This window comes from Mustelus asterias, chromosome 8 (genome assembly GCF_964213995.1).
Source record: "Mustelus asterias chromosome 8, sMusAst1.hap1.1, whole genome shotgun sequence".
In the NCBI taxonomy this organism is placed as follows: domain Eukaryota; kingdom Metazoa; phylum Chordata; class Chondrichthyes; order Carcharhiniformes; family Triakidae; genus Mustelus; species Mustelus asterias.
In genome coordinates, this window is record NC_135808.1 from 127318104 (window position 1) to 127606461 (window position 288358).

The 288358-nt window shown below is 47.5% G+C and overlaps 3 protein-coding genes across 5 annotated transcripts in view; 1 reads left to right on the forward strand and 2 right to left on the reverse strand.

Moving 5' to 3' along the window:
* Positions 1–9847: 9847 nt before the first annotated feature.
* Positions 9848–175332, reverse strand: pigk (phosphatidylinositol glycan anchor biosynthesis, class K). Of its 2 annotated transcripts, none has more exons than XM_078218940.1 (11): positions 175195–175332; positions 158636–158689; positions 154747–154838; positions 150428–150563; positions 145355–145466; positions 143904–144000; positions 139933–140050; positions 136772–136882; positions 118751–118923; positions 87329–87404; positions 9848–12036 (listed from the first exon to the last, which is right to left on the reverse strand). In XM_078218940.1, exons 1-11 carry the CDS (start codon positions 175300–175302, stop codon positions 11920–11922), a joined length of 1194 nt encoding a protein of 397 aa, XP_078075066.1. In that variant the 5' UTR covers positions 175303–175332; the 3' UTR covers positions 9848–11919. The 2 variants fall into 2 exon arrangements, with proteins under 2 accessions (XP_078075066.1, XP_078075067.1); XM_078218941.1 differs by lacking the exon at positions 9848–12036 and adding an exon at positions 51273–51392 and having other exon boundaries at positions 175195–175325.
* A 31250-nt stretch (positions 175333–206582) lies between these two features.
* On the forward strand, positions 206583–267892 carry ak5 (adenylate kinase 5). Its single transcript, XM_078219446.1, has 14 exons — positions 206583–206625; positions 215603–215803; positions 217033–217200; positions 218653–218825; positions 220560–220673; positions 225833–226024; positions 228516–228606; positions 238106–238182; positions 250688–250730; positions 253340–253375; positions 256027–256190; positions 257190–257288; positions 265818–266009; positions 267776–267892. Exons 1-14 carry the CDS (start codon positions 206583–206585, stop codon positions 267890–267892), a joined length of 1710 nt encoding a protein of 569 aa, XP_078075572.1.
* Positions 267893–281918: 14026 nt separating this feature from the next.
* The window catches only part of zzz3 (zinc finger, ZZ-type containing 3), a 132171-nt gene continuing 125731 nt past the window's right edge, over positions 281919–288358 (reverse strand). For both annotated transcript variants that reach the window (XM_078218944.1, XM_078218945.1), the window contains 3 exons: positions 286867–287001; positions 285395–285495; positions 281919–282209 (listed from right to left, as the gene is read on the reverse strand). In XM_078218944.1, the coding sequence (XP_078075070.1) occupies positions 282065–282209; positions 285395–285495; positions 286867–287001 (381 nt within the window). In that variant the 3' untranslated portion in view covers positions 281919–282064. The remainder of the gene's footprint in view (positions 282210–285394; positions 285496–286866; positions 287002–288358) is intronic.

Here is a 288358-nt window from a genome sequence, read left to right on the forward strand (position 1 = left end):
ACAGCAAACTCGAGACAGGATGAACTAAAAGGATTAATTTATTTACACACTTAAACATGGGAGAAGGGGCACAAAATAGTCTCCTTTCATTCATACAATAAAGGTCGAATAGAGAACAGGATAAGTACTGGGCAAAGACCACGGACTAAAGAAAAATTATTGTTTCACGTGAGACCCGAATTAAAGTTGACTGGTGTATTCTTTCAGAGTCGGCAGGTTGAAGACTGATGTTGGATAATCCGCTTTCCAGCAGAGATGGCTTCCATGATGAGATGGGCCCTAGGGATGAATTGTTTTGGAAGCACTGGTACAGACATTCAGTGTTACAATGTAGGTGGGGAGCCAGGTATTCAAACACTTGGACTTGTCTGTAGCTGTCTGCTAGACATTATTTTAATGAGTCTGCCTTTTTTCAGCTCCACAAGGCAATATTACAGATTCTAGCCACTTAGGATGGGGGTGTCACATGACATGAATCCCATTTCTCCACCTTGATTTGGACAAAGGATGTCAATTCCTGGCCTGGATTCTTGGGATTGTCAATGTTTCATCCATTATTAAATTCAACAAATGTATGTGGGTGGCACAGTGGCTAGCTCTGTTGCCTCACAGCGCCAGGGACCTGGCGTCAATTCCGGAGTTTGCACGTTCCCCCCATGTCTACAGTCCAAAGATGTGCAGATTAGGTAGATTGGTCAATCTAAATTACCCCTTAGTGTCAGGGGGACTAGCTAGGGTAAATACATGGGGTTATGGGGAATAGGGCCTGGGTGGGATTGCAGTCAATGCAGACTCGATGGGCCAAATGGCCTCCTTCTGCACTTTCGGATTCTATGAAATGTTTCTGGGTCCTTTTGTCCTCGCAGAGTGATCCTCCCCATTTGCCAGAGGTCTAGTCTTAGAAATGTAAAGTGCCTTTGTCCAAGTCCTAGGGATTTGGGTGGCACAGTGGTTAGCATTGCTGCCTCAGTGTGCCAGGGACCCGGGTTCACTTACAGCCTCAAGCCACTGTCTGTGCGGAGTTTGCGCATTCTCCCCATGTCTGTGTGCATTTCGTCCAGGTGCTCCGGTTTCCTCCCACACTCCAAAGATGTGCGGGTTATGTTGATTGGCCATGCTAAATTGCCCCTTAGGTTAGCAGAGTTACAGGGTGAGCCTGTGTAATAGTTAGCACAGACTCAATGAGCCGAATGGCCTCCGTCTCCACTGTAGGGATTTTATTCTATTCTATTTGATCTCTAATGTCACAGGGGCAATAGCGCATCCTCAGAGATAATGAGATTGCTGCTGTTCTGAAAACCAAAAATTCATTTTGTGAGAGTCATAACCAGTCATGGCTTCAATCAGTTTAAAGCCTTTGTCCCATTTTAAGGAGAATAATTTTATAGATTCACCAGTTTGTATGTGACGGGTGATGTCTGAGCCCCTGACATTCTTCACTTTCCCCCCTTTCCTAAAGATCCTGCTCAAAATGCACCCCATTCACCAGCCTTTTGGTTCCTGATCTCACCATCTCTGGCTCTGAACCATTAGCTTTTCTGTTTGTTTTATTACCTCTCTGAGAAGCACCTCAGGATATTATTCTACGTTACAACAAAAATTACTGCATAAAAATATAAACATATAAATATAAATAGTGTTCCGGTTTCCTCCCACAGTCCAAAGATGTGCGGGTTAGGTTGATGGGCCATGCTAAAATTGCCCCTTAGTGTCCTGAGATGAGTAGGTTAGAGGGATTAGTGGGTAAATGTGTAGGGATATGGGGGTAGGGCCTGGGTGGGATTGTGGTCGGTGCAGACTCGATGGGCCAGATGGCCTGTTTCTGCACTGTAGGGTTTCTATGATTCTATAAAATGGGAGCTGCAAAGTTAGAACCCACACTGGGGTTTCCAGACAAGGGGGGCAGCAACATTGCAAATGCATCTTAACATCTTAACCACCGCGGGCAGCACGGTGGCACAGTGGTTAGCACTGCTGCTTCACAGCTCCAGGGTCCCGGGTTCGATTCCCGGCTCGGATCACTGTCTGTGTGGAGTTTGCACATTCTCCTCGTGTCTGCGTGGGTTTCCTCCGGGTGCTCCGGTTTCCTCCCACAGTCCAAAGATGTGCGGGTTAGGTTGATTGGCTAGGTTAAAAATTGTCCCTGAGATGCGTAGTTAGAGGGATTAGCGGGTAAATATGTGGGGGTAGGGCCTGGGTGGGATTGTGGTCGGTGCAGACTCGATGGGCCGAATGGCCTCCTTCTGCACTGTAGGGTTTCTATGATTCTTAAATATCGCTAACGTATCTGCCTCAACCACCTCACTTGGCAGTGCATTCCAGGCCCCCACCACCCTCTGTGTAAAAAAACTTCCCCCGCACATCTCTACTGAACCTTCCCCCCGCTTACCTTGAACTTGTGCCCCCTTGTAATTGTCATTTCTGCCCTGGGAAAAAGCTTCCAATTGTTCGCCTTATCCATATCTCTCATAATTTTATAAACTTCTATCAGGTTGCCCCTCAGCCTCCATCTTTCCAGGGAGAACAATCCCAGTTTACTCAATCTCTCTTCATAGCTAATACCCTAAAGACAACAACAATTTATGTGGCGCCTTCAATTTCGCAAAGTGTGCTTCACGGGTGTGTAATCAAACATTTCTGACACTGAACTCGAAAAGGGGATATTACGACAAGCGGCTAAATGTTTGGTCAGAAAGGTAGTTCTTAAGGAGTATTGAGGAGAGGAATAGATAGTTAATATTAACCAATATCACTGCCATGTCATTAGGCTGAGATTCAACATGGCTGCCATCTAACCACAGTGAACCAAGGGGATGATTGGACCCAGCTGACAGCAATCTCATGTTTCAGACCAGGCATTTGAGCCTCTTCCCTGGACCTTGCAGTCCAGCACTGAGGGAGTGCAGCATTGTTAAAGGCCAGTCAATAATCGCTGGATCCTTTCAAATTCCACAGCGCCACGGGAGCTCTGTTGGCAGCTTGGCTAACATTCCACCTCTAATGGACGTGAAATTAACTGCTCATTGCAGTGTTGGCTCAGAGTGCCTGCGAGGTTTGCCCGCCAGGCTCAATGGCAGCTTGTTTTGCTGTGAACATTAATCTGCAGCAAGTAAGAAGATTTGACAACATCATCTTGCGAGATTAAACAAATAAATCATTTGTACAAATATGATGGGTTAATTAAGGTGTCTCTTGTTAAATAAATTAATCTAATAACAATTTGCATAGCTGCAACTGCTTTTATTATTGACAAGATATGGTTTTATCTGCAAGTAAACATGTTTGAGAACTCAGGAGGTGGTGTTTGTGTGTGTGTGCGTGTGCGTGTGTGTGTGTGTGGGCGGGGGATCAGCAAGCACCATGACAGGATCACAAAGTGTTCCATTGTCATGTCTGCCCCGAGGGGGTCGGGGGGGGGGGGGGGGGAACTATACACTAATGGTTCAAAGGTCAAGGATGATAGTGTTACAAACCAGTTACCTCTTAAGAACAGGAAGACATTTAGCCCCTTGAGTCTGTTTGACCGTTCTGTAAGGTCAGGGCTGGTCTGCACCTCAAATCCATTCATCCACCCAAGTTCCATCACCCTTGATATCTGCAGCGAACAAGAATCTCTTGATACCTTTATCTTGCAAGATGGGTTGGAGGAAGAAAGCTCTTCAACCTCTCTAGCTGCTCCTCATTGTTCCAGAGGAGCCGCTGGAGAGGTGATTCAAGTGAGGAAAGCCAGGAGGAAAGAGGGATTTACAACTTAATTTTTTTTCTTTTTTCGGAGTTATTGTAAGGCAGCCGTAAGTCTAAAACTGGAAGTAGGTCCCAGTGAGACCTGGGAAGTTTTTTTTTCTCTGACGTCAGCCAGTAGCGCGCGGGAGGTTTAAAAAGCAGGCCGCTCTATCCAGCGGGCAGTGTGGTGAGCGGGCGGCGAGTGAGAGGGGGCAGAGTGGGATGGCATTGGCTCAAATAGGCTTCAGCGTGAACAGGCAGAGGCGAGGGTAGGTTCCGGTAAGTTGTTATTGTTTCTTCAGAGTAGAAAGAATGCCAGGCAGGATGTTGGAATGCTTCTCTTGCATGATGTGGGAAATCAGGGAGACGTCCGGTGTCCCTGACAACGACATCTGCAGGAGGTGCATCCAGCTGCAGCTCCTAACAAACCGTGTTAGGGAACTGGAGCGGGAGCTGGATGACCTCCGGATCATTCGGGAGAATGAGGAGTTTATAGATGGTAGCTTCAGGGAGGCAGTTACGCCAAAGGCACAGAGCACAGGTAATTGGGTTACCGTCAAGCAAGGGAAAGGGAAAGGGCAGGCAGAGCAGGGTTCCCCTGCAGCCATTCCCCTCCACAACAGGTATACCGATTTGGATACTGTTGTGGGGGATGCCTTACCTGGGACAAGCTGCGGCAGCCGGATCTCTGGCACTGAGTCTGGTTCTGCAGCACAGAAGGGAGGGTGGAAGAAGAGGAGAGCGGTAGTGATAGGGGACTCGATAGTCAGAGGTACGGACAGGAGGTTCTGTGGTCGGGACAGAGACTCCTGGATGGTTTGTTGCCTCCCGGGTGCCAGGGTCAGGGATGTCTCTGATCGCGTGCACAGCATTCTGAAGTGGGTGATCAGCCAGATGTCATGGTACACATCGGTACCAATGATGTAGGAAGGAAGAGTGAGGAGGTCCTGAAGTCTGAGTATTGAGAGCTTGGTAGGAAGTTAAAAAGCAGGACCCCGAGGGTAGTAATCTCAGGATTACTACCTGTGCCACGTACCAGTGAGGGTAAGAGTAGGATGCTCGGGCGGATGAACACGTGGCTGAGGAACTGGTGTAGGGGGCAGGATTTCAGATTTCTAGGTCATTGGGACCTCTTCTGGGGCAGGTGGGACCTGTACAAGAGAGACGGGTTACACCTGAACTACAAGGGGACCAATATACTTGCAGGGAGGTTTGCTAGTGTTATTGGGGAGGGTTTAAACTAGATTTGCAGGGGGATGGGAACCAGAGTGCCAGAGCAGATAGTGGAGCGGGGGTGAAAACAAATGATAATAGTTCATGCAAAATCACAAATAGAAGGGTTGTGTGTGGTGGTAATAATCTTCTGAGGTGTGTCTATTTCAATGTCAGGAGTATTGTGGGGAAGGCAGACGAGCTGAGGGCGTGGATCGACACATGGAATTATGACATTATAGCCATTAGTGAAACTTGGCTACAGGAGGGGCAGGACTGGTAGCTCAATGTTCCGGGGTTCCGATGTTTCAGACGTGATAGAGGCAGAGGGATGAAGGGTGGGGGGGGGTGGCATTGCTAGTCAGGGAATTTGTTACAGCGGTACTCAGGCAGGACAGATTAGAGAGCTTGTCTACCGAGGCCATATGGGTGGAGCTGGGAAACAGGAAAGGGATGACTACATTAATGGGGGTGTATTATAGACCACCCAATAGTCAGCGAGAATTGGAGGAGCAAATCTGCAGAGGGATAGCAGACAACTGCAGGAAACATAAAGTTGTGATAGTAGGGGATTTTAATTTTCCACATATAGATTGGGACTCCCATATTGTTAAAGGTCTAGACGGGTTAGAGTTTGTAAAATATGTTCAGGAAAATTTTCTAAATCAATATATAGAGGTACCAACTAGAGAGGATGCAATATTAGATCTCCTATTAGGAAATGAGTTAGGACGGAAGTGTGTGTAGGGGAACACTTTGGTTCCAGTGATCATAACGCCATTAGTTTCAACTTGATCATGGATAAAGATAGATCTGGTCCTCGGGTTGAGGTTCCAAACTGGAAAAAGGCCAAATTTGAAGAAATGAGAAAGGATCTAAAAAGCGTGGATTGGGACAGGCTGTTCTCTGGCAAGGATGTGATTGGTAAGTGGGAGGCCTTCAAAGGAGAAATTTTGAGAGTGCAGAGTTTGTATGTTCCTGTCAGGATTAAAGGCAAAGTGAATAAGAATAAGGAACCTTGGTTCTCGAGGGATATTGGAACTCTGATAAAGAAGAAGAGAGAGATGTATGACATGTATAGGCAACAGGGAGCAAATAAGATGCTTGAGGAGTATAAAAAGTGCAAGAAAGAAATCAGGAGGGCTAAAAGAAGACATGAGGTTGCTTTGGCAGACAAGGTGAAGGATAATCCTAAGAGCTTCTACAGGTATATTAAGAGCAAAAGGATAGTAAGGGATAAAATCGGTCCTCTTAAAGATCAGAGTGGTCGGCTATGTTTGGAACCAAATGAAATGGGGGAGATATTAAATGGGTTTTTTGCATCGGTATTTACTAAGGAAACTGGCATGGAGTCTATGGAAATAAGGCAAACAAGTAGGGAGGTCATGGAACCTATACAGATTAAAGGGGAGGAGGTGCTTGCTGTCTGAGGCAAATCAGAGTGGATAAATCCCCAGGACCGGACAGGGTATTCCCACGGACCTTGAAGGAAGCTAGTGTTGAAATTACAGGGGCCCTGGCAGATATATTTAAAATGTCGGTATCCACGGGTGAGGTGCCGGATGATTGGAGGATAGCTCATGTTGTTCCGTTGTTTAAAAAAGGCTCAAAAAGTAATGCGGGAAATTATAGGCCGGTAAGTTTGACGTCAGTAGTAGGTAAATTATTGGAAGGAGTATTAAGAGATAGGATCTACAAATATTTGGATGGACAGGGACTTATTAGGGAGAGTCAACATGGCTTTGTGCGTGGTAGGTCATGTTTGACCAATCTATTAGAGTTTTTCGAAGAGGTTACCAAGAAAGTGGATGAAGGGAAGGCAGTGGATGTTGTCTACATGGACTTCAGTAAGGCCTTTGACAAGGTCCTGCATGGGAGGTTAGTCAGGAAGGTTCAGTTGCTAGGTATACATGGAGATGTAGTAAATTGGATTAGACATTGGCTCAATGGAAGAAGCCAGAGTGGTAGTGGAGGATTGCTTCTCTGAGTGGAGGCCTGTGACTAGTGGTGTGCCACAGGGATCAGTGCTGGGTCCATTGTTGTTTGTCATCTATATCAATGATCTGGATGATAATGTGGTAAATTGGATCAGCAAGTTTGCTGATGATACAAAGATTGGAGGTGTAGTGGACAGTGAGGAAGGTTTTCAAAGCTTGCAGAGGGATTTGGACCAGCTAGAAAAATGGGCTGAAAAATGGCAGATGGAGTTTAATGCAGACAAGTGTGAGGTATTGCACTTTGGAAGGACAAACCAAGGTAGAACATACAAGGTAAATGGTAGGACACTGAAGAGTGCAGTAGAACAGAGAGATCTGGGAATACAGATACATAATTCCCTAAAAGTGGCGTCATAGGTAGGTAGGGTCGGAAAGAGTGCTTTTGGTACATTGGCCTTTATAAATCAAAGTATTGAGTATAGGAGTTGGAATGTTATGGTGAGGTTGTATAAGACATTGGTGAGGCCGAATTTAGAGTATTCTGTGCAGTTTTGGTCACCTAGTTACAGGAAGGATATTAATAAGGTTGAAAGAGTGCAGAGAAGGTTTACAAGGATGTTGCCAGGACTTGAGAAACTGAGTTACAGAGAATGGTTGAATAGGTTAGGACTTTATTCCCTGGAGCGTAGAAGATTGAGGGGAGATTTGATAGAGGTGTATAAAATTATGATGGGTATAGATAGAGTGAATGCAAGTAGGCTTTTTCCACTGAGGCTGGGGGAGAAAATAACTAGAGGACATGGGTTAAGGGTGAAAGGAGAAAAGTTTAAAGGGAATATTAGGGGGGGGCTTCTTCACACAGAGAGTGGTGGGAGTGTGGAATGAGCTGCCAGATGAGGTGGTGAATGCACTTTTAACATTTAAGAAAAACTTGGACAGGTACATGGATGAGAGGGGCGTGGAGGGATATGGTCCAGGTGCAGGTCAGTGGGACTAGGCAGAAAAATGGTTCGGCACAGACAAGAAGGGCCAAAAGGCCTGTTTCTGTGCTGTAATGTTCTATGGTTCTATGGTTCTAATTGATCTCACCCACTCCGAATATCTGTTACACCTCTCTCCCTGCTACAACATCCAGGATCAATCTCTCATAAGCACAAATCCACCCCCCCCCCCCCCACTTAACCCTCAAAACATTCATCTTAGAAAAGAGAATTTAAACCTCCCCAGTGCTCAAAATGTCAGTGACCAAGTAATTCCCTCAAGGTAAAGTAACAACAAATTGGTCCAACTAAATTTTTCTTCACTCAGTAGCTGCTAAAAAATATTTCCCTTTTAAATCTGATTAAATTGACTGTAATGTGGCTGATTTTGAGATTGTGCATATTGTGCAAATTAAAAGTAATTTTTTTTAAAAATGAGCTGGACACGCAGCTATTCCCAACAAGAGAGAAAAGCAAACTTTACCTTTGCTATTTTTGAACAGTTAAAGTTACAAGTTTATTTATTAGTCACATGTAGGCTCACATTAACACTGCAATGAAGTTACACATTCCAGTGCCTGTTCGGGTACACTGAGGGAGAATTTAGCATGGCCAATGCACCCTAACCAACACGTCTTTCGGACTGTGGGCGGAAACTGGAGCACCCAGAGGAAACTCACGCAGACACGGGGAGAATATGCAGACTCCACACAGTGACCCAAGCAGCAGTGCTAATCACTGTGCCACCATATATATTGATCGGGATGAGGAGATAGGGATTAGGAGAAATGGCTTGATTCAGAGAGTTGAAGCATTGAATGCTTTGCTACAGGAACATTCAAACCACCAAGCATCGCATCTTTTCAGCAAAGGTGAATAATAGTGGAGGCTGGTTAGGTTGGGATCTTTTTCTTGGAGCAGAGAAGGCTGAGGGGGACCTGATCGAGGTGTATAAAATTACGAGAGCATAGATAGGGTAGATAGGAAGAGCCTTTTGCCCTTTGTAGAGGGGTCAATAACCAAGGGGCATAAGGTCAGGGGCAGGAGATTAGAGGGAATTTGAGGAAAGCTTCTTCACCCAGAGGCTGGTGGGAATCTGGAACTCACTGCCTGAAAGAGTGGTAGAGGTGGGAACCCTCACAACATTTCAGAATTATTTAGATGCGCATTTGAAACATCAGAGCACACAAGGTACGGTCCAAGCACCAGAAAATGGGATTCGGAGGTGCTTGATGGCCAGCACAGACATGATGGACCGAAGGGTCTCTTTCTGTGCTGTAAAACTTTATGACTGAATAATTTACAGAGCAATGGGAATAGTTCAGTGGAATTAACTTGATTTAGAATCATAGAATCCCTACAGTGCAAAAGAAGGCCATTCGGCCCATCGAGTCTGCACTGACTGCAATCCCACCCAGGCCCTATCCCCATAGCCCCATGTATTTACCCTGCTAATCCCCCTGACACTAGGGTCAGTTTAGCATGGCCAATTAATCTAAGCAGTACATCTTTGGACTGTGGGAGGAAACCGGAGCACCCGGAGGAAACCCACGCAGACATGGGGAGAATGTGCAAACTCCACACAGACAGTGACCAGAGGCCGGAATTGAACCCGGGTCTCTGGCGCTGAGGCAGCAATGCTAACCACTGTTCCAGCAAGGGGACACAGACTTAAGGTCATCGGCAAAAGAATTGGAAGGGAGGCGAGGAGATCGGGTCTTTTTTTTTCAAACTCAGTGAGTTGTTATCTAAAATGCTGTTTGACGGGCAGTGGAGGCAGCTTCAATGGTACCTGTCAAAATTGGATGTAAATGTGGAAAGTGGAGAAAGAACAGGGAGAGGTGGGAATAATTTGAGAGCTCTTTCAAAGAGCTCGCACAGACATGTAGGGCTGAATGGCCTCCTTTTGTTGTCTGCTTCCACAATTCTAAATCATACTGTTAGCGAGGTTCAAACAAATTTTACGCAGAGCCTGAGAAAGGTTGAACATTCATATAAAGTCAGGTCGCATTTAATAAAAAATTACTTTCAAAATGCAGCAACTGTTATGTGGGTAAACAGCTAATCTTCATGTGGCAAGGTACGGTAGCACAGTGGTTAGCACTGCTGCTTCACAGCTCCAGGGACCTGGGTTCGATTCCCAGCTTGGGTCACTGTCTGTGTGGAGTTTGCACATTCTCCTCGTGTCTGCGTGGGTTTCCTCCGGGTGCTCCGGTTTCCTCCCACAGTCCAAAGATGTGCAGGTTAGGTTGATTGGCCAAGCTAAAATTGCCCTTAGTGTCCTGGGATGCATAGGTTAGAGGGATTAGTGGGTAGATATGTAGGGATATGAGGGTAGGGCCTGGGTGGGGTTGTGGTTGGTGCAGCCTCGATGGGCCGAATGGCCTCTTTCTGTGCTGTAGGGTTTCTAAGATTTCTAAGATTCTAAGGTCCCAGGAAAAGCAAGCGAGTCAGATAAACAATCTGTTAGTGAGTGTGCGTTGGTGGCATTTGTTTAAGGGATAAATATTGACCAGAACATTGAAATTCTCTCTGAAATGGTGGTAGGAAAATTTGCACTGTTGCCTCAGCGCCAGGGTCTCGGGTTTGATTCCTGCCTTGGGTCACTGTCTGTGTGGAGTTAGCACATTCTCCCCGTGTCTGCGTGGGTTTCCTTCGGGTGCTCCAGTTTCCTCCCACACTCCAGAGACCTGCATGCTAGGTGGAATGGCCATGCTGAATTGGTGTCCAAAGATGTGTCGGCTGCAGGGATTAGCAGGGTAGGTGTGTGGGGTTATGGGGATAGGGTACGGGGTGGGCCTGGGTGAGATGCTCTGTCGGAGTGCCGGTGCAGACGCGATGGTCCAAATGGCCGCTTTCTGCACTGGAGGGTTTCTATGATTCTGGGATTCTATGAAAAAAAAATCTGTTCTGAAAGCCAGCTCTGCTGGCAGTCCAGCACTCCTGCAGCAATGTACACCTGATTCACAGACCAGAGGGTCGCCAACTGAACCAAGTAAAAGTTAAAGTTTATTTATTATTGTCACAAGTAGGCTTACATTAAACACTGCAATGAAGTTACTGTGAAAATCCCCTAGTCACCACACTCTGGCGCCTGTTCGGGTACACTGAGGGAGAACTTAGCATGGCCAATGCACCTAACCAGCAGGTCTTTCAGTCCATTGAGTCTGCACCAGCACCCCAACAGAGCATCGCACCCAGGCTCACCCTGCACCCTATCCCCGTGTGGGAGGAAACCGCAGCACCTGGAGGAAACCCACGCAGACACAGGGAGAACATGCAGACTCCACACAGACAGTGGCCCAAGTTGGGAATCGAACCCGGGTCCCTGGCGCTGTGAGGCAGCAGCGCTAACCATCGTGCCACCCACTAACAGCTGCCCACCTGACGTGACTGCGGAGTTAGGAAACTTTGTCCACAAATAAGGCCTGATTCACCTCATGAACAAAGAAAAACAAAACAAAGAAAATGAATGCAAACTCTGAACAGAGGTTTGATTCTTAATCATGATATTTGTCTACTGTGAGAGGTTAAGACAGAATAATGCAACTTTGTAGGTAATATTGTCAGACTGTGTCAGGCGTTTCAGGATATATTTTATTTTTATGACCACTTATGATCAGTCAAAGCATCTTTTTCAGTCATTTTTACTGGAACAAAGGTAGTTTTCAAGCGTTGGCTTGTTTCCCTTCGCACCAACGCTGGTGTTTATGGTGTAAATTCAGCCCGAGTCCAGAGTCATGGTCTGACTGAACATCAGAGATGAGTAGAACAAGTGCCCCTTACCGAGGGGGCTTCACTCTGCTTCGCCCCGCAGCCAGTTCTGGATATTCCAGCCAATTTACACACAAGTGTAGCTTCACCTCAACTCTAAACCCCTAAACGCACCCTCAAGCTCACCCCTTCCCCATTATTTCACCTTCAAGCCACACTCCCCAAAAAATAAAAACCTCAAAAAGAACAAACAAAAATAATTTACAGCAGTGCATTCCGCCGACAGGAAAATCCTTCTCAGAGGGCCGGGGATTGAGGAATGGGCCCTCCCATTGCCAGCTCAGCAACATCCATCAGAAAATGTGCTTGAGGTGCTTCAGTCCGTAGCTTTTGAAGAATACCAAGAGGATTAGTGTCCAGAGGCCGAGGATAAAGCCGTCTGGGGGATGCCAGTCTTTTTGCTTTGGTTTCTGAAAGACAAGAAAAGAGAAATGATCAGCCGGCTGTGTTGGCATTTAAAAACCACGCCTGCCGAATGGACTTTCAGAGTCAGCTTACGGACATATGATTTAGAAGGAGTAGGCCATTCGGCCCCTCGAGCCTGCTCTGCCATTCTGTAACACCATGGCTGACTGTGGCCTCAACTCCCCATTCTCTGTCTACCTCTGACTGCCTTGTTAGTCAAAATCTATCTAACTTTACCTTAAAAATAAACATTGAGCTTGCCTTCCCCGCTCTCTGGGGAAGATTCATGACGCTCAGAGAAAGAATTTCTTCTCATCTCCAGTTAAAAACTCTTTATTTTTAAACTGTCATAGAATCCCTACAGTGCGGAAGGAGGCCCATCGAGTCTGCACCAACTCTCCGTCAGAGCATCTCACCCAGGCCCTATCCCCGTAACCCCGCATATTTACCCTGCTAATTCTCCTGGCCTTAACATTTGGGGTGGCACGGTGGCACAGTGGTTAGCACTGCTGCCTCACAGCGTCAGGGACCCGGGTTCGACTCCCGGCTTGGATCACTGTCTGTGTGGAGTTTGCACATTCTCCCCATGCCTGCGTGGGTTTCCTCCGGGTGCTCCGGTTTCCTTCCACAGCCTAAGTATGTGCGGGTTAGGTGGATTGGCCATGCTAAATTGCCCTTAATTCCAGAGGGAATAGGAGGTAAATAAGTGGGGTTACGGGGATAGGACATGACTTGGGCAGGATTGTTGTCAGTGCAGACTCAATGGGCCAAAGTGGCCTCCTTCTGTAGATTCTAATATTCTATGATTTTGGGACACTAAGGAGCAATTTAGCATGGCCAATCCACCTAACCCACACATCTTCAGACTGTGGGAGGAAACCGGAGCACCCAGAGGAAACCCACGCAGACAGGGGGAGAATGTGCAAACTCCACGCAGACAGTGACCCAAGCTGGGAATTGAACCCAGGTCCCTGGCTCTGTGAGGTAGCAGTGCTAACCACTGCGCCACCGTGCCACCACTTAGCTCTAGTCTCTCCCACAAGGGGAAACAACCATTCAGCATCCATCTTGTCAAGTTTCCTCAACATCTTATATGTTTCAACAAGATCACCACCCATGCTTCTGAAATTCAATGGACACAGACCCAGTCTGTGCAACCTTTCCTCTTAAAGTAACTCTGCCCCCCTCAAGGTATCAGTCGAAGGAATTTTTTCTGAACTCCTTTCTAACACCTTCTATCCTTTCTTAAATAAGGAGACCAAAACTGTACACTGCACTCTGATCATTCTGTACACTGCACTATACTATGATCTCACCATCAGTACAACTGCAGCAAAACATCCCAACTGTTATATTCCATTCCCCTAGCAATAAATGGCCACATTCCACTTGTCTTCCTAATCCCGTGTTGTACCTGCTTGCTAACTTTTCCTGATTCATGTACCCAGCTTTTTGAAAGGATGGGACGGGAAGTTCTGGATTACTTGCTAAAAGAGCACTGCTTGGTTAGAGGTATTAGCAAAAAGGATTTGAACACAGGAGTGGTAGACTGGACTAAAATCAGGGAAGCTTTGCCTGGTTCGAAAAGGTATCACAGTTATTGATTCAGACTGCCAGAGAGAACTATCTGTTGTTGCAAGGCTGACATGGAGATCAAACCTCTCTATCCCTCCTTTTTAAAAAGATTCTTCCATGGTGTGTGGGTGTCGCTCGCTCGGCCAGCATTTATTGCCCATCCCTCATTGCCCTTGAGAAGGTGGTGGTGAGTTTCCTTCTTAATACAAAAGGGTCCAGAGGGGCAATGTTTTCACACAGAGGGTGGTGAGTGTCTGGAACAAGCTGCCAGAGGTAGTAGTAGAGGCGGGTGCAATTTTATCTATTAAGCATTTAGATAGTTACATGGGTAAGATGGGTATAGAGGGATATGGGCCAAACACGGGCAATTGGAACTAGCTTCGGGGTTTAAAAAAAAGGGTGGCATGGACAAGTTGGGCCGAAGGGCCTGTTTCCATGCTGTAAACCTCTATGAATCTAACCGCTGCAGTCCATGAGCTGTAGGTACACCCACACTGCTGTTAGGGAGGGAGTTCCAGGATTTTGACCAAGTGACAGTGAAGGAACAGCCAATATATTTTCAAGTCAGGATGGTGAGTGACTGGGAGGGGAATTTGCAGGTAGTTCTTTAAGACGCTCCTTAAAAACCACTTCTTTGAACAAGCTTCATTTCAGCTTGTTCAAGGCAGAATTTAAATGTTTTATTGTTGTTGTTATGTTCTTTCAGCCCTAAACAATAAGAACTAGGAGCAGGAGTGGGCACTTCAGCTCCTCAAGCCTGCTCCGCCATTCAATATCATCATGGTTGATCTCATCTCAGCCTCAACTCCACTTTCCTGCCCGTTCTCCATTACCCTTCAACCCATTACTAATTACAAATCTGTCTATCTCCTCCTCAAATTTACCCAAAGTTCCAGCATCCACCGCACTCTGGGGTAGTGAATTCCACAGATTCATAAGACCATAAGATATAGGAGCAGAATGAGACCATTCTGTCCATCCAGTCTGCTCCGCCATTCAATCATGGCCGATACGTTTCTCAACTCCCTTCTCCCTGTAACCTTTGATCCTCTTACCAATCAAGACCCTGTCTATCTCAGTCTTAAATACACTCAATGACCCGGCCTCCACAGCCCTCTGTGGCAATGAATTCCACAGTTCGCCACTCTCTGGCTGAAGAAATTCCTCATCTCGGTTCTAAAAGGTTGTCCCTTTACTCTGAGGCTGTGCCCTCGGATCCGAGTCTCTCCGACTAATGGAAACATCTTCCCCACGTCCACTCTATCCAGGCCTTTCAGTATCCTGTAAGCTTCAATGAGATCCCCCCCTCATACTTCTAAACTCCATCGAGTGGAGATCCAGAGTCCTCAGATGCTCCTCATACGTCAAGGCTTTCATTCCTGGAATCATTTTCGTGAACCTCCTCTGGACCCTCTCCAAGGCCAGAATATCCTTCCTTAGACATGGATTCACCACCCTTGGAGAGAGGCAGTTTCTCCTCATCTCCATTTTATCTTTATTTGTATAGCTGCCAGACCATATTGTTATAGAATCATAGAATTCTACAGTGCAGAAGGAGGCCATTCAGCCCATCGAGTATGCACTGACCACAATCCCACCCAGGCCCTATCCTTATAACCCCATGCATTTACCCTAGTTCGTCCCCCTGGCACTGAGGGTCAATTTAGCACGGCCAATCCACCTAACCCACACATCGTTCAGACTGTGAGACGAAACCGGAGCACCCGGAGGAAACCCACGCAGGCACGGGGAGCCAAAAGCGAAAATGCTGGAAAATCTCAGCAGGTCTGGCAGCATCTGTTTTTCTCTCCTTACAGCTGCTGCCAGACCTGAGATTTTCCAGCATTTTCGCTTTTGGTTTCAGATTCCAGCAGCCGCAGTAATTTGCTTTTATCCAGACACGGGGAGAATGTGCTGACTCCACACAGACAATGGCCCAAGCCGGGAATCGAACCCGGGTCCCTGGCGCTGTGAGGCAGCAGGTGCTAACCACTGTGCCACCGTGCCGCCCATAGATCTCTGAAGAGGGCAGGACAGGTAGATAAGGTAGTTAAACATAGAAACATAGGAGCAGAAGGAGGCCATTCGGCCCTTCGAGCCTGCTCCGCCATTCATTACGATCATGGCTGATCATCCAACTCAATAGCCTAATCCTGCTCTCTCCCCATAACCTTTGATCCCATTCGCCCCAAGTGCTATATGAAAGGAGGCTAGTCTGACTCGATTCTTGCCTCTGAAGAGTTAAAATATTAAGTACAAAAAAAGCTACATAAAGAGCTCAGGCAGAGAAATAATGATGAGAAGGGATTGTTTTATGCAGGCGGTGTTCCGTTAGTTCAGCTAGGAATCCAGCAAGTCAGTGTTTGCCATTTAAACCGATTGCATCTAAACTCATTGGAGTTCAATCTAGCCTGTGTACAGCCGGCTGCAACACACAATTTGACCACATTCGATGCGAGATTGCTCCTTCAAATATCATGTGAGCTCGGTGAGGTGCACAGATTATTTTTTTTTGCCAAGCACATTTTAAATCCTGTTGTGGGATTAAATTGAACTTCTGCTCCAATTATGCAGCAGCCGCCACCTGCTTTCACTGCAATGCTTCACACTTCGAGTACTTTTGAAAATGGTGCATATACATACATGGGAGGCAGGGGGTGGAGGGGGAAGAAAAGAAATTGGAAGCCACAGCCCATTAACATTCTGTTGGGCTAGCCGGTCTCAAACAGTAATCTATAATACGCGGCTGGTGTTTAAAATCGTCCAATTAACATGCAAGTCCATTGTGTGGGTTGCTTTGCACTTTTCATCATCCAGTTAGTCCCATCAATCATTCCATTTATTAACATCAGATGTGCATTCCCCCAGAAGTGGCAGCTGACCTCACTGACAAATTACCTCTGCCCTTGGCCGTTTTGCTGTGAAGCATTCTCACACAGCGCAGCCTAAACAATCTCATCAACAACCTTATCTCCAATACCGTTCTCCTGGCCCTTCCCCCTGCAAGAAATCAAACATTTTCGTTTCGATTCACCAGCCGCACATCAATGAACTCACTCACTTCAGGCACCGCAGCTGACGCAGAGTTGACTTTTGATTAAAGACAGAGAAACCCGTGTGTAAGCTCTGCCTCACGACGCCAGGGACCCGGGTTCGGTTCCCGGCTCAGGTCACTGTCTGCGTGGAGTTTGCACGTTCTCCCTCGTGTCTGCGTGGGTTTCCTCCGGGTGCTCCAGTTTCCTCCCACACTCCAAAGATGTGCGGGTTAGGTGGATTGGCCATGCTAAATTGACCCTTAATGTCAGGGGGTTTAGGTAGGGTAAATGTGTGGGGTTACGGGGATAGGGCCTGGGTGGGATTGTGTTCGGTGCCGACTCGATGGGCCGAATGGCCTCTTTCTGCACTATAGGATTCTATGATTCTATAAACAATGCTGTTTAAGGATTCAGGTGTCCCAACGTGCTTTGCGGCCGGTGAAGTATTCTTGAAGCGTAGCTGCTGTTGGAATGTAAGGAAGCGTGGCAGTGACTTGCACACAGTGACACAGCGACACACACACAGCGACGTGCGCACAGCGACTTGCGCACAGCGACTTGCGCAGAGCAAGCTCCCACAAAGAGCAATACCAGAGTGACCAGCTAATCTGCCTTATATTAGAAGAATTCCCTGCTCTCCACTCGAAAGGCTGGACAGGGCCTCAGTTTAACATCTCAGCCAAAGGACAGCACCTCAGACAATGTAGCACTCCCTCCACAGAGCACTGGGATTGTCAGCTTAGATTATTTTTCTGTTCAAGTCTCTGAAGAGGGACGTGACTCGGAAGCGAAAATACGGTCCAGTGAACACCACAGCTGACAGATTTAGCGAGGGGGCAAGGCCACAAACCAAGTGAGAATTTATCAGCCTGGGAGGGGAGGGGAGGGGTGGGGGAGGGGGTGTGGGAGGGGAGGGGAGAGGTGGGGGGGGGGGAGGGGAGGGGAGGTAATGCAATCCCAGATGCCAGGGCTGTGGATGCCCTGAAGATTACAGAGGGCAGCTGATGGGTGGCCAGCCAGGAGCACATTGGAGCAAAGAGGAGTGAAAATCTCGAACTCCAGCCACCCCCCCCCCCCCCCCCCGCCCGCCCCCCCACACACACACACACACACACAGACACGCACAAACAAATTGGTCCTACCCTGCCAGCAAGGTCCTGCTCCCCCGCTCTCCTCACATCCGTTCCCCTGCCCCCCTCGCACTCCTGCCTCCCTCGCACCCCCGCTCCCTTTGCGCCCCAAAACTCAGGAAATTAGGAGGGAAGAAGTGTGTAAAGCTAAGATACCATGCTGTCCTGCGATCGAGGAGGGTGCAGCGCGTATATGAGGAATTGTGAGGGTTGAGAAGGTGGGAGCACCATTTGCAGTAAGAGGACATTCTGAGGCTGAGGGTACTGTTGAGTGAGGGGGGGGTGAGAGATCCTATGTAAGCTTAGCCCTGGTTGCTTCAGTCTAGATGTGGAGATGATGCTTCAGTCTATGCAAAGATATTTCTGCCTATGCAACTAACTCTGCTAAGCTGACCAACTGTAGCTGGCTTGACTACATTAGAATCAGAAGGCATGATGGGTTAGCGAAAAATTGTCTGCATTCCTGAAGGGTACGCAATGCAGGCAAACAACAACAGCTGCAAGGATTGTTTTTCTAGACGGAGAAAGCCTGCCAAGGACTTGGCCAATAATGAGATAAGGGTTGAAATATATTTTGGAACGGTGTTCAAGTTCAGTACAGAGCCTGGCTGAGAAGCCAGTCTCTAAGTTCGCTTTTTCTTCTGTCATGTTAAATTTTTAAAGTTCTGTTCAATAAAAGAAAACCATTTTAAACTCACACCAAATGCCATCCCCCCGTCTGTTTAAAGGAATGACTGGATCCAACAGGGAGATTCGAGCTTTGAGCTATAGGTTAGTCTTCGGAGAAATGTGAAAACTGCATCCTTGGGGAACTGGAAGGAATTTTTTATTCCCTGCAGGACACAGGGGAGGCTCAAGATGTTTCAGCCATTTTACCGAGGAGAACGCGGCAGGGTTCCTTCAATACAGGGTGGGAAATCTGAAGCTATGAATGCAGAGCACAATCACCAGGGCGTGGACGGACTTGCATAACGAGAAACAGAATTGGAGCCTTGGGAGGCTGCTGAGTTAATTGGAAAGAAAGTCAGAAAATGAAGCATCAGCCTCAGCACAGACAGTGTCAACTGAAATGTAACTGGATAGGCAGCAAGACAGTTTTCGTGCAAGGCTGTGTGATGTTAACACGTTGATACTGAATGGTTTCAGAACCAGTCAAAGGCTTATTGGCAGCCAAGGTACGCAACTCAGACGCGCGTATGTTTCATTAACAACTGCCTATTTCAATCAAGGAGAATTAAACCTAATTAGGGGTCAGCCGTGACTCAGAGGGTAGCACTCGTACCTCTGGAATCCCCTCCAGAGATGCCAGTGTTGGACTGGGGTGCACAAGCTGAGAGGTCACACGACACCAGGTTATCGTCCAGCAGGTTTATTTGAAATCACCAGCTTTCGGAGCGCTGCTCCTTCATCAGGTTTAAGGGGAGAGGAGAGAGAGACAAAAGGGTCCAAAGGGGCCGTTTTTTCACACAGAGGGTGGTGACTGTGTGGACGAGCTGCTAAAGGTAGTAGTCGAGGTGGGTACAATTTTATCTTTTAAAAAGCATTTAGACAGTTACATGAGTAAGATGGGTATAGAGGGATATGGGTCAAATGCGGGCAATTGGGACTAGCTTAGTGGTTAAAAACTGGGTGGCATGGAGAAGTTGGGCCAAAGGGCTGTAAACCTCTATGACTCCATGATCTTGTCCCCTACAGAGGTGTGAGCGCAGAGTCCAGGCTGAAACTCCATGGTGCAGCACTGAGGGAGTGCTGCAGTACTGAGGGAGTACTGCAGTACTGAGGGAGTGCCGCAGCACTGAGGGAGTGCCGCGGTACTGAGGGAGTGCCGCAGCACTGAGGGAGTGCCGCAGTACTGAGGGAGTGCCGCAGTACTGAGGGAGTGCCGCAGTACTGAGGGAGTGCCGCAGTACTGAGGGAGTGCTGCAGCGCTGAGGGAGTGCCGCGGTACTGAGGGAGTGCCGCAGCACTGAGGGAGTGCCGCAGCACTGAGGGAGTGCCGCGGCACTGAGGGAGTGCCGCGGTACTGAGGGAGTGCCGCGGTACTGAGGGAGTGCCGCGGCACTGAGGGAGTGCCGCGGCACTGAGGGAGTGCCGCGGCACTGAGGGAGTGCCGCAGTACTGAGGGAGTGCCGCGGCACTGAGGGAGTGCCGCAGTACTGAGGGAGTGCCGCAGTACTGAGGGAGTGCTGCAGCGCTGAGGGAGTGCCGCGGTACTGAGGGAGTGCCGCAGCACTGAGGGAGTGCCGCAGCACTGAGGGAGTGCCGCAGCACTGAGGGAGTGCCGCGGTACTGAGGGAGTGCCGCGGTACTGAGGGAGTGCCGCGGTACTGAGGGAGTGCCGCGGCACTGAGGGAGTGCCGCGGCACTGAGGGAGTGCCGCGGTACTGAGGGAGTGCCGCGGTACTGAGGGAGTGCCGCGGTACTGAGGGAGTGCCGCAGTACTGAGGGAGTGCCGCGGTACTGAGGGAGTGCCGCAGTACTGAGGGAATGCCGCAGTACTGAGGGAGTGCTGCAGTATTGAGGGAGTGCTGTAGTACTGAGGGAGTGCCGCAGCACTGAGGGAGTGCCGCGGTACTGAGGGAGTGCCGCGGCACTGAGGGAGTGCCGCGGTACTGAGGGAGTGCTGCAGTATTGAGGGAGTGCTGCAGTACTGAGGGAGTGCTGCAGCACTGAGGGAGTGCTGCAGCGCTGAGGGAGTGCTGCAGTGCTGAGGAAGTGCCACAGTACTGAGGGAATGCCGCCGTACTGAGGGAGTGCCGCAGTACTGAGGGAATGCTGCAGTGCTGAGGGAATGCTGAGGGAGTGCCACAGTACTGAGGGAGTGCCGCAGTACTGAGGGAATGCTGCAGTGCTGAGGGAGTGCCACAGTACTGAGGGTGTGCCGCAGTACTGAGGGAATGCTGAGGGAGTGCCACAGTACTGAGGGAGTGCCGCAGTACTGAGGGAATGCTGCAGTGCTGAGGGAGTGCCACAGTACTGAGGGTGTGCCGCAGTACTGAGGGAATGCTGAGGGTGTGCCGCAGTACTGAGGGAATGCTGCAGTACTGAGGGAGTGCCGCAGTACTGAGGGAATGCTGCAGTACTGAGGGAGTGCCGCAGTACTGAGGGAATGCTGCAGTGCTGAGGGAGTGCCGCAGTACTGAGGGAATGCTGCAGTACTGAGGGAGTGCCGCAGTACTGAGGGAATGCTGCAGTACTGAGGGAGTGCCGCAGTACTGAGGGAATGCTGCAGTACTGAGGGAGTGCCGCAGTACTGAGGGAATGCTGCAGTACTGAGGGAGTGCCGCAGTACTGAGGGAATGCTGCAGTACTGAGGGAGTGCCGCAGTACTGAGGGAATGCTGCAGTGCTGAGGGAGTGCCACAGTACTGAGGGAGTGCCGCAGTACTGAGGGAGTGCCGCAGTACTGAGGGAATGCTGCAGTGCTGAGGGAGTGCCACGGTACTGAGGGTGTGCCGCAGTACTGAGGGAGTGCCACGGTACTGAGGGTGTGCCGCAGTACTGAGGGAGTGCCGCAGTACTGAGGGAATGCTGCAGTACTGAGGGAGTGCTGCAGTACTGAGGGAGCGCTGTAGTACTGAGGGAGCGCTGTAGTACTGAGGGAGCGCTGTAGTACTGAGGGAGCGCTGCAGTGCTGAGGGAGCGCTGCACTGCTGGAGTTGCTGCCTTGCAGACAAATGTTAAGCAAAGGCTGTATCTGTTCTCACAGGGGGGCTAACAAAGGCTACACCGCAGCAATGGAGTTCCCCAGTGTCTTGGCCAACATTCATTCCTCAACCAAACATCACCACAATCATACCGGGTTATTCAGGTCATTGCTGTTTGTGTGACCAGCTTGTGTGCAAACTGGCTGCCACTCACCCCTGCATCACGAGATTTGGCCATAAAGCACTTGGGGAGTGTCCTGAGAATGTGAAAGGTGCTAGATAAATGCAAGTCTTTCTATCTTTTGAAATCACAAACCAAAAGACAGTCCCATCCAGTAGCTTCTGACAAGCTCACATTTGTTGTTCGAAATTGCACATTCCTTATCTAGATTAGGAACCACAAACCAAACTCAGTGATTGCAAATATTAGCACAACAATAACTTGTATTCCTGACCACTGGTGCTTCAGTCACATGAAGATTCCAGGGCGTGTGTTTTGTTTTGCTTTAATCTTATATCTTGGGGGTTATGAGGTTTTATGCATCTAAATATCACTGAGGTACATCTGTTCTTGAGCTGGATTCTGCAAGATCAATTGAGTTCTGCTCATTCCTGAGTTAGTCATTGGCAATCTGCCTCCAGTATTCTATACTCCATTTGCCTCTGTAATTGTAGACTTGCAAACATAAAGTAAAGTTTATTTATTAGTCACAAGGTTTACACTCATACTGCATGAAGTCACTGTGAAAATCCCCTAGTCGCCACACTCCGGCGCCTGTTCGGGTACACTGAGGGAGAATTTAGCATGGCCAAGGCACCTAACCAGCATGTCTTTCGGACTGAGGGAGGAAACCGGAACACCCGGAGGAAACCCACACAGACACAAAGAGAATGTGCAGACTCCACACAGACAGTGACCCAAGCTGGGAATTGAACCTAGGTCCCTGGCGCTGTGAAACAGCAGTGCTAACCACTGTACCACCGTGCTGCCCACCATATATTGCTTCTGTCACCATATCCAGAATTTGGTCACCTCCAGAGTTGGCACCCATTTTCTGGGTGAAGAAATTTCTGTCCTCAGTGGTCTATCCGTATCCTCAGACTGTGGACCCCTGGTTCTGGATGCCCCCACCATCGGGAACATCATTCTTACATTTATCCCGTCTAGTCCTGTTAGAATTTTATTGGTTTCTATAAGATGCCCCTCATTCTTCTGAACTCCAGCGAATATAATCCTAACCAATGCAATTTCTCCTCATACATCAGTCCCACCATCCCAGGAATCAGCCTGGTAAACCTTCCCTGCCCTCCCTCTAGAGCAAGAAAATCCTTCCTCAGGTCAGGAAACCAAAACTGCAGATACTATTCCAGGTGTGGCCTCACTAAGGCCCTGTATAATTGCAGCAATTCTTCCCAGTGTCACACATGTAATCCCTACAGTGCAGAAGGAGACCATTCGGCCCATCGAGTCCGCACCGACTCTCTGACAAAGCTTTTCACCCAGACTGCATCCTCGTAGTTACCCTGCTAATCCCCCTAAGCTACACATCCTGGGACACTGAGGGTCAATTTAGCACAGCCAATTTACCTAATCCGCACACCTTTGGTCTGTGGTAGGAAACCGGTACACCCGGAGGAAACCCACTCAGACACGGGAAGAACGTGCACACTCCGCACAGTCACCCGAGGCCGGAATCGAAGCTGGGTCCCTGGTGCTGTGAGGCAGCAGTGCCAACCACTGTGCCATCATGTCCTGGCCAACACATATTCCTCAATTATTATTTTAACTGCCACAAGGTCACGAAGGACACTAAATAAGTTCATAAGATATAGGAATAGAATTAGGCCGTTTGGCCCATCGGCTCTGCTCTACCATTGGATCATGGCTGATATGCTCCTCATCCCCATTTTCCTGCCTTCTCCCCATAACCCTTCAACCCAATTAAAAATCTGTCTAACTCCTCCTTAAATTTACTCACTGTCCCACCGAACACCGCACTTTGGGGTAGTGAATTCCACAGATTCACAATCCTTTGGGAGAAGTAGTTTCTCCTCAACTCTGTTTTAAATTTGCTACCCCTTATCCTAAGACTACGACCTCTTGTCCTAGAATGTCCCACAAGAGGAAGCATCCGCTCCACGTCTACTTTATCCATCTTGCATGTCTCAATTTGATCTCCCCTCATTCTTCTACATTCCAGAGAGTATAGGCCTAAAATAAATGCAAGTTCTTTCTCTCCTTCAAGTCGATAATCCTCACCTCAAACATTTTGGCCAAACAGCTTGAGTCTATGCCGCATTCTACGTAATTCTGCTTGGCGGAACAAACTTTAACTAGCTTGGGAGAATATCACTGATTACTGTTCTCTTGAATTGTGCATCCCATCAATTCCTCACAGCGTGTCCCACACTACATTGGCAGTAAAGAGCAAAGTGTCTGATTTGTTTGCTCAGCAGGTTTTTATTCTTACCGTTTCCAAGAAATAAATCAAAAGTGGCTCGAAAACAGCAGGAATACAGCCCAGTTTTCCAATCAATTGTCCTCATCGGGTACATCCAAGGATTAACAAAATTATATATAGAAAAGTGGCTAATGTACAAGCCCTCAGCTATCGGGGGTATGTTTTCTTTTTAAATTAAGTTTCAGCATGCAGTCATTTATTTCCTAGGTGCCTTGAGAATATGATGTACAACTGAGAGCCACATCAAAGGACAGTGTGGTGTGGGTGGGTCAGGTAAAGGCCAGAACAGTGGCACAGTGGTTAGCACTGCTGCCTCACAGCGCCAGGGTCCCAGGTTCAATTCCAGACTCGGGTCACTGTCTGTGTGGAGTTTGCACGTTCTCCCCATGTCTGCGTGGGTTTCCTCCGGGTGCTCCGGTTTTCCTCCCACAGTCCAAAGATGTGCGGGTTAGGTTGATTGGCCATGATAAATTAACCCTTAGTGTCAGGAAGATTAGCTAGGGTGAATGCGTGGGGTTACGGGAATAGGGGTTGGGTGGGATTGTGGTCGGTACAGACTCGATGGGCCAAATGACCTCCTTCTGTACTGTAGGGATTCTATGAACAGGTAAGGAAAACAGGACTTCAGTGAAGCAGCACGTGGGTTTGTGTGTGACAGACCAATAGTTTCACAGTCACGTGGACACTCCAGCGCAGCACTGAATAATGGCTGTCCAGGCGGCGATGCTAATTTTTGGATTAATCATTGAAATAAGACCTTGCCTGCTCGCTCAGAAGAATGTACAAATTCTAAAAACAGCAGGGGAAATATCATAGAAATAGCAGAAACCCTACAGTAAAGGGGCCTTGATATCCGGGCCAATATTTATCCTTCAATCAATATCGCTACAAAAAAAATTAAATCATTATTTGCCTGCGTGGGTTTCCTCCGGGTGCTCTGGTTTCTTCCCACAGTCCAAAGATGTGCGGGTTAGGTTGATTGGCTGTGCTAAATTGCCCCTAGTGTCAGGGTAAAGCAGGGTAATTACGTGGGGTTACTGAAATAGAGCCTGGGTGGGATTGTGGTGGGTGCGGACTCGATGGGCCGAATGGCCTCCTTCTGCACTGTAGGGATTCTATGATTATCGCGTTACTGTCCGTGGGAGCTTGTGTATAAATCGGTTGCCACATCTCTTACGTCACAGCATTGATCACACTCCAAATGTACTTTAAGGAGAGATTCTGAAATGGTTAAACATGCTACACAGATCTTTTTCACTGCCAGGTTTTATGCTTTAATTAAGTTCGAAATCTCAAATGGCCACGGCGGAATTTGAGCTTTATTGTCGGGATTACTAACTCAGTCGCACAGTCATTACTCTGCCGCACCCTGACGCCACTACTGAACTTTTTGGCTCCTTCATTTTTCATTAGGTCGGCGCTGTGGGAAAAATCTATTGCGGGATTACAATACTGCACCTTGGATTAATAGCCACTGTTTGGCCTCTATCCTCTGTCTAATTATACGTTCCCGCATTAAACTTCTCGAAGCCGCCCCCCCCCAGCAATAACAATTCAGCTGCAGCTCGTGGGCGCGGTGATATTCTCAGGGTAGCTGACGCGGTTTGTTAAAATAGACTTCACAAAATTCCACACACTCTGTCAGTTCCTTCCGGTTGGAACCCAATCTTTATCTACAAGATCGCACGGGTGGCACAGTGGTTAGCGCTGCTGCCTCACAGCGCCAGGGACACGGGTTCAATTCTAGCCTCGGGTCACTGTCTGTGCGGAGTTTGCACGTTCTCCCCGTGTTTGCGTGGGTTTCCTCCGGGTGCTGCGGTTTCCTCCCACAGCCCGAAAGACGTGCTGTTTAGGTGCATTGGCCGTGCTAAATTCTCCATCACTGTACCCCAACAGACACCAGAGTGTGGCGACGAGGGCATTTTCACAGTAACTTCATTGCAATGTTAATGTAGCCATGTTATGGAGATGCTCGTGATTCCCAAATAAACCTGTTGGACTTTTAACCTGGTGTGGTGAGACTTCTTACAGTGGTAATGTCAGCCTACTTAAGACACTAATAAATAAACATGAACTTACAAACTTTATGAAGGATGCTGTCATTCCCTCATCTAGCCTATGTGACTCCACACCCACAGCAGCCCCCTAAAATGGCCTAACAAGCCACTGAAGCTGTCAAGAATGTAGCTCACTACCACCTTCTCAAGGGCAACTTGTAATAAATGTTGGCCAGCCAGTGACTTCCACAAACTGAGAATGAACAGAACAAAAAAAAAGAAATCTTTTTCTCATCTGGAACAGACCATCCCAGCAACATTCCAAACTTAAGGGAATACAAGATCACAGTTTGCCACTTTACCTCAGAATTTATCCCTTGTATAATTTTGGTTTGTCTAAGCCATGCCTCCTCCAAGGTCGGTATATCCTTCCTGGAGGCTTGGTGTCTGGAACGGAAAGTACTACTCAAAATGGAGTCTGCGCAAAACCACCCCTTCCGCACTTTTACATCCCAACCATCTTCGGATAAAGGTCAACATTCCATTCGCCATTTTTAAAAAATTTCATGGGATGAGGGCGTCACTGGCAAGACTGGCATGTCCTGCCCATCCCTAACTGCCCTTGAATGGAGTGGCCTGCTGAGCCATTTCAGAAAGCAGATAGGAGCCAACTGCATTGCTGTGGGTCTCAAGTTATGTGTAGGCCAGACCAGGTAAGGACGGCAGATTTCCTTCCCTAAAGGACATTAGTGAACCAGATGGGTTTTTCCGACAATCAACAATGTTTTCGTGGTCACCATTACTGAGACTAGCTTTTCAATCCCAGATTATAAGGGCAGGGAGATTATGTTGGAGCTGTACAAAACTTTGGTTAGGCCACAGCTGGAGTATTGTGAGCAGTTCTGGTTGCCTCTCTATGGAAAGGATGTGATTGCACTGGAGAGGGTGCAGAGGAGATTCACCAGGATGTTGCCTGGGATGGAGCATTTATAAGGAGAGACTAGATAGGCTTGGGTTGTTTTCTCTCCACCGGCTACCGGCACGGTAGCACAGTGGTTAGCACTGCTGCTTCACAGCTCCAGGGTCCCGGGTTCGATTCCCGGCTCGGGTCACTGTCTGTGTGGAGTTTGCACATTCTCCTCGTGTCTGCGTGGGTTTCCTCCGGGTGCTCCGGTTTCCTCCCACAGTCCAAAGATGTGCGGGTTAGGTTGATTGGCCAGGTTAAAAATTGCCCCTTAGAGTCCTGGGATGTGTAGGTTAGAGGGATTAGCGGGTAAATATGTGAGGGTAGGGCCTGGGTGGGATTGTGGTCGGTGCAGACTCGATGGGCCGAATGGCCTCCTTCTGCACTGTAGGGTTTCTATTCTATTCTATTCTCATTGTTTGTATCTTAAAGACTTGATTAGCTGTAAGTATTCACATTCCAACCATTATTCTGTAAATTGAGTTTGTGTCTTTATATGCCCTGTTTATGAACAGAATACCCATTCACCTGAGGAAGGGGGTTAAGGCTCCAAAAGCTTGTGGCTTTTGCTACCAAATAAACCTGTTGGACTTTAACCTGGTGTTGTTAAACATTTTACTGTGTTTACCCCAGTCCAACGCCGGCATCTCCACATCTTGTTTTCTCTGGAGCAGAGAAGGCTGGGGTTGGGGGGGGGGGGGCACCTGATCGGGGTGGATAAGGAGTATGGACAGGATGCACAGGAAGCCGCTGTTCCCCTTGGTTGAAGCGTCAATAACGAGGGGCATAATTTTAAGGTGAGTGGCAGGAGGTTTAGAGGGGATCTGAAGAAATTATTTTTTACCCAGAGGGTTGTGGAAGTGTGGAATGCACTGCCTGGGAGGGTAGTAGAGGCGGGTAACCTTACAATCTTTAAAATGTACGTGAACACTTGAAATGTCACAGCATTCAAGGCTATGGACTGGAAAATGGGATGAGTGTAGATTTAGTGTAGTTTTGTTGGTACAAACACGATGGGCCAAAGGGCCTGTTTTATCTGTTTGACTCTATGACTATCTCTCTATGACCTTTATTAATTGAATTCAAATTCCACTCGCTGGGATTGCGGGATTTAAACCATCGCCTCCAAAGTATTAGCTTGGTCCTCTGGATTACTGATCCAGTGATATTCCAAATGTAATTCATGTAGAGACGATGGTATTTGTGCACCAGTTTTTAGTGATTTATGGACATGGATACCTGAATCCTTTTACTGTTCCGGAGCTCTTAGTCTCTCACCATGAAGAAAATATTCCAATTTGTCTTCATCAGAGCTGAAATGGATGACTTTACAGTTCCGCACATTTAACATTCATAGTCTGCCCATGTCTCTTTGTAACTTCCTGCTCCTATCTACACAACTTGCTGTGTCTCCTAACTTACTGTGATCTGCAGGCCTGGACAGGCAACAACCTATTCCCTCATTCAAGTCTATTAACAGGGAGAGATTCTGGCAACTCCCTGGGTAACACATTTGCCACATCATACCAAACAGAGAATATCTAGAATAGTGTGTGCAGTTTTGGACGCCTTTTCTGAGGAAGGATGTTCTTATTCTTGAGGGAGTGCAGCGAAGGTTTACCAGGCAGATTCCGGGGTTGGCAGGACTGATGTATGAGGAGAGATTGAGTAGGTTAGGATTGTATTCACTGGAGTTCAGACGGATGAGGGGGGATCTCATAGAGACTTATAAAATTCTAACCTGACTAGACAGGGTAGATGCAGGGAGGATGTTCCCAATGGTGGGGGAGTCCAGAACCAGAGGTCACAGTCTGAGAATTCGGGGTAGACCATTTAGGATAGAGATGAGGAGACATTTCTTCACCCAAAGAGTAGTGAGCCTGTGGAATGCATTACCAGAGGAAGTAGTTGATGCCAAAGCATTGAATTATCAAGAGGCAACGGGATATAGCACTTGGGGCGTATGAGATCAAAGGTTATGGGGAGAAAGCAGGATCAGGCTATTGAGTTGGACGATCAGCCATGATCATAATGAATGGTGGAGCAGGCTCGAAGGGCTAAATGGCCTCCTCCTGCTTCTATCTTCTATGTTTCTATGCTTCTATCCTCGTAACTAATTGCCAGATCATATCACAAGGTTATCTCCAATTCTGTGGACTCTTGTTTTTGGTGCTGAATTATATCAAATACGTTTTTTGAGTTCAAAGCACTACATCCACAGAGGCTGTGTTACCTGCCTTGCTAAGTGACATGGAAAAATTAAACTAGATCAGTCTGACATCCATTGCTTATTTTGCAAACCTCAAACACCATCAGACGATGAGTAAACTTCCATGTTTACTCCATGAGAAAATCAGATTCCCTCAGAGACACAGCAGCAATTCTTTTCCCTCTCCCACTGTCAAAAGTTAGTACTATTCTTGTGGGAAAGACAAAACAAAATTCGTCAATTGCAAGGATGTAGATGTGTCAAAGTAGGACAGTGGTCTTGACATGGTCATCCCATGTTACAAAGTCTGGAGCAGCAAGTGCGATTTACCATTCAACAAGATGGGTCATTCTTCAATAGTGAATTAGGAATTTCACCCAAATTGGGAAGACCAAAAGCCATTGGCTGGGATTTTCCAGTCCCTCCATGGCTGGACCCACTGCAGAGAATGCGGTAGGCCGGGCCAGCCAAAAGACTTTTGACTTTCGGCGGGACTGGAAGTTTCCAGCACCGGGCGAGGCCGGAAAACCCCGGCCATTGCCATCGGAAACATTACAAACCCCATTCCCTAACCACTGACTCCAGCCCCGTCAGCTGACCACTGTCTTGAGGCTGAATCAGACCTCACCCAACCCGATAGATGGTGTTGGAGATGGAGATGCTATGTCTGCCTCCAAACATCTCCCAGCTCTGCCCCTAACACAACTCATCTTCTGATGAAACCATCATCTCTGGCTTTGTCAGTCCTAGACTTGACCATCCAATGATCTCCTCACAAGCATCCCATCTTCCAGCCACCATAAATGTGAGCACATACAAAAAACTATGCTGTCCTTATTCTAGAAGGGGAGGCGATGGCCCAGTGGTATTATCGCTAGACTATTAATCCAGAAACCCAGCTAATGTTCTGGGGACCCAGGTTCAAATCCCACCACGGCAGATGGTGGAATTTGAATTCAATAAAAAGATACCTGGAAATAAGAATCTACTGACGACCACGAAATCATTGTCGATTGTTGGAAAAACTCATATAGTTCACTAATGTCCTTTAGGAAAGGAAATCTGCCGTCTTTACCTGGTCTGGTCTACGTATGACTCCAGAGCCACAGCAATGCGGTTGACTCTAAACTGCCCTCGGCCAACTAAAGATGGACAATAAATGCTGGCCAACCAGCAAAGCCCATGTCCACGAATGAATAAAAAAAACTCATCAAGTTTTGCTCACCGACCTGCATTAACTCAGGAACAGCTTCTTCCCTGCTGCCATCAAACTTCTGAATGGACCTACCTCGCACTAAGTTGATCTTTCTCTACACCCTGGCTATGACTGTAACACCGGACTGTGGTGACTAGGGGAATTTCACAGTAACTTCATTGCAGTGTTAATGTAAGCCTTACTTGTGACAAATAAAAAATCTTTACTTTACTGCATAGCGCGCAAGAAACAATACTTTTCACCGTATGTGAATACATGTGATAATAATAAATCAAATCAAATCAAAGCAGTTGCCCCTTGTCTGACACACTATAAAAATTCTCATCCTGATCTTCAAACCTTTCTGTGGAGACCCCTCCCAGTCTCTGCAGCCTCCTCCAGCCCCTCACCCTCTGAAAGCATTGCGCTCCGCCAATTCTGATCTTCTGCACAGCGCCCATTTCCATTGCTCCCCCTCCTTCCCCCCGTCCACTTGTAACTGTGCCATCAGTTGTCCAGGTCCTATCCTCTGAAATTCTAATGAAACAGGCTTTCACACTGCTGTGTGAGAGAGCCTGCTGTGTGCACACTGGTCGCCACTTTCCCCACAATACAAGTGAGCAGGCTTGGAAAATAATTCACTGTCGGAAAAGCTGTGTGTGACAGATGGAGATTGTGAAAGGCACAATGTAATCATCGAATCCCTCCAGTGCAGAAGGAGGCCATTCGGCCCATCGAGTCTGCACCGACCACAATCCCACCCAGATCCTATTCCCGTAACCTCATATATTTACCCTTCTATTCCCCCTGACACTAGGGTCAATTTTAGAATGGCCAATCAACCTAACCTGCACAGCTTTGAACTGTGGGAGGAAACCGGAGCACCCGGAGGAAACCCACACAGACACGGGGAGAACATGCAGACTCCGCACAGACAGTGACCCGAGGCTGGAATCGAACCCGAGTCCCTGGTACTGTGAGGCAGTAGTGCTAACCACTGTGCCACCGTGCTGCCCCAATCAAAGTGGAGAATGTGTACAGCACGGTGGCGCAGTGGTTAGCACCGCTGCCTCACAGCGACAGGGACCCGGGTTCGATTCCAGCCTCGGGTCACTGGCTGTGCGGAGTCTGCACGTTCTCCCAGTGTCTGTGTGGGTTTCCTCCGGGTGCTCCAGTTTCCTCCCACAGTCCAAAGATGAGTGGGTTAGATGGATTGGCCATGCTAAATTGCCCCTTCGTATCAGGGGAACTAGCTAGGGTAAATGCATGGGGCTGAGGGGATAGGGCTTGGGTGGGATTGTGGTCGGTGCAGACTCGATGGGCTGAATGGCTCCTTCTGCACTGTAGGATTCTATGATTCTATGATTCTAAATGCAAGTCTCTTTTCCCCCCCCAAAGAGATTTCGAGAATTGAAGAGGAGATAACGGGAGGATGAGAAGAATGCGATTATAGTAGACAGCTGGGTGTGGGAGCCCTCAACAAATCCCAGCTATAAATTTAATTTAATATTTTATGCCTTTTTTTCTGCTTTGCTTTCATTTTTCTTTAATATGTATAGAATTCAAAAGCAGAGAGATTATGTTAAGATTGGTTAGGCCACACTTGGAGTACTGTGCAGTGTTGTGGCCTCGACTTTACGATAAAGGATATAAAAGCAGTGTCGAGAGCTCAAGAAGGATTTGCATGAATGATACCAAACCTAATAGGATAGAGCTTTCAGAACAAGTTAGGGTGTTTTCTTCAGAAAAAAGGCCGAGAGGCGACCCAATAAATGTCTTTAAAATTATGCTCACAATGTTCAGCGCCATTCGTAATTCCTCTGAAGAAATCCATGTCTAGACGCAGCAACAATATTCAGGCTTAAGCTGCTAAGTTAAAAGTTAATTTATTAGTCACGAGTAAGGCTTACATTAACACTGAAATGAAGTTACTGTGAAATTCCCCTAGTCGCCACAGTCCGGCGCCTGTTCGGGTCAATGCACCCTAACCAGCACGTCTTTCAGAATGTGGGAGGAAGCCGGAGCACCCGGAGGAAACCCACGCAGACACAGGGAGAATGTGCAAACTCCACACAGACAGTGACCCAAGCCGGGAATCGAACCCGGGTCTCTGGCGCTGTGAAGCAGCAGTGCTAACCACTGTGCTACCATGCCGTCCCAAGTGGCATACAAACAGGAGCCAGGAGCAGGGGTAGGCCATTCGGCCCCTCGACCCTGCTCCGCCATTCAATTAAGTCATGGCTGATCTGATTGTAACCGTAACCCCACATTCCTGCCTACTCTCCAATAACCCTTCACCCCCTTGTTAATCAAGAATCTATCCAGCGCTGCCTTAAAATTATTCAAAGACTCTGCTTTTGAGGAAGTGAGTTCCAGAGACTCACGGCCCTCTGAGAAAAAGAACTAGTTTTGCACCACCCAAGTGCCAGGCGATGACCATCTCCAACAGGAGAGAATCTAACAATCTCCCCCTCATAGTCAAGTGTATTACTGTCCCCGAATCCCCGCTACCTGGGGTCACCATTGACCGGAAACTGAACGAGCACAGTCAGATAAATACTGTGGCTACGAGAACTGCAGATGCATGGGAACACCACCTCCTGGAATTCTCCTCCAAACCAATCATCATCCTGACTTGGCGACCCTTCACTGTCACTGGGTCAAAATCCTGGGACTTCCTCCCTAACAGCACTATGAGTGTACCTGCACCACGTGGGCTGCAGCGGTTCAAGGAAGCAGCTCACTGCCACCTTCTTGAGGGCAATTATGTGTCCAGATCACCAACAACTTGCCCTGGTCCCCCTATGTAGACACTGTAGTCGTTATGAAAGCCCACCAATGCCTCTACTTTCTCAGAAGACTAAGGAAATTTGGCATGTCAGCTACAACTCTCACCAACTTTTACAGATGCACCATAGAAAGCATTCTTTCTCATTGTATCACAGCTTGGTATGGATTGTGCTCCGCCCAAGACCGCAAGGAACTACAAAAGGTCATGAATGTAGCTCAATCCATCACACAAACCAGCCTCCCATTCATTGACTCTGTCCACTTCCCGCTGCCTCAGCAATGCAGCCAGCATAATTAAGGACGTCACGCACCCCAGACATTCTCTCTTCCACCTTCTTCCATCGGGAGAAAGATACAAAAGTCTGAGGTCACGTACCAACCGACTCAAGAACAGCTTCTTCCCTGCTGCTGTCAGACTTTTGGATGGACCTACCTTGCATTAAGTTGATCTTTCCCTACACCCTAGCTATGACTGTAACACCACATACTGCACTCTCTCGTTTTCTTCTCTATGAACGGTATGCTTTGTCTGTATAGCGCGCAAGAAACAATACTTTTCACTGTATGTTAATACATGTGACAATAATAAATAAATCAAATCAAATCAATTAGGGATGGGCAATAAAATGCTGGTCTAGCCAACGACACACCCCATGAAAGATTTTTTTTAAATTATGGAGGGGTAGACAGAGAGAAACTGTTCCCATTTGTGGGGGTTCTGAAATCTATAGTCTGAATTTGCTTTTATTCATTCGTGGGACATGGGCATCGCTGGCTGGCCAGCATTTATTGCCCATCTCCAGTTGCCTTTGGAGGGCAATTGAGAGTCAAACACATTGGTGTAGATCTGGAGTCACATGTAGGCCAGACCGGGTAAGGACGGCAGATTTCCTTCCCTAAAAGGGCGTCAGTGAACCAGATGGGTTTTTCCGACAATCGACTATGGTTTCATCGTCATCAGTAGATTCTTAATTCCAGATAATACAGATTTTTTCAAATTTAATTCAAATTTCACCATCTGCCGTGGTGAACCCAGGTCCCCAGAACATTAGTTGAGTTTCTGGATTAATAGTCTGGGGATAACACCACTAGGCCATCGTCTCCCCAATATAAGATAGCAACTAATAAATCTAAAAACAAACTCAGAAGAAACTTCATTAGTTAGAGAGTGACTATAATTTGGAAGTTATGATGGCAAGGAGCAGCTGAGGCAAATGGCACAACTTAATCTAGATAAATACGTGGGAAAGTGAAGAATGGGCAATGCTGATAGATAGGGTTAAAGGGAGTGGGATCATGGGCGGCAAGGTGGCACAGTAGTTGGCACTGCTGCCTCACAGCGCCAGGGACCTGGGTTCAATTCCCGGCTTGGGTCACTGTCTGTGTGGAGTTTGCACATTCTCCCCGTGTCTGCGTGGGTTTCCTCTGGGTGCTCCGGTTTCCTCCCACAGTCTGAAAGACATGCTGGGTAGGTGCATTGACCCAAACAGGCGCTGGAGTGTGGCGACTAGGGGAATTTCACAGTAACTTCATTGCAGTGTTAATGTAAGCCTTACTTGTGAGTAATAAATAAACTTTAACTTTAATTTACATCATGTAGACCACAGGCTGGTGTACATCAGCCGAGCTGAATGGTCACTGTGCAGTAATTCTTTACCAATTTGCAGTTACAAGCATTATCTGGTGGCACCAGGGTGAGCAGTTTGTCTGAGTACTTCCAGAGAATGAAAGAACAGATGGGATTATCTCCCCCTCCATAGATAGCTTTTGCTCCCAAGCCATTCTTCAAAGTCATCGCGCCAAAGATTGTAAACAGCCTGGTCTGACCTCAGTAGCAGACAGCACTGTCATGGAGCTGTCTTCTCAGTTCCAGTGCTACTTTGAATGTCCCCTGGCTGTGATGGCAGTGAAGGATACTGTTAATCATCCCTCCACGTTATGCATTCCACTCCCTCTCAAAATCCTCCAGCACCAAATTGAATAGATTCCCCAATGGTTCCAAGCGGAGCGTCGCATCATTCCGATTGTTAATAGTCTCTAAGCCAAGCGATCTCAATCAAATTATGTGTCCCACTGTCTGCTAACTAACCGAATCCTTTCAAAGCAAATCCGGCAAAGTCAGGCACAAGCTTTGTAACTGCAGCACATCTCTCTTATTCTCTCTCATGTAGATCCTCATTGACTTTCAAGATTGTAAAGAAACCTCAGGGGCCCTTATTCTGAAGCAGATTAGTGATCAGTGCAGCCCCTGTGATTCTCAAAGGAAAGTAATAGCGTGCAAGTTGAGCAATGTATACTGCCACCGCTGCTTTATACCTACAATCATTCCACAATCGCACATGTTTGATATTTTCAGAACAAAGGGGGTGGGTGTGATTTCAGAATTCGACCTAAGCCAGCTAGGAGAGAATACCAGATAAACTCCTCTGTGCAAAGGGTTGGGAAAAAGTTAGGGACTTACTCAAGAAAAGAGGCGGCTGAAAGATCTGGTGAGTAAGCTACTCTTGCAACTCGGCCAACGTTGTCTACCTGATACGCTGCAGGAAAGGATGTCCCGAGGCATGGTACATTGGTGAGACCACGCAGACGCTACAACAACGGATGAATGAACACCGCTCGACAATCACCAGGCAAGACTGTTCTCTTCCTGTTGGGGAACACTTCAGCGGTCACGGGCATTCAGCCTCTGATCTTCGGGTAAGCGTTCTCCAAGGCGGCCTTCACGACATACGACAGCGCAGAGTCGCTGAGCAGAAATTGATAGCCAAGTTCCGCACACATGAGGACGGCCTAAACCGGGATGTTGGGTTTATGTCACACTATCAGTAACCCCCACAGCTTGCCTGCTGGACTTGCAGAGTCTCACTGGCTGTCCTGTCGGGAGACAATACACATCTCTTTAACCTGTGCTTAATGCTCCCTCCACTCACATTGTCTGTACCTTTAAGACTGGTTGGCTGCAGAGATTTGCATTCTAATCAGTATTCTGTAACTTGATTTTGTGTCTCTGTGTGCCTTGTTTGTGAGCAGATATCCACTCCATCTGACGAAGGAGCAGCGCTCCGAAAGCTAATGGCATTTGCTACCAAATAAACCTGTTGGACTTTAACCTGGTGTTGTTAGACTCCTTACTGTGTTTACCCCAGTCCAACGCCGGCATTTCTACATCGTAAGCTGGAAAGGCAGGGCTGATAAAAACCAAAGCAGGGTGAGTATGATGGGCTTAAGGAGCCTGAGTTTGCCGTGCTGTCTTTATTCATCTTCTTTAGCCAAGTCAACATTGCTGGGTGCGACTCTGAAACCTCTCAAGCAGGACGTGGGTTGCCACTCATTATCACATCCAATAATGCGGCAATATCAATCTCTGTTTTAATAATGGCGGGTAGTTATTAAGTGCTTTTTGTCTTTTTTTATTCATTCGTAGGACATGGGCTTCACTGGCTAGGCCAGCATTTATTGGGCATCCCTTGTTGCCCTTGAGAAGGTGGTGGTGAGCTCCTTCTTGAATCGCTGCAGTCCATGTGCTATGGGTTGGCCCACAATGCCGTTAGGGAGGGAGTTCCAGGATTTTGACCCAGCGACTGCGAAGGAACGGCCGATATATTTCCAAGTCTGGATGGTGAGTGGCTTGGAGGGAAACTTGCTGGTGGTGGTGTTCCCATGTATCTGCTGCCCTTGTCCTTCGAGAGTGGTCTAGAGTGGAAGCGGACGTGGGTTTGGAAGGTGCTGTCTAAGGGTCTTTGGTGAATTGCTGCAGTGTATCTTGTAGATAGTACACACTGCTGCTACTGAGTGTCAGTGGTGGAGGGAGTGGATATTTGTGGATGTGGTGCCAATCAAGTGGGCTGCTTTGTCCTGGATGGCGTCAAGCTTCTCGACTGCTGTTGGAGCTGCACCCATCCAGGCAAGTGGGGAGTATTCCATCACACTCCTGTCCTGTGCCTTGTAGATGGTGGATAGTATTCTGCTCTTGCCATTACAGAGAGTGCCAATAGTACTGTCAAGTCTGACTTTGCCTTCTGTTCAACTTTGATTGTGGAACAGTACTGCATGCAAATTGGCTCCCCCACACCCCCCCTTCATTTCCTACATTAGTGACTATGCTTTGGAAGTGCTTATTGGCTGTAAAGTGCTCAGTGACATCCTGAGACCTTGAGAAGTGCTTTGTAAATGTGAGCATAGGAATAGGGATGTTTTACTGCAATTGTACAGGGCATTGGTGAGGACACATCTGGAATATTGTGTGCAATTTTGGTGTCCTTATCTGAGGAAGGATGTCTTTGCTATAGCGGGAGTACAACAAAGGTTTACCAGGCTGATTCCTGGGATGGCAGATCTGTCATATGAGGGGAGACTAAGTCGGCGAGGATTATATTCACTGAAGTTTAGAAGAGTGAGAGGGGATCTCATAGAAACTTATAAAATTCTAACAGGATTAGCCAGAGAGGTTCAGAAAGAATGTTCCCGAGGGTGGGGGAGTCCAGAACTAGGGGTCATAGTTCGAGGATAAGGGGTAAACCTTTTAGGACTGAGGGGAGGAGAAATTTCTTCACCCAAAGAGTGGTGAATGTGAGGAATTCACTCCCACAGAATGTAGTTGAGGCCAAAACATTGTGTGATTTCAAGAGGAAATTAGATATAGCTCTTGGGTCTAGATCGATCAAGAGATGTGGGGGCGGAAGGGGAGATCAGGATATTAAATTTGATGGTCGCCCATGATCAAAATGAATGGCGGAGCAGGCTTGAAGGGCCGAATGGCCTCCTCCTGCTTCTAGTTTCTATGTTTCTTTCTTTCATTCTGGGATAAGAAGGATACAGATGAGGAGCCGGCTCGCTGACGGACCGGCATTATCTCTCCCTCTGCTACACAAGGCAAATGTTAGAAACGATAAAGCCCAAATCCAGCTGTGACGCTCCCCGTTGGCTCCTCTTCCACCTCCGCCCTCAATTTCTCTCTTTATTAATCCAGTTATCCGACTCGGTGACACACCCGCGCTGAGAAAAAAGCGTCAGGGGCTCGGAGTCTGAAAAACATTCAGGTGCCCTTGTGCATGTTGCAGATTGGATAAGTTGACCTTGCACTGAACTGAGATCAATAGTGAGCGAGGAGGAGGTGGGGAGGGGGGAGGGGGGAGGGGGGGGGGGGAGATAGAGAACAGAAAAACCTACATCATCCATCCTAGCCTTCCTGGGGCAACAATCACCCGTCAACGTTCTGACAACAAGCCTGCCCAGAACGTTTACACAACTGTGGCAGCTGGCCATCAAATCCCAGATATTTACACAGTTATCCTTTCAAATGTCAAAAGGCTTACATTATCAAGGAGCCCGATAACCTGCCCGGAGCTTTCTGCTCTCCAGTACGATTGCTTTTATGGATATGCTGGAAACTCTGCCTTTGATAGGTCCCAGCCAGGGCTCTGGATTTATAAATCAGAGAAATGATCGGCTGATACGTGGCTCGCACGTGCCTGTCTCTGAATCTCCGGCAGAATTTCCACTTCTACTTGCTGGACTGATTACCGTCCAGATACATCTATTCAAAACGGCGACAGCCCTGGACACTCCAGGGATTTTCCGCAGCCTGTCCGGTCCCAACAGACGTGACAGTCACCCCCACGGAGGGTTCCTGACACTGAATGGATATATTCCAGAAGGGATCAGCATACCACACTGGTCGGCCGACAGAGCCGTACAAGAGGCAAACCATAAGGGCATGAGATATAGGGCGGAATTCTCCCAAAACAATTCAAAGTGCTGGGTTCGCGGGAAACCTGGAGTGATTCACGCTGTTTTTTTCAGTGGGAGTTCAGACCAGAATCTCCCGCACTCTGTGCACTGCAGAGGCCACCAGCGTGAATATTATTCGATTTCAGGGGACGGGACCTATCCCCGCCCGACAGGCTGAAACCAGCGGGGCCTCTGTGCATGCGCAGTGGCCCCGAACTGTCGGCCTCCTGTTTGCAGGACTGTTCGATCGCTGGCCAGCTCGGGACCCCCACAATGGTGCCTTTCCAGCCCCCCCACACTGCCGATTGTGATCCTTTCTCCCCCGTCCCGATCCCCAGCCCCCCACGCCTGTAGTGCCAATCCCGTCCAACCCCCCGCGGTGCAGACACCCCCCCGCGGTGCAGACACACCCCCGCGGTGCAGACACACCCCCGCGGTGCAGACACACCCCCGCGGTGCAGACACCCAGCCTGCCCTGATTGCTGGCCTCCCTCCTGCCCCCATTGATCCCAATGCAGAGTGGCAGCAGGACCCCCATCCCCACCGATCGCCTGTAGGCCCTGCCCCATATGCCCTGCCCCCTTGGCACTGCCTGATGCCCTGACAGGCAGCGCCAAGGTGCCGCCAAGGGCATGGGCAATTTGCCCCATGGGCAGTGCTAGGGGGCTCAAGCTGGCACTGCCAGGGTGCCCATGCCCAGGGAGCACCGCCCCCGCGCCGCCTGACCCCAGGGGGCCCCGATTGACCCCCTTCACTCCAGTGGGGTCTCCCGCTAGTTCCCCGAAAGTGGAGAGCTACTCTAAACCCCGCTGGAATGAAACACTCTGGCAGGATGGGAGAGGCTAGTGGGCGCGGAGAATTCAGTCCAGGGCCCGCAAGTAATATTTAAGTGATATTTAAAATATCATTTAAATGCTAGCCCCGTCTCCCCGCCAATTTCCAGCACCGAGCAGACCACACCGGAAATCCCGCGCTGGGAGACGCCAGCGGGGCGCGAACGCTCGCGGGAACCCTGTGAATCACCCGTGTGATTCTCCCGGCCCACTGAGCTAAAAGATTCGCACAGTGGGATGGGAGAATCACTCCCATCGGAGCAGAATTAGGCCATTCAGCCCATTAGGTCAACTCCACTGTTCAATCATGGCTGATATGTTTCTCAACACCATTCCCCCGCCTTTTCCCCGTAACCTTTGATCCCCTTACCAATCAAGAACCTATCTGTTTCTGTCTTAAATACACTCAATGACCTGGCCTCCACAGCCTTCTGTGACAGTGAATTCCACAGATTCACCACCCTCTGGCTGAAGCAATTCCTCATCTCGGTTCCAAAGCCCCTTTACTCTGAGGCTGTGTCCTCGGATCCGCGTCTCTCCTACTAATGGGAACATCTTCCCCACGTCCACTCTATCCAAGCCTTTCTGTATTCTGTAAGTTTCAAGGAGGTCCCCCCTCATCCTTCTCAACTCCATTGAGTTCAGACCCAGAGTCCTGAAGCGCTCCTCAGACATCAAGCCTTCAATTCACGGGATCATTCTCGTGAACCTCCTCTGGACTCTCTCCAAGGCCAGTGCATCCTTCCTTAGATAGAGGGCCTACAATTGCTCACAATATTCCAAATATATCCCACACAGACCAATTGGAAAGCAAAGAGACTCTTCAGCGAGGTTGGATGACATCTTCAGCACCTCGGAGCTTAGGGAGCATCTGAGGAGCATGTCAGAGAGCCCTAGCCCAGCGCTGACAACTGTTGAAGTGAATGTTTCACCCACACCCTCGTCACTACAATACCACAATGCTTTGTTTTTTTCTTGCTAGCACAAAATAAGGAACTTGCATTCATATAGTGCCTTTCAAGACCTCAGAGCACCCAGAAATGTTTTTCATAGAATCCCTACAGTGCAGAAGGAGGCCATTCGGCCCATTGAGCCTTTGTACTGACAACGATCCCACCCAGACCCTATACCATTAACCCACGTATTTTTATTTACATTTTATCTTTCGTGGGATGTGGGTATCACTGGCGAGACCAGCATCTGTTGCCCATCCCTTGTTGCCCTTGAACTGACTGACTTGCCCCGCCATGTCAGAGGGGCAATTAAGTGCGAAACACATTGCTGTGGGTCTGGAGTCACATGTAGGCCAAACCAGGTGACATTTCCATCCCTAAAGGGCATTAGTGAAGCAGGTGGATTTTCACAACAAATCGACAATAGTTTAGTGGTCACCATTACCGAGATAGAATCCCTACAGTGCAGAAGGAGGCCATTCACCCATTGAGTTTGCACTGACCACAATCCCACCCAGGCCCTATCCCTATAACCCCATGCATTTACTTAGCTAGTTCCCTAAGGGGCAATTTTGCATGGCCAATCCACCTAACCTGCACTATCTTTGGAGTGTGGGAGGAAACTGGAGCACCCGGAGGAAACCCACGCAGACACGGGGAAAATGTGCAGACTCCACACAGACAGTGACCCACGCCGAGAATCGAACCCGGGTCCCTGGCGCTGTGAGGCAGCAGCACTAACCACTGTGCCACCATGCCGCCCCTTTTCAATTTCATATTATTCATCGAATTTAAATTCCACCAGCTGCCGTGCTGGGATTTGAACCTGTATCTCCAGACCATTAGCCTGGGCATTACAAATCCAGTGACGTTGCCACTACACTACCATCTCCTCTATAACAGCCAATGAAACAAAACTGAAGTGTAGTCATGGCTGTGATATAGAAATCGCAATGGCTAGTGTGTGCGCATGGTAAACTTCCACAAACACAAGGTAACGAGCTGATAATCTGTTTTGAGTGAAGCCAGTTCAGGGATAAATACTGGCCAGGACAATGCACACTACTTCCCTTTGCTTCTTCACAGTAATCTCCCAAATCCACTTGAGCAGGCAGACAGGGACTCATTTTAGCCATCTCCATCAAAATAAAAACAGCAGTTCTGCATGAGTGTGTCAGCCTAGATGTTATACTCAAATCTCAGGAGTGGGATTTGAACCCATAACCTTTTGACTTGGAGGCAGGAGTGCTACTCATTGAGCCACAGCTGTCACAAGGATTTACAGCTCAGCAAAGTACATTTATTTTTATGTAGCTCACATGATATTGGAGCCATCTCCCAAAATGGCAACACTGATTTTCCTTTGACGGCAATAGCTTCAAACTGTTAAATCAGACCTTGCTAACCTGCCCATGTAACTACCAAGCATGAAATTGGTTACAACTAGATGAGACTCAAGATGTCTGCTAGTAGGTTCTTTGATCTCCTACTCTATCTCCAAACCACACAAATTAAATTTTATGCATGGCAATCCGCCAGGGTTGCAAAGTCTCAACAGAAATGTGTTTTTGTGCTCACTGAAGCAAAAATTGTTAGTTCTGGGGAATGGAACGCTTTCCATTTCAGGCATCTGTTGCTGACATCAAACGCTGTCAGGGCAGGGACTATACAGTTGGACTATACAGTGATGCTGTCTGTACTATTGTTGGAGAGGACAGTGTATCGGAGGATGATGACAGCAGTAGCCAAGATAGAAGTCTACAAGATTATGAGAGGCATGGACAGAGTGGATTGTCAGAAGCTTTTTCCCAGGGTGGAAGAGTCAATTACTAGGTTTAAGGTGCGAGGGGCAAGGTTTAAAGGAGTTGTACGAGGCAGTTTTTTTTTACACAGAGGGTGGTGGGTGCCTGGAACTTGCTGCCGGGGGAGGTAGCGGAAGCAGATACGATAGTGAGTTTTAAGGAGCGTCTTGACAAATACATGAATAGGATGGGAAGAGAGGGATATGGTCCCTGGAAGAGTAGGGGGCTTTAGTTCAATTGGGCAGCATGGTCGGTACAGGCTTGGAGGGCCGAAGGGCCTGTTCCTGTGCTGTAATTTTCTTTGTTCTTTATACATCTATAACCAGCTAACCGATAATTGACAGTAGCATCACTGTGGGCTCTGCTGTACAGCAGGGAGGGTCATCTTTGGACTGAGAGGGGAAACTGGAGCGTCCGGAGGAAACCCACGCAGACACGGGGAGAACGTGCAAACGAAGATAGATGGGTGATAGTCACAAACAGTAGGCAGTCAGTGCAGGAGCCCCCTGAGGCTGTCCCCCTCCCTCTCTCAAACAGATACATCGTTTTAGATGCTGATGGAAGGACAGTGTATTAGGAAGTGATGACGGCAATGGGCCAGGCCAGTGGCACCACTGCTGACTGCTGTACAGCAGGGAGGGTCAAAGTGCAGGCATGCAGTGGTGGTCGGGGATTCAATAGTAAGGGGCACAGTCAGGCACTTCTGTGACCACGATCAAAACTCCAGGATGGTCTGTTGCCTCCCTGGTGCCTGGGTCAAGGACATATCTCAGCGGGCACAGGGCATTCTGAAGTGGGAGGACTAACAGCCAGTGGTCATGGTCCATGTTGGAACTAACGACATAGACAGGAAGGAAAATGCGGTCCTGCAAAATGAGTTCGGGGAGTTGGGAAGGCAGCTGAAATGCAGGACCTCCAGGGTTGTATTCTCAGGAATACTCCCTGTGCCAGTGAGGCAGGAAATAGGAAGATAGTGCAGCTTAATAAGTGAATCATAGAATCCTACAGTGCAGAAGGAGGCCATTTGGCCCATCAAGTCTGCACCGATCATAATCCCACCCAGGCCCTACCCCCATAACCCCTTGCATTTGCGCTCGCTGGTCCCTCAACACTAAGGGGCAATTTAGCACATTCAACCCACCTAATCCGCACATCTTTGGAGCGTGGGAGGAAACCGGAGCACACGAGGAAACCCAGACAGACTCAGGGAGAATGTGCAGACCCCACACCGACAATGACCCAAGCCAGGAATCGAACCCGGGTCCCTGGCGCTGGGAGGCATTGGCGAGTGGCTTGAGAGTTGGTGCAGAAGGGAGTGCTTCAGGTTCTTAGACCACTGGCATCTCTTCCACGGCAGATGGGATCTGTACAAAAAGGACGGGTTGCATCTTAACTGGAAGGGCATTAACATCCCAGCAGGGAGATTTGATCGTGCAGTTCAGATGGATTTGAACTAATAAGGTGGGGGGGGGGGGGGGGGGGGGGGGGGGGTGGGATCCGCAGCAGCAGGTCAGAGAGTACAGAGACTGTGGAGAACTCAGCTAAGAGAAATAAAACACATGGAAAGTGTAGAAGATAGGAGCAGGAGGCCATTTGGCCCTTCGAGCCTGCTCCACTATTCATAATAATCATGGCTAATCGTCCAACTCAATAGCCTAATCCTGCTTTCTCCCCATAACCTTTGATCCCATTCGCCCCAAGTGCTATATCCAGCCGCCAAAGTTTTGGCATCAACTACTTCCTGTGGTAATGAATTCCACAGGCTCACCACTCTTTGGGTGAAGAAATATCTCCTCATCTCCATCCTAAATGGTCTACCCCGAATCCTCAGACTGTGACCCCTGGTTCTGGACTCCCCCGCCATCAGGAACATCCTCCCTGCATCTACCCTGTGGAGTTCAAAACATAACAGGACAGATGGTCTGAAGTGTGTTTGCTTTAATGCAAGGAGCATGACAGGTAAGGCGGATGAACTTAAAGCTTGGATTATTACATGGAACTATGATGTTGTGGCAATTACGAAAACTTGGATGAAAGAAGGGCAGGATTGGCAATTTAGCATTCCAGGACTTAGATGCTTCAGGTGAAATAGAGAGGGTGACAAAAGAGGTGGGGGTGTCGCTTTATTGATCAAGGAGAATGTCACATCTTTACAGAGGGGAGGGGACCTTGTTGGGATCATGCAGTGAGGCCATATGGGTAGAACTCAGGAACAGGAGCAGTGCAATCACACTGTTGGGGTTGCACTACAGACCTCCCAACAGCCAGCGTCAAGTGGAGGAACTGATATGTCAGCAGATTGTGGGGTGATGTAAAAACAACAGGGTTTTTGTGATGGGCGATTTTAATTTCCCCAACATAGACTGGCATTCCTTTAGTGCCAGAGACGAGGGAAGAAATTACTGAGGCCTTGGCCAAAATCTTTGTATCCCCTAGCCGCAGGCGAGGTACCAAAGGGATTGGAGAGTAAGTACCATTGTTCCTCTGTTTAAGGGCAGAAGAGACAATCTTGGAAATTACAGGCCTGTGAGCCTTACATCAGTGGTGGGGAAACTATTGGAGAAGATTCTTAGGGACAGGATGTGCTCACATCTGGAAGAGAATAGGCTTATTAGCGATAGGCAGCATGGATTTGTCAAGGGGAGGTTTCACAAACTTATAGAATCCCTTCAGTGCAGAAGGAGGCCATTGGGCCCATTGAGTCTGTACCAACCACAATCCCACCCACGCCCTATTCCCGTAACCCCTCATATTTACGCTGCTAATCCACCGGCACTCGGGTCAATTTAGCACAGCCAACCAAGCTAATCCGTTTTAGACTGTCTTTAAACTGTAGGAGGAAATCAGAACACCCAGAGGAAACCCACGTAGACATGGGGAGTTTCTCCACACAGACAGTGACCTGAGGCCAGAACTGAACCCAGGACCCTGGCACTGTGAGGCAGCAGTGCTAACCACTGTGCCACCGTAAACTTGATTGAGTTCTCTGAGGAAGTAACAAAAAAAATTGACCAGGGCAGTGGATGTTGTGTACATGGACTTTAGTAAAGCCTTCGATAAGGTTCCTCATGGCAGGCTGATACAGAAGGTGAAGTCATATGGGATCCGAGGTGAGCCGATAAGATGGATACAAAACTGGCTTGGGCATAAAAAGCAGAGAGTAGCAGTGGAAGGGTGCTTTTCTAACTGGAGGTCTGTGACAAGCGGTGTTCCACAAGGATCAGTGCTGGGGCCTCTGGTGTTTGTAATATATATAAATGATTTGGGGGAAAATGTAGGTGGTCTGATTAGTAAATTTGCAGATGTTACAAAAATTGGAGGAGTAGCGGATTGTGAGGAGGATTGTCAGAGGATACAGCAGGATATAAATCAGCTGAAGACCTGGGCTGAAAGATGGCAGATGGAATTTAACCCGGGCAAATGTGAGGTGGTGCGATATGGAAGGTCTACTGCAGAAGGAAAGTATACAGTAAATAGTAGAGCCCTTAGAAACATTAGCATACAGAGGGATCTAGGTGTGCAGATCCACAGTTCCCTGAAGGTGGCAACTCAGGTGGACAAGGTGGTCAAGAAGGCATATGGCATGCTGGCCTTCATCGGTTGGGGCATTGAGTATAGGAATTGGAAAATCATGTTGCAGCTGTATTAGACTTTGGTTAGGCCGCATTTGGAATATTGTGTACAATTCTAGTCACCACACTATCGGAAGGATGTTGATGCATTGGAAAGGGTGCAGAAGAGATTTGCCAGGATGTTGCCTGGTTTGGAGGATATGGACTGTGAAGAAAGGTTGACCAAACTTGGATTGTTTTCATTGGTGAGTCGGAGGATGAGGGGGGACCTGATAGAGGTTTACAAGATTATGACAAGCTTGGGTAGAGTGGATAGTTAGAGTCTTTTTCCCAGGGTCAAAGAGTCAACTTCTCGGGGGCATAGGTTGAAAGTGAGAGGGGGAAAGTTTAAAAGAGATGTAAGGGCAAGTTTTTCACACAGAGGGTGGTGAATGCCTGGAACGTGCTGCCGGAGGAGGTGGTGGAAGCAGATTCTATTACAACGTTCAAGAGGCATTTGGATAGATACATGAATAGGCAGGGAATAGAGGGATATGGACCATAGAGGCAAGAAAATATTAGAGAGGCATCTGTGTCGGCACAGACTCGGTGGGCCGAAGGGCCTGTTCTTGTGCTGTACTGTTCTTTGTTCTCATCCCCATAATGCGCCTCAGGTTCACCTCAGCTTCAGAGGGGTCTTTTTCCATTCCCCATGGCCTTTTGGCGCAAGTTTGTCTGTTTAGTTCAGTGTGAGGGACAGGTTTGTGCTGTATTCCCATTTCTACAAGAACTGGATCGAGACCTGCCTAGCAGCACCCACACAACAAACAGACACAGGGGATGGAATTTTCCAGTCACACCGATGGTGATTCCCCCCATCCCCGACACGGGTTTCTGACAGCGGAGGGTGCGACCTACGGCAGCCGCCATTGACAGTGGTGGGACTGGAGGATCCTGCCATTGGCCAATGGTGGACTGTCTCTGGTGCCGCAGAACATTAAGAAGTCTCACAACACCAGGTTAAAGTCCAACAGGTTTATTTGGTAGCAAATACCATAAGCTTTCGGAGCGCTGTCCCTTCGTCAGATGGAGTGGATATCTGTTCTCCAACAGTGCACAGACACACAGAAATCAAGTTACAGAATACTAATTAGAATGCAAATCTCTACAGCCAGCCAGGTCTTAAAGGTACAGATAATGTGGGTGGAGGGAACATTAAACACAGGTTAAAGAAGATGTGTATTGTCTCAAAGAACTAAGAACAGTACAGCACAGGAAACAGGCCCTTCGGCCCTCCAAGCCTGTGCCGCTCCTTGGTCCAACTAGACCAATCGTCTGTATCCCTCCATTCCCAGGCTGCTCATGTGACTATCCAGGTAAGTCTTAAACGATGTCAGCGTGCCTGCCTCCACCACCCTACTTGGCAGCGCATTCCAGGCCCCCACCACCCTCTGTGTAAAAAACGTCCCTCTGATATCTGAGTTATACTTCGCCCCTCTCACCTGGAGCCCGTGACCTCTCGTGATCGTCACCTCCGACCTGGGAAAAAGCTTCCCACTGTTCACCCTATCTATACCCTTCATAATCTTGTACACCTCTATTAGATCTCCCCTCATTCTCCGTCTTTCCAAGGAGAACAACCCCAGTCTACCCAATCTCTCCTCATAGCTAAGACCCTCCATACCAGGCAACATCCTGGTAAACCTTCTCTGCACTCTCTCTAACGCCTCCACGTCCTCCTGGTAGTGCGGCGACCAGAACTGGACGCAGTACTCCAAATGTGGCCTAACCAGCGTTCTATACAGCTGCATCATCAGACTCCAGCTTTTATACTCTATACCCTGTCCTATAAAGGCAAGCATACCATATGCCTTCTTCACCACCTTCTCCACCTGTGTTGCCACCTTCAAGGATTTGTGGACTTGCACACCTAGGTCCCTCTGTGTTTCTATACTCCTGATGACTCTGCCATTTATTGTATAACTCCTCCCTACATTATTTCTTCCAAAATGCATCACTTCGCATTTATCCGGATTAAACTCCATCTGCCACCTCTCCGCCCAATTTTCCAGCGTATCTATATCCTGCTGTATTGCCCGACAATGCTCTTCGCTATCCGCAAGTCCAGCCATCTTCGTGTCATCCGCAAACTTGCTGATTACACCAGTTACACCTTCTTCCAAATCATTTATATATATCACAAATAGCAGAGGTCCCAGTACAGAGCCCTGCGGAACACCACTGGTCACAGACCTCCAGCTGGAAAAAGACCCTTCGACCACTACCCTCTGTCTCCTATGGCCAAGCCAGTTCTCCACCCATCGAGCCACTTCTCCTTGTATCCCATGAGCCTTAACCTTCTTAACCAACCTGCCATGTGGGACTTTGTCAAATGCCTTACTGAAATCCATATAGACGACATCCACGGCCCTTCCTTCATCAACCGTTTTTGTCACTTCCTCAAAAAACTCCACCAAATTTGTAAGGCACGACCTCCCTCTTACAAAACCATGCTGTCTGTCACTAATGAGATTGTTCCGTTCTAAATGCACATACATCCTGTCTCTAAGAATCCTCTCCAACAACTTCCCTACCACGGACGTCAAGCTCACCGGCCTATAATTTCCTGGGTTATCCCTGCTACCCTTCTTAAACAACGGGACCACATTCGCTATCCTCCAATCCTCAGGGACCTCACCCGTGTCCAAAGAAGCGACAAAGATTTCCGTCAGAGGCCCAGCAATTTCATCTCTCGTCTCCCTGAGCAGTCGAGGATAGATGCCATCAGGCCCTGGGGCTTGTCAGTTTTAATGGTCCCTAAAAAACCTCTCACTTCCTCTCACTTCATCTAACATGTGAGATGATGGCATCCGTGTCGATGATCCGGCACGTCTTGCAGAGGTTGCTGTGGCAGGGTTGTGTGGTGTCATGGTCACTGTTCTCCTGAAGGCTGGGTAGTTTGCTGCGGACAATGGTCTGTTTGAGGTTGCGTGGTTGTTTGAAGGCGAGAAGTGGGGGTGTGGGGATGGCCTTGGCGAGATGTTTGTCTTCATCAATGACATGTTGAAGGCTCCGGAGGAGATGCCGTAGCTTCTCCGCTCCGGGGAAGTACTGGACAACGAAGGGTACTCTGTCCACCGTGTCCCGTGTTTGTCTTCTGAGGAGGTCGGTGCGGTTTTTCGCTGTGGCGCGTCGGATCATCGACACGGATGCCATCATCTCACGTGAGAACACCATCTACCAGGTACACGGTACATGCTCTTGCAACTCGGCCAACGTTGTCTACCTGATACGCTGCAGGAAAGGATGTCCCGAGGCATGGTACATTGGGGAAACCATGCAGACGCTACGACAACGGATGAATGAACACCGCTCGACAATCACCAGGCAAGACTGTTCTCTTCCTGTGGGGGAGCACTTCAGCAGTCACGGGCATTCAGCCTTGGATCTTCAGGTAAGCGTTCTCCAAGGCGGCCTTCACGACACACGACAGCGCAGAGTCGCTGAGCAGAAACTGATAGCCAAGTTCCGCACACATGAGGACGGCCTAAACCGGGATGTTGGATTTGTCATATTATCAGTAACCCCCACAGCTTTCCCCCTGATCTTGCAGAATCTTACTAGCTGTTCTGTCTGGAGACAATACACATCTCTTTAACCTGTGTTTAATGTTCCCTCCACCCACATTATCTGTACCTTTAAGACCTGGCTGGCTGTAGAGATTTGCATTCTAATCAGTATTCTGTAACTTGATTTCTGTGTCTGTGCACTGTTGGAGAACAGATATCCACTCCATCTGACGAAGGGGCAGTGCTCCGAAAGCTTATGGTATTTGCTGCCAAATAAACCTGTTGGACTTTAACCTGGTGTTGTGAGACTTCTTACTGTGCTTACCCCAGTCCAACGCCGGCATCTCCACATCATGGCCGCAGAACATGCCAGGGGATGGACAGAAAATCCAGCCTGATGGGGGTTTTTCAGCCCATCAGAATTGGAAAGAAACTAAGAAGCATTTTCATTTATGCAGCGCCTATAATAGCCTCAGGAAGTCCCAAGGTGCAACACAGAAATCAAAGCACATATAAAGTGCAATCAACATTGCAGGGAAAGTGAAGGGTAATTTGCACAACTTCAGACTTTTAACCTGTTCGCTCTGTAACTTCAGACTTTTAAGGAAGTCTGAAACTTTTAAAGTATAAAAAAATGCAACCCAACAGGGTTGATAGGCAATCTTTTTTTTTGAGCAATGATGTAGCACAGTTCTCACCATTCAAATATCCTCCCAGAAGCGGCACAGTGGTCAACACTGCTGCTTCACAGTGCCAGGGACCCAGGTTCGATTCCCGCCTTGGGTCACTGTCTGTGCGGAGTCTGCACGTTCTCCCCGTGTCTGCGTGGGTTTCCTCCGGGTGCTCCGGTTTCCTCCCACAGTGCGAAAGACGTGCTGGTTAGGGTGCATTGGCCATGTTAAATTCTCCCTCAGTGTATCCGAAGAGACGCCAGAGTGTGGCAACTCGGGGATTTTCACAGTAACTTCATTGCAGTGTTAACGTAAGCCTTACTTGGGAAACTAATAAATAAACTTAGAACTTAAAAGCTAAGGCACAACCTCTCTACCTATTCCAAACAGATACCCATTACAATAATAGGCTCTGTCACAGTGACTTATGCAGCGATCCAGTTCTCTCCCTCCTTCCCCCATCATCTCCCCACCATTTCCAATATCCACACACACTTCTCTCAAGCTCTTTCAAATAATAAATTGAGTTTGGATCCAATCAATATTTCTTTGAACAACTACAAACAAATATCTACTAGAATTTACAGCTCTGGTCAATAGAGGAATTGAGTGGGAGGAGATACGTCAGTCTGGTGCAGCCTGTATCCCTGAGTAATAAAACTAAAAACAATTTAAAACTTTGTATAGAACTCCATCAACCCATTAGTCGCCTCACTTGTTAGGGACCAAGCCATTCTTTCTAGGAGTGTCCAGTCCTTTGAGGACGATCAGATTTTATTGGGTATGGTTATCAAGGGATAGGGATCAGAAGCAGGGAAACGGAATCAAGGTGCAGAGATTAGCCAGGATCGAATTGAATTATGGAGCAGTCTCCAGTGGCTGAATGTTGCTGTCAGCCTCCTAGATTGAATCCATTACTAAGACCCATCGGGACACAAGAGATTGCCAACTTCTTGATTTACTGTATGGCGGGCAGTACGTACAGAACCTGCTGAGTGAAGACTCGCTTAGAACGCCACTGAGCCAGCCCATCAACAACAATTTGCAATTATATAGCGCCATCCACATCATAAATTGTTCCAAAGGTTCCTCACAGGAGAAATATCAAAACCGTACCGAACCACATACTGGGACAAGTTGACCAAAAGGTTGGTCAAAGAGATGGTTCAAAGTGAGGATACAAGTAGGTTGGGCTGGTTTGTGGGTAGAAAAGTGGAAAATGGAATCCATTCAGGAGAAGCGAGAGGTTCTGCAGAGGACAAACGAGGTAAAGGATTACGCAATAAATGGCAAGTAATGAACACACAAGAAATAGGAGCAGGAGTAGACTATACAACCTATCGAGTCTGCTCCCCCATTCAATGGCTGATCTTGGGCTTCAACTCCTTTGGTATGTTGGCCTTCAGACTGAGAGGATTTGAGTATAGGAATAGAGATATTTTATTGCAGTTGTATGGGACATTGGTGAGGCCACACCTGGAGTATTGTGTACAGTTTTGGCGTCCTTATCTGAGGAAGGATGTCCTTGCTATAGAGGGAGTACAGCAAAGGTTTACCAGGCTAATTCCTGGAATGGCAGGTCTGTCATATGAGGACTTTCTAAGTCAGTGAGGATTATATTCATTGGAGTTTAGAAGAATGAAAGGGGATCTCATAGAAAAAAATCTAAAAGCAATAGACAGGGTAGATTCAGAAAGAATGTTCCCGATGGTGGGGGAGTCCAGAACTAGGGGTCATAGTTTGAGGATAAGGGGTAAACCTTTTAGGACTGAGGTGAAGAGAAATTCCTTCACCCAGAGGGTGGTGAATGTGTGGAGTTCACTACCACAGAAAGTAGATGAGGCCAAAATGTTGTGTGATTTCAAGAAGAAATTAACTATAGCTCTTGGGGTTCAGGGGATCTGGGGGGGGAAAGCAGGATCAGGAAATTGAATTTGATGATCAGCCATGATCAAAATGAATAACGGAGCAAGCTCGAAGGGCCGAATGGCCTACTCCTGCTTCTATTTCTTATGGTAAGAAGTCTCACAACACCAGGTTAAAGTCCAACAGGTTTATTTGGAATCACGAGCTTTCGGAACACTGCTCCCTCCTCAGGTCTATTTTCTATGTTTCTTGTCCATTCTCCATATGAGAGACTAAAAATCTATATCGGCCTTGAATGTATTCGACAACGGAACATCCACAACCTTCTGGATGGAGAATTCCAAAGATTCACAACTCTTTGAGTGAAGAATTTCTCCCTATCTCTGTCCAAAACGATCAGTCCCTTACCCCGAGGCTGTGCCCCAGTGCTTTCGATTCCCCGACCAGCGGAAACAACCTTTCACTGTCCACCCTATTCTTTGGAATCTTGTACGGTTCAGTCAGATCACCTCTACTCTCCTAAACTCCAGAGAATGCAGGCCCAATTTATTCAGCCTCTCGTAACCTTCTCATCTCAGGAACCACTTTATTGAACCTTCACTGCACTGCCTTTGGAGCAAGCATTTCCTTTATTTAGTGTGGAGACCAAAACTGCACACAGTATTCCAGATGTGGTCTCACCAAAACCCTGCACAATTGTAGCAAGATTTCTTTATTCCTGCACTCCAATCCCCATGGATTTAAGGCCAACATGCCATTTGTCTTCTTCATTGCTTGCTCCATCTGCATGCTAATTTTCTGCATTCCATAGACACGTAGAGGAACAGAGGGACCTTGGACTGCGTGTCTACAGATTCCTGAAGGGAGATAGGGAGGTTAAGAAAGCATGTGGGATATTTTTCTTTATTCTCCGAGGCGGAGAATAAAAGCCTAGAACAGTATAAAACACTAGTTAGGCCACAGCTAGAGTACTGTATATGGTTCTGAGCACTGCACTACAAAGAGGACGTGAACATACTAAAGATAGGACAGGGATTTTTTAAAAATACTAATTTACAGGATGTGGCCAACATTTACTGCCCATCCCTAATTGAAAAACTGGTGGTGAGCTGCCTTCTTGAACCGCTGCAGTCCATGAGGTGCAGTTACATGCACAGTGCTGTTGGGGAGGGGGGGGGCAAGATTTTGGCCCAGTGAAGGAAGGGTGATATGTTTCCAAGTTAGGATGGTGAGTGTCTTGGAGGGGAACGTCCAGGTGGTGGCGTCCTCATGCGTCTGCTGCCCTTGCCCTTCTAGATGGTAGCGGTCGTGGGTTTGAAAGGGGCTGCCTGAGGAGCCTTGGGTGAGTTTGCGAGGATGTTGTCGGGAATGGATAATGTTAGCTACGAGGATCGATCGGATAGGCTGGGATTGCTTTTAATGGAACAGAGAAGGCTGAGCAGCGATTTAACTGAGGTGTATAAAATTATCAGGGGTCCAAATTGAGTAGATAGGAAGAAGCTCATTGCTTTAGCGGAGAGGTTAATTTGCTGGAGACATGGATTTAAAACAATTAGCAGAAGGATCAGAGGGTGATGGGGTACCGTACTCACGACTGAAAGATGATAGGGGCAGAAACACTCATTCCATTAAAAAAAACCAGAGAGTTTATTTATTAGTCACAAGTAAGGCTTACATTAACACTGCAATGAAGTTACTAAGAAATTCCCACTAGATGCCACAGTCCGGCGCCTGTTCAGATCAATGCACCTAACCAACACGTCTTTCAGAATATAGGAGGAAACCGGAGCACCCGGAGGAAACCCATGCAGACACGGGGAGAATGTGCAAACTCCGCACAGACAGTGACCCAAGCCGGGAATCGAACCTGGGTTCTTGGCACTGTGAGGCAGCACAGCTAACCACTTTGTTACCATGCCACCCATAGATCTGTGGACATGCAGTCCAAGGTCCCTCTGTTCCTCTACGTGTCTATGGAATGCAGAAAGTTAGCTTGCAGATGCAGCAAGCAATGAGGAAGACAAATGGCATAAGTTTATGTTCATTTATTAGTTTCACAAGTAGGCTTACATTAACACTGCATTGGTCACCACACTCTGGTGCTTGTTCGGGTACACTGAGGGAGAATTTAACATGGCCAATGCACCTAACCAGCACGTCTTTCGGACTGTGGGAGGGTACCTCTATGACTCTATACCGGAACACCCGGAGGAAACCCACGTAGACACGGGGGGAACGTGCAGACTCCACACAGTCACCAATCCGGGAATTGAACCCGACTCCCTGACGCTGTGAAACAGCAGTGCTAACCACTGTGCACTGAACTTGGATATGCAATTGGGTGAGTTGAAATAGACAGGGCTACAGGACTAGAGCTGAGATGTGGGATGAGGCTGGATGGTTCTTTTTCGGCTGACACTGGCATGACTGGCTAAATGGGAATGGGATCCTCCTGTGCCGTGAAGTCATGTTGCTGTCCTTAAAGGAGAGATGAAGGGAAAGGTAGAACAATGAGCTTTGGGCCAAGGGAATTGGAGATGAAGACAAGCTAGGTTGGGGGAACAGCTGGATCAGAGGACAGGAGGGCTGGAGGAGGTTACAAGGGATAGAACAAAGAACAAAGAACAGTACAGCACAGGAAACAGGTCCTTCGACCCTCCGAGCCTGTGCCGCTCATTGGTCCAACAAGACCATTCGTTTGTATCCCTCCATTCCCAGACTGTTCATGTGACTATCCAGGTAAGTCTTAAACGATGCCAGCATGTCTGCCTCCACCACCCTACTTGACAGCGCATTCCAGGCCCCCACCACTCTGTGTAAAAAACGTCCCTCTGATTCTGGTTTCTACTCCCAAGGTGTGCACGTCCAGATTCTGGTTCAACTATCGTCATGTTGCCAATACGCTGTCAATTTATAAAAGCGTTAAGAGACTCGGCATCCCAGACAGGTAAGAGAAACTGCGGCAGATCATAAACTGCCCAACTTGTTCTTCAGTCCATGGAGTCCAGTAGAGAGAAACGTGACCACGCTGTAAATGCACCGTGCCATCTGGTGTTGATGTGATAGTTTTCCTGGTCACTAGTGTTACTCGCGGCGTACTTGCGTTACTCAAAAGCAAGTTCATTCTTTCCCCTTTATGTCCCGTCCCTCGACACGGCAGGGTGTCCCAATGGGTTTTGCAGCCAGCGAAGTATCTTGGACGTGCACCATTGCTGCAAACTAGCAATTTGTGCACAGCAAGCTCCCACAAACCGTAGTGGGATAAATGACCAGTAATCTCTCTTTTTGTGATGTCAGTTGAGGGATCATTATTAGCCATGGCACCAAGCAGAACTCTCCTGCACGTCTTTGAAATTGTGCCTTGAGATATTTAACATCCATAGAGTCATAGAGGTTTACAGCATGGAAACAGGTCCTTCGGCTGAAAGGGCAGCTGGATTCAGGTTAACGATACATCTGGGAGACGCAGTATTGGGGCGACACGGCAGCACAGTGGTTAGCACTGCTGCTTCACAGCGCCAGGGACCCGGGTTTGATTCCCGGTTTGGGTCATTGTCTGTGTCCCCGTGTCTGCATGTGTTTCCTCCGGGTGTTCCGGTTTCCTCCCACAGTCTGAAAGACGTGCTGGTTAGGTGCATTGGCCGTGCTAAATTCTCCCTCAGTGTACCCGAACAGTGCCGGAGTGTGGCGACTGGGGGATTCTCACAGTAACTTCATTGCAGTGTTAATGTAAGCCTACTTGTGAGACTAATAAATAAACTTTAACTTCACTTTATTGTACTGAAGTGTTGGCCTAGATGTTGTGCCCAAGCTTCCATGGGATGGGCACTTGACCTTGCATAACAGCAGTAACTGCACTTGCCAATAGTTCAAAGTGGGTGCAGTATTTTATGATCTGTGAGTTTGCATTCAGTCACAATATCAATGCAAATGTTTATTTACCTCAGTTGTTTTAACCCGCTCCACCCCCACCCCCCCCATCTCTTCCCTGAATGAAATGATTATTCTGTGGGGCTGCAATCACTCTCTCAAGTGGTCATTCTCCCATGATCTGGGGGAGGGGTGTTGATGTCGGTCCTGACCCAAGTTGGAGCCTTGGCGGGAGGGGTGGAGGAACGGGACAGCAGACCTGGAAGAGTGAGGGGGAAGCGGGGGTGGGGTGGGGGGGTAGGGGGAAGGTGTGGTGGGTCGCCTGCAAGACTGGCTCTGGGTTTTTAGTGCTTTCTCTTCCCCTCCTAACCCTTTCAAAGTAACTAATCTGGCAGAACCATCTGCAGATATCAATTTAAATCGATTCTGTCGGAAGGTTCCCAGCCCAGCACAATTGAACAGTTATTGCAATGGAGAGGGATAGGGCCGTACGGCAGGGCAAGGTTTACAATTGGGGGAGAGGTAATTATGATGCGATTAGGCAAGAATTAGGGGGCATAAGTTGGGAACAGAAACTGTCAGGGAAAGGAACTAATGAAAAGTGGAACTTTTTCAAGGAATAAATACTGGATGTCCTTGATAGGTATGTCCCTGTCAGGCAGGGAGGAAATGGCCGAGTGAGGGAACCATGGTTCACGAAAGAGGTGGAATGTCTTGTGAAAAGGAAGAGGGAAGCTTATGTAGGGATGAGGAAACAAGGTTCAGATGGCTCGATTGAGGGTTACGAGTTAGCAAGGAATGAGCTGAAAAAGGGGCTTAGGAGAGCTAGGAGGGGACATGAGAAGTCCTTGGTGGGTCGGATCAAGGAAAACCCCAAGGCTTTTTACTCTTATGTGCGGAATAAAAGAATGACCAGGGTGAGGTTAGGGCCGGTCAAGGACAGTAGTGGGAACTTGTGTATGGAGTCAGTAGAGATAGGCGAGGTGATGAATGAATACTTTTCTTCAGTGTTCACCAAGGAGAGGGGCCATGTTTTTGAGGAAGAGAAGGTGTTACAGGCTAATAGGCTGGAGGAAATAGATGTTCGGAGGGAGGATGTCCTGGCAGTTTTGAATAAACTGAAGGTCGATAAGTCCCCTGGGCCTGATGAAATGTATCCTAGGATTCTTTGGGAGGCAAGGGATGAGATTGCAGAGCCTTTGGCTTTGATCTTGGGTCCTCGCTGTCCACGGGGATGGTGCCAGAGGACTGGAGAATGGCGAATGTTGTTCCTCTGTTTAAGAAAGGGAATAGAAATGACCCTGGTAATTATAGACCAGTTAGTCTTACTTCGGTGGTTGGTAAATTGATGGAAAAGGTCCTTAGAGATGGGATTTACGACCATTTAGAAAGATGCGGATTAATCCGGGATAGTCAGCATGGATTCGTGAAGGGCAAGTCGTGCCTCACAAATTTGATAGAATTTTTTGAGGAGGTAACTAAGTGTGTTGATGAAGGTAGGGCAGTTGATGTCATATACATGGATTTTAGTAAGGCGTTTGATAAGGTCCCCCATGGTCGGCTTATGATGAAAGTGAGGAGGTGTGGGATAGAGGGAAAGTTGGCCGATTGGATAGGTAACTGGCTGTCTGATCGAAGACAGAGGGTGGTGGTCGATGGAAAATTTTCGGATTGGAGGCAGGCTGCTAGCGGAGTGCCGCAGGGATCAGTGCTTGGTCCTCTGCTCTTTGTGATTTTTATTAATGACTTAGAGGAGGGGCTGAAGGGTGGATCAGTAAATTTGCTGATGACACCAAGATTGGTGGAGTAGTGGATGAGGTGGAGGGCTGTTGTAGGCTGCAAAGAGACATAGATAGCTTGCAAAGCTGGGCTGAAAAATGGCAAATGGAGTTTAACCCTGATAAATGTGAGGTGATTCATTTTGGTAGGACTAATTTAAATGTGGATTACAGGGTCAAAGGTAGGGTTCTGAAGACTGTGGAGGAACAGAGAGATCTTGGGGTCCATATCCACAGATCTCTAAAGGTTGCCACTCAAGTGGATAGAGCTGTGAAGAAGGCCTATAGTGTGTTAGCTTTTATTAACAGGGGGTTGGAGTTTAAGAGCCGTGGGGTTATGCTGCAACTGTACAGGACCTTGGTGAGACCACATTTGGAATATTGTGTGCAGTTCTGGTCACCTCACTATAGGAAGGATGTGGAAGCGCTGGAAAGAGTGCAGAGGAGATTTACCAGGATGCTGCCTGGTTTGGAGGGTAGGTCTTATGAGGAAAGGTTGCGGGAGCTAGGGCTGTTCTCTCTGGAGCGGAGGAGGCTGAGGGGAGACTTAATAGAAGTTTATAAAATGATGAAGGGGATAGATAGAGTGAACGTTCAAAGACTATTTCCTCGGGTGGATGGAGCTATTACAAGGGGGCATAACGATAGGGTTCGTGGTGGGAGACACAGGAAGGATATCAGAGGTAGGTTCTTTACACAGAGAGAGGTTGGGTTGTGGAATGGACTGCCTGCAGTGATAGTGGAGTCAGACACTTTAGGAACATTTAAGCGGTTATTGGATAGGCACATGGAGCACACCAGGATGATGGGGAGTGGGATAGCTTGATCTTGGTTTCAGATAAAGCTCGGCACAACATCGTGGGCCGAAGGGCCTGTTCTGTGCTGTACTGTTCTATGTTCTATGTTCTATATCTGAGTTATACCTCGCCCCTCTCACCTTGAGCCCGTGACCCCTCGTGATCGTCACCTCCGACCTGGGAAAAAGCTTCCCACTGTTCACCCTATCTATACCCTTCATAATTTTGTATACCTCTATTAGGTCTCCCCTCATTCTCCATCTTTCCAGGGAGAACAAGCCCAGTTTACCCAATCTCTCCTCATAGCTAAGACCCTCCATACCAGGCAACATCCTGGTAAACCTTCTCTGGGAGGTAATAGGTAGGGAAGGGGTCACGTGCAAACATAACGATTAAAATTTTAAATCTGTGGCACCGCCAGGCTGGAAACAGATTGCAGGTTATCATTGCTTGATTCCCCTTTGGTGAGTCACAACAGTGAAACTAATTACATGTACTAAGTGCTTGAGTCAAGGCATGTTGTTAAGATCCAACTCCTTCGCACATAGTATTTTCTTTATAAATGCAACATGACCACAATTGTAAATATTAATTAATGAACACACTTCTCTCGGCCCACTGCTCCTGAACTTTATGCGTCTAAACTCATCACTGATCCAACTTCTCCAGTCAAAAACACATCGTTTCATTTCAAAATTCCTTTTGTCTCCCCATCTCTCCAAAACCCTTCATGCCAAACAGTGGGAGGATTATCCCCTCCTGTAGCTCATTAGTTCAAGCACATATAGATCAGACTAGAGGTACATCTGATCTGAATTATACATGCACTCTGTATTAAAAGACTACATGGCACTGTTCCAAGAAAATAAATTCTCCCAGTACCCTGGTCTTCCCGGGGAGGCGATGGCCTAATGGTATTATCACCAGACTACTGATCCAGAAACTCAGCTAATGTTCTGAGGTTCCGGGTTCAAATCCTACCACGGCAGATGGTGGAATTTGAATTCAATAAAAAATATCTGGAATTGAGAATCTACTGATCACCATGAAACCATTGTCGATTATCGGAAAAACCCATCTGGTTCATTAATGTCCTTTAGGGAAGGAAATCTGCCATCCTTACCCGATCTGGCCTACATGTGACTCCAGAGCCACAGCAATGTGGTTGACTCTCCACTGCTCTCCAAGGGCAACTAGGGATGGGCAATAAATGCTGACCAGCCAGCGACACCCATGTCCCATGAATAAAAACATTTTAAAAAATCATTCATTCCTCAACCAACACTGTGGGAAACAGATTATGAGGCTATTTATCCCAATGGTGCCTGAGGGATCTTGCTGCGAGCAAATTGGTCACCATTTCCTCTGGCACAACAATAGTAACGACACTTCAAAAAGGAATACAATAGCTGTGAAGCGTCTCGAGACACCTCGAGTGCTACAATCATAGAATCACACAGTGCAGAAGAGGCCCAACAAGTCTGCAATGACTCAAGAGGGGGCTAAACAGGATATATTCTTAGAGGCATGTTACCCTCAAAGAACAAAGAACAATACAGCAGAGGAACAGGCCCTTCGGCCCTCCAAGCCCGTGCCGCTCCCTGGTCCAAACTAGACCATTCTTTTGTATCCCTCCATTCCCACTCCGTTCACGTGGCTATCTAGATAAGTCTTAAACGTTCCCAGTGTGTCCGCCTCCACCACCTTGCCTGGCAGTGCATTCCAGGCCCCCACCGCCCTCTGTGTAAAATATGTCCTTCTGATATCCGTGTTAAACCTCCCCCCCTTCACCTTGAACCTATGACCCCTCGTGAATGTCACCACCGACCTGGGGAAAAGCTTCCCACCATTCACCCTATCTATGCCTTTCATAATTTTATACACCTCTATTAAGTCTCCCCTCATCCTCCGTCTTTCCCGGGAGAACAACCCCAGTTTACCCAATCTCTCCTCATAACTAAGCCCCTCCATACCAGGCAACATCCTGGTAAACCTCCTCTGTACTCTCTCCAAAGCCTCCACGTCCTTCTGGTAGTGTGGCGACCAGAACTGGACGCAGTATTCCAAATGCGGCCGAACCAACGTTCTATACATCTGCAACATCAGACCCCAACTTTTATACTCTATGCCCCGTCCTATGAAGGCAAGCATGCCAAATGCCGTCGTCATCACCGTCTCCACCTGTGACGTCACCTTCAAGGATCTGTGGACTTGCACACCCAGGTCCCTCTGCGTATCTACACCCCTTATGGTTCTGCCATTTATCGTATAGCTCCTCCCTACATTATTTCTACCAAAATGCATCACTTCGCATTTATCAGGATTGAACTCCATCTGCCATTTCTTTGCCCAAATTTCCAGCCTATCTATATCCTTCTGTAGCTTCTGACACTGCTCCTCACTATCTGCAAGTCCTGCCAATTTTGTGTCGTCCGCAAACTTACTGATCACCCCAGTTACACCTTCTTCCAGATCGTTTATATAAATCACAAACAGCAGAGGTCCCAATACAGAGCCCTGCGGGACACCACTAGTCACAGGCCTCCAGCCGGAAAAAGACCCTTCCACTACCACCCCCTGTCTTCTGTGAGCAGTGCTCCGAAAGCTTATGGTATTTGCTACCAAATAAACCTGTTGGACTTTAACCTGGTGTTGTGAGACTTCTTGCCGTGTTCACCCCAGTCCAACGCCGGCATCTCCACATTCTGTGACCAAGCCAGTTCTCCACCCATCTAGCCACCTCCCCCTTTATCCCATGAGATCCAACCTTTTTCACCAGCCTACCATGAGGGACTTTGTCAAACGCTTTACTAAAGTCCATATAGACGACATCCACGGCCCTTCCCTCGTCAACCATTCTAGTCACTTCTTCAAAAAACTCCACCAGGTTAGTGAGGCATAACCTCCCTCTCACAAAACCATGCTGACTATCGTTAATGAGTTTATTCCTTTCTAAATGCGCATACATCCTATCTCTAAGAATCTTCTCCAACAACTTCCCCACCACGGACGTCAAGCTCACCGGCCTATAATTACCCGGGTTATCCTTCCTACCCTTCTTAAATAACGGGACCATATTAGCTATCCTCCAATCCTCTGGGACCTCACCTGTGTCCAGTGACGAGACAAAGATTTGCGTCAGAGGCCCAGCGATGTCATCTCTCGTCTCCCTGACCAGCCTTGGATAGATTCCATCAGGCCCTGGGGATTTGTCAGTCTTTATATTCTCTAACAAATCTACACTTCCTCCCTTGTAATGGAGATTTTCTCCAACGGTTCAACACTCCCCTTCGAGACACTCCCAGTCAACACATCCCTCTCCTTTGTGAATACCGACGCAAAGTATTCATTTAGGATCTCCCCTACTTCTTTGGGCTCTAAGCATAATTCCCCACTTTTGTCCCTGAGAGGTCCAATTCTTTCCCTGACAACCCTTTTGTTCCTAACGTATGAATAAAATGCCTTGGGATTCTCCTTAATCCTGTCTGCTAAGGACATTTCGTGACCCCTTTTTGCCCTTCTAATTCCCCGTTTGAGTTCTTTCCTACTTTCTTTGTACTCCTCCAGAGCTCCCTCCGTTTTTAGCTGCTCTATTTTATAGTGCACTATTTTATAGCTGCACTAATCATTATTTTATCAAGTGAGAAAAGTAACTAGTGGGGGCAACGTGGTGGCACGGTGGTTAGCACTGCTGCCTCACAGCGCCAAGGACCTGGGTTCGATTCCCGGCTTGGGTCACTGTCTGGGCAGAGTCTGCACGATCTCCCCGTGTCTGCGTGGGTTTCCTCCGGGTGCTCTGGTTTCCTCCAACAGTCTGAAAGACATGCTGGTTAGGTGCATTGGCCGTGCTAAATTCTCCCTCAGTGTACCCGAACAGGTGCCGGAGTGAGGCGACGAGGGGATTTTCACAGTAACTTCATTGCAGTGTTAATGTAAGCCTAATTGTGACAATAATAAAATAAACTTTAAACTTTAAAACTTGAACAGGCGCCAGCATGTGGCAACCAGGAGATTTTCACAGTAACTTCATTGCAGTGTTAATGTAAGCCTACTTGTGACACTAACAAACAAAATAAGTAAATAAATAGACATGCAGTTAGAGACAAGACTAATGACAAAACTGAGAGAGTTCAGTCACAGGACACAAATTCAAAGGTGCCACACAAATGAAAGATGATTCTTTCTTTCTGGGCAAGGGTATGTATGTACACTTGTGCCTGCCAGAGCTGCGTGACCAAGAATAATTAAGCCATTCTTTGAATAATGAATTGTATGGAGCTCCCGGCAGACAAAGGCTGTGAGCACGTTGAATAATAAGTGGTATACATGAGGTAAACTGAGAATATTACATCAAATTATACCAAGGGAACATTGTAAAACAGGGCACCATTAGATGTCAGAAGGGGCTTCCGTTACTCAAATAGTGAGAAATATGCGGAATGCTTTACCAGATGGGTGTACCTGGGGAAAAATAGTTGGGAAGGTTCAAAGGACAGCTGGATGCAGCAAGGCGAGAGATACCGCACTACCGCCTAAGCGTCAACTCTGACAGTATCGTGGGCAGCACAGTGGTTAGCACTGTTGGTTCACAGTGCCAGGGACCCGGGTTCGATTCCCGGCTTGGGTCACTGTCTGTGTGGAGTTTTCACGTTCTCCCTGTGTCTGCGTGGGTTTCCTCCGGGTGCTGCAGTTTCCTCCCACAATCAAAAGACATGCTGGTTAGGTCCATTGGCCATACCAAATTCTCCCTCAGTATACCCGAACAGGCTCCAGAGTGTGGGGACTAGCGGAATTTTCACAGTAACTTCATTGCAGTGTAAAGAAAATAACTAGGAGCAGGAGTAGGCCACCTGGCCCCTCGAGCCTGCTCCAACATTCAATAAGATCATGGCTGATCTTATTGAATATCCATACAATTCATTATCTTAACGTAAACCTACTTGTGATAATAATAAATAAACTTTATACTTTATGAGCCACAGGCAGATGAGCCACGAGCTGCCGAATCCTATATGCTAGAATGCCTCAAGCCTCCCCGCTTTGCTCTTCTTAGAGTCATAGAGGTTTACAGCATGGAAACAGGCCCTTCGGCCCAACTTGTCCATGCCGCCCTTCTTTTTTTAAAACCCGTAAGCTAATACCAATTGCCTGCGTTTGGCCCATATCCCTCTATACCCATCTTACCCATGTAACTATCTAAATGCTTTTTAAAAGACAAAATTGTACCCACCTCTACTACTACCTCTGACAGCTTGTTCCAGACACTCACCACCCTGCGTGTGAAAAAATTGTCCCTCTGGACACTTTTGTATCTCACCCCTCTCACCTTAAACCTATGCCCTCTAGTTTTAGACTCCCCTACCTTTGGGAAAAGATATTGGGCCCGATTTTCCCAAAACGTCGCGCCCGTTTTTGGGCGCGGAATCGCGGTAAAGTTGGGCGTCGGGCCTAAAACGCGATCTGCACCCAACTCATGGCGGATCACATCTTTACCGAGCCCCGATCTGGGCGCAGGTCTGGCGCGCGCCCGAATCGGCCAGCGCGACGATTTAAATGCATTTGCATGCATTTAAATGGACTTAACGAAGCTCGCGCCCAACTTCACCGACGAATCCGACTTTACCAGGTTGCGGCCCATTCCGCGTCCGCGCATTAAACGACCTGCTAAATAAAAGTCCAAATGGGACTCCAATTCAGCAGGGGAACCGCCGAAGCCAATCCCCCCCGACCATCCTTCACAGACCCACCCCGCGAACCACCCCGGCAACCCCCCCCCCCCCGCGATCGGACCCCCCTGGGATGCAGGCTCTGCCTGCAGACCACCTCCCACTGGGATCGGACCCCCCTGGGAGGCACACCCCTCCGACCTAGCTTGATCGCTGGTCTCCCTCCACCATCCTTCCGATCTGCAGTCCGTCGACAGCCTCCTGCACGTTCCTGGACTTGCTCTGCCTTTCCCTGGGGGTGGGGGGGTATAAAGAAGGGGAGGGACGTGTCTGCCCCTGGGGGGGTGGGGGGAAATGGAGAAGGGGAGTGACGTGTCTGCCCCTGGGGGTGGGGTGGGGGAGCGGCGCTGTCAGTCTGCGGCCGATCCCTCCTCACCGGACGAGGGATCGGAGGCGGGATCGAAGGAGGGATCCCCCTCCCCCCCCAGGGGCAGACACGTCACTCCCCTTCTCCATTCCCCCCCCCCCCCCAGGGAAAGGCAAAGCAGCGCAGACAGCAGAGAGGATGAAAGGAATTCCCTTTGAAGGATAATGTCCAAATCACAGGAACTAAAAACCTAACAGTCCAAAATCTGGGATAATATTTCAAAATGTATATCCCCCCCCCATCCCTGTCCTGTAATATTATCCCAGATTTTGGACTGTTAGGTTTTTAGTTCCTGTGATTTGGACATTATCCTCCAAAGGGAATTCCTTTTATCCTCTCTGCTGTCTGTGATGCTTTGCCTTCGGCGCCCGGGCGCGCTGCCTGCGATCTGTTCCGAACTGCGCATGTGCAGTTGGAGCTCCGGCCACTCCAACAGCGCTAAGCCCCGCCCAATAGACCGGCGCCAAAAAAAGGCGTATGGGCGCGCTGGAACGCAGCTGCCGGGCGCGGATCCGTTTGACGACCGGACCCGGATTTGGTAAAATCGGCCCCATTGACTATCTAGCTGATCTGTGCCCCTCATTATTTTATAGACCTCTATAAGATCACCCCTCAGCCTCCTACGCTCAAGAGAAAAAAGTCCCTGTCTATCCAGCCTCTCCTTATAACTCGATCCATCAAGTCCCGGTAGCATCCTAGTAAATCTTTTCTGCACTCTTTCTAGTTTAATAATATCCTTTCTATAATAGGGTGACCAGAATTGCACACAGTATTCCAAGTGTGGCCTTACCAATGTCTTGTACAACTTCAACAAGACGTTCCAACTCCTGGATTCAATGTTCTGACCAATGAAACCAAGCATGCCGAATGCCTTCTTCACCACTCTGTCCACCTGTGACTCCACTTTTAAGGAGCTATGAACATGTACCCGTAGATCTCTTTGTTCTGTAACTCTCTCCAGCGCCTACCATTAACTGAGTAAGTCCTGCCCTGGTTCAATCTACCAAAATGCATCACCTCGCATTTGTCTAAATGAAACTCCATCTGCCATTCGTCAGTCCACTGGCCCAATTGATCAAGATCCTGCTGCAATTGGAGATAACTTTCTTCACTGTCTACTATGCCACCAATCTTAGTGTCATCTGCAAACTTACTAACCATGCCCCCTGTATTCTCATCCAAATCATTAACATAAATGATAAATAACAGTGGATCCAGCACTGATCCCTGAGGCACACCGCTGGTCACAGGCCTCCAGTTTGAAAAACAACTCTCTACAACCACCCTTTGGCTTCTGTCATGAAGCCAATCTTGTATCCATTTAGCTACCTCACCCAGGATCCCGTAAGATTAAACCTTATGCAACAACCTACAATGCGGTACCTTGTCAAAGGCTTTGCTAAAGTCCATGTAGACAACATCAACTGCACTGCCCTCATCTACCTTCTTGGTTACCCCTTCAAAAAACTCAGTCAAATTTGTGAGACATGATTTTCCACTCACAAAGCCATGCTGACTGTCCCTAATCAGTCCTTGCGTCTCTAAATGCCTGTAGATCCTGTCCCTCAAAATACGTTCCAACAATTTAGCGACCACAGATGTGAGGCTCACTGGCCTGTAGTTCCCAGGCTTTTCCCTGCAGCCCTTTTTAAACAAAGACACAACATTTGCCACTCTCCAATCTTCAGACACCTCACCCGTGACTATCGATGATTCAAATATCTCGGCTAGGGGACCCGCAATTTCCTCCCTAGCCTCCCACAATGTCCTGGGATACACTTCATCAGGTCCCGGGGATTTATCTACCTTGATGCGCTTTAAGACATCCAGCACCTCCTTCTCTGTGACATGTACACTCCTCAATACATCACTATTTATTTCCCCAAGTTCCCTCACATCCATGCTTTTCTCAACAGTAAATACTGATGAGAAATATTCATTTAGGATCTCACCCATCTCTTGTGGATCCGCACGTAGATGACCTTGTTGATCCTTAAGAGGCCCTACTCTCTCCCTAGTTACTCTTTTGCCCTTTATGTATTTATAGAAGCTCTTTGGATTCTTTGAGAATATTTACAGCTTTTCAGAAGTACTTTTGAAGTGTAGTCACTGTTGCTATGTAAAAAATGTGGGAAACAAATTGCGCACAGCAAGCACCCAGAAATAGCAGCGTGATAATGACTCGATAATCTGTTCTTGACATCATTGAATCCCTACAGTGCAGAAGAGGCCATTTGGTCCACTGATTCTGCACTGACTCTCTGACAGAGTATCTAGGCCCTCGGCCCTTTCCCTACCCTATCCCCTAACGCCACACATTCCCCATGGCTAATCCATCTAAGCTTTTTCTCTTGATTCTGTGCCAATGCATTTACCCCTCTTCCTTCCCCTCTGCACAGAATTTTGGGCATTTTCTAGTTTGACTGCATGTTGCTGTCCTTGTAAAGGATTGTACTTTGACAGGGTAAATGTTTTGTAATCCATGGGGCTTCTTGTTCAAGTCACTCAGTCACATACCAGCCTTTCTTTGTGGCTTTAAGAATGCCCATGCCAGTCCAATCATGAAGCTTTGTCCCTTCATCATATTCAATTATTCTGAAGAGGTGAACATTCTACTGGTCCAGGACAGGTTTAGCCATGGGATGATGGTAGCATAGTGGTAGTTTCACTGGACTGGGCATCCAGAGGCTCTTGAGACCTAGGTTCAAATCCCATCATGGCAAGCGGTGCAATTAAATAAAATCTGGTATTGTTGAAAGCTACTCATAAAAAACATCTGGATCACAGGTAAGGAAATCTGCCATTTTTACCTGGTCTGGTCTATAGGTGACTCCAGATCAAAGGCAATTAACTGCCCTTTAAAATGACTGAACAAGGCACTCAGTTTGATTCGGGATAGGCAGCAATTACAACTTCCATCAAAAACTAAATCTAAAATCTAAATATAAAATACTTCCTAATTTCGAAAAGAAACAGGTGCACATTTATTTATACAATCTCAGGACATTCCAAAGTGCTCCAGCCAAGTAGGTACTTTTGAAGGGTAGTCACAGTTGCCATGTAGAAAATATGGGAACCAATCTATGCACAGCAAGCTCCCAGATATAGCAACGTGATAATGACGAGACAATCTGTTCTTGACATCATTGAATCCCTACAGTGCAGAAGAGGCCATTTGGCCCATCGAGTCTGCACCAACTCTCTGACAGAGTATCTTACCTAAGCATCTCCCCTGCCCTATCCCCTAATCCCACACATTTACCATCGCTAATCCATCTAACCTACACATCTTGGGACACTAGTGTCAATTTAGCATGGCCAATTCACCTAACCTGCACATCTTTGAACTGTGGGAGGAAACCAGAGCACCCAGAGGAAACCCACGCAGACACAGGGAGAACGTGCAAACTCCGCACCGACAGTGACCCAAGGCTGGAATTGAACCCGAGTGCCAGCGCTGTGAGACAGCAGTGCTAACCATCCGCTTGATGTTTAAGGGATAAATACTGGCCAGGACCCCAGGGAAACATCCCTTGCTCTTACTTTAAAAGTGCCAGTCTCCACTTGAGAGGACACAGGAAGGAACTTCCAACAATTCCACACACTCTCAGTACCTCACCCTGGAATTTGTCCTCAAGTGTCTGGAGTGGGATTTGAACCCACCACCTGCTGATTCGGAACAAGCATCTTACCACCGAGAAATGGCCAGCATTATAACCTAACTGAGCAAGCAGCTACATAATTCTGAAGGTTCTAATTTCAGTTTCCAGTCTGCAGGCATGGTCACAGGAATGTGCATTTGGATTCAGCAGGTCTGGCCGGGATGATTGAGAGATGATTTCCTCCATCACTCAGACTGCCCGATTCCACTTCCATCATAGAATCCCTGCAGTGCAGAGGGAGGCCATTCGGCCCATCGAGTCTGTACCGACCACAATCCCACCCAGGCCCTATCCGCATAACCCCATGTATTTACCCTGGGTAGTCCCCCTGACACTAAGGGGCAATTTAGCACGGCCAATCCACCGAACCCGCACATCATGCAGCCCATCTCCGTCCCTCAGATCAGCAGCTGCTGAAATCTCCAATTCTCTGCATTTTGTTACCTCCATACTCGACTATTGCCAATCTCTTCTGACTGGCCCTCCAACTAAGTTTTTATTTATTGTTTATTAGTCACAAGTAAGGCTTACATTAACGCTGCAATGAAGTTACTGTGAAATTCCCCGAGTCGCCACACTCCGGCGCCTGTTCAGGTCAATGCACCTAACCAGCATGTCTTTCAGAATGTGGAAGGAAACCAGAGCACCCACAGGAAACCCACGCAGACACGGGGAGAAGGTGCAGACTCCGCACAGACAGTGACCCAAGCCGGGAATCGAACCCGGGTCCCTGGCGCTGTGGAGCAGCAGTGCTAACCACTGTGCTGCCCCTACATAACCACTCAGTGAGTGATTACATAATCAATCACTGAGTGCCGTCTCTACTATACCCCCTACATAAACCTAAGCTCATCCAAAGCTCAGATGCCCATGTCCTAACTTGCCCCAAGTCCCATTCCCCTATCTCTCGTAAACCTACAATGGCTCCCAGTAAAATTCCCAGCTTCGCAGGGGAACCACTCCAGGACCTTGCTCCACCCTATGCTGGAATCTCTTCCAGCCCCATAACCATCCAAAATTCTCCACCTCTCCAGAACGCTTGTTCTCACAGAGAGCCGGTGCAGACACGATAGGTCAAATAGCTTCCTCTGGCGCCATGACGGCGGCACGATGGCACAGTGGTTAGCACTGCTGCCTCACAGTGCCAGGGACCCGGGTTCAATTCGCGGCTTGGGTCACTGTCTGTCTGGAGTTTGCACATTCTCCCCATGTCTGCGTGGGTTTCCTCTGGGTGCTCCGGTTTCTCCCACAGTCTGAAAGACGTGCTGGTTAAGTGCATTGACCCGAACAGGCGCTGGAGTGTGGTGACTAGGGGAATTTCACAGTAACTTCATTGCACTGTTGACGTAAGCCTTACTTGTGACTAATAAATAAACTTTAACTTTTAACAAGTCTGTGATTCTGAGAGTCTGTGGATCTCGGAGCAGTGGAGGCAGGGCCTTTGAATATTTTTATGACTTGAGTCAAATCCTATAGCGGGCAGGCCTGACGGGCTGAATGGCCTATTGTTGCTCCGAATTTGTACATTCAGATGTTCCAGCCTCTTGACCTTCCCAACTTTAATCATTCCATCTTTAGTGGCTATGTCTTCAGCTGCCTTGGCCTAAAGCTTTGAAATTCCTTCCGTAAATCTATCTGCCGCCCCCCCCCCCCCCTCCACTTAAAACACAACTTTAAACTTACCTCTGTCACCTGTCTAACATTCTCATTATGTGGTTCAGTGTCAACGTCACAATAGTCCTGTGAAGTGCTTGAGGAACAATCTCTGGAATTCCCTCCAGATGTGTCACAGCTTGGTATGGCTCCTGCTCTGACCAAGACCACAAGAAGCTACAAAGGGTCATGAACGAAGCCCAGTCCATCACGCAAACCAGCCTCCCATCCACTGATTCCGTCTACACTGCCCGCTATTTCGGAAAAGCAGCCAGCATAATTAAGGACCCCATGCACCCAGGACATTCTGTTTTCCACCTTCTTCCGTCGAGAAAATGATCCAAAAGTCTGGGGTCATGTAACAACCAACTCAAGAACAGCTTCTTCCCCGCTGCCGTCAGACTTTTGAATGGACCTACCTTATATTACGTTGATCTTTCTCTACTCCCTAGCTATGACTGTAACACTACATTCTGCACTCTCTCCTTTCCTTCTCCCCCTCTGAATGGTCTGATTTGCCTGTTAATAGTCAGGTCCCAGTGAATCAAGACTCTGTCAGATCTTGGTGTGATGTTTCCTCACCTCACCTGGGCCTGTTCCTGGGAGCACGCAAGAAACAATACTTTTCACTGTATCCCAATACATAGAATCCCTACAGTACAGAAGGAGGCCATTTGGCCCATCGATTCTGCACCAACAACAATCTCACCGAGACCCTATCACCGTAACTAACCCCACATACTTACCCCGCTAACCCCTCTAAATTACACATCCCGGGACACAAAGGGGCAATTTAGCATGGCCAATGCACCTAACCCGCACATCTTTGGAGTGTGGGAGGAAATTGGAGCATCCGGAAGAAACCCACACAGACACGGGGAGAACGTGCGAACTCTACACAGACAGTGATCCAAGCCGGAATTGAACCCGGGTCCCTGGAGCTGTGAGGCAGCAGTGCTAACCACTGTGCCACCATGCCACACCTACAATGCGACAATAATAAATCAAATCTCCCATTAGCTCTCATTCCTGCATTAAAGTCTTTCCCTTTGACCAAGTTTTTGGTCATCTTGCCTTAAAGCTCTTTATGTAGCTTGCTGTCAACTTTTGCTTGGTAACATTTGTCCTTCAAGATGTTTTGTTCCATTAGAGGGGCTGCAAAAATCGGGGTTGGGGGGGAAGCCAGTTGGAAATGATTTCTATTTACATGGGTGGTTTGGGTGTTACATTTGCTGGGTGAAAATTCGACAACTCCCTCCCTTACAGCACGGTGGGTGTACCTACACCGCAGGGACTGCAGCAATTCAAGGCGGCGACTCAACAACACCTTGTCAAAGGCAATTAGGAGTGGGTAATAAATGCTGGCCTAGCCAGGAATGCCCACATCGCATGAATGAGGAAGTGGGAATGGCGAGCACTTTCAAAGAGCTAGCACGGGTACGATGGGTCAAATGGCCTCCTGTAGTCTATGTTTCAATGATTTAAGCTACAGAAAAAACAGCAAAACCTGTATCTCCAACTGCTCAAGTGAAAAAAAAACAAAATGGCAAGGCTACCGTTCCGCCCAGGTGACTCCAGGGTGCATTTTCACCCGAGCTGAAACAAGACCCGAAGTGATTCCATATACAAGTGAATGTTTATAAATCTCTTTCACCGTCAGTGATATCTAACTGCACAGGCTTTTATGCGTAATAACTTTTAAAACCAGCCTCGGGCAATGCTAATGACAAATGTGACTGTAATTTGCTGCTGCTAAAATTCAAATGTGATATGAAACCAAAGTTGCGATCCTAATCTATCATTAAGGGAAAAAAAAGGTATTATTTCACAGTTGACAATTTAATAGTAATTATCTTTTTTCTCTTGTTAAGCTGCTACTGCCCACGGCAGTGTGGGAAATTGGCAGTTAATTGCAATATAATTAGCTATTTAGACGAACTCTAAATCCTGACATGGTAAGCGCCATTCTTTTTAACCTGCTGACAACTTCAATTGAAACCTGCATGCTGTGGGGAAATAATTGAAGAATCTGAACTTGTTGTCCTTTGCAAGCACTCCAGTTTTAATTGTGCCCTTAATGCAACACAGTCCAGCAGAATGTGTGTGAGACAAGGCCGTGCGTGAAGTTAATAAATGGATGTGTTTATTGTGCATTTCTTTCTTCCTGTGAGCATCCTTCGCTCCACCATTAGAGACCGTGCCTTCAGCTGTCTGGAGCCCACGCTCTGCTATTCCCTTCCTAACCCTCTTTGTCTCTCTCTCTCTCTCTCCCCTCCTTTAAACTAAACGATTGGGGGTAATTGGGGCATTATGTGCCCATCTCTTGAAAGGGCAATTAAGAGTTAACCACATTACCGTGGGTCTGAAGTCACAGAGAGTCATAGAAGTTCACAGCATGGAAACAGGCCCTTCGGCCCAACTTGTCCATGCCGCCCTTTTTTTCTTAAACCACAAAGCTGGTCCCAATTGCCTGCATTTGGCCCATATTCCTCTATACCCATCGTACCCATGTAACTGTATAAATGCTTTTTAAAAGACAAAATTGTAACTGCCTCTACTACTACCTCTGGCAGCTTGTTCCAGACACTTACCACCCTCTGTGAAACAATTGTTCCTCTGGACACTTTTGTATCTCTCCCCTCTCACCTTAAGCCTATGCCCTCTAGTTTTAGACTCCCCTCCTTTGGGAAAAGATGTTGACTATCTAGCTGATCTATGCCCCTCATTATTTTATAGATCTCCATCAGAACACCCCTAAGTCTTCTACGCTCCAGAGAAAAAAGTCTCAGTCTATCCAGCCTCTCCTTATAACTCAAACCATCAAATTTAAACATAGCTTAAGTTTATTTATTAGTGTCACAAGCAGGTTTACATTAACACTGCAATTAAGTTACTGTGAAAATCCCCTAATCGTCACACTCTGGCGCCTGTTCGGTACACAGAGGGAGAATTTAGCATGGCCAATGCACCTAACCAGCACGGCTTTCAGACTATGGGTGGAAACCAGAGCACCTGGAGGAAACCCACGCAGACACGGGGAGAACATGCAGACTCCATACAGAGTGAGGGAAGAGTCGGGAATTGAAACTAGGTCCCTGGCGCTGTGAGGCAGCAGTGCTAACCACCCTGCCACTGTGCATCCCCACATGTGGGTTTCCTTCCGTTTTATTCACCATACATTAGTGAACCAGATGGGTTTTTATGATGATTGTGATTTCAAGATCCCAGATTTTTGCCAAATTTAAAATTCACCATCTGAAATGGCAGGATTTGAACCTGGCACCTAAAAGCATTACTCTGGGTCATTAGCCCAGTGACAATACCACTACACCACCAACTCCCCCTCTAGAATGGCTAAAAGTCCAAATATGTGCAGGTTAGGTTGAGTGGCCATAATAAATTGCCCCTTAATGTCAGGGGGATTGGGAGGGTAAATATGTGGTGTTACGGGGATAGTACAGGAACTGGATGGGATTGTTGTCAGTGCAGGCTCGATGGGCCAAATGGCCTCATTCTGCACCGTAGATTCTATGATTCTATGAAGATTGGTTTAAGGAAAGAAAACTGCGATTGGACATAAAGTGGATTATTATCAGGCTCTATCTGGGTGCCAGGAGGAGCAGGGCCAGGGCCTCTGCTATTTAATGTACAGATCAACGAAGGAATGCAGTGAAATGTATCCAATGCAAAGCTAGATGGGAAAGTGAGCTGTGGGAAGAGCACGAACAATCTGCAAAGGAGCAGAGGCAGGTTAGGTGAGTGAGCAGGAAGGTGACAAGTCACCGGACCTTTAACTGGTTCGTTAGATTTTCCATCCTGCCTGCAGTGATTCCCATGGAGGGCAGGACCGGCCATTGAGCCTGTTGCTTCATCGTGATCCCGAGGGAGTGCTGCACCGACAGAATGAGGAGTTAAACCAAGGCCTCGTTTTCCAATCTGATTAACGCACACATTCCCATCACTCTGTTTGAAGAGTAGGAGGGTTTTTCCTGTTGTTCTGGCCAATCTGAATCCCTCAAACATCACCAAAACCGCTTACCCAGTCACGTTCTCCTGCTTTTAAAGGGACTTTACTGTGTGTAAACTGACAACAGCACTAAGGCCAAAAGAACTTGCACTTATCTCGTTACCTACCTTCACTATCCCAGAGCGGCAAGGTAGCACAGCGGTTAGCACTGCTGCCTCACAGCGCCAGGGACACGGGTTCAATTCCTGCCTCGGCTCACTGTCTGTTGTGGTGTTTGCACATCCCCCCCGTGTCTGCGTGGGTTTCCTCCGGGTGCTCCGGTTTCCTCCCACAGTCCAATAATGTGCAGGTTAGATGCATTGGCCATGCTAAATTGCCCCTTAGTGTCCCAGGATGTGTAGGTTAGGGGAATTGGCTGTGATAAATGCGCAGGGTTATGGGGGAAAGGGCTTGGGTATAATGGTCTTTCGGAGAATCAGTCAGACTCGATGGGCCGAATGGCCTCTTTCTGCATTGTCAGGATTCTATGGAATTCTCAGGACACCACAAAGCGTTCCCCAGTCAGGGATACTTCTGAAGTGTATTCACTGTTGTAATATAGGAAACGCAGTAGCAATAGAAAATGTCACACGGCTCCATCGGTTTCCATTATTGATGAATCTACATTAATGCAATGAGCTGAACTTAAGATTGAAGAAAGCCTTCAGCCTGAAGGTGCCACGAAATGCAATTATATTCAACTGTCAAAACAGGCCCCAAATCTTATTAAATTCATTCACCCCTTCCAATTTATACAGAGATTTCTCTAAAGGCATCATTTCAAACTGTTAGCCAACCATTAGTGAAGGAAAGACTGGCTTCTCTTAATAGTAAAATTATTTTTAGCTGGTGACAGAAAAGGATTAGCTGAATTAGGAACTAGGGAGTTGGGGGAGGGGAAGGCGGGTCAATTAATTCTTTGGGGGTCACCCAGTATTCCCAAGATACAAGCTGGCTGATTAAATGTGCTCAAATATCTGGAGCAGTCAAAAAATTCATTATGTTCCCTGCGTTTTCCCAACGACTGGTATCCTGATGCTTCCTGACCAAGGCATCATGAGGTGGAACGCAGGAACACGGGATGGGCTTTAGTTCTTTTTAATTTAAGTGTCACAAGTAGGTTTACATTAACACTGCAATGAAGTTACTGTGAAAATCTCCTAGTCACCACACTCCGGTGCCTATTCGGGTACACTGAGGGAGAATTTAGCATGGCCAATGCACCCTAACCAGCACGTCTTTCGGACTGTGGGAGGAAACCCACGCAGGCAAGGAGGGGCGGGGGGGCTGGGTCAGATGCTGTGTTGGAGAGAGAGTGTGGGCTGAATGGCCTCCTTCTGCACTGTGGGAATTCTATGATGGAATGAATGTTTACGGTGGTAATACTAAAGAGTGGGCAATTCCTTCTTCACTAACACCTGGAGGCTACAATACACTGGATGGGGTTGATTTTATGCATATCATTTCCATTGTATATTGTAACTATTCTTTACTCCTGCCATTTTCAGCAACATTCAATTTCTGTATTACCCGCTGGAGTAGTGCGTGCAGTTCTGGTCACCTCACTAAGGGAAGGATGCGATAGCGCTAGAGGGGGTACAGACATCCTGGTCCAACCAGGATGTTGCCTGGATGCAGCATTTAAGCTACAAGGAGAGACTGGATAGGCTTAGATTTTTTTTTTAAGAGCAGACAAGGCTAAGGGAGGACATGATTGAGGTGTATAAGATTATGAGGGGTTTGGGCAAGATGAATAGTGAGCAGCTGTTCCCCTTGGTTGAGGGATCAATCACGAGAGGGCATAGTTTTACGTTAAGGGGCAGGAGATTCAGAAGGGATTTAAGAAAAAACCTTTTCGCTCAGAGGGTGGTGGGAATCTGGAATGCGCTGCCTGGGAAGGTAGTGAAGGCTGGAAACCGCACAACCTTTAAAATATATTTGGATGAGCATTTGAAACATCATAGCATTCAAGGATATGGGACAAGTGCAGGGAAATGGGATTTGTGGGCCTTTAGAGGTAGATATGATTTTCAGTACAAATACAGACCCTGAAAGTTTGGCCTCACAATCCTTCTGACCTTTTGGGTTTTAAGCAGGAGGCGTCAGAAAAGTTACCACAGGGATAACTGGCTTGTGGCAGCCAAGCGTTCATAGTGACTTCACTTTTTGATCATTTGAAGTCGGCTCTTCCCTTCATTGTGAAGCAGAATTCACCAAGTGTTGGACTATTTACCCACTAATAGGGAATGAGAGTTGGCTTAGGCCGTGAGACAGGTTAGTTTTACCCTACTGATGATAAAAGTGTTGTTGCAATAGTAATCCTATTATATGACACAGTGGTTAGCACTGTTGCTTCACAGTGCCAGGGACCCAGGTTCGATTTCTGTCACTGTTTGTGCGGAGTCTGCACGTTCTCCCCGTATCTGCGTGGGTTTCATAGAATCCCTACAGTTCAGAAAGAGGCCATTTGGCCCATCGAGTCTGCATCGACCACAATCCCACCCAGGCCCTACCCCCTTATCTCTACATATTTACGCGCTAATCCCTCTAACCTATGCATCTCAGGACACTAAGGGGCAATTTTACCATGGCCAATCAACCTAACCCGTACATCTTTGGACTGTGGGAGGAAACCGGAGCACCCAGAGGAAACCCACGCAAACATGGGGAGAATGTGCAAACTCCACACAGACAGTGACCCGAGCCGGGAATCGAACCCAGGTCCCTGGAGCTATGAAGCAGCAGTGCTAACCACTGTGCTACCGTGCCACCCCACGGGTTTCCTCCGGGTGCTCTGGTTTCCTCCCACAGTCCGAAAGACGTGCTGGTTAGGTGCATTGGCCATGCTAAATTCTCTCTCAGTGTACCCAAACAGGCGCCAGAATGTGGCGACTAGGGGATTTTCACAGTAACTTCATTGCAATGTTAATGTAAGCCTATTCGTGACACTAATAAAAAAAGATAAAAGATTAGGTATTGACTCAATGGGCCGAAGGGACTTTTCTGCACTCTATGACAAACTATTAGAATCTCTCATTGTGTGAAGTACGCCCCCACCCCCTTGACTGAAATGTAATTCTGAATTGTCCATTTATGTTGTGCATGCGAACAAAGTAATGGCTGGCATAACAGGGTAACACTATGTGACAATAACATTGTGTGACCAGTGTTAGAGGGATGAATGTTTAAGAATCTTTAAACTGGCTGCTATGCTTCCTACATCACCACAAATTGGCTGTAAAGCACTTTGGGATGTCCTTTATTCATAGAAGATGCTGTACGATGAAATCTTCCTTTTCTTCGAAGAAAATAATAGTGACTTTGAACCAAGACCATGTGGGGTAACTGCTCAAACTTAAACACTAACTGTTGCGCTAACTCTAACCTTGAGGAGTCTGATCTATTTTTTAAAAATTATTCTTTCACAGGATGTGGGCGGCGCTGGCTGGCCAGCAATTTATTGCCTATCCCTAGTTACCATCGATTGACGGCGGAAAGTTGCCTTCCTGAATCGCTGCAGTCCATGTGGTGTAGGGGCACCCACAGAATAGAGTGCCAGGATTTTGATCCAGTGACAGTTTAAAGTTTATTTATTAGTGTCACAAGTAGGCTTACATTAACACCACAATGAAGTTACTGTGAAAATCCCGATAGTGTCCCCTGTCAAGATGGCGTGTAACTGGGAGAGGAACTTGCAGGGGACGGTGCTTGTTAGGAATGGGTTGACAGACCTTCCAATTAAGTCCTAATTTGATATAAGTTATTCAATAGGAGTCACTGATATATAAAGGGGCCACAGGTAGCACTGTTTGTTGGTGGAGAATTGTGTGTGGAGTTGGATCAATGAAATAAAGGTATTTTATGAAGAAGCAGGGCTCGTGTCTCCTTTACTCGACAGTAACCGAGAGGCTCAAACAGTGCTCACATGTATTAGCTGCCCTTGGTAAAAGTTGCGGCTTCAGGCGGAACTATTCTGTGGCAATAGCTGACTTGTGAACTCTTGTCATCAGTAAGTAGACGTGGCTATTTCTACCAAGACAAACAGAGCCCCTTAATGAGCAGCAACTCCGATTTTAGTTGTTAATACAGAGGATTGCGGCTTGCATTCTATATAAACCACTGCTAGTTTATTAAACGAGGTGGGGGACTGTACTAAACGATCCGAACAGCATTACGGTGTTAAAAGAATATTAATCGCAAGTCCTGCTGACCCAAGGCTCAATAACATGTTTGGTAAAGTGGGCCGCCAGTCGAACTAATTGAATGCCCCTGCTGAGACCCTTTAACCTGCTAGCACATCAAAAACCCCAGCCGGATGCAGCATCAGCTGGCAGCTTTTTAAGATTCCAAAAGCAAGGTTGCAACTTTGACACTGGGCTGCCCTGGATACACAGTTTACTGCCATCTCCAATTCCCTGCGTGACACAGCAGCACAGTAACAGCGAGAATGCCATTGAGCACGGCTCTGCAATTCATTACTATCTGCACTCTTGCTTATGAAAATATATTGACAACTCGCCTGGTCCGCTGTTCATTTCATTTACCGGATGATCCAGCCGTGAAGAGTGAATTTTCGGCAAGTGGCTTTTTCCAGCGGGTTGGGTCACTGGAAGCTGAAAGAGCCTCCGGGAGCCTCTGTCACACAAGATGTCTCAAATTTTCAATCTTCCATTTGCTGGGCACACAAATTATTTTCCCTCAGGTGAAACTGTCAGTCAAAGACCTGGAAAGCCCCGGAGTCAACAGTTTCAAGTGGAAGCAAAAGCTTTAACGCATAATTTACATCAACCTACACCAATCCTGCAGACAGTAAAATCTATATCTGTCTTTAACGCCATTACCTCCTTGAAAGAAAGGCTTGCATTTCGAGAGCGCCTCGTCACATCTTGAAGAAATAGCCCAAAGCAACTTCACGTACAGTGGAATTACTGTAAAGTGCAGTGACTGTTCCTTTACGAGCAAATCCCTCTGCACTTCAGGCAAACCTCCCCAAATCATTCCTGACCCCACTTGTCCATGCTCGGCAGGGTTTGGGCTTGGTTCCCCCTCTATCTCACCCACCCCCCGCCCCTTCGCTGCACTCACTGAAGCAGGGTTGGACTCCCTGGCACTATTTTCTTTACTACTTCTGTGATTCATTTGCATTTAGTCAAACTGAAGGTCTGGCTGGTAATTTAATAGTCCCGTAGCGATGGGGAGGCCGCGGTGTAGTGGTATCGTTGCTGGACTAGTAATCCAGATACCCAAGGTAATGCTCTGGGGACCCGGGTTCGAATCCTGCCATGGCAGATAGTGACATTTGAACTCAATAAAAAATCTGGAATTAAAAATCTATTAATGACCATGAAACCGCTGTCGATTGTTGTAAAAATCCATCTGGTTCACTAATGTCCTTTAGGGAAGGAAATCTGCCATCTCTACCCAGTCTGGCCTACATGTGACTCCAGACCCACTGCAATGTGGTTGACTACTAAAAATGCACTCAGGGATGGCAATAAATGCTGGCCCGGCCAACGACACCCATTTCCCATGAACGAATGAAAAAAGATTTGAGTCAATCTCCATTTTCTTTTAACCAGACAGACATGTTGGAGGTGCAGTTTGATGTGGTTTGCACTAATAGAAACATAGAAACTAGAAGCATGAGGAGGCCATTCGGCCCTTCGAGCCTGCTCCACCATTCATTCTGATCATGGCTGATCATCAAATTCGATATCTTGACCCCTCCCCTTCCTCCCATATCCCTTGATTCCTTTAGCCCCAAAAGCTATATCTAATTTCTTCTTGAAATCAGACAACATTTTGGCCTCAACTGCACTCTGTGGTAGTGAATTCCACACATTCATCACCCTCTGGGTGAAGAAATTTCTCCTCACCTCAGTTCTAAAAGGTTAGGACTGGGTCACAGTTAGGAAGGGTAAAAGTCATAAGAGTGATGTACCAGAAAGTACCCCAGTGGCAGTCTCCCATAATAGTAAGGGCTGGGCAACAGATGGGAGAGGGGAAGGGAGTGAGCAGTCAGTGGAGGGATCCCCTGTGGTTGCCCTCCAAAATAGGTATATTGTTTTGGATTCTGTGGAGGGGGATGACCCTCCTGGGATAAGCCACGAGGACCAGATCACCTGTACAGAGACAGGCTCAGAGGCCCAGAAGGGAAAGAAGGGGATTAGGAGAGAAATAGTGGTGAGGGATGCGATGGTTAGAGGCACGGACAGGCGGTTCTGCGGGTGCGAACGAGACTCCAGGAAAGTAGTCTGCCTCCCTGGTGCCGGGGTACTGGATGTCTCCGAGAGGGTAGGAAGCATATTAAAAAGGGAAGGTAATCAAACAGATGTAATTGTACACATTGGTGAAAATGACGTAGGTAGAAAGAGCAGGGGGGTCATACGAGAGCAATTCAGGGAGATGGGTGCTAGGCTAAAAAATAAGGCCTCTAGGGTAGCAATCTCTGGACTGCTCCCAGTGCCTAGTGCTAGTGAGGCCAGGAACAGGGAGATTCTACAATTGAACACGTGGCTAAAGGACTGGTGCAAGAGGGAGGATTTCAAATTCAGAGATCATTGGGAAGTCTTCATGAGAGGATGGCACCTGTACGGAAAGGATGGGTTACACCTTAACTGGAAGGGCACAAATATCCTGGCTGGGAGTTTTGCTAGAGTGTTTCGGCTGGGTTTAAAACTAGTGTGGCGGGGGGTGGGGATCAAAACAGTAGGTCAGTAAGTACTGAGGCTGGGGTCGAGCTGGGGGCCAGGGCAAGGCTAGCTAAGAGGAGCATTCTGGAGCAGGATGACCTGAGTGGGCCTGGAGGTCTGGAGTGCATCTGCTTCAATGCGAGGAGGGTGACAGGTAAGACAGACGAACTTAGGGCCTTAATGCTTACGCGGAATTTGGATGTGGTTGCGGTGACGGAGACATGGTTAAAAGGACAGGACTGGCAGCTGAATATCCCGGGGTATAAGTGTTTTAGGCAAGACAGAGGAGGGGCTAAAAAAGGTCGGGGAGTAGAGGTATTAGTTAGGGAGCATATTACAGCGGTGCAGAGGGTGGACAATTTAGAGGGGTCAGGTAATGAGTCACTGTGGATGGCGCTCAGAAACAGGAAAGGTGCAATCACTATGCTGGGGGTGTACTACAGGCCACCCAACAACCCACGGGAAGTGGAGGAACGGATATGTCAGGAGATTCTGGATATGTGCAGAAAGAATAGGGTTGTTGTAGTGGGAGACTTCAATTTCCCTGGTATAGACTGGAAAGTGCTTAGGGCTGGGGGTCTGGACGGGGAGGAATTTGTAAAATGCGTACTGGAAGGTTCTTTGGAACAGTATGTAGATAGCCCGACTAGAGAGGGGGCTATACTGGATCTAGTTCTGGGAAATATGCCCGGTCAGGTCGTCAAAGTTTCGGTTGGGGAACATGTGGCAAATAGTGACCACAACTCTGTTAACTTTAGGATAGTAATGGACAAGGACGAGTGTTGTCCCAAGGGTAGGGTGCTAAATTGAGGGAAGGCTAACTATAGCCGGATTAGGCAGGAATTGGTGGCCGTTGATTGGGAGAGACTGTTCGGGGGTAAGTCCACGTCTGGCATGCGAGAGTCTTTTAAGGAACAGTTGATAAGGCTGCAGGACAGGCATGTGCCTGTAAAAAGGAAGGATAGGAAAGGTAGGATTCGAGAGCCGTGGATAACCAGGGAAATTGAGGATCTGATCAAAAAGAAAAGAGAGGCTTACGTTAGGTCCAAGCAACTGAAAACAGATGGAGCTCTGGAGGAATAGAGAGAGAGTAGGAAAAAACTCAAACAGGGAGTTAGAAGGGCAAAAAGAGGTCACGAAATGTTCTTGGCAGACAGGATTAAGGAGAATCCTAAGGCATTTTATTCATATGTTAGGAACAAAAGAGTTGTCAGGGAAAAAATCGGACCTCTCAGGGACAAAGGAGGGGAATTATGCTTAGAACCCAAGGGAAAAGGGGAGATCCCAAATGAATACTTTGCACTGGTATTCACAAAGGAGAGGGACTTGTTGACTGGGAGTGTCTCAGAGGGAGGTGTTGACCTGTTAGAGAGAATCTCCATTACAAGGAAGGAGGTGTTAGGTTTTTTAGGTAACATTAAAACTGACAAATCCCCAGGGCCTGATGGCATCTATCCCAGACTGCTCAGGGAGACAAAGGATGTAATTGCTGGGCCTCTGACGGAAATCTTTGTCTCTTCATTGGACACAGGTGAGGTCCCTGAGGATTGGAGGATAGCGAATGTGGTACCGTTATTTAAGAACGGTAGCAGGGATAACCCGGGTAATTATAGGCCGGTGAGCTTGATGTCTGTGGTAGGGAAGTTGTTGGAGAGGATTCTTAGAGACAGGATGTATGTGCATTTACAACGGAACAATATCATTAGTGACAGACAGCGTGGTTTTGTAAGAGGGAGGTCGTGCCTTACAAATTTGGAGGAGTTTTTTGAGGAAGTGACAAAAACGGCTGACGAAGGAAGGGCCGTGGATGTCGTCTATATGGATTTCAGTAAGGCATTTGACAAAGTCCCTCATGGCAGGTTGGTTAAGAAGGTTAAGGCTCATGGGATACAAGGAGAGGTGGCTAGATGGGTAGAAAACTGACTTGGCCACAGGAGACAGAGGGTAACAGTCGAAGGGTCTTTTTCCGGCTGGAGGTCTGTGACCAGTGGTGTTCCGCAGGGCTCTGTACTGGGACCTCTGCTATTTGTGATATATATAAATGATTTGGAAGAAGGTGTAACTGGTGTTATCAGCAAGTTTGCGGATGACACGAAGATGGCTGGACGTGCGGATAGCGATGAACATTGTCGGACAATACAGCAGGATATAGATAGACTGGAAAATTGGGCGGAGAAATGGCAGATGGAATTTAATCCAGATAAATGTGAAGTGATGCATTTTGGAAGAACTAATGTAGGGGGGAGTTATACAATAAATGGCAGAGCCATCAAGAGTATAGAAACACAGAGGGACCTAGGTGCGCAAGTCCACAAATCCTTGAAGGTGGCAGCCCCACAGGTGGAGAAGGTGGTGAAGAAGGCTTATGGTATGCTTGCCTTTATAGGACGGGGTATAGAGTACAAAAGCTGGAGTCTGATGTTGCAGCTGTATAGAACGCTGGTTAGGCCACATTTGGAGTACTGCGTCCAGTTCTGGTCGCCGCACTACCAGAAGGACGTGGAGACTTTAGAGAGAGTGCAGAGAAGGTTTACCAGGATGTTGCCTGGTATGGAGGGTCTTAGCTATGAGGAGAGATTGGGTAAAGAACAAAAGAACAAAGAACAGTATAGCACAGGAAACAGGCCCTTCGGCCCTCCAAGCCTGTGCCACTCCTTGGTCCAACGAGACCAATTGTTTGTATCCCTCCATTCCCAGGCTGCTCATGTGACTATTCAGGTAAGTCTTAAACGATGCCAGCGTGTCTGCCTCCACCACCCTACTTGGCAGCGCATTCCAGGCCCCCACCACCCTCTGTGTAAAAAACATCCCTCTAATATCGAAGTTATACTTTGCCCCTCTCACCTTGAGCCCGTGACCCCTCGTGATCATCACTTCTGATCTGGGAAAAAGCTTCCCACCGTTCACCCTATCTATCCCCTTCATAATCTTGTACACCTCTATTAGATCTTCCCTAAACTGGGCTTGTTCTCCTTGGAAAGACGGAGAATGAGGGGAGGCCTAATAGAGGTGTATAAAATTATGAAGGGTATAGATCATAGAATCATAGAATCATAGAAACCCTACAGTGCAGAAGGAGGCCATTCGGCCCATCGAGTCTGCACCGACCACAATCCCACCCAGGCCCTACCCCCACATATTTACCCGCTAATCCCTCTAACCTACACATCCCAGGACTCTAAGGGACAATTTTTAAACTGGCCAATCAACCTAACCCGCACATCTTTGGACTGTGGGAGGAAACCGGAGCACCCGGAGGAAACCCACGCAGACACGAGGAGAATGTGCAAACTCCACACAGACAGTGACCCGAGCCGGGAATCGAACCCGGGACCCTGGAGCTGTGAAGCAACAGTGCTAACCACTGTGCTACCGTGCCGATAGGGTGAACAGTGGGAAGCTTTTTCCCAGGTCGGAGGTGACGATCACGAGGGGTCACGGGCTCAAGGTGAGAGGGGCGAGGTATAACTCAGATATCAGAGGGACGTTTTTTACACAGAGAATGGTGGGGGCCTGGAATGCGCTGCCAAGTAGGGTGGTGGAGGCAGACACGCTGACATCGTTTAAGACTTACCTGGATAGTCACATGAGCAGTCTGGGAATGGAGGGATACAAACGAATGGTCTAGTTGGACCAATGAGCGGCACAGGCTTGGAGGGCCGGAGGGCCTGTTTCCTGTGCTGTACTATTCTTTGTTCTTTGTTCACCCCTTATTCTCAAACTATGATCCCTAGTTCTGGACTCCTCCCACCAAAGGGAATATTCTTTCTGAATCTATCCTGTCTAACCCAGTTGAATTTTATAAGTTTCGATGAGATCCCCTCTCATTCTTCTAAACTCCAAGGAATATAATCCTCACCAACTTAGTCTCTCCTCATATGACAGACCTGCCACGCCAGGAATCAGCCTGGTAAACCTTCACTGTACTCCCTCTATAGCAAGGACATCCTTCCTCAAATAAGGACACCAAAACTGCACACAATATTGCAGGTGTGGCCACACCAACACCCTATACAATTGCAGAAAAACATCCCTATCCCTATACTCAAATTCTCTTGCTATGAAGGCCAACATACCATTTGCCTTCTTTACTGCCTGCTGTACCTGCACGCTTACTTTTAGCAACTGATGTGCGAGGACACCAAGATCTCGCTGAGTATCCACCTCTCTTAATTTACACCCATTCAAGTAATAATCTGTCTTCCTATTATTGCTACCAAAGTGGATAACCTCACATTTATTCACATTATACTACATTTGCCTTGCAGATGTCCACTCACTCAGCCTGTACAAATCATGCTGGATCATCTCTGTATCCTCCTCACAGCTCACCCTCCCACCCAACTTTGTATCATCTGCAAATTTGGAGATAATACATTCAGTTCCCTCTTCCAGATCATTACTATATAATGTGAATAGTTGGGGTTCTAGCACAGATCCCTGCAGAACCCCACTAGTCACTGCCTGCCAATCAGAAAGGGCCCCATTTATGCCAACTCTTTGCTTCCTATCTTCTAACCAGCTTTCTATCCATGTCAAAACACTACCCACAATCCCATCTGCTTTAACTTTACATCGCAGTCTGTTATGTAAGACCTTGTCGAAAGCCTTTTGAAAGTCTAAATAAATCACATCCATTGGTTCTCCTCGGCTAACTCTAGTAGTTACATCCTCAAAGAATTCCAGTATATTCATCAAGCATGATTTCCCTTTTGTAAATGCCTGATCCAAAAGTGTCAAATCATGCCTCAGAGAGACTGTCACGTTGGTAAAGTGGCAGAAATTCAGCAAGCGCCCCACTCACAGTAACTGGACGAACAAACACGTAATCTGCTTCGAGCGACCATGCCAGAGGGAGGAATGCTGGTCCCGGAACAGGGGCAATTTCCTGCTCACAGATCAGCCACAGCACAGAAAAAGAGGCCACTCGGCTCATCGTATCTGTGCTGGCTCTCTGCGAGAGCAATTCATCAGGTGCCGTTCCTCTGCCTTTATCCGACAACTCTGAAGATCATGATCTAATTCTCTGACAATACAACACTCCCGCAGTGCTGCATTTAAGTGTCAAGCTAAATGCTCCTATCTCTGGAGTGGAACAAGAATTCACAACCTTTGAAATTGGTGGCGTTCTGGCCTCTGATTTCAAACAGTGGCAAAGGCAACTTGGTATTAGCAATGGCTCAGAGGTAACTTTCCGACTGTGACGGTACTGTGCCTTTAAGAAATGTACTTTAAGCATGTTTCTTTGCAGGATTTTGTCGGCACTGTGTTGTCCGCAGCCGATGTCCTCTAATTATTACTGGAGCAATATAATGGACATCATGCAGATTTTAATCTGGGGTTTAATGGTCCTTTGAAAATTGCGGAGTGGAGCTTGGTTGAGGTTGACTGACAGGTCAGGTGATATGCCTGGGCACAGCTATTTTCTTTTCCACAGAAAATGGGCAACACGGTGGCACAGTGGTTAGCACTACTGCCTCACAGCGCCAGGGACCTGGTTTCGATTCCCGGCTTGGGTCACTGTCTGTGTGGTGTTTGCACGTTCTCCCCGTGTCTGCGTGGGTTTCCTCCGGGTGCTCCGGTTTCCTCCCATATTCCAAAGATATGCGGGTTAGGTGTACTGGCCATGCTAAATTGCCCTTTAGTGTCCCGGGATGCGTAGGTTAGAGGGATTAGCAGGGTAAATATGTGGTGTTATGGGTATAGGGCCTAGGTGGGATTGTTGTCGGTGCAGACTCAATGGGCCGAATGGCCTCTTTCTGCACTGTAAGGATTCTAGAAAATTCCAGTCTTTAGTTTCACTTTTCAACAGCAGCGACAGTGCTTTTTCCCTCTCTCTGGAGTTGGAGTTTCTGGCCTGGGTTTTTTCACTACCCTGGGGCAGAAGGTTGTGGGTTCAAGCCACACTCCAGGGTACATATTCTCAGCCGACACTCACAGTGCAGACCCGAGTGAATCCTTCCCGTGAGATGTAGTGGACAGAAACGATCCCACGGCACTTTCTTGATGGAAGGGGAGCAGGGGAGTTATCGCAGATATCCTGGAAGGCAGTTCTATCCAGGTTAGTGTGCAAGAGCCAGAGTTAACCGGTCATGAGGACACACCAATGATTGCTTAAAGCGATGCTGCACTGATGTGGCAAGGACAGAAATCTGACTGGACGGAACCCAAACATGCAATTGCAGGGAAAGATAGGTAGCAATTTTGGAGGCAACAACACGTTCAATAACTTCACAGAAGAAAGGGAGATTGAAGATAGAAACTAGAAACAGGAGGAGGCCATTCAGCTCTTTGAGCCTGTCCTGCTATTCATCTTGATCATGGCTGATCATCAAATTCAATATCCTGATCCCCCCTTCCTCCCCTATCCCTGGATCCCTTTAGCCCCAAGAGCTATATCTAATTTCTTCTTGAAATCAGACAATGTTTTTGACCTCAACTACTTTCTGTGGTAGTGAATTCCACACATTCACCACCCTCTGGGTGAAGAAATGGGTAGTAATTTGCAAGGGCGAAGGATCTTTAAGATTCTCCCAGCGCAGTGAAGCAGGCAGACCAGACCTAGTTTCCAGCTCTATTTCTTGATCCGCTGTGCAGAAAGAAAAATCAATCACACATAAATATAGCAGCTTCAACCCATCATCACAAGCCTCTTAGAAAAGTTATGCACATGATGTGCTAAAACAGAATCCTTTTCGGGGAATGGATGGGCCCTGGAGTTAAATGAGCCTCTGCAACAGCATTTAAAGAGTGAGAGTTTAATCATACCTGATGAATTATCTGCGCCACGGCAAGTTGGTCCACATATTTCAGCGTTGGAGTCGCCTGGCTTTCTGCAAAGTAGCTAAAAATAAACACAGAAGTTTTACAAATCATTCATTAACAAACTGCGGCAGCAATTAAAGCCCGAGGTTAGAAACGGAAATGATGGAGTTCCCAAGTATGAGCAGTCTCGAGTCAACCCCCAGTCAACAAGGCCCCAATGTGAAACGGTCTCCAAATCAGCAATGCCGCTCAAACGAGGCAACAAGATAGCTGGCATGGGGTAAGGAAATTACATTATTTATCTGGGGTGGCACGGTGGCACAGTGGATAGCACTGCTGCCTCTCAGCGCCAGGGACCCAGGTTCAATTCCCAGCTTGGGTCACTGTCTGTGTGGAGTCTGCACATTCTCCACCTGTCTGCGTGGGTTTCCTCCGGGTTCCTCCCACAGTCCAAAGATGTGTAGGTTAGTTGGATTGGCTATGCTATATTGCCCCTTAGTGTCAGGGGGACTAGCTGGAGTAAATGCATAGGGTTGTGGGGATAGGGCCTGGGTGGGATTGTGGTCGGTGCAGACTCGATGGGCTGAATGGCCTCCTTCTGCACTGTAGGATTCTATGATTCTATACTCTGATGGGGGGGGATGGGGCACACAACATGGTGATAATTTTGGGTGGTAAAGAAAAAGTTTTATTTTGCATCTAGAAGTTTCTGAGGGAGCAGTGTTAATGGATATGCCCTCTGTATCCAAGGGAAATGTCTCCAGTAGTCAGAGATACATGTTGATCGGGGGAGCGGGGTACAATAGGAAGCGAGGACATGGGGAGATCCATATACTTGTTCGTCCAAGGGCCTGGAAGAGCATTTCTGTGGCTCACAAGGAAACAAAAGAAAACACAATCAAATGTACTTCCCGTCTCAGCCTGTCTTCGGAGCCTGTGGCCCTGGCAAAGTGGGCATCTGGAGTCAAGTGCATGTTAAAACTCTTAGCGAGGTCTGAATGGTACCACCTTGGGTCTGCCATTCGATGAAGCTCTCACTTGCCCAAGGGGAAGGTGTGGGGTGGAAAAAAACCTGATCATGAATCCCAGATACCCTGCTCTTGTCGGGTGCACTTGGCAAAAGAGAAGGGTGGTAGTTTGATGGTGGTGGTGGTGGTGATTGGGGGGTGGGGGGTGGAGGAGGTGTTTGGCATGAGCTATCCCAACTAACACATATTCCGTTCCCCAGAAGCAATCACATGGACCAAAACCCCTTAACAAATTTAACACAAGTACATAAAAAGTAAGAGTAGGCCATTCGGTCGCTCGAGCCTGCTCCACTGTTCAGTAAGAACAAAGAACAGCACAGGAACAGGCCCTTCGGCCCACCAAGTCTGTGCCGACACAGATGCCTCTCTAATATTTTCTTGCCTCTACGTGGTCCATATCCCTCTATTCCCGGCCTATTCTTGTATCTATCCAAATGCCTCTTGAACCTTGTTATGGAACCTGCTTCCAACACCTCCTCCGCAGCGCGTTCCAGGCATTCACCACCCTGTGTGTGAAAAACTTGCTCTTACATCTCTTTTAAACTTTCCCCCTCTCACTTTCAACCTATGCCCCCGAGTCATTGACCCTTTGACTCTTGGGAAAAAGACTCTGACTATCCACTCTATCCAAGCTTGTCATAATCTTGTAAACCTCTATCAGGTCCCCCCTTATCCTCCAACGCTCCAATCAAAACAATCCAAGTTTGTTCAACCTTTCTTCATAGTCCATATCCTCCAAACCAGGCAACATTCTGGTAAATTTCTCCTGCACTCTTTCCAATGCATCAACATCCTTTTGGTAGTGTGGCCACCAGAACTGTACACAATACTCCAAATGTGGCCTAACCAAAGTCTTATACAGCTGCAATATGATTTTCCAATTCCTATACTCAATGTCCTGACCAATGAAGGCCAGCATGTCACACGCCTTCTTGACCACCTTGTCCACCAGAGTTGCCACCTTCAGGGAACTGTGGATCTGCACACCTAGATCCCTCTGTATGCTAATATTTCTAAGGGCCCTACCATTTACTGTATACTTTCCTTCTGCAGTAGACCTTCCAAATTGCATCACCTCATATTTGTCCAGTTAAATTCCATCTTTCGGCCCAGCTGATTTATATCCTGCTGTATCCTCTGACAATCCTCCTCATTATCCACTACTTCCCCCAATTTTTATATCATCTGCAAATTTACTCATCAGACCACCTACATTTTCCTCCAAATCATTTATATATATTACAAACAACAGAGGCCCCAGCACTGATCCCAGAGGAACACCACTTGTCACAGATCTCCAGTTAGAAAAGTATCCTTCCACTGCTACTCTCTGCTTTCTATGCCCAAGCCAGTTTTGTATCCATCTTACCAGCTCACCTCGGATCCCATATAACTTCACCTGTATCAGCCTGCCTTATCGAAGGCTTTATTAAAGTCCATGTATACAACATCCACTACCCTTCCCTGGTCAATTTTTTTTGTCACTTCCTCAAAGAACTCAATCAAGTTTGTGAGACACGACCTCCCCTTCACAAAACCATGCTGCCTATTGCTAATAAGCCTATTCTCTTCCAGATGTCGATTCCAAGATGGAGCCAGAGCAAGGTGACTTTTTGCAAGCGGTGCCCAGCATACCTTCTAATTCTATCTTTTATTCTCGTTCTATGCTTCCAAAACTTCATTCTAACGTTTTTACATTCTGCAGTCTCTCGTTTCCTTCTCTATGAACAGTGTGCTTTGTCTGTATAGCGCGCAAGACACAATACTTTTCACTGCGTGTTAATACATGTGACAATAATAAATCAAATCAAATCAAATCCTGTCCCTAAGAATCTTCTCCAATAATTTCCCCACCACTGATGTAAGGCTCACAGGCCTATAATTTCCCAGATTCTCTCTCCTGCCCTTCTTCAGCAGAGGAACAATGTTAACTGCGGAAAGAAAGCAATTACTTGTCTGTGCCAAATACACATTCTCCTCAGGTTAAAACAAATAAGCTGGCAAGGAAGTAATTCTGCTGATCCATTACAAGTGGCGTTACTCGAATATCTTCTGGCTATTTCATAGAATCCCTACAGTGCAGAAGGAGGCCATTTAGCCTATCGAGCCTCCACTGACCACAATCCCACCCAGGCCCTATTCCCATAACCCGACGGATTTACTCTGCTAGTCTCCCTAACACTTGGGGGCAATTTACCATGGCCAATCCACCTAACCCCGCACATCTTTGGACTGTGGGAGGAAACCGGAGGAAACCCACACAGACATGGGGAGAATGTGCAAACTCCACACAGACAGTGACCTGAAGCTGGAATTGAACCCGGGTCCCTGACTCTGTGAGGCGGCAGTGCTGACCACTGTGCCACCGTGCTGCCCCATTGGCTGTGCTAAATTCTCCCTCGGTGTACCCGAACAGGCGCCGGAGTGTGGCAACTAGGGGATTTTCACAGTAACTTCATTGCAGCGTTAATGTAAGCCTATTAGTGACACCAATAAATAAAACTGTAAAAAAAACCCAGATATTGTAGATATCAATGGAAATGGGTGTAGTGGGGAAAATGGCATTGAGGTCGACCTGTTTGAATGGCACAGTGGGGCTGAGTGGCCTACTGCTCCAATTTTCAATGTTCTGGTTCAATTTTCACAGTAAACCTGCAGTGACAAAGAAGGAAGGGATCAACACAGCTGTTGCCCGCCAATGCTGATAGTTAAAAATGAGCTCTCTGTAACATCTACTGAAACAACACACCACCAAGCTCCCAGCACAAACCCAGGACTTAATTCTCTTTCTGGCAGCCGATGCTACTGTGGCCCCGCTTCCGTCTGCGAAAGATGAGGACCCAGTTTATTCCAAATGCACCTTCCCGAGTTCCTATCTCTTCACTGCACCTTTGAATTTACTTCCTTTTTTTTTCAAAAAGAGAGAGAAGTCTGGTAACAAATCACCACAGGTAATTAAATCGCTCTTCTAGCTGCATGCAGCATACAGCCCTGTTTCATGCAGCTTTATAAAGTATTATTCATGATCCATCCAGGTAAAAACTGGAGCTCATTACATTTTCCCCCACAAGCTCACACATTAGCCAGTTACGTTGACTGATGGGAGAATTGTGCACTTTATATTAAAAACACGCACAGACGATCACCACATCTTTGTCACGGAGTGGTTTATGACTCTGTCCCTTTCCATAAGCCTCATCTATTTTGGTGCCTGTTTCTGGGCTCCCGTTTAAGAAACGCACGGGCATAAGTGTTTAAACAAAAAAAGACTCTTATTGGAGGAGGGAACGCCATGCATTCCTGTCCCAAGTTCGGGCTGCGAGGTGGAGGCTGGTGTCTGGGGAGCTTCCATGAGTGACGTGGAGACCCAGAACTGCGAACACAACTGGAGCTCCCAGTGCATACTTCATCAGAACATTGAAAATTGGAGCAGTCGGCCACTCAGCCCCACTGTGCCATTCAAACAGGTCGACCTCAATGCCATTTTCCCCACTACACCCATTTCCATTGATACCTACAATATCTGGGGGTTTTTTACAGTTTTATTTATTGGTGTCACAAGTAGGCTTACATTAACGCTGCAATGAAGTTACTGTGAAAATCCCCTTGTTGCCACACTCCAACATCTGTTTGGGTACACTGAGGGAGAATTTAGCATGGCCAATACACCTAACCAGCATGCCTTTCGGACTGTGGGAGGAAACCGGAGCACCCGAAGGAAACCCACGCAGACACGGGGAGAACGTGCGGACTCTGCGCAGTCAATGACCCAAGCCGGGAATCGAACCTGGGTCCCTGGTGCTGTGAGGCAGCAGTGCTAACCACTGTGCCACGCAATTGATACCCATCTCGAACTTGCTCAATGACTGAGTCTCCATAACCATCCGGGATAGAGAATTCCAAAGATTCATTGCCCTTAGTGAAGAAATTCCTCCTCATAGTCCTTAAAGACCTACTCCATATTCTAAGACTGTGTTCCCTGGTTCTAGACCACCCCCACTCCCCATCCCACAACCCCAGCCAGGGAAAATGTCCTTCCTGCTTCTACCTTGTCGAACCCTAAGAATTGTGCGTGTTTCAATTAGGTCACCTTCATTCTTCTAAACTTTAGAGAATACAGGCCCAGCCTCCTCAATCTTTCTGCATCAGACAGTCCCACCATCCTGGGAATCTGTCTGTTGAACCTTCACTGCAAGTATTTCCTTCCTTAGGTAAAGAGATCACAATGGCACTCCAGGTGTGATCTCACAAGGCTCCAGACAATTTCAGTACGACATTTCCACTTCAAATCCTCTCATGATAGAGGCCAACAAAACCATTTGTCTTCCTAATTGCTTGCTGCACATTTTCACAGAAGCTCTCTCACTTAATGGCATAAAACATTCAAATTCCTGCATCGTAAAGGGTCCATGACTGTACTTGTTCAGCCCAGTACATTACAACCTGCATTTCGGTAGCACCTACAACATCCCAAGATGCACCAGAGGAACATTCTCAGATTAGGCAGTTAGGCATCCATGCCACAGAAGGTGATATTATGACAGAGGCCAAAACTTAGTCAAATGTTTTGAGGAGCGTCTTGAAGGGGGAGAGAGAGGAATAGAATTTTATTTATTAATGTGACAAGTAGGCTTGCATTAACACTGCAATGAAGTTACTGTGAAAATCCCCTAGTCACCACACTCCGCACCTGTTTGGGTACACTAAGAGGCAATTTAGCATGGCCAATGTACCTAACCAGCACATATTTTTACTGTGGGAGGAAACTGGAGCACCCAGAGAAAACCCACGCAGACACGGGGAGAACGTGCAGACTCTGCACAGACAGTGACCCAAGCTGGGAATCGAACCCGGATCCCTAGCACTGTGAGGTAGCGGTGCTAACCACTGTGCCACCGTGGCACAGAAAGATAAAGGACATGGTGGTGTGGTCATGGGAGGATGTGAATACAAAGATGATTATTTTGAATTTGAATCAACAGAGCACAACAGATGAAATCAGAAGTGCCTACAGAGTGAAGTCGGTGATTAATTCCCTGCTTATGGAGAACCCATCCTTCAAAACACATCCGTCCTCTGAGTGGATTTTCTGTACAATTCTCAACAGCTCTTCTGGAGCTGGTTTGTGAATGCATTTGTTTTTGTTCTAAACTGCCAATAAATGTCATGGTGCTTAGACGGAGAAAAATGAACACTTTTAAGACCAACTGGAAGGTAAGAATTTAATCAGATGAGGTCATAAACTAGGATAACAAATGCTCAGAACTCATACTGTAGCCGGGATTAATAAATTAAAGTGTACACAAATCAGGAGCAACTGGCGGCTACATCGAGTGCCGATGACCGCCAAAGCTGATTTAAAAAATCACATCGATATTATAAAGACCTCAGGCCGCGCGGTGGTACACTGGTATTGTCACTGGACTAGTAATCAAGGTAATGCTCCGAGTTCGAATCCCACTACAGCAGATGGTGAAATTTGAATTCAATTTTTAAAAAAATCTGGAATTATAAAGTCCATTGGTGACCATGAAACCACTGTCAAAAAACCATTTCGGAAAAACCCATCTGGTTCACTAATGATTTCCTTTAGGGAAGGAAATCTGCCATCTTTACCTGGTCTGGCCTACATGTGACTCCACATCCACAGCAATGGGGTTGACTCGGAAATGCCACTGAGTTCAAGGACAATTAGTGATGGGCAATAGCTGCTGACCCAGCCACATCCCACATCCCATGAATGAATAAAAAACACACTGGACGGGATTTTATGGCCTTGCTCGGGCGAGACTGGAAATTCCTGCCCGAGGTCAATGGAGATTTCTGTTGTCGGACCGTCGCCCGCTCTGATTCCGTGTCAGGCGAGGCGATAGAGTTCCGGCCAATCTGTAACTTACTTGTTGCTTCAAAACTTTGCAACAAATTAGGGGAGTTGTGACAGGCTCCATACCCCACCCTGTGTGTCTTTTCTGAGTAAATAATAGAATTGAGTGTCCAAATAATCCTGCAGAACAAGCTCGAAACACAGAAGACAACAAATAACAATCAAAATGGTCTCCGCAGAAACTTTCTATAGATTACGCTCTTGCCTGAGTCAGAAGGTTATGAGTTCAAGACCCACTCCACAGACTTGAGCACAATAGCTAGGCTGATACTCCAGTGCAGTACTGAGGGAGTGTTGCACTGTCAGAGGTAGAATCATAGCATCTTTACAATGCAGAAGAGGCCATTTGGTCCATTGGGTCTGTACTGGCTCTCTGACAGATCATTTTACTCAAGTCCTCTCCCCCACCCTAACGCTGTAACCCCACAAATTTGGCACGGCCAATCCACCTAACCCGCACAGCTTTGGACAGTGGGAGGAAACTGGAGCACCCGGAGAATGTCCACACAGACACGGAGAGAACATGCAAACTCCACACAGTCACCCAAGACCGGAATTAAACCTGGGTCCCTGGCGCTGTGAGGAGCAGTGCCACCATGCAGTGAAGGTGTCATCCTTCATATGAGACATTAAAACGAACGCCCTCTCAGGTGAACAGAAAAGATACCACGGGGCTATTTCAAAAAAAGAGACAAATTCTCCCCAGTCTTCTGGCCAATATTCGTCCTTCAACCAACGCCTAAAAGCAGATAATCTGTTTGTATGGCTCACTGTTACTGTGGGAGCTTGCTGTGCACAAATTGGCTGCAGTGTTTCCTATATAGTAGACCCTGAGGCTGTTTTCCCCTGGCTGGGGAAACCAATAACATGGAACTGCCTCAGGGCAAGAGGAAGATCATTTAGGACTGAAATGGTGAGAAAGATCTTCACTTTCTTTAGAATCTTTGGAACTCTCCACTGTAAGGGGTGGCAGTTGCGCCAACATTGAATATATTCAAGGTTGAGACAGACTGATTTTTGGTCTCTCAGGGAACCCAGGGAGATGGGAACCCGGGTGGGAAAGTGGAGTTGAGGCCAGGGATCAGCCATGGCCGTGTCGAGTGGCACAGCAAGTTCGAGGCCACATCGCCTTCTCCTGTTCCTATTTCTTAATTTCTTCAAACCAAAAGTACTTCAATTATCAGCCATGATCGAATGGCGGAGCAGACTCGATGGGCTGAATGGCCTAATTCTGCTCCTATATACAACAAAGAACAGTACAGCAAAGGGACAGCCCTTCGGCCCACCAAGCCTGCGCCGATCACACTGTCCTATCACTTGCATCCCTCTATTCCCCGTCTGTTCATGTGTCTATCCAGATAAGTCTTAAATGTCGCTAACATACCTGCCTCAACCACCTCACTTCATAGAATTATAGAATTCTACAGTGCAGAAGGAGGCCATTTGGCCCAACGAGTCTACACTGACCATAATCCCACCCAGACCCTATCCCCATAACCCCACGCACTTACCCCAGCTAGTCCCCCTGACACTTGGCAGTGCATTCCAGGCCCCCACCACCCTCTGTGTAAAAGACTTCCCCCGCACATCTCCTCTGAACCTTTCCCCCCTTGTAATTGTCATTTCTGCCCTGGGAAAAAGCTTCCAACTGTTCACCTTCTCTATGTCCCTCACAATTTTATAAACTTCTATCAGGTCGCCCCTCAGCCTCCGTCTTTCCAGGGAGAACAATCCCAGTTTATTCAATCTCTCCTCATAGCTAATACCCTCCATACCAGGCAACATCTCTTATGAACTTATGAACTAATGGTGCATTGGGGCATCGTGAGGTCGCAAAAATGTTTTAGAAATGGAAGTCTTTCCTCACAAGCCTCTGCCCTCATTGCTACTGTCCACCAGGGCTGCAGAGGAACAATCCATTACTTCGCATCAAACTTCCCACCACCAAGCATCCCTTCCACATGACTGCCCTGGAAGGAGGGCCCTCACTCTGTAGGAGAGCCTGTTTCGGTGGGGTTGGCAGGGGGGTGGGAGCCGCTCATTAGATCTACATCAGGTACCAGCATTAATGAAGTTCTAAATGCACACAGCAATCCAAGTCCTCTCAAATGACAGATGAACCTGAGCAGATGTAACTACTAATCTTCATATGAGCCCTACATTATAGTAATTAGAATGAAATGAAGAGCATCTGGCATGTCATTTACTACACCATTTTGTTTTTGAAATGTGTCTACATTTGCAGGCATGGACAGAATATCAATCATACTCCATTATTTAGGGGATTCTAATGCTTCCTCTTCTTTCTCCTCTTGCAAAAGTGCTGACTTTTGTGGGCCCAGAGTCACCATCCAGCCCCTCGCCCGAGGTCCAATCTTCATGCATGATCCTGGACAAAGTGTACTAGGAGGTTATTCAACTGCGTGGGCCATCATATGATGAACTAACACAACCGCATCCAATGGTTGTGTCTAACAAACTTTCCGACAGGAACGAGTGGGGGCTCTTGGCATTAATCAGGATTGAAAAGTCTACCCGATGTTTCCTTCCTGAAGTCAAACCTTCTTTGCCCATTAGCTGACCCTAGCTGAGATCAACTCAAACCCAATCAGCTCAGTAACTCACTGCCTTAATCAAGTCGGCACTCAGGAGGGTCTATGATGTTTACGTTCAACAGTTTATCACTACAAGGGAATGCATAATACTAAACAATCAAACCTTCTTCAGTAATACCGGCAGGTCGAGAACAGCAAGGAGACAGATATTTGATTTGATTTATTGTCACATGCATTAGTGTACAGCGAAAAGTATTGTTTCTTGCACGCTCTACAGACAAAACATACCATTCATAGAGTAAATAGGGGAGAAGGAAAGGAGAGAGTGCAGAATGTAGTGTTATAATCATAGCTAGGTTGTAGAGAAAGATCAGCTTAATATAAGGTAGGCCCATTCAAAAGTCTGACAGCAGCAGGGAAGAAGCTGTTCTTGAATCGGTTGGTACACGATCTCAGACTTTTGTATCTTTTTCCCGACGGAAGAAGGTGAAAGAGAGAATGTCCGGGGTGCGTGGCATCCTTAATTATGCTGGCTGCTTTGCCGAGGCAGCGGGAAGTGTAGACAGAGTCAATGGATGGGAGGCTCGTTTGCCTGATGGACTGGGCTACATTCACAATTCTTTGTAGTTTCTTTTTCTCTGGGGATGGGGTTGGAGGATTGTATACCAGATTGGGTATTATACAAACGTGCAAATTAGAAGCAGTCGGCTATTCAGCCCCTTCAGTCGGCTGATCTGATTGTGGCCATGACTCTATATTCTATCTACCTCACACTGCCCCCCGCACCCCCCCCCTCCCCCGACAACCACAGACTCCCTCCCGTTTCAGTCAAGAATCCACCTCCTTCTGCCTTAACAATATTCAATGACTCTGTCGCCATTATTTTCCAGCTAAGAAAGTTCCAAAGATTCACAACTCAGAGAAAATTATTGTTCTTATCTCTGTCTTAAATGGGAGACCCCCTTCTTTTTAAACTTACCCCCCCTAGTTCTAGTGTCTCCCATGAAGGGAAAACATCCTTTCAACTCTGTCAAGTCCCCTCAGGATCTTGTCTGTTTCAATAAATTCACCTCTCATTCTTCTCAACTCCAATAGACACAGGCCCAGCCTGTCCAACCTTCCCTTGCAAGATAAATGCTGCCCCCTCAATCCCTGGTAAATAAAGAGAAGAAATGGAGTTGAAAGAATTGGCATTTAGATGCCAGTTATGGTTCGGATAGGGCAAGGCGGAGGTGGAGAGTCAGTGTTATGTAAGTGGAAGCAGGCAGTCTTAACAATGGGTAGGGTCATCTCTTATTGAACCCATGACTGTCCTACGACCTCTCCTACAGACTGGTGATCGAACCTGTGACCTGCTTGTTCATGTTACTCAGTTACGAGCCAACTCCGTACAAAACAAGTTTGAACTAAATATCAATAACATTTCAGTGCACTGCCCTCGATGCTTCTTTTGCATGTTGCTGTTGGCCATGGCTCAGTTGACTGCTCTCTCACCTGTGCATCAGAAGGTCGTAGGTTCAGATTGACTTTAGAGACTTGAGCACAAAATGTAGGCCGACGCTTCAGTACAATACTGAGAGAGTGCCGCACTGTCAAAGGTGTTGTCTTTCGGAAGAGACTTAAAGCAAAGCCCCTTCTGGCAGAAGTAAAAGATCCCATGGCACTATTTCAAAGGAAGGCAGGGTAGATACCTCCACCCCACCCCCTGGCCCATTTTGATCAATAATCACTTAAAAAATAAAACAGATCATCACCCTGTAGTTTGTGTGAGCTTGCTGCATGTGAGTTGGCTGTTATCTTACAGCACTAACCACACTTCAATGATGCTTCATTGGCTGAAAAGCACTTCTGAGATGTCCTGAGGTCGGGAAATGCACCAAGCTTTTTTTTTAACCAGAGTTCTCCGAATTTGGCAACTGCCCTATAGGACACAGCAATGGCCGTAACAGGAATAGAGCAGTTAAACCCATACCTCAGTCTCAAGCGATGTTCTCCAACAAACAAACATCACAGCCACACTGCGCACAGAATGAGCTGAAAGCCGTGGGTGATCCACTGGCACGCCAGTTATGAAAATTGATATGGTAATTGCCTCAAATATTGGATAAAGCAAGATAAATCCATCTGAATTTCTAATTCACAACGCAACCACCTAAAATGTCATCAGCACCTACAAAAAGGATACAAAAGAGCGTAATGATTTTGATAAACAGGCCACCATCAGACCTAATAAATCATCTCCTCTGTAGGTGTGAGAGTTATGGGCCTGACTCATAAAGTGGCCTGTTCCCTGGGAAACCATTGCTTCCTATTATACATTATAAACAGCAATGCAATCACAACGCTGGCTTCTTTTAAGAGAAAATGTAGTTTCCTAAAGATATAAATCATTTTGTGTCATTCAGAAACCAACGCTACATATGATTATGCAAACATCATGAATGAGTTTGATAGAGTAGGGATAGGGGATGCTGCTTCTACTTGTGGGCGAGACCACAACCGGAGGCCATAAATATGAGACAGTCACTAATAAATCCAATCGGGAATTCAGGAGAAATCCTTTACCCAGAGGATGCTTAGAATGTGGAGCACGTGACCACATCAAGTGGCTGAGGCAACCAGTGTAGATGTTCAGTAAGAATTGTACTGCCTTTACAGAACAGAAACTGGCCATCCCATCCAACAGACCCAACACAAACTCATCCCATCCAACAGACACAACACAAACTCCCCTCCCATCCTAGTCTAACTACCCTCACCGACCCCAGGGATCTGTTCTGGGACCCTTGCTGTTTGTCATTTTCATAAATGACCTGGATGAGGAAGCGGAGGGATGGGTTGGTAAGTTTGCCGACGACACAAAGGTTGGTGGGGTTGTGGATAGTCTGGAGGGATGTCAGAAGTTACAGAGGGACATAGATAGGATGCAAGACTGGGCGGACAAGTGGCAGATGGACTTCAACCCAGATAAATGCCTCGTGGTCCATTTTGGTAGGACAAATGGGATGAAGGAGTACAATATAAAGGGAAAGACTCTTAGTACGGTAGAGGATCAGAAGGACCTTGGGGTCCGGGTCCATAGGACTCTAAAATCGGCCCCGCAGGTGGAGGAGGTGGTTAAGAAGGCGTATGGTGTGCTGGCCTTTATCAATCGAGGGATTGAGTTTAGGAGTCCGGGGATAATGATGCAGCTATATAAGACCCTCGTCAGACCCCACTTGGAGTACTGTGCTCAGTTCTGGTCGCCTCACTATAGGAAGGATGTGGAAAAGATTAAAAGGGTGCAGAGGAGATTTACAAGGATGTTGCCTGGATTGAGTGGCATGCCTTATCAGGATAGGCTGAGGGAGCTCGGTCTTTTCTCCTTGGAGAGACGAAGGATGAGAGGAGACCTAATAGAGGTGTATAAGATGTTGAGAGGCATAGATCGGGTGGACTCTCAGAGGCTTTTTCCCAGGGTGGAAATGTCTGCTACGAGAGGACACAGGTTTAAGGTGCTGGGGGGTAGGTACAGGGGAGAGGTTAGGGGTAAGTTTTTCACACAGAGGGTGGTGGGCGAGTGGAATCGGCTGCCGTCAGTGGTGGTGGAGGCGAACTCAATAGGGTCTTTTAAGAGACTCCTGGATGAGTACATGGAGCTTAATAGGATGGAGGGTTATAGGTAGGTCTAGAAGGTAGGGATGTGTTTGGCACAATTTGTGGGCCGAAGGGCCTGTTTGTGCTGTAGTTTTTCTATGTTTCTATGACACATCCTTCTGTGCCCTTTTCCTTTCTCTAACCACCTCCAAATCTGCCCTCTTAAACCACTTAGAAAATGTCGGAAAAACTCAGCAGGTCTGGGAGAATTCATAACATGGAATAAAGAAATAGCTGAGTATTTTGCTTCAGTCTTCACAAAGGAAGACATGAATAACCTACCAGAGGTTCTGAGAGAAACAAGTTTTAGTGAGGAGCTGAAGGAAATCAACATTAGTAGAGAAATGGTTTCAGGGAAATTGACGGGATTGAAGGTGGGTAAGTCCCCAGGCTCTGATAATCTTCATCCCAGAGTATTTAAGGGTAGTGCCCCGGAAATAGTAGATCCATTGGTGGTCATTTTCCAAAATTCTTTGGACTCTGGAATAGTTCCTACAGATTGGAGGGTGGCTAGCGTAAACCCGCTATTCAAAAAGGGAGGTAGAGAGACAGGGAACTATAGACCAAGAGCCTAACATCAGCATTGGAGGAATTGCTAGAGTCTATTATCATGGATTTCATTGTTCAGCATTTAGAAGGCAGTGCTGTAATCAGACAAAGTCAGCATTGATTTACAGAGGGGAATTCAGGCTTGACGAATCTATTGGAATTTTTTGAGAATGTAACTAGTAGAATTGACCAAGGAGAACAGTGGATTTGGTTTATTAAGACTTTCAGAAGGCTTTCGACAAGGTCTCATATAGCAGATTACCATGTAAAGTTATTGCACATGGGACTGCAGGTAATGTCCTCAGATGGATAGAAAGCTGGTTAGCAGATAGGAAGCCAAAGAGTTGGCATAAATGGGTCTTTTCCTGATTGGCAAGTCAGTGCCTAGTGGGGTTCCGCAGGGATCTGTGCTAGGACCCCAACTGTTCGCATTAATGATCTGGAAGAGGGAACTGAATGCATTGTCTCCAAATTTGCAGATGATACAAAGTTGGGCGGGAGGGTGAGCTGTGAGGAGGATACAGAGATGCTTCAGCGTGATTTGGACAGGCTGAGTGTGTGAGCATTTGCATGGCGGATGCAGTATAATGTGGACAAATGTGAGGTTATCCACTTCGGTAGCAAAAATAGGAAGGCAGATTATTATTTGAATGGGTGTAAATTGAGAGAGGTGGATACTCAGCAAGACCTCTGTGTCCTTGTGCATCAGTCGCTGAAAGTAAGCGCGCAGGTACAGCAGGTTGTAAAGGCGGCAAATGGTATGTTGGCCTTCATAGCGAGAGGATTTGAGTAGAGCCATAGAGGTTTACAGGCTGCAAAGAGACATAGATAGGATGCAAAGCTGGGCTGAAAAATGGCAAATGGAGTTTAACCCTGATAAATGTGAGGTGATTCATTTTGGTAGGACTAATTTAAATGTGGATTACAGGGTCAAAGGTAGGGTTCTGAAGACTGTGGAGGAACAGAGAGATCTTGGGGTCCATATCCACAGATCTCTAAAGGTTGCCACTCAAGTGGATAGAGCTGTGAAGAAGGCATATAGTGTGTTAGCTTTTATTAACAGGGGGTTGGAGTTTAAGAGCCGTGGGGTTATGCTGCAACTGTACAGGACCTTGGTGAGACCGCATTTGGAATATTGCGTGCAGTTCTGGTCACCTCACTATAAGAAGGATGTGGAAGCGCTGGAAAGAGTGCAGAGGAGATTTACCAGGATGCTGCCTGGTTTGGAGTGTCGGTCTTATGAGGAAAGGTTGAGGGAGCTGGGGCTGTTCTCTCTGGAGCGGAGGAGATTGAGGGGAGACTTAATAGAGGTTTATAAAATGATGAAGGGGATAGATCGAGTGAACGTTCAAAGACTATTTCCTCGGGTGGATGGAGCTATTACGAGGGGGCATAACTATAGGGTTCATGGTGGGAGATATAGGAAGGATATCAGAGGTAGGTTCTTCACGCAGAGAGTGGTTGGGGTGTGGAATGGACTGCCTGCAGTGATAGTGGAGTCAGACACTTTAGGAACATTTAAGCGGTTATTGGATAGGCACATGGAGCACACCAGGATGGTAGGGAGTGGGATAGCTTGATCTTGGTTTCAGATGAAGGTCGGCACAACATCGTGGGCCGAAGGGCCTGTTCTGTGCTGTTCTATGAAACAGGCCCTTCGGCCCAACTTGTCCATGCCGCTGTTTTTTTTAAACCCCTAATCTAGTCCCAATTGCCCACATTTAGCCCATATCCCTCTATACCCATTTTACCCATGTAACTGTCTGAACTCTCGAAACAAGTACAGGGTATGTTTTGCTGCAATTGTATAGGGTGCTGGTGAGGCCACATCTGGAGTATTGTGTGCAGTTTTGGTGTCCTTATCGGAGGAAGAATGTCCTTGCTATAGAGGGGGTGTGGCCAAGGTTTACCATGCTGATTCCTGAGATGGCAGCTCTGGCATATGAGGAGAGATTAATTCAGTTCGGATTGTATTCATTGGACTTTTTAAAATTTGATCTGATCAAGTTGTGGATTTTTTTAAAAAGTTAATTTTCATGGGATGTGGGTGTCGCTGGCTAGACCAGTATTTATTGCCCATCCCTAATTGCCCTTGAGAAGGTGATGGTGAGCTGCCTTCTGGAACCACTGCAGTCCCTGAGGTGTAGGTACATCCACAATGCTGTGAGGGGGGGAATTCCAGGATTTTGACCCAGCGACAGTGAAGGATTGGCCGATATATTTCCAAGTCAGGATGGTGAGTGGCTCAGAGGGGAACCTCCAGGTGGTGTGTTCTATAACACAGGAGGCCATTCGATCCGTTCGGCCTGTTCTAGCCCTAGCTGCTCAACAAAGCAAAGAGCTCCAACAACAGTTCCATGCACCCCCCTCCCCACCCCCCAAATGCTCTGCCTCCATTTCAAATTCCTTATCCAATTGCATGCCATTATACTGTGGTCAAATGGACAAGGCCTGAGAAATTCGGCCCAACATAAAACTGGACATTTTAAATTAATACAGCTAAAAACTGCTTCTTTAAGTTTACTACAGGTCAAAAGCCAACAGGGACACATACCAGAACTGTCTCACGTCTCGAACAGGGGTGCTTCACTTTACAGTAGGGATGTCATCTTGACCTGAAAGCAGAGCCCAGACTTCACACATATTGAATAGAGAGGCTCAAACTTTACAATGGAATAGTTGTTATGGCCCAAAACTCATCAGGAGGTACTCAGCCAGAAGACATTATGATTGTGTATTCCCTAGTTTTGGCCAGATTCCCTATTAGCAATATCCTGGAAAGAGATATGTACAACTAGGGTGACCTGGGCTAACCTCACTGGGTGCTGTGACCCCCCTCCATCTCCCACCACCTCCCCCCCACCCCCACCCCCACCCCCCACAGTCACCCCATTGGCCAAAAGCCAAGGAACATTCAAAGAAGAAAAGAGAAGGATAAAAACAGCCGTATTCAAGACAAACTCCAGCGAAGACTCCACCAAACCTACTGCGACCTGGGATGATGCAAGAAGGCGTGCGGGATCCAACTTTGTGCTCAGAGGACCCTGAGTTCACCTGTCACTGGGAGTTCAGTGAATTGAATCCCACAGCCCAATCAATTTCACTAGGCTGGGTAATATCTATTTCTCAGGCAATTAACCTAGTTTGGGGTTAGTTAACTTAATCTATTGTGTAAGGATTGTTTCTTTAATCCGTGAATGTTTTTAATAAAACTCAGTTTGAACCACAGTCCTTTGTCTGTCTCATAAAGTAAAAGCACTTGAGTAAATGTGATAAATTGGGTCAAAGCGTGTGTATGGAATATTTCACAGAAAACATTAACCTCTATCTAAAAAGCCATTTGTGATGAAGTCAGAATAAAGGTGACACCAAACCAAAGAGCCATGGAATCATTCCGGCACAGAAGGAAGCCCATCGAGTCCACCCGAGAGACACTGGGAAGTTGTGATACGTGCGATATTAATGATTTCAGGGTCAGGTGGGGAGGCGATGGCCCAGTTGTATTATCACTAGACTATTAATCCAGAAACTCAGTGAACTCACCTAGGCCCCATCCCCGTAACCCCCTGACACAAAGAGGCAAGTTAGCATGGCCAATAGACCCAACCAGCACATCTTTGGACTGTGGGAGGAGACCGGAGCACCTGGAAGAAACCCATGCAGACACGGGGAGAATGTGCAAACTCCACACAGACAGAGGCTGGAATTGAAACCAGATTCCTGGCGCTGTGAGGCAACAGTGCTAACCACTGTGCCACCCATCTCGCCCTCTCCTGATGTGTGGTGATCCTCAGGTTAAAATCGCCACCAGTCAGCTCTCCCCCTCAGAGGAGGGCAGCCTGTGGTCATCTGGGACTATGGCGACTTTACCGTTACCCTAATCTTTCAAAGTCTAAATCCAAAAGCTATGTCTGACCATGATTTGAACCCCTGTCCTTTCTTTCTTGCAGTGATCCCTCCCTGCGCAAGCCACTGAAGCAGGACTCGAAACATCACAGTATAGGAAGTTAATGACAGAAAAACTAGCTGTGGAATGAAAGCACTGCCTTTTCCTTGCTGGCTCATTTACCAATTACCTTAAATCTGCGCCTTCTCGTTACCAATCCTCCCTGCTATGAGAAACAGTTTCTGCTATAAGGCCTCATCATTGAGTACCTCGATTAAACCTGCAGTTTCACCAATAAGCTTCTGCAACGAGCTTTTAATTTTCTATATTTTCAACTTCAATTACCTTTGGAGAGGTTTTGATTTTGGTTAGGCCGATGGCTCTTTACATTAGGAAGCTGCAGACCACAGCTACTGGAAAGCGGCTGAGCTGATTAACCGGGACAGGATTCATAATAGAAAGGTTTTTATTAATATCGCACTGATCACAACTTCCCAATATCTCGCGGGTGGATGCAATGGACAAAATGGCTTCCTTCTGTGCATTAATGACTCTCCGGCACGATGGCACAGTGGTCAGCACTGCTGCCTCTCAGCACCGGTGAGCCGGGTTCAACTACCGGCTTGGGTCACTGTCTGTGTGGAGTTTGCACGTTCTCTCCTTGTCTGTGTGAGTTTCCTCCGGGTGCTCCGGTTTCCTCCCACAGTCCGAAAGACGTGCTGGTTAGGTGCATTGGCCGTGATAAATTCTCCCTCAGTGTACCCGAACAGGTGCCGGAGTGTGGTGACTAGGGGATTTTCAAAATAACTTCATTGCAGTGTTAATGTAAGTCTACCTGTGACACTAATAAATAAACTAGGGCGGCACGGCAGCACAGTGGTTAGCACTGCTGCCTCACAGCGCCAGGGACTCAGGTTCGATTCCAGCCTCGGGTCACCGTCTATGTGGAGTTTGCACATTCTCCCCGTGTCTGCGTGGGTTTCCTCTGGGTGCTCCGGTTTCCTCAAACAGTCCGAAAAACGTGCGGGTTAGGTGGATTGGCTATGCTAAATTAGTGTCAGGGAGACTAGGAGGATAAATATGTGGGGTAATGGGAATAGGGCCTGGGTGGGATTGTTGTCGGTGTAGACTCGATGGGCTGAGTGGCCTCCTGATGCACTGTAGGGATTCTATGATTCAGTGCCATCTTTATTCTGATCAGGATATTTGACGATGTTAAGGGCCCCATGCAAATGCGAGTTGTTGTTAATCCGAGGCAGATGACCTTTAGAGGGCCAAGTGGCTTTTTCACATCATTAACTTCTCATACTGTGCTGTTTTGAGTCCCGCTTCAGTGGCTTGCACAGTGAGGAGTCACTGCGAGTAAGATTAGCGAGGAATACACAGTGCCTGGTTTCTAAAAAAAGGAGAGAGGGGGACACCTACTGGATAGCAGTCGTGACACACGAGTACTTGGTGCATCACAGCACTTGTATTTTCCTCCCTCACCTCTTCGTGCTCATGTCACCACTTTGTGTTTCACCACTATCTGCTCATGGGCAATTAGGGATGGGTAATAAAATGGTGGCCTAGCCAGAGACGCCCGTATCCCGCAAATCAACCAAAAGAAACCACTTTGGTCCAATTTTTTAATTGAAAGCAGAGGACATTTTGCGCCATCGCTAGAATACAGATATTAAGGCAGCAATGCAATTCCCTGTGTCCGAGACAATTAGTTGGTGTGAAAATTACATCAGTGCTTCCATATAATAATAGAATTATGGAGCAACACAGGACGCCACTCCACACACCATTTCTGCTGCTGGCTTTTTGAAAGACAGCCCAAATAGTTCCACTCCCCCACCGTGTTTCAAATATATATTCCACCCTCTTTTGAAAGTTATAACTGAATCTGCTGCCACCCTCCTTTCTATGGCAGTACATTCTAGATTGTAACACTCCACATGGTGAAACCACCTCCTCTCTGGTGCATTGCCAATTACAGTAAATCTGTGCCTTCCCGTTACAGACCCTCCTGCCAATCAGAACAATGTCTACTCTTCGACTCACTGAACCCCTCATTATTTTCAGCGCTTCAACTAAATCTACATTTTCACTGATAGGTAATCGGAACAAGGGCGAAATCTCGAACATGTGAATTAAGAGGGGTAGGCCACTCGGCCCCTCGAGCCTGCTCCACCATTCAAGAAGGTCATGGCTGGTCTGATTTTGAATCATATCGGCCATGATTGAATGGAGGAGCAGACTCGATGGGCCCAATGGCCTAATTCTGCTCCTATATCTTATGACCTCAAAGCCACATTCTCTCCTGCCCTCAATAACTTTGCCGCCCTTGCTTATCAAGAAACTATCTAGCTCTGTTTTAAAAGTATTCAAAGTCTCTGCTGCCACCACCTTTTGAGGGAGGGAGTTCCAAAGACACTCAGCCCTCAGAAATAAATTCTCCTCACCTTTGCTTTAAATGAGTGACCCCTTAGTTCCAGATTCTCCCACAAGAGGAAACATCCTCTCCACATTCACCGTTAAGACTCCTCAGAATCTTGTACATTTTCCGTTTCAATCAAGTTTCCTCTCACCTTTCTAAACTCCAGCCAATACAGGCCTAGCCTGTGCAACCTTCCTATTCCCGGTATTAGACCAGTACTGTAAACCTTCTCTGAATAGTTACCCACACATTTATATCCTTCCTCAAAAGGAGATTAATACTGTACACAGTATTCTAGATGTGATCTCACCAATGCCCAGTTTAACGGAAGCATAGCCTCCAAGATGGCACCTGTGTGTGGCGACTTCTTGCAAGCATACCCTCTAATTTTATCTTTTACTCTCGTTCTATGCTCTGAAAACTCTATTCTCTTTTTTGAATGGACCTATCTTATGTTAAGTTGATCTTTCTCCACACCCTAGCTTGCCTGGTATGGAGGGGAGATCCTATGAGGAGAGGCTGAGGGATTTGGGATTGTTTTCGCTGGAAAGGCGGCGGCTAAGAGGGGATCTTATTGAAACATATAAGATGATTAGAGGTTTAGATAGGGTGGATAGTGATAGCCTTTTTCCTCTGATGGAGAAATCCAGCACGAGGGGGCATGGCTTTAAATTGAGGGGGGGTAGTTATAGAACCGATGTCAGGGGTAGGTTCTTTACCCAGAGGGTGGTGAGGGATTGGAATGCCCTGCCAGCATCAGTAGTAAATGCGCCTAGTTTGGGGGCGTTTAAGAGATCCGTAGATAGGTTCATGGACGAAAAGAAATTGGTTTAGGTTGGAGGGTCACAGTTTTTTTTTTTAACTGGTCGGTGCAACATCGTGGGCCGAAGGGCCTGTTCTGCGCTGTAATGTTCTATGTTCTATGTTCTATGACTGTAACACTACATTCTTCTGCACTCCTTTCCTTCTCTATGAACGGTATGCCTTATCTGTATAACACGGAGGAAACAATACTTTTCACTGTATATTAATACGTGACAATAATAAATCAAATCCCTACTTTTATATCCAATTCCTCTTGCAATAAACAGTACCATTCTATTAACTTTCCTAATTACGTGCTGTGCCTGCATTCTGACCTTTTGTGCTTCATCCATAAGGACACCCAGATCCCTCTGCATCTTAGATGTGGACATTTCACATTTGCCCACATTACACTCCATTTGCCTGATTTTTGCCCAATCACTTAAACTATCTGTGTCCCTTTGTAGCCTCCTTATATCCTCTTCACAACTTACTTTCCTACCAACATCACCAAATTTAGCAACCATACATTCAGTCCCTTCATCCAAGTCATTTATATAACTTGTAAACAGTTGTAGCCCCGGCGCTGATCCCTGTGGCACACCACTCGTTACATCCTGCCAACCAGAAAACCAATTATGCCTATTTGCTGTTTCCTGTTAGCCAGCCAATCTTCTATCCACAGGGACAATGTAGAAATAGAGGTTTATAGCATGGAAACAAGCCCTTCGGCCCAATTTATCCATGCCGCCCTTTCTTTTTTAAAACCCCTAAGCTAATCCCAATTGCCCGCATTTGGCCCATATCCCTCTATACCCATCTTATCATGTAAATATCTAAATGCTTTTTAAAAGACAAAATTGTACCCGCCTCTACTACTACCTCTGGCAACTTGTTCCAAACACTCACCACCCTCTGTGTGAAAAAATTGCCCCCCTGGACACTTTTGTATTTCTCCCCTTAAACCTATGCCCTCTAGTTTTAGACTCCCCTACCTTTGGGAAAAGATATTGACTATCTACCTTGTCTATGCCCCTCATTATTTTATAGACCTCTATAAGGTCACCCCTCAGCCTCCTACACTTCAGAGAAAAAAGTCCCTGTCTATCCAGCCTCTCCTTATAGCTCAATCCATCAAGTCCTGGTAGCATCCTAGTAAATCTTTTCTGCACTCTTTCTAGTTTAATAATATCCTTTCTATAATAGGGTGACCAGAATTGCACACAGTATTCCAAGTGTGGCCTTACCAATGTCTTGTACAACTTCAACACGACATTCCAACTCCTGTATTCAATGTTCTGACCAATGAAACCAAGCCTGCCGAATGCCTTCTTCACCACTCTGTCCACCTGTGACTCCACTTTCAAGGAGCTATGAACATGCACCCCTAGATCTCTGTTCTGTAACTCTCCCCAAAGCCCTACCATTAACTGAGTAAGTCCTGCCCTGGTTCAATCTTCCAAAATGCATCACCTCGCATTTGTCTAAATTAAACTCCATCTGCCGTTCGTCAGCCCACTGGGATCAAGATCCCGTTGCAGTTGGAGATAACTTTCTTCACTGTCCACTATGCCACCAATCTTAGTGTCACCTGCACACTTACTAATCATACCTCCTATATTCTCATCCAAATCATTAATATAAATGACAAATAACAGTGGACCCAGCACTGATCCCTGAGGCACACCGCTGGTCACAGGCCTCCAGTTTGAAAAACAACTCTCTACAACCACCCTCTGGCTTCTGTCATCAAGCCAATTATGTATCCATTTGGATACTTCACCCTGGATCCCGTGAGATTTAATCTTATGCAACAACCTACAATGCGGCACCTTGTCAAAGGCCTTGCTAAAGTCCATGTGAACAACATCAACTGCACTGCCCTCATCTACATTCTTGGTTACCCCTTCAAAAAACTCAATCAAATTTGTGAGACATGCTGACTGTCCCTAATCAGTCCTTGCATCTCTAAATGTAGATCCTGTCCCTTGAAATACCTTCCAACAATTTACCCACCACAGATGTGAGGCTCACAGGCCTGTAGTTCCCAGGCTTGTCCCTGCAGCCCTTTTAAAACAAAGGCACAACATTTGCCACTCTCCAATCTTCAGGCACCTCACCCGTGACAATCGATGATTCAAATATCTTGGCTAGGGGACCCGCAATTTCCTCTCTAGCCTCCCACAATGTCCTGGTATACACTTATAGAACATAGAAAGCCACAGCACAAACAGGCCCTTCGGCCCACAAGTTGCGCCGATCACATCCCCACCTCTAGGCCTATCTATAGCCCTCAATCCCATTAAATCCCATGTACTCATCCAGAAGTCTCTTAAAAGACCCCAACGAGTTTGCCTCCACCACCACCGACGTCAGCCGATTCCACTCACCCGATTCCACTCACTTCATCAGGTCCCGGGGATTTATCTACCTTGATGCGCTTTAAGACTTCTTCTCTGTAATATGTACACTCCTCAAGATATCACTATTTATTTCCCCAAGTTCCCTCACATATTTCTCTACAGTAAATACTGATGAGAAATATTCATTTAGGATCTCACCCATCTCTTGTGGATCCGCACATAGATGACCTTGTTGATCCTTAAGAGGCCTTGCTCTCTCCCTAGTTACTCTTTTGCCCTTTATGTATTTGTAGAAGCTCTTTGGATTCTCCTTTGCCTTATCTGCCAAAACAATCTCGTGTCCCCTTTTTGCCCTCCTGATTTCTCTCTTAACTCTTCTCCTACACCCCCTATACTCTTCAAGGGATTCACTTGATCCCAGCTGCCTATGCATGTCATGTGCCTCTTGCTTCTTCTTGACCAGGGCCTCAATATCCCAAATCATCCAGGGTTCCCGACTTCTGCCAACCTTGCCCTTCATTCTAAGAGGAATGTGTTTACCCTGAACCCTGGTTAAAACACTTTTGAAAGCATGCCACTTACCAGACGTCCCTTTGCCTTCCCACAGACTCCCCCAATTAACTTTTCAAAGTTCCTGCTTGATACCATCAAAATTGGCTTTGCCCCATTTAGAATTTTAACTTTTGGGCCAGACCTATCATTCTCCATAGCTATAGAAAACATAGAAACATAGAAAACTACAGCACAAAACAGGCCCTTCGGCCCCACAAGTTGTGCCGAACATATCCCTACCTTTTAGGCCTACCTATAACCCTCTATACTATTAAGTCCCATGTACTATCTTAAGACCAATAGAATTATGGTCACTGGTCCCAAAGTGATCCCTCACTAACACTTCTGTCACCTGCCCTTCCTTATTTCCCAAGAGGATGTCAAGTTTTGCCCCCTCTCCAGTCGGGCCATCCACAGACTGAATGAGAAATTCCTCCTGAATACACTCAACAAATTTCTCTCCATCCAACCCTCTAATACTATGGCTGTCCCAGTCAATGTTGGGAAAATTAAAATCTCCGACTATTACCACCCTAATTTTCTTGGAGCTATCCGTAATCTCCTTACATATTTGCTCCTCAATTTCCCGCCGACTATTTGGGGGCCTATAGTACAACCCTATCAAAGTGATTTCCCCCTTCTTATTTCTCAGTTCTACCCATATAGACTCAGTTGCTGAACCCTCAGATATATCCCTTCTCAGTACGGCCGTGACGTTTTCCCCAATCAAAAGTGCAACTCCCCCTCCTCTCTTACCTCCTGTTCGACCTTTCCTATAGCATCTGTACCCTGGAACATTGAGCTGCCAGTCCTGTCCCTCCCTTAGCCATGTTTCAGTAATTGCTATAAATATCCCAGTCCCACCATCCATACCCTGAGTTCATCTGCCTTGCCCGTCAGGCCTCTTGCATTGAAATAAATGCAGTTTAATCTGGATTTCCCTTGCTCTCTGTCTTGCTTTTGCCTGATCTGTCTGGTATTAGGATTACAGACACTGCCTTTACTACTTAGTGTGCTCTCTTTAACTTCTGTGCTGTCTTCACACTTCTCTTCTGTCTCCCTACTGCTTTGGATCCCATGCCCCCACCAAACTAGTTTAAACCCTCCCGAGTGGCTCCAGCAAATCTCCCCGCCAGGATATTAGTCCCCCTCCAGTTCAGGTGTAACCTATCCCTCTTGAACAGTTCAGCCCTTCCCCAGAAAAGATCTCAATGATCCAAAAATCTAAATCCCTGCCCCCTGCACCAGCTCTCAAGCCAGGCATTCATCTGCCTAATCCTCCATTTCATACTCAAACGGTCGAGGGTTTCAAGTTCTTAGGTGTTCAGATCACCAACAACCTGTCCTCGTTCCCACAGTCGATACTATAGTTAAGAAAGCCCACCTATGCCTCTACTTTCTCAGAAGACTAAGGAAATTCAGCATGTCCACTACAACTCTCACCAACTTTTACAGATGCACCACAGAAAGCATTCTTTCTGGTTGTATCACAGCTTGGTCTTGCTCCTGCTCTGCCCAAGACCGCAAGAAACTACAAAGGGTCGTTAATGAAGCCCAGTTCATCACGCAAACCAGCCTCCCATCCATTGATTCTGTCTACACTTCCCGCTGCCTCGGAAAAGCAGCCTGCACAATTAAGGACCCCACACATCCCGGACATTCTCTCTTCCACCTTCTTGTGTCAGGAAAAAAATACAAAAGTCTGAGGTTGCGTACCAGTTAACGCAAAAACAGCTTCTTCCCTGCTGCCATCAGACTTTTGAATGGACTTACCTTGCACTAAGTTGATCTTTCACTACACCCTAGCTATGACTGTGACACTACATTCTGCACTCTCACCTTTCCTTCTCTATGAACGGTATGTTCTTTTTTCACTGTGTACTAACATATGTGACAATAATAAATCAAACTAAATCAATACATGACCACACATACCATAGGCTTTTGTGTTCCTCAATAACCTTTGATGTGGCACCTTATCAAATGCCTTCTGGAAATTTAAGTACAGTACATCCACTGGTTCCCCTTAATCCACATCATATGGATTGCACCAGCCCAAGAAGGCAGCTCACCACCACCTTCTCAAGGCCAATTAGGGATGGGTAATAGATGCTGACCTAGCCAGCTAAGTCCACATCCCTTGAATGAATAAAAGAACAAACATGTTACCTCGTCACAGAACTCCAATAAACTGGTTAAATAGTCATTTACTAGTACAGAACTTGGGTTTTGCTGAAAAAAAAACAAATTTTGTCGAAGCTTTTAATCTTGCACTCATCAGGACAATTCGCAAGAATACAATGAAAGGGAAAACAACAAAATTATCCTGCATGAAAAGATAGCATTGATTGGTTGGCAAATGGACTCTGATTGGTAGAGGCATTGCCATGGAGAATGCACCAGTTGATGGTGACTGATAGTTAACTGGTAATCTTTGTTTGACATTTAAAGCAGGCAGCTTGACTGATTCGTCAAGGCATTGCCGAGAGGAATGAACCAGCAAAATAAGAGGCAGCCTTTCGCTGGTTTATCCCTCAGAGCAATACACTAAAAAAAAAGATGGCGATGCATGTCGCAGGGAATCAGCACACAATTAAACAATCTTCAATAAATACAGCCTTCAAGTGTTACGGAGGAAGGCCTTTCTCTAAGCATAAATAATGATGAAAATCTTCCATTAATGAAACCAGTTCAAACTGAATATGTTAGGGAAAGATAGTATTGATCCCAGAACACCGAGAGAGACATGGCAGTAGAGTTGTGGTTAGCATTGCTGCCTCATTGCTAGGGGACCGGGCTCGATTCCTGGCTTGGATCACTGTCTGTGTGGAGTTTGCACATTCTCCTCGTGTCTCTGGGTGCTCCAGTTTCCTCCCAAAGCCCAAAGATGCACAGGTTAGGTGGATTAGCCATGCTAGATCGCCCCTCAGTGCCCTAAAATGTGGTTAGGGGGATTAGTGGGGTAAATGCATGGGGTTAAGCGAATGGGGTGGGGGTGGGCCTGGGTTACATGCTCTGTTGGAGAGTTGGTGTGCACTCGATGGGCTGAATGGCCTCCTGCACTGTAGGGATTCTATGATTCCAGAATGAGAGACATGATGAGAGTCACCGGGTCAGTAAGCAGTACGATTGCAAAAAGGGTACGGTGATGTTCAAAATCGCCGAGTCCTGTTTGTCTTTAAAACTGTGTGAAATAGTTGAATCAATAAATTTGAGAAATAAAAATTAATTATAGATTTGAAAGCTCAACATTAATTAATCACGTTCACAAACAATGTCAAGCCGGTGGAGGCAGTTGACTTGCAAGAATTGGCTCAAAAACGACATGGTGAGTTGGACAAAGTGGACAGAAAATTAACACATGAACTTTGACATCGGTAAATGTACTCAAGCTGTTGACATAGCTAAGGATGGACTGGCAAGAGGCGCTGGGCTTCCAGAAGATTCAATGCCAAATGTTGCGCAAACCATTCACAGCAAAGAGATGAAAAGAATATCAAACAGCGGTCAAAATACACGAGTTACAAAAAAAGTCTCACCTGTAGCACAAACGGGCTGAAATTTATGTTTTAATATTTACAATAACATCACACTAGAGGGAGTTGTACACATAGTTATACATAAATAAAACACCTCCTTTATATTGCATTCTGTATCTGAAGATCTGCCTGTAAAAGTCAGCAAATAAAATGAATTATCTCTCTCTAGTCAATTAAATATTGAGTCCAGGAGGCTCAGTGCCAGCTCCAGGATTTGGCACTCGACAGCATTCAACATCTGATATCGAGTTTGACAACTTGAGAGCAGAACCTCTGCCTCCATTTTATTCAGCGTGTGTTTCTTGCTGCTTTCTTTTAAATGTTCTTTTGCCGGCTTGTTTCTTTCTTTATCCCGGTGGTTGCTATACAGCCATTCATTCAGCTCATAGAGACATACAGCACAGTAAAGGCCCTTCAGCCCATCGAGTCTGCACCAATAATATCTTTGATTTTGATTTGATTTATTATTGTCACATGTAATAGTATACAGTGACAAGTATTGCTTCTTGCGCACTATACAAAGCATACTGTTCAGAGAGAAGGAAGGGAGGGAGTGCAGAATGTAGTGTTACAGTCATAGCTAGGGTGTAGAGAAAGGTCAGCTTAATGTAAGGTAGGTCCATTCAAAAATAAGTTAGAATAGGGTTTTAAGAGCATAGAATGAGAGTAAAAGATAAAATTAGAGGGTGTGCTTGCAAGAAGTCGCCACGCACCAGCGCCACCTTGGAGGTTATGCTTCAGTTAAACAGGGCATTGGTGACAAGATGTTCTTGGTTCGGTTGGTACATGACCTCAGACTTTTGTATCTTTTTCACGGAAGAAGGTGGAAGAGAGAATGTCCGGGGTGCGTGGGGTCCTTGATTATGCTGGCTGCTTTGCCGAGGCAGTGGGAAGTGTAGACAGAGTCAATGGATGGGAGGCTGGTTTGCGTGATGGATTGGGGTACATTCACGACTCTTTGTAGTTTCTTGCAGTCTTGGACAGAGCAGCAGCCATACCAAGCTGTGATACAACCAGAAAGAATGCTTTCTACGGTGCAGCTGTAAAAGTTGGAGAGAGCGGACATGCCAGATTTCCTTAGCCTCCTGCGAAAGTAGAGGCGGTGATGGGCTTTCTTAACTAAAGCGATGGCATGGGGGGACCAGGACAGGTTGTTGGTGATCTGGATACTCAGAAACTTGAAGATCCACTTTGTCCCCATTGATGTAGACAGGGGCATGTTCTCCTTTACGCTTCCTGAAGCCGATGACAATCTCCTTCGTTTTGTTGACATTGAGGGAGAGATTATTGTTGCCGCGCCAGTTCACTAGATTCTCTATCTCATTCCTGTACTCAGTCTCGTCATTGTTTGAGATCCAACCCACTATGGTGGTATCATCAGCAAACTTGAAAATCGAATTGGAGGGGAATTTGGCCACACAGTCCTAGGTGTATAAGGAGTATAGTAGGGGGCTGAGAACACAGCCTTGTGGGGCATGGTGTTGAAGATGATCATGGAGGAGGTGTTGTTGCCTATCCTTACTGATTGTGGTCTGTGAGTTCGGAAGTTCAGGATCCAGTCACAGAGGGAGGAGCTGAGGCTCAGGCCACGAAGTTTGGAGATGGGTTTTGTGGGAATAATGGTGTTGAAGGCTGAGCTGTAGTCAATAAATAGGCGTCTGCCGTAGGTGTCCTTGCTATCTAAGTGTTCCAGGGGTGAGTGTAGGGCCAGGGAGATGGTGTCTGCTGTGGACCTGTTGCGGCGGGAGGCAAACTGTAGTGAATCCAGGTAGTCCGGGAGGCTGGAATTGATTCGTGCCATGACTCACCTTTTGAAGCACTTCATAATAATGGATGTCAGAGCCACCGGACGATAGTCATTGTGGCTTTTCTTTGGCACAGGGATGATGGTTGTCTTCTTGAAGCAGATAGGGACCTCAGATTGTTGTAAGGAGAGGTTAAAGATGCCTGTGAATGCCCCTGTCAGCTGATCCGCACATGATCTGAGTTATCGTCCGGGTACCCCGTCCAGGCCAGTCGCTTTCCGTGGGTTGGCTTTCAAGAAGGCTGAGCTGACATCTGTGATGGTGACCTCGGATACCGGTTAGGCCGAGCTTCCAGGAAAGGCGTGCTCTCACTGACCACTTGCTCAAAACGGGCATAGAATGTTTTGAGCTCATTGGGGAGGGGTGCGTTGGAGCCGGCCATTTTAAATGCCTTCATCTTGTAGTCTGTTAGGTCTTGCAGACCTTGCCGTAGTCGGTGGGAGTCTGTGCGGCTAGCCTGGGATTCTAGCTTAGTTCAGTACTGTCTTTTGGTATCTTTGATGGTTCTCCGTAGATCGTATCTGGATTTCTTGTATCAATCAGTGTTGCCTGACTTGAACGCCTCAGACCTGGACTTCAGCAAGCAGTGGATATCCCTGTTCATCCATGGTTTCCGGTTGGGAAACACACAGATTTGCTTCTTTGGCACACAGTCTTCTATACACTTACTAATGAAGTCAGTTAGTGTAGTGGCGTCTTGTTCAGGCTGGTCGCTGAGTTCTTTAATGCGTAATGTGGTATATGAACTTCAATGCCAGTGTGATGCCAGGTATGTAGGTCACACGTCCCAAAGACTGGCAGATCGTATCAAACAGTACATCCCAGCCGCTGTTTGCGGTGGGCAAGGTACAGACTCTGCTTGCAAAACTCAAAACACCGCGTTGAACATTAAATGTGATTCTGTAATTGGACAATATTTGCCAAATAATCCTAATAGTGTGCTAAATATTACACTGACAACCTGACAAGTGTGTGTGTGTACTGGAAGCTACATACATTAATACACAGAACCCGATTCTTTGCAGACAGAAGAACACATTGCACCTGTTTCAGCTAAATAAACTAAGTGATATTCATTCGCTGATTCATTCCTCGGGGCAATGTCTTGACCAGAATCAAGCTGCCTGCTCTAAATTTCAAATAATGCTTGGCAATTAACTGTCAGTCACCATTAACTGGTGCATTCTCCATGGCAACATCACTACCAATCAGAGCCACTTGCCAACCAATCAGCACTCCCTTCTGATGCAGTATAAAGTTGTTGTCTCCCCTGATGTTGTTATTCTTGCAACTATCCTGATGAGTACAAGATGGAAAGCTTTGGCAAAATGTCTTTTGCAGCAATTACACACCTACATTGCTACATTCATTCTACCCTTAACACTTACATTAGTCACACTGCCCTGGCTTCAGGAAAACAATTGATACATTCGCCAACAGCAATTCATTCACAGGCAACTAATATACACAGACCCATTCACACACACACACAGATGCACGGATGCACACAGACACATGAATACACACATGCAGACATATGCATACACAGACATGAGCGTGCATACATGCACACACACACACACACACACACAAGCAGACAGAGAAAGACAAACACACTCGCAGACAGAGAGACACACACACTCGCAGACAGAGAGGGAGAGAGAGAGACATAGGCAGGCGCACACACACACACACAGGCAGGCGGGCACACACACAGGCAGGCAGGCAGGCACACACACAGGCAGGCAGGCACACACACAGGCAGGCAGGCACACACACAGGCAGGCAGGCACACACACAGGCAGGCAGGCACACACACACGCACACAGGCACACGCGCACAGGCACACGCGCACAGGCACACGCGCACACGCACACGCGCACACGCACACGCGCACACGCGCACACGCACACGCGCACAGACACGCACACAGACACACACACACAGACACACACACACAGACACACACACACAGACACACACACAGACACACAGACACACAGACACAGACACACAGACACACAGACACACACACACAGACACACACACACAGACACACACACACACACACACACACACACACACACACACACAGACACACACACACAGACACACACACACACACACACAGACACACACACACAGACACACACACACAGACACACACACAGACACACACACAGACACACACACAGACACACACACACACACTGATCTATTCCAGAGGAACCCCAGAGACACACACACACACAGGCAGACACACACACATAGACACACACACACAGACACACACACACAGACACACACACATAGACACACACACAGAGACACACACACAGAGACACACACACAGAGACACACACACAGAGACACACACACACATAGACACACCCACTTACTTTGGTTCGGTTTCAGTGTCATTCGGGGTCAGTTGGATGATGTCGGTTGTTATTTCCACCTTGCGGACACTGCCAAAGAAGTCTGTAATGAGAACGCTGTTGGGGTTCCTCTGGAATAGATCAGTCCTGTGCCCAGGGGTGGAAACACAGAGGCTCGGGGGACAAACTTTGAACTGGAAGACAAAAAAAGCCAAAGGTTAACGCAGAAGCAAGAAGCTCCTCGCAAAGACATTAGAACATGTCTGTCACAGTTTGCAGGTACAGAGCTCATAGTAGATCCTGCAATTTCCCAAATTGGTATACCTGACTAAAATATCCCGATAAATCTGTCAGCAAGTATATGACAAAACCATGATGGTCATTCAGTCCCTCGAGCACAGGACATCATTCAATTAGGTCAGTCACAGGTCAAAGGGACCAATCTCCTCTCGGAATCGGAATGGCATGGACTGAAACCCCACTTCAGACTGACACCCCAAGACAGTGCCGAGGGAGTGCTACACTGCCAGATACGCCATCAGCTGTGTGAGACATTAAACCGAGACCTTGCCTGCTCTCCCATGTGGATAACAAAGGTCCCATAGCACTAATCCAAAGAAGAGTAAGGAGAGTTATCACGGTGCCACAGCCAATATTTATTCCAAAACCATCATCACAAACTAGCAAATTATCTGGCAATTATGCCAAACTTGTTTGCTGAACTTGCTTTGTGCAGAATGGCTGCCACATATCCTCCAGTGACAGTGACTTCAGATCAACATCATCACTTCACCTGCTGTCAGGTAGCTTTCTGAGCTCCTAAAATTGGCAGAGACGTTACAAAAGCCAGGAAATGATGGTAAAAAGTTATAAATCTTTTTACCACTCCTAGGCGGCATGGTAGCACAGTGGTTAGCACTGCTGCCTAACAGCGCTGGGGACTCAGGTTCTGATTCCTGGCTTGGATCACCGTCTGTGTAGAGTTTGCACATTCTCCCCGTGTCTGCGTGGGCTTCCTCTGGGTACTCCAGTTTCCTCCCACCATTGAAAGATGTGCAGGTTAGGTGGACTTTCCATGCTAAATTGCCTCTTAGTGTCAGGGGACTAGCTAGGGTAAATGGGGTTATGGGGATAGGGATTGTGGTTAGTGCAGACTCGATGGGCCGAATGGCCTTCTTAACATAGAACATAGAACATAGAAAGCCACAGCACAAACAGGCCCTTCGGCCCACAAGTTGCGCCGATCACATCCCCACCTCTAGGCCTATCTATAGCCCTCAATCCCATTAAATCCCATGTACTCATCCAGAAGTCTCTTAAAAGACCCCAACGAGTTTGCCTCCACCACCACCGACGTCAGCCGATTCCACTCACCCACCACCCTCTGAGTGAAAAACTTACCCCTGACATCTCCTCTGTACCTACCCCCCAGCACCTTAAACCTGTGTCCTCTTCTGCACTGTAGGATTCTATAATTCTAAAACCCATTCCTTTGACCAAGCTCTTGGACGGCACAGTGATTAGCATGGCTGCCTCACAGCGCCAGGGACCCAGGTTCGATTCCCAGCCTCGGGTCACTGTGCAGAGTCTGCACATTCTCCCCGTGTCTGCGTGGGTTTCCACCAGGTGCTCCGGTTTCCTGCCACAGTCCAAAAGACATGTTGTTTTTATTCCTTCATGGGACATGGGCGCCGCTGGCTGGCCAGCATTTATTGCCCATCCCTCGTTGCCCAAAGGGCAGTTGAGAGTCAACCACATTGCTGTGGGTTTGGAGTCACATGTAGGCCAGACCAGGTAAGGACGGCAGATTTCCTTCCCTAAAGGACATTAGTGAACGAGGTGGATTTTTCCGACAATCGACAATGATTTCATGGTCATCTGGATTCTTAATTCCAGATTTTTTTTATTGAATTCAAATTCCACCATCTGCCGTGGCGGGATTCGAACCCATATCCCCAGAACATTAGCTGAGTTTCTGGATTAATATTTTAGTGATAATACCACTGGGTCATCACAAGGTGTATTGGCCATGTTAAATTCTCCCTCAGTGTACCCGAACAGGTGGGGCAGAGTGCGGCCACTCGGGGATTTTCACAGTAACTTCATTGCAGTGTGAATGTAAGCCTACTTGTGACACTAATAAATAAACTTTAAACTTAATCAGCCCTCATGTTTTCATACAGCTTGGTGTCAAAAGCTCTATTGCTCCTTTGAAGCAGCTCAGGGATATTTAGGATACATTGAAGCCACAATTCAAATGCGGATTTTAGTTGTTAAAGGCTACTGTTTAAATCTCAGCTAAGGTATTTGTGTTCCAATTCTTTTAGAAAGATCAAGATCTTGGAGATGGTGCACAAGAGATTTACCAGAATGGCACCAGTTATATAGAAACATAGAAGATAGGAGCAGGAGGAGGCCATTTGGCCCTTCGAGCCTGTTCTGCCATTCATTACGATCATGGCTGATCATCCAACTCAATCGCCCAATCCTGCTTTCTCCCCATAACCTTTGATCCCATTCGCCCCAAGTGCTATATCCAGCCGCCTCTTGAATACATTCAATGTTTTGACATCAACTACTTCCTGTGGTAATGAATTCCACAGGCTCACCACTCTTTGGGTCAAGAAATGTCTCCTCACCTCCATCCTAAATGAATCCTCAGACTGTGACCCCTGGTTCTGGACTCCCCCACCATTGGGAACATCCTCCCTGCATCTACCCTGTCTAATCCTGTTAGAATTTTATAAGTCTCTATGAGATCCCCCCTCATTCGTCTGAACTCCAGCAAAAACAGTCCCAACCTAGTCAACCTCTCCTCATACATCACGGAGAGATTAGAGAAAGTGGGATTGGGCTTCTTCGAGCAGAAGAGGAGATTGAAGAGAAATGGTCACAATTCTGAGGGTTTATTTATATAGAGAATAGATAGTGAAAATAGTTTCCATTACCCAAAGGACACAGATTTAAGGCAATTGTCCAAACACCCTGAGGGAAGAGGAGGGATTTTTAAAAATTGAAAACGCAGTGAGGTGCAATAATCTTGAACGCACAGCCTGAAAGGGTGGCGGGAGCAGATCAAACAGTAATTTGATGTGGATTTATACTCAGACAGGAAACATGTGCAAGGCAATGGAGAAAGAGGAAAGTGGGACAAATTGGGAAGCTCTTTCAACAAAGCCAGCACAGGCACAATGGGCCGAATAGCCTCTCTGCAGCAGGATATTGAATTTGATGATCAGCCATGGTCAAAATGAATGGCGGAGCAGGTTCAAAGGATTGAATGGCCTACTCCTGCTTCTAGTTTCTATGATGTGGAGATGCCGGCGTTGGACTGGTTTCACAACACCAGGTTAAAGCCCAACAGGTTTGTTTGGAATCACGAGCTTTCGGAGCGCTGCTCCTTCATCAGGTGAGTGGAGGTTAGTTCCATAGACGCAGCCTATATAGACAAAAGCACAATTGCAAGATAGTTACAGATTGGAATGTGAAGAATGGTTGGAATGCAAGTCTTTACAGGTCATCAAGTCTTTACAGGTACGGACAGTGTGCATGGAGAGAGGGATAAAGAGGTGTGAATTGTCTCAAGCCAGGACAGTTGGTAGGATTTTGCAAACCCAGGCAGTATTTTCTGTATTTCTATGTGTTCGGTCTGATTCAATGATAGATGTGAGAAGCCTCTTGCTTCAGATCTTGGCTGATCTCCACATCCCTCCACAGTCCAAAGATGTGCAGGCTAGGTTGATTGGCCATGCTAAAATTTCCCCTTAGTGTCCCGGGATGCATAAGTTAGAGGGGTGAGTGGATAAATATGTAGGGATATGTGGATAGGGCCTGGGTGGGATTGTGGTTGGTGCAGACTCAATGGGCCGAATGGCCTCTTTCTGCACTGTAGGGATTCTATGATCTATGATCCCTTTGTTCCAGATCCCTTGGTGATCTTCCCTAAAGACTTGTCACTATCAGTATTGAAAATTTCAACTAAACCCTCTTCCAAGTCTCTTTTGAAGGAGCTACAGATTCTTCTTTATCAGAGTTTTATTATTCCTTCCATTTACAGCAGGAAGATTGGCATCAAAATAATTTCACCACCTTGTGAGGTTAGAATCTGAAGGCTGAGTTTGTGGAGATTGTAGGGTAACAAAGCTCTATTGAGAACAGCAGCATGTTCATTCCAAAGATGTTGAACCATTTGAAAGCGGGGGCACAGTGGTTAGTACTGCTGACTCACAGTGCCAGGGACCCGGGTTCGACTCCCGGCTTGGGTCACTGTCTGTGTGGAGTTTGCACATTCTCCCCGTGTCTGCGTGGGTTTCCTCCGGGTGCTCCGGTTTCCTCCCACAGTCCAAAAATGTGCATGCTAGGTGTATTGGCCATGCTAAATTGCCCCTTAGGGGGACTGGAAGGGTAAATACGTGGGGTCATGGGGGTAGGGCCTGGGTGGGATTGTTGTCAGTGCAGGTTGGATGGGTCAAATGGCCTCCTTCTGCACTGGAGGAATTTTATGATTCCACTAATTGCTAAGTGAAAAAAATCACGCACCAGTTATCTTGTATTTTCTTTCGATTCTTTCATGGGATGCACACATCACCGGCAAAACCAGTATTTGTGGCCCAATCCTAATTGCTCTCAAAAAGCTGGTGATCAGTCGCCTCCTCTTAAACCATTGTTGTTCCTCTGGTATGGCTATACCCACAGAGCTGTATCACAGGAGAATCATAGAATCCCTCCAGTGCAGGAGGAGGCCATTCAGCCCATCAAGTCTGCACCAACCACAATCCCACCTATTCCCGTAACCCCTCATATTTACCCTGCTAATCCTCCTGACACTAGTGTTAATTTAGCATGGCCAATCAACCTAACTCGCACATCTTTGGAGTGTGGGAGGAAACTGGAGCACCCGGAGGAAACCCACACAGACACGGGGAGAACGTGCAAACTCCACACAGGCAGTGACCCGAAGCCGGATTTGAACTCAGGTCCCCAGTGCTGTGAGGCAGCAGTGCTAACCACTATGCCACCATGCCGCCCCAAGGAAGGGATTTCCAGGATTTTGACCTAGCGACAGTGAAAGAACAGATCTATGGTTACAAGTCAGGGCAGGATGTGACTTGGAGGGGAATTTTCAGCTGATGGTGTTCCCATGTGTCTGCTGCCTTTGTTCTTCTGGATGGCAGCAGTCATGAGTTTGGAAGATGCTGTCTAAGGAACCTTGGTGAGTTCCTGCAGTGCATCTTGTAGATGGTACACACTGGACTGCCACTGTGCGTCAGTGGTGGAGGGACTGGATGTTGAAGGTGGTGGATGGGGTGCCAATCAAGTGGATTGCTTTGTCCTGGATGGTGTCAAGTTTCTTGAGTGTTGGAGCTGTACCCATCCAGGCAAGTGGAGAGTATTCCATCACACTCCTGACTTGTGCCTTGCGGATTGTGGACAGGCTTTGGGGAGTCAGGGGGTGAGTTACTCACTGCAGAAGTTGCAGCCTCTGACCTGCTCTGGTAGCCACAGTATTTATGTAGCTGGTCCAGTTCAGTTTCTGGTCAATGGATGTTGATAAGAGAAGATTGTCATTGAATATCACGTGGAGATGATTAGATTCTCATTTGTTGTAGATGGCCATGGGTTGGCACTTGTGTGGTGCCAGTGTTACTTGCCACTTGTCAGCCCATGCCGGACTGTTGTCCAGGTCTTATTGCACATGGGGCGACACAGTGGTTAGCACTGCTATCTCACAGCGCCAGACGTGGGTTTGATTCCTAGCTTGGGTCACTGTCTGTGTGGAGTTTGCACCTTCTCCCCATGTCTGCATGCGTTTCCTCCCGCAGTTCAAAGATGTGCGGGTTAGATGAACTGGCCATGCTAAATTACCCCTTAGTGTCAGAGGGACTAGCTAGGATAAATGCATGGGGTTATGGGGATGGGGCCTGGGTGGGATTGTAGTCAGTGCAGACTTGATGGGCCAAATGGCCTCCTTCTGCACTGTAGGATTCTATGATTCTATGAAGGATTGCTTTACTATGAAGCATTGCAAATATTACTGAACCATGTTTGTGAGTGCCATTACCTGGCACATTTTCTTCCCCAATCTTGTGTTGTTGCATGTTGGTATGGAATGCTTTATTATCCGAGGAGTTTTGGTGAAATTCGAACCTGGAACCCCAAAGCATTGATCTTGGTTTGTGGTTTACCAGTTCAATGGCTTATACAACTCAGTCGGACACACAGGAGGGAGCCTCTGAGGAGTTTAGAAATGTACTTGAATACTGTGCAATCATCTGCAAACATCTCCACTTCTGACTGTATTACAGAGGGAAAGTAATTGTTGAAACAGGTGGTAGATTGTTGGGCCTAGGACACTACCCTGAGGAATAGTGGTTAGCACTACTGCTTCACAGCTCCAGGGACCTGGGTTCGAATCCCGGCTCGGGTCACTGTCTGTGTGGAGTTTGCACATTCTCCCCGTGTCTGCGTGGGTTTCCTCCCACAGTCCAAAGATGTGCGGGTCAGGTTGATTGGCTATGCTAAAATTGCTCTTAGTGTCCGGAGATGTGTAGGTTAGAGGGATTAGTGGGTGGATATGGGGGTAGGGCCTGGGTGGGATTGTGGTCGGTGCAGACTCGATGGGCCGAAGGGCCTCTTTCTGTACTGTAGGGTTTCTATGATTCTATGAATTCCTACAGTGATGACCTAGAACTGAGCTGATTGGCCTGCAACAAGCAGTGCTGGTTACAATTCCAACCAATTGGAGAGTTTTCCCCGATTCTCATGGGCTCCAATTTTGCTAGGGTTCCCTTTTACCACAAATGCTACCCTAATGTCAAGAGTCATTCTCCCCCACCTCCTAAATCCAGCTCATTTTCCCTTGTTTGGATCAAGGCAGCACGATGGCACAGTGGTTAGCACTGCTGCCTCTCAGCACCAGGGACCCAGGTTCGATTCCCGGCTTGGGTCACCGTCTGTGTGAAGTTTGCACATTCTCCCCATGTCCGCGTGGGTTTCCTCCGGGTGCTCCGGTTTCCTCCCACATTCCGAAAGACGTGCCGGTTAGGTGTATTGGCCATGCTAAATTCTCCCTCAGTGTACCCGAACAGGCACTGGAGTGTGACGACTGGGGGATTTTCAAAGTAACTTCATTGCAGTGTTAATGTGAGCCTACTTGTGGCACTAATAAATAAACTTTAAACCATAAATACACAAAGTGCATACTAGGTACATCGGCTTGGTTCTATAGGTAGTTCTCCCCAGTCCAAGTCAGAAGGTCTGGGTTCAAATCCCACCCACCAAGTGTGGAATCTCTGCTCCTACTTCAGACGCTGCATTATCGGACATCTTCCTTTTCAGGAGCGGGGTTGAACCAAGGCGGTCTGGAATATGAAGAAATTCGGAGCTTTTTTTAAAAGGTCTAAAATCTGAGCCAGCATTCCTTTCCAAAGCAACGCCACAAAGAACAGATTATTCATCAGGTGCAAAGTGGATTTCCCAATTTCCTACAGAATCTACCGAACTTCATTTCGTACCAATTCATTTTTGAGACATTTCTTAAACTTTAAAGTTTATTTGTTAGTGTCACGAGTAGGCTTACATTAACACTGCAATGAAGTTATTGTGAAAATCCCCTCGTCGCCACTCTCCGGCACCTGTTCGGGTACATTGAGGGAGAATTTAGCATGGCCAATGCACCTAACCCGCACATCTTTCGGACTGTGGGAGGAAACCGGAGCACCCGGAGGAAAACCCACGGGGAGAATGTGCAGACTCCGCACAGACAGTGACCCAAGCCAGGAATCGAACCCATGTCTCTGGCACCGTGAGACAGCAGTGCTAACCACTGTGCCACCGTAGAACCTCTCCCAGCGAGGATGCCAAGGCAAGTGAGCCCGGACGATTGCAACCCCAGGCTCACAGAGTGTTTCACACAAATGTAAGACCTTCTGTTTAAATAGGGCACTTTTAAAGGCTTTTAAAAATCCAACAGGCTACATCTATATAAGTTACTGATCAACAAAGCATCAACAGCCACCAGTCTTCTAAAGAGAAGGCGCTGCTTTGATCTTTGGAGTCAATAAAATATCAAAACCAAGTCTGTTCTTGAAAAGATCCATTCCACAGGTGTTCTCTTAGATTCAACACACTCTCGTCCAAATGTTTACACATTCCTTTTCATCTCAGAGCGATAGTAAATATCATGACTTTAGTCTTCCCTTTAGATGAACAGGATGATGCACGCGTGTCAAGGACATACCTTCCACCATTACCGCACAGTGGCGGCAGTATGCACCATCGATAAGATGCATTGTACCAGCTCATCAAAGCATCTTCCAAAACCATGCGCTCTACCACCTAGAAGGAACACCACCACCTGCAAGCTTCCCTCCAAGTCACGCACTGTCCAGACTTGGAAATACCAAATATACACGTGTAAACATTTTCACGACCAATCTTTTAGATTAAAGATATGTGTTGGTGGGAGGGGAAGGATTTTCAGTTTTGGGATAGTTTCTCAAACTGACCAAATTATTTAATTTATCTCAGTTTTTATTTGATTTGTCACATGCATTGGGGTACTGTAAAAAGTATTGTTCTTGCGCGCTATACAGACAAAGCATACCGTTCATAGAATACATAGGGACGGCATAATGATTGGCACTGCTGCCTCACAGCACCAGGGACTCGGGTTCAATTACCGGCTTAGGTCACCATCTGTGTGGAGTTTGCACATTCTCCCCATGTCTGCGTGGGTTTCCTCCGGGTGCTCTGGTTTCCTCCCACAGTCCAAAGATGTGCAGGTTAGGGTTGATTGGCCATGCTAAACTGACCCTAGTTTCTGGGGGATTAGCAGAGTAAATATATCTGGGGTTAACGGGATAGAGTGGGATTGCTGTCAGTGCAGGCTCGATGGGCCGAATGGCCTCCTTCTGTACTGCAGGGATTCTATGATTCTATGGGAGAAGGAAAGGAGAGAGTGCAGAATGTAGTGTTACAGTCATAGCTAGGGTGTAGAGAAAGATCAACTCAATATAAGGTAGGTCCATTCAAAAGTCTGATGGCAGCAGGGAAGAAGCTGTTCTCGAGTCGGTTGGCACATGACTTCAGACTTTTGTATCTATTTCCCGCCGGAAGGAGGAGGGGGAGAATACGTCTGGGATGTGTGGGGTCCTTCCCACTGCCTCGGAAAAGCTGGCTGGAAAAAGTGTACACGGAGTCAATGGATGGGAGGCTGCTTTGCCTAATGCAATGGGCTTTGTTCACAACCCTTTATAGTTTCTTGGGCAGAGCAGGAGCCATACACCAAGCAGTAATACATCCAGAAAGGATGCTTTCTGTGGTGCAATTTCCCCCCACTTTCATCTCCTGGGACCTCAAGTCTTCACTAATTTGCTTCATTCAGCCACCCAATCTGGGTGTTTTCGCACAAAGGCACAGCGTCCATTTGGATACGAGGGGGACTGATGCCATAGAATCATAGAATCCAACAGTGCTGGAGGAGGCCATTCGGCCCACTGACTCTGTACCGACCACAATCCCACCCAGGCCCTATCCCCATAACCCCAGCAGGCATTTTCTCCACCAGATCAAGCTCCCTTACTCTGGAACGAGATTAAAAACAACAAAGAGTTTAAGCTTCGAGTCCACCACTCAAACCAGTGAGCCAGGTTTCTCAGCTGCCTTCCCTGGATCAGAAACAAAGTGCTGATAAGCGAAGCTCGAGCCGTGTGCAAAACAACTTGCATCTGCACAGAGCCCCTCGTACGAAGCAAGTTTGTCAGGCAGCAGACGATGCTTTAGGGGTTGGTGCTGTTTAAATAGCGATAGGTTTTAATCTTTATTCCTTTAATTGGCTTTCACTTCTCCATCACTTAAAAATAACACTTTTATTTTGGACGAATGGTACCGCATTGTAAATGGCCTCTGGAGCATCCCGCTGGGAGAATAACTTCTCTTTCCCTGAATCTACGTGAAATATCATCAAAATATCCCAGCTTGTTACTGATGGAGGGCTGCGTGTGGGCGACTGGTCACCCAGCAACACTCAGAGCAGCAACATTAAAGTAATACAGGATATGTCACTGCATGAATGCACAGCAGATTCCTGGAATACTCAATTCATCAAGTATACTACTGATTAATATCGGTTTAGCGTGTAGCAGGCCCACCAGAGGATTTGAGCACATCACATACAGTCACATCAGTGCCGTATGGAGGGAGTGCTGCACTGTCAGGGGTGCTATCTTTCGGATTAAACCGAGACCCCATTTGCCCACTAGGTTGGGTGTGATAAGATCTCACGGCGTTAGAATCCCTACAGTACAGGAATAGGCCATTCGGCCCATCAAACCTGCACCAACAACAATCCCACCCAGACTCTATTCCTGTAACCCCAGGCATTTAGAAACAGAGGAGATAGGAGCAAGAGGAGGTCATTTGGCCCTTCGAGCCTGCTCCGCCATTTATCACGATCATGGCTGATCGCCCAACTCAGTAGCCTAATCCTGCTTTCTCCCCATAACCTTTGATCCCATTCACCCCAAGTGCCATATCCAGCCGCCTCTTGAATACATTCAATGTTTTGGCATCAACTACTTCCTGTGGTAATGAATTCCACAGGCTCAGCTGTGGGGTCAAATGTTTTATCTTATATTCCCCTCGACACTAAGGGGCAATTAGGTCAAGAAATGTCTTATCTGCTAGTCCCTCCTGACACTAAGGGGCAATTTAGCATGGCCAATCAACCTAACCCACACATCTTTGGAGTGTGGGAGGAAACCGGAGCACCCAGAGGAAACCCTCACAGACACAGGGAGAACATGCAAACTCCATACAGTGATCCGAGACTGGAATCGAACCCAGGTCCCTGGCGTTGTGAGGCAGCATAGCTAACCACTCTGCCACCAAAGTTCTCCCCGATGTCATGGCCAATTATTTACCTCTCTACCAAACATCACAAACAAAACGTTCATCAGATCATTACCCCATTGCAGTTTTATGGACCATGCTGTGCGCAAATTGGCCGCCACATTTGCCTACAGTACAATGACCACACTGTACAAAAAGTGCTTCATTGGCTATACACCACTGTGGGACATCCAGAGGTCATAAAGGACACCAATAAATGTGAACTCTCACATTTAATTTCCCATTACCATTCCCTCATAACACACACACACAACAAAAATGGCAGAGGGGAGGTGATGGCCTAGTGGCATCATCACAGATTATTAATCCAGAAACTCAGCTAATGTTCTGGGGACACGGGTTTGAATCCTGCCACGGCAGATGGTGGAATTTGAATTCAATAAAAAGAATCTAGAATCAAGAATCTTCTGATGATCATGAAACCATTGTCAATTATCGGAAAAACCCATCTGATTCATTCATGTCCTTTGGAGAAGGAAATCTGCCGTTCTTACCTGTCTGGCCTACATGCGACTCCAGAGTGACAGCAATGTGGTTGACTCTCCATTGCCCTCAGGCCAGCCAGCGACGCCCATGTCCCATGGATAGTTAGATTCATAGAATCTCTACAGGGCAGAAGGTAGCCATTCGGCCCATTGAGTCTGCACAACCATAATCCTACCCAGGCCCCATCCCCATAACCCTACTTACTTACCCTTTTAACCCCCTGACACTAAGGGGCAATTTAGCATGGCCAATCAACCTAACCTGCACATCTTTGGAGTGAGGGAGGAAATCGGAGCACCCGGAGGAAACCCACGCAGACACGGGGAAAACGTGCAAACTCCACACAGACAGTCACCCGAGGTCCGGGAATTGAACCTGGGTCCCTGGCCCTGTGAGGCAGCAGTGCTAACCACTGTGCCAACATGCCACCCTTCACATATTCCAACCCCTTTCTCCTGAGCGGGAGGGGGGGGGCGAGAATTGCTGCATTCTGGAGGCTGGGGCTGAGAAACATTCTTGTGACAGAGTGGAGGTATCTTTAATTTGCATCGGACCCACGGTCCACATGACTTGGGAGAATTTGATGCCAGCGTTGGTTGTCCAAAAGAGAAAAAGTGTGAAAATCCCCAACAGAAACGTCGCTCACCTTCAGCACCAATTTAATAAAATCTTTGCACTGTGTCCACAGCCTTATTAACACAGGGATCGGAGCCAGCTAATTAAAGCAAAGTTCAGCTATTCACTTAAATCTAAAGTCTATAAGGTCGCTCCATCAAGCTTTAGAGACAGCTGGTTTTGTGAACATTGATCGAGAATTTTAGACAGACGAAGGATGTCAGCAAAATCCCACTGAAAGATATTAATATTTCAGGCTTTACATTTATTAGCTTTTAAAACCCTGTATCAAATATACAGACTAACGGAATTACATGGAGATGAGACGGCTGTCTCAGGATGGACAAATTGCCTCACTAAAAGAAAGATGGACATTTATATGACACCATTCATGGTCTCTTCACTGTTGCTAGGTTATTTAACTGCGTTTCCAACATCCAATAGTGGATGCAAAGAAATTTCCTTCAGTTTACGTTTATATATTAGTGTCACAAGTAGGCTTACATTAACACTGCGATGAAGTGAAAATCCCCTAGTCGCCACACTCCGGCACCTGTTCGGGTACACTGAGGGAGAATTTAGCACGGCCAATGCACCCCAACCAGCACGTCTCTCGGATTGTGGGAGGAAATCAGAACATCCGGAGGAAACCCATGCAGACACGGAGAGAACGTGCAGACTCCGCACGGACAAATACTGGGAAGACTAAAGTCAGAATTTTTGGTCTTCTTAACGAGCTAAATGACCCGCTACTGTTGGTCAGGGGAGCTCAGTTCTCTGTTACAAAATGTATTATGTGAATAATTTGAGACGAGACATAGAATCATAAAATCTTAATGCAGGAGGAGGCCTGCTAGACTCCCTGATAATAAGGGCAATGTAGCATGGCCAATCAACCTAACCCGCACATCTTTGTGGCAAGTGCGATATGCTTGAGAGGAACAAGGGACTTTGGGTCCACAGTTCCCACAGCTCTCCACCACTGAGCTTTTCCTAGTTTTATACATGGCTTTGTTATAGGCTACTTGACAGAGATAGAAACACTGAAACATGGGACAGGTGGAGGCCATTCAGCCTGCTCCGCCATTCAATATGATCATGGCTGATCCTCTATCTCAATGCTATATTCCTACTTTCTCCCCATCGCCCTTAATGCCATTAGAATCTAAAAAAAAATCTACTTCTTCCTTAAATATATTCAGTGACTTGGCCTCCACAGCGTTCTATGGTAGAGAATTCCACAGGTTCACCACCCTCCGAGTGAAGACATTTTCCCTGGTTCTAGATTCCCCATATGGAGATGCCGGCGTTGGACTGGGGTGAACACAGTAAGAAGATTCTTCTAGGTAAGAAGATCTACTTCTAGATTCCCCAACCAGGGTAAACATCCTCCCTGTACCCAGTCTATCCAGCCCTGTTAGAATTTTATATGTTTTAATCAGATCTCTTCTCATCCTTCTAAACACTAGTGAATACAGGCCCAGTTGAACCAATCCCAAGCACAAGATCACCTTTAGCATCAAAATTCAGCACGCGATCTACTCTTAAAAATCCAACTTTACTAAAACCCCCCAAAATGTATTTATGCATAACCACTCACCTATTCTGAGTGCGACACCTGTCACTATCTGAGAGTGCTGTGAAGTCTGGGTCGTAGTTTGAGATGGCCAGTCTCATACAGTCCATCAGATGGGCATCTGTGAGGCGAGTCCGATACTTGGACTTGATGATTTTCATCAAGGGAAAAAGCCACCTCACAGAGGGAAGTGGAACCAAAGCAGGCCTTTACCTTGAGTGCGCACAATGTCAAAGGAAGGTACTTCTCTCTGTTTACAAATTCCCAAAAGTCTTTATCCCTTGACCTCGCTTTCAGCTCTGTGTCATTTTGCACGGTGATTATTTCCATGTCACGTCCACTGCTTTGTTCCAACACCTGCTGACATTTTGCTGCCAGCTCTCCAATGTCCACTTGAAGAAAAGGATGCGAGACAAACGGAATGATTTGCTCCATCTTGTCTAACTCCTGAAATCGGCGGAATTCCTTTTCCGATTTGTTCAGGTGATCGCAGAACTTGTTTGAATGGAACTCTGCCTGTTTGACCTGTTGTTGGATTTTCTCCAGATTTGGGAAGGAATTTTGTTCTTTAACTGGGAGAACCATGGGCCAAGTTTAAACTTGAACGCATTCAGTGCACTGATCACGTGACGAGTCTCCGTCCCTCCCCTGCAGTTCACAGCTCAGCTCATTCAATTTTTGCAACCACACCTTGTCTGACTGCTCTCTGTGCACCTCATTTCTCGATTTAAGAAAGGTGACAATTTCAGGGAGCCGATCTAAAAAATCTCTGGAGGACTTTCCCTTGACTTAACCACCTTGCCTCTCCATGGAGGGCTAGTTCAGGGCGGTGCGGTAGCACGGTGGTTAACACTGAAGGGTTAGCTTAGGGCGGCATGGTGGCAAGCACCGCTGCCTCTCAGCGCCAGGGACCCGGGTTCAATTCCCGGCTCGGGTCACTGTCTGTGTGGAGTTTGCACATTCTCCCGGTGTCTGCGTGGGTTTCCTCCGGGTGCTCCAGTTTCCTCCCACAGTCCAAAGATGTGTAGGTTAGGTTGATTGGCCGTGCTAAATTGCCCCTTAGTGCCTGGGATACGTAGGTTAGAGGGCAAATATGTAGGGTTACGGGGATAGGGCCTGGGTGGGATTGTGGTCGGTGCAGACTTGATGGGCCGAATGGCCTCTTTCTGCACTGTAGGGTTTCTATGATTCTATGAAGTGGCATCAAGCTCCAGTAGGGATATGAACAAGCGGTGTTGCAGAACTCTGGCACGAATGGAGTTGACGATCTTGACAACAACTGTCATTGCATGAGAAAAGTCAATGACCTTGCTCGCGTGTTGGTGGATAACTCAGTGGTAACTGACAATGGGAGGGAATTCAGGATTAATTTCTGCAAAGTGCAACAAAGCCTGCACTGACACCCAGCATTGACGATGCGCCATCGATCGTGATTGAAACGGGTTTGTTGATGGGAATGTTTTTCTCATTCACTTATCTTTTAAATTTGTTGTAGACGTCCACACCTCCTGTACTCCGAGAGGCAAAAGGTTGAAGGAGTCTTCCTTTGTTGCTGCACCTTTGAATACCACACGAACGGAAACAGTCAGCTGGGCCCTATCCATCATGTCTACTGACTCATCAAACTGCACTGAGAAACATTCACAGCCTGATGATTCTTGGTATATTTACGGAGCCACATCCTCAGATAACAATTCCACCCTTCCAGCTACGGTTAAAGCACCAAGTGGCACAACTCTTGATGGTTGTCATAATTTCATTGTTGTTTTTGAAGTCTTGGAACAAGGTGTCGGAAGAAACTATCATAGCCTCCTTGATAACCTTGCCATTGGTGAACAGTTTATGTTTTGCCAGCAGATGGCTAATGTGAAAAGTTGCCTCCTTGCTCGCCTTGCCTTTTGCCATTGGTATTGAAAAGCGTGACTGCTGAGCTTGCAACATGTTCCCTTTAACTCCCCAGCTTTCTTTGTCCGAATGGCGCTGTTTAAAGGGAAATTTGCTTGAAATTCTGCATGCATTGTCTTGTAATGCCGTTTCAAATCACCTCTTTGACTCAAGGCTACACTCTGCTGACAAATGGTCTTGTCTGTGACATTCGTAAAATTCACTTTCCCATTTCTGGTGGAAATGGTAGGTTCTTGCTCTCTTGGGAGTTCCCCGTCTCCTCGCTCATCATGTCTTCACCCAGCTTAGTCCACGGTTTGGCGCATGTGATTTGGCAGCCAATGAGCTGATTCGCTCATCATTACAAAATGTCCGACTTCCGCACATCTTCAGCAGCGGCTCAGAAGCCTGTGACTTTGAGACTCCGGGACTGACCTGTCAATCACGATCAGCTGCTTGGAGACCACAGATTTACAGAATGTGGGTGTCGCGGGCTAGGTCAGCTTTTACTGCCCATCCTTAATTGTCCTGCGTTATGAACGCACCTTCCTTGGTCTTCGTGGCCTTGGCATCTTCCTGGTGAAATGGTGCAACGACAATAATCTCTCCCTCAATGTCAGTAAAACAAAGGAGATAGCCATTGATTTCAGGAAGTGTACTGGAGAACATGCTCCTATCTACATCAACTGGGGATGAACTGGAAATGGTCGAGAGCTTCAAGTTTTTAGGCGTCCAGATCACCAACAACTTGTCTTGGTCTCTCCATGCCGATGCTATAGTTAAGAAAGCCCACCAATGCTTCTACTTTCTCAGGAGAATTCCTGAGGGAATTCAGCATGTCAGCTACAACTCTGACCAATTTTTACAGATGCACCATAGAAAGCATTCTTTCTGGTTGTATCACAGCTTGGTATGGAGCTCCTGCTCTGCCCAAGACTGCAAGAAACTACAAAGGGTCATGAATGTAGCCCAATCCATCACGCAAACCAGCCTCCCATCCATTGACTCCGTCTACACTTCCTGCTATCTCGGAAATGCAGCCAGCATAATTAAAGACTCCACGCACCCGGACATTCTCTCTTCCACCTTCTTCCATCGGGGAAAAATATACAAAAGTCTTGAAGTCACGTGCTAAATGACTCAAAAACAGCTTCTTCCCTGCTGCCAGCAGACTTTTGAATGAACCTACCATATATTAGGCTGATCTTTCTCTGCACCCCAGCTGTAACTGCAACACTACATCCTGCGCCCTCTCCTTTCCCTCCCCCACGTACTCTATGGCGATATGTTTTGTCTGTATTGCATGCAAGAAACAATACTTTTCATTGTATCCCAGTACGTGACAATAATAAATTCTGGGGTGGGATTTGAACCTGGAACTTCAAGGCGGAAATGCTGCCCACTACGCCACAAGACCTTCCGCCCAATCAGTAACATTCTTCCGCAAATTTGACCCCCTCTCAATTTCTGCTTCCCTCTCCTGAATGCAGCAGCACTGATTTGTGGACAACTGCACCTCTTTGCTAATTTCCCGTTCTTCAAGTCAGACCCTGGGCCAATGAGGCTGGAATCCTGTAGTTGGTTCGCAATTTCATCCTCACCCCCATCCGAGTCAGTCATTAGAAAATCTCGGTTCCAGCTTTCCTATCCTGTTCGCAACACAACTGAACCAGAGGGAGGGGTTGTAAAATGAAAGAAATATTTGTATTAATATCACACTTCAACTCACTTTACAGCCAATGAAGTACCAACATTGGAGTCAGTCCAAAGGAGTTTCACCAGGCTAATTCCTGGGATGAGAGGATTGTCCTATCAAGAGAGACTAAATAGTCCGGGTCTGTATTCCTTGGAGTTTAGAAGAGTGAGGGGTGACCTTGTTCAAACATAACAGATGCTGAGGAGGCTTGACAGGGTAGATGGTGAGATGTTTTCACTAGTGGGAGTGTTTCGAACACAGAGACACCAGATAAAGGGCCGGTCATTTAAAACCGAGGTGGGTAGAAATTCTTTCTCGGAGGGCGGTGAATCTTTGGAATTCTTTGCCCCAAAGGTTGGTGGTGGCTGGAACATTAGAAGTATTTAAAGTGGAGGTGGATAAATATTTGATTGATCGAGGAATAGAGGGCACTGAGGAAATGGCACAGAAAAGGATTTGAGGCGGGCATAGATCAGCCATGATCGTATTGAAGGCAGGGCAGCCTTGAAGGGCCTGGTGGCCTGCTCCTGTATTCTTTGGAATTATAATCGCTGTTGTAATGGAGGAAGTATGACAGTCAAACTATACTGAGCAAATTACACATAGCAAATTATACATAGCAAACTCGGTCGCCTGAGTGGACAGATGGGACCTCAGTTCAACATCACAACTGAAAGACGGCGTTCCGACAGTGCGGTGCTCCAACAGTACTGCCCTGGAGCTTTGACCTGAATAATGTGCTCAAGACTCTGAAGTGGGAATGGAACTAGCGCCCCTACCTCCCGACTCAGAGACTCGAGTGCAAGCGACTCCTCCACAGCTAACTCCTGCACAGGAGTAATCCATTCGAATCTGCCTGATCGAGGCGACTTACCAAGTCGTTCATGTTATTCTGGCTGGCTGGGCGGATGTCTTCTAAAAACTCCAGGAGGTAATAAGTGTATCTGTCCATCAGATGGACCCCAATGGCAAGATCTGGCTGGTGCTAATAGAAAGACAGATCAAATTTTAAGCATTCATTGGTAAAAGTGAGACTTCTGTCAATATGAAAGCCTGTGAGATAGCGAGAATATTTAGCAGCAGCGTCACACTTCAAAGATTAACTAGCCTCCCCTCAAATTGTTCACTGGCTGAATAAATACATCATCATAGTTCTGGGGGACTAACCAGTCTCTCTGAATAGTGGTAACAGAAATGTCATTTATTTTAGTCATTCTGTCATGAGATGTGGGCATCACCGGCAAGGCCAGCATTTGTTGCCCACCCCTGACTGCCCGTGAACTGAGTGGCTTGCCTGGCCAATTCACAGCATAGTTAAGAGCTGTGGCCAGAATAGGTAAGGGCAGCAGATTTCGTTCCCTAAAGGACATTGGCTGGGCAAGTTAACACGGTGATTTTTTAAAAATTATATGGGTTACTGGGTATATAAACAGAGGGACAGAATATAAAAGCAAAGAAATCCTATTAGAATTTCATTAATTACTAAAGGCCTCAGCTGAGGTGGCACGGTGGTTAGCACTGCTGCCTCACAGTGCCAGGGTGTGGTGAACCATCGTTGGTTCCCACTAGAGAGTACTGAGCCAGGGTCTGGCCAGTACTACAAGTATGTATATATGTTGCTGTTGGGGTTAGGGATGGGTTGTTCTACTTGTTGCTGTTGGGGTTAGGGTTGGGTTGTTACACCTTTGTATTATAGTATTGTGGTACATCCCAGTCGGGCTCCGCCTCCTGGGAGAGGTATAAAGGTCTCTGCTCTGTCTGGGACCCCTCAGTCTGGGATCGTGTATATAATTAGTAGCTGCCTTGTTACAGCAAATAAAAGCCTTTATTTCCTGAGCATCAAGCCTCGTGTGTGATAACGCGCATCACAGGGATCCGGGTTCGATTCCCACCTTGGAGAGTAATGAATTGATAGGTGATAGTCAGCATGGTTTTGTGGCAGGTAGGTCGTGCCTTACTAACCTTATTGAGTTTTTTGAGAAAGTGACCAAGGAGGTGGATGGGGGCAAGGCAGTGGACGTGGTATATATGGATTTTAGTAAGGCGTTTGATAAGGTTCACCATGGTAGGCTTCTGCAGAAAATGCAGATGTATGGGATTGGGGGTGATCTAGGAAATTGGATCAGGAATTGGCTAGCGGATAGGAAACAGAGGGTGGTGGTTGATAGTAAATATTCATCATGGAGTGCGGTTACAAGTGGTGTACCGCAGGGATCTGTTTTGGGGCCACTGCTGTTTGTAATATTTATTAATGATCTGGATGAGGGTATAGTTGGGTGGATTAGCAAATTTGCTGATGACACCAAAGTCGGTGGTGTGGTAGACAGTGAGGAAGGGTGTCGTAGTTTGCAGGAAGACTTAGACAGGTTGCAAAGTTGGGCCGAGAGGTGGCGGATGGAGTTTAATGCGGAGAAGTGTGAGGTAATTCACTTTGGTAGGAATAACAGATGTGTTGAGTATAGGGCTAACGGGAGGACTTTAAATAGTGTGGAGGAGCAGAGGGATCTAGGTGTATGTGTGCATAGATCCCTGAAAGTTGGGAATCAAGTAGATAAGGTTGTTAAGAAGGCATATGGTGTCTTGGCGTTTATTGGTAGGGGGATTGAATTTAGGAGTCGTAGCGTTATGTTGCAACTGTACACAACTCTGGTGCGGCCGCACTTGGAGTACTGTGTGCAGTTCTGGTCCCCACATTACAGGAAGGATGTGGAGGCTTTGGAGAGGGTGCAGAGGAGGTTTACCAGGATGTTGCCTGGTATGGAGGGGAGATCCTATGAGGAGAGGCTGAGGGATTTGGGATTGTTTTCGCTGGAAAGGCGGCGGCTAAGAGGGGATCTTATTGAGACATATAAGATGATTAGAGGTTTAGATAGGGTGGATAGTGATAGCCTTTTTCCTCTGATGGAGAAATCCAGCACGAGGGGGCATGGCTTTAAATTGAGGGGGGGTAGTTATAGAACCGATGTCAGGGGTAGGTTCTTTACCCAGAGGGTGGTGAGGGATTGGAATGCCCTGCCAGCATCAGTTGTAAATGCGCCTAGTTTGGGGGCGTTTAAGAGATCCGTAGATAGGTTCATGGACGAAAAGAAATTGGTTTAGGTTGGAGGGTCACAGTTTTTTTTTAACTGGTCGGTGCAACATCGTGGGCCGAAGGGCCTGTTCTGCGCTGTAATGTTCTATGTTCTATGTTCTATGTTCTTGGGTCACTGTCTGTGTGGAAACTGCACGTCTTCCCTGTGTCTGTGTGGGTTTCCTCCGGGTGCTCCGGTTTCCTCCCACAGTCTGAAAGACGTGCTGGTTAGGTGCATTGGCCGTGCTAAATTGTCCCTCCAGTGTACCCGAACAGGCGCCGGACTGTGGGGACTAGGGGATTTTCAAAGTAACTTCATTGCAGTGTTAATGTAAGCCTACTTGTGACACTGATAAATAAACGTAAAAACTTTGGACAAATCTGGGCCCCACTCTCCAGGAAAGATGCAAAGGTCTTCAGTAGGGTTCGGAGGGATTTTACGAGGATATCAGTGAAAAGGGCTTCAGTTATGAGGGGAGGGAGTTGAAAACTTTAGGACTGTTCTCCTTGGAGCAAAGGACAAGTGAGGATATAACAGATGCTTTTCAACGGAGAGGTTTCGATAAGGCAGAATAGAGTGGGTCAGTTATCAGAGGTCAGAGAGAGATTTAACATCATTGATGGAGGAGAGTAGCGGGAAGATGAGGAGAAATATGTTCCCGCAGAGTTATCGTGGCCTAGAATGCGCTGTCTGAGGGTCCTGTTGGAAGCTGATTCCATAAATAATTTTGAAAGGGAGTGGACATGTTATGTAAAGTTGGTGAATTTACAGGGGAAAGGACAAATTGTGGGCATGGTGGGATGAAGCCACCACAGACTCAATGGGCCGAATGGTCTCTGTAAGATTCTACAAGGGCACCAGCCACAAACATCTGTCTTTTCTCTACTCAGCTCCATATCTTCTCCATTTATTGTTTCTACACAGATTATCATCAATCAGATTCTCAACAGAGCTGCAGACTTACTGAAAGGGAGTCCTCCCCAACCTGGCTGCTGGCCAGAGCCAGAATATTAGGCGAATAAAACTTTTCGTACATGGAGGCTCCCTGGCAAGTATCGATGATGAAAAGCAATTCGTGGTACCTGGAGAAAGCAAACACTCGTCAGTCTCAGAGCAAAGGCACAGCCTCTTCGCATCCTGTAAATCAAACTGCTCTCACAGGCTCTCCCTTTCCTAAACCATTGAAGCACGAAACAAAACAGTCGGCAGCTCTCCAGCTACGAAAGAAGTTGTATTTATATAGCGCCAATCACAACCTCAATGTCCCAAAGTGTTTACGGACATGAAGTACTTTCAGAGGGCGCTGGATGGGAGACAAGGGTGGGAAGCTCTGTGGGAGGGGGGCAGAGAGATCTTCAGGGAGGGAAGGAGGCAAGGGGGGGGGGGGGCGATCAGCAGAGGTTGGGGGAGGGGAGAGCAGGGAGAACAGCTCATCAGGAGGACCCTGGTGTCAGTGACTTGTGCTGCCATGGAGGGGGGAGTTACCCCGCTACCGACAATGGGGGGAGGCGTTGGGCGGAGGGAGGCGGGTGTGTATATTCAGTCCCAAATCAATCTTTCAGTGCTGCAGTGAAAGCTTTTGTGCTCAAGCTTCTGGGCTGACACTTCAGCCCACAACCTTCTGACTCATATTTCTCATCAGTATTTACTGTTGAGAAAAGCATGGATGTGAGGGAACTTGGGGAGATAAATAGTGATGTCTTGAGGAGTGTACATATTACAGAGAAAGAGGTGCTGGAAGTCTTAAAGCGCATCAAGGTAGATAAATCCCTGGGACCTGATGAAGTGTATCCCAGGACATTGTGGGAGGCTAGGGAGGAAATTACAGGTCCTCTAGCTGAGATATTTGAATCATCGATAGTCACGGGTGAGGTGCCTGAAGATTGGAGAATGGCAAATGTTGTGTCTTTGTTTAAGAAGGGCTGCAGGGAAAAGCCTGGGAACTACAGGCCTGTGAGCCTCATATCTGTGGTGGGTAAGTTGTTGGAAGGTATTTTGAGGGACAGGATCTACAGGCATTTAGAGATGCAAGGACTGATTAGGGACAGTCAGCATGGCTTTGTGAGTGGAAAATCATGTCTCACAAATTTGATTGAGTTTTCTGAAGGGGTAACCAAGAAGGTAGATGAGGGCAGTGCAGTTGATGTTGTCTACATGGACTTTAGCAAGGCCTTTGACAAGGTACCGCATGGTAGGTTATTGCATAAGGTTAAATCTCACGGGATCCAGGGTGAGGTATCCAAATGGATACAAAATTGGCTTGAAGACAGAAGCCAAAGGGTGGTTGTAGAGGGTTGTTTTTCAAACTGGAGGCCTGTGACCAGCGGTGTGCCTCAGGGATCAGTGCTGGGTCCACTGTTATTTGTCATTTATATTAATGATTTGGATGAGAATATAGGAGGCATGGTTAGTAAGTTTGCAGATGACACCAAGATTGCTGGCATCGTGGACAGTGAAGAAAGTTATCTCCAATTGCAACGGGATCTTGATCAATTGGGCCAGTGGGCTGACGAATGGCAGATGGAGTTTAATTTAGACAAGTGCGAGGTGATGCATTTTGATAGATTGAACCAGGGCAGGACTTACTCAGTTAATGGTAGGGCGTTGGGGAGAGTTACAGAACAAAGAGATCTACGGGTACATGTTCATAGCTCCTTGAAAGTGGAGTCACAAATGGACAGAGTGGTGAAGAAGGCATTCGGCATGCTTGGTTTCATCGGTCAGAACATGGAACACAGCAGTTGGAATGTCTTGTTGAATTTGTACAAGACATTGGTAAGGCCACACTTGGAATACTGTGTCGCCCTATTATAGAAAGGATATTATTAAACTAGAAAGAGTGCAGAAAAGATTTACCAGGATGCTACCGGGACTTGATGGATTGAATTATAAGGAGAGCTGGATAGACTGGGACTTTTTCCTCTGGTGCGTAGGAGGCTGAAGGGTGATCTTATAGAGGTCTATAAAATAATGAGGGGCACAGGTCAGCTAGATAGTCAATATCTTTTCCCAAAGGTAGGGGAGTCTAAAACTAGAGGGCATCGGTTTAAGGTGAGAGAGGAGAGATACAAAAGTGTCCAGAGGGGTAATTTTTTCACACAGAGGGTGGTATCTGGAACAAGCTGCCAGAGGTAGTAGTAGAGGCGGGTACAATATTGTCTTTTAAAAAGCGTTTAGACAGTTACATGGGTAAGATGGGTATAGAGGGATATGGGCCAAATGCGGGCAATTGGGATTAGCTTAGGGGCTTTAAAAAAGAAAGGGCGGCATGGACAAGTTGGGCCGAAGGGCCTGTTTCCATGCTGTAAACCGCTATGACTCTAAGGCGTGAGTGCTGCCACAAAGCCATGGCTGAGACACACAACCCCACGCACACACATTGTGACAATTTAGTCATGGAGTGATCTTAATTTCATTCTGGTGTCTGAACCAGTTTTAATCTCATCTCGAAGCAGCCAATTCCCCAGTCAGACAGTCTCAGCACGGAGTGACACTTGCAGGAAGTGCAGGTTGAGAAATCACAGCGTGAAGCTCCTCTCTGTCTACTGACAGAAATAGATGCAAAAAAAGGTCTGAGGCCAGTGGCTCCTCGATGAGCACTTTTCATTGAATTTTTTTTTTAATGTTTCCAAATTCCAAGTCAGTCATCTCAGCTTGGAGAAAAAAAAGTTAGCAATTAGCGGTTTAGATTTCTCCCGAGGCATCCCGCAAGTCTTTCTGAATTTTTGGCTGCCGTTTTTTTTTCCACTCTGCACCTGGCTCACAAACACAAAACAACTGAGGATCGGAAAATAAACGTAGCTTCCAGCGAAAACCTCTCCTCACTCATTTAGACTCCAGAATCTGCTCCAGAGTTGTGGATGGCTGGTTAGTGTTTGATGCGGAACTCAGGGAAATTAAAATTCTGGCCCATCGTGAGTTTACATCTGAAAATTATGCTCAACTTTGATTTAGTGACGAAAATACAAGGAGTGCAGTGACAACTACTTTCCTTCTCATTTAAACATAGTATACGTTTAAGCAATGAGGGAAGAGGGATCAAATAGAATCATAGAGTCCCTACGGTGCAGGAGGAGGCAACTTGGCCCTTCGAGCCTTCACTGACAACTCCTACCCAGGCCCTATCGCCGTAACCCAATGTATTTACCCTGCTAATCCCCTTGACACTAAGGGGCAATTCAGCATGGTCAATCCACCTAACCTGCACATCTTTGGAGTGTGGGAGGAAACCAGAGCACCCAGAGGAAACCCACAGAGACACGGGGAGGGCACGGTGGCACAATGGTTAGCACTACTGCTTCATAGCGCCAGGGACCCGGGTTCAATTCCGGCCTCAGGTCACTGTCTGTGTAGAATCTGCACATTCTCCCCGTGTCTGAGTGCTCCAGTTTCCTCCCACACTCCAAAGGTGTGTGGGTTAGGTTGATTGGTCATGCTAAATTGTGCCTTAGTGTCAGACGGATTAGCAGGGTTAATATGCGGGGTTACGGGAATAGGGCCTGGTGAGATTGTGGTTGGTGCAGACTCAATGGGCACTGTAGGGATTCTATGATCCACACAGACAGTCACCCAAGGCCAGAATTAAACCCAGGTCTCTGGCGCTGTGATGCAGCAGTGCTACCGCTGTGCCACCGTGCCATCCCCTTGAACAGTAGATTCTGTCTGTCTTTTGTTAGGACCCTTCCCCACAACATGAGGAGTGTACTGTATACAAGTGATCCCTTGGCAGAGACCAGCACATCAGAGAAGACTAGACAGGGACAACTAGTGGCTTTCTACCCGTCAGAATTAAAAAGGATCATGGGCTGTGGCATCGGATAGGTCTACCTGCAAATACCCTGGTCCCTGGGAGTGTCTGACTGTGGCATCACTCCTCACACATATATCCAGGCTAGGAGAGTGGACACTAAGCTGCAGCTTGTTCAATCTTTTTACCTTCTCTTTTGCCACATCTGCTCAAATGCATCAGCAAGCTCGACGTTAGTAATTTCTTCGGAATCCTGGAATTTTAAGAAACCATTGCCACCGTGTCCTTTAATATGAAAAAAAAGACAATCGCACAAATAGTAACGATGATATGGCGGTCAGGTCAGTGCGCAGTGCTCCTGCTTTTAGTTCAGAAGACTTGTGGGAATAAGACACCCCCCCTTCCCTCACCCTCCATTAAGACTGAAGTTTGCAATCCACAAGTTACTGCAGCACCCAAATGAGACATGAAACTGAACTCCTGTTCATGTTGACATTGGAAGTTTGATGGGGAGGCTGTTTCTGTTTGTTCGTTCATGGGATGTGGGTTCCAACATTTGCTGCCCATCCCTTGTCCAAAGGTGTGCAGGATAGGTAGATTGGCCATGCTAATTGCTCCTTAGTGTCCAAAGATGTGTAAGTTAGGTGGATTGGTCATGCTAATTAGAGTCATACAGTCATAGAGGTTTACAGCATGGAAATAGGCCCTTCAGCCCAACTTGTGCATGCCGCCCTTTTTTTTAAACCACTAAGCTACTCCCAATTGCCCATATCCCTCTGTACCCTCTTACCCATGTAACTGTCTAAACACTTTTTAAAAGACAAAATTGTACCCACCTCTACTACTACCTCTGGCAGCTTGTTCCAGACACTCACCACTCAGTATGTGAAAACACAAAATCAAGTTACAGAATACGGATTAGAATTCTGTCTAATCAGTATTCTGTAACTTGAGTTTGTGTCTCTGTGTGCCTTGTTTGGGAGCAGATATCCACTCCATCTGACGAAGGAGCAGCGCTCCGAAAGCTAATGGCATTTGCTACCAAATAAACCTGTCGGACTTTAACCTGGTGTTGTTAAAACTCGTACAATACTTGGGAGAACCAAAGGGAAGGAATCTCAGAAGGCGAGATTGTTGAAGACATCCAACTGGGAGCGACGTTTGGAAAGAATTCAAAAGCAAGTTCTTCAAACGTGAAGATCGGAAACCCTCACTAAAAAAGGCAGATAACCATAGCTTGTTAGAACAGAGTTGAAAGGTCCAGGGACGTGGGCACAAAACCCTAAGCTGACAACCGCAGTGCAGGAGTGTTGCACTGTCGAAAGGGGGGCGATATTACACTGAGGTCCTGCCTGCCCACAAAGGTGGCTATAAAATATCCCATGGTAGCATGTTAAAGAAGAATAGGTGGATTATCCCTTGTATTCTTGGCAATAGTTAATCCTACATCAGGGGAGGTTATCTGATCATTCGCAGATGGGTTGTGGGAGCTTGCTGTGCACAAATTGGCTGTCACCTTTTCTACATTACAACAGTTGGCTGTAAAGTGCTTTGGGAAATCCTGAGGTTGTGAGATCCGCTATCTAAACACATTCTTTCCAGCTAGTTTAATGTTAGGAGATTCCCCCATCATACCTACCCGTCATGTAGATGAGAATGTTACTCCTGTCATCTGAGAGCAGGCGTTTGGATCGGGGTGTACTGAGAGGCAGTCGGCCCGTCAACACCCGTAAGAAGTTTTCAACAGTAACCTGAGAAGAAAATAAATCAGTGAGGCTAAATCCCCTCTAATGTCCAGGCCCACACCGCACTACCCCCTCCCCCCAGCCACCGCCACCCTCTCCCCCCACCCACTTCCCTCTCCATCCCACGCCCACCCACCTTCCCCCAGCCACCGCCCACCCTCCAACTAACAATGCAGGAAACAAGTTTGCCTGTGACTGGTCTGGTCACGTTTTGCAGCTGCATTTACCCACATAGCAACTGCCCATCAAAGTAATTTGGTGAATGTTTTGAGAAATGTGATCTTGTGCGTAGAAATTCAGTTCTTTTTGCTGTAAGTCACTGGGTTCTTTGCAATCACGGTAAGAGGGCAGCGCTGGACATGTAGTGTCAATATTAAACACTCTCACGTCAGGTGGAGCTTGGCTAGAGAGAGTGAGGTTCCCTTTACTCTAGTCCAATAACATTGCCCTATTCACCCTGGGAGGAAAGGGTTCCTTTCCAAAATCACACACCAAGTGAGAAATCACAGTGTGAAGCTCCTCAGTGTTTACTGACATAAACAGACAAATAGTTAATGAAGCTGCATTACAGACACTGTGACCCGCAGGAATCGGGAACTGGAAGACAGACAATAATGAGCTCGCAAAGACAATCTGGTCAATCCAGACTTCCCACACAAGTGTGAACATTATATCAATGCTTCCCAAATGTTTTCCTGGTGTTACCCTCTTTTCATACAACAGGCTTAGTGCGACCACAAGGTGTACATTTGGAGAATACTAGAGTTGTGGGGAGAGAGCTATCAGTTGTTGCCCCCATCCTCCCTCCTTCAGCCCCCCATTCCACCCCTCCTTTACCCATCTCAGCCCCTCCATTACCCCCGTCTCTACACATCCTCCGCTCCTCCTTGCCCCCGTCTCTCTCTCTCTATTGCCCCCTTCTGTCTCTCTCTCCATTGCCCCCTTCTGTCTCTCTCCATTGCCCCCGTCTCTCTCTCTCTCCATTGCCCCCGTCTCTCTCTCTCTCTCTCTCCATTGCCCCCGTCTCTCTCTCTCTCTCCATTGCCCCCGTCTCTCTCTCTCTCTCTCCATTGCCCCCGTCTCTCTCTCTCTCTCTCCATTGCCCCCGTCTCTCTCTCTCTCTCTCCATTGCCCCCGTCTCTCTCTCTCTCTCTCCATTGCCCCCGTCTCTCTCTCTCTCTCTCCATTGCCCCCGTCTCTCTCTCTCTCTCTCCATTGCCCCCGTCTCTCTCTCTCTCTCTCCATTGCCCCCGTCTCTCTCTCTCTCTCTCCATTGCCCCCGTCTCTCTCTCTCTCTCTCTCCATTGCCCCCGTCTCTCTCTCTCTCTCTCTCTCCATTGCCCCCGTCTCTCTCTCTCTCTCTCTCCATTGCCCCCGTCTCTCTCTCTCTCTCTCTCCATTGCCCCCGTCTCTCTCTCTCTCTCTCCATTGCCCCCGTCTCTCTCTCTCTCTCTCCATTGCCCCCTTCTCTCCTCTCTCCATTGCCCCCTTCTCTCTCTCTCCATTGCCCCCTTCTCTCTCTCTCCATTGCCCCCTTCTCTCTCTCTCCATTGCCCCCTTCTCTCTCTCTCCATTGCCCCCTTCTCTCTCTCTCCATTGCCCCCTTCTCTCTCTCTCCATTGCCCCCTTCTCTCTCTCTCCATTGCCCCCTTCTCTCTCTCTCCATTGCCCCCTTCTCTCTCTCTCCATTGCCCCCTTCTCTCTCTCTCCATTGCCCCCTTCTCTCTCTCTCCATTGCCCCCTTCTCTCTCTCTCCATTGCCCCCTTCTCTCTCTCTCCATTGCCCCCTTCTCTCTCTCTCCATTGCCCCCTTCTCTCTCTCTCCATTGCCCCCTTCTCTCTCTCTCCATTGCCCCCTTCTCTCTCTCTCCATTGCCCCCTTCTCTCTCTCTCCATTGCCCCCTTCTCTCTCTCTCCATTGCCCCCTTCTCTCTCTCTCCATTGCCCCCTTCTCTCTCTCTCCATTGCCCCCTTCTCTCTCTCTCCATTGCCCCCTTCTCTCTCTCTCCATTGCCCCCTTCTCTCTCTCTCCATTGCCCCCTTCTCTCTCTCTCCATTGCCCCCTTCTCTCTCTCTCCATTGCCCCCTTCTCTCTCTCTCCATTGCCCCCTTCTCTCTCTCTCCATTGCCCCCTCTCTCTCTCTTCCATTGCCCCCTTCTCTCTCTCTCCATTGCCCCCTTCTCTCTCTCTCCATTGCCCCCTTCTCTCTCTCTCTCTCTCTCTCCATTGCCCCCTTCTCTCTCTCTCTCTCTCTCTCCATTGCCCCCTTCTCTCTCTCTCTCTCTCTCTCCATTGCCCCCTTCTCTCTCTCTCTCTCTCCATTGCCCCCTTCTCTCTCTCTCTCTCTCCTTGCCCCCTTCTCTCTCTCTCTCTCTCCATTGCCCCCTTCTCTCTCTCTCTCTCCATTGCCCCCTTCTCTCTCTCTCTCTCTCCATTGCCCCCTTCTCTCTCTCTCTCTCCATTGCCCCCTTCTCTCTCTCTCTCCATTGCCCCCTTCTCTCTCTCTCTCTCTCCATTGCCCCCTTCTCTCTCTCTCTCTCCATTGCCCCCTTCTCTCTCTCTCTCCATTGCCCCCTTCTCTCTCTCTCTCTCCCCGTTGCCCCCTTCTCTCTCTCTCTCCCCGTTGCCCCCTTCTCTCTCTCTCTCTCCGTTGCCCCCTTCTCTCTCTCTCTCTCTCTCCGTTGCCCCCTTCTCTCTCTCTCTCTCTCCATTCCCCCTTCTCTCTCTCTCTCTCCATTGCCCCCGTCTCTCTCTCTCCATTGCCCCCGTCTCTCTCTCTCTCTCCATTGCCCCCGTCTCTCTCTCTCTCTCTCGCCATTACCCCCGTCTCTCTCTCTCTCTCCATTGCCCCCGTCTCTCTCTCTCTCTCTCCATTGCCCCCGTCTCTCTCTCTCTCTCCATTGCCCCCGTCTCTCTCTCTCTCTCCCATTGCCCCCGTCTCTCTCTCTCCATTGCCCCCTTCTCTCTCTCTCCATTGCCCCCTTCTCTCTCTCTCCATTGCCCCCTTCTCTCTCTCTCCATTGCCCCCTTCTCTCTCTCTCCATTGCCCCCTTCTCTCTCTCTCCATTGCCCCCTTCTCTCTCTCTCCATTGCCCCCTTCTCTCTCTCTCCATTGCCCCCTTCTCTCTCTCTCCATTGCCCCCTCTCTCTCTCCATTGCCCCCTTCTCTCTCTCTCCATTGCCCCCTTCTTCTCTCTCTCTCTCTCTCTCCATTGCCCCCTTCTCTCTCTCTCTCTCTCCATTGCCCCCTTCTCTCTCTCTCCATTGCCCCCTTCTCTCTCTCTCTATTGCCCCCTTCTCTCTCTCTCTCGCTCTCCATTGCCCCCTTCTCTCTCTCTCACTCTCCATTGCCCCCTTCTCTCTCTCTCTCTCTCCATTGCCCCCTTCTCTCTCTCTCTCTCTCCATTGCCCCCTTCTCTCTCTCTCTCTCTCCATTGCCCCCTTCTCTCTCTCTCTCTCTCCATTGCCCCCTTCTCTCTCTCTCTCTCTCCATTGCCCCCTCTCTCTCTCTCCATTGCCCCCTTCTCTCTCTCTCTCCATTGCCCCCTTCTCTCTCTCTCTCACCATTGCCCCCTTCTCTCTCTCTCTCTCTCCATTGCCCCCTTCTCTCTCTCTCTCTCTCTCCCCATTGCCCCCTTCTCTCTCTCTCTCTCTCCATTGCCCCCTTCTCTCTCTCTCTCCATTGCCCCCTCTCTCTCTCTCCATTGCCCCCTCTCTCTCTCTCCATTGCCCCCTTCTCTCTCTCTCTCCATTGCCCCCTTCTCTCTCTCTCCATTGCCCTTCTCTCTCTCTCTCCATTGCCCCCTTCTCTCTCTCTCTCCATTGCCCCCTTCTCTCTCTCTCTCTCCATTGCCCCCTTCTCTCTCTCTCTCCATTGCCCCCTTCTCTCTCTCTCTCCATTGCCCCCTTCTCTCTCTCTCTCTCCATTGCCCCCGTCTCTCTCTCTCTCTCTCCATTGCCCCTTCTCTCTCTCTCTCTCCATTGCCCCCTTCTCTCTCTCTCTCTCCATTGCCCCCTTCTCTCTCTCTCTCTCCATTGCCCCCTTCTCTCTCTCTCTCTCCATTGCCCCCTTCTCTCTCTCTCTCTCCATTGCCCCCTTCTCTCTCTCTCTCCATTGCCCCCGTCTCTCTCTCTCTCTCCATTGCCCCCTTCTCTCTCTCTCTCTCCATTGCCCCCTTCTCTCTCTCTCTCTCCATTGCCCCCTTCTCTCTCTCTCTCTCCATTGCCCCCTTCTCTCTCTCTCTCTCCATTGCCCCCTTCTCTCTCTCTCTCTCCATTGCCCCCTTCTCTCTCTCTCTCTCCATTGCCCCCTTCTCTCTCTCTCTCTCCATTGCCCCCTTCTCTCTCTCTCTCTCCATTGCCCCCTTCTCTCTCTCTCTCTCCATTGCCCCCTTCTCTCTCTCTCTCTCCATTGCCCCCTTCTCTCTCTCTCCATTGCCCCCTTCTCTCTCTCTCTCTCCATTGCCCCCTTCTCTCTCTCTCTCTCCATTGCCCCCTTCTCTCTCTCTCTCTCCATTGCCCCCTTCTCTCTCTCTCCATTGCCCCCTTCTCTCTCTCTCTCTCTCCATTGCCCCCTTCTCTCTCTCTCTCTCTCTCTCCATTGCCCCCTTCTCTCTCTCTCTCTCCATTGCCCCCTTCTCTCTCTCTCTCTCCATTGCCCCCTTCTCTCTCTCTCTCTCCATTGCCCCCTTCTCTCTCTCTCTCCCCCCATTGCCCCCTTCTCTCTCTCTCTTTCCATTACCCCCCGTCTCTCTCTCTCCCCATTGCCCCCTTCTCTCTCTCTCTCTTTCCATTACCCCCCGTCTCTCTCTCTCTCTCTCCCCATTACCCCCATCTCCTTCACCTCCCATCCCCCCACCCCTCTCAACAGTTCCATGAAGGCATGTTATTTTTTAATTACTAAATGGGGGTAAAAGGAATAATTTTACTCCAACAAAAAGCTGCACCATACAGTGAGCACTCTGACCTCATAGCCCCGGTAGTCAACCTCAACATTGTCTCCATAGACGTTCAGCTCCATGTTCTTGTGACTGAAGATGGTGGCGGGTTTGGGGTTCCGGGGGTTACACGCCATGTCATCAGCGAGCATCAACACGATGTGGCTGGAAGATAGAGAGATTAGCGTTAGCCACTGAGCTCAATATGCATTCCACAGTCACCAGATACAACTGGAAAACCCATGTTACCAAATATGTTCAGCAACAAGTCTCTGAAATACTCCTCTGTTTTCACCTCAAACTCCACTCTGAAACCCTTAACAAAAAAAAAGTGGGGGTTGTAGGGGAGGTGATGGCCCAGTGGTATTATCGCTAGATTTAAAAGTTTGAAGTTTATTTATTTCTGTCACAAGCAGGCTTACATTAACACTGCAATGAAGTTACTGTGACAATCCCTTAGTCACCACACTCCAGTGCCTGTTCAGGTTCACTGAGGGCGAATTTAGCACGGTCAATGCACCTAACCAGCACATCTTTCGGACTGTGAGAGGAAACCAGAGCACCTGGAGGAAACCCACGCAGACACGGGGAGAACGTGCAAACTCCACACAGACAGTGACCCAAAGCAGGAATCGATTCCGGGTCCCTGGCGCTGTGAGGCAGCAGTGCTAATTACTGTGTCACCATCCAGAAACTCAGCTAATGTTCTGGGGACCCGGGCTCGAATCTCACCACGGCTGATGATGGAATTTGGATTCAATAAAAAATATCTGGGATTAAGAACCTACTGATGACCATGAAACCATTGTCGATTGTCAGAAAAATCCATCTGGTTCACTAATGTCCTTTAGGGAAGGAAATCTGCCGTCCTTACCTGGTCTGGCCTACATGTGGCTCCAGAGCCACAGCAATGTGGTTGACTCTCAACTGTCCTCTGAACAAGGGCAACTAGGGATGGGCAATAAATGCTGGCCAGCCAGCGACGCCCATGTCCCATGAATGAATAAAAAAATTGTCAAAGTGATGGCAGCAGGGGTAGGGATTTGAAAGGTTGAGTAACATGCGTCTTCACTGAATTGGAGGCAAGAGGGTTCGAATCCCACTTCAAAGAGTACTGCATCATCAGAGCTGCTGAAATTCTGATGAGATATCAAACCAAAGTTTCATCTGTAACAGATCCCATGGTGAAGAGCAGGTCCAGAGAAAAGCTTCACATTCGTCACGTGGACCCAGGAAATGGGAGTAGGAGTAGACCATACGGCCAATCCAGCTCCAACATTCAACATGATCACGGCTGGTCTTGGATCTCACCGCTCTTTCTTATCCGCTCCTCATATCCCCCAATTCCCCAACTGCAAAAATCCATCAATAAATGTATTCCACAATATGACATCCACAACCCTCTGGGCTACAGAATTCCCAACCCTTTGAGTGGAGAATTTCTCCTCATCTCCATCATTAAGGATCAAATCCCTTATCCTGAGACTGTGTTCCAGTGTTTTGGATTCCCCGACGCAGGGAAACAATCCCGAGGCCCTTCAGCATCTTGAACACTCTCCACCGTAATATCCACTGGAACAATGACAAAGCTTTTCTTTCTCTACACCAGCGCTCACGATCTGCAATCATGTTGGAGCAGATAAAGAGTTTATGCAGCATCTGAACATATCATTCAGAAGCTGTATATCTGGGCTACAGTAAGGGTTTTAAAGATGACTTAAAGATGGGTTGATAAGTTGGAGGGATGGGTTGGTAAGTTGGAGGGATGGGTTGGTAAGTTGGAGGGATGGGTTGGTAAGTTGGAGGGATGGGTTGGTAAGTTGGAGGGATGGGTTGGTAAGTTGGAGGGATGGGTTGGTAAGTTGGAGGGATGGGTTGGTAAGTTTGCTGACGACACCAAGGTAGGTGGTGTTGTGGATAGTTTGGAGGGATGTCAGAAGTTGCAGCGAGACATAGATAGAATGCAAGACTGGGTGGAGAAGTGGCAGATGGACTTCAACCCGGATAAGTGTGTAGTGATCCATTTTGGCAGATCCAATGGGATGAAGCAGCAGTATAATATGAAGGGTACCATTCTTAGCAGTGTAGAGGATCAGAAGGACCTTGGGGTCCGGGTCCATAGGACTCTTAAATCGGCCTCGCAGGTGGAGGATGCGGTCAAGAAGGCGTACGGCGTACTAGCCTTCATTAATCGAGGGATTGAGTTTAGGAGTCGGGAGATAATGCTGCAGCTTTATAGGACCCTGGTTAGACCCCACTTGGAGTACTGCGCGCAGTTCTGGTCACCTCATTACAGGAAAGATGTTGAAGCCATTGAAAGGGTGCAGAGGAGATTTACAAGGATGTTGCCTGGATTGGGGGGCATGCCTTATGAGGATAGGTTGAGGGAGCTTGGTCTCTTCTCCCTGGAGAGACGAAGGATGAGAGGTGACCTGATAGAGGTTTACAAGATGTTGAGAGGTCTGGATAGGGTAGACTCTCAGAGGCTATTTCCAAGGGCTGAAATGGTTGCTACGAGAGGACACAGGTTTAAGGTGCTGGGGGGTAGGTACAGAGGAGATGTCAGGGGTAAGTTTTTCACTCAGAGGGTGGTGGGTGAGTGGAATCGGCTGACGTCGGTGGTGGTGGAGGCAAACTCGTTGGGGTCTTTTAAGAGACTTCTGGATGAGTACATGGGATTTAATGGGATTGAGGGCTATAGATAGGTCTAGAGGTAGGGATATGATCAGCGCAACTTGTGGGCCGAAGGGCCTGTTTGTGCTGTGGCTTTCTATGTTCTATGTTCTAACCCCAGGTTAGAGAGGAGCGTCAACAATGGCTGCAGTTCCGAATCACACTCCACTGCTGAGAGGTGGACATAAACAAACATAACTTGTGGGTACCCCAATTCCTACTGGGGAATCCCTCTAGGAAGTTCCTGGGTAAGGGTTTACCCAGCAATTAGCCCAGAAGGGCTAACTTTCTCTGTTCAATTGTGCTGGGCTGGGAACCTTACGACAGAATCGATTTAAATTGTTAACTGCAGATGGTTCTGCCAGGTTAGTTACTTTGAAAGGGATAGGAGGGGAAGAGAAAGCACTAACCACCTAGAGCCAGTCTTGCAGGGGACCCACCACACCTTCCCCCTACTCCCCCACCCCACCCCTGCTTCCCCCTCACTCTTCCAGGTCTGCTGTCCCGTTCCTCCACCCCTCCCGCCAAGGCTCCAACTTGGGTCAGGACCGACATCGACACCCCTCCCCCAGATCATGGGAGAATGACCACTTGAGAGAGTGATTGCAGCCCCACAGAATAATCATTTCATTCAGGGAAGAGATGGGGGGGTGGGGGTGGAGCGGGTTAAAACAACTGAGGTAAATAAACATTTGCATTGATATTGTGACTGAATGCAAACTCACAGATCATAAAATACTGCACCCACTTTGAACTATTGGCAAGTGCAGTTACTGCTGTTATGCAAGGTCAAGTGCCCATCCCATGGAGGCTTGGGCACAACATCTAGGCCAACACTTCAGTACAATAAAGTGAAGTTAAAGTTTATTTATTAGTGTCACAAGTCGGCTGACATTAACACCGCAATGAAGTTACTGTGAAATTCCCCTCGTCGCCACACTCCAGCACTGTTCGGATACACTGAGGGAGAATTTATCATGGCCAATGCGCCTAACCAGCATGTCTTTCAGACTGTGGGAGGAAACCGGAGCACCCGGAGGAAACACATGCAGACACAGGGACACAGACAATGACCCAAACCGGGAATCAAACCCGGGTCCCTGGCGCTGTGAAGCAGCAGTGCTAACCACTGTGCTGCCGTGCCACCCCAATACTGCGTCTCCCAGATGTATCGTTAACCTGAATCCAGCTGCCCTTTCAGCCGAAGGACCTGTTTCCATGCTGTAAACCTCTATGACTCTATGGATGTTAAATATCTCAAGGCACAATTTCAAAGACGTGCAGGAGAGTTCTGCTTGGTGCCATGGCTAATAATGATCCCTCAACTGACATCACAAAAAGAGAGATTACTGCTCATTTATCCCACTACGGTTTGTGGGAGCTTGCTGTGCACAAATTGCTAGTTTGCAGCAATGGTGCACGTCCAAGATACTTCGCTGGCTGCAAAACCCATTGGGACATCCTGCCGTGTCGAGGGACGGGACATAAAGGGGAAAGAATGAACTTGCTTTTGAGTAACGCAAGTACGCCGCGAGTAACACTAGTGACCAGGAAAACTATCACATCAACACCAGATGGCACGGTGCATTTACAGCGTGGTCACGTTTCTCTCTACTGGACTCCATGGACTGAAGAACAAGTTGGGCAGTTTATGATCTGCCGCAGTTTCTCTTACCTGTCTGGGATGCCGAGTCTCTTAACGCTTCTGTAAATTGACAGCGTATTGGCAACATGACGATAGTTGAACCAGAATCTGGACGTGCACACCTTGGGAGTAGAAACCAGAAGAGCAGAACAATTAACAGCACATCACAGGCAGACCATCCAGTCGTGACAAGGTGCAAGGATGTACGCCAACAAATTCTTTCTCCAACAGTAATTGCAAAATGATTAACAGGGATCTTACAGCAAAGCAATTTCAGCTACCAGCTAGTTGAGGCACCCCAGTCAAACCACTAATATTTATAGTTTAGAGGTATATAAGATTAAAGTCACAAGTAAGGCTTACATTAACACTGCAAATGAAGTTACTGTGAAATTCCCCGAGTCGCCACAGTCCGGTGCCTGTTCAGGTCAATGCACCTAACCAGCACGTCTTTCAGAATGTGGGAGGAAACCAGAGCACCTGGAGGAAACCCACGCAAACACAGGGAGAACGTGCAAACTCCACACAGACAGTGACCCAAGCCAGGAATCAGACCCAGGTCCCTGGCGCTGTGAAGCAGCAGTGCTAACCCACTGTGCTGCACCAATACTGCATCTTTCAGATGTATTGTTAACCTGAATCCAGCTGCCCTTTCAGCTGCATGGACATGATGTTAAAAGCCATGGATAAAGTAGACGTGGAGCAGATGCTTCCTCTTGTGGGACATTCTAGGACGAGAGGTCAAAGTCTTAGGATAAGGGGTAGCAAATTTAAAATAGAGTTGAGGAGAAACTACTTCTCCCAAAGTGTTGTGAATCTGTGGAATTCGCTACCCCAAAGTGCGGTGGATGCTGGGACAGTGAGTAAATGTGAGGAGTTGGACAGATTTTTAATTGGTAATGGGTTGAAGGGTTATGGGGAGACGGCAGGAAAATGGGGATGAGGAGCATACCAGCCATGATCGAATGGCGGAGCGGACTCGAAGGGCCAAATGGCCTAATTCTGCTCCTATATCTTATGAACTTATGAAGAAGTCCACTTACTTATTGTTCAAATACCTCTCACTAGGTTAGAGTATCAGAGGGTAAGGCTAAGACAATATAGAGGCAGCTTCATATCTAATCAAACTGAACTGGCAGCACTTAATGGAGCAACGTAGAGGGAGCTTTAGATCTCCACATGCTAGCCGAGTTTGTTTTATAGAGAGGTCTGCAATGTCCTATGTTGCGGTCTGTGGGTTTTACCTTGGGGCGCAAGAAAAAGGCGTGGTTTGTACACACAGATTCAAAATAACAGCAGAGTTATTTTGGGAGCAGCTGCAGCAGAAAATGCAACTAAGGGAGGAGTCTGTGAAACACCCCAATGACATCACCATCCAATCATGTGACTGGCTCTTAAAGCAATCATGCAACCACTTAAATTGATAACAGGTTTACTCTGCTTCAGAGCATTCTGCTTAACCAGAGCAGCAGAGACGGGCACCAGGTGGTAGAAAGCGATAGGCCTTCATTCCCCAGCACTAATGTCAGTCACCATATTCAACACAACTTGTATTTATGTAGCACCTTAAATGTGTTAGACTGTTTCAAGGCGTTTTACAGGAATGTTACCAAACAAAACTTGACACCGAACTGCATGAGGAGATATTGTTCCATTCATGGGATGTGAACTTTGTGGCTAGGCCAGCATTCCCTAACTACCCTCGAGAAAGTGGTGAACCTTCATCAACAGCTGCAGTCCATATGCTGTCAGTACACAAAGGTAGTCCAGGTTTTTGACCTAGTGACACTGAAGGAATGACGTTATAGTTCCAAGTCAGGATAAGGTATGGTTTAGAGGGAAACGTCCAAGTGGTGGGGTTCCCATGCACCTGTTGCCCTTGTCCCTCTAGGTGGTAGAGGTCATGGATTTGGAAGATGCTGTCATTGAATCATAGAATCCTTACAGTGCAGAAAAAGAGGCCATTTGGCCCATTGAGTCTGCACCGACCACAATCCCACCCATGCCATATTCCTGTAACCCCACGCATATTTACCGTGCTAATCCCCCCCTGACACTAGGGTTAATTTAGCACGGCCAATCAACCTGACCCGCACATCTTGGACTGTGGGAGGAAACCGGAGCACCCGGAGGAAACCCACACAGACACGGGGGGAACGTGCAAACTCTGCACAGACAGTGACCCAAGGCCGGAATCGAATCCAGGTCCCTGGTGCTGTGAGGCAGCAGTGCTAACCACTGTGCCACCGTGCCGCCCATGTTGAAGAAGCCTTCGCAAGTTGCTCCAGTGCACCTTGAAGATGATACATACTGTTACCACTATGTGCCACTACTGTTTAATCAGGATCGAGTGTCAATCAAGCAAACTTCTTTTTCCTGGATGAGTACTTCTCACGCCATAACATTCAAGGCTATGAGCCAAGTGCTGGCAAGTAGGATTAGGTGGACAAGTCAGGGCCTTTCATGCGTCAGTGCAGACTCGATGGGCCGAAGGGCCTCTCCTGCACTGTAGTATTCTTTGGTTCTGTGTCTAGTTTCTTTAATGTTATTGGAGCTGCCCTCATCGACGGAAGGGGAGAGTATTCCATCTCACTCTAGACGTGTGCCAGTGTGGACAGTATTTAGGGAGTCATGAGGTGAGTTACTTGTCCCAGTGTCTGATCTGCTCTTGAAGTCACAGTAGAGCCATAGAATCTGACAGTGCAGATAGAGGCCATTCAGCCCATTGACTCTGCACCAACTCTCTGAAAGAGCATCTCATCCAAACCTCCCCCCCCCCCGATTTTCACAGTTAACTCGCCTAACTCACATCAAGGGCACCAAGGGGCAATTTAGTACGGCCTATCCACTTAACCTGCACACCTTTGGACTGTGAAAGGGAACTGGAGCATCTGGAAGAAACCCAAGCAGACACGGGGAGAATGTGCAGACTCCACACAGACAGTGACTCAAGGCTGGAATCAAGCCCCGGTCACTGGTGCTGAGGGGCACAGTGGTGGCACAGTGTTAACCACTGTGCCACCATGATGCCCATATTTATACGGCTAGTTCAGTGCTTTCTGGTCAATAGTAACCCCCCAGGTGCTGATGGTAGGGGATTCAGTGATGATAATGCCACTGAATGTCAAGGGGCGATGGCTAGATTCTCTCTTGTTAGAGATGGTCATTGCCTGACACATGGCATTTCACAGCTGCATCACACATCAGCCCATCGATATGGGTGGCCGGGACGGCACGGTGGCACAGTGATTAGCACTGCTCCCTCACAGCACCAGAGACCTGGGTTCGATTCTGGCCTCGGGTCACTGTGTGTGTGGAGTTTGCACGTTCTCCGTGTCTGCGTGGGTTTGCTCCGGGTGCTCCGGTTTCCTCCCACAGATGTGGGAGTTAGGTTGATTGGCCATGCTAAATTAATCCTAGTGCCAGGGGGATTAGCTGGGTAAATCTGAGGGGTTACGGGAATAGGGCCTGGGTGGGATTGTGGTCGCTGCAGACTCAATGGGCCGAATGGCCTCCTTCTGCTGTCCAGGCATGCTGAGTGCGCCTGTGAATGGTACTGACCACTGTGCAATCACCAGCATGGTCAAAGATCTACGTTTCAAGAAGCATCTTATAAACAAAAGAGATAGAGATCCAGTGAGCTCTGAGGTGGGAATTAGAGTCTCGGCAGCTGAAGATACAGCTACTCATGGTGGGGGGGCAAAGAACTGGGGTAGCCTGAGAGACCAGAATTGGAGGAGTACTCAGTTATCGGCAGATTGTAGGGCTGGAGGAAGTTGCAGAGGTAGAAACGAGACAAGGACGAAAATTTCAAACATGTATTTTTTGGAAACAATATAAGGCAGCTGAGTTACTGGGACAAGCTCCTTCAACCAGTGCAAAACTACCACGAGCTTTCTCGTGTCTTGTTCAATCTCACCAGTACAGCCCAGTTGTTCGTGTGACCGCTTCTGAAGAACTGCTTTACTCGAGTCTGTGAACAAAATCACAACACATATCAATTAGGAAATATTCTAAACTTCACGACAAACAGAAAGCTGAACATTACTTACAATTTGTTTACTTTTTCGTTTGCTGCTCAGTCACATGTTTGTGTTTAAATCCAAACTTTGTAGAGTTACTTTCATTTAAATTTGGGAGGGATCCTGATGTCTATAATTGAACGATTCCACTTGTGTTCGATTCAGATCAGACCAGAATGAGAACTTCCAAAGGTTTCAGAGGTACTGGATGACCTTCAGTACTTTGCTTCAGCCATGAGGCTTCACAAGGCAGCACTGGAAGCGGAGAGAGCGAGACACACACACACACACACACAGGCAGAGCGAGACACACACACACAGGCAGAGCGAGACACACACACACACACACACACACACACACACAGGCAGAGCGAGACACACACACACACACACAGGCAGAGCGAGACACACACACACACACACACAGGCAGAGCGAGACACACACACACACACACACAGGCAGAGCGAGACACACACACACACACACACAGGCAGAGCGAGACACACACACACAGGCAGAGCGAGACACACACACACACACACACACACACACACACAGGCAGAGCGAGACACACACACACACACACAGGCAGAGCGAGACACACACACACACACACACAGGCAGAGCGAGACACACACACACACACACACAGGCAGAGCGAGACACACACACACACACACACAGGCAGAGCGAGACACACACACACACACACACAGGCAGAGCGAGACACACACACACACACACAGGCAGAGCGAGACACACACACACACACACAGGCAGAGCGAGACACACACACACACACACACAGGCAGAGCGAGACACACACACACACTCACACACAGGCAGAGCGAGACACACACACACACACACACAGGCAGAGCGAGACACACACACACACACACAGGCAGAGCGAGACACACACACACACACACAGGCAGAGCGAGACACACACACACACACACAGGCAGAGCGAGACACACACACACACAGGCAGAGCGAGACACACACACACACACACAGGCAGAGCGAGACACACACACACACACACAGGCAGAGCGAGACACACACACACACACACAGGCAGAGCGAGACACACACACACACACACACAGGCAGAGCGAGACACACACACACACACACAGGCAGAGCGAGACACACACACACACACACACAGGCAGAGCGAGACAGACACACACACACAGGCAGAGCGAGACACACACACACACACAGGCAGAGCGAGACACACACACACACACACAGGCAGAGCGAGACACACACACACACACACAGGCAGAGCGAGACACACACACACAGGCAGAGCGAGACACACACACAGGCAGAGCGAGACACACACACAGGCAGAGCGAGACACACACACACACACACAGGCAGAGCGAGACACACACACACACACAGGCAGAGCGAGACACACACACACACACACAGGCAGAGTGAGACACACACACACACACAGGCAGAGCGAGACACACACACACACACACAGGCAGAGCGAGACACACACACACAGGCGGAGCGAGAGACACACACACACAGGCAGAGCGAGACACACACACACACACAGGCAGAGCGAGACACACACACACAGGCGGAGCGAGAGACACACACACAGGCAGAGCGAGACACACACACACAGGCAGAGCGAGACACACACACAGGCAGAGCGAGAATTTGCTTTAAGATCAGTGATAGAACCAGAAACATGGGATTGAGCAGCAGCAGTGAGCTATTCGGCCCTTCTATCTTGCTTCATTGAGTGGGAGAAGAAAACCTCTCGAGAATAATTGCACTCAATGCTCTTACAGAACTGTAATTGCTAAAACAAATTGACCTCCCAAAGCTACAGAAGACCACAAAATGGGTGAACTTGACAGCAATGTTATATTTTTTAAATTCATTCATGGGATGTCACTGGTTGGGGCAGCATTTATTGCCCTTCAGCTGAATGTCTTGCGAGACCATTTCAAAGGGCATATAAAAGTCAACCACATTGCTGTGGCTCTGGAGCCACATAGAACCATAGAAAATTACAGCTCAGAAACAGGCCTTTTGGCCCCTCTTGTCTGTGCCGAACCATTTTAAGCCTAGTCCCACTGACCTGCACTTGGACCATATCTCTCCACACCCCTCTCATCCATGAACCCGTCCAAGTTTTTCTTAAATGTTAAAAGTGACCCCGCATTTACCACTTTATCCGGCAGCTCATTCCACACTCCCACCACTCTCTGCGTGAAGAAGCCCCCCCTAATATTCCCTTTAAACTTTTCTCCTTTCACCCTTGACCCATGCCCTCTGGTTTTTTTCTCCCCTAGCCTCAGCGGAAAAAGCCTGCTTGCATTCACTCTATCTATACCCATCAAAATCTTATACACCTCTATCAAATCTCCCCTCAATCTTCTACGCTCCAGGGAATAAAGTCCCAACCTATGCAATCTCTCTCTGTAACTCAGCTTCTCAAGTCCCGGCAACATCCTTGTGAACCTTCTCTGCACTCTTTCAATCTTATTTACATCCTTCCTGTAACTAGGTGACCAAAACTGTACACAATACTCCAAATTCGGCCTCACCAATGCCTTATATAACCTTACCATAACACTCCAACTTTTATACTCGATACTCCGATTTATAAAGGCCAATGTACCAAAGGCACTCTTTACGACTCTATCCACCTGTGACGTCACTTTTAGGGAATTCTGTACCTGTATTCCCAGATCCCTCTGTTCAACTGCACTCTTCAGAGTCCTACCATTTACCCTGTACGTTCTACTTTGGTTTGTAGGCCAGACCAGGTAAGGACGGCAGATTTCCTTCCCTAAAGGACATCAGTGAACCAGATGGGTTTTTCCAACAATCGACAATGGTTCCATGGTCATCAGTAGATTCTTAATTCCAGATTTTAAAAATTGAATTCAAATTTCACCACCTGCCGTGGTGAGATTTGAACCCGGGTCCCCAGGTTACTAGTCCAGTGAAAATACCGTTACGCCACTGCCTCATTAACAATAAAAACAATGTGAGATGGTTTTTATTGTTCCATTATAGTCCCCCTCCTCCTCCCAAGTGGTTTAATTGGATAACATGTGTAGGATAGGGGGATTAGTGGGGTAAGTACGTGGGGTTGCAGGGATAGGGCCTGGGTAGGATGTTCTGGAGGGTCAGTACAGACTCAGTGGGCTGAATGGCTCCTACTGCACCGTAGAGATTCTAATGTAAAATCATTCAGGGACAGAAAAAAATGAAAAGTTTTTAAATAATTTACTTGTTAAAGAGTGTATCTCTGCAGATGAATGATAAAGGACCCTAATTGGATTTGCAGAGAAGGATTAAGCAATCTGCAGTAACTAGTGGAGAGAGCCCAGCTGCCAGGAGTTAATCAAATTGGCACCATTGCTAATGAGGTCGTGGATCAACTGGGATATGAATCTCCTCCTGAAATTAAATTCAGAATCTCATTTGAGAGAAAATGCTGAGACTTAATACATCTAGTCGCAGAGACTCTAATTATTTTACAGGTTGCGTTTTTGGAATCTATTTGACAACAGCGACTGTCTGTCAAAGGGACTTGATTGACACTTGGAGATGTCTGGTCATGATAGGTGCTATATAAATGCAAGGCTTGCTTCCTTTTCCTTATCAACACACAAATTGAGGTTCCTGTTTTAATGCTTTCTTGATTGAATCCTAGGTGCAAGCCTATCATGAGTTGCCAAGACAGAGAGCTGGAGTTCTCTTTCTGAATCTCTCTGTCTCTTACCTCTCTCTCCTAAAAATCACCTCTTTGACCAAACATTAGTGCCCCCCCCCTTGGCTTAGCTTCAGTTTTACCCGATAAAACTTCAGTGTTTTGAGTGTTTTGCAATGTTAAAGTGAGCGTATGTGTAAGTAATTGCTGTGCTGTCTAGTTCTGTGTCTGCAATGTGCCTGGCTTAACAGGTCTAAAGCAGCCAGTTACACCTGTCAGTTCTGCACTGTGGCAGAGATGTTTCTCAACCGCACTGATTTAATAAAAATGTGATCGAACCAGCCCCAACATCGAGAGGCAACGATACAATCCCTGGGTGGTAAATATTCTTCTGGGCCTGCAGTCTGCCTGGGAACATTTCAAAACATTGATTTTTCTCTCTTATGTTTTGCAGTTGCAATCCCATCAACAGTGGGTGGCACAGTGGTTAGCACTGCTGCCTCACAGCGCCAGGGAGCCAGGTTCGATTCTGGCCTCGGGTGACTGTACTTGGACATTCTTTCCGTGTCTACGTGGGTTTTCTCCGGGTGCTCCGGTTTCCTCCCACAGTCCAAAGACGCGCAGGTTAGGTGGATTGGCCATAGTGAAATTAGTGTCCCAAGATGAGTAGGTTTAATAACTAACCATGGTAAATGTGTGGTGTTATGGGGAAAGGGCCTGGGTAAGATACATGGTCAGAGCGTCGGTGCAGACTCGATGGACCAAATGGCCTCCTTGAGCACTGCAGGGATTCTATGAATTATAGAGTCACAGGGTCATGGAAGTGTACAGCATGGAAACAGGCCCTTCGGCCCAACTTGTCCATGCCGCCCTTTTTTTAAACACCTAAGCTAATCCCAATTGCCTGCATTTGGCCCATATCCCTCTATACCCATCGTACCAATGTAACTGTCTAAATGCTTTTTAAAAGACAAAATTGTACCCGCCTCTACTACTACCTCTGGCAGCTTGTTCCAGACACTCACCACCCTCTGTGTGAAAAAATTGCCCCTGAACACTTATGTATCTCTCCCCTCTCACCTTAAACCTATGCCCTCTAGTTTTAGACTCCTCTACCTTTGGGAAAAGATATTGACTATCTAGCTGATCTGTGCCCCTTATTATTTTAAAGACCTCTATAAGATCACCCCTCAGCCTCCTGCGCTCCAGAGAAAAAAGTCCCAGTCTATCCAGCCTCTCCTTATAACTCAATCCATCAAGTCCCGATAGCATCCTAGTAAATCTTTTCTGCACTCTTTCTAGTTTAATAATATCCTTTCTATAAATAGGGTGACCAGAACTGTACACAGGTGTGTGTACAGAATTGTGATAGCTGGGGTCTTTTGGTTGCATTTCACTCCAGGACCTGAGCGCGTAACCTTGGCTGATACTCGAGTGCAGTACTGAGAGAGTGCTGCACTGTCAGGAGTGCTGTCGCTCAGCTAAGACTTTAAACTGAGGCCCCCTTCTGTGTGATGGGGTAAAATGTAAAAGATTGTGAAGGGATTGGGAGGCCGCCCCGGTGTTGTGACCAACATTCCCCTTAACCTGCATCAAAACAAATTAACTGGCCACACATCTCCTCTGTCTGTACAATCTTTGATGTTCACCAATTGCTGATCATATTTTCCGACATTACAACACATTGCTGGCTGTTACTCGCTCTGGAATGTTCCAAGGATGTAAGAATATCCTGAATAAATACACATCCCTGCCTTCACAGCCTCATTATTAATGTAGCTTGGTGGTTAGGGACTGGTTGAGAAGTTTTGGAATTGTAAGTACAAACACTACGAGTTATAGAACATAGAAAGCCACAGCACAAACAGGCCCTTCGGCCCACAAGTTGCGCCGATCACATCCCCACCTCTAGGCCTATCTATAGCCCTCAATCCCATTAAATCCCATGTACTCATCCAGAAGTCTCTTAAAAGACCCCAACGAGTTTGCCTCCACCACCACCGACGTCAGCCGATTCCACTCACCCACCACCCCCTGAGTGAAAAACTTACCCCTGACATCCCCCCTGTACCTACCCCCCAGCACCTTAAACCTGTGTCCTCTCGTAGCAACCATTTCAGCCCTTGGAAATAGCCTCTGAGAGTCCACCCTATCCAGACCCCTCAACATCTTGTAAACCTCTATCAGGTCACCTCTCATCCTTCGTCTCTCCAGGGAGAAGAGACCAAGCTCCCTCAACCTATCCTCATAAGGCATGCCCCCCAATCCAGGCAACATCCTTGTAAATCTCCTCTGCACCCTTTCAATGGCTTCAACATCTTTCCTGTAATGAGGTGACCAGAACTGCGCGCAGTACTCCAAGTGGGGTCTAACCAGGGTCCTATAAAGCTGCAGCATTATCTCCCGACTCCTAAACTCAATCCCTCGATTAATGAAGGCTAGTACGCCATACGCCTTCTTGACCGCATCCTCCACCTGCGAGGCCGATTTAAGAGTCCTATGGACCCGGACCCCAAGGTCCTTCTGATCCTCTACACTGCTAAGAATGGTACCCTTCATTTTATACTGCTGCTCCATCCCATTGGATCTGCCAAAATGGATCACTACACACTTATCCGGGTTGAAGTCCATCTGCCACTTCTCCGCCCAGTCTTGCATTCTATCTATGTCTCGCTGCAACTTCTGACATCCCTCCAAACTATCCACAACACCACCTATGAACTTCCATCTGTGAGGTAGCACCAGTAAAACTGTCATTAACAATCTAACTTCTTCACTCACGTCCTTCAGCCCAACCAATTGCTGGGTTCTGATGAAAGATCATCGACCTGAACAAAGAACAGTACAGCACAGGAACAGGCCCTTCGGCCCTCCAAGCCTGCGCCGATCATGATGTCTGCCTAAACTAAAACCGTATGCACTTAGAGTCCATATCCTTTCATTCCCATCCTATTCATGTATTCGTTTAGTTGCCCCTTAAATGTCACTATCGTACCAGCCTACTTTGTTCCTATGGTGTATATTAAGTTAACAGCCCATGTCTATATGCAGCAAGACCAACTCAGCATTCAGATTTGCACTGCCAAGTGGCATTCACGTCACACAAGTACCAGGCAAAGACCATCTCCAAAAAGAGAGAATCTAACCAACTCCCCGTGACATTCAATGGCATTACCATTGCTGAATCCCCCACGATCAACATCCTGGAGGGTGGTTTGATTTGATTTATTATTGTCACGTGTATTAGTATACAGTGAAAAGTATTGTTTCCTGTGCGCTATATAGACAAAGCACACCGTTCATAAAGGAGGAAACAAGAGAGTGCAGAATATAGTGTTACAGTCATAGCTAGGGTGTAGAGAAAGATCAACTTAATGCAAGGCAAGTCCATTCAAAAGTCTGACAGCAGCAGGGAAGAAGCTGTTCTTGAGTCGGTTGGTACGTGACCTCAGACTTTTGCATCTTTATCCCGATGGAAGAAGGTGGAAGAGAGAATGTCCAGGGTGCGTGGGGTCCTTAATTATGCTGGCTGCTTTGCAGAGGCAGCGGGAAGTGTAGAAAGTCTGGAGGCTGTTTTGCGTGATGGATTGAGCTACATTCACGACCTTTTTTAGTTTCTTGGGGTCTTGGGCAGAGCAGGAGCCATACCAAGCTGTGATACAACCAGAAAGAATGCTTTCTATGGTGCATCTGTAAGAGTTGGTGAGAGTCGTAGCTGACATACCAAATTTCCTTAGTCTTCTGAGAAAGTAGAGGCATTGTTGGGCTTTCTTAACTATAGTGTCAGCATGGGGGGGACCAGGACAGGTTGTTGGTGATCTGGACACCTAAAAGCTTGAAGCTCTTGACCCTTTCTACTTCATCCCCATTGATGTAGACAGGGGCATGTTCTCCTTTACGCTTCCTGAAGTCGATGACAATCTCCTTCATTTTGTTGACATTGAGGGAGAGATTATTGTTGCCGCACCAGTTCACCAGATTCTCTATCTCATTCCTGTTCTCTGTCTCGTCACTGTTTGAGATCCGACGCACTATGGTGGTGTCGTCAGCAAACTTGAAAATCGAATTGGAGGGGAATTTGACCACAGTCATAGGTGTATAAGGAGTATAGTAGAGGGCTGAGAACACAGCTTTGTGGGGCACTGGTGTTGAGGATGATCATGGAGGTGTTGTTGCCTATCCTTACTGATTGTGGCCTGTGTGTTAGGAAGTTCAGGATCCAGTCGCAGAGAGAGGAGCCGAGGCCCAGGCCACGGAGTTTGGAGATGAGTTTCGTAGGAATAATGGTGTTGAAGGCTGAGCTGTAGTCAATAAATAGGAGGTGTCTTTGTTATCTAGGTGTTCCTCAATCCAGGATTGAGTGCAAGGCCAGGGAGATGGTGTCTGCTGTGGACTTGTTGCAGCATAGGCAAACTGTAGTGGATCCATGCAGCCTGAAAGGCTGGAATTGATTCGTGCCATGATTAACCTTTCGAAGCACTTCATAATGATGGATGTCAGAGCCACCGGCCGATAGTCATTAAGGCACGCTGCTTGGCTTTTCTTTGGTACTGGGATGACGATTGTCTTCTTGAAGCAGATAGGGACCTCCAACTGTTGGAGAGAGAGGTTGAAGATGTCTGTGACTACCCCCGCCAGCTGATCCGCGCAGGATCTGAGTACTCGTCCGGGTACCACATCCGGGCCAGTCGCTTTCCATGGGTCGACCTTTGAGAAAGTTGCTCTGACACCTGCAATGGTAACCTCAGATACAGGTTCATCCGAGGCTTCCAGGGTGGAGGGCATGCTCTCGCTGACCTCTTGCTCAAAACGGGCGTAGACTGCATTGAGTTCCTCAGGGAGGGGTGCGTTGGAGCTGGCAATTTTACATCCCTTCATCTTGCGGCCTGTTATGTCTTCAGGTCATCGACCTGAAACTCTGTTTCTCTCCACAGCTGCTGCCAGACCTGCTGAGTTTTTCCAGCCTTCTTTGTTCTTCTTGTGTATATTACATTAACATAATAAGCAGCCCGTGCCCATACGCAGCAAGACCGGCTCAGCATTCACATTTACACTGACAGGTGGCAAAGGAACATTCACGTCACACAAGCAGCAGGCAAAGACCATCCCCAAAAGGAGAGAATCTAACCAACTCCCTGTGACATTCAATGGCATTACCCACGATCAACATCCTGGACGGTGTCGAGCTTCTTGGGTGTTGTTGGAGCTGCACTCATCCAGGCAGGTGGAGAATATTCCATCACACTCCTGACTTGTGTCTTGTTGATGGACAGACAATCTTTGAGGGGGTCAGGAGGTGAATTACTGTAAGAGGGAGGTCGTGCCTTACAAATTTGGTGGAATTTTTTGAGGAAGTGACAAAAACGGTTGATGAAGGAAGGGCCGTGGATGTCGTCTATATGGATTTCAGTAAAGCATTTGACAAAGTCCCACATGGCAGGTTGGTTAAGAAGGATAAGGCTCATGGGATACAAGGAGAAGTGGCTAGATGGGTGGAGAACTGGCTTGGCCATAGGAGACAGAGGGTAGTGGTCGAAAGTTCTTTTTCCGGCTGGAGGTCTGTGACCAGTGGTGTTCCGCAGGGCTCTGTACTGGGACCTCTGCTATTTGTGATATATATAAATGATTTGGAAGAAGGTGTAACTGGTGTAATCAGCAAGTTTGTGGATGACACGAAGATGGCTGGAATTGCGGATAGCGAAGAGCATTGTCGGGCAATACAGCAGGGTACAGATAGGCTGGAAAATTGGGCGGAGAGGTGGCAGATGGAGTTTAATCCGGATAAATGCGAAGTGATGCATTTTGGAAGAAATAATGTAGGGAGGAGTTATGCAATAAATGGCAGAGTCATCAGGAGTATAGAAACACAGAGGGACCTAGGTGTGCAAGTCCACAAATCCTTGAAGGTGGCAACACAGGTGGAGAAGGTGGTGAAGAAGGCATATGGTATGCTTGCCTTTATAGGACGGGGTATAGAGTATAAAAGCTGGAGTCTGATGATGCAGCTGTATAGAACGCTGGTTAGGCCACATTTGGAGTACTGCGTCCAGTTCTGGTCGCCGCACTACCAGAAGGACGTGGAGGCGTTAGAGAGAGTGCAGAGAAGGTTTACCAGGATGTTGCCTGGTATGGAGGGTCTTAGCTATGAGGAGAGATTGGGTAGACTGGGGTGTTCTCCTTCGAAAGATGGAGAATGAGGGGAGTTCTAATAGAGATGTACAAGATTATGAAGGGTATAGATAGGGTGAACAGTGGGAAGCTTTTTCCCAGGTCGGAGGTGACGATCACGAGGGGTCACGGGCTCAAGGTGAGAGGGGCGAAGTATAACTCAGATATCAGAGGGACGTTTTTTACACAGAGGGTGGTGGGGGCCTGGAATGCGCTGCCAAGTAGGGTGGTGGAGGCAGGCATGCTGACATCATTTAAGACTTACCTGGATAGTCACATGAGCAGCCTGGGAATGGAGGGATACAAACGATTGGTCTAGTTGGACCAAGGAGCGGCACAGGCTTGGAGGGCCGAAGGGCCTGTTTCCTGTGCTGTACTGTTCTTTGTTCTTTGTTCTTACTTGCTACAGAATTCCCAATCTCTGACCTGCTGTTGTAGCCACAGTATTTATAGCGCTAGTCCAGTTCAGTTTCTGGTCAATGGTAATGCCCTGGATGTTGATAGTGGGGGATTGAGCGATGGTAATGCCATTGCATATCAAAGGGTGATGATTAGATCTTCTCTTGTTGGAGACGGCCATTGCCTGGCATTTGTGTGGTTCAAATGTGACTTGAAGATGTGGAAACTGACCATGTATTTTCAGATAATGTCGCTGAGTAGCAACCCGTGGATGAGAAACAGGAGAGGGAAAGATCCAAGGGTAGATCCTGGGAGGACATCAGAGGTAACGGTGGGGGAGAAGAAAGAGAAGCCTTTGCTAGCGGTTCTCTGACTACAAGTAGATAGATAAGAAGGGAGCCAGGCAAGTGTTGCCCCAGTCAGCTGGATAAACACTCGCAGAGCAGTTACAGTATGAGTTAGAAACAGAGTAAAGCTCTCCCTTCACTGTCCCATCATGCACTCCGAAGTGAAGTGTGGCTAGATAACGAGTAAAGCTCCCTCTACAATGGATACAGCATGTTTTACCGACTGATCTACTGGAAGTTGGCACTAGCTCCTATAACAAAATGGCAGCAATATGTACCACTGGCATCTTTCACCCTGTTAGACACAAACGGAAAGATGCAAAGTAGAGATGACAAATGAAAAAGACATGTTTGGGGAATTGTCTTTCAGAGCCTCTGTCTAATTACTCTGCGCTCAGAACATAATTCAGTATGCAGTGCTGAAGCTCTCAACCATTTCTACTTCATCCCCTTTGATGTCGACAGGGGCATGAACTGTTACAGCACAGGAGGCAGCCATCTGGCCCAGTCTCTCCAAATGAGCAATTACACAGTACCATTTCCCCACCTTCTTTCTGTAACCCTGCACATTCTTCCTTTCCAGATAATATTTCTACAGCTGAGAATTTTAAACCTTTGATTATTGTAAGTGTTGGCAATGTTGCAACTGGCTTAGTCTGCAGCTTTGTCATCGTTACCTGGCCTGACCTAAACCTCCAGACTCTCAGATATGTGCTTGATTCTTAACAGCCCTCTGAAATGGTACAGCAATCCACAGGTCAAGAAAGCAACTCAGCACCACCTTCTCAAAAGCAGTAAATGCTGGCCTCGCCAGCGACGCCGACATCCCATGAATGAATTTGAAATAAAACAGCTATACTGATCAGAAAGTGCTTTTGCCTGGCGGCACGGTGGCACAGTGGTTAGCACTGCTACCTCACAGCACCAGGGACCCGGGTTCAATTCCGGCCTGGGGTCACTGTCTGTGTGGAGTTTGCACGTTCTCCCAGTGTCTGCGTGGGTTTCCTCTGGGTGCTCCGGTTTCCTCCCACAGTCTGAAAGATGTGCAGTTTAGGTTGATTGGCCATGCTAAATTAACCCTAGTGTCAGGGGGAATATGAGGGATTGTGGGAATGGGGCCTGGGTGAGATTGTGGTCAGTCCAGACTTGATGGGCCGAATGGCCTCCTTCTATACTGTAAGGATTCTATGATTCTGCCACTTATAAGAAAATACCTTTGGTAGAAACTTGAAAGGCAATGGAAGCAAAGTCAATAATACCTTTGAAAGGGGAATTGTCAATCTATTTCAAAAGGAGAAATATACAGTGGAGAAAGTTTTAGAAGGGAAATTCCAGAGCAAAGGGGTTCCTGCACTAACAACACAATGGCCAGATTTTGTACTCAGCACTGTAGCGGCACAAGCGCCACTGTCTTCAAAGCGATTTCCAAAGGATGCATCACCACTCTCTCCACGACAATTGAAATCTGGCGCCAAGTCGAGGAGATCCACAAGCATCTGGCAGCAGTGATGCCAATAAGTATGGTAAGCAACCAATCACAATGAAGTATTCTCACAGACTGGAAAGACGTGCTGGATAGATGCATTGGCCATGCTAAATTCTCCCTCAGTGTACCCGAACAGGTGCCAGAGTGTGGCGACTAGGGGATTTTCATAGTAACTTCATTGCAGTGTTAATGTAAGCCTACTTCTGACACTAATAAATAAACTTTAAATAAATAAACTTTAGTTTATTTATAATAATTTATAAATAAGTGTAGATGGAATCATTGGATGGGAGGCTGGTTTGCGTGATGGACTGGGCTATGTTCACAACCTTTTGTAGGTTTTTGCGGTCTTGGGCAGAGCAGGAGCTATACCAAACTGTGGTACATCTGGAAAGGGTGTTTTCTATGTTGCATCTGTAAACATTGGTGAGAATCGTAGTGGACAGGCCAAATTTCCTTAGTAAGTTTTGCTAATTATAGCGTCAGCATGGGGGAACCAGGACAGTTTGTTGGCGATCTGGACACCCAAAAACCTGGAAGCTCTCGACCATTTCCACTTCTTCACCGTTGATGTAGACAGGGGCATGTTCTCCACTACGCTTCCTGAAGTTGATGATTTTCTTCATTTCACTGACTTTGATTTGATTTATTGTCACATGTCTAAGTATATAGTGAAAAGTATTGTTTCTTCCGCACTATACAAAGCATACCGTTCATAGAGATGGAAAGGAGAGAGTGCAGAATGTAGTGTTACAGTCATAGCTAGGGTGTCGAGAAAGAGCAACTTAATGCAAGATAAATCCATTCAAAAGTCTGACGGCAGCAGGGAAGAAGCTGTTCTTCAGTCGGTTGGTACGTGACCTCAGACTTTTGTATCTTTTTCCCAACGGAAAAAGGTGGAAGAGTGTGTGTCCGGGGTGCGTAGGGTCCTTAATTATGCTGGCTGTTTTGCCAAGGCAGTGGGAAGTGTAGACAGAGTCAATGGATGGGAGGCTGGGTTTGTGTGATGGACTGGGCTACCTTCATGACCCTTTGTAGTTTCTTGCGGTCCTGGGCAGAGCAGGAGCCATACCAAGCTGTGACACAACCAGAAAGAATGCTTTCTACGGTGCATCTAAACTGACCGAGTAATCCAGAAGCCCAGGTGAATGATCTAGGGACAGGGGTTCAAATGTCACCTTGGAATTTAAATTCAATTAATAAATCTGGAATATAAAGCTGGCTGCAGTAATGGTACCGTCAACAACTATCAACTGTTGCAATAACCCATCTGGTTCACCTTGGGACATGAAGGGTTAATTTAACATGGCCAGTCCACCTAACTTGCACATCTTTGGACTGTGGGAGGAAACCAGATCACCCAGAGGAAACCCACGCAGGTATGGGGAGAACGTGCAGATTCCACACAGTCACCCAAGGCTGGAATTGAACCCAGGTCCTGGGGCTCTGAGGAAGCGGTGTGAACCACTCTGCCACCATACCATCCTTTATTAAATGTACCAATCAGTTTAGGAGGCACTTTTAAATTTTCCATTTATTCTTGTTGGTTTGATGTGCTTCAAAGCAGCTGTTAAACACTCAAATATGACAGCTTCTGGAAACCGCAAACCTTTCCTCTCTACAACCTAGAAGAACAAGGACGGCAACTCATGGGAACACCACCACCTGCAAATTCCCCTCCCTTCACCATCTTGACTTGGAAATATATCACCGTTCCTTCACTGCCGCTGGGTCAAAACCCTGGAACTCCCCCCCTAACAGCACCGTGGGTGTACCTACTCCACATGGACTGCAGTGGTTCAAGAAGGAGGCTCACCATCACCTTCTCAAGGACAATTAAGGATTGAAATAAATGCTGAACTCACCAGCAATGTTCACATCCCACAATTTGAATAAAAATTACTATTCTGCACTCCATCTCTTCCCCACATCCCGGATGTGTTGAAAGGTCAAACTACCTCTCTCCCACCTTATCTCATTGGTTTCTAAAATACCACAGCCAGTTGGTGAGAAATTTCATCCCAACTCCCCAGATCAAGCTTTGACAAAGGGTCATCTGGATACGAAACGTCAGCTCTTTTCTCTCCTTACAGATGCTGTCAGGCCTGCTGAGATTTTCCAGCATTTTCTCTATTGGTCCCCAGATCTTCCCTTCCTCCTTCAGGCTTTTAAAACACAGGCTTCGTGTCACCTAATTTAAATCCTCATCATTTAATTCTTTTAGTCTGAGCATCACTCTGATGAATCTGTGCTGTACCCATCATATCCTTTCTCAGGTGCAGCGGCCAAAACTCGATGTAGTCCTCCAGATGGGGTCTAACCAGAGCTTTATACAACTGCATAATTAGTCAGGTGATTTAGGGAGGTCCAAAACAAGGCGTTTAGAGAAGGAAATCTGCCACCTTTCCCCAATCTGGCCTACATGTAGCTCCAGGTCCACATCAATGTAGTTGACTCTGAAATGCCCTCTGAAATGACCGAGCAAGCCAATTAATTCAGGAGCAACTAAGAATGGGCAACAAAAGCTGGCCTTGCCAGTGACACCCCATCCCATGGAAGGATGAAGAATCTAAGCATGTTTTAAGAACGTAAGAAATAGGAAGAGTAGGCCACTTTGTCCCTTGAGCCTGCTCCACCATTCAGTTAAATCATGGCTCTCCAGTTTCTTGCACTGTTCCTATTCGTACCCAATTTCTGTATTAATTATACTCAATAACCATCCATCCACAGCTCTCTGGGATAAAAATTTCCTAAGTTCCACAATTCTTTTAGCAAAATTTCTCATCTTGGTCCTAAATAATTGGATCCTTACTCTGAGACTATGCTCCCCAGTTCTAGACTCTCCAGTCATGGAAAACATCCATCTACCGTCAAGCCCTTAAAGAATTCTACATTTTTCATTCACATTATCAAGGTAGGGATGAAACAATAAAAGAGTCCTGAGATATAATTCACTTTCACTTGTTACACTAAACTGTATTCTATTCTGTTCATTTCTGGTAAAACCTGTGCCCAGTTCCTCACACAGATTTGCCTAATCTTGCTTTGTGATAACTAACCTCTTCAGAACCAATGTCACATTTGGGGAAATAAATCCAATTCTGTTTATTGCTCCTATCAGGCGTTCTCATCATTCTCCATGTCTGTGAGCTGTGACTCAATTGTTTGCAGCCTCCTTCCCTCTCTCTCTTCCCCACCACCAAAATCACAAGGTTCTGGGTTCCATCCCAGGTGCAGGGTTTGAGACAAGGTTGACACTCCTTTGATTTGATTTATTGTCACATGTATTAGCATACTAATACATAAAGTATTGTTTCTTGTGCATTATACTGACAAAGCATACCGTTCATAGGAGGAGAGAATGCAGAATGTAGTATTATAGCTGGGGGGGCAGAGGAAGATCAACTTAATATAAGATAGGTCCATTAAAAAATCTGATGGCAGCGGGGAAAAAGCTGTTCTTGAGTCATCATAGAATCGTAGAATCCCTACAGTGCAGAAGGAGGCCATTCAGCCCATCGAGTCTACACCAACTACAATCCCACCCAGACCCTATCCCCGTAACCCCACTTATTTACCCTGCTAATCCCCCTGACACTACGGTCAATTTAGCATGGCTAATCAACCTAATGCACACATCTTTAGAGTGTAGGAAGCAACTGGAGCATCTGGAGTCGGTTGGTACGTAACCTCAGACTTTTGTATCTTTTTCCCGATGGTAGAAAGTGGAAGACAGAATGTCCAGAGTGCGTTGGGTCCTTGATGGATGGGAGGTTGGTTTGCGTGGTGGACTGGGCATTGTTCACGCCTTGGTGCAGTACTGAGGGGGGACTGCATTGACTTTCAGATGAGACGTTAAACCGAAACCACATCTATCTGCTCAGGTAGATGTAAAAGATTCTGTGGCGCTATTTCGATGAACAGCGCACGGGACAGGGAGGAGATTGTTGTCCCCAGTGTCCTGGCCAATATCAATCCTTCAGTCAACATCACAAAATCTGATTATCTGGTCCCTGTCATATTGTCCATCACACTCAGAAATGTTGGCGGAATGCAGATGTTTCTCTCTAAACAGAGACTGACACAAGCAATACTGTGTGTGGGCTATTCACCTACAGAGTGCATCACCAACACCTGCCATCTCCCCAGTAACCGGGGGAATGGTCAACATTGTCTCCACCTCGAGGTTAAATGACGGTCCAGCCCCTCTCTGGGCCAGGCTGAGAGCAGCCGGAGCCTGCCTCACTCGCCCAGCCCCAGGACCAGGACCTCGCACTCTATTACAGGCCCTGCCTGCCCGGCCCGGGAACCGCCGGCCTTTCGGCGAGAGCTAAGCCGCTGCGGCGCCTCCTCACCTGCTCTCCTTCCGCCTCCGAAGCGCCGGGGTAGGCTAGAAGACTCCAAACGATCCCCAGGTTACACAGACAGAGCAGCGGCCTCCAACCGGCTCTGGGGGCCGCCATCTTGGCCGGAAGTAGAACCGACCCTCTGCAAACGTCCGGTCGCCACCAGCCCCCGAACAAAGATTCCGGCTGCAGGTCAACCCCCCTCCACTCATTCCACTCTGCAGCAATCACATTTCACATCAATGCCACTGGATTGTCTACAGCACAATATTAACAATGCAACTTCTTTACTGCATCTGTGTTGCGAATCCACCAATTATTTATAACGAAGCTTTAATGAGACAATAGTTTTTTGCATGGCCCAAGTACAGATCTCAAAGGGTCTGACTGTTGCCCCAACCTGACCTACCCATCAGGTTGTCATAGAAACAGGAGATGACGCTGAGCAGCTTCAGTGGGCAGCCAGTTTTCTTAAGTAGACCGCCTCTGCTCACATGGCCCAATCCACATTGAGGTTGATGCCAATGGCCAGCTTAAATTTATTGTCACAAGTAGGCTTACATTAACTCTGCAATGAACAAAGAAAATTACAGCACAGGAACAGGCCCTTCAGCCCTCCAAGCCTGCACCGACCATGCTGCCCGACTGAACTAAAACCACCTATCCTTCTGGGGACCATATCCCTCTGTTCCCATCCTATTCATGTATTTGTCTAAACACCCCTTAAAAGTCACTATCGTATCTGCTTCCACTACCTCCCCTGGCAGCGAGTTCCAGGCACCCACGCCCTCTGTGTAAAAAACTTGCCTCGTACATCTCCTTTAAACCTTGCCTCTCTCACCTTAAACCTATGCCCCCCAGTAATGGACTCTCCCACCCTGGGAAAAAGCTTCTGACGATCCACTCTGTCCATGCCCCTCATAATCTTGTAAATTTCTATCAATGGCTTACTGTGAAAATTCCCTAGTCGCCACACTCCGGCGCCTGCTTGGGTACACTGAGGGAGAATTTAGCACAGCCAATGCACCTAACCAGCACATCTTTCGGACTGCGGGAGGAAACTGGAGCCCTCGGTGAAAACCCACACAGACATGGGGAAAATGTGCAGACTCCGCACAGACAATGATCCAAGCCAGGAATCAAACCCAGGTCCCTATGAGGCAGCATTGCTAACCACTGTGCCACCGTGCCGTGTGGGCCTGGTGGAGACGTGCAACCAACCCTGATGCCTTTCGGGTTAGTGGCCAGACTTAGAGGGATGTGATAATGACTGGACCATCTGTTTGATGTTGGCTGAAGGATATAACCCAAGTTGGGAATCAAACCCGGGTCACGGGGGCTGTGAGGCAGTAGTGCTACCCACTGCTTCACCATTTTCATCAGATAGATACCACATATCCCAAATGTCTTCTGTACCATGAACTGGCCATTGCGTCTTAAGCCCCTGGGTGTCCATACCTCCGCTTGCTGACGGCTCTGACCTCTTGAGGCTGTCCTGGTTGGAAGGGCATTGAAAGAGGTGGGCCAAAACAGAAAGACTGCCAAGAAGACAGTCCAGGAATTCAGGGGGCAGTGAATCCTGCCCCTGTCTCCACCGCACCCCACCCATTCCCCAGCATCAGCTCACTTCCCCTTTGATTTGATTTATTATTGTCACATGTATTAGGATACAGTGAAAAGTATTGTTTCTTGCCCGCTATACAGACAAAGCATACCGTTCATAGAGAAGGAAAGGAGAGGGTGCAGAATGTAGTGTTACAGTCATAGCTAGGGTGTAGAGAAAGTTCAACTTAATGCAAGGTAAGTCCATTCAAAAGTCTGATGGCAGCAGGGAAGAAGCTGTTCTTGAGTCGGTTGACACGAGATCTCAGACTTTTGTATCTTTTTCCCGCCAGAAGAAAGTGGAAGAGAGAATGTCTGGGATGCATGGGGTCCTTGATTATGCTGGCTGCTTTTCCGAGGCAGCGGGAAGCGTAGATGGAGTCAATGGATGGGAGGCTGGTTTGCGCGATGGACTAGGCTTCATATGGCATAGACTGCCATGATGTGGAGATGCCGGCGTTGGACTGGGGTAAACACAGTAAGAAGTCTCACTGCACCAGGTTAAAGTCCAACAGGTTTATTTGGTAGCACAAGCCACAAGCTTTCGGAGCGCTGCACCTTCATCAGGTGAGTGGGAGTAAACTCAATTTACAAAATAATGGTTGGAATGCGAGTCTTTACAGGTAATCAAGTCTTAAAGGTACAGACAATGTGAGTGGAGAGAGGGTTAAGCACAGGTTAAAGAGATGTATATTGTCTCCAGCCAGGACAGTTAGTGAGATTTTGCAAGCCCAGGCAAGTCATGGGGGTTACAGAAAGTGTGACATGAACCCAAGATCCCGGTTGAGGCCTCATGTGTGCGGAACCTAGCTATCAGTCTCTGCTCAGCGACTCTGCGCTGTCGTGTGTCGTGAAGGCCGCCTTGGAGAACGCTTACCCGAAGATCAGAGGCCGAATGCCCCGTGACCGCTGAAGTGTTCCCCAACAGGAAGAGAACACTCTTGCCTGGTGATTGTCGAGTGGTGTTCATTCATCCGTTGTCGTAGCATCTGCATGGTCTCCCCAATGTACCATGCCTCGGGACATCCTTTCCTGCAGCATATCATAGAAATCATCATAGAAACCCTTCAGTACAGAAAGAGGCCATTCGGCCCATCCAGTCTGCACCAACCACAATCCCACCCAGGCCCTACCCCCATATCCCTACATATTTACCCACTAATCCCTCTAACCTACGTATCTCAGGACACTAAGGACAATTTTTAGCATGGCCAATCAACCTAACCCATAAGACCATAAGACCATAAGACATAGGAGCGGAAGTAAGGCCATTCGGCCCATCGAGTCCACTCCACCATTCAATCATGGTTGATTTCAACTCCATTTACCCGCTCTCTCCCCATAGCCCTTAATTCCTCGAGAAATCAAGAATTTATCAATTTCTGTCTTGAAGACGCTCAACGTCTCGGCCTCCACAGCCCTCTGTGGCAATGAATTCCACAGACCCACCACTCTCTGGCTGAAGAAATTTCTCCTCATCTCTGTTCTAAAGTGACTCCCTTTTATTCTAAGGCTGTGCCCCCGCGTCCTAGTCTCCCCTGTTAATGGAAACAACTTCCCTACGTCCATCCTATCTAAGCCGTTCATTATCTTGTAAGTTTCTATCAGATCTCCCCTCAACCTCCTAAACTCCAATGAATATAATCCCACGATCCTCAGACGTTCATCGTATGTCAGGCCTACCATTCCTGGGATCATCCGTGTGAATCTCCGCTGGACCCGCTCCAGTGCCAGTATGTCCTTCCTGAGGTGTGGGGCCCAAAATTGCTCACAGTACTCCAAATGGGGCCTAACCAGTGCTTTATAAAGCCTCAGAAGTACATCCCTGCTTTTGTATTCCAAGCCTCTTGAGATAAATGACAACATTACATTTGCTTTCTTAATTACGGACTCAACCTGCAAGTTTACCTTTAGAGAATCCTGGACTAGGACTCCCAAGTCCCTTTGCACTTTAGCATTATGAATTTTGTCACCGTTTAGAAAATAGTCCATGCCTCTATTCTTTTTTCCAAAGTGTACGACCTCGCACTTGCCCACGTTGAATTTCATCAGCCACTTCTTGGACCACTCTCCTAAACTGTCTAAATCTTTCTGCAGCCTCCCCACCTCCTCAATACTACCTGCCCCTCCACCTATCTTTGTATCATCGGCAAACTTGGCCAGAATGCTCCCAGTCCCGTCATCTAGATCGTTAATATATAAAGAGAACAGCTGTGGCCCCAACACTGAACCCTGCGGGACACCACTTGTCACCGGTTGCCATTCTGAGAAAGAACCTTTTATCCCAACTCTCTGCCTTCTGTCTGACAGCCAATCGTCAATCCATGTTAGTACCTTGCCTCGAATACCATGGGCCCTTATTTTACTCAGCAGTCTCCCGTGAGGCACCTTGTCAAAGGCCTTTTGGAAGTCAAGATAGATAACATCCATTGGCTCTCCTTGGTCTAACCTATTTGTTATCTCTTCAAAGAACTCTAACAGGTTTGTCAGGCACGACCTCCCCTTACTAAATCCATGCTGACTTGTCTTAATCCGACCCTGCACTTCCAAGAATTTAGAAATCTCATCCTTAACGATGGATTCTAGAATTTTGCCAACAACTGAGGTTAGGCTAATTGGCCTATAATTTTCCATCTTTTTTCTTGTTCCCTTCTTGAACAGTGGGGTTACAACAGCGATTTTCCAATCCTCTGGGACTTTCCCTGACTCCAGTGACTTTTGAAAGATCATAACTAACGCCTCCACTATTTCTTCAGCTATCTCCTTTAGAACTCTAGGATGTAGCCCATCTGGGCCCGGAGATTTATCAATTTTCAGACCTTTTAGTTTCTCTAGCACTTTCTCCTTTGTGATGGCAACCATATTCAACTCTGCCCCCTGACTTTCCTGAATTGTTGGGATATTACTCATGTCTTCTACTGTGAAGACTGACGCAAAGTACTTATTAAGTTCCTCAGCTATTTCCTTGTCTCCCATCACTAGATTACCAGCGTCATTTTGGAGCGGCCCAATGTCTACTTTTGCCTCCAGTTTGTTTTTAATGTATTTAAAGAAACTTTTACTATCATTCCTAATGTTACTGGCTAGCCTACCTTCATATTTGATCCTCTCCTTCCTTATTTCTCTCTTTGTTATCCTCACATCTTTGGACTGGTATCAGACAACGTTGGCCGAGTTGCAAGAGTATATACCGTGTAGCTGGTGGATGGTGTTCTCACGTGAGATGATGGCATCCGTGTCGATGATCGGGCACGTCTTGCAGAGGTTGCTGTGGCAGGGTTGTGTGGTGTCGTGGTCACTGTTCTCCTGAAGGCTGGGTAGTTTGCTGCGGACAATGGTCTGGTTGAGGTTGTGCAGTTGTTTGAAGGCAAGAAGTGGGGGTGTGGGGATGGCCTTGGCGAGATGTTCGTCTTCATCAATGACATGTTGAAGGCTCCAGTGAAGATATCGTAGCTTCTCCGCTCCGGGGAAGTACTGGACGACGAAGGGTACTCTGTCTGCCGTGTCCCATGTTTGTCTTCTGAGGAGGTCGGTGCGGTTTTTCGCTGTGGAGCGTCGGAACTGTCGATCGATGAGTCGAGCGCCATATCCTGTTCTTATGAGGGCATCTTTCAGCGTCTGGAGGTATCTGTTGCGATCCTCCTCATCCGAGCAGATCCTGTGTATACGGAGGGCTTGTCCGTAGGGGATGGCTTCTTTAACGTGTTTAGGGTGGAAGCTGGAGAAGTGGAGCATCGTGAGGTTATCCGTGGGCTTGCGGTACAGTGAAGTGCTGAGGTGGCCGTCCTTGATGGAGATGCGTGTGTCCAAGAATGCAACCGATTCCGGAGAGTAGTCCATGGTGAATCTGATGGTGGGATGGAACTTGTTGATGTCATCATATAGTTGTTTCAATGATTGTTCACCATGACCTTGGGGTCCGAGTCCATAGGACTCTTAAATCGGCCTCGCAGGTAGAGGAGGTGGTTAAGAAGGTGTATGGTGTGCTGGCCTTCATCAATCGAGGGATTGAGTTTAGGAGTCGGGAGATAATGATGCAGCTTTATCAGACCCTCGTCAGATCCCGCTTAGAGTACTGTGCTCAGTTCTGGTCGCCTCATTACAGGAGGGATGTGGAAATTATTGAAAGGGTGCAGAGAAGATTTACAAGGATGTTGCCTGGATTGGTTGGCATGCCTTATGAGGATAGGTTGAGGGAGCTTGGTCTTTTCTCCTTGGAGAGACGAAGGATGAGAGGTGACCTGATAGAGGATGATAATGTGGTAAATTGGATCAGCAAGTTTGCTGATGATACAAAGATTGGAGGTGTAGTGGATAGTGAGGAAGGTTTTCAAAGCTTGCAGAGGGATTTGGACCAACTAGAAAAATGGGCTGAAAAATGGCAAATGGAATTTAACACAGACAAGTGTGAGATATTGCACTTTGGAAGGACAAACCAAAGTAGGACGTACAGGGTAAATGGTAGGACTCTGAAGAGTGCAGTTGAACAGAGGGATCTGGGAATACAGGTACAGAATTCCCTAAAAGTGACATCACAGGTGGATAGGGTCGTAAAGAGTGCCTTTGGTACATTGGCCTTTATAAATCGAAGTATCAAGTATAAAAGTTGGAGTGTTATGGTAAGGTTATATAAGGCATTGGTGAGGCCAAATTTGGAGTATTGTGTACAGTTTTGGTCACCTAGTTACAGGAAGGATGTAAATAAGGTTGAAAGAGTGCAGAGAAGGTTCACAAGGATGTTGCCGGGACTTGAGAAGCTGAGTTACAGAGAGAGATTGAATAGGTTGGGACTTTATTCCCTGGAGCGTAGAAGATTGAGGGGAGATTTGATAGAGGTGTATAAGATTTTGATGGGTATAGATAGAGTGAATGCAAGCAGGCTTTTTCCACTGAGGCTAGGGGAGAAAAAAACTAGAGGGCATGGGTTTAAGGGTGAAAGGAGAAAAGTTTAAAGGAAATATTAGGGGGGTGCTTCTTCATGCAGAGTGGTGGGAGTGTGGAATGAGCTGCCGGATAAAGTGGTAAATGCGGGTATAAAAGTATAATACTTTTAACATTTAAGAAAAACTTGGACGGGTTCATGGATGAGAGGGGTGATGAGGGATATGGTCCAAGTGCAGGTCAATGGAACTAGGCAAAAAATGGTTCGGCACAGACAAGAAGGGCCAAAAGGCCTGTTTCTGAGCTGTAATTTTCTATGGTTCTATGGTTCTATGGAGGTGCACAAGATGTTGAGAGGGAAAGATCGGGTGGATTCTCGGAGGCTTTTTCCCAGGGCTGAAATGGCTGCTACGAGAGGACACAGGTTTAAGGTGCTGGGGAGTAGGTACAAAGGAGATGTCAGGGGTAAGTTTTTCACTCAGAGGGTGGTGGGTGAGTGGAATCGGCTGCTGTCAGTGGTGGTGGAGGCAAACTCAATAGGGTCTTTTAAGAGACTTCTGGATGAGTACATGGAACTTAATAGGATTGAGGGTTATAGGTAAGCCTATATATAAGCCTAGGTAGGTAGGGACATGACCGGCGCAACTTGTGGGCTGAAGGGCCTGTTTGTGCTGTATTTTTTCTATGTTCTATGAGTCCAAAGGAAGAAAATGTTATCGATGTATCTAGTGTATAGCATCGGTTGAAGGTCCTGTGCGGTGAAGAGGTCTTGTTCAAACCTGTGCATGAAGATGTTGGCATATTGAGGTGCGAATTTGGTCCCCATGGCTGTTCCGTATGTCTGGATGAAGAACTGGTTGTTGAAGGTGAAGACATTATGGTCCAGGATGAAGCGGATGAGTTGTAAAATTGCATCTGGAAACTGGCAGTTGTCGGCATTGAGTACTGAGGCCGTTGCAGCAATGCCATCGTCATGGGGGATGCTGGTGTAGAGTGCTGAGACATCCATTGTGACGAGGAGCGCTCCTGGTTCAACTGCTTCATGTGTGCCGAGTTTCTGTAGGAAGTCCGTCGTGTCGCGACAAAAGCTGGGGGTTCTTTGTACAATGGGTTTCAGGATGCCCTCGACATAGCCGGAGAGGTTCTCGCACAGGGTCCCATTGCCCGATACGATGGGACGGCCGGGTGTGTTTGCCTTGTGTACCTTCGGGAGGCAGTAGAGATCTCCAACGCGGGGAGTACGTGGGATGAGAGCACGGAGGGTGCTCTGAAGGTCCGGATCAAGGGTCTTGATCAGTCGGTTGAGTTAACGGGTGTGTTCTTTGATCGGTTTCTTCGTCCAGATTGCTAATGACAATCTGATTCTTCCAGTTTATATGTAGCTCCCATGATTATTGCTGTTCCTTGAATCACAAGCCCCCAATATTTCTTCTTGCATTATTTGCCCCACATTGTGGTCTGTAGACCACTCCCAGCAGAGACTTTAAAGTTAAAGTTTATTTATTAGTCACAAGTAAGGCTTACATTAACACTGCAATGAAGTTACTGTGAAATTCCCCTAGTCGCCACACTCCAGCGCCTGTTCAGGTCAATGCACCCTAACCAGCACGTCTTTCAGACTGTGGGAGGAAACCAGAGCACCTGGAGGAAACCCACGCAGACACGGGGAGAACGTGCAAACTCCACACGGACAGTGACCCAAGCCGAGAATTGAATCCGGGTCCTTAGCACTGTGAAGCAACAGTGCTAACCACTGTGCTACCGTGCCGCCCTTACCATTCCTCATCTCTACCCAAATTGACTCTACATCCTGATCTCCTGAGCCAAGGTCATCTCTGTAACGTACTACCTGTGTTGGGAGTTATGGATTTTCAACAAATAGACGAGGTGTGGTTTTCACATGTAGATTCAAACTAACACACAACAGTTTATTGAAAGAGATGTTCTCCTCACAGGACAGAAACTGAAACTAAACGGCAGCCTGTGAAACACCCCAATGACACTACCATCGAATCATGTGACCGGCTCTTAACGCAATCATGCAACCACTTAATAAATAAACTTAAAACCAATCCTTGTCATCCTGCAGCCACGTCTCCATAATGTCTATCAGATCATATTTACTTACTTTAATGTGCTCAACCAATCCATTTACTTTGTTATGAATAGAATCATAGAATCCCTACAGTGCAGAAGGAGGCCATTCGAGCCTGCACCGACCACAATCCCATCCAGGTCCTATCACTGTAACTCCACATATTTATCCTGCTAATCCCCTGATACTAAGGGTCAATTTTAGCATGACCAATCAACCTAACCCGCACGTCTGTGGGAGGAAACCGGAACACCCGGAGGAAACCCACGCAGACACGGGGAGAATGTGCAAACTCCACACAGTCACCTGAGGCTGGAATCAAGTCTGGGTCCCTGGCGCTGTGGGGCAGCAATGCTAACCACTGTGCCACCCTGCTGCCCAAACTCTATATCTGAATGCTATGCATAGAGTTTTGTCACGTTATTATCTTTGTAGCATTCAACCCTGGCTGTTGGTTTAGGATTTTTTCTCTGTTCCTTCCTGCCAGTCTCTGCCCCTCATTTCCTTTGTTACCATTTTGCTCTCCAGCCTTGACCCCACCTCTTGATTTGAGGCAGCAATGCTAACCACTGTGCTACCCAAAATCAGAGTGGGGAATGTGGGAATTGTGATGAAGATTGTGCCAAATCACAGACTGGGAACAGCTACGGCTGAGAGTGCAAATACTCACGGAGCTTCTGACTCTTGTTGGTTGCCTGGTTGTTCTGTAATCACGACCAATCGGATGTGAGAGGGCTCTTGACCCATTGGTTACAGGATCATTTCATTCAGGCTATAGGCGGCTACTGTGGGTCCTTGCTCTGCTGCAGTGTTCTAACAAATCTCAACACGAGTTGAGGGAATAGTGCCTCACCTTTCAACCGAGCACTCCACAGCTGCCAGGGTACAACAGTGGGCTCTACAACTTGAGATTGTAATCCCTGGTCTCATTTTGTTTGTTTTTCTTTGCTGGCTTGGGCTTTTCCCTTGCTTCCTTTATTTTAATTTCAGATGGAAGCTATTCAGGTTCCTGCCATTCACAACTCTTCGAGACCCTTACCCGGTTTCTTTACTTGGCCCAATGCCACTCTCCTGGGGCCTGCACCATAAACAACCCTATAATCACTCACCCTCTCCTGCCGTCCGCCCTCTCACTCACCTTCCCTTCTGTTCTTCTTTCCATCCTTCCCGCTTGTTTAAAACACGTTGGGAGGGGAATTCTCCCGTCCCACCTGCCATGGAAATCGTAAGGGGGGGGGGGGGTGCAGAGGGGGGGGGGGGTGCAGAGGGGGGGGGCGCAGAGGGGGGGGGGGCGCAGAGGGGGGGGTGCGGCGGGGGGGCGCAGGGGGGGCGGAGGGGGGGGTGGGGCGGGGGGGCGCAGAGGGGGGGGCGCAGAGGGGGGGGGCGCAGAAGGGGGGGTGCAGAGGGGGGGGCGCAGGGGGGGTGGGGCGGGGGGGCGCAGGGGGGGGTGGGGCGGGGGGGCGGGGGGGGTGGGGCGGGGGGGGTGGGGTGGGTGTGGGGGGGGAGGCGGGGCGGGGAGCAGCGGGGGGGGTGGGGGGGCGGCGGGGGGGGGGTGCGGCAGGGTGCAGGGGGGGGTGCGGATGGGGGGGCGCGGTCAGACCACACAAAGGTCCATTGACCTCGGGCAGGATTCTCCAGTTTCGGGACGAGCGCGGACGGAGAATCCCACCTGTTAAATTTTTAATTTTTCACAATTTTGATGAAAGGTCATTGGAAGAGACACAATACTGTTTCTCTCTCTACCACACGGGTGGCACAGTGGCACAGTGGTTAGCACTGCTGCCTCACAGCTCCAGGGACCTGGATTTGATTCCCGGCTTGGGTCACTGTCTGGATTTTGTACGTTCTCCCTGTGTCTGCGTGGGTTTCCTCCGGGTGCCCCGGTTTCCTCCCACAGTCCAGGTTAGGTGAATTGGCTATGCTGAATTGCCCAGTAGTATCTGGGGGACTAGCAGGGTAAACATGTGTGGTTACGGGGATAGGGTCTGGGGTGGGATTGTTGTCGGTGCAGGCTTGATGGGCCAAATGGCCTCTTTCTGCACTGTAGGATTCTATGATTCTATGACACCTTCCAAACCCACGATCTCTACCACCTAGAAGGACAAGAGCAGCAGACACGTGGGAACACCATCACCTGGAGGTTCCCCTCCTAGCCACACATCACCCTGACTTGGAAATATATCACCATTCCTTCACCATTGCTGGGTTCAAAATCCTGGAACTTCCTCCCTAACAGCACAGTGGGTGTACCTACACCACAAAGACTGCAGCGATTCAAAAAGGTGGCTCACTGAAGTTTAGAAGAGTGAGAGGGGGTCTCAGAAATACTTATAAAATTCTAACAGGGTTAGACAGGATAGATTCAGGAAGAATGTTACCGATGGTGAGAGAGTCCAGAACTAGGGGTCATAGGTTGAGTTCAGTCGGCAGTTAGGAAGGCAAATGCAATGTTAGCATTCATGTCGAGAGGGCTAGAATACAAGAGCAGGGATGTACTTCTGAGGTTGTATAAGGCTCTAGTCATTCCCCATTTGGAGTATTGTGGGCAGTTTTGGGCCCCAAATCTAAGGAAGGATGTGCTGGTCTTGGAACAACCGCACAACCTCAAACAGACCATTGTCTGCAGCAAACTACCCAGCCTTCAGGAGAACAGTGACCAAGACACCACACAACCCTGCCACAGCAACCTCTGCAAGACGTGCCGGATCATCGACACGGATGCCATCATCTCACGTGAGAACACCATCTACCAGGTACACGGTACATACTCTTGCAACTCGGCCAACGTTGTCTACCTGATACGCTGCAAGAAAGGATGATCGGAGGCATGGTACATTGGGGAAACCATGCAGACGCTACGACAATGGATGAATGAACACCGCTCGACAATCACCAGGCAAGACTGTTCTCTTCCTGTGGGGGAACACTTCAGCAGTCACGGGCATTCAGCCTTGGATCTTCAGGTAAGCGTTCTCCAAGGCGGCCTTCACGACACACGACAGCGCAGAGTCGCTGAGCAGAAACTGATAGCCAAGTTCCGCACACATGAGGACGGTCTAAACCGGGATGTTGGATTTATGTCACATTATCAGTAACCCCCCACAGCTTGCCTCCTGGACTTGCAGGCTGTCCTGTCTGGAGACAATACACATCTCTTTAACCTGTGCTTAATGCTCCCTCCACCCACATTGTCTGTATCTTTAAGACCTGGCTGGTTGTAGGGATTCGCATTCTAATCAGTATTCTGTAACTTGATTTTGTGTCTCTGTGCACTGTTTGAGAGCACATTTCCACTCCATCTGACGAAGGAGCAGCGCTCCGAAAGCTTATGGTATTTGCTACCAAATAAACCTGTTGGACTTTAACCTGGTGTTGTTAAAACTCTTAATGGGTAAAATGACAGAGGATCAAAGGGAGATGTCCAAAAAAAGAATTTAATGTGATTCAAAACTAGTTTATACCCCTAAGGGGCTAGTGTTCTACTTGCTAAAAAAGACAAGGACAACTAAGGAGATAAAAGGCTGGGTAAATTTAAAAGAAACAGCTTACGAAATGCAAATAAATACCGCAGACCCTGGCAAATGGGACACATGCAGGGTGCAGCAAAGGTGAAAAAGCTGATAGAAAGAGTTACAAAATGAAAAGAAAGTCGCAATGGTTATCAGAATCGACTCAGCAAATAGGTGTATTGTTTTCAGGGAGAAGAGGGTTGTCAGTACGCTGTGAGTCACTTGAAAACCGATAATGGTGATAGGGGTCAGAATTCTCTGGTCTCTTACGCCACTCTGCTGCTGCCAATGAGAACACAGAATTTGACACTCGGCTAAATCTCCATTCACTGCAGCGGGACTGGAGAATCCCTGCCGCGGGCAAGGTCAGAGAATTCCGGTCATAGTCAGTGAAAAATAAGGAAATGGCGGAATAATTACTTTGCGTCAGTGTTTACAGTAGAGGAAGAGAACAGTATGCCAGACATCCCAAGGAAACTAATGTTTAATTAGGGACACAACCACACCAAAATCAGATTTAGCAATCAGTAAGGATAAGCAACACCTCCTCCACGATCATCCTCAACACTGGTGCCCCACAAGGCTACCTACTATACTCCTTATACACCTGTGACTCTGCGGCCAAATTCCCCTCCAATTTGATTTTCAAGTTTGCTGATGACACCACCGTAGTGGGTCAGATCTCAAACAATGATGAGACAGAGCACAGGAATGAGATAGAGAATCTGGTGAACTGGTGCAGCAACAATAATCTCTCTCTCAATGTCAACAAAATGAAGGAGATTGTCATCGACTTCAGAATGTGCAGTGGAGGGCATGCCCCTGTCTATATCAATAGGGACGAAGTAGAAATGGTCGAGAACTTCAAGTTTTTAGGTGTCCAGATCACCAACAACTTGTCCTGGTCATTCCATGCGGACGCTAAAGTTAAGAAAGCCCACCAATGCCTCTACTTTCTCAGGAGACTAAGGAAATTTGGAATGTCCACTACAACTCTCACCAACTTCTACAGATGCACCATGGAAAGCATTGCCCAAGACCGCAAGAAACTACAATGGGTCATGAACGAAGCCCAGTCCATCACTCAAGCATGCCTCCCATCCTGTCTACACTTCTCACTGCCTCCCAAGCCAGCAAAATCAAGGACCCTACACACCCTGGGACATACTTTTTTCCACCTTCTTCCCTCGGGAAAAAGATACAAATGTCTGAGATCACGTACCAACCAACTCAAGAACAGTTTCTTCCCTGCTGCCATCAGACTTTTGAATGGACCTACCTTGCATTAAGTTGATCTTTCAACTAGTCAACTCCCCATGAGAGAATGCAAACAAGGTTCACCAGGATGTTGCCTGGTCTCGAGGGCATTGACTGTGAGGAGAGGTTGAATAAACTTGGATTGTTTTCACTGGAAAGACGGAGGCTGAGGAGAGACCTGATAGAGGGCTACAAAATTATGAGAGGCAGAGACAGGGTGGATAGTCAGAGGCTTGTTCCCAGGGTGGAAGTGTCAATTACAAGAGGGCACAGGGTCAAGGTGAGAGGGGGGGAAGTTTAAGGGAGATGTACGGGGGAAGTTTTCCATGCAGTGAGTGGTGGGTGCCTGGAACGCGCTGCCAAAGGAAGTGGTGGAAGCAGGCACATTAGCAACGTTTAAGAAGCATTTGGATGGGTACATGAATAGGGAGGGAATTGAGGGATACAGACTGAGTAAGGGCAAAAGGTTTTTCAGTTTAGTTAGGGCATCAGGATCTACACAGGTTTGAAGGGCCGAAGGGCCAGTTCCTGTGCTGTACTTTTCTATGTTCTTTGTTAAAGTACCAGAAATGGAAATTGTAATGACACTCCAAGAGCAGATGATTCACATCTGGGTTTAAAGCACATGGGTGAGAATTTTATAAGTGCCTTTAGTGCAATCTTCCAAAGTTCTCTCAATTTGAGAATGATTTCTTTAGATTGGAAAATTGCACATATCATTCCACTATTTAAGAAGGGCTACAGAGGAAACCAGGGAGTTCTAGACCCATCAGCCTAACACCAGTTGCCTGGATATAGCTGGAGTCCATGGTTAAGGATAGGGGGACTGAACACCTTTCAACGGATCAGAGAGAGTCAGCAGCAATTTATAAAGGGTAGGTCATGCCTGGCGAACCTGGTTGGAGTTTTAGAAGTCTCTAAAGCTCCAATGTAAGATGTCAATGGATGTTATTTACACGGATCTCCAGAAGGCATTTGCGAAAAACCCTCTTTTTTTTATTCATTCATGTGACATGGGTGACACGGATTGGCCAGAATTTATTGCCCATCCCTAGTTTCCCTTGAGAAGGTGGTGGTGAGCTGCCTTCTTGAATCGCTGCAGTCCAGGTGCTGTGGGTTGACCCATGATGAAGGCGCTCCGAAAGCTAGTGGCTTGTGCTACCAAATAAACCTGTTGGACTTTCACCTGCTGTTGTGAGACCTCTTACCCCAGTCCAACGTCGGCATCTCCACATCTTGACCAATGATGCCATTAGGGAGGGAATTCCAGGATTTTGAACCAGCGACTGTGAAGGGACGGCGATATATTTCCAAGTCAGGATGGTGATGCCTTGGAGGGGAACTTGCAGGTGGTGGTATTCCTATGTCCTTCTAGATGGAAGTGGATGTGGGTTTGGAAGGTACTGTCTAAGGATCTTTGGTGAATTGCTGCAGTGCATCTTGTAGATAGTACACACTGCTGCTACTGAGCGTCGGTGGTGGAGGGAGTGGATGTTTGTAGATGTGGTGCCAATCAAGAGGGCACTTTGTCCTGGATGGTGTCAAGCTTCTTGAGTGTTGTTGGAGCTGCACCTTTCCAAGCAAGGGGAGAGCATTCCATCACACTCTTGACTTGTGCCTTGTAGATGCCTTGATACTTTACAATGGATCAGAGAGAGTCAGCAGCAATTTATAAAGGGCAGGTCACGCCTAACAAACCTGGTTGGAGTTTTAGGAGTCTCTAAAGCACTGGATGTGAAATGTCAATGGATGTTATTTACACAGACCTCCAGAAGGCATTTGTGAAAGACCCTCATAAAGTTAAAGTTGGTGCTCTTGGAGCTGGAGGTAAATTATTGACCAGGTAAGATTTAGACGAAGGGGATAGAAAGACCATAAGACCATAAGACATAGGAGCGGAAGTAAGGCCATTCGGCCCATCGAGTCCACTCCACCATTCAATCATGGTTGATTTCAACTCCATTTACCCGCTCTCTCCCCATAGCCCTTAATTCCTCGAGAAATCAAGAATTTATCAATTTCTGTCTTGAAGACGCTCAACGTCTCGGCCTCCACAGCCCTCTGTGGCAATGAATTCCACAGACCCACCACTCTCTGGCTGAAGAAATTTCTCCTCATCTCTGTTCTAAAGTGACTCCCTTTTATTCTAAGGCTGTGCCCCCGCGTCCTAGTCTCCCCTGTTAATGGAAACAACTTCCCTACGTCCATCCTATCTAAGCCGTTCATTATCTTGTAAGTTTCTATCAGATCTCCCCTCAACCTCCTAAACTCCAATGAATATAATCCCACGATCCTCAGACGTTCATCGTATGTCAGGCCTACCATTCCTGGGATCATCCGTGTGAATCTCCGCTGGACCCGCTCCAGTGCCAGTATGTCCTTCCTGAGGTGTGGGGCCCAAAATTGCTCACAGTACTCCAAATGGGGCCTAACCAGTGCTTTATAAAGCCTCAGAAAGTCGGGATAATGGGCAGGATGTGACTAGTGCTGTCCCTCAAGGATCCGTATTGGGCCCTGCAATATTCACCAGAACTCTACCACCTCGCCTGCTGCAGAATCGGAGCGGGCGAGGGACTGAAAACGGAAACTTCCATTGACCTCGGGCGGGAATGTCTTGTCTTGCTCGAGTGAGGCCGCAAAATCCTGCCCAATGTCTGTAATCATTAATGACTTCGCTGATGGGATGGAAAGCTACACATCCAAGTTCACCCATGGCACAAAAATAGAACATAGAAACATACATGCAAACATTTGAATTAGGAGTAGGCCACTCGACCCTTCGAGCCTGCCCCACCATTCAGTAAGGTCTGATTTTAACCTTAACTCCACATTCCTGCTGACCCCTAATAACATTTCTCCCCCTTGTTTATCAAGCTGCACAATGGCACAGTGGTTAACACAGCTGCCTCACAGCGCCAGGGATCCGGGTTCGATTCTGGCCTCAGGTCACTGTCTGTGTGGAATTTATACGTTCTCCCCGTGTCTGCATGGGTTTCCTCCCACAGTCCAAAGATGTGCGGGTTAGGTTGATTGGCCATGCTAAAATTGACCTTTAGTGTCCTGAGATGTGTAGGTTAGATGGATTGGTCATGGAAAATGTGTGGGGTTATGGGAGTAGGACGGGGGAAAGGGCCTGGGTAAGATATTCTATCAGAGAGTCAGTGCAGCCTCGATGGGCCGAATGGCACTGTAGGGATTCTATGATGGAAATACTGAAAGCAGTGACAAAGAAATTTTAATGAAACAGTAAAACTGGGGTGAACAGATTTCAATGTTGGTAACGAAGAGACGATCCACTTTAGATCTAAAAAAGATAGAACAGGGTATTTTCTAAAGAGCGAAAAGCAAGAAATAATGTTTATTTATTGGTGTCACAAGTAAGCTTACATTAACACTGCACTGAAGTTACTGTGAAAATTCCCTAGTCGCCGCACCTGTTCGGGTACACTGAGGGAGAATTTAGCACGGCCAATGCACCTAACCAGCACGTCTTTCAGACTGTGGGAGGAAAGCAGAGTGGAGAGAGTTGGGGGCCCAGGGACAGGGATCATTAAAATACCACGAAGTCAGGTACAGAAAATAATCAGAAAAGGTGAATGGAGTGTGAGCCTTTACATCGAGGGGAACAGAATGTAAAGATGGGGGTGGGGTGGTAAGATCATGCTCAGCTATGCAAAGTCCTGGTTAAACCCACCTGCAGTACTGTTCTAGCCACCACATCCGAGGAAGGATATAGACCCAGATTCTACTGAAATCGGGGCAGGCGAGGCTCGCAGAATGGCATTCCCTGTTGGCCTCGGGTGCAATCTTACGCGCCTCGGGCGGCCGTGCCGGTAAAATCAGGGCCTCAGTGTCCTCGGAGGGAGCGCAGTGTAGATTTACCAAAATGACACTGGCATTCCAAGGGTTAAATTGCAAGGCGAGATTAAACAAACCAGTTTTGTATTCATAGAATCACAGAATCATAGAATCTCTACAGTGCAGAAGGAGACCATTTGGCCCATCGAGGCTGCACTGACTACAATCCCACCCAGGACCTATCTCCGTAACCCCATGTATTACCTTGCTAATCCCCCTAACACGAAGGGGCAATTTATCATGGCCAATCAACCTAACCCGTACATCTTTGGAGTTCCCTGGAATTTAAAAGATTTGATCAGTTACCAACGTAGTGGGAAACCAGTGATGGTCGATAGAGAGAAACGATTTCTGCTGGTTGGGGAGTCTCGGACGAGGGGACAAAGAGTCTAAAAATTAGAACCAGTCCTTTCAGGAATGAAATTAGGAAAGACTTCTAAAAAAATCTGGTAGAAACCAATTAACCACTCTTTATTTAAACAATTCGCAAGTACAAAATCCATTACACTTTCAACTTACAAACCAGAATACAATCTCACAATAATAAATTATAAAAGTAACGTCCGATAGGGTGGCACAGTGGTTAGCACTGCTGCCTCACAGCACCAGGGATCCAGTTTCAATTCCCGGCTTGGGTCACTGTCTGTGTGGAGTTCGTATGTTCTCCCCGTGTCTGCATGGATTTCCTCTGGGTGCTCGGGTTTCCTCCCACAGTCCAAAGATGGGTGGGTTAGGTGGATTGGCCATGCTAAATTGTCCCTTAGTGTATCGGGGGGACTAGCTAATGACCAAATGCATGGAATTAAGGGGTAGGACATAGTCGGTACAGACTCGATGGGTTGAATGGCCTCCTTCTGCACTTACGATTCTATAACACAATACCAGCAATAAACATACCATTTTTAATACAACACAAACCAACATAGAGCAATAACAAATAGCTCGTGTGCACTGCGAATTATCCACAAATTATTCCAAGACTGCAAACAAATCACAAAGACTGTAAACCAGCGAGTTATAATATAAACGGTACCGACAGCTAACACGCCGCCCTTTAACCAATAACAAATAACTCCCTCTCAATAAGAATGGGATTCATTAGACGTTATCTACAACTTTCCAGGGCTTCGCCCTCTATATTTTCCTCTTCCGATCATTTCACCTCCAATAATTGACGGTATTTCAAACTGTCAATGTTCAAACTGAGTTTGATAGGCTTTTATTAACTTTTATTAAGAGGCGTTGGGGCAATGGTTAAGGAGTTGATTCACAAAACACTGACCAAGGCCGCAAGAAACTACAAAAGGTCATGAATGTCGCCCAATCCATCACGCAAACCAGCCTCCCACCCATTGACTCTGTCTACACTTCCCACTGCCTCGGCAAAGCAGCCAGTATAATTAAGGACCCCACACACCCCGGACATTCTCTCTTCCACCTGCAGAAAATGCAGATGTATGGGATTGGGGGTGATCTAGGAAATTGGATCAGGAATTGGCTAGCGGATAGGAAACAGAGGGTGGTGGTTGATAGTAAATATTCATCATGGAGTGCGGTTACAAGTGGTGTACCTCAGGGATCTGTTTTGGGGCCACTGCTGTTTGTAATATTTATTAATGATCTGGATGAGGGTATAGTTGGGTGGATTAGCAAATTTGCTGATGACACCAAAGTCGGTGGTGTGGTAGACAGTGAGGAAGGGTGTCGTAGTTTGCAGGAAGACTTAGACAGGTTGCAAAGTTGGGCCGAGAGGTGGCGGATGGAGTTTAATGCGGAGAAGTGTGAGGTAATTCACTTTGGTAGGAATAACAGATGTGTTGAGTATAGGGCTAACGGGAGGACTTTGAATAGTGTGGAGGAGCAGAGGGATCTAGGTGTATGTGTGCATAGATCCCTGAAAGTTGGGAATCAAGTAGATAAGGTTGTTAAGAAGGCATATGGTGTCTTGGCGTTTATTGGTAGGGGGATTGAATTTAGGAGTCGTAGCGTTATGTTGCAACTGTACACAACTCTGGTGCGGCCGCACTTGGAGTACTGTGTGCAGTTCTGGTCCCCACATTACAGGAAGGATGTGGAGGCTTTGGAGAGGGTGCAGAGGAGGTTTACCAGGATGTTGCCTGGTATGGAGGGGAGATCCTATGAGGAGAGGCTGAGGGATTTGGGATTGTTTTCGCTGGAAAGGCGGCGGCTAAGAGGGGATCTTATTGAAACATATAAGATGATTAGAGGTTTAGATAGGGTGGATAGTGATAGCCTTTTTCCTCTGATGGAGAAATCCAGCACGAGGGGGCATGGCTTTAAATTGAGGGGGGGTAGTTATAGAACCGATGTCAGGGGTAGGTTCTTTACCCAGAGGGTGGTGAGGGATTGGAATGCCCTGCCAGCATCAGTAGTAAATGCGCCTAGTTTGGGGGCGTTTAAGAGATCCGTAGATAGGTTCATGGACGAAAAGAAATTGGTTTAGGTTGGAGGGTCACAGTTTTTTTTTTTACTGGTCGGTGCAACATCGTGGGCCGAAGGGCCTGTTCTGCGCTGTAATGTTCTATGTTCTATGTTCTATGTTCTTCCGTCGGGAAAAAGATACAAAAGTCTGAGGTCACGTACCAACTGACCCAAGAACAGCTTCTTCCCTGCTGCCATCAGATTTTTGAATGGACCTACCTTGCGTTAAGTTGATCTTTCTCTACACCTTAGCTATGACTGTAACACTACATTCTGCACTCTCTCATTTCCTTCTCTATGAGCGGTATGTTTTGTCTGTATAGCGCGCAAGAAACAATACTTTTCACCGTATGCTAATATACGTGACAATAATAAATCAAATGAAAAAGATCACCCATTGGTCTCACTGAGTGGTGGGACAGCATGGAGGGGTTAAATGGCCATCTCCTGTTCCTATGAAAGTCGCTATATAAATGCACGTTGTTGTCTAAAACAATTTGGGGGTAAGTATCTGACTGGGGGAGCACTTAATCTGCAATCAAATCGTTATCTGTAGTTAAAAATCCCTGGATAATATTATAACAGATCAGGGAGCAGTGGTTAAAGAGGACATCATATTTTGTAATAACAACAAAAGCTTCTGTCTGATATTATCACCGCTAACATGCTACTATTTAAGCACACCTTCATTGTGTCTCTTTTAAAGGGAGCTGGGACCCATTAACCGGCACTGTAGCATCAAGAATGTAAAGCGACATGATCCAGGAGCTGATGGCAGTGGGAATGGAAGAGGCGGTTCCTCCGCACCGTTCGGACTCGGGGCAGTGAGTTAATATAAAAGGGTGGGCAGAAACAGCCTCTGTAGCACATCAGGAAGCGCGTTGGCTGGGGGAGTGTTTGAAGTGAACATTAGCCAGCCAGCCAGCCCAGGTGAAAAGCAGCGACGATGAACACAGCCGAGGCGAAGGATTACCTCTCCAACAAACAGATCCCTCAGCTGTTTGAGGTGAGTTGAGGCATGGAGGGGGGGTGTAGGAGTGAGGGAGAGGGGGGTGTAGGAGTGAGGGGGAGGGGGTGAACAGTTCCTGATGTCAAAATCAGAAGCTCCCCCAAATCTTCTAGAAGTCAAGTGAGCATTGCAATTGAATACTTCTATGGTACAGGGCTCTCCAGTACCATACAACAGTTTAAAAAATGATTCTAACCCTTTTCGGAAAGGTGTTTTTTTTTAAAGTTTGTTAATTTAGGGAAAATTCGCTTTTTCATAAAACGGTTACAGACAAGTGAACTCACCACAGGCGAATTTATAATTAACACCCCCTCGCAACACAACGACATCATTCCATTCTGACACCATGGAGAGCTACATCTGATTCAAAAAGATACTTTTTATCCGGGGCGTTGGAGGGCTGGAGTAAATCGCACCAATCATTCTCAAAACTTTATTTTCGGCTGAAGAGACCCTTTTCAAGTTAGTTAGTCATTACAGACCATCTGAATTATTACATCAGACGAGTGTTTTCAGAAACAAGTAATTACTCTGAGTAGCAATTTGACAATTTCACTGATGCACTCAGTAACTCGATAGCTAAGCCATAAAGGATAAGTGTACATGCCAACTGACCTGCTTTTCTTTAAGTGTAGACAGTGATTACCTGTTAATGACATCCGGATCCATTCGGATCACATCCAATGCAAACACTTACTGGCAGGGTCGGTATTGAGAGATCTCTCGCCATTGTCTACATGTTTAACAGTCACAGCAGGCTAAAATTAAATTATTACAGAACAACTTCCCATAAACATATAAGTTGCCTTTCCCTCCAATTATCTGTAAACATTGTGCAATCCTTTCTGTTATTTTGTACTTTATTTTTGTTCATTGATAGGATGCAGAGCTGGGCCAAAAAATGCCAGATGGAGTTTAACCCTGATAAGTGCGAGGTGATTCATTTTGGTAGGACAAATTTGAATGCGGATTACAGGGTCAATGGCAGGGTTCTGAGGAACGTGGAGGAACAGAGAGATCTTGGGGTTCATATCAAGGACAGCAAGGTGGCACAGTGGTTAGCACTGTTGCTTCATAGTGCCAGGGACCTGAGTTCGATTCCCAGCTTGGGTCACTGTCTGTGTGGAGTTTACACGTTCTCCCCATGTCTGCATGGGTTTCCTCTGGGTGCTCTGGTTTCCTCCTACAGTCTGAAAAGCATGCTGGTTAGGTGGATTGACCCGAACAGGTGCCGTGTGGCGACTAGTGGAATTTCACAGTAACTTCATTGCAGTGTTAATGTAAGCCTTACTTGTGACTAATAAATAATTTTTAACTTTCATATTCACTAGAGTTTAGAAGAGTGAGAAGGAATCTCATAGAAACTTATAAAATTCTGACAGGGTAGGTTCAGGAAGAATGTTCCCATCGGTGGGGGAGTCCAGAACTAGGGGTCATATTGAGGATAAGGGGTAAATCTTTTAGAACTGAGGTGAGGAGAAATTTCTTCACCCAGAGAGTGGTGAATGTGTGGAATTCACTCCCACAGAATGTAGTTGAGGCCAAGACATTGTCTGATTTCAAGAAGAAATTAGCTATAGCTCTTGGGGCTAAAGCGATGTGCGGGGGGGGGCGGGTATCAGGATATTGAATTTGATGATCAGAATGAATGGTGGAGAGGCACTAAGAACCGAATGGCCTACTCCTGCTTCTAGTTTCTATGTTTCTAGTTAGAGAATTGAGTGTTGCAAAGAGGTGGACAATTTGAGGGAGTCAAACCGACAGCTTTTCCACAATGTTGAAGCTCCTGACATCATAGAATCCCCACAATGCAGAAGGAGGCCATTCAACCCATCAAGTCTGCACTGACTCAGGCTTGGATTTCTTTTGCCTGGAGATTAGGAGGATGAGGGGTGACCTTGGAGAGGTTTATAAAATCATGAGGGGCATAGATAAGCCAAGGTTTTTCCCCAGGGTAGGGGAGTCCAAAACTAGAGGGCATAGGTTTATTTATTAGTGTCACAAGTTTAAGGTGAGAGATTTAAAAGGGACCTGAGGGGCAACTTTTTCACACAGAGGGTAGTGCGTATATGAGAGGAGGTGGCAGAGGCGGGTACATTACAACATTTAAAAGACATTTGGACAGGTACATGGATAAGAAAGGTTTAGAGGGATATGGGATGAGTTCAGTTTCGGAAACCTGGTTGGCATGGACGAGTTGGGCCAAAGGGCCTGTTTCTATGCTGTACATCTGCCTCTCTGACAGAGTACCTTACCCTGCCCTATCCCCATAACACCACACATTCACCATGGCTCATCCATCTAATTTACACATCTTTAAACACTAAGGGGCAATTTAGCATGGCCAATCCACCTAACCCGCACATGTTTGGACTGTGGGAGGAAACCGGAGCACCCAAAGGAAACCCATGCAGACACGGGGAGAACATGCAAACTCCACACAGACAGTGACCTGAGGCTGGAATTGAACCTGGGTCCCTGGCACTGTGAGGCAGCAGTGCTAACCACTGTGCCACCGTGCCACCCACACTGAACAGTAGCAGTTTGTGCAGATGCACTTGACACCACTGGTGCACACACGGTTTTTCCTGAAGTCATTGCTCTGCTCCCACCAACCGATGCCAATACTGGTTTACCACTGTCCCGTCTCATCTACCACTGGTGTGAGCCCTTGCCATCTTTTCACTGCCCCTCTCCCAAACCCTCACTGCTTCCTGGTCACTTCTCACTTGCCCCTCCACTGCCTTCCCCTTGCCACCCACCCCAGTGCCCCTTGCTCACTGCCCCTGTCCTGACACCTCACCGCCTTTCGATAGAGCCCCCACATGCACCTCTCTCCAGTCACCGGTTCGGCACAAAGGAAGCTGCCTGTGTATCATCCCCAGGAAAGATACAGCACGGATTAGATACAGAGTAAAGCTGTACACTGTTCATTTCAATAACTTACCGGCCTCCCATTCTATCAGGAAATCTCACATCTTTAAACGCAAGAACCCATCACAATCTCCTGTGATAATTTATCTGATGCACAGCAGCTTGAATGTTAACATTTTTATTGAACAATTGTTTTTTTTTGGAGAGGATGAACTTTGTCTCAAGTTCAAGTTGTAGTTTTCTGCTGGAACTGAGTTTGATCTGCATCATCTTTGCTGAGGGCAGTTGGCAGGGAAGTCACTGGCAGTCATGCCACAGGCACTGTGACTACATGTGTGGAGAGTGTACCCTCCCACAGTTGCTGCATCAGTAGAGTCATAGAGGTTTACAGCGTGGAAACAGGCCCTTCGGCCCAACTTGTCCATGCCGTCCTTTTTTTTTTAACCACTAAGCTAGTCCCAATTGCCTGCGTTTGGCCCATATCTCTCCATACCTATCTTACCCATGTAACTGTCTAAATGCTTTTTAAAAGACAAAATTGTACTCGCCTCTACTACTGCCTCTGGCAGCTCGTTCCAGACCCTCACCACCCTTTGAGTGAAATAATTGCCCCTCTGGACACTTTTTTGTATCTCTTCCCTCTCACCTTAAAATATGCCCTCTAGTTTTAGACTCCCCTATCTTTAGGAAAAGATATTGACTATCTAGTTGATCTGTGCCCCTCATTATTTTATAGACCTCTATAAGTTCACCCCTAAGCCTCCTATGCTCCAAGGGGAAAAATGTCCCATTCTATCCAGCCTCCCCTTATAACTCAAACCATCAAGTCCCAATAGCATCCTAGTAAATCTTTTTTGCACTCTTTCTAGTTTAATAATATTATTTCTATAATAGTTGGTCTTTCCGTGATTACAAAAATCAAACAAACCAGAGGTTAATATAAACAGAAAAAGGCTGGTGATTCTCAGCAGGCCGGGCCACACACATGGAGAGAGAAATGGGGTTAACATCTTAGACCTTTCATCATAACTGGAGAAAGTTAGGGATGGGGAGGGGAACGGGCAATAGGAAGGTGTCTGTGATAGGGTGGAGGTCAGGAGAGATTCAACGACAAATGATTTGAAGGGTAGAATAAAGAAACAAAAGATATGTCTTGAGCAGGTGTGAATGGCAGGTTCCTGAATAGCTGAGAGAGAAACGAGTGAATGAACTCCGCAAAGAAAGAACACAATAGGGGCAGATTTTATGATCTAAAATCGATGAACGCAGTCTGAGTCCATAAGGCTGTAAAGTGGCTAATTGGAAAAATAAGGCTCAGGTATTAAGTTTATTTATCAGTGTCACAAGTAGGCTTATTTTAACACCGCAATGAAGTTATTGTGAAAATACCCCAGTCACCACATTCCGGCGCCTGTTCGGGTAACACTGAGGGAGAATTTAGCATGGCCAATGCATCTATCCAGCACGTCTTTCGGACTGTATGAGAAAACTGGAACATCCGGAGGAAACCCTCACAGACACAGGAAGAATGTGCAAACTCCGCACAGACAGTGACCCAAGCCAGGAATTGAACCTGGGTCCCTGGTGTTGTGAGGCAGTAGTCCTAGCTTACATTAAGTTTCATTGGAAGAGGGTAGCAGGCCAAGGACAGAGAGATCAGAGTGGGACCTGCAGGAGAGGCGATGGGCGAGTGGTATAATGGCTAGGTTATTAATCCAGAAACTCAGCTAAGGTTTTAGGGACCCGGGTTCAAATCCCACCACGGCAGATGGTGGACTTTGAATTCAATTTTAAAAATTTGGAATTAAGAATATACTGATGACCATGAAACCATTGTCAGAATAACCCATCTGGTTCACTAATGCTCTATGAGGAAGGAAATCTGCCATCCTTACCTGGTCTGGCCTATGTGACCCCAGAGCCCCAGCAATGTGGTTGACTCTCATCTGCCCTTGGACATCTAAAGATGGGTAATAAATGCTGGCCAGCCAGCAACGCCCATGTCCCACGAATGAATAAAATAAAAACTGGAGAATTTTCAGTGCAGTTTTGTCTCCATCAGCTGGTGATAGATTTTTTAATTTATTCATTTGTGGGACATGAGAGTCGCTGACTGGGCCAGTATTAATTGCCCTCGGAGGGCAGTTGAGAGTCAACCACATTGCTGTGGCTCTGGAGTCACATGCAGGCCAGACCAGATAAGGACGGCAGATTTCCTTCCCTAAAGGACATTAGTGAACCAGGTGGATTTTTCCGACAATCGACAATGGTTTCATGGTCATCAGTAGATTCTTAATTCCAGATTTTTTTTGTTTATTGAATTCAAATTTCACCATCTGCTGTGGCGGGATTCAAACCTGGGTCCCCATGGCTGAGTTTCTGGATTAATAGTCTGGTGATAATACCACAAGTCCATCGCCTACCCTATTCCAGTAGATTTGTCGAGTATGATTTCCCTTTCATAAATCCACACCAACTCTGTCCAATCATGCCACTGTTCTTCAGTCTGTGGAGCCATGTTTGACAGCTACTAAGTTGGAACTGTTAAGATGTTTCTGTGCTACGTGTTTGGCCAAAATGTTGTACCAACTGGTGCTAGGAACGCCATCTGGTTAAATGTGATGGACAGTGCGGGATGGAGGGGGTGAGGGGGAGCCTGTGTTAATGGTTAGAAGATAAAGAAAGACTTGTGTTCAAAAAAAAAATCATATTTCATGACCTCGGGATGTTCCCAAATCACTTAGAACAAACAAGACAGGAAACATAGAATTGCAACTTGTGCACAGCAAGATTCCACAAACCGTGAAGGCTGGATCATCCGTGTGGGTTGAAGGGATAAATACTGGCCAGGCTGCAATTGGTTACAGCAACTGGCATTCTATTTAATCTTTACTATAGGATGGACATCCCAAATGATGTCACCTTGGTGTAGTCAAGAACATTGAATTCCAAGCCAAAAAGGGACATGTTTGGAGAAAGAAGTGAAAACAGACATGGTCAATGATGTGAGATCTTATAGGGGAGTCTAAAACTAGGGGTCATAGTTTGAGGATAAGGGGTAAACCTTTTAGAACTGAGATGAGGAGAAATTTCTTCACCCAAAGGGTGGTGAATGTGTGGAATTCACTACCACAGAATGTAGTTCAGACCAAAATGTTGTGTGATTTCAAGAAGAAATTAGATGTAGCTCTTGGGGCTAAAGGGATATGAGAGGAAGGGGATATTGAATTCGATGATCATAATGAATGGCGGAGCAGGTTCGAAGGGCCAAATGGCCTACTGCTGCTTCTAGTTTCTATGTTTCATGAGGAGCTTAAAGAAGGCAGAAAGCTTTGCGGAGAAAATGCTTGGGTCCTGACGGCTATAAACACAGCTGATAATGTTTGGGCGTTTAAAAAAGGTGGTCGCACAAGTTCGGATCCAGAGGAATGGCAAAGTGGAGAAAGCCGTGGGAGATTCCAGAGGTCGGAAGAAGTGAGACCCTGAAGGCAAGCATGAGAATTTTACCCCCGAGATGTTGGGGAGTGGGAAGGGAATGAAGACGGGAGTTACAGAATGCACCCATAAACCAGGGAATCTGAATAAATCACCCCGAGGGTTTGGAGTCATGACGAGGCGGTGGGGGGGGGAGGGGGAGGGGGGGGGGAGCGGTGGAAACTAGGGCTGTTTGAAATTGAGCAGGAATACTGAGGGGGATCCAATGTAAGAGAGAGAAAGGAACATCGATGAATGTTTGGTTTGGACATCCAGCATGGATTCTCGTACCTAGTTGGCAAAATCCTGGAGAATTGTCCTGAATAAAGTTCCAGTCGAGGATCAGAAACGCTTTCCACGGGGAATGTCACTGCATATTCCCTGTTTGAGAATGGGTGCCAAGGAGATCATAAACTCATCAATAATGATGAGAGTGGACGGGGGAGGTTAGAAATATTTTCACTCAAAGGGTCATAATGTATTTTAAAGGATTGTGGTGAACCATCGTTGGTTCCCACTGGATAGTACTGAGCCAGGGTCTGGCCAGTACTACAAGGATGTACATATGTTACTGTTGGATTGTGCTATTGTTGCTGTTGGGGTTAGGGTGGGGTTGTTACACCTTCGTACTGTAGTGTTGTGGCACATCCCAGTCGGGCTCCGCCTCCTGGGAGAGGTATAAGAGTCCCTGCTCTGGCCGGGACCCCTTCAGTCTGGGATAGTGTATATAATTACTGGCTGCTTCATTACAGTAAATAAAAGCCTTTCATTTACCGAGCTTCAGGCCTCGTGTTTGAGTAGCGCATCAAGGATTTAATAGGGGAGACTGAAACTACTTCCACAGTCGAGGGATGTCCCCAAGAACCAGGAGTTCAGCTTAAAGCAAATCCATTCATGGGCAATGCCGGAAGCGTAACAAATAAAGAGTAGCGGAAATGTGGAGTAATTTTCCTTAGAAAGCTTGAGATTGGGCGTCAATTGAAAACTTCAAAACGGAGATTACCACAAGTTGCCATTGGAGCCCAGTCCATCACAATGTTTAAAAGGGAAATAATTAACAGGAAAAAGAAAAAACCTTTCTACAAAGAGAGAGTAGCAGATTGGAGCTAGCCAGCCACTCGAATCCCAAAGTAAAAGGTCTTGTGGTGCAATGGGTAGTGTCGCTGCCTCTGAGCCAGAGGCTCTGGGTTCAAGTCCCCCTCCAGGACTTAATGGCTGAGGAAGATGCGTTCATAACGCGGGCAACTGGTCGAGTATCAACCTATAACATCCTTCCAGTGAGAATGAGATTCCTGGTCAGTCATGTGATGAAAAGAATGTCGGAGTGTCTCCAATCTCTATCCATAGCTCTGGACATGCATGTAAGAGTGTGTGTTGCCAAAGCAACCCCTCGGGGGGAGTTGGCTGGACAGCTGATGAGGATCAGATTAGTGCCAACATCACATGATTCGATCCCCGTTCTGGCTGGGGGTATTTGGCAATGTTGGGGGTCATATCTGGGTCAGGTTGCCCTTTGGGCAGAGCACATACGTTTCAACATAGAAACAAAGAGGATAGGAGCAGGAGGAGGCCATTCGGCCCTTCGAGCCTGCTCTGCTATTCATCACAATCAAGGCTGATCGTCCAACTCAATAGCTTATGAGCATGAGAATCCTGCAAGAGAGGTTGACCTTTGTCTCGAAATACCAACCATCCTGTCTTGCCACCATCTCCATTGAAGATATATTGCTAGTTACACAGAACGACATTCGTCAGAAACTATCTTGATGGCTTTTCCACAGCTGCCGGGGGAGGTTAGTGAAAGGCTGGAGCGGAAATGTCAGAAATGTGTCCTGATACGTCACCATTGTACATGATACAGCATGAACTTTACTGCAATCACAAATGAGGAGATGTCGGAGGAGAATTAATGAGAAGGAGCCAGTAACTGATTGCACAGACTTTCCAAACACCACTTAGCTCAGCTCCCAGTGACATGCTGTTTATAAACTGAAGAACTAAACCCAAATTTACAAGAGGCTGGGATAAAATTTTGAAATTCCTCTTTAAGGGACCTGTATGATTAGTGCATCATTCGTTTCATATCTTCTCAAACATTTTAAAGTGTATTTATTAGTGTCACAAGTAGGCTTACATTCACACTGCAATGAAGTTACTGTGAAAATCCCCTAGCCGCCACACTCCGGCGCCTGTTCGGGTACACTGAGGGAGAATTTAGCATTGCCAATGCACTTAACAAGCACGTCATTCGGACTGTGGGAGGAAACTGGAGCATGCGGAGGAAACCCACGCAGACACGGGGAGAATGTGCAAACTCCACACAGACAGTGACCCGAGCCAGGAATCGAACCTGGGTCCCTGGCGCTGTGAAGCAGCAGTGCTAACCACTGTGCCATCGTGCTACCCCCGGTTGGGGAATAGTGGGAAAATGTTGGGAAGATTAAGAAGCTGATGGTCGGCCTGTAGAACCCATGTCATGAATGCTCCTCCCGTGGCCTACGGTATCTGAGATGAGGCAAGAACGCTTCCCCACTGAGGCACAAGTCTTCCTCACTGATAAATGCAATGGAGTTTAAAGTCCCCCATTCTTGCTGCAATTTCAAGCAGTCACATGGAGAAGATGGGTATAGAGGGATATGGGCCAAATGCGGGCAATTGGTATTAGTTTAGGGTTTTAAAAAAAAGGGGCAGCATGGACAAGTTGGGCCGAAGGGCCTGTTTCCATGCTGTAAACCTCTATGACTCTACAACTTTTGCAACCCAACTTTGCTGTCAGAAAAATACTACCTCATACTCAGGATCTCCACCCTATCCCGCTAACGCAGGGCCCTGTCACTGCCAACCAGCAGTGTACCATGGTGCTGTGCCACTGCACTGTGGGGCCTCTGCCTACCCCCTCACTATTTCATTCAAACAAATTATGTATAAGCACGTCATTCGACAATTATTCCAGATAAAGCTACCTTTGCACTGGGAGATGTTGATGCAGTGGGAATCCGCAGACCCAGGCTAATGCTCCGAGGAGAAGGATTTAAATCCCAGCAAAGCAGCTGGAGAAATTTAAATTTGGTTAATTGAAGCTGGAAGATTCTGGGTGGCACAGTGGTTAGCACTGCTGCCACACAGTGCCGGGGACCCGGGTTCAATACCTGGCTTGGGTCACTGTCTGTCTGTGTGGAGTTGGGGAACATTCTCTCCGTGTTTGTGTGGGTTTCCTCCCACAGTCCAAAGATGTGCAGGCTAGGTGGATTGGCCATGCTAAATTGCTCCTCAGTGTCCCAAGATACGTAGGTTAGCGGGATAAATATGTGGGGTTGTGGGGCAAAGGCCTGGGTGATGTACTCTGTCAGAGTAGACCTGATGGGCCAAATGGCCACCTCCTGCACTGTAGGGATGACAAGAAATTTAATCCCAGTTACGGTGACCATGGAACCATTGTCAATTATCATTAAAAAACCCATCTGGTTCACTGATGTCCTTTAGGGAAGGAAATCTGCCGTCCTTACCTGGTCTGGTCTACATGTGACTCCAGAGCCACAGAAATGTGGCTGACTCTTAAATGCCCTCTGAAATGGGTGAGCAATTTGAGGCCAATTAGGGATGGGCATTAAGTGCTAGCTTTGTCAGCAATGTCCAAATTGAGTGAAATAATAAAGGGGGATAAAAGACCTATCGGATGGGATTTTCCAGCCATTCCTGCCAGCGGGATCTTCTGATCCTGCCATCGGCAGCCCCTCACCACAGATTCCCCAGCAGCGGAGAGTGCAGACCATGTAAAGCTCCAATGACAACGGTGGGACTGGAAGATCCCACCGCTGGTCCATGTCAGGCTCTGGGGACCCTGGTTCGAATCCCGTCACGGGAGATAGTCGAATTTGAATTCAATAAAAAATATGTGGAATTAAGAATCTACTGATGACCGTGAAACCATTGTCAATGGTCAGAAAAACTCACCTAGTTCATTAATGTCCTTTAGGGAAGGAAATTTGCCATCCTTACCTTATCTGGTCTACATGCGACTCCAGAGCCACAGCAATGTGGTTGACTCTCAGGAGGTGTCAGAGAGATTTTTAATTGGTAATGGGTTGAATGGTTATGGGGAGAAGGCAGGAAAATGGGGAAGAGGAGCATATTAGCCATGATCAAATGGCGGAGTAGACTTGATGGGCCGAATGGTCTACTTCTGCTGCTATAGCTAATGAACTCTCAACTGCTCTCTGAAATGGACTAGCAAGCCACTCAGTTTCAAGGGCAACTAGGGATGGGCAACAAATGCTGTCCAGCCACCGACGCCCATGTCCCACTAATGAATAATAATTTTATAAACTGAATATTTATTGGAATATACAATTATAGAATTACCTCCTGGGTGATAACTCTTGCTAACCTGGAATGAATGGATACTGGGAACACCCAGCCCTACCTTGAGAGGAGACTAGAGAATTGGGATAATTCCATGCATCCAGTGGGGAGTGCTTGGCATCAAGGATTGCAGGTAGGAGATAGGATTGTGATACCTAACCCCCATTCTCTGCATCCATTCCCTGATGCCAGCAGATTCCAGAAACACGGTGGGATGGGAAAGGCTGGGATTGTTCCCCATGGAGCAGAGAAGCTTCTGGCCAGAGTTAATGGAGGTGCTTCAAATGATGAGGGTTTGAGGGAGATATTGTTTCCACTGGCAGGAGATTGGTACGATGTGGGGATGCTGGCGTTGGACTGGGGTAAACACAGTAAGGAGTCTAACAACACCAGGTTAAAGTCCAACAGGTTTATTTGGTAGCAAAGCTAGTGGCGTTTGCTACCAAATAAACCTGTTGGACTTTAACCTAAGGAGATTGGTATCCAGGGAGACACCAATTTAAGGAAATTGGGAAAGGGGGTGGCGGGGGAGTGGAGGAAGAGATTTTTATTTGGTGCACAGCAAGCAGTGATCTGGAGGGCATTGTCCAAAACAGATTCAACAGAAACTTCCAAGAGGGAATTGGATATATTTTTTATTCATCCGTGGGGCATGGGTGTCGCTGGCTGGCCAGCATTTATTGCCCATCCCTGGTTGCCCTCAGATTGCTAGGCCATTTCAGAGGGCAGCTGAGAGTCAACTATATCACTGTGGCTCTGGAGTCACATGTAGGCCAGACCAGGTAAGGACGGCAGATTTCCTTCCCCAAAGGACATTGGTGAACCAGATGGATTTTTCCGACAATCGGCAATGGTTTCATGGTCATCAGTAGATTCTTAATTCCAGATTTTTTTTTGTTTATTGAATTCAAATTCCACCATCTGCCGTGGCGGGATTCGAACCCGGGTCCCCCAGAACATTAGCTGAGTGTCTGGATTAATAGTCTAGCGATGATACCACGAGGCCATCACCTCCCCACTTTAAAGAAAAAATGTACATGAGTGCGGGGAAAGAGCAGGGTAGTGGCACTAATTGGATAAGTTTGTTCAAAGGGCTGACACAGGCATGATGTGCTGAATGGCCTCCTGTGCTGATTCTAAAAGGAGTGACAGAACGACCCATGATGGCGCCTGGAATGTGAAGCTTTTGGGATCCAGGCTGACCCTCTGCGGGCATTTTGATTTCCTCTTTCAGCTGTTCGATATTTTCCTTATTGTTGATCAGAGAAAAGCTGTCACTTCTCAGAATCACATTCTTTTATGCTTGCTTTCCTCACAGTGCAAGTTAATGTCCCCAGTTGGACATTTTCTTTCTGTACTCATCACGGTGAGTGACATTGCTGCTGACATTGGCACCAAGAGGGATGTTGTTTTCTGCAGAGTTTGTGCATTAATCCAGCCTTTTATTCCACTGTCCTCAAACTGAAAAGTTTACACCAAAGTCGAATGAAGGATACAAGAAGCTTATACAAGGAGGGGAAAGAGAGAGATACTTGACAAACCTTCAGACAGCTGTTGCATTTATTTGCTGTGAATACAGATATTGAGTACAAAAGCAGGGAAGTTATGCTGAACCTTGATAAAGCTTTGGGATAGCCCAGGAAATTACCGACCGGTGAGTCTAACCTCAGTGGTTGGTAAGCTGATGGAGAAGATCCTAAGGGACAAGATTTATGAACATTTAGAGAAGTTTAGTATGCTCAAGAATACTCAGCATGGCTTTGTCAAAGGCAGATCGTGCCTTACGAGCCTGGTGGAGTTCTTCGAAACTAAACACATTGACGAAGGGAAAGCGGTAGATGTGGTTTATATGGATTTTTGCAAGGCGTTCGATAAGGTCCCCCATGCAAGGCTTCCAGAAAAAGTGAGAGGGCATGGGATCCAAGGTGCTGCTGCCCTGTGGATCCAGAACTGGCCTGCCCAAAGGAGGCAGAGAGTGGGTATAGATGGGTCTTTTTCTAATTGGAGGTCGGTCACCAGTGGTGTGCCCCAGGGATCTGTTCTGGGACCCTTGCTGTTTGTCATTTTCATAAATGACCTGGATGCGGAAGTGGAGGGATGGGTCGGTAAGTTTGCTGACGACACAAAGGTTGGTGGGGTTGTGGATAGTCTGGAGGGATGTCAGAAGTTACAGAGGGACATAGATAGGATGCAAGACTGGGCGGACAAGTGGCAGATGGACTTCAACCCAGATAAATGCATCGTGGTCCATTTTGGCAGGTCGAATGGGATGAAGGAGTACAATATAAAGGGAAAGACACTTAGTATGGTAGAGAATCAGAAGGACCTTGGAGTCTGGGTCCATAGGACTCTAAAATCGGCCCCGCAGGTGGAGGAGATGGTTAAGAAGGCGTATGGTGTGCTGGCCTTTATCAATCGAGGGATTGAGTTTAGGAGTCTGGGGATAATGATGCAGCTATATAAGACCCTCGTCAGACCCCACTTGGAGTACTGTGCTCAGTTCTGGTCGCCTCATTACAGGAAGGATGTGGAAAAGATTGAAAGGGTGCAGAGGAGATTTACAAGGATGTTGCCTGGATTGAGTGGCATGCCTTATGAGGATAGGCTGAGGGAGCTCGGTCTTTTCTCCTTGGAGAGACGTAGGATGAGAGGAGACCTAATAGAGGTATATAAGATGTTGAGAGGCATAGATCGGGTGGACTCTCGGAGGCTTTTTCCTAGGGTGGAAATGTCTGCTACGAGAGGACACAGGTTTAAGGTGCTGGGGGGTAGGTACAGGGGAAATGTTAGGGGGAAGTTTTTCACACGGAGGGTGGTGGGCGAGTGGAATCGGCTGCCGTCAGTGGTGGTGGAGGCAAACTCAATAGGGTCTTTTAAGAAACTCCTGGATGAGTACATGGGACTTAATAGGATGGAGGGTTATAGGTAGGCCTAAAAGGTTGGGATATGTTCGGCACAACTTGTGGGGCCGAAGGGCCTGTTTTGTGCTGTAGTTTTCTATGTTTATAGGACATCTTGTGGTGCAGTGGGTTAGCGGCCCTGCCTCTGAGCCAGAAGCTCCGGGTTCGAGTCTCGCCCCAGGACTTGATGGCCAAGGAAGGTGCGTTTATGACACGGCCAAAACAGGTCAAGCTCCGAACACGCCAATGGCCGGTGGGAGAGATTCCTGGTCTGCCACGTTTGATGTGAAGTGGCGCAAGCTATAAGCCCCTGATGACAGACTAGCGGGCTGTTCTGGGAATTACTAGCTAAGAAAATGGATGAGAGTCTGGGTTAGTGCAACCACTTGGTAAGGGAAGAGAATTGGAATTTCTAAAGCACTGGTTGAGGCCTCAAGTAGAGGATTGTGTCCAGTTCTAGTCACTGCAGAGTAAGACGGACGGAATGAGGGTGCAGGGGGAGGTTTAGCAGAATGGTTCCAGGGACGGGGAGATTTTAACTACAAGGGTTGGAGAAACTGATGTTGTTCCCCTTGGAGCAAAGAAGTTTGGGGGGAGATTTGTTTGAGATGTACAAGATTATGACAGGTTTAGGTAAGATAGACAAGGAGAAGCTGGTACACGGACTTGACAATATAAATGTAAGATTTTAGCCAAGGGGGGAATGTTGAGGAAGAATGTTTTTACACAGCGAGTGGTACTGACCTGGAACTCTGCCTATGAGGGTAATGGGAGCAAAGACAATCAATGCTTTCAGTAGCAAATTGAGGGAAATGAACTTGCAGGGCTATGGGGACAGAGAGGGATGGGGAGGGTATGGCAGGGGGCGGTGGGGGACTGACTGGATTGCTCTTAAGAGAGCCAGCATAGGCTGGATAGATTGAATGGCCTCCTAATAAGGTGCCACACAAAAGGCTACTATGCCAGATATGAGCTCATGGTACTGGAGGTAATATTCTGGCATGGATAGAGGATTGGCTAACTAACAGGAAGCAGTGCATGGTGATAAGGGGCTGTGGTGAACCATCGTTGGTTCCCACTGGATAGTGCTGAGCCAGGGGCTGGCCAGTACTACAAGGATGTACATATGTTACTGTTGGGTTGTGCTATTGTTGCTGTTGGGGTTAGGGTGGGGTTGTTACACCTTTGTACTGTAGTGTTGTGGCACATCCCAGTCGGGCTCCGCCTCCTGGGAGAGGTATAAGAGTCCCTGCTCTGGCCGGGACCCCTTCAGTCTGGGATAGTGTATATAAGTTCTGGTAGCTTCGTTAACAGTAAATAAAAGCCTTTCATTTACTGAGCTTCAAGCCTCATGTCTGAATAGCGCATCAATTTTATTTACTGTCGTTAAACTCTCGTCGGAAAAAAAAAGAGAGTATGGAGCAAATTCTGAAGCCGGAACGCCTTACGCTAGATCCACGACCACTGGCTGAAGTGTTTCGAAGACTACCTGGCAGCCTCCGCAGCGGTCCCACAGATGATGACAGACTCCGGGTCCTCCATGCGAGGGTAAGCGACACTGTCTACCTCGCGATCCGTGCGGCTGAGCAGAGCATGTACGACCTCGCCCGAGATGCGTTTGTGGCCGGGGTCGGATCGTCGTACATTCGACTTAAGCTGTTGGAGAAGGGTAACCTTAATCTTACCCAGGCCATCGAGTTAGCAGAGATGCTCGAGTCGGCCTCCAAGAGCTTAGTTTATATCCGGAGGACCATGTGGAGACAACGTGGCAGGAGCAATCGCAAATCCCTCCTTGTCCCTCGGGTTCGAAATGCTGCGTAATGGCGTGCTCACACTCGGGCCAGACGACGGCTGCAGCCCCGAGCGGCCCGCGGTGCTATTTCTGTGGGGGAGCGAAGCATACTCAGCAAAAGTGTCCCGCTAAAGCTGTGTTGTGCACCGTATGCGGTAAAAAAGGGCATTATTCAAAAGTGTGCCGATCTAAACCCAGGAACGGCAGTGCAGCCTGCGATTTTTCAGAGCTCGGGTCTTCATCGTCGAAGTCGTCGTGGGATTCGTCCACGTGCGAGACCAGGACGACGCCATTACGGTCGACGGAGTCGGAGGAGTATGACCACCAGGGGTCGCTGAGTTTGGCGCCCTCACCCACGTGCGATTCATGGGGGCAGCCATGTTCGTCGACACTGTCCATGAACGACCAGCAGGGGTCCTCCTCATCGACTTCAGCTGCCTGCAGTGGTGCTCATGAACGAACGGTGGCGTCGATCATCCTGGACCAGGCCAAGCCTCATAGACTTGACAAATCTATGATGAATATCCAGGTAAATAACCACGTGATTTATTGTCTGTTTGACAGCGGGAGCACTGAGAGCTTTATCCACCCAGACACTGTGAAGCGGTGTGGACTCCAGATTCAACCTGCCAAACAGACAATCTCTATGGCATCAAGGTCCCGGTCTGTTGCCGTGCTAGGGAGTTGCGTGGTAACCTTGAAGGTGCAAGGCACAGTTTACGAGCGTGTCAAGCTCCTTGTGTTGCCGTATCTTTGCGCGCCAATACTTCTCGGACTAAACTTCATGGTCCACTTGAGGAGTGTAATCCTACAGTACGGTGGGCCACTCCCTTCACTGGCAGTGGGAAAGCAGCAGCAGCCTCCAAATTGCCCAATGCACCCCACCTGTAGCCTCTCGACGCTGAAGATCACCACACCCTCCTTGTTCCAGAATCTGGTGCCAGGCTGCAAGCCCATCGCGACTAAAAGTAGGCGTTACAGCACAGAGGATCGGATCTTCATTAGATCTGAGGTTCAGCGGCTCCTCAAAGAAAGGATCATACAACCCAGTGTTAGTCCGTGGAGAGCGCAGGTCGTGGTGGTCAAGAGCGGGAACAATCCCCGGATGGTCATTGACTACAGTCAGACCATTAACCGATATACGCAGCTGGATGCGTATCCCCTCCCGCGCATATCTGATATGGTCTATCGGATTGCGCAGTACCGGGTGTTCTCCACCATAGACCTCAAGTCTGACTACCACCAACTCCCCATTCGCCCAGAGGACCGACAATACACGGCTTTTGAGGCGGATGGTCGCTTGTATCACTTTCTCAGGGTTCCCTTTGGTGTCACCAATGGGGTCACGGTCTTCCAGCGTGCTATGGACCGAATGGTGGACCAGAACGGGCTGCGGGCTACCTTCCCGTACCTGGATAATGTCACCATCTGCGGCCATGACCAGCAGGACCACGACACAAACCTCCTGAACTTCTTACGCACTGCATCTCGCCTGAACTTGACCTACAACAGGGAGAAGTGTGTGTTTCGTACGCGCCGATTAGCCATCCTAGGATATGTGGTGGAAAACGGGGTCATTGGCCCTGATCCAGACCATATGCGCCCCCTTTCTGAACTTCCCTTGCCCGCTAGTGCAAAAGCACTGAGAAGATGCTTAGGCTTCTTCTCTTATTATGCGCAGTGGGTTCCCAACTACGCGGATAAAGCCCGTCCGCTCATTAAGTCCACGACTTTTCCCTTAACGCCGGAGGCCAGATTGGCCTTCGATAAATTGAAAGCCGACATCGCGAAAGCCACGATGCACGCGGTAGACGAGTCCATCCCCTTTCAGGTGGAGAGCGATGCATCTGATTTTGCCCTGGCCGCCACACTTAACCAGGTGGGCAGGCCTGTCGCCTTTTTTTCCCGCACCCTCCAAGGCCCCGAAATCCGGCATTCAGCGGTGGAAAAGGAGGCCCAGGCCATTGTGGAGGCCGTCAGGCACTGGCGCCATTACTTGGCGGGAAAACGGTTCACCCTGATCACGGACCAGCGGTCCGTGGCGTTCATGTTTAACAACACGCAGAAGGGCAAGATCAAGAATGACAAGATCTTGCAGTGGAGAATTGAACTCTCCACCTATAACTACGACATCATGTATCGTCCAGGGAAACTCAATGAGCCCTCGGATGCCCTCTCGCGTGGAACATGCGCTAGTATACAGGAGGACCGTTTGCACGCCCTCCATAATGACCTGTGCCATCCTGGGGTCACTCGGCTCTACCACTTTGTAAAAGCCCGCAACCTGCCTTACTCGGTGGAGGACGTCAGGTCAGTAACAAGGAGCTGTCGGGTTTGCGCAGAATGCAAACCGCACTTTTACCGACCTGACCAGGCACATTTAGTCAAGGCCACTCGTCCCTTCGAGAGACTGAGTGTCGATTTTAAGGGCCCCCTTCCCTCAACAGATCGGAATGTGTACTTCCTCAATATCATTGATGAGTACTCTCGGTTCCCTTTTGTTGTTCCCTGCTCTGATACATCCGCTGCCACGGTTATCAAGGCATTCCGTGATCTCTTTACCCTGTTCGGGTACCCCAGCTACATCCATAGCGACAGGGGCTCGTCGTTCATGAGCGATGACTTGAGGCAATTCCTGCTCTCATACGGGTTTGCCTCTAGTAGGACCACGAGCTACAACCCTAGGGGTAATGGACAGGTGGAACGTGAGAATGCTACAGTCTGGAAGGCTGTCTTACTGGCGTTGAAGTCAAAAGGTCTTCCAGTCTCCCGTTGGCAAGAGGTGCTCCCTGATGCGCTCCATTCTATTCGCTCCTTCCTGTGTACGGCAACCAATGCTACTCCCCACGAGAGGATGTTCTCATTCCCTCGGAAGTCTTCCTCGGGGACCTCATTACCGTCTTGGTTGACGTACTCAGGACCCGTCCTCCTGCGGCGACATGTAAGGGCCCGCAAGTCCGACCCGTTGGTCGAACAGGTCCATCTCCTCCACGCCAACCCTCAGTATGCCTATGTGGCATACCCTGACGGGCGAGAGGACACGGTCTCGATCCGAGACCTGGCGCCAGCAGGGGACGTAGCAACCCCTGTCGCTCCCATACCCCCAGTAACAAACCCTTTATCTCTTGTTTCTTCCCCGGACACGGCGCGGGCAGCATCGGGACCATTGTTTAACCATTTTACTCCCATGTACAGCTTGCCTGAGCCCAGAAGATGGTCGCCACCGCAGGGCGTGTCAGGATCCCCTGGACTACCGTCACCTCAGGGTCAACCGGCCTGTGAGTCCGTGGAAGAACAGCTGGACGCCGTTTTGGGGAGAACGCCACCACAAGTTCCTACTCCGGTGTCACCGCCGGTATTGAGGAGGTCACAACGACGGTGCAGTCCCCCTGACTGTCTGAACTTATAGACTGCTGACATTTTATTCTGTTTTTTTGTACCCCGCCGGCCTTTGTTCTCAAAGGAGGGGTGAATGTGGTGAACCATCGTTGGTTCCCACTGGATAGTACTGAGCCAGGGGCTGGCCAGTACTACAAGGATGTACACATGTTACTGTTGGGTTGTGCTATTGTTGCTGTTGGGGTTAGGGTGGGGTTGTTACACCTTTGTACTGTCGTGTTGTGGCACACCCCAGTCGGGCTCCGCCTCCTGGGAGAGGTATAAGAGTCCCTGCTCTGGCCGGGACCCCTTCAGTCTGGGATAGTGTATATAAGTTCTGGTAGCTTCGTTAACAGTAAATAAAAGCCTTTCATTTACTGAGCTTCGAGCCTCGTGTCTGAATAGCGCATCAGGGGCTCTTTCTCAGGCTGAAGGGCAGTAACAAGTAAAGCACCACAGGCCAATGATATGCAGGTTAGGTGGATTGGCCATGGAAATGGCTGGGGTTACGGGGATAGGTGGACGGAGGGGCCTTTCGGAGAGTCAGACTTGATGGGCCTGATGGCCTCTTTCTGCACTATAGGGATTCTATGGTTCTGTGCAATTTATGATTCTATCACCACAGCTGTGCACTATTTCATAGAATCCCGACAGTGCAGAAGGAGGACATTCGTCCCGTCGAGTCTGCACCGCCCACAATCCCATCCAGGGCCTATTCCCGCAACCCCACATATTCCCCTAACGCTAGGGTCAACTTAGCATGGCCAATCAACCTAACCCGCACATCTTTGGATTGTGGGAGGAAACCGGAGCACCCAAAGGAAACACGGGGAGAACGTGCAGACTCCACACAGACAGTGACCCGAGGCCGGAATCGAACCCGGGTCCCTGGCACTGTGAGGCAGCAGTGCTAACCACTGTGCCACCGTGCCACCCTGACATACAACCCAGCATTGCTGATGGGAACTCAATGGTACATTCTATTTCCTTCCATGCAGAGTATGCTGACGGGGTTGATGTTCTACAGGCCGGATAACCCTGTCGAATACTTGGAGAATTGCCTGAAGAAAGTGAAGGAGCTGGGCGGGCCAGACCGCGTACGGTGGGACACCTTTGTGGCCCAGGAAAAGAGAGTGCTGCCTCCTCTGAACGGCTGCCAGGCCAGGAGATCCTTGTTCCGAAATGGTAAATAACCTGCTATCTCCCCGCGCCACCCGCCACCACCCCCACCGCGCTCCCCCCGCCACCCGCCACCCCCCCCCCCCCCCCCCCCCCCCCCCCCCCCCCCCCCCGCCCCCTCACCCGGGATGGGGGCCTATCCAAACCAATCTTCTCGGCATTTAGTGACATTCCCAGAGAGGTGGGAGAGGCGGATCACTAAAAAGACAAATCACCAGAATCCTATTACCCACTAAAGGATGCGGGGAAGATGTTTCCATTAATGGGAGAGAGTAGGATCCGAGGGCACAGCCTCAGAGTAAAGGGACAACCCTTTAGAACCGAGATGAGAAGGAAATCTTTCAGCCAGACTGTGGTGAATCTGTGGAATTCATTGTCACAGAGGGCTGTGGAGGCCCAGGTCACTGAGTATATTTAAGATCGAGATAGATAGGTTCTTGTTACGGGGAGAAGGGGGTTGAGAAACTTATCAGCCATGATTGAATGGCAGAGTGACTCGATGGGCCAAATTCTGCTCGTATATGTCATGGTCTTGTGGTCTTCTGGTGCCCTGGGGAGCCTCATTCTCCAGTGCTGTGCTAAAGGAGTACCACACTCTCAGAGACACTGGGTGGAATTTTCCCGTCCTGGCCAGTGTCTCTGAGAGCGTGGCACTCCCTCAGCACAGCACTGCAGTGTGAGGCTCCCCAGGGCACTAGAAGATTGTAGCAGGTGGGACACGGACCATGCAAAGGTCCGTTGACCTCAGGCGGGATTTTCCGTCCTTGGGGCGAGTGCAGCCGGAAAATCCCGCCCACTGTCATTCGGATAAACCAAGGCTGCATCTGCCTGTTCCTGTGCTTCAGACAATGTCAAGAAAACCCTGCTCATCCATCCCACTTCCTGAAGAGCAGGAATGTTCCTCGCGCCAGCCTGGGTTGTGTGTTTGGAGCTTCTAGTTTTGGGGAGTGAAGTCACAATTCTCTAAGCTGAGTAAACAAGCGTCACCCAAACAAAGCGGGCATCTGGGAATGAAGCTCCATTAGTGAGGTCAACAAGGTTCATCAGAGGGGAGAACCAATCACAGCAGAGAGTGTTCTGAACACCAATTTTCTTCTTCACATATCAAGTTGTTTGAAAGGAGGTTGGGGAAAGATAGGAGGTCAGAGTTGAAAGGATTGTACAGTGTCAAACAGCTGATGAATTGACTGATAAAGACTGACCTCCCATGTCCCCTCCTGCTGATCTGTTTACAGTTCTGCCTGACGGAGCCAGTTTCCCTTATCGCCGCTATGATCGCCTGCCTCCCATTCACCAGTTTTCCATCGAGAGTGACACCGACCTCGCCGAAACCGCCGAGCTGATTGAAGAATACACGGTGTTCGACCCAGCCAAGGCGCGTCCCTGGATCATTCTGCTGATAGGTAACACCGAGGGACCGATAGTTCACTGGGGTGAAGGTTAAAATGAACAAGAGTATCTGCATAAAAGCAGAAATCTGAAACTAAAAACAGAAAATGATTTTGATTTTTTTTTATTTTGATTTATTATTGTCACATGTGTTAACGTACAGTGAAAAGTATTGGATAAACTCAGCAGGTCTGGTAATACCTGTGGAGAGAGAAACAGAGTTAGTGTTTCACCCGCATGAATGCAGTAGCACAGTGGTTAGTACTGCTGCCTCACCGAGCCAGGGACCCGGGTTCAACTCCCGGCTTGGGTCACTGTCTGTGTGGAGTCTGCACGTTCTCCCTGTCTCTGTGTGAGTTTCCTCCGGGTGCTCTGGTTTCCTCCCACAATCTGAAAGACGTGCTGGTTAGGTGCATTGGCCGTGCTAAATTCTCCCTCACTGTACCCGAACAGGCACCGGAATGTGGCGACTGGGGGATTTTCACAGTAACTTCATTGCAGTGTTAATGTAAGCCTACTTGTAACGTGAATAAATAAACTTTAGTTCTGTAGAAGAGTCACACAGACTCGAAACGTTATCTCTGTTTCTCTCTCTCCTCAGATGCTGCCAGACCTGCTGAGTTTATCCAGCGTTTTCTGTTCTTATTACAGGAGAATCTCCTACAGTCACTTGATGGTGTAGAGAGCATTTTGCTGACCAAAGAAATATTCTATCAAAGTTTTTCATCTTGTACTCATCAGGACAGACACAAGAAAATATCAATGGTAACAGGGGAAGGACAATTTATATTGAGGGAGAACTCTGGTTGGTTGGCCAGTGGACTCTGCTTGATAGAGGTATTGCCATTGAGAGTGCTGCATGGAACAGTTAACTTCCCAGTTTTGTTCAAACTGAGCAGGTGCACTCTGGTCAAGGCATAGTCCTGGGGAATGAACCAGAGTATAAATCATTCTGGTAAATCTTCCGCTGCACCCTCTCCAGCATCCTTCTTGAAGTGTATTAACTAGAACTGGGTGCAATGCTCTAGTTGTGGCCTAACCTACTGGGCAGCACAGTGGTTAGCACTGCTGCCTCAGAGCGCCAGGGTCCTGGGTTCAATTCCAGCCTTAGGTGACTGTCTGTACGGAGTCTGCACGTTCTCCCTGTGTCTGCGTGGGTTTCCTCCGGGTGCTCCGGTTTCTTCGCATAGTCCAAGGATGTGCAGGTTATGTGGATTGACCATGCTAAATTGCCCATTAATGTTCAAAGATGTGTAGGTTGGGGGGAATAGTGGGGTAAATATGTGGGTTAAGGTCTGGAGTAAGATGCTCTGTCGGCGAGTCGGTGCAGACTCGATGGGCCAAATGGCCTCCTTCTGCACTGTAGGGATCCTATGATTCTATCCAGTGCTTTCTACAGCTTGTGTGAGGTCCTGGAGTTCTGACAGGCGCTACATAAATGCAGAGCTTTCCTTTTGATATTGCAGGTGGTCCAGGCAGTGGGAAGGGGACCCAGAGTCTGAAGATTGCCCAGCGTTACGGATTTGAATACATTTCGGTGGGAGAGCTACTCAGAAGGAAAATGATCCATAATGCAACCAGCAACAGGAAGTGGAGTTTAATTGCCAAAATTATCACCAACGGGGAATTGGCACCACAGGTAAAACCGGAATGTAAGCCATTGTTGTATCGGTGACTGAGTACCACATGATTATTCCCAGCAGTGAAATCCCACAAGTGGGATGTATAAATAAAACACAAACTTGTATTTCTACCATGCCATTAATGACCTCAGGAAGTCCCAAAGTGTTTTGGAGTGGGTAAAAGTGCGGTCACTGCTGTAATGTAGGGGGTGCAGCAGCTAATCTGCAAAGGTTCAGTCAATTTGTGGGATTGGGTGGCATAATTGTAATGTCACTGCACCTGTAATTCAGAAGCTCTGAGGACATAGGTTCAAATCCCACCATGACAGCTGGTGGAATTTAGAATCATAGAATCCCTACAGTGCAGAAGGAGGCCATTCAGCCCATCAGGTCTGCACTGACCACAATCCCACCCACGCCCTATCCCCATAACCCCATGCATTTACCCTAGCTAGTTCCCCTGACACTAAGGGGCAATTTAACATGGTCAATTCACCTAACCCCCACATCTTTGGACTGTGGGAGGAAATCCACGCAGACACGGGGAGAACGTGCAAACTCCACACGGACGGTGACCCAAGCCGGGAATCGAACCTGGGTCCCTGGCGCTGTGAGGCAGCAGTGCTAACCACCGTGCCGCCCCATGGCAGTTGGCGGAATTTCAATTGTCATGAAAACCCATCTGATGCCCATTAGAGAAGGAAATCTGCTGCCCTTACCTGGTCTGACCTACGTGTGACTCCAGATCTATAGCAATCACTAAATCAAACAATCTGATCATTATCACATGGTGGCACAGTGATTAGCACTGCTGCCTCACAGTGCCAGGGTCCTGGGTTCAATTCCCGGTTTGGGTCACTGTCTGTGTGGAGTTTGCACGTTCCCCCCGTGTCTGCCTGGGTTTCCTCCGGGTGCTCCGGTTTCCTCCCACAGTCCAAAAGAAGTGCTGGTTAGGTGCATTGGCCATGCTAAATTCTCCCTCAGTGTACCCGAACAGGCACCGGAGTGTGGCGACTGGGGGATTTTCACAGTAACTTCATTGCAGTGTTAATGTAAGCTTACTTGTGACACTAACAAATAAACTTTAAGCTTGCTGTGCACAAAATGGCTGCTGCGTTTCCTACATTATAACAAAAATACTTCATTGAGTGTGGAGCACTTTGGTACAAATTTTGCGAAAGCTGCTACGTAAGTGTAACTTCATTCTCTTAAATGGGCATACCAATAAATTAATGCGCTAACTTGACATTTTACTGTTATCATTTGTATAAACCCATGCATTGAATGGGAAGTTGCACAGGTCAAGGTTCTCGAAAGGGCGGCACAGTAGCACAGTGGTTAGCACTGCTGCCTCACAGCGCCAGGGACCCGGGTTCAATTCCGGCCTCAGGTCACTGTCTGTGTGGAGTTTGTACGTTCTCCCCGTGTCTGCGTTGGTTTCCTCCGGGTGCTCCGGTTTCCCCCCACAGTCTGAAAGATGTGCGGGTTAGGTTGATTGGCCATGCTAAATTGACCCTAGTGTCAGGGGGATTAGCAGACTAAATTTATGGGGACACAGGGATAGGGCCTGGGTGGGATTGTGGTCGGTGCAGACGTAATGGGCCGAATGGCCTCCTTCTGCACTGTAGGGATTCAATGATTCTAACTGAAGAGATCTGCCTTGTTGTTATCTTCACTTTTCCCCATTCTTCTGGATAATATGAGGATATTTTGACGGTTTGTCCTCTGACCTCTGTCCCTCCTGTTTGAAGGAAACAACCATCACGGAGATCAAACGCCGTCTGATGCAGCTCCCAGACGCCCAAGGGTTTGTCATTGACGGATTCCCAAGAGATGTTGCCCAGGAGTTGTCCTTTGAGGACCAGGTATGGAGCACTTACTGGGTTCTGCTTTACAGGGGACTCCGCTGGATCATAGGAACCAGAGTAGGCCATTCGGCCCCTTGGGACTGCCCACTATTCAGTAAAACCATGGCTGATCTTCGACCTCTGATCCTCTTTCCAGCCAGCTCTCCATATCCTCAATTCCCAGATTATCAATCTCGTCTTGAACAGACTCAGTGAAGTGTTTACCTCTTGCTGTTTGAGACTCTGAGATTGTCTTTTGAAAGACAAAGTATGTAAATGTTGAGAGGCCAAGCCTGATTCTTCCAATCACAAAGATTGAAGGAACACATTAATAACTTGTTGTGGATAGGGAGGAAGATAAACATGGAACTGAATAAAGTGCAGCATTATCGCTAGATTATTCATCCAGAAACTCAGCTAATGTTCTGGGGACCTGGGTTCGAATCCCACCACGGCAGAGGGTGGAATTTGAATTCAATAAAAAGAAAATGTCTGGAATTAAAGACCTACTGATGACCACAAAACCATTGTTGATTGTCGGAAAAACCCGTCTGGTTCACTAATGAAACCACTCAAAGAGGAGTACCTTGCCTCATACCCTGTTAAAAGTGAGTGAGAAATAGTACAGTCTGCTCTTCAGCAACTCTTAGTTATTAAATCAAAATAACTATTTGGAGTATTGTGAGCAGTTTTGGGCCCCGTATCTAAGGAAGGATGTACTGGCCTTGGAAAGGGTCCTGGGGAGGTTCACAAGAATGATCCCTGGAATGAAGAGCCTGTTGTATAAGGAACGGTTGAGGACTCTGGGTCTGTACTCATTGGAGTTTAGAAGGATGAGGGGAAATCTTATTGAAACTTACAGGATACTGCGAGGCCTGGATAGAGTGGACGTGGAGAGGATGTTTCCACTAGTAGGAAAAACTAGAACCAGAGGGCACAACCTCAGGCTAAAGGGACGATCCTTGAAAACAGAGATGAGGAGGAATTTCTTCAGCCAGAGAGTGGTGAATCTGTGGAACTCTTTGCCGCAGAAGGCTGTGGAGACCAGGTCATTGAGAGTCTTTAAGATAGAGATAGATAGGTTCTTGATTAATCAGGGGATCAGGGGTTATGGGAATGAGAAAAAAATCAGTCATGATTGAATGGCGGAGCAGACTCGATGGGCCGAGTGGCCTAACTTTGCTCCTATGTCTTATGGGCCTATGGTCTTAACTCCTTGACACTCTCTGTAAAATCAACAAGTAACACTTTATTTATCTAATAGTGAAAAAATTAACCAAACTATTAACAAACTAAATAAAACACTGTTCTAATGGAATGTTGTTTAGGTAAATACAATTCCCATTTATTGACAAAAAAAAAAATTTTAGTCACTCTCAAAATTTTAAGCAGGTTTGTCATCTTCCGGAATCTTCTGTCTGGAATCTCTGTCTTCTTTTGGTACCTTTGCTGTTCAGATGAAGCTTTGAGCTAAAAACTATTAGCTGTGGCTGAGAGCAGTTGCAGGTGTCTCTGGAGCTGAGAGCTGTCTCTTATACCCCTGATGACATACCAACATCCCCACGATAGGATTGGTTCTCAGGTTACCAAAACATCAAATTTAAATCTAATAGGCTGCTGTTATCCAAGTGCCTAATTTAAATTGATTGGCTAAAATTCAAAAACAGCCTGTTGTCTTGGCAACACCACTGTTTGATCTTTGACACAATGGTTCAGTCTGGGCTCTCTGTGTACTTGCATTTTTAAAAAAATTCTAAGTACAGAAAAAACCCCCCACCATTTTAGCAGACAATCTTACAACTTCATAACAATGTCCTTTAGGGAAGGAAATCTGCCGTCCTTACTTGGTCTGTGACTCCAGAGCCACAGCAATGTGGTTGACTCTCAACTGCCCCTCCAAGGGCAACTAGGGATGGGCAATAAATGCTGGCCCAGCCAGCGATGCCCATGGCCCACGAATGAATACAAAAAAATATACTATAGTTTTACAAGTGGAATAAAGTAAATCTCTGAAATCTAGATTCCATTTAAATGAACTCTGTAAATCATCATCTCTCCTGCATTATAAACCATGGATCCATGAATAGAGTTTCATCTCAATCTTGAAGGTTATGATATCTTCAGCGTGACTGTTTCTTCATCCAGTTCCTCCTTACGAGGAACTTGCATTCATTCACAAATAATCTTTCAAGTTATCTCCAAGAAAACAATTTTCTTTGAAGTATAGTCAACTGTTGTTAAGGTAGGAAATGTGGCAGTCTATTTGTGCACAGCAAGATCCCACAAGCAGTGATTATGAATGACTTGTTGAGAGGCCAAGACTTTCAAACTGCTTCACATTTAGCTGCATTAGCTCTGCTTACCACCCCCATCTTACATGCTGGTATCTCCACTGTTCGAACTGCTGCATCCTCACTCCACTGGTCCGTTCCCTCCCCATCTATATCCGGGATTCCTCTGATGCCCTGCGGCATATTGACAGCTTCCAGTTTGCAGGCCCTAACCGCCTCCTATTCACCATGGATGTGCAATCTCTTTGGGCAAGAGTCCTCCCCCGTTCCACAGATTCAGGAAACCAGCGGCACATCTCATTCAATCCTGGATCATGAGGATAAAAGCAAATTACTGCTGATACTGGAATCTGAAAAGAGAAAATGCTGGAAAATCTCAGCAGGTCTGGCAGCATCTGTAAGGAGAGAAAAGAGCTGACGTTTCGAGTCCAAATGATCCTTTGTCAAAGCTGTTTTTTACTCTTTTCAAGAAAGAAGCGAAGAGCTCTCAGGCCGTCCTGGTGTGGGATGGAGGTGTAGAGAGATTGCACATCCATGGTGAATAGGAGACGGTTAGGGCCTGCAAACTGGAAGCTGTCAATGTGACGCAGGGCATCAGAGGAATCCTGGAGATAGATGGGGAGGGAATGGACCAGGGGAGTGAGGATGGAGTCCAGATAAGAGGAAATAAGTTCAGTGGGGCAGGAGCATGCTGACACAATGGGCCTACCAGGACAGCCCCTTTTGTGGATTTTGGGGAGGAGGTAGAAGTGAGCTGTCCAAGGTTGGGAGACTATGAGGTTGTGGGGGGGGGGGGGGGGGAGGGGGGGGAGGCATCCAGAGGAAATGAGATCGGTGATGGTGTTGGAGATAATGGTTTGATGTTCTGTGGTGTGGTCATGGTCCAGGGGGAGGTAGGAGGAAATATCTGAGAGTTGGCGCTCAGCCGCTGCGAGGTAGAGGTCAGTCTGCCAGATGGCAACAGTGCCCCCTTTGTTGGCAAGTTTGATAACAATGTCAGGGTTGGACCTAAGGGAGCGAAGGGTGGAAAGTTCTGAAGGAGAGAGGTTGGAATGGGTGAGGGGGGGGGCAGAAAAATTGAGACGGCCAATGTACCATTGACAGTTCCCAATGAAAAGATTGAGGGCAGGTAATTGGCCTGGTGGGGTGTCCAGTTGGAGGCAGAATGTTGGAGGCACGTGAAAGGATCTGTGGAACAGGGGAGGGCTCTTGCCCAAAGAAGTGGGCACAGAGACAAAGGCGACGGAAGAAGAGTTCAACATCATGTCGAACCCAGAATTCATTGAGGTGGGGACGTAAGGGTACAAAGCTGAGTCCTTTGCTGAGAACAACACGCTCAGCCTCAGGGAGGGGAGGGTCAGAGGGTCTGGTGAACCATACCTGCCACTTTAAGAGTGCGGGAGTCCTGGGGGAATTACCTCCTCCCAGTGTGGGACCCGGTTGTGTAATCTTGGATCTGACTATGGAACAGTGCACACCTACAATAAAGAGCTCCTCAGTGTCCAAATTCCCAAGCCTCCCTCATGGTTCTTTAGGCAGCTTAACTCGATAGGTGCATACACAACACTGCCCAGGGACCCGGCACCCACTGATGTGGGTTCAGGTCCCACTTTGAACCCCAGCGATGAGAATTCTTCACTAATGACAAAACAGTTCAGCCTGAAACCAAGCCGTGGCCTCTGGTGGAGGAATCAAAACCATTTAAAAAATTAAATCTGGGGTGCTTTTGGAAGGAAATCACTCTTACCCCACAGGGGACAGTGGGAATGTAGATCTCGCTCCTCCAAAGAGGAGTGTGGCTGTCTAGACAACTGGGGCTTTCATGACTAAGTTAAATCAGGTTTTTGTTGGATGAGGGGATTTGGAGTTGAGGTACAGATCAACAATGATCTAATCAGCCATGATAGTTTCGAATGGCGGGTCAGGCTTGAAGGGCCTGGTGGCCTGCTCCCGCTCCCGCTCCTGCTCCCTCTCCTGCTCCCGCTCCCGCTCCTGCTCCTGCTCCCACTCCTGCTCCCGCTCCCACTCCCGCTCCCGCTCCTGCTCCCGCTCCTGCTCCCGCTCCTGCTCCTGCTTCTGTTTCTTGTATGAGTAATCGACAGGTTTGAGGGGTTCAATAATCTACTCCCGATCTGATCGGTTCAAAGAACAGTACAGCGCAGGAACGAGCCCTTCGGCCCACCAAACCTGCACCGATCACATTGTCCTATCTGGACCAACCGTCTGTATCTCTCTATTCCCCACCTATTCATGTGTCTATCCAGATAAGTCTTAAATGTCGCTAATGTATCTACCTCAACCACCTCACTTGACAGTACATTCCAGGCCCCCACCACCCTCTGTGTAAAAGACTTCCCCTGCACATCTCCACTGAACCTTTCCCCCCCTTACCTTGAACTTGGGCCCCCTCATGATTGTCATCTCTGCCCTGGGAAAAAGCTTCTAATGGTTCACTTTATCAATGCCCCTCAGAATTTTATAAACTTCTATCAGATCGCCCCTCAGCCTTCACCTTTCCAGGGAGAACCATCCCAGTTTATTCAGTCTCTCCTCATAGCTAATACCCTCCATACCAGGCAACATCCTGATAAACCTTTTCTGCACTCTCTCCAAACCCCCACGTCCTTCTGGCAGTGTGGCGATCAGAATTGGACACAGTATTCCAAATGTGGCCTAACCAACATTTTATATAACTGTAACATAATTTGCCAACTTTTATGCCCCGGCCGATGAAGGCAAGCGTGCCAGATGCGTTCTTCACCACCTGTGCTGCCATTTTAAGGATCTGTGGACCAGTATTCCTAGATCTCTCTCTGTTCTCTGAACAGGTCTTTAATCCAGCTTCAGCATGTTTCTATTTCCCTCATTTTTAATCTTATTGGATAGATCTGCACCCCAGATTTAGTGGTGTTCCTGGCTTGCGCCAATCATCGATTGAAAGAGAGGCTGGAAAAGCGGGCAGCGCAGCAAGGTCGCCCTGACGACAATCCTAAAGCCATCCACAGACGACTGACAACCTTCAAACAAAACACCATCCCATTGGTCAAAAATTTCCAGGAAAGAGGCCTGATTGTTACTGTAAGTATTAGCATTTTAAATCTTCTAAATGGAATATAGATCTACGTTATCTCTCCTGGTCAATCATAATTTTGACTTTTTGACTTTTCATGTGAATCTTGTGTTGCGAGCTGCTATTGATTCCAGGATGAGGCACTTGTCTTACAAAGAGATTAAGTCGTTGACACCTGTACCAGCTGGAGTTTAGCAGAATGAGGTCTTATTTATTTACTTATTGGTCACAAGTAGGCTTACATTCACACTGCAATGAAGTTACTGTGAAATTCCCCTAGTCGCCACACTCCAGCGCCTGTTCAGGTAAATACACCTAACCAGCACGTCTTTCGGACTGTGGGAGGAAATCGGAGCATCTGGAGGAAACCCACGCAGACACGGGGAGAATGTGCAAACTCCACACAGACAGTGACCCAAGCCGGGAATTGAACCCAGGTCCTTGGCGCTGTGAGGCAGCAGTGCTAACCACTGTGCCACCCGGGGTGTGTGGGATCCTTAATTATGTTGGCTGCTTTGCCGAGGCAACGAGAGGTGGAGACAGAGTCAATGGATGGGAGGCCGGTTTGAGTGATGGACTGGGCTACGTTTCTCAACCTTTTGTAATTTCTTGCCCTGACCTCTTGAAGGCCGGAGTTTCTGGCGGGGTGGACTCTGCCACCAATGTGATGTTGTGGGACCCGCCTCCTGACTTTTTTTTAAACGAAGTATCAAAAATATGGCGGGAAAAGCCAGCTGTGGAGCTGACGGCAACACAATGATTTTTCTCACCTGGGTTTACGCTTAGGCAGCATTTTATCGTTTTCTAACCGAGTGTTTGCCAGAAACTCTCGGAATGCTTTGATCCAAAACAGTAAGGTGTTCATATCTGCTAAAGATTCTGTGGTATTATTCAAAGGTGAATGAATGGGGGTTGAGTCCTGGTCAACATTCCTCCCTCAACGGACAACAGACCATTGGCTGTTCGAAGAAGTGGAGGAGCCATAAGACCAGTTAATTTCAAACCAGAGGTGGGGAAACTTGTGGAATGCATTTTAACGTGTAGAGGTCTACTGTCAGTGGGTGGAGATAGCCAGCAGCAGCTCAGGAAGCTGCCAGTTTGAGGAGTGGGTTTCTCTATGCTTCTTTGAAGCAAGTCACATCATTAACATCCCAGGGCGACACGGTGGCACAGTGGTTAACACTGCTGCCTCACAGCGCCAGGGACCTGGGTTCGATTCCCGGCTTGGGTCACTGTCTGTGCGGAGTCTGCACGTTCTCCCCGTGTCTGCGTGGGTTTCCTCCGGGTGCTCCAGTTTCCTCCCACAGTCTGAAAGACGTGCTGGTTAGGTGCACTGGCCATGCTAAATTCTCCCTCCAGTGTACCCGAACAGGCGCCGGAGTGTGACGACTAGGGGATTTTCACAGTAACTTCATTGCAGTGTTAATGTAAGCCTATTTGTGACATTAATAAATAAACTTAAACTTTCCAGCTCACAGTGTCTCTGAGTCAGAAGGTTCTGAGTTCAAGTCCCACTCCAGGACCTGAGCACACAGGTCAGGGCTGGCACTCCAGTGCTTTACTGAGGGAGTGCTGCATTGTTGGTGGGGGTGGGGGCGTGGGGAATGTCCCGCTGCCACTCTGCAGTCGGGATCAGTAGGGGAGGGAGGGAGGCCAGTGATCGGGACGGGCTGGGTGCGAGGCGGGGCAGTCAGCCTGCTTGTGGTGGAGGGGTCGGCCCTGCGGGGGGGGGGAGGGAGGGTTGGTCAGGATTGTGGGGAATCATGGTGGGGGCTGGAGATCAGAGTGGGCCAGGAGGGCGGTGTTAGAGGATGGCTCGGGAATGGTCAGGGGCCTGAAATCAGACCGTGATGGTGTGGAGAGCTGATGTCGTGGGGCTGGCCAGCAATCAGGAGGCCATCAGTGCGGGGCCACGACGCACGCACCGATCTCAGTGACAGATCTCGACACTGACAGATCGGTGCACGCACAGTGGCCCGTTCAGCGCGCTGATTTCGGCCTCTCCCGTTTTCTCACCCATTTTTTAGGCGTAGTTATTTGAAATTCCAACACTAATGACTGAGAGATTCAAGCCGGAAAGTGGGGGGTTGTAGCGAGTCCCGCTTCGGGCTCCCTGCTGATGTCTCCCGGCCTGCTGCGCTACTCGCGTAGTGTAACGGACAGGGAGAATCCCACCACAGCCTCTTTCCTCGATAAGATTCCAGTGATGTTCACGATTCGGGGTTAAGTGAGTGATGTATGATTACTCGGACAGTGCGATAAGCTAGATAACTCTGAGCGCAAATGAAAGACATTGCCTACCACATCATTAAGAGTGAGGTTCTGGATGGGTGCAGGTGGATGCAGACACACACACAGGTAATGCCTGGCTGATCCTTTTAAGCTCCTGTGTTTATCACGCTAGCCTTTGAGATCTGAAACTCCGCTTTTGGTACAAGATCGTCAATATTATGGAATTTGGAGTGTAGCCGCTGTGACTTCTTTCCAATGTCTACCCAGCTGGACGCAGACAGAGATGAAGAGGAGGTGTTCGATGATATATCTGTGGCAGTCGACAGCAAGCTGTTCCCCACCAAGGACCCTGTGGCTGGTAAGCTCAAAGTCCTGGGACAACCATTTGTATTCAGGCAGGAAGCTGTCAGATGGAGAGGGAGGCAGTTGATGCGGGTCAGGTAGCAATTGTCAACGGTTACAGAGCACAATATGCCCAGACTGAGGCTAAAATAATGTTAAAAGCAAATTACTGTGGGGGATGCTGGAATCTGAAACCAAAAGAGAAAATGCTGGAAAATCTCAGCAGGTCTGGCAGCATCTGTAAGGAGAGAAAAGAGCTGACGTTTCGAGTCCTGATGACCCTTTGTCAAAGCTAAAAGGCGCAGAAAGTGGGAAATATTTATACTGCAGGGGGAGGGAATGAAAGATGAGTCATAGCCTCAAAAACAAGGGGAAAGGCTACTTTCCTTACCTTTTCTCTCCCTTTAGGCCCCCTTTTTCTCCGCCCCCCCCCCCCCAACATCTTCATCTGTCACAGCTTACCCTCAAAAATAATGTTGTCAGTTTCACTCCCAAATCACAGCCTAATCTTTTATAAACTAGAGAAGATTGTGCGATTTATTTTTGGTTTTCCATTCTGCACTTCAGCCTCAAGGAGCTGTGATCTTCCCCCAGGGTGACTTTTCAAATATGGAAAAAATGGACCTGAATAATTTATATCTGACTGAATCGCAGAGTAGGACAGGAGGACATGGGTTCAAACTAGAAAAAAAATTCATTAACAAATTTATGGTGGGTGGCAGAGTGGTTAGCACTGCTGCCTCACAGCGCCAGGGACCCAGGTTCAATTCCGGCTTGGCTCACTGTCTGTGTGGAGTTTGCATGTTCTCCCCGTGACTGCGTGGGTTTCCTCCGGGTGCTCTGGTTTCCTCCCACAGTCCAAAGGTGTACAGGTTAGGTTGATTGGCCGTGCTAAATTGCCCCTTCGTGTCAGGGAGATTAACAGGGTAAATGTGAGAGGATACGGGAATAGGGCCTGGGTGGGATTGTGGCCGGTACAGACTCGATGGACCGAACGGCCTCTTTCTGTACTGTAGGGATTCTATGAACACGTGTGCGATGGTCATTAGGCTGAGTGGGTAGAGGAGAGATTCTTTAGTCGGACAAGCGGTGGGCATGTGGGGGCTGCAGGCTCTTTTCTCCTTGGGGGAACTGAAAATGGAACCTCGTGTCAATAAATGTTAAGGACAGGGTTGGACTCGGCTACAGGATCAGATAGACTGCTGTTTGTCAGTGACAAATTAGCACCAACAGGCAGTTAGAAAACCAGTGCAACTAAAGTAAAAGTTTATTTACTAGTGTTACACGCAGGCTTACATTAGCACTGAAATGAAGTTTTTTTTTATTCATTCGTGGGACATGGGCACCCCTGGCTGGCCAGGATTTATTGCCCATCCCTAGTTGCCCTTGAGAATCATAGAATCATAGAATCCTACAGTGCAGAAAGAGGCCATTCGGCCCATCGAGTCTGCACCGACCACAATCCCACCCAGGCCCTACCCCCATATCCCTACATATTTTACCCGCTAACCCCTCTAACCTATGCATCCCGGGACATTAAGGGGCAATTTAGAATAGCCAATCAACCTAGCCCGCACATCTTTGGACTGTGGGAGGAAACCGGAGCACCCGGAGGAAACCCACGCAGACACGGGGAGAATGTGCAAACTCCACACAGACAGTGACCCGAAGGTGTTGGTGAGCTGCCTTCTTGAATCGCTGCAGTCCATGTGCTGTGGGTTGACCCACAATGCCGTTAGGGAGGGAAATCCAGGATTTTGACCCAGCGACTATGAAGGAACGGCGATATATTTCCAAGTCAGGATGGTGAGTGGGTTGGAGGGGAACTTGCAGGTCGTGGTGTTCCCATGTATCTGCTGCCCTTGTCCTTCGAGATGGAAGTGGTCATGGGTTTGGAAGGTGCTGTCTAAGGATCTTTGGTGAATTGCTGCAGTGCATCTTGTAGATGGTACACACTGCTGCTACTGAGCAGGTGGTGGAGGGAGTGGATGTTTGTGGATGTGGTGCCAATCAAGCGGGCTGCTTTGTCCTGGATGGTGTTGAGCTTCTTGAGTGTTGTTGGAGCTGCATCCATCCAGGCAAGTGGGGAGTATTCCATCACACTCCCGGCTTGTGCCTTGTAGATGGTGGATAGGTTTTGGGGAGTCAGGAGGTGAGTTACTCTCCGCAGTATTCCTAGCCTCTGACCTGCTCTTGTAGCCACTGTGTTTATGTGGTGAGTCCAGTTGAGTTTCTGGTCAATGGTAACCCCAAGGATGTTGACAGTGGGGGATTCAGTGATGGTCACACCATTGAATGTCAAGGGCGGTGGTTCGAGTGTCTCTTATTGGTGATGGTCATTGCTGCCATTTGTGTGGCGTGAATGTTACTTACCACTTGTCAGTCCAAGCCTGGATATTGTCCAGATCTTGTTGCGTTTGGACATGGACTGCTTCAGTATCTGAGGAGACGTGAATGGTGCTGAACATTGTGCTGCCATCAGCAAACATCCCCACTTCTGACCTTATGATGGAGGGAAATTATTGTGAAAGTCCCTTAGTCGCCACAGCACCAGGGACCCGGATTCAATTCCCGGCTTGGGTCACTGTCTGTGCAGAGCTTGTACTTTCTCCCCATGTCTGCGTGGGTTTCCTCCGGGTGCTCAGGTTTCCTCCCACCGTACAAAGATGTGTAGGTTAGGTGGATTGGCCATGCTAAATGTGTGGGGGTTTAGGGCGGGGGAAAGGGCCTGGGTAAAATATTCTGTCAGAGTTGGTGCAGACTCGATGGGCCGAATGGCCTCTTCTGCACTGTAGGAATTCTATGAAATTAGCTTTTCATTAGCTCCAGAAGGCAGCTTGCTCTCTTCGAATACATTTAATCATCCGAAGGACTCCTCAAAGAGGAGGTTTGCACAGATTTATCTTTGGTCTAGGAGCTTTTCTTTTTGTGCATCCCCTGCGCAGAGGATGTGCCGCACTTTCCGTTGCACCATCTTCAGGTGAGACGTTAAGCTGAGGCCCTTGTCTGCCCTCTCAGGCAGGTGCCAAAGACCCCACAGCACTGTTCCCGAGGCAAGCAAGGGAGTTGTCTCCGATGTCCATCCAATATTTATCCCTCAATTAACATCACTGGAATGGGTTAAATAGTCATTTTCACATTGCTGTCTATGGGAGCTTGCTGTGCACAAATTAGCTGCAGTGCCTCCTACGTTACAACACTCCAAAGCTATTTCATTGCTTGTAAAGGGCTTTGGGAAACACCTGAGTTTATTGATGCCCTCTACTACGGCTATATTCACGGCCAGGTGTCCCTGGAGAGGGAGCATGCCACATCCACGAGCACCATTGAGGTCTTCCGTGCCCGATGGGCACCGCAGAGACTGGTGTGCCTTGTTAACCCTTTTTGGTTGAATGTTTTAAGCATTTCATTTGTGATTTGTTTCCATTTATTGCAGTGTCCCTTTAAGGGGCTGTCCCTTTAATTTGTCCTTCAGTTTATTTCATTTAGCCTAATTAGTTTTTCAGTATTGGAAGCTATGATTTTTTTTAAAAATTCATTCCTGGGACATGGGTGTCGCTGGCTGGTCCAGTATTTATTGCCCATCCGTAGCTGCCCGAGGGCAGTTGAGAGTCACCCACATTGCTGTGGCTCTGGAGTCACATGTAGCCAGGCCAGGTAAGGACGGCAGATTTCCTTCCCTAAAGGGCATTAGTGAACCAGATGGGGTTTTCCAACAATAGACAATGGTTTCATGGTCATCTGTAGATCCTTAATTCCAGTTATTTTTTATTGAATTCAAATTCCAACATCTGCCAGGACGGGATTTGAACCCGGGTCCCCAGAACATTAGCTGAGTTTCTGGATTAATAGTCTAGTGATAATTCCACTAGGCCATCGCCTCCCCAATTAATATTAATACCAGCTCTTCCATGATTTGAACCTTGGAGCAGGCGGGTAAGTGGAACTGATTCGCTTCAGATCAGCCATGATCTTGTTGAATGGCGGGGCAGGCTCGAAGGGCCAGATGGCCTACTCCTGCTCCTATTTCTTATGTTCTTATCCTGAAGTCACGGTTTATATGACAAGGTGGCCGAGTGGTTAAGGAGCTGGGCTGCTAATCCATTGTGCTCTGCACGGGTGGGTTTGAATCCCATCCTTGCCGGTGATGCATTTGCTGTGGGTGGCACGGTGGCACAGTGGTTAGCACTGCTGCCTCACAGCGCCAGGGACTCGGGTTCAATTCCCAGCTTGGGTCACTGTCTGTGCGGAGTCTGCACGTTCTCCCCATGTCTGCGTGAGTTTCCTCTGGATGCTCCGGTTTCCTCCCACAGTCCGAAAGACGTGCTGGTTAGGTGCGTTGGCCATGTTAAATTCTCCCTCAGTGTACTCGAACAAGCACTGGAGTGTGGCGACCATGGCATTTTCACAGTAACTTCATTGCAGTGTTAATGTAAGCCTACTTGTGACAATGAATGAACTAATACTACTTAATATTTACTAAATACTAACAAATGAACTTAATTTGAAGGAGACAGTTCTGTGTACTTCTTGCTACCTTCACCATATCTCCAGTTGGTCTCCTCCTCTCTGAAATGAAAGCTCAAGATTTCCCCAGTCTTTATTCACGCCTCAAATTTCTGATGCAAAGACTGAACCGTGTGGAATTTCCCCTCCTGGACTCAGCCTTCACATCTCGGTGGTTGTGGCATTTAAATAAGTAAATATGTGGGTTTACCAGAGCAGGTTCACTGAGGGAAATGAGCTGGAAACCCAACTTTTGCCTTGAGTTATCTGAATCATAGAATCCTGCAGCACACAAGGAGGCCATTCGGCCCATCTTGTTTTGTGCAGACTCTTTGGAAAGAGCTCTTTCCCCAGAGACTTGCACTTTTCTTTCCTTCCCAGTGTTTATCGCGTTCCCCCTTTTTGAAAGTTACTATTGAACCTGCTGCCACCAGCCTTTAAGGCAGTGAATTTCACATCATTACTCGTCGCACCTAAAGAGAAAGATTCACCTCATAATTTTGAACGTTAGAACAAAGAACAATACAGCACAGGAACAGGCCCTTCGGCCCTCCAGGCCCGTGCCGCTCCCTGGTCCAAACTAGACCATTCTTTTGTATCCCTCCATTCCCACTCCGTTCATATGGCTGTCTAGATAAGTCTTAAACGTTCCCAGTGTGTCCGCCTCCACCACCTTGCCTGGCAGCGCATTCCAGGCCCCCACCACCCTCTGTGTAAAATATGTCCTTCTGATATCTGTGTTAAACCTCCCCCCCCTTCACCTTGAACCTATGACCCCTCGTGAACGTCACCACCGACCTGGGAAAAAGCTTCCCATCGTTCACCCTATCTATGCCTTTCATAATTTTATACACCTCTATTAAGTCTCCCCTCATCCTCCGTCTTTCCAGGGAGAACAACCCCAGTTTACCCAAGCTCTCCTCATAACTAAGCCCCTCCATACCAGGCAACATCCTGGTAAACCTCCTCTGTACTCTCTCCAAAGCCTCCACGTCCTTCTGGTAGTGTGGCGACCAGAACTGGACGCAGTATTCCAAATGCAGCCGAACCAACGTTCTATACATCTGCAACATCAGACCCCAACTTTTATACTCTATGCCCCGTCCTATAAAGGCAAGCATGCCATATGCCTTCTTCACCACCTTCTCCACCTGTGACGTCCCCTTCAAGGATCTGTGGACTTGCACACCCAGGTCCCTCTGCGTATCTACACCCTTTATGGTTCTGCCATTTATCGTATAGCTCCTCCCTACATTATTTCTACCAAAATGCATCACTTCGCATTTATCAGGATTGAGCTCCATCTGCCATTTCTTTGCCCAAATTTCCAGCCTATCTATATCCTTCTGTAGCTTCTGACAATGTTCCTCGCTATCTGCAAGTCCTGCCAATTTTGTGTCGTCCGCAAACTTACTGATCACCCCAGTTACACCTTCTTCCAGATCGTTTATATAAATCACAAACAGCAGAGGTCCCAATACAGAGCCCTGCGGAACACCACTAGTCACAGGCCTCCAGCCGGAAAAAGTCCCTTCCACTACCACCCTCTGTCTTCTGTGACCAAGCCAGTTCTCCACCCATCTAGCCACCTCCCCCTTTATCCATGAGATCCAACCTTTTTCACCAGCCTACCATGAGGGACTTTGTCAAACGCTTTACTAAAGTCCATATAGACGACATCCACGGCCCTTCCCTCGTCAACCATTCTGGTCACTTCTTCAAATAACTCCACCAGGTTAGTGAGGCACGACCTCCCTCTCACAAAGCCATGCTGACTATCGTTAATGAGTTTATTCCTTTCTAAATGCGCATACATCCTATCTCTAAGAATCTTCTCCAACAACTTCCCCACCACGGACGTCAAGCTCACCGGCCTATAATTACCCGGGTTATCCTTCCTACCCTTCTTAAATAACGGGACCACATTAGCTATCCTCCAATCCTCTGGGACCTCACCTGCGTCCAGTGACGAGACAAAGATTTGCGTCAGAGGCCCAACGATTTCATCTCTCGTCTCCCTGAGCAGCCTTGGATAGATTCCATCAGGCCCTGGGGATTTGTCAGTCTTTATATTCTCCAACAAACCTAACACTTCCTCCCTTGTAATGGAGATTTTCTCCATCGGTTCAAAACTCCCCTCCGAGACACTCCCAGTCAACACATCCCTCTCCTTTGTGAATACCAACGCAAAGTATTCATTTAGGATCTCCCCTACTTCTTTGGGCTCCAAGCATAATTCCCCACTTTTGTCCCTGAGAGGTCCGATTTCTTTCCCTGACAACCCTTTTGTTCCTAACGTATGAATAAAATGCCTTGGGATTCTCCTTAATCCTGTCTGCCAAGGACATTTCGTGACCCCTTTTTGCCCTTCTAATTCCCCGTTTGAGTTCTTTCCTACTTTCTTTGTACTCCTCCAGAGCTCCCTCCATTTTTAGCTAATGAATCTTGCCTTATTCATTAAACACTCATTCCAGGTTAAGCAGAGTTTCATAGAAATCATAGAAACCCTACAGTGCAGAAAGAGGCCATTCGGCCCATCGAGTCTGCACCGACCACAATCCCACCCAGGCCCTACCCCCATATCCCTACATATTTACCCACTAATCCCTCTAACCTACGCATCTCAGGACACTAAGGGGCAATTTTAGCATGGCCAATCAAGCTAACCCACACATCTTTGGACTGTGGAAGGAAACCGGAGCACCCGTAGGAAACTCACGCAGACACGAGGAGAATGTGCAAACTCCACACAGAGAGTGACCCAACCCGGGAATCGAACTCGGGTCCCTGGAGCTGTGAAGCAGCTGAGTTTCACTTGCACCTCTTTCAATTTGGTGTATTGTATTCACTGCCCCCAATGTGGTCTCCTCTATATCGGAGAAACCAAGCGTCGACTGGGTGATTGCGCACAGACCAAAGGTGCTCAGCAAAGCAATCAGGACCCTGACCTTCCGGTTGCTGCCATTTTAACACACGATCCTGTTCCCATGCCCACATGTCTGTCCTTGGCCTGCTGCAATGTTCCAGTGAAGCTCAACACAAACTGGAGGAACAGCATCTCATCTTCCAGCTCGGCACGTTACAGCCTTCCGGTCTCAACATCGAATTCAACAACTTCAGATGATTCGCTCCACCCCACCTCCACCTCCTTTGTTTTCATTTTATCTAATTTTAATGATTCTCTACCTTTTTATTTCTTATTGTCTTTCTTTATTTTTCTTTTTCCCCCTTTTTTTATCCCCCCCTTTCCTTACCTTTTCTCCCCCTTTGCTTCCCCTTTCCCTTCCTTTTTCTCAATTTTCTCTCTCTCTCTCTCTCTCTTCCCCCGCCTCCCACATCTTCATCTGTCACAGTTTACCCTCTGATTTCAGCTTCTCTGCCGTTTGGCCATTCGCACCCTTTATTCTCTCTATGGACTGCCATTAGCAGCCTTTCCCCCTGGTTTCTGTGGCTATGACTCATCTTTCATTCCCTCTCCCTGCAGTATAAATATCTCCCACTTTCTATGCCTTTTACAAAGGGTCATTTGGACTCAAAACGTCAGCTCTTTTCTCTCCTTACAGATGCTGCCAGACCTGCTGAGATTTTCCAGCACTTTCTCTTTTTTGGTTGCCTTATTCCTTCCTGCTATAAGGTGCCCAACCTCTAGTCTCTCCAATCAACTGAGGTCCCTTGTCCCGGGAACCATGGTAAATTTCCCCAAGATGTGTCGGTTAGGGGAATCAGTGGGGTAAATATGTGGATGGGGTCTGGGTAAGATGCTCTCTCGGAGAGTCAGTGCAGGCACGATGGGCCGAATGGCCTCCTTCTGCACTGTAGGGATTCTCTGATTCTAGTCAATTTGCAGCCAAGACACTGACAAAAGGGGAGAAGTCCCATATTCCCATAAGAGGAGATACTGGTGTAGGAGATGGTATAGTCACTGGATTAGTAATCCAGCCACTTTGGGTAATGCTCTGGGGACATAGTAGCTGGTGGGTTAATAAAATGTGGAATTGTAAACTGCTCTGAGTAATGGTGACCATGAAACTATTGTCACAAAAACCCATCTGGTTCATTAATGTCTTTTAGGGAAGGAAATCTGCCGTCCTTACCTGGTCTGGCCTACATGTGACTCCAGAGCCATAGCAATGTGTGGTTGATCCCTAACTGCCCTCTGAAATGGCCTGGTAAATCAGTCAGTTCAAAGGCAATTAGAGATGGGCATCAAATGCTGGCCTTGCCAGTGATGCCCATTTCCCAGCACAGTGGTTAGCACTGCTGCCTCACAGTGCCAAGGACCTGAGTTCAATTCCAGCCTCGGGTCACTGTCTGTGTGGAATCTGTACGTTCTCCTCCTGTCTGCGCGGGATTTCCTCCCGCAGTCCAAAGATGTGCAGGTTGGGTGGATTGGCCATGCTAAATTGGTGTCAGAGGGATTAGAATCATGGAATCCTACAGTGCAGAAGGAGGCCATTTGGCCCATCGAGTCTGCACCAACCACAATCCCACCCAGGTCCTATTGCTGTAACCCCACATATTTACCCTTGCTAGTTCCCCTGACACATGGCCAATCAACCTGACCCACACATCTGTGGAGTGTGGGAGGAAACCGGAACACCTGGAGGAAACCCACGCAGACACAGGGAGAACGTGCAAACTCCACACAGGATAAATACATAGGATTATGGGGATAGGGCCTGGGTAGGATTATTGTCGGTGCGGGCTCGATGGGCCGAATGACCTCCCTCTGTACTGTAGGGATTCGAATAAAAAGAAACCCCAGTTGATGCTAACACCCGTGGACACCAGGAGAATTCCCCAGCTCCTTATGCCCACTGGAGATGGCAGTCACATCCAAAGCTTTGCACTCGAATCTTTGGCGAGGGAACCTTCAGATTGCGAGGCAGGAGAGCTACCAACTGGTCCCAAATGTCAACATTTCCCATTGGGATGGTCATGGATCTCCAGAGGAGACAGATGTTGCTTTGTCCTGATGTTCTCTCCCTTTTCTCTTTACTACGTACCAGGCCCCAGTGAACTAGACCTCCGTTTGCTCGTGGATCTCACAGATACCGTCAGCATCGCGTCGGACTCTGAAGATCAGGTAATAACACGTGGACGTGACTTTCTTCTTATTCCTGGGACTTCTTCCTTTCGACGTCCCAAGCTTAGGGAGTGAGTTTAACTGCAACTTTTTTAGATTGTTCCTCATTAGAAACAAATGAATAAACTCATTCAAACCCTATTGCCCCGAAGAAGGGAACTTCTTGTCATTTTTAAAACTGAAAATACTGGATGGAGTGGAAAGAAATTGAGTTAACATTGAATACACCTCATCAGAATCTATTTTCGATCATCCATGGTTCACGAAAGAGGTGGAATGTCTTGTGAAAAGGAAGAGGGAAGCTTATGTAGGGATGAGGAAACAAGGTTCAGATGGCTCGATTGAGGGTTACAAGTTAGCAAAGAATGAGCTGAAAAAGGGGCTTAGGAGAGCTAGGAGGGGACACGAGAAGTCCTTGGCGGGTCGGATCAAGGAAAACCCCAAGGCTTTTTACTCTTATGTGAGGAATAAAAGAATGACCAGGGTGAGGTTAGGGCCGGTCAAGGACAGTAGTGGAAACTTGTGTATGGAGTCAGTAGAGATAGGCGAGGTGATGAATGAATACTTTTCTTCAGTGTTCACCAAGGAGAGGGGCCATGTTTTTGAGGAAGAGAAGGTGTTACAGGCTAATAGGCTGGAGGAAATAGATGTTTGGAGGGAGGATGTCCTGGCAGTTTTGAATAAACTGAAGGTCGATAAGTCCCCTGGGCCTGATGAAATGTATCCTAGGATTCTTTGGGAGGCAAGGGATGAGATTGCAGAGCCTTTGGCTTTGATCTTTGGGTCCTCGCTGTCCACTGGGATGGTACCAGAAGACTGGAGAATGGCGAATGTTGTTCCTCTGTTTAAGGAAGGGAATAGAAATGACCCTGGTAATTATAGACCGGTTAGTCTTACTTCGGTGGTTGGTAAATTGATGGAAAAGGTCCTTAGGGATGGGATTTACGACCATTTAGAAAGATGCGGATTAATCCGGCATAGTCAGCACGGATTCGTGAAGGGCAAGTCGTGCCTCACAAATTTGATAGAATTTTTTGAGGAGGTAACTAAGTGTGTTGATGAAGGTAGGGCAGTTGATGTCATATACATGGATTTTAGTAAGGCGTTTGATAAGGTCCCCCATGGTCGCCTTATAATGAAACTGAGGAGGTGTGGGATAGAGGAAAGTTGGCCGATTGGATAGGTAACTGGCTGTCTGATCGAAGACAGAGGGTGGTGGTCGATGGAAAATTTTCGGACTGGAGGCAGGTTGCTAGCGGAGTGCCGCAGGGATCAGTGCTTGGTCCTCTGCTCTTTGTGATTTTTATTAATGACTTAGAGGAGGGGGCTGAAGGGTGGATCAGTAAATTTGCTGATGACACCAAGATTGGTGGAGTAGTGGATGAAGTGGAGGGCTGTTGTAGGCTGCAAAGAGACATAGATAGGATGCAAAGCTGGGCTGAAAAATGGCAAATGGAGTTTAACCCTGATAAATGTGAGGTGATTCATTTTGGTAGGACTAATTTAAATGTGGATTACAGGGTCAAAGGTAGGGTTCTGAAGACTGTGGAGGAACAGAGAGATCTTGGGGTTCATATCCACAGATCTCTAAAGGTTGCCACTCAAGTGGATAGAACTGTGAAGAAGGCCTATAGTGTGTTAGCTTTTATTAACAGGGGGTTGGAGTTTAAGAGCCGTGGGGTTATGCTGCAACTGTACAGGACCTTGGTGAGACCACATTTGGAATATTGTGTGCAGTTCTGGTCACCTCACTATAAGAAGGATGTGGAAGCGCTGGAAAGAGTGCAGAGGAGATTTACCAGGATGCTGCCTGGTTTGGAGGGTAGGTCTTATGAGGAAAGGTTGAAGGAGCTAGGGCTGTTCTCTCTGGAGCGGAGGAGGCTGAGGGGAGACTTAATAGAGGTTTATAAAATGATGAAGGGGATATATAGAGTGAACGTTCAAAGACTATTTCCTCGGGTGGATGGAGCTATTACAAGGAGGCATAACTATAGGGTTCGTGGTGGGAGATATAGGAAGGATATCAGAGGTAGGTTCTTTACGCAGAGAGTGGTTGGGGTGTGGAATGGACTGCCTGCAGTGATAGTGGAGTCAGACACTTTAGGAACATTTAAGCGGTTATTGGATAGGCACATGGAGCACACCAGGATGATAGGGAGTGGGATAGCTTGATCTTGGTTTCAGATAAAGCTCGGCACAACATCATGGGCCGAAGGGCCTGTTCTGTGCTGTACTGTTCTATGTTCTATGTTCTGCACACTGCCTGACCTGTTGAGGGTTTCTCAATATTTTCTGCTTAATTTCTGACATCCAGCAAATATCCTTTATTCCTCTTGGCTTCAATATTTCTTGTTACATTCCAGTTTGGCTGAAAAGATTTGTGTTTCTTTTAAAATTTGATCGACTTTTCCATTCTGCCTTTTATTTTGCTCCTAATGCCATCATTGGGCCACTTCCCAACACAATAGAATTTACTGCCACGGCTTGGCGAATGGGTTTCTTGTTAAAGATTTATGCTGCGGGGCATCTGATGGCTCAACTGCTTAGTGCAGCCTGTCACACACTGCGGGCTACTGCACACTAATGGGAGGGAAGGAGGTGGAAGGGAGCCGGTTGGCTCTCACTCTTCACTGCTCTCCTGAATTCAGGCAGATCAGAACTGAACCTGATCCGTTTGTTACTTTAATTCTTGTCTTTCGCAGGGATTTAATACCCAATCCTGCTTTCCCTCAAAGCGGTGAGAAGGTTGACATAGGATAACAGGCGCAGAAACAGGCCATTCGGCCAAACCAAGCCATGCCGGCGTTTATGCTCCAATGGAGGGCGACGCAGTGGTTAGCACTGCTGCCTCACAGTGCCAGGGACCTGGGTTTGATTCCGGTCTTGGGTGACTGTCTGTCTGAGCAGAGTTCGCACATTCTCCCCATGTCTGCGTGGGTTTCCTCCGGGTGCCCCGGTTTCCTCCCACATTCCAAAGATGTGTAGGTTAGGGGGAATTAGCCATGGTAAATGCACGGGTTTATGGGGTCGGGTGGAGGTGAGGGCCTGGATTGAATGCTCTTTTGGGGAGCCAGTGCAGACTTGATGGGCTGAATGGTCTCGTTCTGCACTGTACAGATTCTATGGAGCCTCCTCCCATCTTTCCCCATCTAAATCTACCATCATTACCCTCTATCCCCTTCTCCCTCATGTGCTTGGGTAGCTTCCCCTTGAAGGGCTGCACGGTAGCACAGTGGTTAGCACTGCTGCTTCACAGCTCCAGGGACCTGGGTTCGATTCCCGGCTTGGGTCACTGTCTGTGTGGAGTTTGTACATTCTCCTCGTGTCTGCGTGGGTTTCCTCCGGTACTCCGGTTTCCTCCCACAGTCCAAAGATGCGCGGGTTAGGTTGATTGGCCAAACTAAAATTGCCCTTAGTGTCCTGGGATGCATAGGTTAGAGGGATTAGTGGGTAAATATGTAGGGATATGGGGGTAGGGCCTGGGTGGGATTGTGGCCGGGGCAGACTCGATGGGCCGAATGGCCTCTTTCTGTGCTGTAGGGATTCTAAGAACATTGTTCATTTCAGCCATTCCCAGTGAGAGCGGGTTCCACATTCTCTCCCACTCCCAGTGGGAGCGGGTTCCACGTCTCTCCCCCCCCCCGCCCTTCTCTGTGGGAGCGGGTTCCACGTCCTCCCCCATTCTCTGTGGGAATGGGCTCCATATTCTCCCCCACTCTCTGTGGGATTGTAGCAAACATCCCTATCCCTATACTCAAATCCTCTCACTATGAAGGCCAACATACCATTTGCCTTCTTTACTGCCTGCTGTACCTGCACGCTTACTTTCAGCGACTGATGCACAAGGACACCAAAGTCTCGCTGAGTATCCACCCCTCTCAATTTACACCCATTCAAATAATAATCTGTCTTCCTATTATTGCTACCAAAGTGGATAACCTCACATTTATCCACATTATACTGCATCTGCCATGCAGATGCCCACACACTCAGCCTGTCCAAATCACACTGAAGCATCTCTGCATCCTCCTCACAGCTCACCCTCCCTCCCAACTTTGTATCATCTGCAAATGTGGAGATTATAGATTCAGTTCCCTCTTCCAGATCATTAATATATAATGTGAACAGTTGAGGTCCTAGCACAGATCCCTGCGGAACCCCACTAGTCACTGACTGCCAATCAGAAACAGACCCATTTATGCCAAGTCTTTGCTTCCTATCTGCTAACCAGCTTTCTATCCATTGCAAGACATTACCTGCAGTCCCTAACCTTTACATTTGATTTTGACATTAGGGTGAGCGTAAGGTGTTTCACTCCAGGTATGATTCAAGTGACCCTTTTATCAAAACAAACTTTATTTAAGAACACAGTTAGAATATAACAAGAAGCATTACTTTGACCAATTAAAATACTTAAACATGACAAAGTATAATTCTTAACAGTAGCTATCTCTATTGTTCCAATTTAGCAGTATCCCCCATAAACATAACACCCTCTGTAGAAGCAGTTAGCACAGAAACCAAAGATGCTTATGTGATGCTAGTTGTGCAACTTTTTAACTCTTTTGGACAGAGATCCAGGCAGCAATTTCCAGAGAAGGAAATATCCTCAACTTCAGAGAAGTAAACATAGTCTCTGGCAACTTCCAGACTTCAGAGACAGAAGAGAAAGCCACTTCTTCTCCCAAAAAACAGACTGAGTGTGAGTTCTCTGCACAAGGCCAGCTGTGCCCAGTTATATCACCATACCTGTCAATCATCCCAATCACGCCCCACTCTGCAAAATCCCAGGAGAAAACACAAACAACAGAACCCTGCATTAATTCAAATCAAACAAACGCAGCATCAATTATGTTGCTGCAGTAACAGTACAGTGCTTTTGGAGTCAGACAAAATGGCTCTGATAAAACGGAAGGCCTGCTAGAATCATCCTGCGCAGAAACATGACTAAAATACATTTCCTAAAGGCTCAGTATCATCACATCATCACTTGGCCACCTTTTTTCAAGAACAGAAGGCCATACAGCCCATGTTTTCTGTGCTATCTAGTCAAATCCCACTTTCCAGCTATTGGTTTGTAGATAAAGGTTGTGATGAGAGTGGCTTTTATAGCTGTACGGCCATTGCAGAAGGCTGTTGACACCCATATTGCTGTGGGGCTGGAGTCGGACAGGCCAGATGAGCTGGTTTCTTTGCATAAAGGACATTAGTCAACTGGTTGTATTTTGATGACATCATCACTTTACTCACACCAACTTGCTAGAACAAAGAACAAAGAACAAAGAACAATACAGCACAGGAACAGGCCCTTCGGCCCTCCAAGCCCGCGCCGCTCCCCGGTCCAGGATTGAATCCTGAATCCAGGATCCCCGCCCAATTTTCCAGCCTATCTACATACCAATATCCTATCCACCGAGCTGTCCCTCACAGCTACGATGCTTTGTTCATTACAACCTATTAACTTACCCCCACCCCCCCATTCCAGACCATGTGATCTCCAGGGAGAGGCGAAAACCCAGAGTGAAAAACCCCAGGGCCAATATGGGGAAAAAAAATCTGGGAAATTCCTCTCCGACCCCCTGAGGCGATCGAAACGAGTCCAGGAGATCACTATGGCCCCGATCGGAAAATGCTTCCCAACCCTAGTCATTTCCACTTCCACGAACACCATATGAATTCCCTGCCCCCGAGACAGGTTCCCAACTATCCGCAGTCTCACTCTGTACTGGCACCAGCAAGATGATCATAGAATGAAGCCTTGAAACGAGAAACCAGGAACAATTAGCCCGCGCCGCTCCCTGGTCCAAACTAGACCACTCTTTTGTATCCCTCCATTCCCACTCCGTTCATATAGCTGTCTAGATAAGTCTTAAACGTTCCCAGTGTGTCCGCCTCCACCACCTTGCCCGGCAACACATTCCAGGCCCCCACGACCCTCTGTGTGAAATATGTCCTTCTGATATCTGTGTTAAACCTCCCCCCCTTCACCTTGAACCTATGACCCCTCGTGAACGTCACCACCGACCCGGGGAAAAGCTTCCCACCGTTCACCCTATCTATGCCTTTCATAATTTTATACACCTCTATTAAGTCTCCCCTCATCCTCCGTCTTTCCAAGGAGAACAACCCCAGTTTCCCCAATCTCTCCTCATAACCAAACCCCTCCATACCAGGCAACATCCTGGTAAACCTCCTCTGTACTCTCTCCAAAGCCTCCACGTCCTTCTGGTAGTGTGGCGACCAGAACTGGACGCAGTATTCCAAATGCGGCCGAACCAACGTTCTATACATCTGCAACATCAGACCCCAACTTTTATACTCTATGCCCCGTCCTATAAAGGCAAGCATGCCATATGCCTTCTTCACCACCTTCTCCACCTGTGACGTCACCTTCAAAGATCTGTGGACTTGCACACCCAGGTCCCTCTGCGTCTCTACACCCTTTATGGTTCTTCCATTTATCGTGTAGCTCCTCCCTACATTATTCCCACCAAAATGCATCACTTCGCAGTTCCAATTTTAAAAATATCTTTGATGGGATGTGGGTCTCGCTGACTAGACCAGCATTCACTGTTTATCCCTAATTACTCTTGAACTGAGTGGCTTGCATGGACATTTTGTTAAGAGCCAACCACATTGCTGTGGCTCTGGAGTTGCATGTAGGCCAGGCTGAGAAAGGACGGCAGATTTCCTTCCCTATAGGACGTTAGTGAACCAGATGGTTTTGTTACAACAATCTACAATGGTTTCATGGTCACCAATAGACTTTTAATTCCAGATTTTTATTGAATTCAAATTTCACCATCTACCATGGTGGGATTCGAACCCAGGTCCCCAGAGCATTACCCTTGTCTCTGGATTACTCATCCAATGACAACACCACTGGCCAACATCTCCCCCAATTTTGACATTGCCATGATGGGATTTGGAACTTGGGTTTATTACTTTTAATCCGAACTAAATTACTGGTTTGGTAGATACCCTCATGACAGTCTCCCTTTCTCCATCCCAGTTTCTACCATGCTCATCTTGTCCTTCACACTTCTCTATCTCAACCACGTTCCCCCACTCTTCCTCCCCAGTGTCTGCCAATGGCTCTGTTCAGTGTCCACATCCTCCCTCCCCAATCCAACCAGTCACCTGCCTCACAGCGCAAGGGACCCGGGTTCGATTCCCAGCTTGGGTCACTGTCTGTGTGGAGTTTGCACATTCTCCCTGTGTCTGTGTGGATTTCCTCCCACAGTCCAAAGATGTGTGGGTTAGGTGGATTTGCCATGCTAAATTGCCCCTTAGTGTCAGCGGGATTAGCTAGGGTAGTCCCGCCGATTTACATAGATGATTTGGAATTGGGGACCAAGTGTAGTGTGTCAAAATTCGCCGGTGACACTAAGATGGGTGGCAGAGCAAAGTGTGCAGAGGATGCTGAAAGTCCTTTGTTTCTCGTTTCAAGGCTTCCTTCATTCTATGATCATCTTGCTGGTGCCAGTACAGAGTGAGACTGCGGATAGTTGGGAACCTGTCTTGGGGGCAGGGAATTCATATGGTGTTCGTGCAAGTGGAAATGACTAGGGTTGGGAAGCATTTTCCGATCGGGGCCATTGTGATCTCCTGGACTCGTTTCGATCGCCTCAGGGGGTCGGAGAGGAATTTCCCAGATTTTTTTTCCCCATATTGGCCCTGGGGTTTTTCACTCTGGGTTTTCGCCTCTCCCTGGAGATCACATGGTCTGGAATGGGGGGGTGGGGGTAAGTTAATAGGTTGTAATGAACAAAGCATCGTAGCTGTGAGGGACAGCTCGGTGGATAGGATATTGGTATGTAGATAGGCTGGAAAATTGGGCGGGGATCCTGGATTCAGGATTCAATCCTGGACCGGGGAGCGGCGCGGGCTTGGAGGGCCGAAGGGCCTGTTCCTGTGCTGTATTGTTCTTTGTTCTTTGTTCTTTGTCTGCAAAGGGATATAGATAGTCTAAGTGGGTGGGTGAGGGTCTGACAGATGGAGTACAATATTGGTAAATGTGAGGTCATCCATTTTGGTAGGAATAACAGCAAAATGGACTATTATTTAAATGGTAAAAAATAGCAGCTTGCTGCTGTGCAGAGGGACCTGGGTGTCCTTGTGCAGGAATCACAAGGAGTTGGTTTGCAGGTACAGCAGGTAATTAAGAAGGCAAATGGAATTTTGTCCTTTATTGCTCGAGGGATGGAGTTTAAAAACAGTGAGGTTATGTTGCAGCTCTTTAAGATGTTGGTGAGGCCACACCTGGAGTACTGTGTACAGTTTTGGTCTCCTTACTTGAGAAATGATATACTGGCACTGGAGGGGGTGCAGACGAGATTCACTAGGTTGATTCCGGAGTTGAGAGGGTTGGCTTATGAGGAGAGACTGAGTAGACTGGGGATATACTCATTGGAATTCAGAAGAATGAGGGAAGAATTAATAGAAACATATAGGACTATGAAGGGAATAGATAAGATAGAAGCAGGGCAGTTGTTTCCACTGGCGGGTGAAACTAGAACTCGGGGGCATAGTCCTAAATCTGCTCCCCCTTATTTTGAGGCTGAGTTGAGGAGGAACTTCTTCACACAAAGGGTTGTGAATCTGTGGAATTCCCTGCCCAGTGAAGCAGTTGAGGCTACCTCATTGAATGTTTTTAAGGCAAGGATAGATAAATTTTTGAACAGTACAGGAATTAAGGGTTATGGTGAGCGGGTGGGTAAGTGGAGCTGAGTCCACAAAAAGATCAACCATGATCTTATTGAATGGCGGAGCAGGCTCAAGAGGCCAGATGGCCTACTCCTGCTCCTAGTTCTTATGTTCTTATGTTAATTGCATTGATTTATGGGGATAGGGCCTGGGTGGGATTGTGGTTGGTGCAGACTTGATGGACTGAATGGCCTCCTTCTGCACTGTATGATTCTAAGCTGCAATGTATCCACAATCCTGGAACTCCGTCCCTAACAGCACTATGAATGTACCTATCTTGGACCACAGTAGTTCAAGAACGCAGCTCAAAACCGCCTTCTCAAGGGCAACTAGGGATGGCCAACAAATGGTGGCCTAGCCAGCGATGTGAAGAGTGAGAAGACTCCTTCCCATTTTTACTCAAAATGTGCTAAATTTTCCTCGACTCTATCTATGGGGAACCCTCTTGTTTCTGAATAGAAATCCTGAAAACCAAGAGTTAACCTGGTTGTCTCTAACTGAATCCCTCCCCTCACTGAAGAAATACTTGTTCCAAATGCCACCATCAAGCTTGACTCATTGATATTAACAGAGCTTGCTGCGGCATTGCAATTGTGTTTGCCGAGAGCCTTTCGCGGAAAGAGATTAAATTTCGCTTGACTTCTATTAACATGGAGTCCAACTGTGAGAAATATGACAGTTAATGGGAACTGCAGAAGCATATTAAAATGATCAGTGCGGGTGAAGGAGAACATCTCTCACTATCCTTGTTCTCTGTCTTTCTCCGGTCCGTTCACAGAGCCCCTATCAGGAGCTCACATTTAAATGAGGTTTATATATTTTTTAATGTCCCTATCGGAATTGAATTAATTTTCCATTGAAAGCGTCTTTTGTTGCAGAAATCCATCTCCTTATCAGCAAGGGAGACTATCGTGAGGGTACTGCAGTTTTGTGGTTATCTACCAGACCAATAATTTAGTTTGGATTAAAAATAATAAACCCAATTTCCAAATCCCATCATGGCAATGTGAAAATTGGGGGAGGCGATGGCCTAATGATATTGTGATGGGACGAGTAATCCAGAGACCAGGGTAATGCTCTGGGGACCCGGGTTCGTATCCCACCACGGTAGATGGTGAAATTTGAATTCAAACTTTGTTTTATTGGAGGCTCCCTCCCCAGGTGGAAGCCATAATCAGTCCATCCTGTCTCTGTCAGCTCCTTGAAGGCATCGTGTGAATCCAACCCACTTCTTTGCCCTTTTTCCCATAGCCTTGAGAATTTTGCCTTTTCAAGTCTGTACCAAATTCCCTTTTCTAAGTTAAAGTTTATTTATTAGTCACAAGTAAGGCTTACATTAACACTGCAATGAAGTTACTGTGAAATTCCCCTAGTCGCCACAGTCCGGCGCCTTTTCAGGTCAATGCACCTAACCAGCACGTCTTTCAGACTGTGGGAGGACACCGGAGCGCCCGGAGGAAACCCACGTAGACACGGGGAGAACGTGCAAACTCCACACAGTGACCCAAGCCGGGAATCGAACCCGGGTTCCTGGCGCTAACCACTGTGCCGCCACCTTTTAAAAGCTACCATTGATTCTACTTCTACCTTTTTTGGGCAATGCACTTCAGATCTTAACTCACTGCGCAAGAAAAAAATTCTCTCCATCTCTCCTCTTGTTCTTTTCTTCCCCAATTACCTCGATGTGTTCCATGAACATTGACTTTCCTGTCAGTGGAAACACTTTTTTTCTCTCTGTTTATTCGATCAAAACCTCTCACGGTTTCGACCGCAACGATAAAACTTCACCTTAACATCCTCACCATGCTCCCAGCTTAATCTCACAGCAGGGCTACTGAGGTGTTTAGCACTGCTGCCTCACAGCGCCAGGGACCCGGATTGGGTCACTGTCTGTGCGGAGTCTGCACGTTCTCCCCATGTCTGCGTGGGTTTCCTCCGGGTGCTCTCATTTCCTCCCACAATCCAAAAGACGTGCTGGTTAGGGTGCATTGGCCATGCTAAATTCTCCCTCAGTGTACCCAAACAGGCGCCGGAGTGTGGCGACTAGGAGATTTTCACAGTAACTTCATTGCAGTGTTAATGTAAGCCTACTGTGACACTAATAAATAAACTAAACTAAACTATCCCTCAAGCCTGGGAATGCTAACTTCTTATTCATCAGCAGGAGAAAGTGATTAAATTACATTTGTTTATTCACATCCAGACACATCTGGAAATGGCGTGGCTGTTTTGTGGATTATATGGTCATGTAGCACTTTCTCTTTGTGGGATCTTCCTGTGCGCACATTGGCTGCCGCATTTCCCCACATCACAATAGTGACTGCATTTCAAAATGGTATTTTGTCAGCTGCAAAGCACCTCTGTTCTTCCATGAGGTGTTGAACAGGCTCTTGAGGAACGCATGTCTTTTATTTCCGGCCTTGTTTCCGCTCACTTTGCATTGTCTCTGGGTATCGTAAATGAGCCTTCCTTCAGAGAATCCATGAAGCTGTCTGGAAACCAATCATCTAAATCAAGTGGGTACATCGCAGCGTACCTCTGGGCATTGTACCAAATAGACTAGTATTTTGTTTTTATTCTTTAATGACTTTGGGCATAGCCAGCAACGTTTATTGTCCATCGCAGCTCTTTGTTCAACTCTTCGTCACCTGCCCTAGGTTAAAATCCAACAGGGTTTATTTGGAATCACGAGTTTTCGGAGCGCTGCTCCTTCATCAGGTGAGTGAAGAGCTGGGTTCACAAACTGGGCATAATCAGACACAATTGCAAGATAATGGTTGGAATGTGAGTCTTTACAGGTAATCAAGTCTTTACAGGTACAGACAGTGCGAGTGGAGAGAGGGATAATCACAGGTTAAAGAGGTGTGAGTTGTCTCAAGCCAGGACAGTTAGGATTTTGCAAGCTCAGGCCAAATGGTGGGGCTTACATGTAGTGTGACATGAACCCAAGATCCCGATTGAGGTCATCCTCATGTGTGCGGAACTTGGCTATCAGTTTCTGCTCAGCGATTCTGCGCTGTCGTGTGTCGTGAAGGCCGCCTTGGAGAATGCTTATCCGAAGATCAGAGGCTGAATGCTCTTGACTGCTGAAGTGTTCCCCGACTGGAAGGGAACACTCCTGCCTGGTGATTGTTGCACTGTGTCCGTTCACCCGTTGTGGTGTCTACATGTAAAGACTTGATTCCGGAACTGAGAGGGTTGGCTTATGAGGAGAGATTGATTTGACTGGGACTATACTCATTGGAATTCGGAAGAATGAGGGGGATCTTACAGAAACATATAAGATTATGAAGGGAATAGATAAGATAGAAGCAGGGAGGTTGTTTCCACTGGTGGGTGAAACTAGAACTAGGGGGCATGGCCTCAAAATAAGAGGGAGCAGATTTAGGACTGAGTTGAGGAGGAGCTTCTTCACACAAAGGGTTGTGAATCTGTGGAATTCCCTGCCCAGTGAAGCAGTTGAGGCTACCTCATTGAATGTTTTTAAGGCAAGGATAGATAGATTTTTGAACAGTAAAGGAATTAAGGGTTATGGTGAGCGGGCGGGTAAGTGGAGCTGAGTCCACAAAAAGATCAGCCATGATCTTATTGAATGGTGGAGCAGGCTCCAGGGGCCAGATGGCCTACTACTCCTGCTCCTAGTTTTTATGTATAATGGTACTCAAATCCTTATTGAAGACAGATGCTTACTTTTAACTCAAACTATATGAATGACAATTAATAGCTGTCAGTAACTGTGCAAATCAAAAACTAACATCTATTTCAATAAGACTTTCCATCTCACCTTTGCATTTGACAGACGGATAACCAATCTATAACATCTGAAGATACCAAATTAGAAGGTTAGTATTGATTTATAATCCCAGGTACTGAGCCAAAACCTGTGGTGCAGGAGGTTGTAGAAGACAAGGTGAGGTTCAGCAGCTAGTGCTGCACCAATGCCCAAGGTCTAAGTTTGAAAATATTACCACTGGAGAAAAAAAACACATGTTGTCGAAGCTTTTCATCTTGCACTCATCAGGACAGACACGAGAATACCCAATCTCAAAGGGAACAACAATTTATACTGCATGAAAAAAGAGGGTACTGATTGATTGGCGAGAGGACCCTGGTGGTGACATTGCCATGGAGAACGTACCAGGGAGTAGTTAACTGCCAAGCTTTTGGTTAAATTCAAACCAGGCAGGTCGACTCTGGTCAAAGCATTGCCATGGGGTATCCATTATAAGAAGAGAAGGAGGTGAAGCATGCCACCATTTCTAGGTTCTGAGCAGGGTGTGATAGAGTAGGAATTATTACCGTTGAGATTGAGGTCTCCATCTTTTTGTCATTACCTCGGGATGTTCTCAAGTGCTTTTTTGGGTTAAAAGACCCTTCTAGCCCAGTGCAGAAGAACAGATCCCTCAATACCTTTTCCATTTTACAAAAAAATCAGGATGGGATTTTCCAGCCACGCTCACCTCAAAACCGGAAAATCAATAGACCTTTGCCCCTTGTCCGCTCCAATTCCTGTGGCGAGCGGAACAAGAAAATTCACCCCTTAATCTCCATTTTGAAATTTTTAATTGACCACCTGCCCCACCTCAAAATGATTTTCTAAATTTCCTCGACTCTGTGTGTTGATTTGATTTATTATTGTCACATATATTGGTATAATGGATTGGACTTCATTTACGACCCTTTGTAATTTCTTGCAGTCTTGGGCAGAGCAGAGCAGAGCATACCAAGCTGTGACACAACCAGAAAGAATGCTTTGAATTTTGATTTATTATTGTCACATGCAGTGAAAAGTATTTTCCTTGCCCGCTATACAGACAAAGCATACCGTTCATAGAGAAGGAAAGGAGAGAGCTAGGTCATAGCTAGGGTGTAGAGAAAGATCAACTTAGTGCGAGGTAGGTCCTTTCAAAAGTCTGATGGCAGAATGCTTAAGATTATTGATAGGTAGAGGGATCTGGATGTACGGTACACAGGTTACTGAAAGTGGCAACGCAGGTGGAGAAGGTAGTCAAGAAGGCATACGGCATGTTTGCCTTCATTGGCCGGGGCATTGAGTTTAAAAATTGGCAAGTCATGTTGCAGCTTTATAGAACCTTAGTTAGCCCGCACTTGGAATATAGTGTTCAATTCTGGTCGCCACACTACCAGGAAGATGTGGAGGTTTTGGAGAGGGTACAGAAAAGATTTACCAGGATGTTGCCTGGTACAGAGGGCATTAGCTATGAGGAGAGTTTGGAGAAACTTGGTTTGTTCTCAAAGGAACGACGGAGATTGAGGGGCGACCTGATAGAAGTCTACAAGATTATGAGGGGCATGGACTGAGTGGATAGTTGGAAGCTTTTTCCCAGGGTGGAAGAGTCAATTACTAGGGGGCATAGGTTTAAGATGCGAGGGGCAAGGTTTAAAGGAGATGTACGAGGCAAGTTTTTTTACACAGAGGGTGGTGGGTGCCTGGAACGCGCTGCCTGGGGAGGTAGTGGAAGCGGATACGATATTGACTTTTAAGAGGCATCTGGACAAATACATGAATAGGATGGGAATAGAGGGATATGGTCCCCGGAAGGGGAAGGGATTTTAGTTCAATCGGGCAGCATGGTCGGTGCAGGTTTGGAGGGCCGAAGGGTCTGTTCCTGTGCTGTAATTTTCTTTATTATTTGGCAGCAGGGAAGAAGCTTTTCTTGAGTCAGTTGCTGCATGACCTCAAACTTTTGTATCTTTTTCCCGACGGAAGAGGGGTGCGTGGGGTCCTTAATTATGCCGGCTGCTTTGCCAAGGCAGCGGGAAGTGTAGACAGAGTCAATGAATGGAGGCTGATTTGCGTGATGGATTGGGCTACATTCACGACCTCTTGTAGTTTCTTGCAGTCTTGGGCAGAGCAGGAGCTGTGATACAACCGGAAATAATGCTTTCTATGGTGCATCTGTAAAAGTTGGTCAGAGTCGTAGCTGACATGCCAAATTTCCTTAGTCTTCTGAGAAAGTAGAGGTATTGGTGGGCTTTCGTAACTATAGTGTCGGCATGGAGAAGAAGTGCTTCCTGATATCATTTCTGAACAGCCTAGCTCTTATATCAAAGGTTGAGTAGAAGGAGTTGTTAGCGTAGAGAAACGGGCCATTCACCAAGAAAGCTATATTCATCTTTCTCTCCCCTCTATAGACCCGAACAAATCCCACTCTTCTTCTCACTCACTACCTCATTGGGACTCTACCTCACCATCTATCTGTCAGATTCTGTAATCACTCCTTAACCTTCCCGACTGGAGGCAGTAAAAGTTCACTTATCAAGAATCTGGTATCATAGTGCCATGGAAATACAATCCAGAGAACATTTACTCAAAAATAATTCGTGTCCTAATTTGTTTGTTTTTTATTGTCTGAAATATGAAGGAGGTTCAGAAACTTCTCTGGTCTGTTTGACTAATTGATATTTCTTTTAATAATTATTTTTGCAGAAAATCTGAGGCAAATCAAGATCATCTTTATTATTGGTAAGGAGCATTTCCCCCCATGACTCTTCCTGGGGCGAACTTATGAACAAAATGCAAAGTCCAGAACGAGCGTGAAAATGGGGGAGTTTCGGATTTTGGCAAATCCAAATCCGGTATCTTATTCACTTAGTGAAAAAAAAATGTTGATAACTGTTTCTTGCCTGTAGGGGAACGGGAGGAGCTTAAATCACCAGAAAGCCAGCTGATAGCAGCAGGGGGTGCAATTGTGCATGTTCCGGTCTCTCTGCTCTGGGCAGCAGAGAGACCTATCAAAGCCTTTCAGCTGGCCTCCATGGCCTAAAGCAGGATTCTCTCCCCCCTGCCCACAGCTACCGTGGAGGCCCGCGGCCTGTTGCGACCTCCCCCACCATCTCCTCCATCACCTGCCCCTAACCTGCACCCATCCACCCCTCCCTCCCCCCACTGATTGCAAATGCAGAGTGCGCACTCCCCACCTGCTCTTGCCCCACCCCAGTAGGCCTTGATTCCCCTTCGCACAACAAGGTGCCCAGTAGACATTGCCATGGTGCCAGGCTAGCACTGCCAGGGTGCCAAGCTGGCAATGCCCAAGGGGCATACCCCTTGCCTGTGACCTCCCGGATGGGCCCCAATGTCCTCCGATTCTACCGACAAGTCCATCACGTCTGGTCCATGTTGCTGGGGACCAGCTGTGACTCTCGCTGCAGAGAACCTCCCCCAGCGAGGCTACACAGGCAAGCGAGCCCGGACAATTGAGTCCCACGCTCACTAATCACATGTTAAATATATTTAAATTAGATTAAAATAAATTACTCAACCTCGTGCCAGAAATGGGCGCGAGGCTGAAGGTGCCGGATATCTGGTGCTGGTAAGATCTCGATGGGGTGAGAAATCGCGAGCACCTGATGTCTTGGCTCTCTTGCGATCTTACCGGCTCACCCCACCGATTGGGCCGGCGGGGTGCGATGGTAAGATCGCCCTTCCCCCCCCCCCATTACTAATTGGCTAATTACACTGACCAACACCTTAACATGTGTGACATTGGCTACCGCGGGGTTATTATCGACCGTCACAGCACGATGACAGACTCGCACTGAACTCATACCTTTCACATCATCAGGACGGCCCAAAGCTCTTCATGAGCAACGATACACGTTATTGTGAGGTAGACATTGTACAGCACAGGTAGAGAGTTAACAGCCGAACTATGCACAGCGAGATCCCAAAGTTCACCAATGTGATAACGACCAGATAATGAGCTTTTCTTTGAAATGAAATCATAGGAATCACAGACCCCGACAGTGCAGAAGGAGGCCATTCAGCCCATTAAGCCTGCACCGACAACAGAATCCACCCAGGCCCAATCCCTGTAACCCCACGTATTTACCCTGGTAATCTCCCTATCACTAAGGGACAATTTAGCACGGCCAATCCACCTAACCTGCACATCTTTGGACTGTGGGAGGAAACCGGAGCACCCGGAGGTAACACACGCAGACCCGGGGAGAATGTGCAAACTCCACATAGACAGTCACCCAAGGCCGGAATTGAACCCTGGTTCTGTGAGGCAGCACTGGGACGTGTTCAATTACTAGGGAGCATAGGTTTAAGGTGCGAGGGGCAAGGTTTAAAGGAGATGTACAAGGCAAGTTTTTTTACACAGAGGGGAGTGGGTGCCTGGAACTCGCTGCCGGGGGAGGTAGTGGAAGCAGATACGATAGTGACTTTTAAGGGGCGTCTTGACAAATACATGAATAGGATGGGAATAGAGGGATATGGACCCCGGAAGGGTTGGGGGTTTTAGTTCAGTCGGACAGCATGGTCGGTGCAGGCTTGGAGGGCCGCAGGGCCTGTTCCTGTGCTGTAATTTTCTTTGTTCTTTATTTGTTGTCCATCTCTAATTGCCCCTAATGTTGTCTGACTCAGCCATGTCAAAGGGCAGTTAAGCATCAACTACATTGGCTGTGGGTCTGGAGTCATGTGGGCCAGACCAAGCAAGGTTGGTGGATAGTAGTTTAAAGTTTATTTATTAGTGTCACAAGTCGGCTCACATTAACACTGTAATGAAGTTACTGTGAAAATCCCCTAGTTGCCACACTCCGACGCCCCTTCGGGTACACTGAGGGAGAATTTAGTATGGTCAATGCACCTAACCAGCATGTCTTTTGGACTGTGGGAGGAAATCGGAGCACCCAGAGGAAACCCACGCAGACACGGGGAGAATGTGCAGACTCCGCACAGACAGTGACCCAAGCCGGGAATCAAACCTGGGTCCCTGGCGCTGTGAGGCAGCAGTGCTAACCACTGTGCCACCATGCCGCCCAACCAACAATGGTTTAATGGTCATCATTACTGAGACTAGCTTTATATTCCAGATTTATTAATTGGATTTAAATTCCACCAGCTACGGTGGTGGGATTTGAACCCGTGTCCCCAGAGCATTGGCCTGGGCCTCTGGATTACTGGTCCAGTGACAATGCAAGCTCTGTCTGGAACCTGCCACACATCGGGCAGAATTTTCCCTCCCACCCCCCACGGGAATCGTAGCGGGCGGGACATGGACTATTCAAAGGTCTGTTGTCCTGGGGCAGGATTTTCCGGTCTCGGAGCGAGCGCGGCTGGAAAATCCCGCCTCGTATGTCTCAAGCCACTCACATTATGGTTCTTTCAAGGTGGTCCGTGCTCTGGGAAGGGAACTCAGTGTGAGAGGGTCGCAGCAGAGTATGGCTTCACCCACCTATCCGCAGAAGACATTCTACCTAACCCGACGGTGGCTGGGTCAGAGAGGAGTAAAGAGGCAGAGGAGATTACGGAGCGAGGGGGGCTGGTGCCCGAGGTGAGTAAAATCTGGCAAAATACTGAAACTGCGCTAATTATAAACACAGAACTGAATCGTACACATTTCAAAGTGGAATGGAGTAGATTTGGTTTCAAACTAAAGCCTGATATTTCTTTTTGAAGATTAGATGGGCCCTTCGCACTCTTAATGCCCTCCCCTGTGGAACATTTGGTGGTGAGGGGGCATTTAATTGGGTGAGAGGGCGACGGTTAAGGACCCCGCCACATCCCTGTGACCCCCCCCCCGCAGAGAATGTTCACTAGGTTGACCCTGGGTACGGAGGGATTTCCTTATGAGGAGAGGTTGAGTTGGTTGGACCTGTACTCATTGGAGTTTAGAAGAATCAGAGGCGACCTCACTGAGACAGACAGGATTCTCAGGGGGGCTTGACTGGGTAGATGCTGAAAGATGTTTCCCTTATGGTAGAGTCTAGGACCAGAGGGCAGTAAGGGACTGCCTATTTAAGACAGAGATGAGGAGGAATTCTTTCTCGGAGGGTAGTGTATCTGGAATTCTTTACTGCAGAGGGCTGTAGAGACGGGGTTGTTCAGTATATTCGAGGCTGAGATGGACAGATTTTTGGTTTCTCAGGGAATCGAGGGTATTTAGGGAATGGAGTTGAGGTGGCAAATCAGCCATCAAAATATCGAAAGGAGAAGCAGCGTGGAGATCGACTGCTGCCCAGTTCTTATGGAGCGAAGCTGTTAAGATGATCAGGCTTGGATCTGATGCACAAGATTACCAAATGGTCTACTGATACTGTGCAAACACAAACATGCTGAGTTCACAAGTCGCAACGGAACTGTCCCAATGAGTCAGAATCCTGAACAACAGTGGGCAGAAAAAATTGCAGGGGGTTGGGGTGGGAGGTGGGGCCGGAGGGGTTGAGGGGGGGGGGGGGGCAGTTATTTTACACGCAGTGAATTATTTTGACCAACTGTTGTTGAATTTCCATGGCCAGACTACTCACTCACTCGACCTTCTTTTATTCCGGAGATATTAAAAGATGCCATGATTTCTGACACTGACGTCAAAGGGATTCTAATCGATGATTATCCTCGGGAACTGAAGCAGGCAGAAGAATTTGAGACGAAGGTAAGTACTATTATAACCGCCTGTTCCCACTTGGTGGGAGGAGGGGGCAGGTGTGGAGATGCCAATATTACTTTATTCGTTCATGGAATGTGCGTAACGACAACTTTTAATCAAGCAAAATACCGTGGATGCTGGAAATCTGAAATTAAAACTGAAAATGCTGGATAAACTCAGCAGGTCTGGCAGCGTCTGTTAACATTGATTTGATTTATTTATTGTCACATGTATTGGAATACAGTGAAAAGTATTATTTCTTACGCGCTATACAGACAAAGCATACCGTCCATAGAGTACATAGGGGTAAAGGAAAGGAAAGAGTGCAGAATGTAGTGTTACGGTCATAGCTAGGGTGTAGAGAAAGATCACACCCTAGCTATGACTGTAACATTAATATATGGTAGGACCATTCAAAAGTCTGATGGCAGCAGGGAAGAAACTGTTCTTGAATCAGTTGGTACATGACCTCGGACTTTTGTATCTTTTTCCTGACAGAAGAAGTCAGATGTTTCCACGAGTAGGAAAAACTAGAACCAGAGGGCACAACCTCAGGCTAAAGGGACGATCCTTTAAAACAGAGAGATGAGGAGGAATTTCTTCAGCCAGAGGGTGATGAATCTGTGGAACTCTTTGCCGCAGAAGGCTGTGGAGGCCAGGTCATTGAGTGTCTTTAAGACACAGAGAGATAGGTTCTTGATTAATAAGGGGATCTGGGGTTATGGGTAAAAGGCAGGAGAATGGGGATGAGAAAAATATCAGCCATGATTGAATGGCAGAGCAGACTCGATGGGCCGAGTGGCCTAATTCTGCTCCTATGTCTTTTGGAAGAGAGTATGTCTGGGTGCGTTGGGTCCTTGATTATGCTGGCTGCCATGTGACTTCTTCAGAACTGAAGAGGGGAAGAAATGTGATGGTTTGTATAGTTGGAGAGAGGGTGGAGAAGGTGGAGCAGAATAGAAGGCCAGCACCCTCTTCAATCCCTAGCATCAACTTCAATGTCCAAACTAGGTTTGGGGTTGTGGGTTTTAAATGAAAAGATGAAGACGTGGCTTGCACACGTAGATTCAAACTAACAATGACCGATTTATTTGAGGAGCTGCTGCCTGCACAGAAGACAAACTGAAAGTAAAACAGCAACCTGTGTAACACCCTAACGACATCCCCATCAAATCATGTGATCAGCTCTTAAAGCAATCTGAAACCACTTAAATATTTAACACCAACACTCCCATCTTTATGACATCTTCGTCAATCTTTCCTTAGCTTCCACCTATCCCTGGTCTTCTGTTGGACAACACCTGGTGTTGTTAAAGCTCTTACTTCTATTCTGTTCCAGCATAGAGGCCGCCGCCCCCCACCTTCTCCAACTACATATAAACCAGCACGTTTCATTCCCCCCCTCCTCCCCGTCTTCAGCTCTGTCCCTTCCTGTCACACTCTGGTTATTATTAGCTAAATAGCTGTCTTGGAATACTCCTGTAGCCTTTTGCTTTGTAAGCCTACACATCCCTTCTCTAAAACCATTTAGTTTATTTCCCTCATTATGCAGTTTGCAAGAATGATGGTCCCAGCATGGTTCAGGTGTAGGCCATCCTAACGGTACAACCCGTGCTTTCCTCAGTAATGATACTAGTGTCCCACAAACTGAAACCCACTTCTCCCACACCAGCCTTTGAGTCTGTCTAATTCTACGTACCCAATGCCAATTTGCACTTAGAATCATAGAATCTACAGTGCAGAAGGAGGCCATTCGACCCATCACCGACCACAATCCCACCTTGGTCCTATCCCTCTAACTCCATATATTTACCCTCTTCATTCCCCCTGACACTAAGGGGCAATTTACTATGGCCAATCAACCTAACCCGCACAACTTTGGACTGTGGAAGGAAACCGGAGCACCCGGAGGAAACCCACACAGACACGGGGAGAACGTGCAGACTCCACACAGACAGCCACCTGAGGCCGGAATTGAACCTGGGTCCCCGGCGCTGTGAGGCAGCAGTGCTAACCACTGTGCCACCGTGCCGCCCACTTGTGGCTCAGGTTCTCGAGAACCTCTTTGTGTTTTGAAATGACAATCCAGCGGTTCTTGGGGTAATTTTTTCTGGTTCCAGCCCATAAGTTACAGGATTTATTAAACACAATTTCACATCTTGCCATGACAGGACTCGAACTTGCAGCATCCAGTAGCAATAAGCACTGCACAATCACACCCCAGTAATGTTGCAGGCACCATCCAGAGCAATTCTTCAGTAAGAATTATTGGAACTGTAATGAGAAAGAAAATAATGGCAGTGTATTCCTGAATAAAAAGGTGTTGGCTTTGGTTCATTGGGTAACACGGCAGTCTGTGTCCCAGAGCTGTGAGTGTGTGTCTCACCCAGGAGGGAAAAAAACAGGAGAAACTGGGAAATGAGAATACTGATCGAGACTCCAACACCAAACGTAGCCCGGTCTGTCCCGCAGTACTGGGGGGAGTGCTACATGTCAGACGTCATGTTTTTCAGTTGAGATGTTAAACTGAGGCCCCGGCTCCTCCCGGAATTCTGTGGGACTATTTTGAACATAAGAACATAAGAAATAGGAGCAGGAGTAGGCCATCTAGCCCCTCGAGCCTGCCCCGCCATTCAATAAGATCATGGCTGATCTGACGTGGATCAGTACCACTTACCCGCCTGATCCCCATAACCCTTAATTCCCTTACCGATCAGGAATCCATCCATCCGCGCTTTAAACATATTCAGCGAGGTAGCCTCCACCACCTCAGTGGGCAGAGAATTCCAGAGATTCACCACCCTCTGGGCGAAGAAGTTCCTCCTCAACTCTGTCTTAAACCGACCCCCCTTTATTTTGAGGCTGTGTCCTCTAGTTTTAACTTCCTTGCTAAGTGGAAAGAATCTCTCCGCCTCCACCCTATCCAGCCCCCGCATTATCTTATAAGTCTCCATAAGATCCCCCCTCATCCTTCTAAACTCCAACGAGTACAAACCCAATCTCCTCAGCCTCTCCTCATAATCCAAACCCCTCATCTCCGGTATCAACCTGGTGAACCTTCTCTGCACTCCCTCCAATGCCAATATATCCTTCCTCATATAAGGGGACCAATACTGCACACAGTATTCCAGCTGCGGCCTCACCAATGCCCTGTACAGGTGCATCAAGACATCCCTGCTTTTATATTCTATCCCCTTCGCAATATAGGCCAACATCCCATTTGCCTTCTTGATCACCTGTTGTACCTGCAGACTGGGCTTTTGCGTCTCATGCACAAGGACCCCCAGGTCCCTTTGCACGGTAGCATGTTTTAATTTGTTTCCATTGAGATAGTAATCCCATTTGTTATTATTTCCTCCAAAGTGTATAACCTCGCATTTCTCAACGTTATACTCCATTTGCCATATCCTCGCCCACTCACTCAGCCTGTCCAAATCTCTCTGCAGATCTTCTCCGTCCTCCACGCGATTCACTTTTCCACTTATCTTTGTGTCGTCTGCAAACTTCGTTACCCTACACTCCGTCCCCTCCTCCAGATCATCTATATAAATGGTAAACAGTTGCGGCCCGAGTACCGATCCCTGCGGCACGCCACTAGTTACCTTCCTCCAACCGGAAAAACACCCATTTATTCCGACTCTTTGCTTCCTGTCGGATAGCCAGTCCCCAATCCACTTTAACACACTACCCCCAACTCCGTGTGCCCTAATCTTCTTCAGCAGCCTTTTATGGGGCACCTTATCAAACGCCTTTTGGAAATCCAAAAACACCGCATCCACCGGTTCTCCTCCATCAACCGCCCTAGTCACATCTTCATAAAAATCCAACATGTTCGTCAAGCACGACTTTCCCCTCATGAATCCATGCTGCGTCTGATTGATCGAACCATTTCTATCCAGATGCCCTGCTATCTCCTCTTTAATAATGGATTCCAGCATTTTCCCTACTACAGACGTTAAGCTGACCGGCCTATAGTTACCCGCCTTTTGTCTTCTTCCTTTTTTAAACAGCGGCGTAACATTAGCCGTTTTCCAATCAACCGGCACTACCCCAGAATGCAACGAGTTTTGATAAATAATCACTAACGCATGCACTATTACCTCTGACATTTCTTTCAATACCCTGGGATGCATTCCATCCGGACCCGGGGACTTGTCCACCTTCAGTCCCATTAGTCTACCCAGCACTGCCTCTCTGGTAACATTAATCGTATTAAGTATTTCTCCTGCTGCCAACCCTCTATCGTTAATATTTGGCAAACTATTTGTGTCCTCCACCGTGAAGACCGACACAAAAAACTTATTTAAAGACTCAGCCATATCCTCATTTCCCACTATTAACTCCCCCCTCTCGTCCTCCAAGGGTCCAACATTCACTCTAGCCACTCTATTCATATACATGGATTTTAGTAAGGCGTTTGATAAGGTCCCCCATGGTCGGCTTATGATGAAAGTAAGGAGGTGTGGGATAGAGGGAAAGTTGGCCGATTGGATAGGTAACTGGCTATCTGATCGAAGACAGAGGGTGGTGGTGGACTGGAGGCAGGTTGCTAGCGGAGTGCCGCAGGGATCGGTGCTTGGTCCTCTGCTCTTTGTGATTTTTATTAATGACTTAGAGGAGGGGGCTGAAGGGTGGATCAGTAAATTTGCTGATGACACCAAGATTGGTGGAGTAGTGGATGAGGTGGAGGGGTGCTGTAGGCTGCAAAGAGACATAGATAGGATGCAAAGCTGGGCTGAAAAATGGCAAATGGAGTTTAACCCTGATAAATGTGAGGTGATTCATTTTGGTAGGACAAATTTAAATGTGGATTACAGGGTCAAAGGTAGGGTTCTGAAGACTGTGGAGGAACAGAGAGATCTTGGGGTCCATATCCACAGATCTCTAAAGGTTGCCAGTCAAGTGGATAGAGCTGTGAAGAAGGCATATAGTGTGTTAGCTTTTATTAACAGGGGGTTGGAGTTTAAGAGCCGTGGGGTTATGCTGCAACTGTACAGGACCTTGGTGAGACCGCATTTGGAATATTGCGTGCAGTTCTGGTCACCTCACTATAAGAAGGATGTGGAAGCGCTGGAAAGAGTGCAGAGGAGATTTACCAGGATGCTGCCTGGTTTGGAGTGTCGGTCTTATGAGGAAAGGTTGAGGGAGCTGGGGCTGTTCTCTCTGGAGCGGAGGAGATTGAGGGGAGACTTAATAGAGGTTTATAAAATGATGAAGGGGATAGATCGAGTGAACGTTCAAAGACTATTTCCTCGGGTGGATGGAGCTATTACAAGGGGGCATAACTATAGGGTTCATGGTGGGAGATATAGGAAGGATATCAGAGGTAGGTTCTTCACGCAGAGAGTGGTTGGGGTGTGGAATGGACTGCCTGCAGTGATAGTGGAGTCAGACACTTTAGGATCATTTAAGCGGTTATTGGATAGGCACACCAGGATGGTAGGGAGTGGGATAGCTTGATCTTGGTTTCAGATGAAGGTCGGCACAACATCGTGGGCCGAAGGGCCTGTTCTGTGCTGTACTGTTCTATGTTCTATGTTCTATTCCTTTTTATATATTTATAAAAACTTTTACTATCATTTTTTATATTAATTGCTAGCCTAGCTTCATAGTCTATCCTTCCTTTCTTTATCGCTTTCTTAGTCTCTCTTTGTTGTTTCTTAAATTTTTCCCAATCACTTGTTTCTCCACTATTTTTGGCCACTCTGTACGCAGCTGTTTTTATTTTCATACTCTCCTTTATTTCCTTCGTTATCCACGGCTGGTTCTCCCTTTTCTTACAATCCTTGTTTTTTGCTGGAATATATTTTTGCTGAGAACTGAAAAGGATCTCCTTAAAAATCCTCCACTGTTCCTCAGCTATCCTACCTGCCAGCCTGCTCTCCCAGTCTACCTTAGCCAATTCATCCCTCATCCTATCATATTTCCCTCTGTTCAAACAGAGGACACTGGTTTGGGACCAAACTTTCTCCTCTTCCATCCGAATCAGAAATTCGACCATATTGTGGTCACTAGACCCAAGAGGGTCCTTCACAATAAGATCCTTAATTCTACCTACCTCATTACACAATACCAGATCCAAAATAGCTCGTTCCCTCGTCGGTTCCGTAACATGCTGTTCAAGGAAACTATCCCGACAGCATTCTAAGAACTCTTCCTCCATTCCACCCTTACCAACTTGAGTCTGCCAGTCAATGTGCATGTTGAAGTCCCCCATGATTATTGCCGTTCCGTTTTTACACGCATCCCTTATCTGCTTGTTTATAGCCCTCCCTACCTCAACATTATTATTTGGGGGCCTATATACCACACCTACTAGTGTCTTTCTCCCTCTACTATTCCTCATCTCTACCCATAATGATTCCACGTTTTGTTCCTCAGAGCCTATGTCATCCCTCAGTACTACCCTGATATTATCTCTTATTAATAGCGCGACCCCACCACTTTTTCCTTCCTGTCTATTCTTCCTAAACGCCTGATACCCCTGGATATTCATCTCCCAGTCCTGGTCACCTTTCAGCCACGTTTCTGTAATGGCCACTAGATCGTATCCACTTGTGCTGATTTGCACCATCAACTCATTTACCTTGTTCCGAATGCTTCGTGCATTCAGGCAAAGTGTCCTTATTCCAGCTTTTATCTGGACCCGCTTTGATGAGTCGCGAACACCCTCTCCCTCTACTCCCTTATCTAAATTACCGCCTTCATTCACTTGCACCCTCTCCTCTACCATTAATTTTGTAATTCCCCTTACCCCTGCATCCTCCCCCCCATCAATTAGTTCCTTGATCCTGGTCAACTCTTCTAGCTCCCCTCCCCCCAACCTATCTAGTTTAAATTCTCCCCAGTAGCCTTAGCCAACCTACCGGCCAGGATATTGGTCCCCGTGTGATTCAAGTTCCACCCATTTTTTGTATACAGATCACCCCTGCCCCTAAAGAGGTCCCAATGGTCCAGGAACCTGAATCCCTGCCCCCTGCACCAGTCCCTCAGCCACACATTCATCCTCCACCTCACTCCATTCCTGCCCTCACCTTCCCGTGGCACAGGCAGTAATCCTGAGATTACTACCTTTGCTTTCCTCTTTCTCAGCTGTCTCCCTAATTCCCTGTACTCCTTTTTCATGACCCCTTCTCCCTTCCTACCCACATCAGCGGTACCAATATGTACCGCTACCTCAGGCTCCTCTCCCTCCCACCTCAGGATTTCCGGGACGCGACTAGCGACATCCTGGATCCCGGCCCCAGGGAGGCAGACCGCCATGCGAGAATCCCGCCTACCTCCGCAGAAACGCCTGTCTGTCCCCTTCACCATCGAGTCCCCGATTAATACCGCCTTCCTCCTCTTTTCCTTAGCCATCTGAGTTACAGGGCTGGACTCCACTGCGGAGACACGGCCACTGCTGCTTCCCCCAGGCGGGCTGTCCCCCCCCAGCAGTACTCAAGCAGGAGTACTTGTTGTGCAGGGGCTGCACAACAGTAAATGCTGGCCAGCCAGCAACACCCGTGTCCCATGAATGAATTTTTAAAAACTAGGGAATTTTCACAGTAACTTCATTGGAGAGTTACAGAACAAAGAAATCTAGGGGTACATGTTCATAGCTCCTTGAAAGTGGAGTCACAGGTGGACAGAGTGGTGAAGAAGGCATTCGGCATGCTTGGTTTCATCAGTCAGAACATTGAATACAGGAGTTGGGACGTCTTGTTGAAGTTGTACAAGACATTGGTAAGGCCGCACTTGGAATACTGTGTGCAATTCTGGTCACCATATTATAGAAAGGATATTATTAAACTAGAAAGAGTGCAGAAAAGATTTATTAGGATGCTACCGGGACTTGATGGATTTAGTTATAAGGAGAGGCTGAATAGACTGGGACTTTTTCCTGGAGCATAGGAGGCTGAGGGGTGACCTTGTAGAGGTCTATAAAATAATGAGGGGCACTGACAAGGTTGATAGTCAATATCTTTTCCCAAAGATAGGGGAGTCTAAAACTAGAGGGAGTGGATTTAAGGTGAGAGGGGAGAGATACAAAAGTGTCCAGAGGGGCAATTTTTTCACAGAGGGTGGTGAGTGTCTGGAACAAGCTGCCAGAGGTAGTAGTAGAGGCGGGTACAATTTTATCTTTTAAAAAGCATTTAGATAGTTACATGGGTACGATGGGTATAGAGGGATATGGGCCAAATGTGGGCAATTGGGATTAGTTTAGGGTTTTTTTTAAAAAAAAGGGCGGCATGGACAAGTTGGGCCAAAGGGCCTGTTTCCATGCTGTAAACCTCTGACTCTGAGTGTTAAAGTAAGCCTACTTGTGAAACTAATAAATAAACTTTAAACAAAAACGGATGATCTTGTCATGATTCCATTGTTGATTTTTGGGGAAATACTTTGGACATAAAGTGGCTGCTGCATTTCCTACTTTACGACAGTGTTACACTCCACGGGTTTTGATGCAATTCGGGACGTCTGTGATCACATATGATGCACCTCTTTTGATTTCTTCTACCCGAATCGAGTTCTCCGTTCTTTCCTGTCTTCCAGGTAGCCCGGCCCAGCCCCGTGCTTTTCCTGAGCTGCTCCAGAGCCACAATGAAACGACGGCTTCTCAAATCCGCTCCAAAGAGTGACCACGTGAGCGTCGACGAAGACCACATTGCCAAACGGATCGAAGACTACCTCTCCACTGCTCTGCCAATTATTGAGAAGTACCAAAGGGAGAATGTCCTCTGCAAGGTAAACTCAGAAAAGATTACTTTCTAAACACCGGCCTTACGGCTCCAGCACGTCACAAAGCCAATTCTGTACTTTTCTGAAAGGAAGTCGCTGTAATGGTGGAAACACAGCGGTCAGTTTCCACTTAGTAAGACCCCATGGTGATGATGATCAGCTCATCTGTTTTTAGATAGCCGGGGGGTGGGGGGGGGGGGGGGGGGGCGTAATTTGCTGCGAAAAAAAACCAGAGAGGGTGGGGTCAGTGGAATAGTTACCCAGAAGCTAGAAGTAGGAGGTGATGGCCTAGAGCTATTGTCATTGGACTAGTAATCCAGAGACGCAGGGTAATGTTCTGGGGATCTGGGTTCGAATCCCACCACAGCAGATGGTGGAATTTAAATTCAACTTTAAAAATCTGGAATTTTTGATGATTGTTGAAAAGACCCATCTAGTTCACTAATGTCCTTTAGGGAAGGGAATCTGCCATCCTTACCCGGTCTGGCCTACATGTGACCCCAGAGCCACAGCAATGTGGTTGACTCTTAACTACCCTCAGGGTTGGGCAATAAACACTGGCCCAGCCAGCGACACCCACATCCCAGGATTGAATGAGAAAAAGGTTTAATTCTTCTAACTCTTTATGGGTGCCTATTTCCGCAGGGTAGTCAGAGCCATCTGTAGTTTGCAGTTTAAAACACATTTTCGGATGGTTCCCAGCACTGGGCCAAAGTACAAAGAACAGTACAGCACAGGAACAGGCCCTTCGGCCCTCCAAGCCTGCGCTGATCACGTTGTCCTATCTGGATCTATGTGTGGGTTAGGTGGATTGGCCATGCTAAATTGCCCCTTAGTGTCAGGGGGACTAGCAGGGTGAATGGGATTACGGGGAAAGGATCTGGGTGGGATTGTGGTCAGTGCAAATTAGATGGGCCAAATGGCCTCTTTCTGCACTGTAGGGATTCTATGCTGAATACTACTCCTGGCACTCCCCTCCCCCTTCCCCCACCAATCAGTGCACACTTCAAATGACCCCAGGTAACTTCCCTGAAGATGGTGAAAAAACCAGCCCGTCATTTCTGAGGTGGAAATAAATCACTGACTCGCTCCGATTCTCTGCCCAAAGACAGACTGCGAATCCGCCTCCAGCAAGAACGGGTATTGAACCCCCTGCCACAGGCACCAATTTGATCCACATCGGCCTACCACTCCCACCAAGAAGTCAGTTGTCGGGGCAACATGCACTTTTCCCTGCATCCTATAGTCCAGAGTTACGGATAGCGATGGTGGAGGCTCCAATTTCTTTCCATCACACGGCTGACCAGCAATCTCTCCCTCTCTTTACCGCCTTCCGTTGGCATTTGGGCGAAGGAGCTACACGTTAACACTCGACCTGGGCGGCTGCGTTATGACCTTGGTCATTAAGGTGTGGCCAGGATTTTACAGTCCCGCTGCAGCATGTTCCTCCATGTATCCCACCCAGCCCCTCCCCCCTCCCCACCCCACCTCATCTCCAGTCAGTCCAGTGGGGACCATAACTCCCCCGGGTCCCTGAAGCTTCTGGCTCAGAGGCTGGGAACGCTACCCTTTGTGTCACAAGCCCTCCAAACAATTCCCTACACCTGGACCCCCGTTCGTCACATCTGGGGTAGGACTGTGAATGAACCATCAGGGGTATCGCTCCCAGTTGCTGCCCATTGACCTGTGCTAGAGTGTGAACACACACACAGCTCACATTTGAATCCTACTTCCCGAAATCACACAAACTGTAAATCTTCCTGTTTTAACAGATAAACGCAGAAGAAACGCCGGACAAAGTCTTTCATCAGATCTGTGAAGCCATCAATTCTATCGAAGAAAGCAGCAGGAGCGACATGGCTTCAGACGGCTCCCTGTGCAGGAAATGAGTTTCCTCTGGGCGTTCCAGTCACAGTGTTACATGTGAGATCAGAGGCCATTCAGCCCATTGGCTGTATGCTGGCTCTCTGAAGAAGCTACCCACTTACAATAAACAAACTTACATTTTACCTTTAACGTACAAAAATACCATTTCTGAAGTGATGCCGGGCAACAGTGGATGTGGAGACAATATTAGGAAGGGCAGTTTGCAGTTCGATCAATAGAAACACTCCTCAATAACTGAAATTAAAAGGAAAATCTGGGAAAAAGAACTACCTTGTTGCTGTGAATTTATTAAATGCTATTTTAAAACCTTAATCTGTTTCAATCTATAGTGGTGACCATTTGAAGACACAAGGCATTACCTTCCTTTGACTGGTCTCTGTCCAATTCCATCTTTTACACTTATAGAGTCATAGAGGTTTACAACATGGAAACAGGCCCTTCGGCCCAACTTGTCTATGCCGCCCTTTTTTTAAACCCCGAAGCTAGTCCCAATTGCCCACATTTAGCCATATCCCTCTATACCCATTTTACCCATGTAACTGTCTAAATGCTTTTTAAAAGACAAAATTCTACCCGCTTCTACTACTGCCTCTGGCAGCTTGTTCCAGACACTCACCACCCTCACTGTGAAAAAAATTGCCCCTCTGGACACTTTTGTATCTCTCCCCTCTCACCTTAAACCTATGCCCTCTAGTTTTAGACTCCCTTCCCTTTGGGAAAAGATATTGACTATCCAGCTGATCTATGCCCCTCATTATTTTATAGACCTCTATAACATCACTCCTCAGCCCTCTGAGCTCCAGAGAAAAAAGTCCCAGTCTATCCAGCCCCTCCTTGTAACTCAAACCATCAAGTCTCGGTAGCATCCTAGTAAATCTTTTCTGCACTCTTTCTAGTTTAATATCCTTTCTATAATAGGGTGACCAGAACTGTACACAGTATTCCAAGTGTGACCTTACCAATGTCTTGTACAACTTCAACAAGACATCCCAACTCCTGTATTCAATGTTCTGACCAAGGAAACCAAGTATGCCGAATGCCGCCTTCACCACTCTGTCCACTTCTGCTTATCATAGAATCCCTACAATGCAGAAGGAGGCCATTTGGCCCATCGAGTTTGCACTCTGGCCCTATTCCCATAACCCCACACATTTACCCTGCTAATCCCCTGATGCTAAGGTCGATTTAGCATAGCCAATCCACCTAACCTGCACATCTTTGGACTGTGGGAGGAAACCGGAGCACCCGGAGGAAACCCACGCAGACACGAGGAGAATGTGCAAACGCCACAGACAGTGATGTGAGGCTGGGAATTGAACCTGGGTCCCTGGCGCTGTGAGGCAGCAGTGCTAACCACTGTGACACCCTTAAAGCCTTCATCTGCATTGATAAATACAAGGACATAATTTAAAAATGGGTGTCCCAGGAGTGCAGCTAAGATTTATGAGCATTGACTGACTGGGTTAAATCCCTCTGCTCGATCCAGCCTGTCCCATAAAACTGCAATGCCTCAAGCAGAACATACACACTCCACCCCAATCCAAAATCTCCTGGAAACTACCCCACTCCCCCATAAAATTCAAAACCATGACCAATTAGGAGGTTGCAACCAGTCCAGGAGACCACTCCACCTGGGTTCATATTAAACCACTTCAGGGAAGGTAAATGGACTGTGCAATATGTTAATCTTCAGGAATTAAGAAAGAAGTTGCATTGATATAGTGCTTTGCATAACCTCAGGATATGTCATAGCCAACTAAGCACATTTCGAATACACGACAGCCAATTTGCACGGAATGCTGTTTTGATTATATTCAAGGGTAAATACTGAGCAGATTCCACCCTCATCACCACAGCTCCCCCCCCCCCCCCAGCATCAAGATATTGGGGGCGATTCTCCCATCCCGCTGAACTGCTTTTGTAGCACAGCAGGCCAGGAGAATCGAGTGGAGGCCGTTTGGCAGGCTCTCCCCTGGGCACCACGTCCTCCGCGCAGCTCCCAGTGCTGGATTTCTGGCGCGGAGCTGCATAATACAGACAAATTGCCGTGTAAATCTAATTTCTATATCATTAGCAGGCCGGGAATGAGGTCTCTGGGCCTGTTAGCCTCTCCCCCACCCGCCAGGAGTAGTTCACTCCAGCGGGGTTTACAATAACTCCCCACTTGTGGGGAGCTGGCAGCCTGACCCCACTGGAGTGAAGTTTGGGGGGGGGGGGGGGCAATCGAAGTGCCCCCTGGGCATTGCCACCTCGGCCAAGGGGCAAAGTGCCAATGCCCAGGGGGTATCTTGGTGCTGCCCATCAGGCAGTACCAAGGGGGCACGGCCTAATTGGGGGGGGGGGGGGGGCGATCTGTGGGAGTGGGGGATCCTGCTGCCACTCTACATTTCGGGCTGAGTGGCAGAGGGAGGGAGGCCAGTGATTGGGGCTGGCCATCGGGGTGGGGGAGGGTGGGGGGGAGCGTCTGGGACTGAGGGGGGGGGGGCGGGTGTGGGGGTGGTGTGGTTGAGGCTGATCTGGGCATGTTCGAGGGCCAGCAGCCACGCCGTGCGGGGAGGGGGAGGGGGACACATGGCTGGGATTGCGGGGTCGCGCGGCTGGCCAGCTTGGGGCCACTGTGTGTGCACCGACCTCGGCGCAGACAGATCGGCACATACACAGTGGCCCACTCAGCGCTGTGCCGCCGGACTCTCCAGCGGGAATGGGCCCTGCCCACTGATTTTTGGGCTGATTCACGCTGGGGCACTCTGCAGTGTGGGAGATTCGTTTTTGAACTCCCGCTAAAAAAAGCAGCGGCATTTACTCCAGTTTTTACGTGAATTCGACACTTAGAATTTTGGGGGGAGAATTCTCCCTCCCCCCCCCCCATTGTATTTTACGTGGGAGGGCAGGCTTAAATAATTTAACATCACATCCGAAAGACAGTATTGGCCAAGATTATGTCACTCGCGTGCAACTTGAAACCACGACCTTCTCATTCGCAGCCAAGAGCTACAGCTGAAATTAACGCAGCTAAAGACCATGGGACAGTGAAGCAAACCTTAAGAGATTAATTCTGACAAAAATCATGCAAGGGACCTGATATTTGCATGTCCTACTCTTAGGTAGAGGTTTGGGCACAGCTTTTCTATCTCGATGGTAATGAAAGACATTTTCTGCATGAAGTAGACCGCAGACTTTTTAAAAAGAGCAGCACATCGGGTGCCAGTCGTGGAATAATGCATTATCGAGTCTGAAAGGGCGTCTCAGAGAAGGAATTAAATGATCTATAGAGCAGCTTGGTTATAACTTGTCAGCTTAATCTTGCGTGATACAATCTTTTTTAAAAAAGGGAAAGACTTGCTTTGTGTCACGCTGATCATTACTTCAGTATTTCCATAAGTGCATTAAAGCCAATTAATACCTTTGAATATACAGTGACTTGTGAATTAGGGAAATACCACAGCCACGTAGTGCACAAATGTCCCAAAAACAGCAATGACAGGTAATGTTTGAAGTGACGTTGCTTGAGGGGTGAATATTGGTACCCTTTCTCCTCTTGGCAATAGTGCCATGTGTTAATGTATATACACCCAAGAGGGCAGACAGGACTCTGGCTTCATGTCTTAGGTGAAAGCTGGCTCCTCTGGCAGTGCAGCACTCTGTCAGTACTGTGCTGGAGTGTCTGGTAATGCTGTGTGCGCTACCTTCAAGCTAAATGAGATGGAGTCAGATTGAAACATCTCAAAACCGGGGCCTCCATGAGGTGCTGTGGGATCTGCAACGTCATGGCCCAGCAAAACCCTCACTCTACCATTATCATCAAGACAGATAATAAACCATGGTCCAGGAGGTTGGCAGAAGCATCCTCTTCTATACTTATCAAAGGCAACAAGGGATGGTCAATAAATGTCAGTTTAGCCAGCAATGCCTACATCCTATAAATAAATACGTTTTAAAAAAAGCACCAGTAATTTCTAAAGATGAGGTGACAACTTGGTGAAGCTACAACTATATGCGTGGGCGGCACAGCGGTTAACGCTGCTGCTTCACAGCACCAGGGACCCTGGTTCAATTCCCAGCTTGGGTCACTGTCTGTGCGGAGTTTGCACGTTCTCCCCGTGTTTGCGTGGGTATTCTTCTGGGTGCTCTGGTTTCCTCCCACAGTCCAAAGATGTGCTGGTTAGGTGCATTGGCCATGCTAAATTTTCCTTCCTTCAGTGTACCCGAACAGGCGCCGGAGTGTGGCGACTAGCGGATTTTCACAGTAACTTCATTGCAGTGTTAATGTAGAGTGATAGAGGTTTACAGCATGGAAACAGGCCCTTCAGCCCAACTTGTCCATGCCGCCCTTTTTTTTTAAAACCCCTAAGCTTATCCCAATTGCCCGCATTTGGCCCATATCCCTCTATACCCATCGTACCCATGTAACTGTCTAAATGCTTTTTAAAAGACAAAATTGTACCCGCCTCAACTACTACCTCTGGCAGCTTGTTCCAGACACTCACCACCCTCTGTGAAAAAATTGCCTCTCTGGACACTTTTGTATCTCTCCCCTCTCACCTTAAACCTATGCCCTCTAGTTTTAGACTCCCCTCCCTTTGGGAAAAGATATTGACTATCTCGTTGATCTATGCCCCTCATTATTTTATAAACCTCTATAAGATCACCCCTCAGCCTCCTACGCTCCAGAGAAAAAAGTCCAAGTCTATCCAGCCCCTCCTTATAACTCAATCCATCAAGTCCCGGTAACATCCTAGTAAATCTTTTCTGCACTCTTTCTAGTTTAATAATATCCTTTCTATAATAGGGTGACCAGAATTGCACACAGTATTCCAAGTGTGGCCTTACCAATGTCTTGTACAACTTCAACAAGACGTCCTAACTCCTGTATTCAATGTTCTGATGGATGAAACCAAGCATGCCGAATGCCTTCTTCACCACTCTGTCCACCTGTGACTCCACTTTCAAGGAGCTATGAACATGTACCCCTAGATCTCTTTGTTCTGTAACTCTCCCCAACACTTTACCATTAACTGAGTAAGTCCTGCCCTGGTTCAATCTACCAAAATGCATCACCTCGCATTTGTCTAAATTAAACTGGCCCGATTGATCAAGATGTAAGCCTACTTGTGACACTAATAAATAAACTTTAGCTTTATATCCATGCTCAACAGCAGGAACAACATGTTATAAACTGAGCTAAATGATCCCTCAACCAATTGATCAAAGCACTGTCTTGCCACATCCAATCATGAATGGTGGTAGGCAATTAAACAATTATTGGTAGGAGGCAGTGTGAGGGGAATTGTCATGGACTAATCCCTAGGATAGTGCTCTGGGGACCAGGGTTCAAATCCCACCACGGTAGATGGTGAAATTCGAATTTTTAAAAAAATCTGGAATTAAAAGTCTGTCATGGAATCCATCTGGTTCACTGGTCCTTTAGCGAAGGAAATCTTCCGTCCTTACCTCGACTCCAGACCCACAGCAAAGGCGGAAAGGCATGTTAGTGGGGTGGTGAAAAGGGCATATGGGATACATGCCTTTATCAGTCGAGACACTGATTACAAAAGCCAGGAGGTCATGTGTGCAGTTCTGGTCACCACATTATAGGAAGGATGTGATCGCACTGGAGAGGGTGCAGAGTAGGTTCACCAGGATGCTGCCTGGGATGGAACATTTAAGTTATGAAGAGAGGTTGGATAGATTTGGGTCGTTTTCTCTGGAGCAGAGAAGACTGTGGGGCGACCTGATCGAGATTATGAGGGGCATGGACAGAGTGGATAGGGAGCAGCTGTTCCCCTTTGTTGAAGGGTCGGTTACGAAGGGACAGGAGGTTTGGGGTGGGGAGGTGGATTTGAACCCTGGTCCCCAGAGCACTATCCTAGGGATTAGTCCATGACAATTCCCCTCACACTGCCTCCTACCAATAATTGTTTAATTACCTACCACCATTCATGATTGGATGTGGCAAGATAGTGCTTCAATCTGATCCACTGGTTGAGGGATCATTTAGCTCAGTTTATAACATGTTGCTTCTGCTGTTGAGCATGGATATAAAGCTAAAGTTTATTTATTAGTGTCACAAGTAGGCTTACATCTTGATCAATCGGGCCAGTTTAATTTAGACAAATGCGAGGTGATGCATTTTGGTAGATTGAACCAGGGCAGGACTTATTCAATTAATGGTAGGGCTTTGGGGAGAGTTACAAAGCAAAGAGATCGAGGGGTACATGTTCATAGCTCCTTGAAAGTGGAGTCACAGGTGGACAGAGTGGTGAAGAAGGCATTCAGCATGCTTGGTTTCATTATATGGGGAAAAGATTTTTTACCCAGAGGGTGGTGAGGGTCTGGAATGCGCTGCCTGGGAGGGTGGTGGAGGTGGGATGCCTCACATCCTTTAAAAAGTACCTGGAAGAGTACTTGGCACATCATAACATTCAAGGCTATGCGTCAAGTGCTGGTAAGTGGGATTAGGTGGGAGGTCAAAACTTTCCACTTTGTCAGATTGGTGCCAGCGTTGTCACTGTCCAGGAGTTGCTCAGATAGTTCTGGAGTACAAGTCTTCCACAATCCTGGCGGGAAGTCTAGGGTGGCCTTTTTTTGATATCATCTGAAGAGAATCAAAATTGACTGAAGATCGACAAGCTATGATGCTGGGACCTCAGGAGGAGGTTGAGGTTTCTCATGTGTCAATGCAGATTAGATGGGCCTCTTCTGCACTGTGAGATTCTTAAACACCCTCTGAAATGGCCCAGCAAACCACAGTTCAGAGCAATTAGGGATGGGCAATAAATGCTAGCCCACATCCAATGAACAAATAAGAAGGCTCCATTTACCATCCCCCCACCTCAATGACAGCAGACCAGGTAAGGACGACAGACTTCCTTCCCTAAAGGATATTAGTGAACCAAATGGGCTTTTACGATAATCGACAATGGGTTCATGGTCATCATTAGGCTTACAATTCCCAATTTTTATGGAATTCAAATTTCACCACCTGCCATGTTGACATGCAAGCTCAAGTCCCCAGAGCATTACCCTGGGTCTCTAAACGACTGGTCCAGCGACAATACCATTACTTGAGGATAAAACACATGTCAGAAGCATCTGCATCCGTCTTCTGCCAGAAGTGTCGTGTGGATGGTATACCTCGACCTCCTCCTGAGATCCCAGCATCATAGCTTGTCGATCTTCAGTCAATTTTGATTCTCTTCAGATGATATCAAAAAAAGGCCACCCTAGACTTCCCGCCAGGATTGTGGAAGACTTGTACTCCAGAACTATCTGAGCAACTCCTGGACAGCGACAACACTGGCACCAATCTGACAAAGTGGAAATTTTTCAGGTCCACAAAGCACAAATTCAATCCATTTATCATCCCGTCAGTCTATTCTTAACCATCTATGAGGTGATGGGAGATGTAATTGACAGCACTATCAAGTGGCACTTACTCAACAATGATCTACTCGCTGATGCTCAGTTTGATTTCTGTCAGGACCATTCTGCTCCAGAGCATATTACAGCCTTACAAACATGGACAAAAGACCCAAATTCCAGTGTTGACTTGAAAGTGCCTTTCCTTGACATTAGGGCAGCATTTGATAATGTGTGCATTTTTGTTTATATTTATTCGTGGGACATGGGCGTCACTGGTTGGCCAGCATTTATTGCCCATCCCTAGTTGTCCTTGAGCTGCCATCTTGAATCGCTGCAGTCCATGTTCTGTGGGTTGACCCACAACGCCGTTAGGGAAAGAATTCCAGAATTTTGTCCCAGCGACTGCGAAGGAACGGCGATATAGTTCCAAGTCAGGACGGTGAGTGGCTTGGAGGGGAACTTGCAGGTGGTGGTGTTCCCATGTATCTGCTGCCCTTGGATGTTGATGGTTGGGGTTTTGATAATCATCTACCTGGTGAAGATATGTCCTGTCCATAAATCCAACCGAGCCAATTGCTGCCTCCTCTTCACATTCAACAGCATCACCATTATCGAAACCCCAACCATCAACATATTCTGGGGGTTACCCTTGACCAGATACTTAAGTGGATATAAATACTGTGGCTGCAAGAGCAGGTCAGAGTTTGAACATTTTGCAGTGAGTCACTCACCTCCTGGCTACCTCAGGTTTTGCCACCATCTACAAGGCACAAGTCAGAAATGTTATGGAATGCTCCCCACTTGCTTGGATGAACTCTCAAGAAATTCCCCACACCATAGAAACATATCATAGAATTCCTACAGTGCAGATGGAGGCCATTCAGCCCATCAACAACAAGCCCACCCAGGCCCTATCCCCGTAACCCCATGTACTTACCCTGCTAATTCCCCTGACACTAAGGGGCAATTTAGCATAGCCAATCAACTTAAGACACACATCTTTGGACAGTGGGAGGAAACCGGAGCACCCGGAGAAAACCCAAGCAGACACGGGGAGAACGTGCAAGCTCCACTCGGACAGTGACCTGAGGCCGGAATTGAATCCAGGTCCCTAGTGCTGTGAGGAAACAGTGCTAACCACTGTGCCACCCTGCTGCCCAAAAAGACCCCCGGTAGGCACGCAGTCAGGAAATTTCACAGCTCTCCATTGGGGAATTGAACTAACATGATTATGAGCAAAGCATGATCAGCGTCCAATCCCCAACATTAAATATTCACTCCCTCCAATGTCAGCACACAGTGGCAGCAGTGTGTACCATCTACAAGATGCGCTGCAGTAACTTGGCAAGGCTTCTTTGTTAGCATCTCCACCAAAGCCCGCCAACATCTACCACTGAGTGAAACAAGGGAAGCAGATGCATGGGAACACCGCTACCTGCAAGTTCCCCTGCAGTCACACACCCTCCTGACTTGAGACATATCTATGTTTCTTTCTCCAGTCATCACTGGGTCAAAATCCTGGAACTCCCTACCAAAACAGAACTGTAGGTATTCTTAAAGCACACAGACTGCAGTGGTACAAAGCGGCAGCTCACCCCTGCTTTCTCAAGGTATTAGGGATGGGCATTTCACCCTTGCCAGCAATTCCCAAATCCCATGAATGAATAAAAAACGTCTCTGGAGTTGGACTTGAATCCAGGGGTCATAGTTTGAGGATAAGGGGTAAACCGTTTAGAACTGAAGCGAGGAGAAATTTCTTCACCCAGAGTGGTGAATGTGTGGCACTCACTACCACAAACGAGGCCAAAATGTTGTGTGATTTCAAGAAGGAATTAGATATAGCTCTTGGGGCTAAAGGGATATGGGGGAGGAGGGGGAAGGTGGGATTAGGATGTTGAATTTGATGATCGGCCATGATCATAATGATGTGGAGATGCTAGCATTGGACTGGGGTAGGAACAGTAAGAAGTCTCACAACACCAGGTTAAAGTCCAACAGGTTTATTTGGTAGCACGAGCTTTCGGAGCGCTGCTCCTTCATCAACTGATGAAGGGGCAGTGCTCCGAAAGCTCGTGCTACTAAATAAACCTGCTGGACTTCAACCTGGTGTTGTGAGACTTCTTACTATGATCACAATGAATGGCGGAGCAGATTTGAAGGGCCAAATGGCCCACTCCTGCTTCTATGTTTAATCCTCAACTTTCTAATTCGGGTTAAAGTGCTTCCTACTCGGGTTAAAGCTGACAATGGCGGAACGCTGTGGGAGAACCTGGCTGCCACGTTTACCATCAGGAGTACAGCGACTGCATTCCAAAATATTTCAGTGTGTGAGAGCGTACCGAGAGGTGTTGACAGGCCACTTATATGAATATATTTTCTTCCATCGGTCAGAGCAAATTGAAGATACATTCCCCTTCAGTTCAGAGCACGTAAATTATGCGTGAATTTATTGCATTGGACACCCGGCCAATATAAATCTCTCAGCTTACAAGAGGTTATCTAATTGGGTGTTAGGCCCATAAACTAAAGACAGGGAGTGTAACGCAAAGAGACGAGTTCCACATTGTTTCTTTTTTATTTCTCACAGCTCTCCTGACACTTGTACGGGTCTGTATAAGAACATATTGCATACACACAGATATGAGGCCAGAAACTGAAATCGTACAAAAATCTTCTAATCAATGCACAACTACTGGTAAAAAAGTTTGCAGCTGAACCCCGTGCTCACTGCTGACTAGTATCGATCAATCATTTAAATACATAGTAAAAATACAATCTTTCAGCAAATGGAGCTTTTGTGCAGACTACAAAAAAAGGGAATTTATCATAATACTTGATTATCTTTTATAGGCAGTTTTGTTAGTGAGTTGTGGGGACAACTCTCATTAAGGGGTAGAGTAGGAGAGAGAGCTCTGGTTGATTCTGAACTTGGTGGAGGTGCGTTTATATAAAAGTGATGTACACTGTTGCTACCACTGTACTTTTTTTCACCATATTTTAGTACACATTACATAGTCGTTTTATAATCACATGACATCTAAAAACACTTTCACTGACGACTGGCTGTATTCAAACTTCATCCGTGCAGCTTAGTTTGTTGGGTGCAGGAGGGGTGGGGGGATGCGGGAGGGGTGGGGGGATGCGGGAGGGGTGGGGGGATGCGGGAGGGGTGGGGGGATGCGGGAGGGGTGGGGGGATGCGGGAGGGGAGGGGTGGGGGAATGCGGGAGGGGAGGGGTGGGGGACGCGGGGGGGGGGGGATGCGGGAGGGGGGGTGGGGGATGCGGGCGGGGAGGGGAGGGGGATGCGGGAGGGGAGGATGATGCGGGAGGGGAGGGGTGGGGGAATGCGGGAGGGGAGGGGAATGCGGGAGGGGAGGGGGATGCGGGAGGGGAGGGGGATGCGGGAGGGGAGGGGAGAGAGATGCGGGAGGGTAGGGGAGGGGGATGCGTGAGGGTAGGGGAGAGGGATGCGGGAGGGTAGGGGAGAGGGATGCGGGATGGTAGGGGAGAGGGATGCGGGAGGGTAGGGGAGAGGGATGCGGGAGGGTAGGGGAGGAGAATGCGGGAGGGTAGGGGAGGAGAATGCGGGAGGGTAGGGGAGGGGGATACGGGAGGGTAGGGGAGGGGAATGCGTGAGTGTAGGGGAGGGGGATGCGTGAGGGTAGGGGAGGGGAATGAGTGAGTGTAGGGGAGGGGAATGCGGGAGGGTAGGGGAGGGGGATGCGGGAGGGTAGGGGAGGGGGATGTGGGAGGGTAGGGGAGGGGGATGCGGGAGGGTAGGGGAGGGGGATGCGTGAGTGTAGGGGAGGGGGATGCGGGAGGATAGGGGAGGGGAATGCGTGAGGGTAGGGGAGGGGGATGCGGGAGGGTAGGGGAGGGGGATGCGGGAGGGTAGGGGAGGGGGATGCGGGAGGGTAGGGGAGGGGGATGCGGGAGGGTAGGGGAGGGGGATGCAGGAGGATAGGGGAGGGGGATGTGGGAGGGGAGGGGAGGAGGATGCGGGAGGGTAGGGGAGGGGGATGCGGGAGGGTAGGGGAGGGGGATGTGGGAGGGTAGGGGAGGGGGATGCGGGAGGGTAGGGGAGGGGGATGCGGGAGGGGTGGGGGATGCGGGGGGGAGGTGAGGGGGAGGGGGATGCGGGAGGGGAGGGGAGGGGGTGGTTAGGGCGGATTGTGGTGTGAAGGGATAAAACACACCCACGTTTCTTTGTTGGTGCCCCTGACATTCTTTCCTCAGGTAGTGCTTTGCTATTGCTCAGGGGGAGGGCTGATAGAAAACAGAAGCCTCTTAAGATGTAAGCAGCCGACTGTGTTAGGCAGGTTCAATGCTCAGGATCATAACCAGGTCCGGCATCTCTGCCATCAACTCTACTAGTTTAATAAATTCAACTTGCTCTCCTGTGTAACCTGCAACTTCCTTTCCAATAACAAAAAGGCAGCCCCTCCCCCCTTCTTCGTGCCACTAGGACTATACACTACACGACATAATAGCAAATTTAATGTATCTTGTGGTTCCATAAATACTCATCTACACAGACATTTATCTACATCATATTATGGTTAAGAGTACAGTCTTTGTCACAGAAACTGATCTCGCCTTTGGAATTAAATAACTGGGCCTGCGCAGTTTGCAACCATCTTGCCTTCCCTTCCTCCTCCATGTCCATCGACAGATGGGAACACAACTTTGAGTGAGAGAGAGCACGAGGCAGACAAACAGAGAGAGAGCGAGAAAGAGAAAAAGAGAGAGAGAGAAAGAGAGGAAAAGAGAAAGAGAGAGATAAGGGAGAGAGAGAGAGTGATGGGAGAAAGAGAGAGGGAGAAAGAGAGATGGGAGAAAGAGGGAGGGAGAAAGAGAGAGGGAGGAAGAGAGAGGGAGGAAGAGAGAGGGAGGAAGAGAGAGGGAGGAAGAGAGAGGGAGGAAGAGAGAGGGAGGAAGAGAGAGGGAGGAAGAGAGAGGGAGGAAGAGAGAGGGAGGAAGAGAGAGGGAGGAAGAGAGAGGGAGGAAGAGAGAGGGAGGAAGAGAGAGGGAGGAAGAGAGAGGGAGGAAGAGAGAGGGAGGAAGAGAGAGGGAGGAAGAGAGAGGGAGGAAGAGAGAGGGAGGAAGAGAGAGGGAGGAAGAGAGAGGGAGGAAGAGAGAGGGAGGAAGAGAGAGGGAGGAAGAGAGAGGGAGGAAGAGAGAGGGAGGAAGAGCGAGGGAGGAAGAGAGAGGGAGGAAGAGAGAGGGAGGAAGAGAGAGGGAGGAAGAGAGAGGGAGGAAGAGAGAGGGAGGAAGAGAGAGGGAGGAAGAGAGAGGGAGGAAGAGAGAGGGAGGAAGAGAGAGGGAGGAAGAGAGAGGGAGAAAGAGAGAGGGAGAAAGAGAGAGGGAGAAAGAGAGAGGGAGAAAGAGAGAGGGAGAAAGAGAGAGGGAGAAAGAGAGAGGGAGAAAGAGAGAGGAAGAAAGAGAGAGGGAGAAAGAGAGAGGGAGAAAGAGAGAGGGAGAGAAAGAGAGAGGGAGAAAGAGAGAGGGAGAAAGAGAAAGAGAGAGAGAAAGAGAGAGAGAAGGAGAGAGAGAAAGAGAGGAGAGAGAGAGGAGAAAAAGAGAGAAGGAGAGGGAAGAGAGAGGAGAGGGAGGAGAGAGAGAGAGGAGAGAGAGGAGCGAGAGAGAAGGAGCGAGAGAGGAGCGAAAGAGAGAAAGAGAGAGAGAGAAAGAGAGAGAAAGAAAGAGAAAGAGAGAGAGAGAGAGAAAGAGAGAGAAAGAGAAAGAGAGGGAGAGAGAAAGAGAGAAAAAGAGAGAGAAAGAGAGAGAAAGAGAGAGGAGGAGAGAGAGGAGGAGAGAGAGGAGGAGAGAGAGGAGGAGAGAGAGGAGGAGAGAGAGGAGGAGAGAGAGGAGGAAGAGAGAGAGAGAAAGGAGAGAGAGGAGAGGAGTGAGAAGGAGAGTGTGAGAAGGAGAGAGTGAGAAGGAGAGAGTGAGAAGGAGAGAGTGAGAAGGAGAGAGTGAGAAGGAGAGAGTGAGAAGGAGAGAGTGAGAAGGAGAGAGTGAGAAGGAGAGAGTGAGAAGGAGAGAGTGAGAAGGAGAGAGTGAGAAGGAGAGAGTGAGAAGGAGAGAGTGAGAAGGAGAGAGTGAGAAGGAGAGAGTGAGAAGGAGAGAGTGAGAAGGAGAGAGTGAGAAGGAGAGAGTGAGAAGGAGAGAGTGAGAAGGAGAGAGTGAGAAGGAGAGAGTGAGAAGGAGAGAGTGAGAAGGAGAGAGTGAGAAGGAGAGAGTGAGAAGGAGAGAGTGAGAAGGAGAGAGTGAGAAGGAGAGAGTGAGAAGGAGAGAGTGAGAAGGAGAGAGTGAGAAGGAGAGAGTGAGAAGGAGAGAGTGAGAAGGAGAGAGTGAGAAGGAGAGAGTGAGAAGGAGAGAGTGAGAAGGAGAGAGTGAGAAGGAGAGAGTGAGAAGGAGAGAGTGAGAAGGAGAGAGTGAGAAGGAGAGAGTGAGAAGGAGAGAGTGAGAAGGAGAGAGTGAGAAGGAGAGAGTGAGAAGGAGAGAGTGAGAAGGAGAGAGAGAGTGAGTATGGAAGGCCTCTCGAGGAAACCCGCTGTACGTAAGGAATGTTCACCTGCTGTTAATGACAAACAGGACCGCGGGGAGCGTAGGGCCGTAGTCGATGAGGGCGCCCAGTGAAAAGCCATCGCCTGCGGACACTTTATTTTTGGGAACAGCAGCAGGACGCTTTCAATCTGTGCAAGGAATCAACAAATGGAGCCTGATTTTGCGATGCACTGAAGAGCAGAAAGTCACCTCCCTGCGGGAGTTCGGTTTATTTTTTTCCTCCCCAACTATGCCCTTTGTGTCATCTGTTTGCCGGGAAGTAGTTCGGATCAAGGTAGTTGTAACTGGTGTCCTGAGACATGCAGTAATCTCTGTCCAGAAATGTCTCAACTCTGGAGATAGGGTCCAGTTGATGGTCGCCTTTGTGAACCTCTGTTTCGTACAGGCTGCAGGAATCAGAGAACAGGCAGATTAAAGGCTGCAAAATCAATAGCTTGCTGAGGTTTGATGTAGAATCTTAGACATGTCAACTCCAATTACTTGTAATGTAAGTACAATAAGTACTATGGCAGAATTTGAACTGAAGATCCAAAAGCTATACATCCTTCCTGAGATTGTGTGCCCAGAATTGACCACAATATCCTAGATTCAGACTAACCGCAGCTTTAGACAAATGTAACATCACTTCCTCCCCTTTGTAAACCACAACAGTGGAGATTTAGGCCCCTTTATTTGTCCCTACCCGCTAAAGAACCATAGAATAGGAGGTGATGGCCTGGTGGTATTATCGCTAGACTATTAAACTAGAAACTCAGCTAATGTTGTGGGGACCCAGGTTCGAATCCCGCCACGGCAGATGGTGGAATTTGAATTGAATAAAAAATATCTGGGATTAAGAATCTACTGATGACCATGAAACCATTATCGGTTGTCGGAGAAATTCAACTGGCTTACTAATGTCCTTTAGGGAAGGAAATCTGCTGTCCTTACCTGGTCTGGCTACATGTGACTCCAGAGCCACAGCAATGTGGTTGACTCTCAACTGCCCTCGGGCAACTAGGGATGGGTAATAAATACTGGCCAGCCAGCGATGCCCATGTCTCACAAATGAACAAAAAACCCTACAGTGCATAAGGAGGCCATTCAGCCCATCAAGTCTGCACTGTCTCTCTGAAAGAGCATCTTACCCAGGCCCATCCACCTACCCTTTCTCGTAACCCTGCACATTCACCATAGCTAATCCACCTACCCTAAAGAACCGCAGAATAGCGATAGTGCAGAAGGAGGCCATTCAGCCCATTCTGTGCACAGTTCTCCAAAGCTCTCGGCTCCTCCATTGTTCCTCGCTTCGTATCCCTTGCTATTCTCTTACTCAACAAAATGTCCCTCAACCTAGAAAGCTCCAACTGACAGCCTTTTGGGGGAAGACAGTTCCAGATTTCCACTAATCTATTTCTATAAAATGCGAATGGGTTTCCCTTCTGCACTCAGCCGACTGAATCATTTTAAACACCTCAATCAGATCACCCTCAATCTCCTAAAGTTAAATGAATGTGAGCCAGGTTTAAGGAACCGCAAATTACTGCGGATGCTGGAATCTGAAACCAAAAGAGAAAATGCTGGAAAATCTCAGCAGGTCTGGCAGCATCTGTAAGGAGAGAAAAGAGCTGACGTTTCGAATCCAGATGACCCTTTGTCAAACTTTTGACAGCTTTGGCAAAGGGCCATCTGGTCTCGAAACGTCAGCTCTTTTCTCTCCTTATAGAAGTTGCCAGACCTGCTGAGATTTTCCAGCATTTTCTCTTTTGGTTATGGAACCTGCCCTCTGGCTTCTAACACATCAAAGCCCCCGAATTGAATTTGGCATTGGAGACCACTCAGCCGCTGGGGACTGACCATGGTCTATCTTTTGGTTCAACATGGCCAGAGAGGCCAAGAGTTCCTCCTTGCCTATGCTTAGTGCCCTTAGCAGAGCGAGCCTAACACAAGCTGTACAATCCTCTCCATCAAGTCACCAACAGCATCCTCAGATGGTGGGATGTAAGATCATTGATTAAGTTTGCACATTATGCTGTACTAGTGAATCCCAGGTTCAATTTTCCAAACTGCTTATCACAGCTACTACAGCTGCAGGTCAATTTTTTAATAACACATTCAGAAAACAATGTTACCACACAGTACCCAATGGTTCTGGGCTCTGTATCTAAGGAAGGACGTGCTGACCTTGGAAAGGATCCAGAGGAGGTTCACAAGAATGATCCCTAGAATGAAGAGCTTGCCGTATGAGGAACTGTTGAGGACTCTGGGTCTGTACTCATTGGAGTTTAGAAGGATGAGGGGGGGGATCTTATTGAAACTTACAGGATACTGCGAGGCCTGGATGGAGTGGACGTGGGGAGGATGTTTCCACTAGTAGGAAAACCTAGAACTAGAGGGCAAAACCTCAAACTAAAGGGACGATCGTTTAAAACAGAGATGAGGAGGAATTTCTTCAGCCAGAGGGTGGTGAATCTGTGGTACTCTTTGCCGCAGAAGGCTGTGGAGGCCAGGTCATTGAGTGTCTTTAAGACAGAGATAGATAGGTTCTTGATTAATAAGGGGATCAGGGGTTATGGGGAAAAGGCAGGTGAATGGGGATGAGAAAAATATCAGCCATGATTGAGTGGCAGAGCAGACTCGATGGGCCGAGTGGCCTAATTCTGCTCCTATGTCTTATGACTCAAGCACGTAGCTCAGCCCCCACCACCTTCTCAAGGGCAATAAATGCTGACCCAGCCAGTGAAGCCCACATGCCTGAAGGAATTTTATAAAAAAGGAAAAGAAATTCAGAATGTCGGTACAGGACATTTTGGGGAATGGTGAACACACAGCAGTCTGTCTGCACCTGAAGGAGAAAAGGCAACATTTGGGGTACAGACTTCTTCTTAAGACTTCTTACCTAGGGTCATCAATCCAAAGGTCAACCTGAATATTAATTTGATTTGATTTATTGTCACATGTATTAGTATGCAGTGAAAAGTATTGTTTCTTGCGCGCTACACAAAGCATACCGTTCATAGAGAAGGAAAGGAGAGAGTGCAGAATGTAGTGTTACAGTCATAGCTAGGGTGTAGAGAAAGATCAACTTAATGCGAGGTAAGTCCATTCAAAAGTCTGAGGGCAGCAGGGAAGAAGCTGTTCTTGAGTCGGTTGGTACGTGACCTCAGACTTTGTATCTTTTTCCTGACGGAGGAAGGTGGAAGAGAGAATGTCCGGGGTGCGTGGGGGCCTTGATTATGCTGTTGCTTTCCTGAAGCAGTGGAAAGCGTAGACTGTGTCAGTGGGTGGGAGGCTGGTTTGCATGATGGACTGGGCTTCGTTCACGACCCTTTGTAGTTTGTAGACCCTTTGTAAGGCCACAGATTTCCATGGAACAGGGCAAAAGAATCCCAGAAAGTGGCATCCAAAGCTCCAGTGAGCCATGTACCGAGTAATAAAGAGGGAATTTTTATCAGTCGCTCTGTCCATCTTATTTTTCCAGACCACGCACCTTTGGATTTCAAGTGTTTTTTCAGACACCTTACAATGCATTATTCGGTAACTAGGAACATGCAAACTCAGAAGTCAATTTTCTCCAAGTGCAGGAACTTACCAGTCTGAACAACTGTCGCAGAAATCCACTGAACTGTCCGGTGGGCAGTCTTGGCAATGCCACCTTAACCCGAGAATCGGCTCTGTGCCACAGTTGTCACACTGCCAATTAAAATCACAATTAAAAAGACATGAGTAGATCGCAGCATGAACTGTCTTTTCTGTTGTTTTAACGAATGACTCAAATGCTTGCTTCTGACCTGCACCTGAAGCTTACCAATGCTTTCCAATTCGCAAAACACTCTCACACAACTAAACTTTAAATTGCCTCGCCATCGGATTACACAAGAAACAGAAGCAGGCCATTCGGCCCTTCAAGCCTGCCCCACCATTCAATACGATCATGGCTGATCTACGCCGGCCTCAGCTCCTCTTCTGTGCCATTTCTCCAGAGCCCCCTATTCCTCGATCTATCAAATATTTACCCACCTCCACTTTAATACTTCTAATGTTCCAGCCTCCAACATCTTTTGGGACAGACCGTTCCAAAGATTCACCACCCTCTGCGACTAGAAATTTCTACACACCTCAGTCTTAAATGACCAGCCCTTTATCTTGCAGTGATGTCCCCTTGTTCAAGACTCTCCCACTAGTGAAAACATCTCACCATCTCTTCTTCAATGCTACCCTTGCCGGTTTGGTTTGTCCAAACAATATGCAGATTAAAATCCCCCATGATAATTGCAGTTCCCTTCAAAACATGCCCTTGATATTTCCCCATTTATGCTCCGAGTTCTTGAGAGGTCACATTTTGGGGTCTATAGTCTACTCCCACCCTCGTCTTCTTTACCCTGCTATTCATGATTTCAACCTGAACTGATTCTACATCACTATCCACTGCCTTTTTATCACGACTCAAGCCTGATCTGAAATGTTCCTTGATTAACACCTCCTCGCTCCTCTGGCCTGTTCTCTTGGAATATTGTATACCCTGGAATGTTGAGCACCCAGTCCTGGTCACCCTGCAACCACGTATCTTGAGAGCTGATACATCATGGATTCCCACAGTCCAAAGATATGCAGGTTAGGTGGATTGGCCATGCTAAATTGCCCCTTAGTGTCAAGGAGACTAGCTAGGGTAAATACATGGGGTTATGGGGATAGGGCCTGGGTGCAATTGTGGTCAGTGCAGACTCGATGGGCCGAATGGCCTATTTCTGCACTGTATGATTCTATGTTGTATCATATTTTGCAGTCTGTGCTATCAACTCATCTATCTTGTTGCAAATGCTTTGCGCATTCAGATAGATGTTGGCTTTGTGACTTTGCATGGAAGATGTAACTCTGATACCATATGGCCATAAAATGACATACGTCTTTGCAGTAGCAGATGGCACTATAAATCCTAATACTCTAGTCCTCACCAAACAACACATTACTGCAAGCGGTTCTGCGACTATTCCTCTTTCATGTAGGACTCCGAGGCTTTCTAAGCCAGGCTTCATTCCAATGGTCTCGGGAATCAATACCCACCTTAAACCCGATGTGCTGTACAAAACTGCTCTCTGCCTGCATCAGCTCAAGCTTCTGCTTTTTCAGTTTCTTCAAGCACATCAGCTCCTTGTATTCTGCCGTATGGCGACATGAAGGTGGAATGCTTTCGTCATCCTGTAAGAGGAGGAAGCAGTTTACGCTTGCGGAGCATCAGAAAAGATTTACCTGGGTTTCCGATAACTATTATATGGCGTCAGAATGGAACGGGGAGGGATTGCGGTGCACTCTTAGGATTAACATATACGGAACTTTAACCTGCCTTCGATCATGCTGTTTGTGACCAGGGGACATCTGAAGGCAACGCGTAATTGGGAAAGCATTCCATTAAATATACTCACTGTAATGAGCACAATATTAAAAAGAACAATTTAACCAAGAAATTCCAGCCTCTCCACCATCTACAAGGCTCACATTAAGTTGGAACACTCATCTGAATAGGTACTTCCTCCGCTTGACCTCATTCATGCCGCGGGAGTTTAACTGATTGCCATTCTGCGGCTGATCTCAATATTCACGCCCTCCGTTGCTGGCATACTCTGACAGCACTATGTATCATCCACAGATTGCACTGCAGAAACTCACCAAGATTGCTTCTTGGACAGTATCTCCCTCCCCTGCAGTCTTCACCATTGTAAGAAGTCTCACAACACCAGGTTAAAGTCCAACAGGTTTATTTGGTAGCACGAGCTTTCGGAGCGTCGCTCCTTCTTCAGGTGAGTGAGGAGCTGTGTTCACAAACAGGGCATATACAGAAACAAACTCAACTTACAAGATAATGGTTGGAATGCGAGTCTTTACAGGTAATCAAGTCTTAAAGGTACAGACAGTGTGAGTGGAGAGAGCGTTAAGCACAGGTTAAAGAGATGTGTATTGTCTCCAGCCGGGACAGTTAGTGAGATTTTGCAAGCCCAGGCAAGTTGTGGGGGTTACAGATAGTGTGACATGAACCCAAGATCCTGGTTGAGGCCATCCTCATATGTGCGGAACTTGGCTATCAGTTTCTGATAGGGATCTTGGGTTCATGTCACACTATCTGTAACCCCCACAACTTGCCTGGACTTGCAAAACCTCACTAACTGTCCTGGCTGGAGACAATACACACCTCTTTAACCTGTGCTTAACGCTCTCTCCACTCACACTGTCTGTACCTTTAAGACTTGATTACCTGTAAAAGCTCGCATTCCAATTATTATCTTGTAAGTTGAGTTTGTGTCTGTATATGCCCTGTTTGTGAACACAACCCCTCACTCACCTGAAGAAGGAGCGACACTCCAAAAACTTGTGCTACCAAATAAACCCGTTGGACTTTAACCTGGTGTTGTGAGACTTCTTACTGTGCCCACCCCAGTCCAATGCTGGCATCTCCACATCATGTCTTCACCAGTGAGCAGGACATGAGCAGCAATGCAAAGGGAATATGGAGCCACGGAGATAGTGTCAATGTTTGCACATGGGAGCATGTCAACTTTTG

Excerpts from the sequence above, each read along its gene's own strand:
- ak5 (XM_078219446.1), top strand. The coding sequence starts at position 206,583 with ATGGATACTGGGAACACCCAGCCCTACCTTGAGAGGAGACTAG. Across the intron at positions 253,376-256,026 it reads CAAGATCATCTTTATTATTG|GTGGTCCGTGCTCTGGGAAG; the intron begins GTAAGGAGCATT and ends GGTTCTTTCAAG. Across the intron at positions 256,191-257,189 it reads GAGGGGGGCTGGTGCCCGAG|ATATTAAAAGATGCCATGAT; the intron begins GTGAGTAAAATC and ends TTTATTCCGGAG.
- pigk (XM_078218940.1), bottom strand. The coding sequence starts at position 175,302 with ATGGCGGCCCCCAGAGCCGGTTGGAGGCCGCTGCTCTGTCTGTGTAAC. Across the intron at positions 158,690-175,194 it reads CGGAGGCGGAAGGAGAGCAG|ACTCGAGTAAAGCAGTTCTT; the intron begins GTGAGGAGGCGC and ends TTTTGTTCACAG. Across the intron at positions 118,924-136,771 it reads AGAATAACATGAACGACTTG|TTCAAAGTTTGTCCCCCGAG; the intron begins GTAAGTCGCCTC and ends TTTGTCTTCCAG.